The 288,358-nt window shown below is 40.3% G+C and overlaps 1 protein-coding gene across 1 annotated transcript; it reads left to right on the top strand.

Moving 5' to 3' along the window:
- The first annotated feature begins 45,669 nt into the window (after nucleotides 1-45,669).
- On the top strand, nucleotides 45,670-227,005 carry nfatc3a (nuclear factor of activated T cells 3a). The gene is made up of 10 exons (XM_072547413.1): nucleotides 45,670-46,027; nucleotides 61,642-62,755; nucleotides 79,139-79,301; nucleotides 118,100-118,299; nucleotides 139,299-139,471; nucleotides 141,025-141,165; nucleotides 160,779-160,834; nucleotides 161,998-162,124; nucleotides 175,062-175,817; nucleotides 223,596-227,005. Exons 1-10 carry the CDS (start codon nucleotides 45,940-45,942, stop codon nucleotides 223,709-223,711), a joined length of 2,934 nt encoding a protein of 977 aa, XP_072403514.1. The 5' UTR covers nucleotides 45,670-45,939; the 3' UTR covers nucleotides 223,712-227,005.
- The last annotated feature ends 61,353 nt before the right edge of the window (nucleotides 227,006-288,358 follow it).

Raw genomic sequence — 288,358 nt, forward strand, 5'->3', positions numbered from 1 at the left:
TCTGGAGGAACAAGCAGTGAGCTCGTGTTGCCAAGTCACTGCTCTGACTTCCATGTCGGGAGTTGGCAACATCTAGGTCCCTTTTGGTGAATGCTGGGATAGGAAGCTGCGAAGTAATGAGGCGAGGTTTGCAACAAATTCAGCCAATGACAAGCAATGAGTCCCATTACTAAGTCTCCTGAATGAAAATCTTTTCTTGACACCCAAAACTCTGATTGAAAATGCAGCGAGTTGCTCCTGAAGGTGAGAAAAGCTTCACCCAATTTCTCACATGATTCTCCCCGATCTACCCCCACATCATTCAAGCATTCAGCCTCTCAGCATTTAATTGTTTAACTTCTGCCAAGTAACTATTTACTTAATAACAGTACGACCCTCCGAATTCTCAAAGTTAAATGTATATTTTTGCAGGGTTCCAGGCACAGGGGAATTGCTCGGGTTACCCATGTGGAGTTCCCAATTATGTTTGAGAAACAGTTATCTGACCATCAGAAATTCCAGGCAGCAGATTTAGCACATTTACTAAAAGTGAGAAAAGAATATAGGCAGGAGAAATGAAATTCTGAAGATAAAACATTTAGATCAAAAGGTGGAAATTTGTTTTCTAACAATCCTTTTGATTTTGGCATTGACACCATTGTCTGTAGGGTGATGGGTGTTGGTCAATTCGATAGTTGATCAAATGGATCAAGCTTTCTTGTTGTTTTCTGTCTTTTTCCCACACAGAGACAAACAGAGAGGTTGAGATGGAGGCTTCTTGTCTGCAGGCTCTCAGTTGTTCCCCCTCTGCTGGCACTGGCATTTACAGCTTTTAACACTCTACAGTTCAATCAATCATAGAATTCCTACAGTGTGGAAACAGGCCCTTCGGCTCAACAAGTCCACACCGACCCTCTGAAGAGTAACCCACCCAGATCCATTCTCCCATCCTATATTTACCCTTGACTAATGCACCTAACCTACACATCCCTGAACACTATGGGCAGTTTAGCATGGCCAATTCACCAAACTGCACATCTTTGGATTGTGGGAGGAGACTGGGGCACCCAGAGGAAACCCGTGGGAGAATGTGTCACACAGACAGTCGCCCGAGGCTGGAATCAAACCCGGGTCCCTGACGCTGAGAGGCAGCAGTGCTAACCACTGAGCCATAATGCTACCCTATCAGAGGGCAGTTGCCAGACAAAATTTCCCTAACTCAAAGGGCTCTTGCTGCCGCTCAGTCTCAAATTCTCCCTCTTGCTGCTGGAAAAAGCAACAATTTATTGTAAAGTTCAAAAATATGTAACATTTGATTTTTAAGTTGCAGAATTCTCCTAGGATTTCAGTTATACAGCAGTCCAGCTTTCATTTCTATTTACAGTCCCAAAATGTGGCCTCTTACAGAGTAGTGTGTGGCTTGAAGGGGAACTTGCTGTTGGTAGTTTTCCCATGTTTCTGCAGTCTTTGTCATCTTAGATGGTGGAGCTGATGAGTCTAGACGGTCTTGTTGAGTTGCTGTACTGTAAGTGATATATACAGCTGCCACTGTGCACTTGGCCACTGTGATGGAGGGAGGTGGTGGATCAATGGGGATTAAGTTGATGCTCTGCTCTGAATGGTGTTGAGATGCTTGAGTGCTGTTGGAGCTGTACTGGTCCAGGCTAGTGAGGAATAATCCATCATACTCCTGGCTTCTGACTTGTAGATGGTGGAGGCTTTGGGTGACAGGAAGTGAGTTGCTCACAAAAGAATTCTCAATGTTTGACGTGCTGCTCCAGCCACAGATGCTGGTCTAGTTCAATTTCTGGTCAATAATAACTCCCAGGATGCCAATAGCTAACAAAAGCTCTGAAGAATTAAGTATCAATTTGTTACTTTTGAATGCCAAACATCCAAAGATATAGGAGGAGAAAGTGAGGACTGCAGATGCTGGAGATCAGAGCTGAAAATGTGTTGCTGGAAAAGCGCAGCAGGTCAGGCAGCATCCAAGGAGCAGGAGAATCGATGTTTCGGGCATGAGCCCTTCCTGAAGAAGGGCTTATGCCCGAAGCGTCGATTCTCCTGCTCCTTGGATGCTGCCTGACCTGCTGCGCTTTTCCAACAACACATTTTCAGATCCGAAGATATAGGCCAATAATCCATTAGTGTTTTGACTATTTTTATATCTATGCATTGTTTTTTGAGTCCATGGACAACTAATTGTCTTTGCTCTTTCACTACTCTCTCATTAAGGAAATATTCTAGCTCTGATATTTACAGGGAATTGGAGAGGAAAGTGGAATTTTACTGACTGGGAAACCGGGAAACACAGGGGAACACAGAGGTCGTGTTGGATTTAACAGCACAATCTCTGTGACTTATTATTCACTGTCTGGCCACTGACCAGATTAACAGGCTTGGCCAGCAGTCGGGAAGAAAGACCTGTAATACAAGACTACAGCCAGTGACAGGGGAATAAGTGAAAGAGAAGTTGTGGAATATCCTCGGAGAATATTGCAAGTCAGTTTTGGATTGCAGGGTGACTGGTGGGCAGATTATGTGGAGAGGTCTTGGTCACTCTGAGGGGGATAAATTATGCAGAGAGGCCTTGGTCACTATGACCGGGATAAATTATGTGGAGAGGTCTTGGTCACTCTGAGGGGGATAGATTGCAAAGAGTTAGCTTAGGGCTTTAGGATCTGGGGCTATGAGGGGGGTAGATTTTGTGGAGAGGTCTTGGTCACTCTGAGGGGGATAGATTGCAAAGAGTTAGCTTAGGGCTTTGGGATCTGGGGCCAGGGCAATGTAGTTCCTCTCACCCTGAAGCAGAGGTTGGACTGGAAAAGCATCTAGTGCCTTGATCTGGCAGTTCTCATCTCCTTTTAGCTGCTGGGTTTCTTGGCAGATCAGAAACTGTGCCCGCAACTGATAAATCAAGATGTTTTCTCAATTCAGAGCCTTGCAGCCACATTAACATAACTTCCCACACGCTTCTTGAGAGGGAGTTACTTGCATCTGGGTTAACCCAAATGTTGCTATATTTGCAGGTGAGATAAGGTCAGATTTCCCCATTTTAAGAATGGCACTCTCGTGCTGTCTGATCTATAAAATCTCCCCCCCACCGAGTTGTCTTTCCCAGATGAAAAGGGCATGACCTCACTATCCCCACTTTGTAATCCATCTGCCATCAGTGTGCAGACTTGCTTGCTGTTCATGTCTCCATTAAATTGTTGCTTCCATCAACATAACCTGCTGTACCTCTGAATTTACTGTCACCTGCAAACTTTGACACACCATATCTTCCTCCATGTTATGAATAAATATGATGAGCAATTCAAATCTTTAGTGCTAAACCATGGCAAACGTCACTTTTTACATCCCATCAATCAAAAAATGGTCCTTTTAACCTTTGCGTGAAATTGAAGGCCTCTTCAAGAGTGAGTTTGAAGGATAGGGAGGCATTTAGACAGGTGGGAGGGCACAGAATGAGGACACTTTCATCACCCTGCCTTTGCCTGGTTAAAACCAGGGCAGGAGTGCTCATGGATGCCCTTCCCACTTGGGCATCCATGGAAACATTTAAACCTCATCATCCCCGTCACTAATATTCAGCCACGGAGAGGTGGGGTGTCATCACATTGGGGAGGGAGAAACAAAAACCTGCCAGGCTTGCTTGTGGACTTCCAGGCAGAGACCATCAGATGTAGTAGCAGAAGTAACCCATTGAATCAGCTCTGCCATTCATGAAGATCAGGCTGATCTGATAATCCTAAACTCAGTGTTGCCTGCCTTTTCTCCATATTTCTTGATTCTCTCTCTGATTAAAAATCTGTCTATCTCAGCCTTGAACATTCTTAATGATCCAATCTCCACATCCCTCTGTGAGAAAGAATTCCACAGATTCACTACCTTCAGAGAGAAAAGAATTTCTCCTCATCTCTTAACTTCTTTGAGATACTTTGAGAATATGCCATCTAGTCCGAGACACTCCAGCAAGGGGAAACAATCTCTCCACATCTATCCTGTCAAGACCCCTATGAATCTTGTACATTTCAATACGGTCTCCTTTCATTCTTCTGAAGTCCAATGAGTAGAAAGCAAAATCACTCAACCTTTCCATATCAGACAGTCCCACCGTACCGAGAATCAGCCTTGTGAACCTTCTCTGGACTGTTTCCAATGTCAGCATAACCTTCCTTTGGGAAGGGTTGAAAATGACGAGCTCTCTTATCCAGAAACATTTGACGTGTTATTGAGGAAATTGGCATTGGGAGGGGGAGGGTAGATGAACTACTGAGAGCTATCCTCTGTCAAGGGCTCCTCTCTGTTCACACCACCCACCTATGGTGAGCATCCCTTATCGATTCACACCCTGTTCGTTTGCTCCTGGTGACACTGATGGATCAGTGGACGTTGGGAAAATATCTCCATCCCTAAGAGCTAAAGTACCACAGAGAACCCAGTGCTGGTCACATTAAGTACCTATTGAGCACTTAGTTCTGGTGACAATGGAGGTGACACAGGTCTCCAGCCAGCTTTCCAGCAAACATTAAATTCCACCTTTGTCTCTGCCTCCCACCTTTCTAACGTAATGATACAAGGTTACCTCTCACATTGCACACTTCAATTTCTGCTAATCTTTCATGCACAACCTTCTGTAAATCTCTGCAGACAGAATTTATAAATGCTCCTTCATCCACAATGCAAGTGGTCTTCTCAAAAAAAGTCTACAGGAAGGATGTTGTGAAGTTTAAAAGGGTTCAGAAAAAATTTACAAAGATGTTGCCAGGGTTGGAGGGTTTGAGCTATAGGGAGAGGCTGAATAGTCTTGGGCTGTTTTCCCTGGAGTGTTGGAGGCTGGGGGGTGATCTTATACAAAGTTTAAAAAATCATGAGAGGCATAGATAGGGTGAATAGCCAGGTTTTTTTTCCCCATCAAGAGGACACAGATTTAAGGTGACCTAAGGGGCAACTTCTTCATGCAGAGAGTGGTGTGTGTTATGGAATGAGCTGCCAGAGGAATTGATGGAGGCTAGTACAATTACAACATTTAAAAAGCACCTAGATTAAAATGTGAATAGAAACAGTTTAGAGAGAAATGTGCCAAATGCTGGCAAATGGGACTAGATTAATTTAGGAATCAGATCAGCATAGATGTGTTGGACCAAAGGGTCCATTTCCATGCTGTACAGTTCTATGACCTCACGATTCTATAACTAGATTAATCAGTGGTTTCTTCATCACAAACCCATACTGACATGTCTTTAAGAAATTGACACTTTCCAAGTTTTAGCCCCTCTGCTTTTAATAATAAAGATTTCACATTTTAGTCACACCGACAGATCTGAAGTTACCTGGTTTCTGCCTTCCTCGCTTATGAACAATAAAAACTCAATGAATAAACTCTACTGCAACTAAACTCTACTGCAACTCATGCATCTCAAAAACATCCTAACTCAAAAGCCCCAAACTATTTACTGCTTAGTTGAATCTATAGATACAGGGAATGAGTTGAAAATTGTCATCTAATCATGGGTTGAATGGTGTCAAAATCTAATAACAACAGGAATTAATATAAATGTTTTTGTACATGCCAGTGTTTTTCTCCAGGTCGCTCAATTTGGAAGCTGCGAGAAGCAAGCAAGATTCATTCCAATATTCATCCTTTCTATTATTATGTCATCAAAAGTTATCTGTGGGCAAAAGAAGAAATGTTTCTCCACTAAGAGCACAGTTAATAGATGGAAATATTGCATTTCTTGTTGCTGTAAATTTTAGGGGTCTCTTGCTGATCATTTGTACATTACTGTGTTAAATTGACAGCTGCAGCGGGGTATTAAAAGTGATTTGTGATATCATTATAGTAGATTTACTGAAAAATAATCTGTAAATTACAGTGAAATAGCATATCCAAACTAAGGCATAGAATGTGCCTTTTTTTGTGGTTTTTCTGATACAGTTACCTACCTCTATGTTTAAGAAATCCAACCCCCTACAACAAGTTTAATTGCAGTCAGCAACTAACTCTCAGTCTTCTCCCATTCACCTAACCTATGCATGACCCTGTGCTTAGCCTTGTACTTAAGATCAATTATTATATGGCTGCCCTGATATTTGAGTTAATCCTTTAATCACTTCTTAACTGTTATGTAAAATTGTGTCCTTCTATTTATTTATCTCCTGCTGTAACGCTGTCCTTCCTCCTATTCCTCATTGTTTTCCACACAGTAGTGTTTGAATTTTGTTTCAGCCATTTTGTTAGTAGCCTGTTTTGGGTCACACGCCATATAAAGTGGCATAGCGCCTGAGAGAGAGTTGGTAGCAGAACTTCGTAACTATGTTTGTCAAGTAACAACACAATGTCATTTTTATTATAATCCATTTCAGAAAAGTTCACTGTAACACTTGCAAAATTAAACAACATGTAGCTCTCATAATCTCTATCTCAATGTAAACTTCTGGTGATTTCCCATATAAACATCATTAGGATTGTGGTTGTGATAATAACAGCAATAACTTACATTTATGTGGCACCTTTAACAAAGTAAAACTTTCCAAGTCACCATCTATAATACACTCCATTCAATTTAATGCTATTTCTTCATTTTAGCAGCTAGCTCCAATATTGTCCCTAGGAACTCTCTGAGGCCTAGCAAAATTACTTTCAGTCTTGGTGTCATGTGACCCTGAAATGCCCACTGACTGCATGTCTGTCCCATTACTAAGACCATTTATTTCCACTTTCTTAACAAGGCCCATCTCAATCCCTGTTGCAGCTCAGGTGCTGTTCGAGTTCTGTTATGTGTTTTTGTTACCTCTAAACCTAACTATTTTATTATGCGACAGACCAGCCTCCTGCATCGTAAACTCTATGAACTTGAGGTCATCCATAAACTCTACTATCTGATTCCTAAGTATACCAAATCTCACTCCTACTGGTTGATATCTATTGGCTTCCAGTCAAATAATTATTGGGTTATAAAATTCTTGTTCTTGTTTTCAGATCTCTCCATGGCCTTCCTATTACCTTTCTCTGTAATTTCCTACAGTCCAGAATACCCAGGGATATCTGTGCTCCTCTAATTCTGACCTCTTGATTATCCCTAGTTTAAATTGCTCCACCGTGGCATGGCTGTATCTTCAGCTACTATGACCATAAGCTCTGGAATTCCTTCCTAAAACCTTTTGCCCTTTCTGTCTCTTTCGTTTTTTAAGAGGCTGCTTCAAATCTATCTGAGAGAAGTTTATAGTTATTTCCACCAGCATTGACTTTAGTGGCTTGGTGTCAAATTGTGCTTTATAATAATTGTCAGTTGTTTTATTACATAAAGGTACCATATAAAATCAAGTTCCTGCTGTTGTTTCACTGCCCACTTTCTGATGGATCTGACAAAGGATGAAGGATTTATTAATCTCTAGTATCTTACACTTGTTTGCCCTTCATCTGCTGGATGGACCAACACTGACAGTTATTGCGTTATTTATCTAAGAGGAAATTATGGCAGAGAAGTGTTTGGTCCTTACTTACCATCCCATCCATATACCTCACTCTCTCAGGACTTCGCACACAGGAGTCAATGAAATAACAATTCATATTGAAAACCATACCTGCTCAATTTCCCATCTTTGACTAATAATATAGTTTTTGTATTGTTGCTTCATGTCATAGTTCTACAGAAAGAGCTAAACATAAGGCCTCAGTATGCCTCAGTATAATATGAGAGTGTTTGTGTAACCACTAACCAGCAGAACATTGAAACTAATTTTTTTTCTCATGATAGCTCAGCACTGCTTAAGTACTGGATTTTTGGTGAACTTTGCTCACTACTCTCAGCATGAGGTGGAGACTTTATGTACAGAAGATGGAGGAAGTCAGGTTAAGTAACTAATTCCTTAGTGATTGTTTCTTACATATTTCTGAATGGCATACTCAACCGCACAATTTAATTTTGCTCTGCGGTTGCTAAATGTTCCATCAACTGGTGAACAGAGTTTTAAAAAGTTTCAATTCATGTTATGTGGAACCTAAAGGAATGCCAATATTACAGTAAAGAGGCTATACAAATGACCATGTACTCCTATTACTGTTATAATTTGGGGTCACTTCTATCCTTCTTACCATAGACCTTCTCATATCCAATACCTTCCTTTCTTGTACACCAACTTCCCCATGACTGCCTGAATGTCTGTGCTCACCCTGAGAACAAAATGAATTGACAGCAATGTGGCTGGAAAACAAGAGCAAACCTTGCCTAATAAATCCAGTAATTGTTTCTTTAAACTGCTGGAATTTAATTATATCTCCGTAAGGGACCACTCTCGACTTTGGAAGTTGTAGCATATGTGTGAGTTTAAAATGTTAAGTAAATCTTGAAAACAAGCAACGAACAAATAATTTAGGTGCTGCAATAGACTTTCTACTGTGTACAATTGTATCTCTTGAATTGGACAAGAAGAGTCTTTGTATAATATATTTCACAGAGTAACTTCCTCCAAAATACTTCAGCTTGTAATTGTCTTCCATAATATGCCCATAGCTTTGATTGAGGGAATAAATGGAACCAATTAACCTATATTTTATTCATGCAGCAATCAGCGGTTAGCACTGCTGCCTCACAGCACCAGGGACCCTGGGTTCAATTCCACCCTCCAGGCTGACTGTCTGTGTGGAGTTTGCACATTCTCCCTGTGTCTGCATGGGTTTCCTCCAGGTGCTCTGGGTTTTTTCCCTCAGTCCAAAGGTTTGAAGGTAAGGTGGATTAGCCATGATAAATTGCCCATAGTGTCCAGGGATGTGCAAGCTTGATGGATTAGCCATGGGAAGTGCAGGGTTACAAGATTAGGGTAAGGGGTGGGTGTTGATGGGTACTCTTCGAAGGGTCAGTGTGGACTCAATGTGCCGAATGGCCTGCTTCTATACTGTAGGGATTCTATGATTCTATGATCATATTTCCTTTATTAACTGTGGTATGGTAATGGATGGGACTCACCATACACTACTTATTCATTCTGCACCTTTCAATTGTTTTAAGCTGGTTAGGGTTGTTCTATCACACCATGAAAGAAGTGTGATCCTGATTCGGCCTTAATTTGCAGTAAAATTGATATTGGTATCAATGTATTTCTTAGACTGTACGTTCTAACCTGAAAGTGATTTACCACTGAAGAGAACAATTGGTTGCAAGCATTCTAAGGAGTAATGGACATGTTTTTAATTTTGGAAATCATTTGCAGTTTGCTGACTGATGCTAAGCCCAAATATTGCAAGGTTATCAGCCTATTAACAGCCAAGGAAATTTCTCCCTGAATTTTCTCAATTGCAGCTGTGAAGTTGAGCAGCAAGGAGGAGTCACACTCTACTGTAACTTGTCTGTTTCCATTTGGATCATCCAAATATCAGAACACTTTCTCTTCACCTGAAGCCACAAGTAATTTTTAGCGGATGAGGACTTCTTCCCTTTCACTCTTCTTCAAGGCTCCATTCCTTCCCACATTGAAGAAGTAGCACTCTCAATAGACTAATCAAGACCACTAAGTCCAAATTCCTGGAACCTTGATCAGGGTTGACTGAAGGTAGCAGAACTAGAATTGAAAGACCACCAGTGACAATTTTATCTGTCACTCTTTGCTTTTATAATTACATTGGACCTTCAATTAATTTTGGGTAACTTTGAATCTGGCTTTTGGATGGTATCCAAATTAGGCAGCCAGTGTTGATTTTGACTGCTACAGTCAGTTAAGTTGTCATATCTGGGCTGTTAATTGGCTCTGCCAATTTATTTTCTCATAAATGAAAGTTTCCTTTTATACATTTTTTTTGACTTTGGGTTAAGCATTTTGCATGGATGAAATGACAATACATAGATTTTCCGTTACATTACACATTGTCTAGCAACCTGATTTTATTCAATGACCTGCATGGCTTAGTTTGTGGGGAAGAAGAGAAAGACTCTCATGTGTTCAATTTTTAATAGCATTTCATGCCTAGAAGTCAGGAGGAATGGAGTGATAGGGTACAACATTTAGATCACTGCTCTGATAAGATTGTCCCAAAGGACTTCTGGTCTTCTCTTACCCTTTTATAAAGCTGAGCAATTGACTTTTGGAGGAATGTCATTCCAGTTTGTTTCTTTGACAATGAAGTACACTTTACTGATAGAAGAGATAAATTGACTTAAGTTTGATTTGATCTTGATTTGATTTGGTTTATTATTGTCACATGCACCTAAGTACAGTCAAAACTTGTGTTTTGCGTGCAGTATAGACAGAACATAACATATAAGGACATATAGATCATAGGGTGATTGAACAGAGCGAGACATCCAAAGTTACCACCGCTCAGAAGGTGTACAAAAAGCAAGATCAACGTTAGATTTGAAATTTGAGACATCCGTTCAGCAGTCTTAACGGCAAGGAAGAAGCTTTTCTTGCACCTGTTGGTACTTGCGTTTAAGCTTTTGGATCTTCTGCCTGGCAGAATAGATTAATAGATAAGGACTAGATTTTGATCTCCTCTTCTCATCATTTTATTAAAGCTTACTCCATTTTACTAACAGTTTGTGGCCAGCATTTTGCTGTTTCATTCTACAGAGTTATAAAATGATTTGTTTACAGCAAGAGACAATGGAAAACTAAAAGGAACCATCTACCAACTCCTCAACCACCCTTTTCGCCTTAATACTCTGCAATGGAATTGCCAGATATTTGGTCGACACATCCATTATGGTTAGCAAATACTGGTTCCCACTTTTAGCTTTAGGGAAGGGACACACACAATCAATCATAACCTGAAAGTTGCCACCTAGGTTGATAGGGTTGTTGAGAAGGTTGTGTTAACTTTTATTAGAATAGGGTTGAGTTTTGGAGCCATGAGGTCATGCTGCAGCTGTACAAAACCCTGGTGTGGCCGCACTTGGAATATTGTGTACAGTTCTGGTCACAGCATTAAAGGAATGATATGGAGGCTTTGGAAAGTGTTCAGAGGAGATTTACTGGGATGTTGCCTGTACGGAGGGAAGGTCTTATGAGGAAAGGCTGAGGGACTTGAGACTATCTTTGTTAGAAGAAGGTTGAGAGGTGACTTAATTGAGACATATAAGATAAGCAGAGGGTTAGATAGGTTGGACAGTGGACTTTTTTCCTCAAATGGCGATGGCTAGCATGAGGGGACATAGTTTTAAATTGAGGGGTGATAGGTATAGGACAAATGTCAAAGGTAGTTTCTTTATTCAGAGAGTAGTAGGGGCATGGAACACACTGCCTGCAACTGTAGTAGACTTGCCAACATTAAAGGCATTTAAATGGTCATTGGATAAACATATGGTTGAAAATGTAATAGTGTAGATTAGATGGGCTTCAGATTGGTTGCCCAGGTTGGTACAACATCGAGGGCCAAAGGGCCTGTACTGCGCTGTAATGTTCTATGTTCTATGTTCTATCTGGGGTAAGCATTTCACTGTTCCACTCCTTGGTGTGCACATCACAAGATTGTCTCCCTTTCAGCTCATCAGTTTCCATCCATCAACTAACACTACCTCTACCAATTGGAGATTACAGTTCAATATTGAATCCTTCCTTTTTAAATCAGACATGCATACTATGATTTATGGCTCATGGAAATTATGTCAAATTTTATTCAGCCAGAAGGCCATCTTTGCTGAATTGCAGCAGAATGGTTATAATTCTGTTAGAGTGAGGTGCATTAGGCTGAATGGGAAAAAAGACCAACTACTTGGCTCAAGCCTTTTAGAAAACTATAATTCACAGACTAATGTAAAGAACCGGTTGACAATGTTAAGATCCATAAAAGCTAACATTGGTTGGCAAACTAAAAGACAGGAATTTAATTGGACAAGAATACAAAATCCAATAAAAAGTTAGTTGACAGAATTGCTGAAAGTATATAGTTTCAAAGGACCTAAAATTATGCATTTCAACAATGACTCACATTTATATAAAAATAGTTCAATTGACTTTACCAGATTCTCTTGTAGTTTACGTTCTTTTACTTGGGCCTTCAAGTTAAACATAACAACTCGTTGAAAGAGCTGGAGTGCTTATGCGTTAATGGTAACTGTAAATAATAAACATGCTTATTTATAATCCTCACCATTCTGACCCTTTCATTCCATTGTTACGTCGAGCAGAGCACTTCAGAAGTGAGAATGCTGGATGTTGAATAAGAGGAAATTTAGTAGTAAGGAAGGAGAAAGAAAGATCTCTTAGCTAAAGAGAGATAGAGTAAGAAGGTTTTGAAGATAGAAAAAAGGACTAGAAGACAAATATTTTTGGAAGTGTTCCAGAAAGCTAGATGTAACAGTGGAATGAAAGGGTCAGAATGGTGAGGATTATAAATAAGCATGTTTATTATTTACAGTTACTATTACTGCATAAGCACTCCAGCTCTTTCAACAAGTGGTTATGTTTAACTTGAAGACCCAAGTAAAAGAACCTAAACTACAAGAGAATCTGGTAAACTCAATTGAACTATTTTCATAACAAGAGACATAAACAAACAATCCACCATCACAGGTATTGTAAAGTTTACTTATTTGCATCAAGGATTTAAATTGTGGGTGTAACAAGATAATAATCTCGAAAAGAGATAATAAAGAGTGAAAAAAGGAGATGACGCAGTGAACAGTCTCATTTATTAGTGGTTAAGGTTGCACAACAATTTTGTAAGAACACATTCCCTTGGAATGATCTGTTCTGATAATTGTTGGTTGCCATTCAAGATATTAGAGAGATGATTTTATCATTTTAGATGAAAACTGATACCTTGTGGTAACAGTGGGGTTACTGCAGTATTTCAATAAGAAAGTTGTGGACGGAAAAAGAACTGGAGTATTTATGAATCATCAGCTCCTCATGGGAATTCTGCTAGATGTTTGAAACAGAAACATTGAAAAATGCTAAAACCGTGGGTGGGATGCCAGGAATGATCAGGTTTGTTTGGAAGGTTAAGCCCCAATTTCCAGACATACGCAACCAAAAGACTTCCATGTATTGGAAAAAGTCTATAATTCAGACCCAAATTATTTTAAAATTGTGAACGGAAAATAGCAATTCCAAAATATTTTTGCCATGATCAAAGAATTCCACTCGACTAAATCCAAGAATATGTTTTCACTTAAATCACAACAACTTGAAAAGGTAGTTTATTGTAGAGCTAAGTCATTGTGGAATTCTTCCATAAACAGAAGGGATTCCTTAGTAAAATCCCTTAGGATTGGGATGTGATATAACAGGGTAGTGCTCAACTGCCTCTTTAACTTCAAACCAGAATTAGCCATTTGAGCAACTTTCAATCCCAACATAGTCAGTATTGCACTTAAACCTTGTTTATGTCCACGTTAGTAATGCATTACTCATTGTACTGGCCTCCAAACAATAGAAATGTGGAAATACCTTTCTGGGATTCAGAACTGATATCATTTGCTACAAGTCAAATATTTTGCACAAACAACTGTGCCAACATTTTATGTTCATACTTTTAAAACAAGACTTGCATTTATATAACAACTTTCACAACCTCAGAAGATCCCAAAGACCTTATAGTCAGTGAGATACTTTTGAAGTATATTAAACTGTTATTGTGTACGAAAGGCCTTTTCTGTAACGATTTTCAGTCGTTGTGACTTAAATTCTTGCATTTAATCAAGTGGAGTTCTTTGATCATGGCAAAAATATTTTGGAATTGCCACTTTCCATTCACAATTTTAAAATAATTTGGGTCTAAGTTATTGGAAATGCTCTTGACCTGATGTATGACTGGGCTTTAATTCTGGCACCAAGAATCCCAGAGGTCCCAATTGATGATCACACATTAGCATGAGTGAAGCACCATAGAGGCATAGTGCATAGCTCTTAGACAAGCTATGTAGAATTGCATGTGAAAATGCAGTTGAGTTCATGGAGAGAAGCTGTCCTTGAAACTCTCTAAAATTGACATGTATTCGGTGTAGGTGTATCAAATCAAAAATCTAAGGTGTTTATGTCTTTGTAGTGATTTTTCTAGGGTGTCCACATTATACCAAGTTTTGGCAGCTTTTCTGTTCACGTGTGCTGCCACAATTATACTGACAAATTTGCTCAGTGTATACACTTAACTCATCCATTCTCAATGTCTCTCTATGTGTAGACTCCACTTCTCGTCTATCCCCTAAATGACATGTCATGTCAGTAACTGAGCTGCTGGCTGCACGGGTGAAAATGAGTGATTGTGATTTTCTTCCTTCATCAATGTCTTCTGTTTCTTGCTCTTCCAACATTGTCCAGCCAGGTTATTGCTATTGAGTACCTGAAATGACAAACCCCCAAGAGTTTTGGTGAAGCGAGAGATCACTAATAAGAAATGATTTTGGGATCAGTGGAATGGAGATTTGAGAAGGAGTATTAGATTTGAGGACACCATCAACTTCAATTGCTATGGCCCCATCTCTGACCACTGCCTCAGTGATTGCTATTTCAAGATGCCAGTCAGCAGTTTGTTGAGATAAAGACTTGCAGCCATGCTTATCCCTGCCAGTTAATTTCTGATGTGTCTGGTCATTCTCCAACTTCGCCTGTAGGAGAGAGAGCGCGCGAGCAGTGAGTAACCTAGTGTTGTACAATGTGTTTGGGTGGTACAGTTGTCATGGTTGAACTGCTAAAAGTTTGTATAAACTGTAAGATGTGACTATAAGTTTTGTCAAAGTGCTAAGTGTGTAAATGTGAGGTGAAGCTATGAACATTAGGAATAATTTAAGATCGTAAGATTATTGGTAAAATAAGCAATGCAGGTACGGTCAATTGAGAAGTGAATAAGGGTAGTTGTGCTGTTGGTGGGACATGCTATTTGAAGATATATTCACTTGCCTTCATTACGAAGAATGTAAGAGATCTTTGAATTTTTTTTGTATAACTCCATCCAAGTTCTTGACTTTGGGTGTAAACCATTAGTTATCTGGTCCCAATACCTTCTGAGCTTTTGTCTGGAGAGTGTCCTTGCTCCCCTCCCCCACTTCATACGTTCTTGCATTGTAGTCTTTAAAAATGCGCTCGTCCTCCCACTGTGCCATAAATCATTCTTTTTCCTACTCAGACACTCCACCACAAATAGTTTTAGTGTCGGCTGCTGCCAAAATGCACCTGGCTAGTTAACAAGCTAAATGGTGCATGAATTTGGGCTTTCTAGCAGGATGGTGCAGCCACATCCACAATGTGTTTAGTGCCGACTGCACACAGCAATTAAGCAAATTAGTTTGCTTAAATTCTCATGTTTGCTTTCAATGACTATTCAAGTTAACCCTTTTTACATGTTTGAATTCCCTTCAACGATTCATTTTCCTTCATCTGCTCTGAACTACCTGCACCACCTCTATAATAGTTTTATTGTGTTACTACATCTGATTCTCTCACCTATAATTTGGTGTGGAGTAACCAATTCCTGCAGAGCATGTACCTGTCCCAGTTAGCAAGTCCTTATGCAGCGAACCATATCCTGTTTATTTATGCTGTAGAGGATTCGCTTTAAAATAAAATCTTTAAAAATGTAAAAGCCTGAGGCAAGTAGAAGGAAAGGCTTACATTTATATGACACTATTCCTGATCATTTGGACGTCTCAGAGCACTTTGCAGCTGATGTTGTGCACTCTTGAAGTGTAGTCACTGTTATAATGTAGGAAATGCAATAGCCAGTTTACACATAGCAAATTTCCACAGACAGCAGCATGACAAAAATGAAATAAACTGAAATTGCTCTTCCAACATTGTTCAGCCAGGTTGTTCCTATTGAGTACCTAAAATGAGGCACCTGACAGAGTGGCATTTCTGAATGGTTTTGCCAACCCCATGGGCATCATCTCCTCAGGAGGCAGGTCCTCCAACAAAGAGGAGAATTCAAAAGGAGCAGGTACAGTCAGTGATCCATATAGCAGCACCTCATTGCCAACCTTCTTGTTTGTGCTCCTTGCTGATTCATGCAAAACCTATCCCTAGCTAACTGGCTATTATTCATTCTCTCTTTATTGCGAAGTTTCTGATCATCGTCAAGCAGACTCCTTGGAAAGACTGAGTTGATGGAACTGAATCATGTATTGGAACTCACTCCCTTCCTGCATGCAATGCAGCTACCCACAATTCAAATTTTAAAAAGACTTGTGGTTAATGTTATAGAGGCCAAAATCACATCTTCTGTTGTCAATAGTCATTCTGGCAGTTGTTCACTTTTAAAATCCGTATGTTTAATTTCAAAACTTTGCCTGCTACACTTCCCTATCTTACTAACAGTGCTGAATATTAAATTCTGTTATATGATGATCACTACTTCCTAATGAATCATTTACTCAGAGGTCATTTATTAAACCTGCCTCAATGTCTTTTTCCCTTGTTGTATTTTACCTCCACCCAGATGGACTCTACATCATTCGAGCCTAGATCATCACTCACAACTGCCCTCATTTTATCTCTTACTAACAGATTCAGAATCCAGGAAAGGAGGACTGATAAGATATTAAAAACAGAGAAAATAAACTACAAGGAAAAATTAACAAGGAATATAAAAACTGACAATAAGAGCTTATTTAAATATATAGAAAGGCAAAATAAAGTCAAAGTGAATATGGTTTTGGGAACAAGAAAATTTGTATCAATCTTTATGGTGGAAGAGGTTCTGAACATCCCATTAATACTGAAGAGTACGGGGAGGAATTAAGTAACATCACCAGCTTGGAAGAAATAACATCAAACTAAATAGCTGAAGAAAGATACGTTCCCTGGCCCTGATGGCTTGACTCCTCAGGCTCTAAAAGAGGTAGCAACAGAGATAGTGAATGCATTGGTTGTAATTTTCCAAAAATTGTAATGTTCCAAAAATTGCTGGATTCTGGAGAAGTTCTGGAGGATTAGAAAACTGCCAATGTGACACCCCAATTCAAAAAGGGATGGAGGGAAAAAACAGGTAACTTAGGCCGATCAGCTTAACATCTATCCATGGAAAAGTACTGGAATTAATTATTAAGCAAGTAATAGCGGAATATTTGGGAAATCACAATCTAATCAGCAGAGTCAGCATGGCTTCATGAAAGGGAAATCTGTTTAAATGTTTAGAGGTTTTTGAGAAAATCTCAAACAGAGTGGATAGAGGGGAACCAGGAGACGTGTAGTCTATGGATTTCCATTTGACAAGGTACCTCACAAAAGACTAAATCATAAGATAAGAGCCCATGGTTTTGGTGGTAGTACATTGACAAGTATAGAGAATTGGCACATAGGTAGGAAACAGCGAACGGGATAGAGGATTCTTTATAAGGTTGCCATGCTGTGACCAGTGGGGTTTCACAGGGTCATTGGTGGCACCACAAATATTGACAATATATATTAATGACTTGGGAGAAGAAGTAAATGTTCTGTAGCCAAAGTTGCAGCCAACACAAAAATACTTGGAAAGGCAATTTGCAAGAAGGACACAGTTTACAGAGAGGTATTGATTGGTTAAGTAAGTGGGTAAAACAAAAATTGGCAAATGGAGTATGACATGGGGAAATATGAAGTTGTTCATTTTAGAAGGGAGAATAAAAGAACAGAATATTATTTAGATTGCAAGAAACTACAGAAGGCTGCAACACAAAGGGACTTAGGGTTACTTGAATGAAGCACAGGAAGCTAGCACACAGAGGCAGCAGGTATTCAGGAAGGCTAATGGAACACTGGCCCTTATTTCAAGGCAGTTGGAGTACAAGAGGTGGGAAGTCTTACTGCAACTGCGCAAGGTGCTATGAATCCACATCTGGAGTACTGAGAGCAGTTTTGCTCCCCTTATCTATGAAAAGTTATCATTTAATTGGAGGCAGTTCAGGGAAGGTTCACTAGAACAATCCCTGGAGAGATTGTCTGATGAGCAAAGGCGAAACAGCTTGGGACTGTACTTACTGAAGTTTGCACGAATGAAAGGTGATCTCATTGAAAAATGTATGGTTCTCAAATGGCTTGACCGGGCACATGCTGAGAGGATGTATCCCCTCATGGACCAGAGGGCATCATGTCAGAATAAAGCAGCATCAATTTAAGACTGAGATGAGGAGGAATTTCTTCTCTCAGAAAGTTGTGAGTCTTCTTGCCACAGAAAGCTGTGGGAATGGTGTCCTTGTGTATATTTAAGGCTGGGATATAAAAGTTCTTGATCAGTCAGGGAATCAAAGGTTATAGGGCAAAGGACAGGAAAGTGTATGTGAGGAATGGTGGAGCATGCTCAAGGGACTGAATAGATTCTTATTTCCTGTCATCTTATGGACTGCTGCACGTGGTACAGGAGGCCATTCAAGCAGAGGAACATTTTTTAAAAAGTGGAAGTGGTAAGGAATTCTATACTTCAGGGAATAAATAGCATCCTTTGTAAGCAGGATCACAATTCCTGCATGGTGTGGTGCCTACCTAGTGCACATAGGTGACATCTCAAACTGACATAAAAAGAGTGGGAAGGAAATGATTCCAAGGAAGAAGAAACATACTAAGGGGACAGCGAGGCAACCATGACTGACAACTGAAATCAGGGACAGCATAAAAACAGAAGAAATATATAATGTGAAGGAAGATTAGTGATAAGGCAGAGGATTGAGCACTCTTTAGAAACCAATAGAAGACAATGAAAAGAACAATAAGGGGAGGGGGGAGAAGCTGAAATATGAGGGCATGTTAGCTAGCTAGTATATAAAGAAAATTGTAAGAGTTTTTTTACAGAAGTATTAAAGTGAAGAGATAGGCAAGAGCTGAAATTGGACTGCTGGAAAATGAGGCTGGAGAAGTAGTAGTAGGAACAAAGAAATGGTGGAGGAACTGAAGAGGCACTTTATATCAGTTTTCACAGTGAAAAACACCAGTAGCATATGCAAACATGAAGAGAGTCAGGGAGCAGAGGTGAGTGTGGTGGCCATCACTAAGGAGAAGTTGCTGAGAAGCTGAAAGGTCTGAAGGTGAGTAAATCACCCAGAGCAGATGGATTATACACCAGGGTCATGAAGGAGATAGCTGAGGAGGTTGTGGAAGCATTCATGGTGATCTTTCACTGTGAACTCAAGTCAATGAGTGTCTCCGAATCAGAGGTAGATAGGTTCTTGATTAGTAACGGATCAAGGGTTACGGGGAGAAAGCAGGAAAATGGGGTTGAAAAACATATTAGACTTGGACAAATGGTGGAGCAGACTTGATGGGCCAAATTGCTTAATACTGCTCCTATATCTCATGGTGTTGTGATCTAAAACAGGGTGTGTCTATTTTCAGATGACTTCATGGTTTATGTTTCACTGCACAGTGACCTTCTGGAATTCCAAAATTGGCAGGACCAACAGGAGATCGTAATCCCACTCTGGAACAAGCTGCCAAAGGAGATCGTAATCCCACTCTGGAACAAACTGCCAAAGGAAATGTTGTAGTCCCATCATTTGAAGTCCACAAGACCTATATCTAGATTATTTCCGTTTATAAGTACCCATTATCAGAAATACCATTTAAACAGATCCAGTCTGGTTTGATTAGTGCTAACCGTATATACATTGGCAGAGCATACATGTTCACCTACAATAGCAGCACAACAGAAGTAGAAGACTCAGAAATTTCATTTCCAAATCCATTACCACACTTTCCCTGAATAAGACTATCAAGCTTTATCAAGCTTTTGGTCAACTGACCTGCAAACTCCATTCATGACTGGGTATAAACCTTTCTTTGATAATGTTCATGCGATGCGCTGTGGAACACTTTGTATCACCAAATGTACTGTATAATTGCTTGTTTTTAATGGAGCATCTTGATTTTGCATAGTCCCTTTACTTTGATCCATTTTGGCAATGGAAAATAGGCCCCATTATGGAAGGGGATGAAAAGATGGCTCCTATTTCAAGTGTATCTACACAGACCTTTGGAAGCCCAATCCATTAAGTGGTTTGCCAAGAGGTTAACTTTCATAATTTACATTATCTCCCCGCACAGAACAGAATTTAATATCCTCTCCCTCAGTGTGAGTTTGACAGTGGGAGCATTTTATCAGGTGGGAAGGGACTGCTTGGTGGGAAGCTATAATTTTTCTATCTCTGCCATTATTAAGATCAGGGCAGGAAATTTGGTAGATGGCTTTATTGTCCCACAAGCAGCTGAAGTCATTAAGTATGCAATGAGTGTCCATTTTAGGGCTCATCCTGCTGCACCACAAAGCCTGAAAAGCATCCCCTTGCAGGCTCTGTGATGGGGAGGTCCTTGTTCGAAGGTACTCAGTGCTTTATCAAGGGACCCATCATCAAGAAAAGGACGTCCACAAGTATCAAGGCAGCCCCCCTTGCTATCAACCATTCCCTTTCCCTGTTCCCACCACCACCAACACCTCCCCCCCCCCCCCCTTTACTCATCTGTGGCCTGTGTCCCTCTGCAATCTTAGGCTTCTTTCTGGAAATATTGCCAGCAATAGTTAGTTGTGTATGATTCAGAATGCCCTGTCAATGAGGCATACTATAAGCACCACCCTCTATGATGATCTCCTATAGACCTGTGGGCAGAACAGCTTTGAATTACGAAGGAGTAAGATTTAACAACTAATGCTCCTCAAAGTCTCTATAACAATGTCTATCATATTACTATAACCTGTAAATGGGGTACTACCATGTAATAAACTTTATTTTGTTAATTCCAAGTAACTCTTCTAGTTTGACCAGGAAGTGTTATTCTGTACCACAATTGGTTGAGTAGGCCCGATAATATCCTACATTCAGTGCGAATAGTGACAGCAATCTATCATGAGCAGCGGCCAAGACAGTGTAGTCAGCTGGCAGATCCATACAACAGCTATCCCTGCTCCTGATAATGCTGCTTGTAATTCTCTGGTTTTCTATTTTGTTTAACAAGCTGGATAAATTCATATTTTCCCATATTATATTTCGAATCCAAATTTTAATCCACTCACTTCTCTATTTCTTTTTACAGACGTTTCTGCCCTTTTGACACCTTACATTCATGTCCATCTGCCAATTTAGCTATCACACAAGTAATTGATGTAGATTGTAAATGGTTAAGGCCCAAGCAGTGATCCCTTATGACATTCCATTAATTACATCGCACCAATCCAAATATTGTCCCTTAATCCCAATGCTCTGCTTGCTATTCCCTGAGCAGTCCTCTCTCTATGCTAATATGTTATCACTTTACACCGTCTTTTCTTTGATGTGTCATCTTATCAAATTCTATACGAAAGTGACAGATGACACATTTACAAAACTCAGACTGCTGCAGAATGACAATGCGGTGCCTATCACACTTCCCCAGGCTATAGTGGAACAGACCAAAGGCCTTCTGATGATGAGGTTTCAATGCCTGGACCAGTCCGGCACAGCAGCCCAGAAAGGATGTGTCATATCATGATGGTAAGATATGCCCTTCACAATTGGAGCTGACAAAACAGGGGATTCCTGGGTGCAGACAAAATGGAGTTATGACAGCAATCTTTTTTTTCTTCCAACACTGACACCAGGGAGGCCTGGGTACTGTGCAGGTGGGTGTCGCTGTCAAGGTCAGTGCTCCTTGCCTTTCCCGAAGTGAACAGAGTGGATTGCTAGGCCACTTACAAGGGTAGTTGAGAGTCAACCATATTGCTGTGGATTTGGAGTTAAATGTAGGCCAGACTGGGGAAGGTTGGCAGATTTCCTGCTATAGAGGATATTGGTGAACTCTCCTGCTCCTCGGATGCTGCCAGAGCTGCTGCGCTTTTCCAGCGCCACACTTTTCGACTCTGATCTCCAGCATCTGCAGTCCACACTTTCTGTGTTTAGATTAGATTACTTAGAGTGTGGAAACAGGCCCTTCGGCCCAACAAGTCCACACCGACCTGCAACCCACCCATTCCCCAGCATTTACCCCTTTACCTAACACTATGGGCAATTTAACATGGCCAACTCACCTAACCTGCACATCTTTGGACTGTGGGAGGAAACCGGAGCACCCGGAGGAAACCCACGCAGACACAGGGAGAATGTGCAAACTCCACACAGTCAGTCGCCTGAGTCGAGAATTGAACCCAGGTCTCTGGCGCTGTGAGGCAGCAGTGCTAACCACTGTGCCACCGTGCCGCCCAGTCAATATTGGTGAAACAGATAGGTTTTTATGACAATCGCCAATGGGTACATAGTTGCCATCAGAACTGGCTTTTAATTCCAGATTTTATTGAATTCAAATGCCATGTCATGATGGGATTCAAATCCTTATTCATTGAATATTAGTCTGAAGCTCTGGATTATTAATCCAGTGAGATTCCCTCCATTTCACTCCTTCTCCTTAAAGTCTTAAGGTGAGGCTGAGGATCTGGACATTAACCACGATCCATATCTAGAGGAGCATGTCAGAGCACTGCATGATTGAGTGTGAGAAGCCACAGCAAAGAAAATTGAAACCAGCTTCTCGGATGAGTGAGTTGGTTTGGAATCTTCTAATTATTAGCTTTCTGTTGGTAATGTGGCAAGCAGACTACAGTTAATGCAAAGGACTTGTGAAACTGGTTATTTTTGCAATCCTTGACCTGCTCTTTTGCTGAATAAATATTTCTTTATCCATGTGATGAAATGCTCAGTATTTTCAACTGAACCCATTTTCAAGTGTCTACAGCTTACAGCTTCTCTTCACTGTTCAGGAGAAAACAGCAGTCACTGGGACAGGGAAAAATGTTGCATTGTGCTCAGCTTTGGTAGCTCAATGGCAGACGAAATTGTTCAGGTATTTTGTGTTGGTGTTTACTATAGAGTATACAGAGTGCAGAGAAACAGAGATAAATCAGGAAATGGAAGTGAAGGGAGGACTCTAGGAAAATCACAAATACCAGAGAAGTGGTACAGAGAAATTGTTGGAGCTGTGAGAATCTTAAAAGAATAAACTAGTGAGATGCATTGATTTTAATTTTTCAAATCTCCCTTGATTCAGGGAGGGTCTCAGTAGATTGGAATATTGCAAATGTAATTCCTTTATTCAAAAAGGAGGCAGAAACAGGAAACCACAGTATATTTCACTTGACATTATCGTCAAGAAATGTTAGGAGCTATTATTAAATAAGCTCTATTAGGGCACATAGAGAAATTTAAGTGAATCAGTCAGAACTAACATGATTTTGTAAATGGAAATCATATTTGATCAAACTGTTGGAGGTCTTTGAGGATGTAACACATACTGTAGATAATGTGGAACCAGTGGATGGACTGTACTTAGATTTCCAGAAAGCATTTGATAAGTTGCCACGTCAAAGGCTATTGCAGAAAATAAAAACTCATGTTGTAGGGGTTGGCATAGATAGAAGATTCACTGGCTACTAGGGAGTGGAGAATAGGCATAAATGCATCCCTTTCTGGTTGGCAAAATGGAACAAGCAGTGTGCTATAAGGATTGGTGCTGGGACCTCAATTGTTTACCATTTATATATGGGTGGAACGGTGCACAGTGGTTAGCACAGCTGCCTCACAGCGCTCGTGTCCCAGATTTGATTCCAGCCTCAGGCAACTGTCTGTGTGGAGTTTGCACATTCTCCTCGTGTCTGCGTGGGTTTCCTCCGGGTGCTCCGGCTTCCTCCCACAGTCCAAAGATGTGCAGGTCAGGTGAATTGGCCATGTTAAATTGCCCATGGTGTTAGATGCATTAGTCAGAGGAAGATGGGTCTGCGTGAGTTACTCTTTGGAGGGTTGGTGTGGAGTGGTTGGGCCGAAGGACCTGTTTCCACACTATAGGTAATCTAATCTAAAACCTAATCTAATCTAAATGACTTAGTGGAAAGGGTAGCTAAATTTGCTAATGACACAAAGATAGGTAGGTAAGTAAATTGCAAAGAGGACATAAGAAGATTACTTACAGATTTACTTCTGTGAGTTTGTAAATATGATGCAAATAGAATGTAATGTGGGAAAACTTGAAGTTGACAATTTTGACAGGAAGCAAAATAACAAAGAATATAAAAGTCAGGAGTGTATGCTTCAGTTGTACAAACCATCAATGAGACCGAGGGCACTGTGTATGGTTTTTGTGTACTTTAAGGTCATAGAGTCATAGAGATGTACAGCATGGAAACATACCCTTTGGTCCAACTCGTTCATGCCGACCAGATGTTACAACCCAATCTAGTCCCACTGCCAGCACCTGACCCATATCCAAGCCCTTCCTATTCATATACCCATCCAGATTCCTTTTTAATGTTGTAATTGTACCAGCCTCCACCGCTTCCTCTGCCAGCTCATTCCATACAAGTACAATCCTGTGTATGAATAAGTTGTTCCTTAGGTCTCTTGTATATCTTTCCCCTCTCACCCTAAACCTATGCCCTCTAGTTCTGGAGTCTCCCACCCCAGGGAAGATACTTTGTCTATTTATCCTACCCATGCCCCTCATGATTTTATAAACCTCGAAAAGGTCACCCTTCAGCCTCCGGCATTCCAGGGAAAACAGTCCCAGCCTGTTCAACCTCTTCCTATAGTGGGCGGCACGGTGGCACAGTGGTTAGCACTGCTGCCTCACAGCGCCTGTAGACCTGGGTTCAATTCCCGCCTCAGGCGACTGACTGTGTGGAGTTTGCACGTTCTCCCCTTGTCAGCGTGGGTTTCCTCCGGGTGCTCCGGTTTCCTCCCACAGTCCAAAGATGTGCAGGTCAGGTGAATTGGCCATGCTAAATTGCCCGTAGTGTTAGGTAAGGGGCAAATGTAGGGGTATGGGTGGGTTGCGCTTCGGCGGGTCGGTGTGGACTTGTTGGGCCGAAGGGCCTGTTTCCACACTGTAATCTAATCTAATAGCTCAAATCCTCCAACCCTGGCAACATCCTTGTAAATATTTTCTGAACCTTTTCAAGTTTCACAACATCCTTCTGATTGGAAGGAAACCAGAATTGCATGCAAGATTCAAAAGTGGCCAAACCAATATCCTATACAGCTTCAACATGACCACCCAACTCCTGCACTCAATACTCTGACAAATAAAGGAAAGCATACCAAACACCTTCTTCACTATCTTATCTACCTGTGACTCCACTTTCAAGGAACTATGAACCTGCACTCCAAGGTCTCTTTGTTCAGCAACACTCCCTAGGAACTTACCATTAAGTGTATAAATCCTACTAAGATTTGCTTTCCCAAAATGCAGCACCTTGCATTTATCTAAATTAAACTCCATCTGCCACTTCTCAGTCCATTGGCCCATCTGATCAAGATCCCATTTAATCTAAGGTAACCTTCTTCACTGTCCACGACACCTCCAATTTTGGTGTCATCTGCAAACTTACTAACTATATCTCTTATGTTTATATCCAAATCATTTATATAAGAAAAAGGATATAACTACATTGAATGCCGTTCAGAGAATATTCACAAGCCTAATGTTTACTCGACCTTGCTAAGGAAAGATTGAACAGGCTAGGCCTATATCCATTGGAGTTTAGAAGACTAAGAGATTAATTGATTCTGGAGGGTCTTGACAGGGTATATGGGGAAAGGATGTTTCCTTTTGTGGGAAAATCAAAAATCAGGGCTCACTGTTGAAAAATCAGGTGGTACCAATTTTAAACAGAGATTAGCTGAATTATTTTCTCTCAGAGGATCATGTGCTTTTGGAACTCTCTCTCTGAAAAGTTAATGGAGTCCTTGAATATCTTGAAGGATGAGCTGAATAGATTTTTGTAAAGCAGGAGGATGAAAGTTATCAGGTGTAGTCAGTAATGTGGATTTGAAGTTACATCCAGTCAGCCGTGATCTTATTTATTGGGGTGGCAGACCTGAGGAGCTGGCTGTAGCCAGAGACACACAAGTTAGGGCCAGTATGGACCTAATAATGATGGTGGACTTCTCCATCCTTCAGTTCAGTTTAATGAATGCCTCTGACAAACCTATATGTTGTTCCTGTGCCTGCCTGTGTTTTTCCACAAAGTCATTAATTGCTGAGACTATGGAATCATATCTTACCTAGACCTGAGCAAGTGCCTGGTCTCTGGCAGTCCTCTGAGTACCAGTACCCTGTAGCATTTCTTCCTCAGCCAGCTGTGAACTCGAGTCAGTGATGTAGTCATTGGATTGTACTCTCAAGTCTCATCTGGAAAGTCCCTGAGCCTGGCTTCCTTTTCAGAGAGAGAAATGGAACCGAAGGTCTCTGGTGCTGGCGTCTTTGGGATGGAGGTTTACTGGGTGCCCCTAATGCCTGCGTAGGAGGGAGACAATTTGTGCTGTTAAAAGGGTAAGAGCTTGTGCAAATTAGGAATGAGTTAGCATTAGCAGTAATAGGATAGCAGCACACCACACCACATTAAAGATTGCAATGCAATGTCCTGGGTGAAATGCAATGCACAGAGTGCAGGAAGAAGGTGAATGATCTTTTGCACACTGCAAGGGTAAATACTATCATCCTCTCTCTGCTACCTCATACTCATGGGGCCAGTGTTCACTCAAATTCTGCCAATGCACACACTTCTCACCAACCCTCATGGGCTACAACTCTCAGTAATTTATGCATCATGTGAACTCACCCACATCATCCTCCCAATCACCTTTCTGCTCTCTGTGCTTCCTATTTAGGCATAGGGGAAAACATACCAGCTCTCCTTCTCATGCAATACCACAAACAGTTGTTCTGACAACGTCAGTTACACCCAAGTCCTCCTTTTGTCCTACTTAAGGAGAAAATGGCTTATAACAAGGCTGAATGGGCCAAGACCAATGAGGGATTGGTGACCCTAAGGGTCTTCCTACCATAAATGGAAATGTTCTTGGATTCAACCAGAGAAGCAAATGCCCGCTTATGTGAAACCAGGGAGAGCTCCATGGGCTTCATTATGATAGAATGGGATTGACTACTTTTTTTATATTATTGACTAGTTCTCATTTTGAATAACTACATTGATGGGTACCTAGCGAGCGTAGATGCAGAAGACTTGCATAATTCTGCTGAGTTACTTTATAGGCAGAGGCAGCTACACATGCTGACATGGACATATGTATCTTACGGATCTTAGCTTGCATTATGGTGCTCACTGACTTTAATGCTTACTTACATATCTCCCAGAATCTGCATGAATTGTTTTTTTTAGCACTCAAGATCTTGAATGCAGAATTACAGGCTGCCAGCCTTTGTGGTTTAGCTTGCTACTTAGCACAGTTTGAAGAGGTGGGAAGCACTGAAGAGTAAACATACAGCTTGTGCCAGCAGCTTACATGATGACAAACTGCAGGTGCTTCAACCAAATGGCCATCTGTGAAAGGCAAAGGGAAAGAGTCCTTCGTGGGAGGAAGGGGGAACCACAGTCAGTCAGGGGGTATCGCGACAGTCAATCAAGGCAAACACCCAACTGCATTACAGAGATTTGGTCCTACACAGTACAGAGATCTATATCTGTTTCCTGAAGAAGGGCTCATGCCCGAAATGTCGATTCTCCTGCTCCTTGGATGCTGCCTGACCTGCTGCGCTTTTCCAGCAACACATTTTCAGCAGAGATCTATATCTGTCAAGTCTGGGGATTGGACCATGGTCTGACCTCCAGGTCAGGTGTAAGTATTCCATAGTTACATGCAGATCAATTGGAGTGTTGTTGAGATGTCAGTCTGGTGGGTTAGCCGGAGCTGCCTGTTAGTCAGCCTGGGAAGTGGGCAATGATCAATCATGGGGGGGGGGGGGATTTGGTCAAAAATGGTCAGGGACTTCTGTCCATGGAGTTCTGAGGAAAGCGGGCAAATCATTGTACTAGGCCACTGAGAAAATAGTTCCTACAGTAGGGGACAATTGCAGATCGTAAGGTGGGACCTCCTAGTGAATGAGAGGGGTGTGAGAATGTTCAAACAGGAGGTTCAGGTCAGTCCTAGAACTCTGGCCTCTACATGGGGAAGGTATACAGCTCACCAGGGTGTGGGAATCTTGACAGTCATTGGCTCTAGGGTAAAGTGAGTACATTAAAAGTTATGTGAAAGAGCTCACCTGAAAAGGGTGGAGGCTGAAAAATCACAGGAGTAGCAACAGAAAAGGGAACATGAAGAAGGCGGAAGAGCTGGTGCATTATAGACGGAGCTTACAAATCATTCACATCACCACAAAATTGGAACCTTGCTATATTGGGTCGAAAGTCAAGAGTTCAATGTCATCACAAAATGGCTGCAACCACCTGCAAAGTGTTTGAAGTAAATTACCACCATGTTTGTTTTGGGAATGAAGTTAACAATTTTGATTTTGAACTCTCCCAGAGTGAATTGTGGTAATCATATAACTATGTGTTAAGCAATACCTCCCATCTATCATCAGCTGCACCTAACCTACAGGTCAGTAATTGTTAAAGAATGCCGATCTCAAATTATGGCCTCAAGCAATTATGAGAATTCTATTGCACCCACTGATTGCTCTCTTGTCATGGAAGCACAAGTGTTATGATAACAAGGAAGTTAAAAACTGAACCTGAAGTTCCCATTTAGCAACCACATTCCATAGCAGGTTCTGGAAGGCAATGCATTCATGTCATATTCTCAGGCTGAAATATAAATATGCAAGAGCATGGCTATAATGTGGAATAGAGCTCTTTCATTTTTAGTGCAGGATGCTTTTTTTATGGTGTCTTGCTGACAGAAGTCTACTGCCAGAGGAGTGTTTGCACTTTAATTGTCCACTATGTGATTGGATAAGGTTATAGACATCAGAGCTCTTTGTCGAGATATGACGATGACCCCCTTAGGAAGCCTCCAAGGTATAAAATTTACATTCGCATTGTGATGGACATGAGGACTCAAGAGTTCCTTCAACAACACTGCCTTATCTTTATGGCACTCCCCATACATTATCTATTCATTGAGCTCACATAAGTAATGCAGTCAAATGATAAAACAAAGAACTGCCGATGCTGGTGATCTGAAACAAAAACAGAAATCATTGGAGAAACTCAGCAGGTCTGGTAGCATCAGTGGGGAGAAAGCAGAATTAACGTTTCAAGTCAGGTGATTCTCCATCAGTAGAGTGTTGAGAGTGTGGTGCTGGAAAAGCACAGCAGGTCAGGCAGCATCCGAGGAGCAGGAGAATTGATGTTTCGGGCAAAAGCCCTTCATCAGGAATGAAGCTGTGAGCCTAGGGGGTGGTGAGATAAATGGCTTTTGTCTGAAACGTCGATTCTCCTGCTCTTTTGATGCTGCCTGACCTGCTGTGCTTTTCCAGCACCACACTCTCAACTCTGATCTCCAGCATCTGCAGTCCTTACTTTTGCCATCATTAGAGTGTTGACTACTTGTTCCGAGTAAGGAACATAGAAGAATACAGCGCAGTACAGGCCCTTTGGTCCTCATTTGTAATCAACTCATTTGGCAAAGCTAATCTAGAGAGCCCATCAGCAGTCCCACGTAATTTGAGTTCTGTATCTATGCTGTTTGTTGCTCGCGATTCTTCCTCAAACACACCCATTAAATGTGCCTTTTATTTTCTGCATGCAGAAGTGACAGTCAGCAGCAGGCATTTTTTAATTCACTGCAACTTGCCTTCAAAAAGGAGGCACTGCTTGGAAGACCTGGACGCTAACTGGATGATACACCTTCCTCACATGCTGTTCGGTCACTTTGTGAGCGTGCAGATTGCACCGAAATCATTGAAATGGGGAGGCATTTCAAAGCTGGTCTCCTGCCTGCCCTAACTGCATTGCACACAGTCCTTGTACAAATAATGGCTCCTTTACACAAAAAAACAGGCCTGAACAATTTTTTAAACTATTGAATGTAGAATTTTGTTCCAGTCATGTAACGAACATCTCACTGTGATCAGGCTTTTTTTTGTTTTGAGTAAGGATATCCTTGCCAATTTAACGTGCACTTAACAGTTTACATCATGCTGTGATCATAAACAACTTGTCACCCATAACAACATGTGCTTAAAACACACAAAGGACTTGGACTGGTCATGTGATCTCTTTATAACTGCAAGTAATTCAAATATAATTGTATATTCCAATTGTAATTCGATTAGCTCGTCTGGAGAGCTTTCTTTTTAATAAAGTCAAGTCTTTTGGTCCATGCAATTAACCTTTGAATGGTTCGTTGAAATCAAGTGGTGCAGATTTAAAGTAATTGGCAAAAAAATAAGCAAATGTGGTATGAAGAGAAAGCTTTTTGACACAGAGAGTGAGTGGTTAGGGTCTAGAATTCACTGCCTAAATGAATGGTAGTGGCAGGTTAAATCAATACATTCAAAAAGGAGTTAGATTGTATTTGAAAAGGAACAGCATGCAGGAATACAGGGAGAAAGCAGAAGACTATTAGTGAAATGCACATTTCAGATGGCCAGTGCAGATAAGGTGGCCTCTTTCTGCATTGTAATTGTTCAAAAATTGGGTGATTCATCTGTTAAATGACTTAGGAAGCCTCCACAGATAATTATGGCCAAAAGGGCAGGGAGGATGATCTTTCACAGTCCTAGGGATATCATTGCCATTGATGAGTTTTGCAGACCCACTGTCTTCTCCCCACAGGATTGGAATGTGGAATATGTAAATAATAAATCTGTGTTATAAGCAGTAAGGTAAATCAGTGTCAACCATTTTCATGTAAGTGGATATTATTTTAATATATTTTCAAAAAGAATCTGTCTTTTTAAAAGTCCAGTTCCTGTCTCCAGTCAATGAATTAAAATTAGTATTCAACATTACGATATCTTCACAAAAAAATCTAATTCTAAAGATTTAATGACTGAGACACCACCAACACCATCCCTGGGTACATTCTGTCCAACAGCTGGCAGACCCACAATGGTGGCATCAGACTGGTATACAATTGTAAGGGAGTTGCCTTGTGAGTTCTCAACATTGACTCCAGACCCCAGGATGTCTCATGGCATCACATCAAACATGGGCAAGAAAATCACTTGTTGATTACCATTCTTCTTCTCTGCCATCAGCTGATGAATCAGTACTCCTCCATGCAGAACACCAACTGGAAGAAGCACTAAGAGTGCCAAAGGTACAGAATGTATGATGGATGGAGGATTTCAATGTCCAAGAATGTCTTCGTAGTAGCATTACTGAATGAGCTGGCTGAGTTCAAAAGGACATAGTTACTAGATTGGGTGTGTACTAAATTGTGAGGGAACCAACAAGAGTGTAAACGCTACTTGACCTCATCCTCACTAATCTACCTGTCAGAGATGCATGTGCAATTGATGGTTTCAGTAAAAGTGACAATTGCTTAGTCATTGTGGAGACAAAGTCTTATCTTCACCTTGAGAATACCCTCCACCATGTGTCACTAAAAACATGCAAAATAAGATTGATTTCAAACAGTTCTAAAACTCAAAGCATGGCATTTAGGAAGTACTGTGAAACATCAGTAGCAGCAGCAACAACAGAATTCTATTCAACCACAAACTATAATCTCATGGCCCAGCATATCCCCACATTCTTGTTATCATCAAGCCACAGGATCAACCATGATTCAATGAAGAGTGCAAGAGACGTGTCAGGATCAGCACCAGATGTACCTAAAAATGAGCTGTCAACCTCACACAATCACAGAAGTGTTTCAGTGAAAAAGAAGCTCATTCAATCCTTCATGTCTGAACTGGCTCTTCAAATGAGTATCATTACTTACTGCCAACCTCCTGTTTTTTTCCACATTTCCTTGCACATTATTTCTATCCAAGTAATCATCCAACACTCTCTTGAGGGCTTCAATTGAACCTGCTTTCACCACACTTCCAAGTAGTGCATTCCATACCCTAACTATTCATTATGTGAAAAAGATTTTTCTCACCTTGCATTTGCTTCTTTTATAAATCACTTTAAATCTATGCCCTCTAGCTCTTGAGCTGTTGCAACTACAATATAGAACTGCTCACATGCCAAATACCTGAAGCTACATGTGATAGATTGAGTAAAGGGATCCCACAAACAGTGAATCAGATCCAAGATCCGTAGCCTTGCCTCTTCCAGTTGTGAATAGTGGTAGACAATAAAACAATCAACGGGAGATAGTCCACAAATATCCCTCAGCTCAGTGATGGGTGAACCCAGTTCATCAGAACAAAAGATATGGCTGAAGCATCTTCAGTCAGAAGTGCGGAAGGGCTAATCCATCTAAGCCTGATTTGCAGCCCCAGCACCATAAATACCAGTCTTTGATTCACTCCGCAATATCAAGAAACAACTGAATGCATTGGATATTGTAAACACAGGTAATATGGAAAATTGCTCGAACATGTGCTGTTTACAAAAGGCAGGATAAATCTAACCTGGAAAAATACAGCTCCATCAGCCTATTCTTGATCATCAGTAAAGTGCTGGAGGGGTTCACTGACAGTCTATAAAGCAGCAGTTGTTCAGCAATAACCTGTTCACTGATGTTCAGTTTGGATTCCATCAGGACCACTTAGCTCCTGATCTGATTACAACCTTGTACCAAATATAAACACAAGAGCTGAGCTCCAGGGGTGAAGTGAGTGAATCTGCCCTTGACAATAACGCAGCACTTGACAAAGTTGGGCATCAAGGGGTTCTTTTAAAATTGGAGTCAATGGGAATTGGGGGTAAGCTCTTACCTGATTCAAGTGATGTGTGCCATATGCAAAATGGTTGTGGTTTTTCGTGGTTAGTCACCTGAGCCTCTGACATTACTACAGGAATTCCTCAGGGTAGTGACCTAGGCCCAACCATCCTCAACTACTTCATCATTGAATTTCTCTATGATCAGATTAGGGATGTTCACTGATAACTACATAACATTCAGCACCATTTGCAACTCCTGAGCTACTGAAGCAATCCATGTTCGAATGCAGCAAGAACTGGGCAATATCCAAGTTTGGGCTGATAAGTGCAACTAACGGTTGCATCATATAAGAGAGAGCTTAAACATCACCCCATGACATACAATGGCATTGTCATCACACAATTCCCACTAATAACATCCTGGATGCTGTCATTGTCTAGCACCTACAAGGTCAAAAGGTGTGGCGCTGGAATTCCTAATGAAAAGCTTATGCCTGAAACATTGACTCTCCTGCTCCTTGCATGCTGCCTGACCTGTTGTGCTTTTCTAGCACCACACTTTTCGACTATGACTCTCCAACGCCTGCAGTCCTCACTTTCTCCCAGCATCTACAGGGCTCAAGTCAGGAAAGTGATGGAATATTCTGTATTTGTCTTTAAGACTGCAGCTGGAAGAACACTCGCAAAGCATGACACTATCCAGGACAAAGCAACTCGCTTGATTGGCACACGACCACCTATTCACCAATCCACCAACTTCAATATTTACTCACTTGTTCAGGAAGGCAAAATAATACCAGTGCGTCCCATCTACAAGACACATTGCAGCACCTTCCAAACCTACAGTCTCAGCCACCTGGAAGGGCAAGGCCAGCAGATATATGAGAACACCTCACCAGCTGCAAATTCCCCTCCAAGCCATTCACCATGCTGACTTAGAGCTATGTCATCATTGCTAGATTAAAACCCTGGAACTTTCTGAAACAAAATCAGAAATTGCTGGTGAAACTCAGCAGATCATACAGCATCTGTGTGAAGAAAGAGAGTTAACATTCAAGTTTAGTGACTCTTCATAGCATCAAGGAAAACTGGTATTTATACTGAAGGTGAGGTTGGGGATGGGGCAAGGGGGAAGAATCCTGAATGAATAGGTTTCCTCAACCAAATATTCACCACTTCCATGATTCACAGGACCCACAGAACCCAAACCATCTCCCACACTTCTGCCCTCACCCTTTCTTTTCATTTTCAGATGCAGTATAATTTGGATCAATATGAGGTCATTCACTTTGGAAGCAAAAACAAGAAGGCAGATTCGTCCCTGAATGGCTGTAAATTGGGAGATGGGTGCATCCAGAACCAAGGGTGGACTATTTAGGACAGAGATGAGGAGACATTTCTTCACCCAAAGAGTGGTGAGCCTGTGGAATTCATTACCACAGAAAGTAGCTGATGCCAAAACATTGAATGTATTCAGGAGGTGGCTAGATATAGCAATTAGAGCAAATGGAATCAAAGGTTAGGGGGAGAAAGCAGGATTAGGCTATTGAGTTGGATGATCAGCCATGACCATGATAAATGGCAGAGCAGACTTGAAGGGCAGATTGGCTTCCTCTTGTTCCTATCTTCTGTGTTTTTATGTTTCACTCCAACAATAATAATAGGATCCACATGGTCCTCATGTGCCACCCCAACAACTTCCTTCCTCATTATCCAAGGCCCCAGATAGACCTTCCAATGACACGGTGATTTAACTGCACTTCACTCAATACTGTATTTACTGCTCACAATGTGATCTCCCCTACATTGGGGAATGATGTGCAGCCTGGGTGATGGCCTTGTCAAACACCTATGTTCTGTCCATAAAATTGACCCTGAGCTTCCAGTTTCCTACCACTCTGCTCTTTGGCCGGTGTTTCTGTCACAGGTCTGCTACAGTGTTCCAGCGAGCCTCAGTACAAGCTGGAAAAACAACATCACCTTTTCTGCTTGAGAACCATGCACCATCTGAGACTCAACATTGAGTTGAACAACTTTTGAGTCTGAATCCATCTTTCTGTATTTTTTTTACCCACCTCACATCCGATCCTGTTATGACATGGGTTACTTTTAGCACAACCAATCCTTTCTCACCCATGCTTAGTCCTATTATCACATAACATGGATTGCTTTCAGCACAGCCTACTAATTCACACCTACTCTCAGCTCTCATTATCACTTATTCGGCTTAACTTCTGTCCTGGCCTGCTTTCAGTAACCTGTTTGTCTGCCTGTCCCTTTCACATCTCTCTCTCTCTGGATTCCGTCTCCACCTATCTGCTCACATCTCCCCGCCCTCTCAAAGCCACACCTTCAGCATAAATACTAGTTTTTCCCAGCCGCTATCAGTTGTGATGAAGAGTCATCAGACTCAAAATATTAACTCTGCATTTTCCCCACAGAAGCTACCAAACCTGCTAAATTTCTCCAGATCTCCAGCATCCGTCGTTCTTTCTTTTATCCTGGAACTTTCTATAGAGCACTTTGGGTTTATTCATAGCCCTCACAATAGATTGAAGCAGTTGAAGAAGGCAGATCAAAGCCTTCCCAAGGGCATTTGGGGATGGGCAATACTTTCTGAACTCATGTGTCCACATTCCCTGAACTATTTTTAAAAGAGTGATACTTATAAATTCAATGTAATTTTTTTGTGTATTAGAAGTTCCTGTCCCACTACAGAACTTGAGCACAAATGTCAAGGTTGGCACTTCCAGCAGTACTTAAGAGAGTGTTGCATTGTCAGACATGACATCGTTGGTATGAGGCATCTGTCTGCTGGAGTGAATGTAAAAAAAATTATTTGAAAATTATTTTGAAAAAGGGCAACGTCCTATATGATATTTATCCCTCAGTCAATATCACAAAGTGACAGATAACCTAATCGTGATCACATTACTGTCGGGAGGTGTATACTGGGCCTGAATTGCTGCCATGTTTTCTGCATTACAACAGTCACTAAATTTTAAAAATACTTAATTGGCTGGGAAGAACTTTGAAATATCCGATGGCTGCGAATTTTGGGGACATTTTGTTTCAGTATTTTTATCAGTAAAATACTAAATAGTATTACCAGAAAAAGATCAATTATTGACAAACTGATTGAAAAATTTGAGTGTGACTAGGAGTATAGCTTTTTGTTTTTTAAGAGGGGATAATTTAGGGATTTTTGACATAGTGAATTAGGACATGATTCATTCATTACTGCCACCTGCGCTCATATTCAATTCAAATTCTATGAATGCACTTTCTTCTTCACAAGTTCAATTCACAAATAAATAAAGTGGGATTTCACATCAACAGTACACATTTCCATCCATGAATGGCACTAATCTGCAAAACGAATTGGAGATAGACAGATAGAATTAATTGGGGTGAAAAGAAAATACTTTCATTTGCATATGGAGCAGCTCTTCTGGCTCAACCACAGATTTATTAAAACAAGAGATTTGATTCTGAATTTTTATGTTTATGCCTGCATGGAAAATGCAAGGGATCTTTTTTCCAATTTTGTTTTCCCATAGGATGAAACTCCCGCTGGGAAAACAAAATTGGAAAAAGATGCCTTGTACTTTCCGGGCCAGGTTCCCATTGGGAGTGCGTACCAGGAATTAAGACGCACTTGGTGTATCATTTTCCAGTATTCACTCCCAGCTCTTTATGGCTTTGGGGATTGGGAGCATGTTTGGTCTGTTCCACCTGCCACATATTTTATCAAAGGGCAAAATTTGCAGAACATCTCCTTCCATCAATAGACATTGCACATCAAACAAAAGGTAACAGTTGAAGGAGTTCTGTACTTTTTGTAGTATTTTTACAGTTCATGGCCATTTTACAGTTCATGCACTGATGGAGCTCCATTGGACCATCATCAGTTGGCACCTTGTCCTGTCACTGCACACTCGAGGGATTTATATCTGGTTCACATTTATTCAAGGCAAATCCTTTTCCATGACACAAGTCTCAAACCTCAGCATGTCAGATTGTCTTTTTCCCATTGGTGGTATCTATTTCAATGTTTGTTTTGGTAACCTCTGGTCTTTCTTCTAGTCTTAATGACCTATTTCGAGAACTTGTAATCAGCACTGATTTATTTCTGATTTGTGTCTAAATATATTCCATTGGATTGTTATTGTCTCGTATATAATCTATAAAGTAAAGAGTATTGACATTTATTTTGACCTCTTTTTCAATTGCTTTTTCTCTGCAGCATGAAACATCTGCTAGACACTGACGATAGTGGATTTGATGTGATGCCTCCTGGGTGTCCCTTGTACACTTCACTAAGTTTTATTTGGCAATTGCTTGTCTATGAAAGTACTAACCTTGCTGTGCTTGTTTCAGCAATGATGTTGTCACGATCTATGAACCCATGAACCCATAATTATATACTTAAGAATGCTGTAACATGAGCCCAAAGAACTAGATTTCACAGGAAAATATTGTAGGCATAAATAATTGAAGTTGTGAATTAGTAATAACTTTTAAAGGAACATGATTGTCCAGATAAAATGCATCCATGTGTTCAAAAAGAAATTAAGCAAGATAACAGAGCACCATCACATCTATAAAAATCATTGGAAAAGTAAGGAGTGCCAAAGGACTGGCAGAGCTAATGTGATTTCTATATTTAAAAAGAGTGATGGAATAAGAACAGAGATAGACTAAATTGCTAGATGTCATTGGTAGGAAAGATAATGGAATCCTTACTCAAAAATGTAATGGAAAAGACGTCTAGGAACTTAAAATATAATAAAGAGTAGTCAGCACAAAACTTTAAAAGGAAAAACCATACTTGCCCAGACTTGTTGGATTTGTTGTAAAGGTAACATGAAGGATATCTAAGGATAATTTAGTAGACATAATAAGTTTGGATTTGCAAAAAGCTGTAGATAAGGTAAAGCATAATAAACTCATGACTGAGGTCAAAACATGCAGGATCAGAGGACAAAAGCAGAATGGATAGTATGCCAGCCACAAAGCAGAAAACAGACCAGGGATTACAGTGATCGCTCATATTGGGAAAGGGTGGGAACTAGGATCAGTGCAAGGATCGGTCCTTGGACCAGTGTTGGTCACAATTTACATGAATATTTGGACTTGAGAGACAGAAGGTCCATTAAAAATGTACGGATGATAACAAATTGGGAGTGCAGTTGAAAACAAAATACAAGAAAATGTTCATAAACTTTCAGAATGTGTGTCTAATTGGAAAATGAATTTCAAAATGAAAAAATGTGAGGTGATCAGTTTTGCAGGTAAAGTAATGAGGTTGCGTAATTATATAGTCATACAGCATGGAAACAGACCCTTTGGTCCAACTCCTCCATGCTGACCAACTTTCCCAAATTGTCAACTAGACCCACTAGCCTGTGTTTGGCCCATTTCCCTCCAAACTTTTCCTACTCATATACCTGTCCAGATTAATATATCTGGGAAACATTGAGGACTGCGGATGCTGGAGATCAGAGTCGAGAGTGTGTTGCTGAGAAAGCACAGCAGGTCAGGGGGCATCTGAGGAGCAGGAGAATCGACGTTTTGGCATAAGCCCTCATATAGTCACACAGCATGGAAATGCTTGGAATCTATGTAGGGTAGATGAACAGAAGAATATGAAGGTGCAGATACACACACCCTGTTTCCAATGCTTACTCTGTTCCTCTGTTCCTTTTGGACAATAATTAGCTTTGACACTTTGTACTCTGTTTTTCAGGATTGACATCAGAAACATAACATTTCTTTGCTAGCTAAGGTTAATATTTGCAAATGGAAGATTCATTCTTGTGTTGCTCAGGCTGCTGAAATATTATTGATTTATTAGTTCCTTCTTTATTTTGAGTACATTTATAAATCAGGATTAAACTTTAATACAGATTACATTATTTCTTTGATGTATATTCTATGGTGAATATAACTGTAAAATATTCTCCTCCAAACTGCAAAGCTCTTTGAAGTATCATTTTGAAGGTATTGAAGCCAGTTTGTTAAATAGATTGAATAGAGTTTTGCAAAGTAGTCCCAGTGAATTGTAATGTTATTTGTACATAGGAAAAGGTGAATTTATAGTTATTGGCTTATTCCAGACAACAGCTAAGCAAAGTAAGAGTTAATTCACCAGATGCATGTCTCTGACTTATCATCCTAAGCTATTAAGAAGAACTCTTATTAATATTCTTGAATCATCTTTGTTGACAAAATGTGTGTTTGTTTTTATAAACACAGATTATTTATTGACAGGAAACTTCTTTGGTTGCTCCTAGTTAATCAAATGACACCATTGCTCTTTGTTCCAACAGCAAAGCTCTAAGTTTCCCTTATACTGTTTGCATGAATACAATGCAGTCAATGGTGGATAGCAGAGAAAGTAATGGGAAAGGTATAAAGCCATACAAACAAGCTACAGAAAAAAAGACTTGTTTTATGCAATGGTTTTCATATCCTCAGGACACCCTTTACTGTTACTGACGTAGTTCCAAAGCATAGTCACGGCTGTGATGCAGGGAAAGCCAGCTGCCAATTTGTGTGCAGCAAACGTCTACCCACAGCAATAAACTAAAAGGCCACATCATTTATATTATTGGTACTGGTTGAAGGATAACTGCTAACCAGAACATCAGAGTTCCCACCATGTTTCCCTATCTCTTGCAGCATTTGTTATGGTTGCATTGCTCCTGGTGGAGAATGCTCAATAATTGTTCTTTCAATTAGCTACATGGGCACTTTGGTGGTGGGAAAGCAAAACTGTCCAGGGGAGCGTAGTGATATCTCTGAATGGAAAGATAAGAGAGAATTAGGGAAAATAAAAGCCCAGTTTATCAAGGGAACACTCTATTTTGACCCTACAAATAGTGTCGTGGATTTGTTTTTTTTTAAAAAAGGACAGTTAAAGTTCCATTGTAATATCTCTTTGAAAGAGAAATATAAATACTTATATGAATTATTGCATTTCTCTTTCTTCACATTAAAGTTGCTGATTAGTTGAATCACATCTCCATTTTCACCTTTGATCCCTTGTACAAATTTTAACCATTACTCTCTCACACTCCAATTCTTTCCACAGTACAATCTTGACCTCTGTTCCCTTGTGGGATGCAGACTTGACTGTTAGTGACAGGCAACTGGCTTGACCATTCATTGCGAGATCTGAATTGACCACATAAGATACTGCCTGGTCTGCTTCTATTTGACCAAAACTGCTACTGTCGTACTCCAAAGAGCCAGGTGGGGAAGGGTCGAGCTACAGACAGTCTTCAAATAATTGAATTTTCACCTACTGAGTTACACATTACAAGCGGGCATGTAAATTAGCAATCATAGGTTTAGTTTCTGTCTGTTTGATCCAATAAGAAGGTTGAAAGTGGAATTACTGCCACTTTTGAAAGGGCCACTGCAAATCCAAAGTGACAAACACTTTAAAAGCCTAGTTAACATTTCTAGGATTGATAATGCATTCCAGTCTACAAGGTGTCCACTGTTTGTGGAAGACCTCAAGCACACCCAAGGGCTCTCTCTCCAGTGACACCTGGGAGCAGATGTACCCAAAAAATACAAATAGGCAGTCAGATTGAGCAAAACACTTGACCAGATCACTTTTGTACTCGAGTTTAAAGATCAGAAGCATGGGACTGAAATGCAGCCAAACATTGAAGAGCAGTTCCCTCACATAATGGAAGAGGGGCTGCAATTTCATACATTCAACATAGATGTGAAACGTTGACTCTTTCAGTCTTCAGAAATTACAGAGAGTCTGTAAAATGATTGAATTAATTTCACAGACTCCCAGGTATTCAGTTTGCGGATGTACCTATTACAGAAGGTGCAAAACTTGAACTACCCTTGGGAAATAAGGCAGGCAGTTGACTGAGGTGTCAGTGGGGGAGCACTTTGGGGCCAGTGACCATAATTTTTTTAGTTTTAAAGTAGTGATGGAAAAGGACAGACCAGATCTAAAAGTTGAAGTTCTAAATTGGAGGAAGGCTAATTTTGATGGTATTAGGCAAGAACTTTCAAACGCTGACTGGGCGCAGATGTTCGCAGGTAAAGGGACGGCTGGACAATGGGAAGCCTTCAGAAGTGAGATAATGAGAGTCCAGAGACAGTATATTCCTGTTAGGATGAAAGGAAAGGCTTGTAGATGTGGGGAATGCTGGATGACTAAAGAAATTGAGGGTTTGGTTAAGGAAAAGAAGGAAGCATATGTAAGGTATAGACAGGATAAATCAAGTGAATCCTAAGAAGACTATACTTAACAGGGAAATCAGGAGGGCAAAAAGGGGACATGAGATAGCTTTGGTAAATAGGGTTAAGGAGAATCCAAAGGTTTTTACAAATACATTAAGGAGAAAAGGGTAACAGGGGAGAGAATAGGGCCTCTCAAAGATCAGCAAGGTGGCCTTTGTGTGGAGCCACAGGAGATGGGAGAGCTACTGAACAAATATTTTACATAGTGTTTACTGTGAGAAAGGACATGGAAGATATAGAATGTAGGGCAATAGATGATGACATCTTGAAAAATATCCAAATTACAGAGGAGGAAGCGCTGGATGTTTTGAAATGCTTACGAGTAGAAAATTCCCCAGGACCTGATCAGTTGTACCCTAGAACTCTGTGGGAAGCTAGGGAAGTGATTGCTGGGCCCATTGCTGAGATAGTTGTTTCATCGATATTCACAGGTGAGGTGTCAAAAGACTGGAGGTTGGCTAATGTGGTGCCACTATTTAACAAAGGTGGTAAGGACAAACCAGGGAACTATAGACCTCTAGGCCAGTGAGCTTGATGTCACTGGTGGGCGAGCTGTTGGAGGGAATCCTGAGGGATAGGATACACATGTATTTGGAAAGGCAAGGACTGATTAGGGATAGTCAACATGTCTTTGTGTGTGGGAAATTATGTCTCAAGAACTTGATTGAGTTTTTCAAATAAGTAACAAAGAGGATTGATGAGGACAGAGCGGTGGACGTGATCCATATGGACTTAAGTAAGGCGTTCGACAAGTATCCCCACGGGAGACTGGTTAGCAAGGTTAGATCACATGGAATACAGGAAGAACTATCCATTTGGATACAGAACTGCCTCAAAGGTAGAAGACAGAGGATGGTGTTGGAGGGTTGTTTTTCAGACTGGAGGCCTGTGACCAGTGGAGTGCCACAAGGATCGGTGCTGGGTCCACTACTTTTCGTCATTTATATAAATGGTTTGATTGTGAACATAGGAGATATAGTTAATAAGTTTGCAGATGGCACCAAAATTGGAGGTGTAGTGGACAGTGAAGAAGGTTACCTCAGATTACAACAGGATCTGGACCAGATGGGCCAATGGGCCGAGAAGTGGCAAATGGAGTTTAATTCAGATAAATGTGAGGTGTTGCATTTTTGGAAAGCAAATCTTAGCAGGACTTATACACTTAATGGTGATGTCCTAGGGAGTATTGCTGAACAAAGAGACCTTGCGGTGCAGGTTCACAGCTCCTTGAAAGTAGAGTCGCAGACAGATAGGATAGTGAAGGCGGCGTTTGGTACACTTTCCTTTATTGGTCAGAGTATTGAGTACAGGAGTTGTGATGTCATGTTGTGGCCGTACAAGACATTGGTTAGGCCACTTTTGGAATATTGCGTGCAATTCTGGTCTCTTCCTATCGGAAGGATATTGTGAAACTTGAAAGGGTTCAGAAAAGTTTTACAAGGATGTTGCAGAGGATGATGTGTGTATGGAATGAGCTGCCAGAGGAAGTGGTGGAGGTTGGTACAACTGGAACATTTAAAAGGCATCTGGATGGGTATATGAAGGGTTTGGAGGGTGCCGGGTGCTGGCAAGTGGGACTAGATTAGGTTGGGATATCTGGTCGGCAAAGATGAGTTGGATCGAATGGCCTGTTTCTATGCTGTACATCTCTATGACTCTAATTGTCTATTGCATGGATCCACCATGTGTACCATTTAGCACCATGCCAAATTGCTCTTTGGCAAAAGAATGTACTATGTCTTGCACTAGGGACTAGCATTTCCTCTAAATGATAGAATTGAACACTGAGATGTGTCTGGATAACCAAAAATGATGGAGACCTGTGCAGAATGGAATAGCATGGATGGGATCTAAGAGATGACTTCAGTTGTGAAGTCCAGTTTCCCAAGAGAGATTTCAAGATCCAGACTAATGAGAAAGACTTCCTATATGAGGGTCAGCTTGAATAGGAGAGCTTCAGCTGCCTGAGCAACATGAATACCAAGTACAGTCAAGGCCAAGCAATACTACAAAATTCTCAAATCCTTTGGCCAATGTACAATGCCATTGGCATCATCATCAGTTGGCAGCTGGATTCCTCTCAAGGACACATATGCTACCTTTTCTGGTGCCACCCAGCCTGCTCTTCCACTATCCAGTATGTCTTTGACTCTGGGACCTTGTAAACCATATCCCTGTCCTGGTTAATCAACTGTACTGGTAAAAGTGCAAATTCCTGAGAAGTAAATAGGAGATATGTCTGGCTGGAGGTGACCAAGTTCCATTCCCTGATTAGTTCCTGGTAAAAGAGAGGTAGCTTCTGCAAGGAGGATTTTAGATACTCTCCCACTGAGGTTTATAAACTGCAGCCGTGTGTCCTAATTGAGACGTTCAGCTGTCTGAAGAAACTCATTACTAGTGCACATAACTTCAGACGAGGTTCAATATACGGGTATCCCGAAGAATCTGAAGGTGAAAAGTTACTAATAGTGCCTGGCTTCTCTCTCCACTATATTTGGTGACAAACTCTAGAGAAGGAAGTGTAACTAGACAGCCAGTTCTTGATCCTTGTTGAACAACGCTTGAAGCATACATTCCACTGTCACAGGTAAGTGGTGCCCTTGACCTCGAGCTGTTGCCAGTTCATCGGCTGGATTTATTTTGCAGGGGCTTCATCAGATAGAGGGAGTCAGTCATATTTCAGGCTAAAGGGCTCAGCTCTGCTGCCATGGAGTCTAGCTACCACTGATCCATCAGGAATCTAGAATACTTCACCCTGTTGAGCCTAGTGTGTCATAGACCCTGTTGATATTCACACACTGTCTACAGATCAATGGGATTGCAACTGTTGATATAAACTGAGAAGACCACATCTGTATCTGGCTTGCACAGAGGCAATCCTACAAACATCTTCCACAGAGTTCAGAAAAGTCTCCACAAAGATGATATTTAATTGGTTTGGATATGTGCAGTCTTAACACTTGTTTCCCAAAGCAAAAGGGTGCTCTCATCAGCATCAATTCATCATTATCACACACAGCACAGGGTGCACAGCAGTCAGATTTGATTAGCAAAATCCATTTTGAGCTTAAAATCCAGCAGAGTGATGATTAAATATTCACAAATTCATCATCCAACTGTTGAGTGCCTTCTGCTGATCCAGAGAAAGGAAGGAATCTAACTGACCAGCCTCTGGAAAATGGTGGACCATTGCAACAGGCCCAGTGCATGTATGATTTTGGACAATGTAAGATTGGTGAGTTTAGATCCTGTCAGCCCCCAATCTTCATCCCTTTTCCCATGTCTAACCAGCATGTTGGCACTATTGGTGTAATACTTAAATATTACATTCGAGTTTCTAACCACATAACATAGCCAAGACTGAAATTTAGTTCCATCTTATTAGTATTGTATGAATCTACCACATTCTAAACTCATTTGCTGCTGAAATCTGCACATTTTTGTTATTTGTGAATTTGGTTACTGCATTATTGTTCCGGCCCGCCTTCCCACCTTCCATAAAATTAGTTACATGCAAAACTCTGCTGCCCAATCATTACATGCAAATCATGCTCACACATCATTCTTGTACTTGCTGAATTACAAGGGTTCTTATTTGACCAAAGCCTCAGTGTTAAATTTTTAATCTTGGGTTTCAAATCTTGATGTACAGCTTTGCCACTTCCTAACTGTGTTTGCACATTCTCCCAGGGTCTGCGTGGGTTTCCTCCGGGTGCTCCGGTTTCCTCCCACACTCCAAATATGTGCAGATCAGGTGAATTGGCCATGCTAAATTGCCCGTAGTGTTAGGTAAGGGGTAGATGTAGGGGTATGGGTGGGTTGCTCTTCGGCGGGTCGGTGGGGACTTGTTGGGCCGAAGGGCCTGTTTCCACACTGTAAGTAATCTAAAAAAAATCTAACTCAGTGATCCTCTGCAGTATGACAAAAATCAAGGACGTCTGCGGTCCTACAATGTCTGACTTCCTTTGCAAGTTGACTTTAATCGATTTAATATTGTTGGGCATGCCTTCAGTTTGCCCAACCCCTTAACGTTGGAGTTACCCCTATTAACCTCTTTGTTCCTTTAAAATGCTCGAAACAACGACTCTCCCGCTCCTGGATGCTGCCTGACCTGCTGTGCTTTTCCAGCGCCTTACTTTGCGACTTGATTGCCTTTAGGTGGTTCTGTGTCAAATTTGATAATACCTGTACCAGTATGAAATATTTTATTATATTAAATGCGCTTGAGCTATGCAATCTCAAGGGTATTAGCAATTCGTCAACCTGCCGTGAAATAATCTTAATTCTGTCTGTTTTAATTCAGTTGTTGCTTTTGACTGGGACTTCAAGCAAGAAATTTGAAACAGTTCTGCCTTTCCACTGCACATCTCCACATTAGGGCACAGAATTAAGAAAGCCCACAGTCTGTTTTTCCGCTTAGTTCTCCGTTGCGATGCGGAAGTGTTTAAAGAACAACGCACACTTTTGCCCTTGTTGCGACTTTAACAAACACAGAAACTGCTCGAGAAACTCAGCAGGGTCTGGCGGCAGCATGCGGGGAGGGGGGGGGGGGGTGGGAAGAAAGCAGAGTTGACGTCGAACGCAATTTCTGCTTTTGTTTCGGAGCTGCAGCCTTCACAGCTGTTTGTTTTGCATCGGGGACATTAAACTTGTCAAAGGAAAACGACAGCGGAGACTCCCCGCTCCGGATAATGAGACAGGCGGACTACAACACCCATAATGCCTTGGGGCGGGGGTCGGGGTCGGAATGGGAGCATTGCGCATGCGCCCTTGCTTTGGTTTTTGGTTGGATGGGGGGGAAAAGAGAGGCCGGTTGGTGGGCGTTCCCCCTCTCGGGGTGCGCGCGGAGGTGGGTGGGGGGGGAAGGCGGAGCGGACGGGGGTCGCCGTCATCGGCGTGTCCAACGGAGGGCGGCGCGCGGCGCGCGGCGCGCGGTGATGGGTGCGCGAGCTGGCGCGGGGATGAGGCTCGGCAAAGTTTGAGAGGCGCAGCGTCGGTGGAGCGGGGGCTGGGGGGTGGGGGGGGAGAGAGAAAGGAGAGCTCGGTTAACTGTTTCCAAACGGGACAGCAGGAGAGAGAGTGAGAGAAAAAAAAAACAAACAAACAAACACCCCCCCGCCCCCTACCCGGGAAAAAAAAAGTTGGCGGAGAGAGAGAGAGAGGGAGAGAGCCGGGACCCGTGCTTCTGTTATGAACTTTATTAAACAAGTAGGGGAAAGGGAAACTGCTAACCGATGACTACTGTAAACAGTGGCAATGACGAGTTTGACTTTAGGCTGATATTTGGTGAAGACAGTCCGCAGCCTGGACTAGGCCCTGCAGGTTTGTATGCGGGAAGTGGGGTTGGGTTGGGTGGGGGGGGGGTGTGTTCGGGTTGTGGTGGTGGTGGGGGGGTGGGGATTGTTCTCGATTGAAAGGGGTTTAAAATAACCAGAGTGGTAAAAAAAAGTTACAGTTTGCTAGTTTCTTTTTTTTTCCCCCCTGAGCGGGATATTGTTTTAGAAGAAAGTCTTCTGGTTAGATCCTGGAGGTAAATGCGGAGGTTTCGGGCGTTATTCTTGCGGCGTTTGTTTTGAATTTTATCTGGAAAGCAGAAAGGCAGGTTTTCCTGTGCTCATCCGATTTGGGGTTTTCTGGATGCATGCTTGAGACGTATGGCGATGGATTGCATTATTTACACGCACCCAGTTGCTGGGGCCAAGTGTGCCTTGTATGTGGAGGTTATTGGGGGTCTTATTTTTGAAAAAATACAAAGTTCCAGCTTTAATTTGATTTTATTTTCTCCAAGGGAACTGAATCGTTCAGTTATGCACTTGCAGCATCATTTGGAACCAATTGCATAATTTCGCTTGTAAATTTTACTTAACCGCAGAATCGAATGTCTAACTGGATATTGCCCACGTTACTTCTCTCTTCTACGCACCCCCCACCACCCACACGCACACACACACTCACTCGGTTTAAAACTAGTTTGGCAAACGGCTTTCATCTTTGTGTGCATCTGATGTCCGATCGGACGAGAGCTACAAAACGTAAATAAGGGAAGGTGTTGTATCTCTGCTCGTTCTTGAGGGACGTGGGAATATACTAAAGTAGACTTGGAAGTGAGCCCAACATCCAAGTCATCAAATTTGCCTAGACACGCCATGTGTAGTTCAGATGACAGTGGAATTTAAGACGAGGGAGGTGATCAGAAAGGTAGATCCACTTCCAGCAGTCCATGGCAGAGTAGAAATCTGCTAGTAGAGATCTGATCGCTAATTTTGGCCGATATCATGTACCCACCTATTTACTTACTGCAAACATCGCCATTACTCTTTGAAGTGGTCTTCAGGTTTGATAGGAACATTGACAGTACAAGACTCGAAAAAGAAAGTGGAGTGCGAGTTACTGCAGTGTCTGAGTAGTTCAACGACTGTAATTTCATCGGCCTCCTGGTCAATTATAATTAAATATCAGACTGACTGCCGTGAAAGGGCTATCACGGTTTCAAAACCTCGTAGGTGCACGTTTCTTTAAGAGTTCAGATTTACTTTGTCCAGTATCAAGACTACTAAATACATGATGCTTTCTGGCACATCAGGTGAGCAGCAATTTTAGAATTATGCATTTTACATCTTTTTTTTGATATTTTGAGCTGGATCCACTGATAACATTGTTTTAAGAATTAATTTTCAATTTTGGCTTGATTAAAATTGCAGATGTAGTTACTAAGTTGGATTTCAGTTTCTTGAAGCTTTTCAGCCAAGTTCTTCCAAAATACTGTTCTTAGTGTTCTGCATATTTTTTCTGTTTGTATTTATTCCAAGATTTTATCAGAAAGGGGGCTCTTTGTAATGTCTAGGTTGACTACTTTAAATGTTGGATACTAGGTGTTTTGCAAAATACTGAGTAGGAGATTTGTTTCCATGGAGTAGAGATCAGATAGCTATGTATGGTATTTCAGTAGTTTAAATTTAGTGTAATAGTAATTACAGTTGTGCAGTGACACGACTCATTCTTAGTAAAGTAGAATATGGTTACTGAAATGTAATTACATCAACTTTCTCTTGTAACTTTGGTGTTAAAAATGCTTATCTTGGCCTTTCCCCTCGCAACTATCTCAAACTTGTTGGTCAAAATATTACTTCAAATGTACCACACATTTTAACTTGTCATCCCGAATTTGTAAACCAGAGGAGGGCAGGCAGCTGTATTAATTTGTCCATATGCATCGAGCTCTGAAGAATATGGAAAATAAGGGAAAGTCCAAGAAGAAAGGTTTGATAAAAGCTTCTTCATATATTAACTGCATAATTTACTTTAATTGTATACTCTTATGCATTTGACTGGTTATCTAAAGGAATAGTTTTGGTTGTATGGTACCAATGATTGCTTTGCTTCTGCGTCTAAAGTTTAATATTTATAAATTCAAATTGGACAGAACAAAAATCTCGGTGATTAGACTTCTAAGTTGATAACACGGTCATTGCATTCTAGTGGATGGGGAGAATAAGGACCGAGAAAAGGTCCAGGTTATGGGTAAAGTGTCATCTTTTAATAAGTAACAAGAAATGGCAGAGATACCTGAATATAACATGCATGTTAAGTGCATGTTTAATATTCTTGTGATTTTAATACCTAAGAGAATATTAACATGAAAAAACCTTAACTTAGTATTGTATGTATATATAAGAAACATATTATAATGCTTTAAAGAAATCTGTTATCAGACTATAAGATTGAAAGGGAATATTATCAACATGCTGAAAGATTTTGAGATATCTGTCTCCTTCATGACTAAAGAGAACAAAATGACACTGAGGCAAATAGTATTAAGGCTAATATTCTCCCTTTGGCAATATACCCTAATTAAGACATGAGTCTTGGAGTGAAGAAGAGGAGTAAAATTAGGATGTAATGCACAAATAGTGCATTGATGGTCTCCGTATTTTCATTCTCTTTTGTAGTGAGTGAGATGGATTTCAAGAATTGTATTTAGGCCTTGGAAAATGTTGGTCCGGATTTTAAAAATTGTAATTCTGTTTTCTCGTGGCCTGCTTACTTCCATTTGTGCAGGTTACTGTGAACTACGTTTGTGGTGTGAAAAAGTTTGATAAATGGTTTTCATTCAGTTTTAACTTATTATTGCCATGTGTATTTATTGGATAGCGGAAACCGCTTAATTTTCAGCTTCACTCAACAGCTGAATATCAAACTTCAATTTTACTTCAGTAACAGAAATTCCTGGAAAATCTCAGCAGGTCTGGCAGCATCCGAACTGAGTTTTCAAAAAGGGTTACTGGACCGAGGTGTTAACTCTGATTTCTCTTCAGATGCCTGTCAGATCTGCTAAGATTTTCCAGCAATTTTCATCTTTGTTTCTGTTTTCCAAATCCTCAGTTCTTAAGGCTTTTTATTCAGTTATGCTTCCTTGTTTGTTCTTGTAAAATATTTTCACTTTATCAATGAGCGCAAAGTTTTGATATAATAAAAGTGGATCAGTGTTCATCAGTAGGAATGTTTCAGCCTTGTGTAAGCCTTTACGTAGGTGGCTGCTAATTATAGCAATGGTATTTTGAAGTAGTGCATCAGTGTTGTGTTGACAGTAGCGTTCAGAGTTGCTTGAGTATTTTTTGAGAGGGCTCATCAACTGGCTTCAGCAATGTGTCAGGGCTTTTAGCTTGCAGTGTTTTTATTCATTAATTATTGGAGGGCAATGTACTACATTTTTACTTTGCTTGGTTGAAATTGATTACAGTGCCACATTATTTATCACAAACAGTGACGTTTATTCATTGTAAGCATGATATTTGTTTACTATTGTGAATTACAGAGCTAGTGTTTGAACTGTCATTTGCTTAGGTGCCAAATGATATCTACAGCTGTGTTTACAAAAACAACTGTTCTCAGCTCAACAAACTGCAGAAAATATCCTGCTAATTAACACAAGATCCTCTATAATGCTAAATTTCAATTTTTGAATGACTTTATATTTGCATTTTACTTTGAGGAATATTTATTTTTGGGATGCAAATATAATTCTGTTCCCACGTCTGGCATCATTTTAGGAAGATAAGAAAATTATATTTTAGTGCAGACTAGAAGCTTTCATTTTGAATTACTAATTTTTGAGAATGTTATGTTTAACTTGCTCTTAAAATGTCATGTGGGTTTTATTATTAGGAGTGTTGTTAGTGTATTCTTTTGAGAAATTGAGGGTTACACTGCTGTGTTTTGAGTTGCCTTCTGAAATGGTCTGTGCTTGTTCCTTTCTAATGCTCCAACAGAAAATGCTGGCTTTTAAAATATTCTTTGAATTGGGTGTTCCTGGTTAAAATGATTAATTGTTGAGCATATAATAGAATTATTGTGGCTATCATGCAGTCCAGCAAAGACAGTTTTGTTTTTAGGGGGTGAATTCAAATCAGTGAGATTTGTCAACTTCTGCATTCTGAGATTTTGTTGTACTCCTAACATTTATTTTCTATAATTAATATTTTTTCTTGGTAGTATTTGTGTTGAATGAATGTGCAGTGTAAGGTTGAGCATTTGTGGAGGGTGATGCAGGGTATTGCTTGAAAGTTGAAGCTGTACAGTATCACGTGATAGGAGCTCAATAACTTCATTCTGTTTGGAAGAGGTAAATAATTTGAGTTATGGTTCATTAATATACATGTGAATTGTGCATATACAACATTTAATTTTCTGTCCATTGTGATGTTGAACAGAGGATCTTCAGCACAAGGCCATACAATCTTAAAAAAAAAATCTGTTCTGAGATGTGTTGCTAACAATGCAAGCATTTGTTGTCCATCTGTAATTGCCCTTGCAATGGTTCCCGTGTATGCTTGTGAACAGTTGGGGAAAACAGGAAGATGTTGGTCTTAAAAACAAAATATCTTCTTGATGAATGTTTTGTAGAGTTTTAAATGTTTGCAATTGTTTTTTTTTTCTCTGATACATTTTTCATGGTAAGTCAAGGTTAAAGATTTGGATAAATATAAGGAAGCAGGGAGTTAAGGTAAATAGGTAATTTTCAGCTTGGCAAACTAATTAGTGGAGTGCCATAAGTTTCAGTGACTACAGCGAAGAAGCTGACTATATTATGGCCAAATTTGCTGATGCAATGATAGGTATGACAGCAAGTCAAAAGGAGTATTCAGAGTCTGAAAAGTGATACAGATGGGTTAAGTGAGTGGATAAGTGGTAGATATAGTACAGTGTGGAAAAATGTGAGGATGTCCACTTTTTCAGGTAAAATAGGAAAACAAGGTGTAAAAAGAGAGGTTGAAGAATGTGACAGTTCAGAGAGATTTGGGCAATGTAATTATAAAAAATTATCATGCAGCTACTACAAATAATTTGGAAGGCACATAGAATAGAGTCATAGAGATGTACAGCACAGAAACAGACCTTCATGCCAACCAGATATCCCAACCCAATCTAGTCCCACCTGCCAGCACCTGGCCCATTTCGCTCCAAACCCTTCCTATTCATATACCCATCCAAATGCCTTTTAAATGTTGTAATTGTACCAGCTTCCACCACTTCCTCTGGCAGCCCATTCCACACAGGCAACAGTCTGCATGAAAATGTTGCCCCTTACGTCTCTTTTAAATCTTTCCCCCCTCACCCTAAACCTGTGCACACGAGTTCTGGACTCCCCCCCCCACCCCCCCACCCCAGGGAAGGGACTTTGTCTATTTATCCTATCCATGTGCCTCCTGATTTTCTAAACTTCTCTAAGGTCACTCCTTAGCCTCCGACGTTTCGGGGAAAACAGCCCCAGCCTATTCAGCCTCTCCCTATAGCTCAAGTCCTCCAACCCTGGCAACATCCTTGCAAATCTTTTCTGAACCATTTCAAGTTACACAACATCCTTCCGATAGGAAGGAGACTAGAATTGTATGCAGTATTCCAAAAGTGGCCCAATCAATATCCAACATGACGTCCCAACTCCTGTACTCCATATCTGACCAATAAGGAAAAGCATACCAAATGCCGCCCTCACTATCCTATCTACCTGCGAATCTACTTTCAAGGAGCTATAACCTGCATTCCAAGGTCTCTTTGTTCAGCAACACAGCACATGTATGGGTCCCAGCTATGCCTGTCTCTTTGTTGGCTACGTAGAGCTGTTGATCTTCCGTAATTACACCGGCACCACTCCCCACCTCTTCCTCCGCTACATTGATGACTGCATTGGCGCCACCTCGTGCTCCCGTGAGGAGGTTGAGCAATTCATCAACTTCACCAACACATTCCACCCTGACCTTAAATTTACCTGGACTATCTCTGACACCTCGCTCCCCTTCCTGGACCTCTCCATCTCCATTAGTGACGACCGACTTGACACTGACATTTTTTACAAACCCACTGACTCCCATAGCTACCTGGATTACACCTCTTCCCACCCTATCTCTTGCAAAAATGCCATCCCGTATTCCCAATTTCTCCGCCTCCGCCGTATCTGCTCCCAGGAGGACAAGTTCCACCACAGAACACACCAGATGGCCTCCTTCTTTAGAGACCGCAATTTCCCTTCCCACGTGGTTAAAGATGCCCTCCAACGCATCTCGTCCACATCCCGCACCTCCGCCCTCAGACCCCACCCCTCCAACCGTAACAAGGACAGAACGCCCCTGGTGCTCACCTTCCACCCTACAAACCTTCGCATCAACCAAATCATCCGCCGACATTTCCGCCACCTCCAAAAAGACCCCACCACCAGGGATATATTTCCCTCCCCACCCCTTTCCGCCTTCTGCAAAGACCGTTCCCTCCGTGACTACCTGGTCAGGTCCACACCCCCCTACGACCCACCCTCCCATTCTGGCACTTTCCCCTGCCACCGCAGGAACTGTAAAACCTGTGCCCACACCTCCTCCCTCACCTCTATCCAAGGCCCTAAAGGAGCCTTCCACATCCATCAAAGTTTCACCTGCACATCCACCAATATCATTTATTGTATCCGTTGCTCCCGATGTGGTCTCCTCTACATTGGGGAGACTGGGCGCCTCCTAGCAGAGCGCTTTAGGGAACATCTCCGAGACACCCTCACCAATCAACCAAACCGCCCCGTGGCCCAACATTTCAACTCCCCCTCCCACTCTGCCGAGGACATGGAGGTCCTGGGCCTCCTTCACCGCCGCTCCCTCATCACCCGACGCCTGGAGGAAGAACGCCTCATCTTCCGCCTCGGAACACTTCAACCCCAGGGCATCAATGTGGACTTCAACAGCTTCCTCATTTCCCCTTCCCCCACCTCATCCTAGTTTCAAACTTGCAGCTCAGTTACTGTCTCCTTGACTTGTCTGACCTGCCTATCTTCTTTTCCACCTATCCACTCCACCCTCTCCTCCTTGACCTATCACCTTCATCTCCTCCCCCACTCACCCATTGTACTCTATGCTACTCTCTCCCCACCCCCACCCTCCTCTAGCTTATCTCTCCATGCTTCAGGCTCACTGCCTTTATTCCTGATGAAGGGCTTTTGCCCGAAACGTTGATTTCGCTGCTCGTTGGATGCTGCCTGAACTGATGTGCTCTTCCAGCACCACTAATCCAGTATCCTTAATCAGTCCTTGTCTTTCCAAATACATGTACAACCTGTCCCTCAGGATTCCCTCCAACAACTTGCCCACCATTGATGTCAGACTCACCAGTCTATAGTTCCCTGGCTTGTCCTTAACACCTTTCCTAAATAGTGGCACCACATTAGCCTTGTAAATAACCCTAATTCGGTCGATGTTTTGGTCCCTTACTTAGAGTCATATAGTCATACAGCACAGAAGCAGACCCTTCAATCCAACTTGTCCACGCTGATTCGACATCACAATTTGACCTAGTTTCATTTGCCTTCATTTAGCCTGTATCTCACCATACCCTTCCTATTCAGATACACATTCAGATTCCTTTTTAAATGATGTAATTGTTCCAGGTCTCCACCATTTCCTCTGGCAGTTTATTCCATATATACAGTGCCCTCTAAGTGGAAAAAGTTAATCCTCTGATATTTTGAAAGGATGGCACAGTGGCTCAGTGGTTAGCACTGCTGCCTCACAGCACCAGGGATCCAGTTTCAAATTCAACCTTGGGCAACTGAATGTATGGAGTTTGCGCATTCTCCCCATGCCTGCCTGGGTTTCCTTCAGGTGCTCCTGTTCCCCCCTCAGTCCAAAGATGTGCAGGTTAGGTAAATTGGCTATGTTAAATTGCTCAGTGTTCAAGGATGTGTAGGTTAGGTGCATTAGCCAGTGTACAGTAATAGTGCAGGGAAATGGGTTTGAGTTGCATACTCTTCAGAGGATCGGTGTGGACTTGTTGGGCTGAAGGGCCTGTTTCCATACTGTACGGATTCTGATTCTATGAAATCTTTCTCCCCTCATCTTAAACCTGTGCTATCTAGTTTTGGACACTCCCACCCAAGGAAAAAGACCCTGACTATTAACCCTATCCATGCCTTTTATGATCTTGTAAACTTCTGTAAGGTCACCCCTCAGACTCCCATGCTCCAGGGAAAAAAGCTCAGTCTATTCAACCTTTCCCTATAACTCAAACCCTCCAATCCTGGCAATATCCTCATATCTTGTCTGCATCCTCTCAAATTTAAGAACATCCTTCCTCTAAAAGGGTGACCAGAATTGAACCAATATTCCAACTGCTGCCTTACCCAATGTCCTGTGCAGCTGCAACATGATCTCCCAACTTTTATACTCAATGTTTTGACTAATGAAAGCAAGCATACCAAATACCCTCTTCACCACCCTGCCTACCTGCAACTCCACTTTAAAGAAACTATGCACCTGCACCCAAGGTCTCTTTGTTCAGCAACATTCCCCAGTGCCCTACTATAAATTATATAAGTCCTGCCTTGGTTTGCCAAACCAAAGTGCAACACCTCACATTTATCTAAATTAAACTCTATCTTCCACTCATTGGCCCATCTGATCAAGGTCCCTTTGCACTCTGAGATAATCCTTTTCACTGTCCACTATACCATCTATTTTGGTGTCATCTGCAAACTTACTAACCATGCATCCTGTATTCACATTCAAACTTAATGAGGGAAGTATTTGCATTGGAAGCAGTTCAATGAAGGTTCACTAACCTGTTCCCTGAGGTTAGTGAATTGTCTTATGAAATAAGCTTGAGCAGATTGGGCTATACTCATTGATATTTAGCAGCATGACTGGTGATCTTATTGAAACGTAGGATTCTGAGGAAACTTGCCAGTGTAGATGATGAGAGGATGTTTTCGCAATGGGGAATATAGAAATGGGATTCGCAGTTTAAAAATAACGGGTGTCCCAATAAGATAGAGTTGAGGTGGAATTTTTCTTCTAGGAGTCATTAGGGTTTGGAATTCTGTACCCCAAAGAATAATCAAGGCTGAGTTAGATATTTGATCTGTAAGGTAGTCGAGGGTTATGGCGTAGACAGAAAAGTGGAGTTGAGACATGATCAGATCAGCCACTGTCTTATTGAATGGTGAAGGATGCTCAGTGGGCCAAATGGCATATGCCAGTTTCTATTTGTTATGATCATTTGATCTTAAATGTTTTTGTGTTATGACACGATAATGCATATTACTATTAAGCTGCAAATGTGTAGTTTAATTTGTAAGATGTCCACTTTCTCTCAGACCCTGAGTTCAATTGCTGTTAATATTGACAAATGAAACCAATGATCAAGAAATCAACTGTTGAACAATACCATGCGTTAGTATTGCAAATAAGCAACACAACTGTCCTTTGTATGCTGTGATATTCCAAAAACTTAGGCAGTTCCCTTTGAATATTTGCAGAAGACATCACCTTATTCAAAAAGTCAATTAAACTCTGGAAAGGAAAGCTATCTGACAGCTTATCCAGTTCTGTGCTTACATGCAATAAGCAAAGATCAATTTGAGATTATTTTGTCTAGTTGTAGTTGTATTTCCAGTTCAAACTAAAACAAGAAACATCTATGCTTTTCAGTTTTGACACTTGAATTGCACTGCATACATGCTTTATCAGATTTTTAAAAATTCATCCATGGGATCTGAATCTTGCTGGCAAGACTTGCGTTTACTTCCTACTTCTGTTTGCCCTTAAAGAAATAGAGGAAGTTCCCTTTTTAAACTGCTGCAGTTCATGTTGCCTCAATAAATTCAGTACTGTTGGGACAAATTTGACCCAGGGACAGTGAAAAAGTAGTGATATATTTCCAAGTCAGGATAGAGTGCGATTTCACAGAGAAGTTGCAAGTAATGGTGTTTCAATGCATCTGTTATCTTTGTTCTTCTAGGGTGCAGATGTTGAGAGTTCGGAAGGTGCTGTCAAAGGAACTTTGGCAAATTGTCTATTGTATAGTAGATACTGCTGCCGCTATATGAATGATGGAGTAAATGTTTAAGATGATGGCTGGGGTGCTAATCAGACACATTGCTTTGTTCTGTGTCCTTTGTGTACATGTTGTGTAAATACTTCCTGTCTCTCACAAAATCTGTCTGATTTTGGACTTCAGACGACTTAATGGAGATTACTGTAACATTCTACTTGGAAGTATAAAAACAGCAATATGAAGACTCCAAAGATAACCATGCATAGCTAGTGATTTGACCACAAGTGCCAGAACATTAGTGACCGACTTTAGAATATTTTCATCTTTTCCTTTTTTTTTGTTTTTCAGAGTAACCCTAATTAGCAGGACCTACTTCTGTTTTAACTTGAACATTTGCAGAAAAACAAAATCAATTTTGTTTTCTCTTTTCCTGAAGAGTGTATCTTTTGAGTTTTGAGTTATTTAAATGGATAACACTTATACTTCCATATTAACAACCAGTTTTTCAATCTTGCTTGAACAAATTTTTTTATTTTAATAATTCAATATTTTCCATTTATTAAAGAAACCTAGTTGATGGATTGTTTTATTAAAAATCTGTTATAGCTAAGGTACTTAAGTGGCTAACATAGTAATAGGGAGAGGTACATTTACTTTATGCTGTGATGCGTGCAGTAGTAAGACTAAGTAACAGTGCATTCCTTGGTAACATAATCTCCAGCTCCTGCTTCATTAAGAAGCGTCAATAATATTCAATTTATAGCTTTTTTTGTCTTTCTGACCAGTGTTTAAGTTTCTAGCATGAATATCTCCAGCACAGTTCATCTTCGTACAGCTTGTGTATTTTATCCAGCAACTGCAATACTTTGACGACTTCAATAATTTCCAAGTGAAATCAATAATGAGATGCCAAAGGTACATCCCTGCTGTTCTCGCAGAGCATCGTTGGATACTGCTTGACACTTGCTTTGATGTGCCTTGTTAGAGCTGTTTGTCCATTTATCAACAAACTCTCAAACACATCCAAATACCCTTGATATGTGTGTTACAGTTATTAAACTAATGCTTTTAGCTGTTATTTATTTTCTAACTTAATAATCAAAAATGCACTCAGATGCATAGAGTAATAGAAACAGACCCTTGCCAACTAATTGTACCAGCCTCCACCAATTCCTCTCCATATTCAATCCATACATGTGCCTCTCTCTGCATGAAAAAGTTGCCTCCTAGGTCCCTTTTAAATCTTTTCCCTCTCACCTTAAACTTATGTCCTATAGTTTTAGACTCGCCTACCCTGGGGAAAAGACCTTGGCTATTCACCTTATCAATGCCCCTCATGATTTTAGAAACTTTTACAGGGAAAATAGCCCTAGCCTCTCCCAATACCTCAAAATCTTCAACCCTGGCAAGATTCTTGTAAATGATCTCTGAACCCTTTCAAGTTTAACAACATCTTTCCTATAGCAGGGAGACCAGAATTGCATGTAGTATTCCAAAAATGACTTAACCAATGACCTGTACAGCTGTAACATGACTTCCCAACTCCCCTGCTCAGTACGCTTTTCAATAAAGCTACTCTGTCTACCTGCGACTCCACTTTCAAGAAACTGTGAACCTGCACTTCAAGGTCTCTTTGTTCAGCAACACTCCCCAGGACCTTACCATTAAGTGTTCAAATCCTGCCCTACCAAAATGTAACCACCTTCCATTTATCTAGTCTAAACTCCATCTGCCATTCCTCAACCCATTTGATCAAGACTCCATTGTACTCTGAGGTAAGCACCTTTGCTGTCCAATACACCACCAATTTTGGTGTCATCTGCAAGCTGCATCTGGTTTTCCACAAGGGTGACATACAGTAGAATTACAATGTTTGCAAGTTTTTGTTTCAGTAAAATTCTATTTACTTAGAGCTGGTATACTTGGTCACTGCCATTGCTGTCAATGTGGTCTCCTCTGCATTGGGGAGACAAGATGCCAACTTGCGAACGTTTCAGAGAACGTCTCTGGGACACGCACAGTAAACAATCCTACCACCCTGTGGCCGAGCACTTTAACTCCCCCCTCCCACTCTGCCAAGGACATGCAAGCCCTGGGCTGCCTCCACTGCCAAACTCTAGCCACCCGATGCCTGGAGGAAGAATGCCTCACTTTCTGCCTTGGGACCCTCCAACCACACTGGATCAATGTGGATAGTTTCCCCATTTCCCCTCCCCCCCACCTTAGCCCAGATCCAACCTTCCAACTCGGCACCTTCGTTTTGAACTGTTCTACCTATCTCTCTCTTCCTTCCCACCTATCTGCTCCACTCTCCTCTCTGACCTATCACTTTCTCCCCCACCTTCATCTTCCTATCACATTCCCAGCTACCTTCCTCCCAGCCCCATCCCCCCCCTCCCATTTATCTCTTAGCCCTCTGCTGCTGTCCCCCCGCCCCTCCTGAAGAGCTTATGCTCGAAATGTTGACTCTCCTGCTCCTTGGATGCTGCCTGACCAGCTATGCTTTTCCAGCACCACCCTGTTTGACACTGCCTTTGTGTCCTCCGATGCAACGTGCTTGGAAAACTCCCCAGATAATAGCAGGCACACGCCGATTTGGATCTTCCAGGAACTGCTACACTTATTGGCATGGGCCAGGCAGGAAGACACCCCGACGATGCATTCAGACATTGTTGTCTAAAAAGTTCGTAATGCTTATGCCCTTGGAGGAGATAATGATGCTCGGGTGGACCTGTTTAATCACTTTGTTGATGTAGATGACATAACTATCTTTCTTGGACTTTCTCTTCTTGCAGGTCTTCGCTGGTGGCCTCTTCACTGCTTTCTTAGCACCTTTTCTTGGCAATTTGTTGTTTCTTCTCCTCAACCATGGTGATATTCAACTTCAGATGTAGGTTTTCTGCTGATTATTCTCCAAGTAAAACTAGAATTCTGAGCTTGAACCTGAATATCAATAAACCATTGAATGAACTTGGCTGTTGTGGCTCAATGGTTGTGTCCCTGGGTTCAAACCCCATCTGCTTCTGAATGATATCTCTATCAACAGGTTGATCAGAAAATATCTAAAATAGCTTTAAGGGGACATGTGCCCATCTTGCACCATTGCTATAGTGTGTTTGACAATCAGTGAGTAGCTATAATCATTATAGGAATAAATTATATATCTCATACATATTTCCTATTGTGTTTCTTTACGCTCAAATTTCTCTCAAATGATTACTAATAAAACTGACCAGACTAGCTTTGAGCATCCTTTTCAAAAAGCATTTTATAGATATTTTGCTGATTTTCGCAACTCCTGAGATTTATGATTTGGACCCCATTAAAATAAGTCAACTTTTTCTTTGCATCTTTCAAGCATGGTGAAATCTAATGATACTACTGGATCTCATTTTACAGAAGTTACTCACTCTGACACTATGAGGGAATGGAATTAACTACTTATTGCAGTTGTTTGTGGGAGCTGAATTATTCAGTTGAATCAGCATAGCTTAAACTGTGTCTACAGATACAAATGAATTTTGTTGTACCTTTGGTCTCATGCACTACTCTCTTCCATTGCTACAATTATGTCGTCAGTCATTACTTAATGCACATTATAAATTTTTACAAACGATGTGGGCCAACCAGTTGTCCACTGTCAGTGTTCCACTTTATCTTAGACTAGCACTGCAAGTTATCGAAGCCCATTTTCAGTTGATCTGAAAGTGAGCATGACTATATTAATTCCTGAATATGGTCTGTTTTACTATGACTGTGGCATATGTGGTAATGGAATTACCTTGTATTGCAGGTATCAGTTGACAAGATATAGAATCCAGTTCTTTTAAAGCCTTCGGACAGGTTCCTTGAGTTTTCAAGTGTCACTGGCTTTGAAACTTTAATTGTATTTTCTTTCCGTGGATGCTGCCAAACCCATTGAGTTTCTTCAGCAACTTTCGATTTTGTTTCAGATTTCTAGCATCTGCAGTTCTTTATTTTCATTTATTCCTGTAATGTTTTGAATGAATTTGGACATAGCCATAGTCCCATTTTATTATGTGTATAGAGTCAGGTTAACAACTATTTGAAAGTTGTTGTATAAAACAATCTGATAACAGTGAGTGAGTTGATATCGTTTTTGACGTTTTAATGGGCAGTACTGTCTAAAGTCAAAGTTATAAGTTATTCCCTTAGTCTAATACAAAAAAACACCTGTTACTACTGGTTAGCTGTTGCCTTTTGGCAGTTTAGTACAATTTTTTGTGCAACCTTCACCTGTGGATGTATAAAAAGAACAATACCAGTTGAACTGAAATCTGTATAGTGTCCCTGAGTTTCAGAAAATTAGCCAGGGTGTATCATGGAAGGACAATCTGCTACTGACTGTTTTAAAATTTCTTCTGGAGTTGATAGTTCTGTTTGTTTGTACATAAAGCATTTAAGTCAAGTGTGTCAGGTGAAAATTTTAAAATATACTTTATTAGTCAAAAGCTGCTATGAAGGCTATCTGCATGCATGAAGTTCCTGTATACGTAAACATCTGGCTTTGGTGCAATTGTTGGGTTAAAATTTGCAATAGATGGTTAAATATTTCACACTTTTCATGGTTTTTGAATTCCATGAAAATATTAATATATGTTCTTGGCATGCTTTTAGAAACACAAATCCATATCTAAACTGCAGATGTACAGTCTTTTAACTTCCTTGGTCACTTAGAGTCTTTGCAGAGTTTCTTTCCTTCAGGTTGGTGAATCTCCAGTTGGGTTGCAGTGCATTATAGCATTAATATCTCATATTAATTATGTATTAGTTTTATATTAATCACCTTGAATATTATTGTGGTCTCCTAGTAACACAATAATATTTGTCAAGGTATAGTAACTTGTATAAACTTGTGTTGTATATAATTATTATAGAATTTCAGACCTTTAATGAGGATTTTTAGGACCTTGTGTCTCAAGTGGTTCCAAACAGCCCCACACATTTAACATACACTGAGTTTCATTTGAAGTACAGTTGCTGATTTAACAAAGTCCCACAAGCTGCAGTGAGTGTTTGTCTTGTAATAGTAAATGTTTATTTTTATCATTGGAACAGCTGCTTGGAGTCTGTTAAATGTCTTACCTGAAGGATAGCACCTTTGGCACTACTACTCACCTTATTTCTAAAAGTACTGTGCAGAAGTGCTAGCCTGCATTCTGTGCTAGAATGGGTTTGAAGCTACAGTTAGACTTGAGTGAAAACAACTTGAACTAATTTGACTCTGATATTAGTTTAAATTATGGGTCAGGTGTGAAAGGATTATGGCAGCTGAAAATTTTTCCTGTTTTTGAAGTTTAATTCTATGTTTCAGCCATTCATTGCTTAGTGTTTGCAACTTAAAAAGAATTGCTGAAAGCAACAAGAAATAAATTAGTAAATTTAACCATGGATAATTGGCTCAAATGAACATAAATGTACTCATTACATAGACCCTTCTGAAATAGAATCTGGTATGTTTTATATACATTTTTTATTTTATAGAAACCAAAAAGAAAAGGATTATACACTTTCACTGTATATTAGTGAAGTCAACAGATCTTGTATAACATAATGGAAGCCATTGGAAACATGGAAGGTACAGTTTATTTGTCTTGTTTCTCTTTCAGATACAGAGCCAGATGATTCTGCATCATTTTACATCTTTAATGAAGGCAATCTTCAATCAAGTATAAACCAACCAATAGGCATTCTTCACCATGAAACAACGCAGACACATTCTACAGCATTTTCATCACCTCATCGGCTGCAGACCTCTAATATCCAAGACTCTAAATACAGTCCTATAGGTGCACCAAAAGCATTTGAATGCCCTAGTATTCAAATCACCTCCATTTCTCCCAGTTGTCAGCAAGGAATTGGTCCGAATGAAGAAGTACATGCAAACGGCACAGATAATGACTATATGGAAAGACCATCCAGGGACCATCTATATCTTCCTCTTGATCCTGTTTATTATAGGGATGCATCACTAAGCCCAAGTCCTGCTAGCAGCATTTCCTCCAGGAGCTGGTTTTCGGATGCTTCTTCATGTGAATCTTTCTCTCATGTATATGATGATGTAGACTCTGAATTGAATGAAGCTGCTGCTCGTTTTACACTTGGTTCTCCTAGTGGGTCACCAAGATGTTGTCCAGCAGATGAGACCTGGCAGCCAAATTATTCATTTGCACAATCACTATCGCCTAGACAATCACCCTGCCATTCACCTAGAGCTAGTATTACTGATGAAAACTGGCTCAGCCCTCGCCCAACTTCAAGACCATCTTCTAGGCCTACTTCTCCTTGGGGAAAACGGCGGCATTCAAGTGCAGAGATCTGTTATGCAGGTTCACTTTCACCTCATCATTCACCAACACCATCTCCAGGACATTCCCCAAGAGGAAGTGTCACAGAGGATACATGGCTTGGTAATACTGCTCTTCAAGGTGCCTCAAGTCTAAGTCCTGGGCTGATACCTTTTCAGTGTTGTCCCCCAGAGACGGACATCCCTTTAAAATCAAGGAAAACTTCTCAGGACCAGGCTGCTACAGTGTCAGGAAAAATAGATTTGACCTCTGATGATCAAGGTACTTTGTCCCCTTCAATTGAATCTCCAGTCGATGATCTTTCTGGCTCTCCACATCCATTAAAAAAAGACGTGACAAGTGAACAGTTTCTTTCTGTTCCCTCACATTTCACTTGGAACAAACCAAAACCTGGTGGCCATACACCTATTTTTCGGTAAGTCTGTGTTTTAGGATGCTGCCTTAAGGAATTTTTTGGCAAAAGGTAATGAGGAATAAAAATTAAGATTCTGTTGAGCTAAGGACACCTCATCCTGGGTGTACTATTCGTCATGAATTCTTGTTTCGTTCTATCGTTGTGATAGTCCAAATTACTGGTTTTATTGCTGAAAAGGATGAGAGTTTCTTGAAATATCGTATATGGCCCTTTTTACGAATGCTGTAGCCAAAAGTAAAGTTAAAATAGCATTGTGTGAATGTAATTATTCTAAAATTTCTGTAGTTCTGCATACTTTTAAAAATAAAGTGCCTATTGGCTAAACATCAATAGCATTGTTTCGATTAGAATAAAAATGTGGTAAACTTTTCAATTGTAGGTGTAATTCAAGCAATACAAATCGATGGAGTATGGTCAGTGTTTGAAATTCTTCTACTTGAAAGTAAAGAAACAAATTTGGAATGTAAACAATGCAGGGTCATGTCAAAAAAGAAGTACATTTGCTACAGTAGCCATGCACATGTCAAAATGACATGTGTACAGGTTCTTGTGTACCTTGGCTCAAGTGTAGATCTTTTTGTGTTAGCACAATTTATAACTACAAACAGCAGTAATCCTTGGTCATGCATTTTAAGATGGAGGAATAACTGACCTGGCTTGTGGCTACATATTTTACCATCCACGTATGTCAGCAAGTTCAAAGACCGATGGCCTGTACCTTTACTCTTGCCATTCAATTCTTCTATCACCCTGAATTTAGTGATCTACCAATGCTCCTAGATCTGCAATACCTCATATTTCAAATTCTCTTTATTGTGCCAGAATGACAATTCTCTGTAATCACTCCCAGCCCTACAACTGTATATAGCCCTTTTACAATTTCTAGAGTTCCTTCATTCCAACCTTGGTGTCTCAGTTCCTTAGGCCTCAATCTCTAGAATTGACTTCTGTCTTCTCTTCCTTTTAATACAATCTTTAAAACCTAATTCTTTGACCAAGTTTTTGGAAATCTCAAACTACTGAAAAGTGTGGAACTAAGGCTAGTTGAAAATTGCCAGACTAATATTCTCTATTATTTTGTTAGGCAAGAGATTTAATGGCTGTGGAACAGATTAGCTATGTTCCACTTGACTGTCCAAGGAGGTTTGAATGGCAGATGTTACTATTTTCATTCCTATTCTAATTTTTTTTATGCAGACCAGTGTTTTAGTTTCTCTTGATGTCCCTGTGAAGCACGTGGAGATTGCCATCACTTGATCTTTAAGACTGATTTACCACAAGTTGATATTGTGACTGAGACTTATTATCATCTGTGTTAGCAATCTATTGTTACAATTTGTTAAGTTGCAGATGGTGCAAAACTTTAAATGTGAGGAGAATAGTGATAACCTTTGAGGACATAGTGATTGGACATGTTAATGATGAAATTTAATGCAGAGAAGTGTGTTGTGATACGTTTTGGTAGGAAGATTGAAGAGAAGAGGATCTAACAAGAGATACAATTTTAAAGGATGTCCTAAATCCAAAGCTACATGGGCAAGATTTGGTAAAGTTGCTAGGACTGGTGGACAAAGCTTTTTAATCTTTGATCCTGGGCTTGGGCTTTATAACTACAAAGACAAAGAAGTATGATAGTCCTTTATGAACCACTGTTTCTCCCTCTATCTGGGCACTGTACTTTAGAATGTATGTGAAGGTATTAAAGAGCATGTAGAGAAGATTTAAGCTAATGGTTCTAGGAATGAGACTTGTGTGTAGATATATTAGAGAAGCTGAAGCATTTCTTTGAGATGTGCATGTTGAGAGGAGACTTGCTACAGGTCTTCAAGATCATAAGAGGTTTGGATTGAGGGAGAAACTATTCTCATTGATAGCAGGATCTCGACCCAGAAGACAACAGTTTATGGTGAATGGGAGAAGAACGAAAGTGACTTGAGGAAAACATTTTTTCATAGGTGTGTTATGTATAGGAATGTGTTTTCTGAGCGCCACTGAGGCAGATTTATTTGTCCCTTTCAAAAGGGAATGGATAACTGTCTGAAAGGAGAGAGATTGCAGGGCTATGGAGAGAAGATGGGCTATTGGGACTTACTGGGTTGCTCTTTCAAAGCACTGATACACCCATGGCAGGCTGAATAGCCTTCTACATTGTGACATTCTCTGATTTTCCATACGTTGAATAAGAGCTAGTAACATTAACCAATAAAGAAATAACTTGCAATAAGTGGTGTGAAAGATAGTTTACAAATTTGGAGAACAATTTTAACTTTAAGCATGGGATCAAATTCAGGTTGGAAATTGGATGAAGATCTTTGCTTATAAAGATCTCAACATAAATAGTGTTTGATTTATCTTGGACTGATTCCAGTTGTTCCTTCAATTCAACATAAATTTTTAATAAAAGGATTGGTATTGATAGAAATGGAATTCATGCTGGTGCAGCAGGATTGCACTGCGATGTGCTTTCTTCTGAAATTAGAAGGTGAGGTCACTGCACTTGGTGCATAGGTGAAAAAATAACTTTTTAAAAATAGACTGCCAAATGGCAATGAATTGTATTTTCAGCATTTTCTGTACTGGTGTACACTAATCATTTTAATGCATAATTGGAAGAATTCTTTACTCAAATCCTTTCAATTTTTAAATTCTTTTATAGGATGTGGGCATCACTGACCAGGCCAAATTTTGTTTCCCAACCCTAATTTCCCTTGAACTGAGCTGCTAGTCCATTTCAGAGGGCAGAAAAGAGTCAGCAATATTGCTGTAGGTTTAGAGTTGCATGTAGACCAGACCAGACCAGCTAAGAATACCACATTTCCTTTCCCAAAGGATATTGGAAGTGAAATGCTAAAATCAAAAATGCATTGTCAAATATTTAACTAAGATATAACAGTGAAATTTAATAACAGCGCGTTACCAGTCTCCTCTATAGTCAATCCATTCTGTGATAGAAGCACCTGTAAACAATCAGCTTTCCAAAATGCACCAGGGTAGATGATGCTTTTCTCCATGTGTTCTTTGCCAAATGAGCCTAGTGAATGTGTTAGAAGCTAACCTCTTTCCCTGTGCCATCCCACCAAAAGAAAATAAAAGATTACAAAAGCAGCAACAATTGAAGTGGCAATTGCAGATGGTGCTGTGCTTAAGAAATGCCATTTACTCTGGAATTTCTCATTAAGTATCTTACATTAAGTATCATTAAGTGTGAAGAGTTTGTGTGACTTCATTTTTAGTCAACTTTGAATGAATTGTCTGAGCACAGTTATACTTAAGACATATATAATATTGGTTCCCTGCAGAAATGGGATCTCTTCTGTATAACAATTTTTGAAAAACTGGTGTATGTTTTATTTAAAATGCAACTGGGTAGTTATGAGGTGAAAATGCAGTAGGTGTACAAATAAAGGAAAATATAAATAACCATTTTCCATTTTGTGCTGTCAGAATGTCCTCTGAGGATCTTTTGGTGTGGAATTGGCAGATTTTCTTCTAAGAGTAATTAATTGGAAATATAGCAGTAACACAAATCCTTTTATTCTACTACTGAACACCAGAATTCTCCAACTTCCGCACTGCTGCAGATGAGAGTCGTCTGGCAACCTGTACTACACCAGATTGCAAATGTTGCTCAATATCCTGTTGCTTTAACAGAGAGCCTGAGATTGCAGGTGGTTTGCTTCTCTGTTAAGTTGGAATTTCAGTTGTGCTTTTAGAACATGTGACTCTATCTTCCACCTGACATTGGAGCCTGTGACCTTCAAAGCAAAATATGTGTCTGTTGAAGGAAGGAATAAATGCTCTCACTCTTCTCCCCTTCCCCTTCCCCACCCCCTTCAGTCTCCTACTGAGTCACATTGGTCAGGTGGATGGAAATTTCTGCAAATGAAAATTTGAGACATCACGGCTGAAAGGGATCAAGCCCCATTTCAGTCTTTTAGTCTTTTAATGACTAAGATGTTTAAAAAGCAAAAAAAGCCTCTGAATTTTTTCAGAGTCACGGCAACAAATTTGGAACAATCCTGGAGGGGTGGTAGACCACTTTCACTTTTTCAACTTTATTAATGAGGTGGAGGTACAGAATTCAACCTGTAGTCCTGCTTTTAAAAGTGCAGATTCTTCAGTGACCCCAGCGGAGAGTAGAATATGTAAGATATTCAATGTGAAATGATTAGACTGTCTGTAAGTTGGAGCTAGAAGTTATAAACTACTTAAGCAAAGAAAATGCTACTTTTGCAATAACTGTGGAGATTCTTAAACAAGTCACAGCATAGTCCCAGTGCTTGCAGCTGGCTTGCTTAGACTTGTTGCATAAAGTGCAACAGCAAAATTGGAGACAAAAGTAATATTTGTTAAGTTGGTTGTTTGAAGCAGGTGTGACGATGCTGAGTTCAATTCCAACCTCTGTACACCCAAAGCAAATTTCCTCTTGAGTTGTAGAGACCACTAAGTCAAATTTAAAACAAAGGCTTCAATGTGTACAGTGTTGACTCAAGCCTCAAAAAGCCTTGAATCTAAAAATACTAGGCTTGTTATAACTTTGGTCCCTTGGTATTTTTTCAGCGTTTGCTACTTGCTGAAGTTGTTCAAGGGAATGCTGGCTAGTCTTTTGGGAAATAATCCGCTAAACAGCAACTAAAATAAACTCAAGTGAAGGTTAAATAATTTAGATTGTGGGGTCAGAACAAATCTTATTTACAAAATCAGTTACTTGGGAACAAAGTGCTGAATGAGCAGATTCTGACAGCCTCCTGAAAGTAGTAAAGTTACTATGTAGTTTTACATTAATATGTATTTTTAGTGTTGAAACATTTGATCTTTGCATGTTAATTTATTAGAAGGTTGTTTCTACATTGCAAAATAACAATGTAGCTTGCTAGCTGTAAGAGAAGCATTTTAAGAGGAATGGATCAAAAGTTAATTTTTTAAGTTTATTCAGGGGACGTGGGCTTTGTTGGCGAAGACCGCATTTATTGCACATCCATAAATGTCTTTGGATGTGGTAGTGAGCTAACTTCTTGAACTGTTGCCATCTGCTTTTGTATGATTTCACCCACAGCACCATTAGGGTGAGAATTCCAGGATTTTGACCAGTGACAGTGAAGAAAGAGTGATCTATTTCTAAGTCGGGATTGTGAGTGACTTAGAGAGGAATTTGTCGGTAAATGAAAGTATTTGCATGTATATGCTGCCCCTATCCTGGATGGTAGTGATCATGAGATCAGAAATTTTTAACTAAGGAGATTAGGGAATTTCTGCAATGCATCTTGTAGATGATGCACACTGCTGCAACTGAGTGTTAATGGTGAAGGGAGTGAATGTTTGTAGATTTGACTCCAGTCAAATGGGATGCTTTGTCTAGGATGGTGCCAAGCTTCTCTCGTACTGGCAGCTACAGTCGTCCAGACAAGTGGGGAATATTCTATTATACTTATAATTTGAATGTTGTAGGCTCTGAGATGTCATGCGATGCGTTCCATAGTGCAAGATTCCCAGCCTTTGACCTGCTGCTTTAGCCACAGCATTTTTGTGGCTAGACCAGTTCAGTTTTGAGTCATTGGTAACCCTCGGTGTTAGTCAGGGATTGAGTAATGGTCATGCCAATTGAAATGTCAAGGGACAATGATTCGATTCTCTCATTCTGGCACTTGTGGCACAAATGTTATTTGCCACTTAGCCCAAGTGTAGATATTGTTGTTAGTGCAGTTGGACAGAGGCCATCTCCATATCTGAGGAGTCACAAATAGTGCTGAGCAATGCATAATAAATTAGCCCAACTTCTGACCTTGTGATGAGGGGAAGGTCATTGAAGCAGCTGAAGATGATTGGGCCTAGGCATCTGGTTTCCCTACCTCTGGAAGGTCTAGATTAGAGTTCCACCTGTCCCAGATTTGTGTTGTGACATGAATGAGCAGATTGATTGATTTTAAAAATAAAATTTACTTTGTAGAACTGGGATTATTATAGTGCAGTAGTAGTATCTCTACCTCTAAGCTATAAGTCCTGGGTTCAAGTCCCACTTGCTCGAAGGTATGTCATAACATGTCTGAACAGGTTGTTAAAAATATCTATCCTGAGGACCTTTTGCAGTGATCTCCTGGGACTGACCAACCACCACAATGAGCTTCCAGTAAACTAAAATTCTGAGGATTGGTTTTGAAAAAGATTAATAAAATAATCCTGTTTTCTCTGGCAATTCTAAAGTAAATATTTTGCCTATTACAGTCTTGTTTCATCTTGATTGTTGTAAAAGTTGGTGAGCTGTTAGATTAAATTTGGGGAATTATTTTGTAAATTTAGCTTTGTGCTTTGAAAGTGGCATGTCCAAACAGGTAAATTTGAGACAATATATTTTTCTGGAACTGCAAATTTTAATAATCTATTATTTCAATTAAATTCACTGTTCACGTTGCTGTCCATCTTGCCATTTTATTTTACAAGTTAGACTGGCATTTATTTAATGCATTTTACAACCAATTGACTACTTTGGGAATGTAATTACAATTGTAATCTAGGAACGTTCTCCTTGCCGGTGTCCCAAATTCCTCTTTACATGAATTCTAGCATGTGCATACCTCTGTCACTGCATTCTATCCTGCCTAATCATTATTCTCATTTTTGTTCATCTTCATTGGGACTTGATCTGCTAATGGTATAAGTTTGAAAATCTTATTCTTAACTTTAGATCCTTTCTTTGTGTAACTCTGCCCAATTAGACCTGCTATTTTATTGGTGGTGCTTTTAGTTATCCAAATTTTATATGCTGGAACAGGTTTCCTCACCTATGTTTTGTTGCTTCATTCTCCACCTTTTAAAAGCTACCTTTAAATCTATTTCCAGTCAGCTCCCTTAATTTTCTTCCATCCTAATCAGTTACTTAGAAACATAGAAGGTAGGAGCAGGACTCGGCCATTCAACACTTAAAGACTGCTCCTCCATTCATTAGGATCTTTGCTAATCTTTGAGCTTAACACCCAGATCCCTTGATCTCTAGTTATATTTACTATCTTCTTGAAAACAATGTTTTGCCTCAACCATCTCAACACAGTACTCTGTGGATGAAGATATTTTTCCTCATCTTGGTCCTAAAATGTTTACCCCTTATCCTTAAACTACGACCCCTGACTTTGGGAACATCCTTCTTGCATGTAACCAACAGTTTTTCTGAGATTTCTCCTCTTCCCCCTCCTCTCTCTGTCCCACTTCCTCATCTCTCCCTCTCTCCCAATTCTTCTAAACTCTCAATGATGCCAATTCTAACTGACTCAGTCGCTGCTCATACATGAGTCTTGTCCTCTCAGGAATCAATTTGATGAACCTTCCCTGCACTCCCTCTGTAATAAAAACATCCATCCTCACATCAGAAGATGACAACTGCGCACAGTTTTTCAGATGTGTCCTTAGCAATACCCTGCATAATTGCAGCAAGACATCCATGTTCCTGAACTTCTGCCCTCTTGTTATGAAGGCCAGCATACAGTTTTCCTCCTTTTACTGTCTGTTGTTGAAGTGTGCAGGTGTAATGTTTTGACGTATTTTAGCATAGGTAACATTATAGAAATACAAATTGTTTGTTCTTTTTTAAACTTCAATAACTTATGTTAATACTAAACTCTATTTTTAGTTTAGAATAAAGTATCCCTTTGTTTGTTGTGAAAGTGACCATGACATGAATCAGATTGTTAGAGTAGTTCCCAATTAATCTACCGCCTTATGGTTTATCACAATGTGTATTTCAGACTTTGATTTGACATCATCTGATGCATGGCCTGTTACAGATACAGATGTGCATTGTAAGTGCCGAGATCAGATTTAGATGAATATCAGTGTCCTCCAAACTAGATTTAATTTATCCTGTAAACAGTATTTTTTTTAAGAATGTTCTCTTCGGGCAGCACGGTGGCACAGTGGTTAGCACTGCTGTCTCACAGCACCAGAGACCCGGGTTCAATTCCCGCCTTAGGCACATTCTCCCCGTGTCTGCGTGGGTTTCCTCCGGGTACTCCGGTTTCCTCCCACAGTCCAAAGATGTGCAGGTCAGGCGAATTGGCCATGCTAAATTGCCTGTAGTGTTAGGTGAAGGGATAAATGTATGGGTGGGTTGCGCTTCGGCAGATCGGTGTGGACTTGTTGGGTCGAAGGGCCTGTTTCCACACCGTAAGTAATCTAATCTAATCTGATCTCCCAATTAATGCTGAGTTGGCACTAATTTTTTTAAAAATAAGGAAATAGCCGCATGAATGCCAAATGCTGTTACTAATGTAGCAGAGCAACATGGTATTTGTTTATATTGACTATTAGAACGGAAAAGGTTCTTGTGTTAAAAGCTTTGTAATGATTTTCTTTTTTGCAGAAACTCAGAGGAAACATAAACAATTAGAGCTATAAATAATGTAAAATATAACTAGTGAATTTGAGTTTAAACGTATTTGAAAGTAGAGAATTTGTTAGCTATTAACATGCAGAAAACTTTCTATCATTCTTATATCGAACTTAATTTGACTGAATGTTTACTAATTTTGGCGTACATTTTGATTAACATTCATAAATGTGGAAAAAATGCTATGTTAATGCCAAAAAGCACTGAAACCTATCCAGGGCTGTAGAGAAATGCTGTACAGGGAGACTTGGGTATTGACATCAGTGCTCATGGTTTGAGCAGAATTTAAGTATGGATGCTGTGCGTAGTGTCTGTTTTGAAACTTTTTCTGTCGAAGATATTGATTAGATGAAAGCAACTTAGTAAGGTGTCTTAGATGCTAGGTTAAACAGTTGTAGTGTTTTATCACTGGAGTAATATTTACGTCCGATAACCTGAGAATTGCAGTAAAGTGAATTGAAGACAGTTTTATTTAATACTAAAGCTGACAATACAGCTATAATATAAAACTTAGGATGTGAATACTTCTGGAAATAGTCAAGGAGAGTAATATGGAATATGCATTCATTAGAATTAGGTTACTTTAATTACTGTATTTATTCTACCTTTTACTAATAATTAATGAGTTAGATCTAATGTGTTGTCCAATTAAGTTTTCTTTTTTAGTTTTTTAAAACTTTTATTTTTAATTTTGTTGAAATATTGCGTGCAATTCTGGTCTCTCCTCCATTGGAAAGATGTTGTGAAACTTGAAAGGGTTCAGAAAAGATTTGCAAGGATGTTACCAGGCGGCACGGTGGCACAGTGGTTAGCACTGCTGCCTCACAGCGCCAGAGACCCGGGTTCAATTCCCGCCTCAGGCGACTCTCTGTGTGGAGTTTGCACTTTCTCCCCGTGTCTGCGTGGGTTTACTCCGGGTGCTCCGGTTTCCTCCCACACTCCAAAGATGTGCAGGTCAGGTGAATTGGCCATACTAAATTGCCCGTAGTGTTAGGTAAGGGGTAGATGTAGGGGTATGGGTGGGTTGCGCTTCGGCGGGGCGGTGTGGACTTGTTGGGCCGAAGGGCCTGTTTCCACACTGTAAGTAATCTAATCTAATCTAATCTAATCTAATCTAATCAGGGTTGGGGGATTTGAGCTATAGGAAGAGGTATAATAGGCTAGGGCTGTTTTCCCTGGAGCATCGGAGGCTGAGGGGTAACCTTATTGAAGTTTATAAAATCACGAGGGGCATGGATAAGAAAAATAGAAAAAGTGGGATTGTGGGGAGGGGAGAAGAAGGGCTTATGCCCAAAATGTCGATTCTCCTGTTCCTTGGATGCTGCCTGACCTGATGCGCTTTTCCAGCAACACATTTTCAGCTCTGATCTCTAGCATCTGCAGTCCTTTCTTTCTCCTTGTGGGGAGGGGAGTCCAGAACTGGAGGGCATAGGTTTAGGGTGAGAGGAGATAGATATAAAAGAGAACTAAGAGGCAACTTTTTCCACTGAGGGTGATACATGAATGGAATGAACTGCCAGAGGAAATGATGTAGGCTGGAACAATTGCAACATTTAAAAGGCATCTGGATGGGTATAGGAAGGGTTTGGAGGGATATGGGCCAGGTGCTGGCTGGTGGGACTAGATTGGGTTGGGATATCTGGTTGGCATGGATGGGTTGGACCAAAGGGTCTGTTTCCATGCTATACATCTCTATGACTCTATGATCTATTTGATAACAATGAAGACTTGTATTGGTTAGAAAAATAAATATTTTGTTGTTTTTCCCATTTCATTGGTATTATTATGAATTGCACTGTTGTGTACAAGGCAAAAAGCATTAAAAAAGATGTCTCTCTTTCAGTAGTACTCAAGTCCTGTACTGCTAAATAGCTTAAAGGAAAATGACATTCTGTGCCTAAAGCTGCATGAATAGCACCTTGTGGTTTAGATTCTATAGACTCTGGAGCATTTCCTATGTTTTGGAGGGTCACTAGTGTCACCCCACTATTTAAAAAAGCAGTTAGTGACAATCCAGGTAGATAGCTGGCATATCTGGCCAGCAAGAAATGTGCGCCCCAATCTATTACATCCATCGGAGTGTGTGCTGTACTCTCACTTGTGATTTCAAAAAGATTAACGTGGTATTTAGGAAATTTATTCTGAGTTGTACCAGTCAGAGGGCTGTGAGAATAGGTTGGTGAAGATGGAGTCCTTTTTTAAGACCTTGGGCCTCCCAGGTGTAACTTTGGAGCAGGCGTTTCTTTTGAATACCCCTCTGACAATCGAAAAGATACAGGAGGTGGTGAGGCAGCTCCAGAGTGGTAAAGTGCCAGGCCCAGATGGATTTCAGAGCAGGCTTTATAAGAAGTATATAAACCTGTTGGCTGGGGCCAGTGTTGGACACATACAATTATTCATACAATCAGGACTGCCTCCCATCCTCTTAAGAGGAGCTAATATCTCCCTTATTCTCAAGAGAGGGAAAGCCGCAGAGGATTGTGCCTCGTACAGGCCCATATTACTATTAAACACGGATTTTAAAATATGTCGCAAATGCTGGTGTTGACGTTGGAGAAGGTATTGCCTTCCATTGTAACGGAGGACCAGACAGGTTTTATTAAGGGTAGCAGGTCCTCTAACAATATTAGAAGAGTACTGAATATGGTCTGGGTGTGCTAGCAAGGGTTGATTCTGGGTTTGGTAGTTTCCCTGGATGCAGAGAAAGCTTTTGATCGGGTGGAGTGGCCGTACCTTTTTTATGTCCAAGAACGGTTTGGTCTTGGGGGGTGGTGGGGTTTTCGCCAGGTGTGTGGCAGTATTATATAGCGACCCTAAGGCAGTGGTTCTCACTAATGGCATAAGTTATGACAATTTTAATTTTGCTAGAGGCAGCCGACAAGTGCCCCCTTTCACCACTGCTGTTTACATTCGTGATTGAGCAGTTGGCAGAGCAATCCGGAGGGACCCCAATATAGTTGCCGCAGAGGTGGGATCAGGGTGCGTAAAATCACCCTTTATGCAGATGATGTTCTTCTTTCTCTAACCCGACAATATCTGTGCCCTGTTTCATACAAATGATTAATTTATTTGCTTCTTTCTCAGGGTATAAAATCAATTCTATGAAGTCGGAGGCCATGCCTTATAAAATTACAAAATAGAATGACACTCATAACAATAAACGAACTACTATTCTACTTCACAGTTTAAAAGAATATAAAATGTAAAAATCTACCCATACTACAAATCAATAAATAATTAAACAAAATAAACTAAATTAAATTGGGTTGAACAAAGTTAAATTAAATAAAAGTTACAACGCCTAGTGCAACCCTACCAAAGATCCCCATCATCAGCAGTACCAGTTGACATACCCATATTTATTCATGATTCTTCCTCACAGGGGCCCCATCCCGTCAGATACAGCTCTCGCAGCTACAGAAAGGCCCTAATCAATATAGCCATCAAGTCTGTGTCTATATAGTTCAAAAATGGCCATGTTCTATTTAAAAAAAAGTTTCATTTTCTAGTGCACTATACTTGTAAAGAAATCTAGGGGGATACGCTCCATAACTAACCTATGCCACTCTGAAAGTCCTGGGGGATTTTCCAAAATCCAGCTCATTAGAATGTTCTTCCTTGCAAAATATGAGAGAATATTAAACAGTTTCTTCCCATGCACATCTAAAGAGGGCAGATTCAGCAGACCAAGAGGCGGGACACTGGATCTATCTTGACCACAGTTCCCAAGACTCCTTCCAAAACACACACTATAGCACCCCAAGACCTACGAAACTTGCGGTGTGACTACAAACAATGAGTAAGAATATCAATATCTGTTTTACATTTGGGACACAGTGGAGACGCTCCTTCTTTAAATTTCAATAGCTGCTCCGATGCCAAATAAGCTCTGTGCCCTTCAGTTGCATAGCCTGTGTCCTATTACAAATCAAAATCTTACTCACATTCTCCCAAATATCCTCCTATACCTCTGACAAGATTTCCACCCCAATTCCTGAGTCCAGATTCCCCAAAGCCGCTCAATGTCCTTTGAGACACTACCTCCTAATAAATGGAAAAAGAGTACTGATCGAGAGAGTACCCGTGGACCGAAGTACACTCCTCCCCACACCGGATTTATAGGGATTAGCCAATAATGTAGCCTTTTTCTGTTTAATCCCTAATCTGAAAATAATGAAATTGGTTGCAACTTGATAGTTCATATTTCAGGCTCAGCTGATCGAAATATATCATAACCTCTCTTTCAAATAAGTCTCCCAATCAGGAACCTCCTCTAGACTCCCAGAACCTAAAGCCAAAACCCACTGATCCCAGCTGAAGTCCTGGCATTCCTACTACAGGGGTAAAAAGGGAAGTTTTACGTAAATTGCCCTCGCTTTGTCGCATCATTCTCCAAGCTTTGTCCTTAACACAGTTAATCGGATTTCTGCAATGCTCCATCACAGTCCTCATCTTGTTCATACACAACAAATTAATGAGGGGGCATTTTGCCTGGGAAGCCTCGATGTCCAGCCAAATTGACCTCAACTCCTGGAAAGCCCAATTAGCCACATAGGGAATTTAACTGATATTTCTTAAAATCTGGAATGTCCACCCTCCCACCACCCCCCAATCCCCCAATCCCCTGCGGAAGCTGAAATTTGGCAGGTTTAATAAGAGGTCACCTGTGACGCCAGATGAAAGAACCCAGCCAACTGTTAAGCCTTCGTAGCGTCAAAGGGCGCATTTGCATGTCGCTGAAAGTAAGCATTCAAGCACAGCAGACAGTGAAGAAAGCGAATGATATGTTGGCTTTTATAGAGATAAGGTCCAAGTAAGGGAACAAAGATGTTTTGCTGCAATTGTACAGGGCCTTTGGAAAGACCACACCTGGAACATCGTGTGCAGTTTTGTCGCCCTTATCTGAGGAAGGATGTTGTGGCTCTAGAGGGAGAGCAATAAAGACTTATCAGACTGATTCCTGGGAAAGTAGGGTTGGTATATGACACTGAAATCATTAGGACGATATTCACTGGAGTTTAGAAGAATGAGGGGGGGCTTGAGTTGAAACCTTTAATATTCTGACAAGACTACACATTGTAAACCCAGGAATGACATTTGTGTTGACCAGGGAGTCCGGAGCCAGGATCATAGTCTAAGGATATCATGTAGACCATTTAGAACTGAGATTAGGAGAGCTTTCTTCACCCAAAGATCGATGAGCCTGTGCAATTCTCTGCCACAGAAATGGTTGACACCCAAACATTGAATGTTTTCAAGCAGGAGTTGGATCTAGTTTTAGGGCTAAAGGGATCAAAGTGTTGGGAGAAAGTTTCCACGTTAATTTCATTAGTTCATTCTGCTTACTAAATGATCATAGTGAATGAATGTGTATACGATAAATACAATTTCATGAAGTTTGACCTCTTGCACAGAATTTGTGTTAATCCAACATTCAGGGATCTGAAACAGGTACAACATAGGGAATAGATTTCGACAACTGAGTCTCAACTCAATTTCTGAAAAAATTTGAGATTTGCAGAACTTCATATTGCTAGTGGCATGTATTAATAAAGTTACTTGACATTAATAACGTTCATTTCTAAATCAGTTAAACTTTTTATTTATCTAACATAGTGCAACTCCAGTGATTTTTTTTGTCTCTTTTGAGCTGTTGTTAGACTAATGAGTTAATTAGCTTTCTTTAAGGAATTTTACAAGTAATTCTGGCAGTTGAGACTTTTGCACTTCAGGGATGTCCTCAAAATATCCCTGAACAGGTTAAACACATCTGATTCATGAGAGACCCAAAAGGGAGAAAACTTATTCAGGAGAGCACCAGGCTTTTAAGAAACTTCATCAGGAATGTCATGCCAGAGGGAACACGCAAACATCCAAACAGCCTATCTACCTAATCCTTCAAGCACCAGCTGTCGTATGTGTGGCAGAGTCTGTAGACTGTGCGTTGGACTCATCAGTTATTTCAGCACCCATTGAATCCAAGTAGAAACGAGTCATCCTCGATCCTAAGGGACTACCTAAGAGAAAGGCACCTGTCAACACTTGCCAGCAGTTTGTTATTTCAATGGTGTATTGCACTGAGACAAAACCCATTGTATGTTTAATTACATGAATAATGGAAAAACATCCTATTTTGAAACAATATGTATAACGTTTTAATGGTGACCTTTTATTTAATTTGCAAGCCTGACCTGGCAATGGTAGGTAGATCATTACGAAAGACTCAACCTGGAGATATGGCACCTGCTCCGTTTACAGGTTATTTGAAAAAACAAGTATTTCAAAGGAAAACTATTTATGTAGTATCTTTTTAATGACTACAGGATACCTCACAACTGTTCCCCTCTAAGTACTTTAAAATGTAGTCATTCTTTCATAATTTAGAAGATTGGCAGCCAATGTATGCTTGTCACACTCCCACAAACTGTAATTGATAATAACCAGATAATCTGTTTTAGTTATGCTGATCGAGAAGTTAGCATCGGCCAGGACACGGTGTCGATAACAACCATGATCTGTTGTAAAATCGCACCACAGAATCTTTTATGTCCATCTGAGAGTGCAAATGGGGCCTTATTTTGATATGTCAATGAAAATAGTACCACTTCATTTACTACATTTGAGTGTTGATTATTTTTTTTTCGCATTCTGGAGTGGGATCTGAGTTGAGTGTATTCTTAGTAAAAGTGTCCAGATTTAAACCTGAAGTGAAATGGATGACTGACTATTCCCAAAAACTGTTGGAGATATGGAGATTGTTGAGTGCATATTTTAGATATTGTCAGCCAGAGTTGGCAGTTTATTAGCCGCATTTGTGTCAGTTGAAAATGTTAAGATATGATTTTGTTAATGCATATCCTTGAGTTTGCATTGTCCTGCAATACCCTTGAATTTTATATACACCAAGAGGCTGATTTTGCTTCTTTCATTTTACGTTTATATGAACAGACAAACCTCACTTTAGTATTTTACCCAAAGAAATATCCCACAATTGAAGCACTTCTTCAATACTGCATTGATGTGAAGTTGGATTTACACCTGCATCCTGTGATTCAGAATTAAGACTGCTTCAGTGAAACTCTGAAACATTGCATTGCTTCAAGAATAAAAAATAATTGCCAGCTTCAAAAAGCAGCCTATACTGTGCAAACTCCCATCTCCACAATGAGAGAGATGTTTGAATTGGTGATGAAAGCTAGGTCAAAAAAAACCTTTTTAAGAAGTACTTTAAAGGAGACCAGATGAATTAAAATTGTGATTTTAAGGTTGGAATTTCAGGTATTAGAAAGTTAAGTTCATTCAAGACTCTGCTACCAACATCAAGGCATGGAAAGTTATGCAGGTTTGATGGAGGTGCTCTTGACCTTTTACAAGCTAGTCTTAAAAATTGCAGTGGACAAGCCTATGAAGGTCTCCTTATCCCCTGCGTATCCTTGGAAAGGTTCAATTTTTCACTGACCCATCATGCACCTGGTTGGAATCCGATCTCTGTAGAATGAGAATCAAAATTGAATCAGCACAACATTGCGCTAGTGTCTTGTATTTCTTGTTAAAAACACAACCACAAACGCAATTAAAATTGCCTTTTTTAAAAACTGTCTACCACTAGCTTGTATGAAAATTTTCTATTTGCCTTTAGTCATTTTCTTTAAACTAGCAAGATGATAAGTGTAAAATTAAAACTTTGTTAGTCTCATTTAACAAAACCTTCGAGATTCAACAGTGTCGTTTGAGACAGGAATTAACTGATGTGACAAGTTGCACTCGAGTAATGCTTTCCGTCTTTAATCACAGTGGCATTGCTCAAGTACAGTATGAAAGGTGTTCTGCCTACAGAGCTGGTACAGCTAAACATTGCTGCAAATGTTGACTGGAAGTGCATTGAAGGGAAACTTCTAATGCCCTACGCAAAGCATAATTTGAAATGTCTGTGATTTCTGATTTCAAATACATGTACTAACTTTTCGCAGAGTCCACCTAAAGCATATGCTAATTTTGTCTTTTAGTACATCATCATTGCCTTCTTTAGACTGGCCTTTGCCAAGTCAGTATCTACAGTATGAATTGAAAATAGAAGTCCAGCCGAAGACCCATCACAGAGCTCACTATGAAACCGAGGGGAGCCGAGGAGCTGTGAAGGCATCTTCTGGAGGTCATCCAGTTGTTAAGGTAAGTACTTTGTTCAATTCTGGCTACGCTATTGATTTCCATGAGATTTGCTGAGAAGATCAGCATTTTTTGTATTTGAATGTTGGGATCAGCTGCTTCTTAACTACTACTCTCTGACTGGTACAGTGCACCCAGAACGCTGGTAGGTGGGAGAGTTGCAGAATTTTAACCCAGTGATAAGATTTATTATCCAATTTACCCTTACAAAAAGAAAGATAAAGTGCTTTGAACGCATGCCAGTTTTTAAAATAGAAATACTGTCATTATTGTGAAATTTGGTGTATAGCTGGAAACTCCTTCAGTTTCTCTTGTTTAATTTGTACAGTTTTGTAAAAGTTTGTGCTGAATTTTATTTTAACAATGCTTTAAATCTCAATTAGGTCTGCAACTGGTTTCTCATGCCTTGTCAAACATTAACTAACACTCTCTTTTGATTAGGCTTATGCACAACAAGGAAATTGATCTAAAATTTTCATTGTTTCCTGCTTTAATTCTGTTTCATCTTAATTTTACAGCATCATTTTCATTATCGATGTTTGTGTTTGCGATGCTTGGGTTTGGAAGTCTACTATCAGAAGACTTTGTGCTGAGCAGCCTCCTTGAACTGATGCAGTCAAACCAGGTTTAGGCATTACTAAAAATTGCTGTTGAGCAGGGTGTTCTAGAGTTCCATTTCATTGAAATGAAGGAACAGAGATGTAGATCCAAATCAGGAGAGTGTGTGTCTTGTAAGGGAACTTTGGGCTGTTCACATGCAGTTGCTGCCCTTGTTCTTCTGACTTATTGAAGTGGCCTTTTTGGAAGCCTTGACATGTCATTGCAGTGCATCTTGTAAATAGTACATATGCTATGTGCCAGTGATGGAGGGAGTGAATGTTGGTGGTGGGTGGGGTGCCACTCAAGTAGGTTACTTTGCCTTGGCTGGTGGTCTTGTGTGTTATTCGGTAAATGGAGACTAATCTACTTGTGCCTTTTAAAGATTGAACAAATTTGGAGTATCAAAAGATGTTTTGCTGCAATATTCTCAATTTTAACCTCCTTTTAACATAGCAATGTTACTAATGTGACTGGTCAGTTATAAACCCTAAGCATTGATGCTAGAAGATGTATAATAATGTTAAGTGTCAAGAGAATAATAACATCCCTTCAGTGTGGATGCAGGCCATTTGACCTATTGAGTCGAAATCAACCCTCCAAAGAGCATCCAACTCAGGCCTACACCATTGCCTTATCCCTGATGTCTTGATTTTCCTGTGGCTCATCCATCTAGGTTAAATATCCTTGACACTATGGGCAATTTAGCATGGCCATTCCACCTAACTTGTCCATCTTTGCACTATGGGAGGAAACCGGAAACCGGACTCCCCACCCCCCCCCCCCCCCCCCCCCCCCAGAGGAAACCCACGCAGACACTGGAAGAATGTGCAAACTTCAGACAAATAGTCGCCTGAGGGTAGAATTGAAGCTTGGTCCCTGGTGCAGAGAGACACAGTGCTGCTCAGAAGCTGGGTAGAATATTTCTTGTTGGAGATGGTTATTTCCTGGGACCTGTGTGTTACAATTCTTAATTGCCATTAAGCAACCCACGTCTAAATATTGTCCAAACCTTGCTGTATGTGTGCATGATTTGAGTATTTCAGTATTTGAGGAGTAACAAATACTACTGAGTACTGTGCAGTCATCAATGACCATCCTGAAATCTGACCTTATTGAGGAGACATATTCAAAGAGCAGCTGAAGATGGTTGGATGAGGATACTACTACCCTGAGGAACTCCTGCAGGTTTTTATGTTGTTGGATAGATGTCATTATGGTGTTAGCTTACATCACCCTGGATCCCAACTCGTTTGGTTATATTGATCTGCAGTGCACACAGGTCTCCACGATGAAGCATTCCAGATGGAAGTATTTCTACAACTGGTGTTAATTTTTGTATGAGAATTTATGATAGAATCCCATTATTTTAATATTGGTTGTGCTTTAAATGCCGGTTAGTTTTCTACTTGTAAAACGTTTGTTTATATTTAATTTTGCCAAATTGTGTCGAGTGATGTTACAGCATCTCAATCACAAAAATCTGATTGAATTTTGGATGTCTAGCTTTTTAGTTTTAAGTGGGAGCAAAGTTGACATTTTCAGAATCAATATCTGTGTACAAAACAACCTCGGTTATCTAAACATCAGTTATCTCAATTTCAGATTATCTGAACAAAATTAGCGAGTTTTGAGAAGATTTGTAGCTCAGGTTGAGGTTTTGGATGTAGGTTTGCTCACTGAGCTGGGAGGTTCAATTCCAGACGTTTCATTACCCTACTAGCTAACATTTTCAGTGGGCCTCAGGTGAAGCAATGCTGAAAATTCCTGCTTTCTATTGATATGTTTGGGTTATGTTATTTCCTTTGGTGAAGTCACTTCCCTGTTCCTCTTCTCAGGAGATGGTAGATGGGGTCTAACTCGATGTGTTTGTTGATAGAGTTCCAGTTGGAATGCCATGCTTCTAGGAATTCTCATGCGTGTCTTTGTTTGGCTTGTCCTAGGATGTGTTGTCCCAGTTGAAGTTGTGTCCTTCCTCATCCATATGTGAGGATACGAGTGAGAGAGGGTCTTTTTGTGGCTGGTTGGTGTTCGTGTATCCTGGTGGCTAGTTTTCTGCCTGTTCGTCCAATGTAATGTTTGTTACAGTCGTTGCACAGTATTTTGTAAATGACATTAGTTTTGCTCATTGTCTGTATAGGTCTTTCGTGTTCATTAGCTGCTGTTTTAGTGTGTTGGTGGGTTTGTGGGCTACCATGATGCCAAGGGATCTGAGTAGTCTGGCAGTCATTTCTGAGATGTCTTTGATGTAGAGGAGAATGGCTAGGGTTTCTGGACGTGTTTTGTCTGCTTGTCAACAAACACATTGAGTTATTCCCCATCTACCACCCCCTGAGAAAAGGAACAGGAAGTGACTTCACCACAGGAAATAACATCACCAACCCAAAGAAATCCAAACATATAAATAGAAAGCAGGAATTTTCAGCATTACTTCGCCTGAGGCCCACTGAAGATGTACCTAGTAGGGTAACGAAACGTCTAGAAATGAACCTTCCAGCTCAGCGAGCAAACCAACATCCAAAATCTGAACAAAATCTCAAGGTCCCATAAATGCTTCCTTGGTTTACGCTCAGATCAGTTATCCGAACAAACAGTCATCCAAACAAAATACTGCCCGTCTGTCTTGTTCGGATAATCGAGATTGTAGTGAATAGCTTTTCTTTTAAAAAAAAGTCCTCTACAATAAAAGACCAAATCAAATAGTTGAACTGTCCTTCTCATTTAAAATGGACTGCTGGTTATACTTGTAATAAATCATTTATTTGGAATGTTAGAAGATATTTTTGCGCTCTTACCGGTAAAGATTTTAAACTGATGGCCCTATTCAAAAGTAGCATGAGAAAATGACCAACAACTTGAGCTTTCTCTGTCAGAATTAATGATCTTGTATCTTCTACTTTGTAGGTTTCTGTCAATGAAAGCCATCAGATTTAAAAAAAAAAGTTTTTATTTTAGTTATTGTAGTAAGTTTTGTAGTAGCACAATACTTCACTTTTTCTGTAAGGTAAATGTAAACTTGCTATAACCTTACGAGACCATAGAACTGCTGTCTGTTAAGAGAGACAGCTGGTGGTGGTTTGACTCAAGGGTCAACATGTACCAGGCATGGGGAAAGGTTGAGAAAGAGAGTCCTTCATGGTAACCTCAGCCAGTGGGCAAATTGAACCCATGCTGTTGGCAACACTTTTGTTAACCACCCATTTAGCCAACTGAGCTAACTGACTCACCTTTTCTGTATGGTACAGTGCCTTATATTGAATATCAGTGTGGGCTTTCACCTGCTTCAGAAATCATGTAAATGTAGAAATTGTTATTTCTAAAATGTATACCTGTAATGCAACATAAAAAGCAGTTTAAGACTGAAAATGTCTTGTATGGTGATGCAACTGGGGAATATAACAGCACCTCTCACAAATTATGTAAATTATGTTGTGGGGAAAATCACCAGTCTGGGAGTCAGAATTGGGATTCAACGACAGAGTTTATTGTACAAAGGAACGGGAGCTTCAGGGAGAGAGATGCCGGCAGCACAATTGTCAGCTGCGAGCTTTCTCTCGCCCTGTGAGCACATGCCATGATATTTTATACATTTCATGGTATAATAGTCCAAATATTGAGTGGTTGTGCAGCATGGTTTGTTTACTGAAAATAGTACAGAGTCATTGTCAGTTTCAGAGGAATGTTACAGAGTCATTGTCAGTTTCAGCAGCTACGCAGAAGTCCATTGCTGCAGTAATTGATCATGATCGTTCTTCCTGAGAAGGAAGATCATTTTCCATTACTGCAAATCTAAGGTATCAACACTTGTATACAAGCAGTCTCAGGTAGTGAACATTTCTATTGAAGGTGGTGGCTGGACTCGGACACTTCGGGCAGTAGACCTTACTGATGAGTATTCTCTTCCCCCACCTGCCTTAAACTAATTATCTATGTTCTGTGTCTGTAGTGCTGGTATCCTGTTGGCCTCAGGCAGTATCTGCGTATGCTTTGCTGTACTTTTCCATGTAATGGCTCAGCGGCCATCTTGTGTCTGTGTGCCCTGTGTCAGCATGCCCTGTGTCAATTCCCACTTCACTTGGATCTCATTGGGAGGAGTTTTAATGCAAAGGATGAGCAAGAATGACATGGGGGTTTTATGGAATATTTGAATTCTTGAGGGTGACTTCACTCCCATCTGTTTCAAACTTCTGGCTTGACTGGTGTTCACATGAACAATCTGCTCTCAAAAGGCAGATCATAAATTAAAATATTTGAATAAGTCTGCATGCTTAAGATTTTAAGAGCCAGGTGGATTTAATAGTTGAAAACCTGATTTCCCAGTGCTTGGAAATCTGACAGGCTGAAAGGCAATAAAAAATGCAGCAGTTGGGTATATTTTTGGTGCTGCTGGTTTATCAGGAGTAACTGTATTGTTGATGTCTCAAAGCTTACCTGCCAAGGTCTATCTTCCTTCCAGCAATTGAAGTACCTGGGACCCAAGAACTTCCCAACATACTAGGAGTAAAAGTGTTTATTGACAACTGAGACAGACTGGCAAATTGTAGATCAACTTTGTCAATAACTACAGTATCTAGCACAAAAATGATTTGTTCACCTCTCATCTCAGTGTTTCTTAAAATTTGTCAACATTCTATTCTTTAAAACCCTAAAATATTCTTTTTAAAATCTATATTGTGAATCCCAGCCATGACATCAGCAAACAGAATTCTGGTATCAACCCTGCATAGAAACTAAAGCAGGTTGTTCAATTTGTCAGCCTCTTCTGCCATTTGGCTACATCATGGTTGATCTGAGATCTAACTGCACACAGTTCAAATCTTTTAGAAATTTTAATTGATAGAAATCTTACTAATCTCCAGATTTATTCTGAACAATTAGAGTCATAGAGTTGTACAGCATGGAACCAGATCCGTCGGTCCAACTTGTCCATGCCGACCAGATATCCCAACCCAATCTAGTCCTACCTGCCAGCACCTGGTCCATATCTCTCCAAACCCTTCCTATTCATATACTTATCCAGATGCCTTTTAAATGTTGCAGTTGTACCAGCCTCCACCACTTCCTCTGGCAGCATATTCCATACACACATCACCCTCTGCAACATCCTTGTAAAACTTTTCTGAACCCTTTCATGTTTCACAGCGTCCTTCTAATAGGAGGGAGACCAGAATTGCATGCAATATTCCAAAAGTGGCTTAACCAATGCCCTGTACCGCTTCAACATGACATACAACTCCTGTACTCAATACTCTGACCAGTAAAGGAAAGCCTTCACTGTCCCATATCTCTAAGACTGTACTTTCAAGGAGCTATGAACTTGCACTCCAAGGTCTCTTTATTCAGCAACACTCCCTATAGCACCTTACCGTTAAGTGTATAAGTCCTGCTAAGATTTGCTTTCCCAAAATGCAGCAACTCTCATTTATCTAAATTAAACTTCATCTGCCACTTCTCAGTCCAACTGGCCCATCTGATCAAGATCCCGTTGTAATAACCTTCTTTGCTGTCCACTGCACCTCCAATTTTGGTGTCATCTGCAAACTTGCTAACTATACCTCTTATGCTCACATCCAAATCATTTTTATGAATGATGAAAAGTAGTAGACCCAGCACTGATCCTTGTGGCACACCACTGGTCAAAGGCCTCCAGTCTGAAAAACAACCCTCCAACACCACCCTATGTCTTCTACCTTTGAGCCAGTTCTGTATCCAAATGGCGAGTTCTCCCTGTATTCCATGAGATCTAACCTTGCTAATCAGTCTCCCATGGGGAATCTTGTCAAATGCCTTACTGAAGTCTATATAGATCGCATCTTCCACTCTGCCCTCATTAATCCTCTGTTCCTTCGAAAAACGCAATCAAGTGTGTGAGACATGATTTCCCTCGCACAAAGCCGTGTTGACTAACCTTAATCAGTCCTTGCCTTTCCAAATACATTTACATCCTGTCCCTCAGGATTCCCTCCAACGACATGCCCATCACCGACGTCAGGCTCACTGGTCTATAGTTCCCTGGCTTGTCCTTACTACCTTTCTTCAACAGTGGCACCACATTAGCCAACCTCCAGTCTTCGGCACCTCATCTGTGACTATCGATGATACAAATATCCCAGCAAGAGGCCCAGCAATCACTTGCCTCGCTTCCCACAGAATTTTAGGGTACACCTGGTCAGGTCGTGGGGATTTATCCACTTATATGCATTTCAAGACATCCAGCACTTCCTTCTCTGTAATATGGATGTTTTTCAAGATGTCACCATCTATTTGCCTACATTCTATATCTTCCATGTCCTTTTCTATAGTAAACACTGATACAAAACACTCATTTCGTATCTTCCCCCATCTCCTGCGGTTCCACACAAAGGCTGCCTTACTGACCTCCCCTCTCACCTCCCCTTCTATCCTTCCTATAGCATTTGTATCCTGGAACATTAAGCTGCCAGTCCTGTGCATACCTGAGCCACATTTCTGTAATTGCTGTGATATTTCCAGTTCCCTGTTCCTAACCATGCCCTGAGTTCATCTGCCTTCCCTCTTAGGCTTCTTGCATTGAAATAAATGCAATTTAATTTATCAGTCCTACCTTGTTCTCTGCTTTGTCCCTGACTGCTTGACTCTCCTTTGTTCTCAACTGTACCAGTCTCAGGTTGATCTCTTTCCTCACTATCTCTCTTGGTCCCACCCCCCCACCTTACTAGTTTAAATCCTCCTGAGCAGCACTAGCAAATTTCCCTGCCAGTATATTAGTCTCCTTCCAATTTAGATGCAATCCGTCCTCCTTGTACAGGTCACTTCTATCCCAAAAGAGATTCCAATAATCCAAAATGTGAATCCTTCTCCCATACACCCGCTCCTCAGCCATGCATTCATCTGTTCTATCCTCCTATTCCTGCCCTCATTACTCGTAGCACCGGGATTAATCCAGATATTACCACTCTCAAGGACCTCCATTTTAACTTCCTGCCTAACTCTGTAATCTCCCTTCAGAATCCCAACCTTTTTGGTTCCAATGTGGACAATGACTACCTATTGGCCCCTGTCCCCCTTGAGAACATTTTGCATCCTCTCTGATGCATCCTTGATCCTGGCACCAGGGAAGCAAGACACCATTCTGACTTCTTTCTGCTGACCGCAGAAACATCTGTCTGTACCTCGGACTAGAGGGTCCCCTAACACAATCGATCTCTTGGAACCTGACGTATCCTTTGTTGCATTAGAGCCAGTCTCAATACCAGAAATGTGGCTGTTCATGCTATGTTCCCCTGAGAATCCATCACCCCCTACGTTTTCTAAAACAGCATACTTGTTTGAAATGGGGATAGCCATAGATGATTCCTGCGTGAACTGCCTACCTCTCTTAGCTTTCTTGGAGTTAAGCCATCTATGTGACTGTATCTGCGGTTTCTCCCCTTCCTATAACTGCCATCCATCACATCCCCTTGCTCTTGTCAATTCCTCATTGCCTCAAACTGTCTCTCCAACTGATCCATTTGATCTGATAGGATTCGCAATCAACGGCATTTATTACAGATATAATCCTCAGTAACCTGTAAACTCTCCCGAACCTCCCAAATTCGACAAGAAGAGCATATCACTCTACTAAAGGCCATTTTTGCATCTTTCAATCTACAGACCCAGAAAATAGCACTGTCTTATTCCTCTACAAAACACTGCTCCAGGTTAAATGAATACTTACGGCTTGTATTTTAAGTTTAATCAAGAGACATGTCTTAATAAAACATATAATCAAGAAAGAACCCAGTCTACTCACTACTGCAGACTTGCTGTAAGGCCATGCTTAAAATATCCACTTATCTCTTTCTGTGCTGTGACCTCTCCCAACCAGGTTCCTCCAAGATCAGTTGTGAATTTCACTGTTTGTTAATTTTCCCAGAAGCACTCCAATGTCCAGCGATACATGAATTGAAACAGCAAAGGCTGTAACTGTGCAGATTCACTGCTGTGTCAGTTAGTAATGTGGGTTTTTTTTTCTCTCTCTCGCTCGCACTGGCCTCACCATGTGCTTCCTTTGTCTGTTCCTCTCCCATTTTTAAAAAAAAAAGTGCTCTTGTTTTGCTTTTTTTTCCGACTTCTTGTGTTCTCCAAAGCTCCAAAACAATGCAACAACATATAAAATAATAATTGCTGCTCCTGCAATTTGAGATCACCTCCAACACCTAAAATACCTCAAAAAAAAGAGCAGCTGTCACAGCCAGAATTTTTTCCCATCCTCCATCTTGGATTACCCAGAATCCTCCCATCACCAGTTGCTGTCTGTAGAGGAGTGTTCCAGATTTCTGCCACTCTTTGTGTGAGAAAGTGTTTCCTGCCTTCACTTGGAAAGGTGTGATCTAATTTTGCAGTCTAATCCCAAACTCCCCATCTGTTGGGAGTAGTTTCTGTCTTTATTTTCTCTGTCTATTCTTCATAACTTGAAAAGATTGATCAAACTCCTTTAAGTTCTATATTCCAGTAAATACGTTTCTAGTTAATATAATCTCTCTTGGCAATTTAACCTTTGGAGTCCATATTTTATTATAGTAAATTTACACTAAATTCCCTCCCAGAGGAATATCCTTCAGATGTGGTGCCTAGAACTGTAATAGTGAGCAAGTTATCATGTAACCTGGTCTGTTTATAAATGAAGCATGACTCCTAACACCTTGTATTCTAACCCTCTAGATAGAAAGGCCAGCATTCTACCATGCTTTGGATTTTCTTTTTTTGGACCCTGTTTATATTTTAGACTTCCATTGCTTTTGGCATTTCACCATTTGGAAACTAATCAAATATAACCATTTTAGGCAAAAAAACCCTTGCATTTATTGAAATCCATTTTGCCATTGCTTTGCCCATTCATTTAATTGTTAATACCACCATAATTATTTGCTTCCAATGCTGCCTATTTTTGTGATTTTGGCACTTTTCCCTCATCTTAAGTAGTTAATAAATAGTGTGAACATTTGAGGATGCAGCCAATCTTTGCTAAGCTGTCCGATGGAGTAGTAACGTGAAAGTTTCAATTCCAGTCCCTTTAGATTACCATCAGTTTGGCCCCTTTAGATTACCACCCAAGCATGGTCATACCAAACTTGTAAAGTGTCTCTCCAGGAAAAAAAGCAAAATTTGAGCCTACTTTAGCTCTGACACAGATTCCTGTAGGATGTCACTTGTTACGTTATGCCAACTGCACTACTCGGCAATTATCCCTTCTCTGTCTTCAGTTACAGAGCAATCTCTTGCCTCCAAATCTGCGTATCTGTTTATTGGCGTAAACCTCAGTTGTTCAGCTACATTAGTACATCTGCAGTAATATTTACAGAAATGACCATACTTAATAGTATATGCATTTTAAAGCAAAAAATGACAGCTTGATCACTTGAAAGTAGTTGTCCACCACAATTATTTAAATGAAGTTTTGTGTGGAACTTTAATGTAACATTGAGGTATATCTTTTTTGGAAATCTTAGAAGAAAGCTGTCTTCAGATGCTGAATTTCACTGGGCAGTTGGTTAGCGGTGTGCAACATCTCAGAATCAAAGATATGTGAAACTGCCAGTAACCTTCAACGTCACATTTACAGAGCTGTTCGACAGCTACATCCTGGACCCCATGACATCTGATATCCTGGTGCTGATGATCAAACCAAATTCTTGAAAAGGATTTAAATATTCTGTCCATTGGTGCTGAAGGTGTTCCTTGGTATGAAATGGTAGTGCAGCATCATTGGCATCGAGCAACTCCCTGGGCACTTGGTTTGCCTTTTAACTTGAAGCTCAGGTTAGCAGGCTAAACAGTTTTCCCTCTGTTTTGAAAAGTAAGTTGGCATCCTCTGGATGACTTGAAGGCAGTTGAAGAAGAGAATTTGCTAACAAGAAATAAATATAAAAATTGACGGAGAAGCTCAGCACATCTGGCAGTATCTGTGGAGTGAAATTGAAGTTAACATTTCAGGTCGAGTGACCCTTCCTCAGAGCTGGTGGTAGTGAGGAAAATTTTTTTTAGGCAGAAGGTAGGGTGGAGGTAAGGCATAAGGAGTAAACGATAGGTGGGGATTGAGCCCAAAGAGATAGAAGAACCGTTAGACAGACAAAGGAGTGGATAACTATCTGACTGGGAGGGTGAATGTCTGTTAATGGACATTGTTATTAGATGTCCATGGGTGGTGTGTAACGTGGGCTATGTGATTACAAGGCCTGGTTGTGGGGGTTGGAGTAAAGACATGGGAGAGCACAAGTCCTAACATTATTGAACTCAACATTGAGTCCGGAAGGCTGCAGGGTCCCCTGGCGGAAAACGAGGTGCTGTTCTTCCAGCTTGTGCTTTGTTTTGCTGGAGTGCTGCAACAGATTTGAGATAGATGTTGGCCAGGGAACAGTGTGGTGTGTTGGAAGTGGCAGGCAACAGGAAGTTCAGGGTCTTTTTTGTAAACAGAATGCAAGTGTTCTGTGACTGTCACTCAGTTTATGTTTCGTTTCCCCAATGTAGAGGAGACCACATTGTGAGCAGTGAATGCAGTAGACTAGATTGTGTGAAGTGCAGGTGAAATGCTGCTTCACTTGGAATGTGTGTTTGGGTCCTTGGATTTTGAGGAGGAAGGAAGTAAATGGAAATGCATCTTCTGCAGGCCAGGGGGTGGTGGGGTGGTGGGAGTGAAAGAGTGAACCAGGGTGTCGCAAAGAGAATGGTTCCTGTGGAAGGCTGATAAGGGAGGGGATGGGACTATATGTCTGGTGGTGGCATCTCACTGGAGGTTGCAAAATGGCGGCTTATCCTCTGCATATAGTGAAATAGTAGGTAAGGGCAAAGGGCACCCTATGGCTGTTGTGGGAGGGAAAAGATGGCGTGAGGGCTGAAGTGTGAGAGATGGGTCAGATCTGGCTGCGGAAGAAGGTGGATGTTTTGTAGGCTCCCTTGTTGATCAAAGTTTGGTAGAAGATTTGTAGCTCGGGTGCTCGTTGTTGTGGTTCTGTTCGCCGAGCTGGGAATTTGTCTTGCAAACGTTTCGTCCCCTGTCTAGGTGACATCCTCAGTGCTTGGGAGCCTCCTGTGAAGCGCTTCTGTGCTGTTTTCTCCGGTATTTATAGTGGCCTGTCTCTGCCGCTTCCGGTTGTCAGTTCGAGCTGTCCACTGTAGTGGCCGGTATATTGGGTCCAGGTCGATGTGTTTGTTGATAGAGTCTGTGGATGAGTGCCATGCCCCTAGGAATTCCTAGAGGCATGGCACTCATCCACAGACTCTATCAACAAACACATCGACCTGGACCCAATATATCGGCCACTACAGTGGACAGCTCGAACTGACAACCGGAAGCGGCAGAGACAGGCCACTATAAATACTGGAGAAAACAGCACAGAAGCGCTTCACAGGAGGCTCCCAAGCACTGAGGATGTCACCTAGACAGGGGACAAAACGTTTGCAAGACAAATTCCCAGCTCGGCGAACAGAACCACAACAGCTCCCTTGTTGAAGTTGGCATCATCGGAGCAAATACTACAAAGTTGGAGGAACTGGGAAAACAGAATAGAGTCTTTGCAGGAGGCAGGGTGCGTGGATGTGTAGAACAGATAACTGTGGGAGATGGTGGGTTTGTCCCATCATAACTGATCTTACTAATCAAGTTGTTGTGGAAGGAGGAGATCATATTGAGCAGATTGTCCAGAACCTTAACAAAACTACCTCTGCTCAATTAAATGCCTCGACGAGATCCTATAACAAAGCCTGCTTACAGGTTTTCCCTGAAGACTACCCATCTGGATGTTATTCATTGGCAACTTTGTGATTATTGTGTTATCTACTTCCAGTGAATGTGTCTCATGGGGAAGTTATTGTCAATGTTCAGTGTATTAAGTTCTCTGCTCATCAGAATTGTCTTGGCCATGTAGTCATTTGAAGTCATTAGTCCTGTCCACAAAGTCCTGGTGTTCATATTGACATCTTCCTTTTGTTTGTCTCATTGTGGACACTTCGGGGCTTGATAAACATTGCAATGCGAAGTAACCTGTTAGAAAACCAATGCAGAATCACATTGCTATAGCACAGAAGGAGGCCATTCATCCCATGGTGCTCACACACACACGTTCTGTTGCTTAGTGCCAATCTTTTGCCCCCCCCAATCTCTGCACACCATTTGTAACCAAATAACCGTCAATGACCTCTTGAATGACTTCATTGAATTTGCCTTCATCGCATTTTAAGTAGTGCATTCCAAATCCCATCTAATTGCTGTGTTTAAAAAAAAGCTTTTATTACATCATTCTGGCTTTGTTTGCACATCACGTTAAGCTTATGCCATCTCATTGTTTTTTTTTGTTTTATGAATGGGAACAGCTTCTCCCTATCTATTTTCTGCTCATGACTTTGAAAACCTCTATTAAATTCTGTCAACCTTCTCTCCAAGGAGAACAGTCCCAACTTTGAATTATCCTCATAACTGAAGTTTCTCATTCCTGGAACCAATCTTGTAAATTGCCTCTGCATTCTCTCTCATGCATTCACACCTTTCTTCCAATGTGGTGACACAGTTGTGCACAGTACACCAGCTAAGGTCTAACAAATATATTGTACAAGCTCAGCATCACCTCCTTGAACTATGGTTGTGCCCTGCTAGATGGACCATCTTTTCTGAGTCCTCGATTACCATTTGGTATCTGCCACCTGTTTGAATACAAGATCTCTTTCAGACTTGCTGGAATCGATTCTTGGGTACTAACCTCATTATTAACCAATTTCTGCTATCCGTTTAAACACCATGCTCTTCCTGGGGTTGTTGTAAAAACTATTTTAACTGCAGACCGATTTTTAATTAATCTCCAGAATGGCCTCCCAAACAAAAATTGTTTTGTCTGTTCTTTTCCTTTTTACCACAAGATGTTTCCAGAAGTCATCTTTAGCCCATAATTCCCAGTTCGTAGCCTCCAAAACAAAATGCATAAAAGAATAAAAGTAAATATAATGAAAAGTCAGTGAAGGTTCTAATATTATATATTGATGAAATTGGAAACGAGCACTATCGACCTCCTTGTGAGCATGTTGATTTTCAAAGTTAATTCTCAAGTGATCTATTGACCTGTGATAAATATGGACTATGTTGCCCTTATGTATCTGGTATCACTGTTTATTGTCACATTCTTTTGAGCTGAAATGGTTCAAATAGAGATGATATGCATTCCACTGAAATACTGAAGTACCTCTGTGGGAACCAACCTGAAAAGCATTGGCAGAGAATGCTTAATTGTGATGTAAATGCTATATTGTTTAGGGAGCATGTGACTGAAATAGGTAGTTGGGTAACTGTTGAAGACCCGATTCCCAGACATCTTGATCATATGAAATTGGGTTTGGTGCCTTATTTAAATGCCTAGTGAAAATGCCCTAAGTTTGTTCAGCAATATAATCTGGAATTCTGTGATGATGAACAAGGCGCTGCTTATTCATTTCCTCTAGAAGATACTGCAACAAAAATGATTGAAATAGATAATAGTAAATTCTCTGTATCCATGAAATCACAAATTGGGAAGTTGTCTATTTATGTCAAAAATAAGTAACAGGTATCAACATCTGCGGGCAAAAGTTGCATAGCCATGATATTTAACCTATTTTTAACAACCTCCCCTTGTGAATTTCTTTATTTGTGGAATGGAATGGAACCCTTGTGGATACAGAGGAATGATTATCTTTTTAAGGAAACTTTTTTAAGTTTGCCATTTTCAGAGATTTTATGAGAGTTTGAGGTCATTTACGAAGCCTCTGCATTTCTCGTTATTGTGCCATTCATTACATTCCCTTGTCAGACTCTGGAACTTTGGTGTATTTAAGCCATTTTGTCAATGTTATCCTTCTTGAAGAATTTCAAAATGGACTTTTATTTTACACTACTACAAGTGGTTGTTTGGAATTAGATATGTGCCTTCTGTTTTAAATTCATTTCCCCAACTTATCTTTGTACATTGGAATGCTATCCTATAGCAAAGGATGACAATGCAGCAATAGGAAAAGCAGAGTACGAAGTGGATAGAGAGCAGTGGAAAATTCCACCATTGAGTTTATCCACCATTCTGACACACAAGCCAGACACCTCTGAACAGTTTGGCAAACAGGCATTTTCTCCAGCACCAAATGAGTATGTCACCTGATAGAGTCATACAGCATGGAAACAGACCCTTTGATCCAACCAGACATCCCAATCTGATCTAGTCCCATTTAGCAGCATATTTTCCTAAGCCTTGCCTATTCATATACTCATTCAGATGCCATTTAAATGTCGTCATTGTACCTGCCTCCACTGCATCCTTTGGTAACTCATTCCATATCTGCACCACACTCTACATGAAATAGTTATCCTCAGGTCCTTTCTAAATCTTTCCCCTCATACCTTAAAGCTATGCTCTCTAGTTTTGGTGTAACAATGCACCTGCAGCCTTGGGTTTCTTTGTTCAACAGTTCTCCCCAGGGCACTAGAACTTACTGTATAAGTTTAGCCTTGGCTTTCCTTACCTAAATGAAACACCTCACATTTATCTAAATAAACTCCATCATCCTCTCCTCTGCCCATCTGATCAAGGTCTCATTATACTCTGAAGTAACCTTCATTGTCCACTACACCACCTATTTTGGTGTCACCTGAAAAGTTATTAACTATGCCTCCTATATTCACATCCAAATCATTTATATAAATGATGAAAAGTAGTGGATCCAGCACCAGTCCTTGTGGCACACCACTGGTCACAGACCCTCCAGTCCCTCTTATCTCCTGCCTTCAAGCCAATTTTGTATCCAATTGGTGAGTTCCCCTAGGATCCCATGTGATCTCACTTTACTAACTGCTCTACTGTGAGGAACCTTGTCGAATGCTTTGCTGAAATCCATTTGGACAACATCTACCGCTCTGTCTTCATCGGTCTTCTTTGACACCTCTTCAAAAAACTCACTCAGCTTAATGAGACACGATTTCCCACGTGCAAAGCCGTGTTGATTATCCCTAATCTGTTTTTGCCTTTCCAAATGTGTATGAATCCTGTCAGTCAGAATCCCCTCCAACAAGTTATCCATCACTGTCAGGCTCACTGGTCTATAGCTCCCTGACTTTTCCTTCCAGCATTTCTTAAATGATAGCACCACATTAGCCAACCTCCAGTCTTCAGGCACTTCACCTGTGGTTGTTGATGACACAAATATCTCAGCAAGGGACCCAGCAATCTCTTCCCTAGCTTCCCACAAAGTTCTGGGAAACACCTGATTAGGTTCTGGGGATTTATCTACCTTTTTGTGTTTTAAAATGTCCAGCACCACCTCTTATGTAATGCAGACTCTTTTCAAGATATCAGCATTTATTTCTCTCAGTTCCCTGGCTTCAATGTCCATCAGCACAGTAAATACTGATGTGAAATATTTGTTCAGTATCTTACCCACCTCATGTTGTTGCACACACACAATCTTTAAGGGGCCCTATTCTCTCCTTAGTTACTCTTTTGTCCTTAACATACTTATAGAATTTATTTTGGATTCCCCTTAATTCTATTTGTCAAAGCTATCTCATGTCAACTTTTTGCTTTCCTGATTTCATCTTAATTATATTCCTACTACCCTTATACTCCTCGAGGGATTCCGTTGATCCCAGTAGTCTATACCTGATGTATGCTGCCTCCTTTTTCTTGATCAGAGCCCCAATTTCTCTAGTCATCCAACGTTCCCTACATTTACCAGCCTTGCCCCTCAAGCTTACAGGAACATACTGTTTCTGAACTCTCATTTCATTTTTAAAAGACTCCCACTTCCCAACTGTCCCTTTAACCCCGCCCCCCACCCCCATCAACCTTTGAAAGTTCCCATCTAATATCATCAAAATTGGCCTTACTCCAATTTAAAACTTTAACTTTTGGATAAGTTCTTTCCTTTTCCACAACTATTTCAAAATTAATAGAATTATGATCACTTGCCCCAAAGTGCAGTTCCCTGACACCTGTCACTTGCTATGCCTTATTTCCCAGTAGATTATCAAGTATTGCTACTTCTCTAGTAGGTATATTCACATACTGAATAAGAAATGTTGAAGAAGCCCTGTTAATGTGATTGAAGGCAGGCTAGGGCATCATGTTCACCTGCAACAGTAGATGGCTAGACTGATTCAAGGCACATCATAGTATCTTCCATGTGGTTAGCATTGTGGTTAAGTCAGCAGTGATAGTTGATTGGCTCTAAAATGGCCTAGCTTATGCCTTGAACAAGTATGATGAGTAACATTTTAACAAGGATGAAATTGGGCTATCTTACTGTCTCTTGCCAGGCTGCTCTTTGATATTTAAAGACAAATGTATAATAATGAAAGGGCATACAAGGACATGTCCCTACTATGGCCAGTGCCAACCTACTGATAGGGGAGTTCAGGAAGACACATTGCATAATGAGGCTAACAAGCCTACCTGAATGATCTCCAGCATTTTTGATGTGTGGATCGGGGCCATAGACAAAATTTATCACTGAAAGAAAAGGAAGATCATCATCACAATCAACTGTCCCACACACTCTGACATTGCTGTCCTTGAGCATCAAGCTGGTATTCTTGCACCCCAGCAAAATGCCAAGTTTCAGGCCAGTGGATCAGGGATAATTAGGAACCTGAAAGTTCACTATTGTCAGTGGTTAAACCCGTAGGTTATAAGGGCCATTGATGAGCAGCAGGCATATAACCCGACTGTTCTAGAGACTACATTCATGATGAAAAAAGTGCAGATGATGGAGAAGGCACAATTGAAACTGCATATACTTTACTGGGTTAAACTGGTTGCAGCTGCACAGATGCAGAGAACAAGGAGGACAACAAAGTTGAGGCCAATTCATTCAGTGAGAAGGCTCTTTTCAATCGCCTTATCAGGCTGACATGGCAATTCCATTAGTGAAAACAGTGAAAACCTGCGCAGAGGTGGATAATGCTGTACACTGTGCAGTGAGAGTAAGAGTTTATATAATTGTAGATCCAGTTTGCTTTTCAACAGAGGACCCCAGAAGGCTTCTGACATTGAGTCCCTTGAATTAGCAAGTTTTGAGAAGATTTGAAGCTCAGGTTGAGGTTCTGGATGTAGGTTTGCTCGCTGAGCTGGAAGGTTCATTTCCAGACGTTTTGTCACCCTACTAGGTAACATCTTCAGTGGGCCTCTGGGCAAAGCATGCTGATGATTCCTGCTTTCTATTATGTGTTTGGGTTTCTTTGGGTTGGTGATGTCATTTCCTGTTCTTTTTCTCAGAGGGTGGTCGTGGGGTCTAACTCGATGTTTTTGTTGATAGTGTTCCAGTTGGAATGCCATATTTCTAGGAATTCTCATTTATATCTCTGTTTGGCTTGTCCTAGGATGGATGTGTTGTCCCAGTCGAAGTGGTGTCCTTCCTTATCTGTATGTAAGCATACTAGTGGGAGAGGATCATGTCGTTTTGTGGCTAGTTGATGTTCATGTATCCTGGTGGCTAGTTTTCTGCCTGTTTGTCCAGTGTAGTGTTTGTTTCAGTTCTTGCACAGTATTTTGTAAATGACAAATGGAAGGTTATTCATAGATGCAAGTCAGGATATATGACTTTGTGTGTTCCTGTCTTCATCTGACGGATTTCTCCTGGATGGTTGCGGTTTGGGTTTAGAAGGTGTTGGTGAGTTGCTGCTTTACATAGTGTCGGTAGTACACGCTGTGGCCATGGCATAATGAAGATGATGAAGAATAGGGTGCAAGCCAGTTGGGTTTCTTTGTCCTGAATGGAGCTGCACCCAATCAGGCAAGTGCAGAGTATTTCATCACACCCTGACATATGCCTTGTAAATATGGTAGATGGGCAGTAAAGTGACAGAAAGTGAATTATTTACTATAGAATCCCTCCTCTGACCTGCTCTTGTAGTCACAATATTTATATGCTGTTTCAGCTCAGTTTCTTATCATTGGATAACCTTTAGGATGTTGATCGTGATTCAGTGATGATGCAATTGAATATCAAGAAGAAATGGTTAGATTCTCTTATTTGAGGTGGTCATGCCTGGCACTTGTAATGTGTGTTGGTTGGCTTAGCATTGACCATTCTGTGTTGAAGCTCTACAATAGAAGACTGTATAGGAACAATTTAGTTCAGGCAGGTACAGAATCAAATGTTGTCAGCTTTATCTTGTACAATAGTGATCAGAATATTGGGAAATTGAGGCCTGTTCTACTGCTTGGTAATCACACTACTTTCACTTGAGTTTGCTTCTTTTTACTTTTTACAGGATTTGTTTGTTTTCTACTTTGACCCGTGAACGTTAAGATTTAACACGTAAAAAGTTTAAGTGAAAATATTATTGTATTTTTATATCTGCTTAACCGAATTATGTTTCGTGAGTATGTTCCTTTGGAAACTGAATTCTTCTTGGAAGTTGGAAATCTTATTGTTTGTGTTTCATTTTGTAGTGGGATGTGCCACCTAAATAATTTATATGTTGGATTTGAGTAAATGATCATTGGAAGAGAGGTGGGTGTCAAGTGTCTTGTAATTTACTTTATGCAATTTTAGGTAAAAATTGCAACCATGTTCCCACCTGCCTCCAGAAAGAATGGAATGGGCAATAAAATGGACTTGGTTAAAGGAAGGCTCTTCATACCCAATTTGAAATTTGCAATTTTGATTTTACCCCAGTGATCCACTAACATTTTAAAGGGAATGTCTATTCCTCTTGAATGAATTCTGTTTCTTATGTTAGAACCTAGCTGCTACTGAATGTTTGATAAGTTTATTTGTGCAAGAGGTTGTGCTCTTCTACGCTGAATTGGTCTGTAATCTTGTTTATTATTTATTTCACTTAATTAATAATGGTGTTATTAAAATGACTAAAATGAACCGTTTTTAATAGCAACCACAAGAAAAAAATCCCTTTTCATGTATAGCAATATGGGAGATACTGAAAATTATTGTTTTTGTTTGTCATATTCTCTGGAAGACTGATCCACAACTGTGAAGATATTTGATGTGTTGCAGCAAGGTGATGACCTTCTTTTCTGGGTTGAGGGGGGATTTATAGGATATTAGGATTTCAGAAGGATTTTACTATGTGGTGGAGAAGGAGGAAAATCCAAGTAGGTTTTTATGTTTAATTGAATGTTTCCTTCTGATTATAAAAATGTAGATGGTGGGAGAAAATATCAAAGGTAATTTGTCATGATGCAGTGCATTAAAGACCACACATTAAATTTTAGTAAGAATTCATATTGCATTGTAGTGGGGAGGGAGAAATGAGCCTATAGCAATTCTTCTTATTTCTCTTATAAAGAGTTTATCGCAGTCATTAATTGCCAGAGATTTCCTAGTAACTTTGGGCTTCACTGGCGGGCCAGTTAAAAGTTAATTTTATCATCTGAACTTTATTCATGTTCATGTATGTTTTTGAATGTGGATTAGTTGGCTGTCTTGCACTACAGAATAAATAGGTTCCGTGTGATTATAGTATAGTATTGTTCCCCTTTTAAAGGTCACTGAAGAATCCATATTAAATATCATATCTATGTACTTTCCTTTTCATCTGAATATTTTGACTTTTAAATGATTTTTACTCAGTTTATCATTTATTTACTTTAGTACATGACCAAGAACAGCTACAGTGACTGTAATTGCTTCGTTGCTTGGGATTGCTTTTATCCTGCAGTGACCTTTGGCGTTAGCCCCTTCACTGCAATTTTATTTACGCACACACTGACCTTTGCCATGGAAACACAAGAGAAACATAAAGAAACAACTTGGCAATGGTTCCTTGTACAAGCAATGGGTGTCAGTGCAAGTGTAATGTTACATGCTGGGGGGAGAATGGACTTCACTGCTGACACTATATAATATATAATGGCCCACTAAAGTAACTGAAAGATGATCAATATAGTTTTTAAACTTTACAGTGTTTTTGAGGAGAATTTAATTTTATAATGTTTATAAGCTAATTTGTTTTGCTATAACTGGAGAGTGCTGATAGAACAGATGGAGACCAAAATAAAATGTCCTTAAATTAGATGATCAACATATGTAATATTATACAGCAGTTTTATTTTAGTTTCTGTTTACTATCTCTGCAGAAAGGGCATGTGGTGGTTTTACTGATCTGGAAGGTATAAATGTCAGTACTTTAATATAACTCAGAATTCATATGCTTGAGTTGTGATGTGTAACAGCTGGTCGCTGAGGTCTTGTTAGATTAAATAACCATGAACCCTGCAGACATTGCATTCTTCCCTGTTAGATGGTGTGTTTGATCCACACTTGCCAATTGAAATTTGGTATGTGATTGATGAAAGAATGGCAGGTGCATTTTAAGAGAGCAATAATCCAATATTGTTCTCATTCATGGATATTTTATGAGGTAAAGGAGTTGTGCTTTTATCACGATAAATTGAAAGGTGAAAATCCCTCTACAATCCAATCTCTCTCTTTCTGTCCAGCAAAGGCTCTTGACTTTAAACCTTTATGTGTTGCAGTATATTAGAAATTTGTAATCTATTTGTTTTATTATTTATCATACATTAAGCCAAAGTCCTCTTCTGAAGTTCCATTATAACTTCAGGGAACAATCGTTTGAATTCAGTTTATTGCATAATTAATTTTACCCAAGTTAATTTTTTTTCAAAAAAGGTCCTCTGCTGGGTATTTAATCTGGTAAATTCTGAACCTGAACTTGAACTTGAACTTTACTGTTGGTCTTCACTACTGATCTCCTATGGCTTTGTCTACAGGAAGTGAGACAATATGATAACCTTGATATGGTGGCATAGGTAGTGAAGTGCAGAATGAAAAGGCAGACATGTCTTAGGAAGGTGTCAGGGAACATAGAACTAGTGAGTTGGGGAAGCCAGAAGTTATATGGGCAACTTGAATCAATAGGAGAACTGAATAAAGTTGGCTTAGTGTGTCTTTGGAATCAAATGGAAGATTACTTTGAAGCTGCTGAGAAAAGAGATAAAAACTGCTTAGTGACTGGTAACTATTAATAATTTTGTCAAAAGCAGAAACATCTGAAATAAAAATAAAATGCTAGAAGTACTCAGCAGGTCTGGCAGCATCTGTGGACAGAGGAACATGATAAATGTTTCAAAGACTGGCAATCCTGAGCATTCATTTAGGCACTTAAGGGCCTAGCACAGTGAGTTTACAACTCAGAAGGAGGTTGTTTGATGGAACAGTCTAAACTTAATTTCGCAACGATTTTTGCTTCAAGAAATCCTTGGTGAAAAGAATTTCAAAGTCTGTAGGAAAGAGTCTCCTGATCTGCCTGCACACTCTTGGATATTGTGAATTGATGGCCTTTTGTCACTGATTTCAGAAAAAGGGGAAATGGATTTCTTTTATTCTCCATGTCTGAACTTCTCATAATCCCAACATCTATTAAGTCTCTAATTAATCTGCTTGGTCCAATGGGAATATTTCTTTACTCAAATATTTTCTCATAATTACAGCTATTCATCGCTGGCATCATTTTGATAAATCTGTACAGTGTATATGACCTCAGTATCCTCCTTTAATGGGGCAACTAAAACTGCACACTACTGTTTAACTAACACTTTGTGCATGTTTGTTCTGACATCTTTGCTCTGTATCTCTGCATCTGTAAAACTCTAAATGCTTCTTATCCTTTCTATGGCGTTATCTACCCCGGTGATCTCTTACCTCCCAAAGTTAAATAGCAACAGATCAGAATTGAAGAAGTAGAAAAGGACCAGTGAAGATTTGCTGCAGCATAACCACTGAAAAATGATCAAGGACTCCTGGAAAGCAAGCTAGAATGACCAGTCACGAAAACCTAAGAATTAAAGTAAGAGGAGTTGTACCAATTGAATTGCACAAAATATTTTAGGAGAAAATAAAATCAGTAAATTTATTCAACTAAACTTCCACTGTCAGTTTAAACAAATTGAAAATCACTTCAGAATTGTTTAACCAAGTTTAATAATTGAATAATTCTTTTAAAACCTTGTTTTTTTTATTTCACGACTTTAGTGTCTCAAGAGTAAGGTTGTGACAGGATCTATTTTCCCTGAACAATTCAAAGGACTTACTGACATTTCTAAGCATGTTCAGTTTGCTAAATAGAGTTCGCTTAATTGATGGGTCAAAATTGGGACACCCCTCATTCTGTGACAATTAGGAGTTTCTTTGTTTTTCCAGGTGATTTTGAAACATATTGCAAATTGAATTATCAATACTTTGATGGCAGTTTTACCTTCAAAACCTAGCTGCTAAATTGAACCCTCATCGGCAATTGATTACACAGCATGCAACCCATACAGTTGCACATGCCTTTTGCTAACCAAGAAACAAGTCACCATCTTGTATCTGGAGCATGTTTTGAATTTTCTTTTGCTTGACCCTCCTCCCCTATGCAAACTCAACTCTTAGCTTTAACCCACACTCACAAGTTAAATATGAAATTTAATAAAAGCTGAATGATAATTATTCCCCTGTTCAGCTTTTAATTATTCAGACTGCATAATTTGACCAGGTAGCGAGAGTTTCTGAATGCCTCTTTGCACACCATAGAAACTACTGAAGGAATACTTAATGCTTCAGATGGAGTGAAAACGCAAAATTGGGACAGTCATCTTATTTTCTTGTTGTCTGTCTTTGAGCCCGCGTTCTGTGTAAAAGCTTCAACTTAATTTGGAGTAGAATGTCATTCCTTAAACTTCTGCTTAGTGCAAATAGCCAACTTGACAGTGATCAAACATCCACCCCTGAGGTAAAAACAATGATTGCAGATGCTGAAAATCAGATTCTGGAGTCGAGTGGTGCTGGAAAAGCACAGCAGTTCAGGCAGCATCCAAGGAACAGGAAAATTGACGTTTTGGGCAAAAGCCCTTCACCAGGAATACCACCCCTGAGTCAGGAGGTATTAGGTTGAAGTTGCACTCAAGGATTGAAGACGTAATGAGCTCAGTCTTAGAGTTGGTGACACTACCACTGTGCATAATGATCTGTTGAACTTTGTGACTTGGATTTCCCTTTTCCTGTCATGACTTTAGAACAATTTATAAGCAAATGGGAGCTCCAGGTGTCCACTGGGAGTGATGCCTTCAAGCAGGGGAAATGGACAACTACACAGAAATGTTTGCATAGTCAGCAAACCACAAAGTTGAACAGCATTATTTATCATTCACCTTTAAGTTTTTGGATTTAAAATTAAATGATTGAATTGTGACGGAAGCTAATTATCATGAATGTTATATAAAAAGAAAAATATTTAGTTAAGTTTTATCATAACAGAGAAATTTGATATTCCACAAATATAAAAGTAACTTCTCAGGAGTTTTCAGAATGAATGTATCTTCTAGTAATTCTGAAGTTAACACACTAGTTAAAAAGCTAGTTATGCATCATTTAACAAGATGTAAGGTATTTGAAGGTTTTCAAAGCAAGATTAACAATGTAAGACTGGGCGTTTTGTAAATTCAATGATTGCTATGTGCTTACATTCTAGTAGGATCTCAGCAGGATACTCTCTGGAGCAGCATTATGTAGCTGCCAGCAACATCTAGATTTTCATGTTATTCTGTATATACAGACTTCCAGAGTTGCTGAGTTTCATTGGAATTATAATGACAAACATACACAAGGTTTCATCATTATTTGCTATTGCAAAGTCCAGGTTGTTCCAGGCAGAGACACTCATTCAAAGACTGAAAGTTGCTTTATCTCTGTACTCTGTTCTCATTATTCTCGAGATCTAGGAGCATGGCCTTCCCACAAGTAATAAAAAATGTCAATGCCAATCCTACGTGCTCTGCGATGTTTACCAAGGCAGACTGGATGAAACAGTGGGGAAGAAAAATGATGGTTGTCTGGGGTTGACCTCAGGAGTACAGAGATCCATGGCTAGAAAGTTAGTAGACCATGAGGACCAAGTATGCAACGTTTTCCTTGTGTTTTGTACTGTTGTTCCTGTGTTTGCCTCACTTATCCAGGTTCCACTGAAGTTGTATATATTTTTTAATAGTGGTTTGGTGCTTTTTGTTCTTTGGTTCCATCTTTTAAGTGTTTGTGTATTTTTTGCCTCCTTCTCTCGCACATAACAAATCGAGCCTTTTATCCATTTTTGGTTAGATGTACACCGACCTCTCGGTGTCATTCAATGCAGTACATGCTGTATGTTCATTATACCAGCAGGGGAAGCACAGCAGAGGATCCTTCTCCGACACAGATGACTCTGAAGCAATGAACCACATATTGTGAATATCTTCTCTGTTCTGACTGCTGGTGAAGGAAATTAAAATAGTACTAGTTCAAGGCTAGGCTGGAGCTAATGGTGGGAGTACTTGGCTTGGGTGGTAGGATAGGGGAGTTCAACATAAACAACTGATATCCCTACAATTCACGCCAAGGAGTTCCATGGATTCCTTGCATATGTGGGAGATGGGTGAAGGAATCTGGGGAAAGTTGTTCAAGGAAATACTTGGTAGAAGTTGAAAGGAAGCTGAGGTTTATTGTTGTCTATAGTGGTAAATACGAAATAATCTGTTTTGACAGGAGTGAAGGAATTAGTCATATTTTTGGTCTTGTTTAGGCTAGTAAATAATTAGGCTAGTTCTGTGCTGCAATTTTGAAGCTCTTGCTTTTTGGGAACATAGATAGGGTCTGTAACATGGTGAATAGCCAAAGTGCAAGGAAGTAAGAATTTTACTGGAGTCAGTAAAGCTCTCTGCTTTTCAAAGAAAGGGAAGAAAAAGTTATTCAGAGACATTTTTCAAATCCAAATAGTATTCATCTGATCATTTATTTGCATAACATATATAAATGTGTTGCTTGCCTCTAATTTATTTACATTAATTTGAATTCATTTAGTAATTGTTTTATTTATCGCATTTATTTTACAGGGATAATTGTTAACAGTTTAGGAGTCAAAATGTATTATTCCAAAACTATGAAGCACAAATTAAAAAGAAGTGAGAAAAATATCCAAGTAGTTTTCTTTATTTGAATACTTTTGAAGAATGCAGTTTAATGCATCAAAATATATAAAGGGAGGGAGTTCTTCAGATCCCTTATCTAACTGATGATGTATAATGTGGGCTGCATCATCTGAGACAAAAGGTGATACATTTAAGTCAGAGTTATGCACTGTCAAAAGTTATCACCTTTTGCATTGCACCTTTTTGCATTGCCTTGACGGTCCACTTAACATGGCATTTTCCTTTAAAAACAGGGAAATACTCAAGATGGTTTGACCAAAATTTATCCCTCAGCTGAAACCATAAACAGATTATTTAGTCTTTTAGCTCCTTGTGGTTTCTGGAACCATAAGGATCTAATTTCCAGTCGGAGCCAGACCTCAACTACTTAAATTGACTTCAGCACTTTGGGATGTCCTGGTGCTATGGAACACACCTACATAAAATGCAAGTTCTATCTTTCCTACTTGACTGAAGGTCAGAAGAATCTCTGTATGCTTATCCACAGATCCCTGAAGGCAGTAAAGTAAGTAGATAACTTAGTCAAAGCAGCATATGGGATATTTGTCTTTATTAGCTGAGGTATAGAATGCAAGAGCAGAAGATTATGCTCGAAGTATGTAAAATGCTAGTTTGGCCACAACAGGCATAATGAATGCAGTTCTGGTCACCACATTATTGGAAGGTTGTGATTGCACTAGAGAGTGCAAATGCAATTTATCAGATGCTTCCTGGGCTTGAGGGTCTGAGCTATGAGGAAAGATTGGATAAGGCGGTGGTGTTTTTTTTGGAATGGCAAAGGTAGAAAGAGAACCCATAAGACCGTGAGAAATAAGAACAAGAGTGGATGCAGGGGTAATGGATGCTCAGGGGAACGTTGCACGAACAGCCAAGTTTCTGGTATTGAGACTGGCTCTAATGCAACGAGGGGTACGTTGGCTTCCAAGACATCAATTGTGTTAGGGGATTCTGTAGTCCAAGGTACAGACAGACGTTTCTGTGGCCAGCAGAGAAAAAGCAGAATGGTGTGTTGTTTCCCTGGTGCCAGGATCAAGGATGTCTCTGAGAGGGTGCAGAATGTTCTCACGGGAGAGGGGCCCGCAAAACGTCATTGTCCACATTGGAACCAAATATATAGGAAGGGAAAAGATTCTGAAGGGAGATTACAGGCAGAAATTTAAAAAGGGCGTCCTCAAGTGTAGTAATATCTGGATTACTCCCAGTGCTATGAGCTAGTGAGGGCAGGAATAGGAGGATAGAGCAGATGAATGCATGGCTGAGGAGCTGGTGTATGGGAGAAGGATTCACATTTTTGGATCATTGGAATCTCTTTTGGGGAGAAGTGAGCTGTCCAAGAAGGACGGATTGCACCTAAATTGGAAGGGGACTAATATACTGGCAGGGAAATTTGCTAGAACTGCTTGGGAGGATTTAAACTAGTAAGGTGGGGGGGTGGGACCAAGGGAGATAGTGAGGAAAGAGATCAATCTGAGACTGGTACAGTTGAGAACAGAAGTGAGTCAAGCAGTCAGGGCAGGCAGGGACAAGGTAGGACTAATAAATTAAACTGCATTTATTTCAATGCAAGGAGCCTAACAGGGAAGGCAGATGAACTCAGGGCATGGCTAGGAACATGGGACTGGGATACCATAGCAGTTGCAGAAACATGGCTCAGGGAATGGCAGGACAGGCAGCTTAATGTTCCAGGATACAAATGCTACAGGAAGGATAGAAAGGGAGGCAAGAGAGGAGGGGGTGTGGCATTTTTGATAAGGGATAGCATTACACCTGTGCTGAGGGAGGACATTCCCTGAAATACATCCAGTGAAGTTATTTGGGTGGAACTGAGAAATAAGAAAGGGATGATCACCTTCTTGGGATTGTATGATAGACACCCTAATAGTCAGAGGAAAATTGAGAAACAAACTTGTAGGAGATCTCAGCTATCTGTAAGAATAATAGGGTAGTTATGGTAGGGGATTTTAACTTTCCAAAAATCGACTGGGACTGCTATAGTGTTAAAGATTTAGATGGAGAGGAATTTAAGTGTGTACAAGACAATTTTCTGATGTGGATGTACCTACTAGATAAAGTGCAAAAGTTGACCTACTCTTGGGAAATAAGGCAGGGCAGGTGACTGAGGTGTCAGTGGGGGAGCACTTTGGGGCCAGCAACCATAATTCTATTCGTTTTAAAATAGTGATGGAAAAAGATAGACCAGATCTAAAAGTGTAAATTTTAAATTGGAGAAAGGCCAATTTTGACGGTATTAGGCAAGAACTTTCGAAAGCTGATTGGAGGCGGATGTTCGCAGGTAAAGGGACGGCTGGAAAATGGGAAGCCTTCAGAAATGAGATAACAAGAATCCAGAGAAAGTATATTCCTGTCAGGGTGAAAGGGAAGGCTGGTAGGTATAGGGAATGCTTGATGACTAAAGAAATTGAGGGTTTGGTTAAGAAAAAGAAGGAAGCATATGTCAGGTATAGACAGGATAGATCGAGTGAATCCTTAGAAGAGTATAAAGAAAGTAGGATTATACTTAAGATGGAAATTGGGAGGGCAAAGCGGGGACATGAGATAGCTTTGGCAAATCAAATTAAGGAGAATCCAAAGGGTTTTTACAAATATATTAAGGACAAAAGGGAGAAAATAGGGCCCCTCAAAGATCAGCAAGGCGGCCTTTGTGTGGAGCCTCAGAAAATGGGGGAGATACTAAATGAATATTTTGCATCAGTATTTACTGTGGTAAAGGATATGGAAGATATAGACTGTAGGGAAATAGATGGTGGCATCTTGCAAAATGTCCAAATTACAGAGGAGGAAGTGCTGGATGTCTTGAAACTGGTAAAGGTGGATAAGTACCCAGGACCTGATCGGGTGTACCTGAGAACTCTGTGGGAAGCTAGAGAAGTGATTGCTGGGCCTCTTGCTGAGATATTTGTATCATCGATAGTCACAGGTGAGGTGCTAGAAGACTGGAGGTTGGCAAACGTGGTGCCACTGTTTAAGAAGGGCCAGGGAACTGTAGACCGGTGAGCCTGACCTCAGTGGTGGGCAAGTTGTTGGAGAGAATCCTGAGGGACAGGATGTACATGCATTTGGAAAGGCAAGGACTGATTAGGGATAGTCAACATGGCTTTGTGCTTGGGAAATCATGTCTCACAAGTTTGATTGAGTTTTTTGAAGAAGTAACAAAGATTGATGAGGGCAGAGCAGTAGATGTGATCTATATGGACTTCAATTAGGCATTCGACAAGGTTCCCCATGGGAGACTGATTAGGAAGGTTAGATCTCATGGAGTACAGGGAGAACTAGCCATTTGGATACAGAATTGGGTCAAAGGTAGAAGACAGAGGGTGGTGGTGAAGGGTTGTTTTTCAGACTGGAGGCCTGTGACCAGTGGAGTGCCACTAGGATCGGTGCTGGGTCCTCTACTTTTTGTCATTTACATAAATGATTTGGATGCGAGCATAAGAGGTACAGTTAGTAAGTTTGCAGATGACACCAAAATTGGAAGTGTAGTGGATAGCAAAGATTATCAAAGATTATAAGGGGCATTGATAGGGTGGATAGAAAGACAGATTACCTCAGATTACAACAGGATCTGGACCAGATGGGCCAATGGGCTGAGAAGTGGCAGATGGAGTTTAATTCAGATAAATGCGAGGCGCTGCATTTTGGGAAAGCAAATCTTAGCAGGGCTTATACACTTAATGGTAAGGTCCTAGGGAGTGTTGCTGAACAAAGAGACCTTGGAGTGCAGGTTCAAAACTCCTTGAAAGTGGAGTTGCAGGTAGATAGGATAGTGAAGAAGGTGTTTGGTATGCTTTCCTTTATTGGTCAGAGTATTGAGTACAGGAGTTGGGAGGTCATGTTGCGGCTGTACAGGACGTTGGTTAGGCCACTGTTGGAAAATTGTGTGCAATTCTGGTCTCCTTCCTGTTGGAAAGATGTTGTGAAACTTGGAAGGGTTCAGAAAAGATTTATAAGGATGTTGCCAGGGATGGAGGATTTGAGCTATAGAGAGAGGCTGAACAGGCTGGGGCTGTTTTCCCTGGAGCGTCAGAGGTTGAGATGTGACCTTATAGAGGTTTCCAAAATTATGAGGGGCATGGATAAGATAAATAGACAAAGTCTTTTCCCTGGGGTCGGGGAGTCCAGAACTAGAGGGCATAGGTTTAGGGTGAGAGGGGAAAGATATAAAAGAGACCTCGGGCAATGTTTTCACGCAGAGGGTGGTACGTGTATGGAATGAGCTGCCAGAGGATGTGGTGGAGGCTGGTACAATTACAACATTTTAAGAATCATTTGGATGGGTATATGAATAGGAAGGGTTTGAAGGGATTTGGGCCGGCTGCTGGCAGGTGGGACTAGATTGGGTTGGGATATCTGGTCGGCATGGGCGGGTTGGACCGAAGGGTCCGTTTCCATGCTGTACATTTCTATGACTCTACTAGACCTCTCACCCATTCTGCCATTCAGTAGGATCATTGTGAGTCTGATACTCCTCAAGTCCACTTTCTGCCCTTCTTCCCCATAACCCTTGATTTCCCTGCCGATCAAGAATCAATCTACTTCAGCCATAAATTTACACACCGTCTTTGCCCCCACAGTTGTGTGTCAAGGAGTTCCAAAGACCCCCCTCCAAATAAAAAGAGTTATAATCAACTCTACTCTTGGCCTTCTATCTTTTACCTTAAATCCCTCTAATAAAGGAAAGTTTGTCTTTCTATCCACCCTATCAATGCCCCTTATAACATTATCCAGAGGAATCTCGATTAACTGGTGGGCGGCACGGTGGCACAGTGGTTAGCACTGCTGCCTCACAGCGCCTGAGACCCGGGTTCAATTCCCGCCTCAGGCGACTGACTGTGTGGAGTTTGCACGTTCTCCCTGTGTCTGCGTGGGTTTCCTCCGGGTGCTCCGGTTTCCTCCCACAGTCCAAAGATGTGCAGGCCAGGTGAATTGGCCATGCTAAATTGCCCATAGTGTTAGGTAAGGGGTAAATGTAGATGTATGGGTGGGTTACGCTTCGGCGGGGCGGTGTGGACTTGTTGGGCCGAAGGGCCTGTTTCCACACTGTAAGTAATCTAATCTAATCTAATCTAATCTAACTGAATGTCAATTATCCGAAGGAGATCTTGATGTCCCGATAGAAACATTACATCAACGTCCACTCAGAAACTCATAAAAATATTTAAGAAATGTTTATAATTTTACTTTTATTACAAAAGCTTACAGGGCTGCGGGCCAAAAGCTGGAAAGTAGAATTAGTGTCATCAGATCATTGATTATCTCAGACACGATAGACTGAATGGCCTCCTTCTGCACTATAAATGTCTATGAATCTGCAATCATATGCTTCAGAAAACTTTCTTTTACGTACTTTATATAGTAAAATATTCCAGTGTGTTTTACAGTTAGAGGGTTGAAATTGAATAGGAAAGATATTGGAGGAAGGAGTTGAAGATTTAGGTAGCTTTATGGGGAAAGATAGTGTTGATTCAAGATGCAGAAGTTTTCTGATGGTAAAATGAATAGACAAGGAATTGCCTAATACAACAGAATTGGAAGAACAAAGTAGAGATACTGGGCTACAGAAAGAGATAAAGAAAGGTTGTGGAGTTAGTTAATACGGTTCGAGACTTGTGACAGATGAAATTGTGAAGTTTGTGATGAGGAACAGGAGGCTATTGGAGGTAATTGAGGATAGTGTTTTGGTAATAGGATATCGTGCCTGTGGGATATGGACAATGAAGCTTTGGATAAATCTAAGCTTTGAGGTGAAATCTGAACCAGTGATGAGGTCATTGTTCTTTACAGGCTGAAAACAAAGTGAATGTGAGTCAAGGCAAATGCTTCAGCTCTGGCCAAGTTTTGTCCCCTCTATTCTTGGCAGTTAAAAGTAGGGTAGATGCAAGAAGGGAATATTTTGAATATTTATGGCACAGTAGAGTCATAGAGATGTACAGCACGGAAACAGACCCTTCAGTCCAACCTATCGATGCCGACCAGTTATCCCAACCCAAACAAGTTCCACCTGCCAGCACCCGGCTCATATCCCTCCCAACCCTTCCTATTCATACACCAAACAAATGTTTTGCAATTGAGAAGGCACTTTGATTCATTGGCGTGTTTTCTGTTTGCTAGTGAAAACTTTGGTTAGTTGGAACCAGGGCACTGCTCATCTGACTACAAAGCATGACACAGCTCATGTTATTTGTTCTGAAGTTCAAGGTGTGTACTGTACCTTTGAGAGAGTGAAAGTTGGCAAATGTCTGTCATGTCACAGTATGCTGGAAAATTGAAAGATGTAACATTTTGGCTGTAACCTAGACACCGCAATTGTTTTCACAGCCGTTTAAATTTAATCAGTCAGTTTAAATTATGCCCTAAGATACTAAAACCCAATCAAATTTGAATTTTACCATTTTGGCAACATCGAACCAATGAATTGATCCAATGTTTGGGATATGAAAAGCAGGCATTTTGGACAGTTCGCCAGAAAGAGCACAACCTGCCAGTGTCAGACAGACTGCCTGAAAACTTGCTATAAAGGTACCTCTTTCATATTATAAGTCTGTGCAGCAAAAGACCAAAGACGACATGGAGATCTACAAACAGAGGAAGATCAACACTGGGGATGACAGCCACTGTCTGGTTTTGGAAATTAAGTTGCTGTAAATTTAATAGGGGCTTTATTGATCAGTATATTGTTAGAGAGTGGGAGGTAAATAACAAACCTTTAAAAGAGAGTAGGCTTAGAGTTGTAAATAATTGTTGTTTAATGTTCATTTTAAAGTTAAAGAATAAAGTTATTTTTCCTTTAAAGAGTGGAATTTCGGTAGTTCTCTGTCAATCATACTTTAACAGATTACGAGGCGAGGTGTGCTTTTCTGTGTGTTTGGTATAATTAGCAGAAGGGTTTACCTCTCTGTCATAATAGTTTGGGGGCTTGGGTCCATGATTTTGAAGGTTTGGACAGGTCCAGTCTGATTTTTGGACAGATTTGCAGTAACAGATCTCAGCAGATTTAAACACTTAGATCGTTAAGTGAAAACTTGAAATAGACAAGGTGTTTAATTTCGGTTATTTGTGGTTGGTTAAAAGTAAGACCTTATAGAGATAACCACAGGCAGTAATAACACCAGCACCTTTGTTGCCAATTCCTGCATTCAAAGAACCTTTCACGCGGGTTGTGATTGATTGTGTAGAACTCCTCCCGAGAACTAAAAGTGGGAACCAGTACTTGCTAACCATAATGGATGTGTCTACCAGATTTCCAGAGGCAATCCCATTGCATAGTATTAAGGCAAAAAGGGTGGTAGAGGAGTTAGTAGCTTTCTTCACGCGGTATGGGCTACCCTGAGAGATCCTTGGTCAGACCAAGGATCAAATTTTAATGCAAGGCTGTTTTAGGAAAGTCACAGATAGCTTTGGTATGCAACACTTTAAATCAAGTGCGTATCATCCTGAATTTCAGGGAGCTTTAGAAAAAGAGGCATCAGACCCTGAAGACCATGTTAAGAGCGTACTGTCAGGATTACCCGAATGATTGGAATAAAGGTATCCCATTTGTATTGTTTGCCATTATGATGTCCCAAATGAATGTACTTCACTTTACTCCCTTTGAGTTAATATTTGAACATGAAGCGAGAGGCCCTTTGAAATTAATTATAAAGAAATTATCAGGACCAAAGTCTCAGATCTCACACTTGGGTTATGTATTGGAGGTGAGGGTGAGATTAAATCTGGTAGGTGAGTTAGCTAAACAGCACCTGAAGAGGGCACTTCGTAGAATGAAGCAGGTGGCAGATAAAAATTCTAAAAGTTGTGCGTTTTCCAGTGGAGATGACATATTAGTATTGTTACCAGTGATAGGAGATCCCTTCAAAGCCAGGTTTAGTGGTCGCTTTCAAATTGAGAAAAGGTTGAGTCAGGTAAACTATTCAGTAAAGCTCCTGGATAGGAAAAATTACTATGTCATGTGAATATCTTGAAACTTGTTATAATAGAAGGAAATGGAGAAACAGGTGTGTGTTACTGCCCTGCAAATCCAGATGTTGTGGAATTTGATGTGCCTCAAAATATGTTCAATAATGAAGTCCTTGAGATTAGTAAACTATCTGCCTCAGGAGCAAAGAACACAGTTGAAAGGTTTGTTGCAGTAATATGAGGACATATGCAGGGAAAAGATGGGGAGGACTAATCTATTATGCTTGAGGTAAACTTACGTAATGCTGTTCCGATAAAACAACACCCCTACAGGCTTATTTCTTTCAAAGCTACACAGGTCCAGAAGTAAGTGGAGGCGAACCAATACAGAACGAGTGGAATTTGCTGATAGTGTTAGTTCCCAAACCTGATGGGACTCAACGATTTTATGTGGACTATCGGAAGGTCAACACCATAACAAAATCGGATTCGTACCCAATACAGAGATTGAAGGATTGTATAGAGAAAGTTGGACAAGCTGGTTATATCACAAAGTTGGACTTACTATGTGGTTATTGGCAGGTACCTTTTATCTGAGAAAGTGAAAGAAATTTCTGCATTTGTAACCCCAAACGGGCTGAATCAGTTCAAAGTGGAATGAAGAATGCACCCGCCACATTCCAGAGACTCATGAACAGAGTTATAGTTGCATTAAGAAACTGTGCAGTTTATCTGGATGATGTAGTGATCTTTAGTGAGTCCTGGAAAGATCACATGGTACAGTTGGCAGAGCTCTTTAAACTGAAAGAAAACAGAATTCACGAAGACAGAGGTGACATTCTTAGAACGTAACATCAGATATGGAAGGTTGATCCCAAGGAATGCAAAGACGATGGCCATCGAGGAATTTCCACGACCAACCTTGAAGAAAGGGGTGCTGTGAATTTTGGGACTAAGCGGATTCTATCGCAAATTTGTTCTAAGCTTCAGCAGCGTAGTGGCACCATTAATAGATTTGTTGAAGAACACAAACTTTCAGTGGACCGAACAATGCCAAGAGGCATTTGACATTTTAAAAGTAGTATTAACCACTTTGCCAGTTTTAGCTACACCAAACTTCTTGAAACCCTGCAAATTTGCAATCAATGCTAGCGATATAGGAGTTGGAATGGTACTGCTACAGGAAGATGATGATGGAATTGAACTGCCAGTTGGTAACTTTTCAAAGAACCTCAATACCCACCAGAGAAAATACTCTATAATCAAAAAGGAATTATTGAGTTTGGTACCGGCCGTACAACATTTTAATGTTTATGTCATGAACAATGCATCGGCAATGGTTGTGTACACTGATCACGATCCTCTTACATCTTTGGAACGCTTTAAAGACAAGAATGAGACTATTTGGTTGTAGTCTTACATTACAGACTTTTAATTTACAATTTGTACATGTTGCGGGTCATAAGAATGTGATAGCAGATACGTTATTGTGGAGTTAACAGATAAAAGTATAGATAAGATTGAACAGACACCTATATATGTGTGTGTAGAAGTTAATGAGCTTTGATTAATATTCTGTGTATTTCATTGTAATAGGGTTAAGAATTAGAAAACAAAATGAAACCATCTTTTCATTATGATGGTTTGTTTTTTTTTTCTTAAGGGGGGAAGGTGTTATGAAGTTGGAAGTGTGTACTGTATCTTGAGAGAGTGAAAGCTGGCAAGCACCTGTCATGTCAGAGTGTGCTGGAAAATTGAAAGGTGTAACATTTGGCTGTAACCTAGATACCTCAATTGTTTTCACAGCAGTTTGAATTTAACCAATCAGTTTCAATTATTGCCATTGTAAGACAGACTGCCCGAAAACTCGGTATTAAAAGTGCCTTTTGCATATGAAAAGTCTTTGCAGCAGAAGACCTGAGATGACCCAGGGAGATCGACAAACAGAGGAACATCAACACTGGATACAATAGCAGCTGTCTGGTTTTGAAAATTGAGTTGCTGTAAATTTAATAAGGGTTTTGTTGGATTGGTGTATTGTTATAGAGTGGGAGGTAGATAACAAACATTTAAGAGAAAGAAAGCGTAGAGTTCTAAATAGTTGTTGATTAATGTTCATTTTAAAGTTAAGGAATAAAAGTGTTATTTTTTTCTTTAAATAGTGGAATTTAGATAGTTCTCTGCCACTCATTTTAACAGATTATGAGGCGAAGTGAGCTTTTCTGTGTGTTTGGTTTAATTAGCAGAAGGGTTTACTGCCATCTTGTATCGTAACTTACCTGGGCTCAAACATCTTTGCTGATCCTTCTTGCTGATTCTAGGATTTTTTTAATAGACTTGTTTACTAATCCTATGCCCAGCTCTGCCCTTAAAGCTGGTTTGCAATGCAGAGTGATGGCAACAGTGATTTCAATTCCCGAACTGGCTGAGATCATCTTGAAGTAACCACCTTCTCAAACTGTCCCCTTACCTGAGGTGTCATGACCATCATCATCAGTTGTGTCTTTATACTGACAGAGCAACTTATGGTCCTTACAACCGATACCATTATAGTAGGTTCATTGTATGAGAGTAACTCACTAATCAAAATAAAAATATTTCAAATTTTGTTGATGTCTAGATTGGAGAGAAAGACTTGCTTCATGTTGAACATATTCTCATGTTGTATAAAATGCCCTCCAAGTTAATTTATCCAAAATAGTGTGTTCTGCTTGTCAATTTATATATAGTTGATGGAAGTTACACTTTGAAGCCAATGCAGTCGTAAAGCTGAAGGAGGTTGTCAGTTTTTCCCCCTTTATATGCTCCTTATTACTATTTAGTAATGCCAGATGAAAAAAAAGGGAGACGATCAGGCTTAATTATGTTCTCCGCAGATGAATAGGCTGTTGACTCTGAAGTCTAAGCTGATGTATGACAGCTTGAAAGAGAAAGGGTCACTGCCACCTCTTTGGTTTGATTTGCATTCAAGCAAACATCACCTTCAGTGGAAACTAGGCCACTACTTCCGGCAATGAATTTTCTATTGAGTGTAAAACCTAGTCATTGCCTTCCAGGACTGACACAAGTAGGGTTGCTCTTCATTTTCCAACTGTTAGTAGAGCCATCACTGTTCTGTAAAATTCTGGGCATTCCAGTGTGGGCTTTTGAAAAGCTGAAAGTAATATAATTGGTAATGAAATTCAGCATTGGACAAAATTGGTAAAATGATATTGGTATTACGACAAGGGGTAAACCCCTCTGTTAAGTTAAACCCGACACACACAAGCTCACCTCGCGCCGTAATCTGGTAAATTTTGAGAGGCAAAGAACCGTCCCAGATGTCACTATTAAAGTAAAACTTAACAATTTTATTCTTTAAGTCCAACAGCGAATATTAAAACTGACAACTATTTACAATTCCTTTCTCTCAAACCTATCTTTTACCTCCTACTCTACAATATTGGTCAGATTAAAAACCCTGATTAAGGTTTGCAAAAAAAGTTCAAATTTCAAAACCAGCCAGCTGTCGCATCTTCTCTTTGTATCTTCCTCTGTAGATTTTCCTCTGTTGTCTTCAGTATTCTGATTTACAGGTCTTTCATATGAACAGTGCCTCTCAGGTATTCGGCTAGCAGTCTATACTTGTTGGTTTTCTTGGCCATTCTCCCCCTAACTGTTCAAAATGTCTGGTTTATAACCCAAAACGTCAGATCATTCCATTGGTTTGATGTCATCAAAATACTAAATTCAAATTCGATTGGATTTTGATATCTGGGGCATAATATAAACTGATTGACCAAACTTGAATTTGTTTTTATTCCATGACGGCACAACTCCAGCTGTTTGTTTCAACCATGTGTTACATTTTTACCTTGTTCAGGACACTCTGTGCTTTAAGTCAGTCCCAGCTAGCTTCTCCTCTGTATTAAAGGTACAGTATACCTCTACACCTGAATGACATTGCACTTACCCATTCAACCCAAAGAGGATGTACTGCGTAGTTTTATTTTTGTATTGCACAGATTTACATCAAAAGCATGAGTTTTATTTAAATGATAACGGTTCTCTAAAGCTTAATGTCATGTGACAGTGCTACAATATTAAAGTAATTCTTGGCATCCACCCAACTCGAGCATCGTGGGCACAATACTGATTCTGTGTACACAGAAAAATTGGGGAGCAAACAATGAGATGCGAGAACCTTAGCTGGCAAATTTCTGGCTGACAGTTGTTTTCAGTTTCATTTATGTCATTCAACTGACGTGTTTACGCAGAAAGGGGTCTTACAGGGATTTTATAGGGAAGATAGTTCTGCACCATGTGAGGTTATTTCTCCCTTTTTATGTCCATCCTCAAAGTACTAAAGTAAGTTAACTCCTAAAACTTCAATGGCTATGGGTTTTAAAATCTAACATTAAGATCAGGGAATAGGATTAGGCTTTTGGTGTGGTTGAAAATAAACGTTCTTCTTTTTCAACAGGAAATTATTAGTTTGTCTTTGTTACAACTAATAATAGTTTGGAGACAATTTTTCCTATTGCCATTTCTTTTGCCTTGCCCCCTCATTTCTCCTGCCTTCTACCCTCTCAAAGAACTTTGCTTTTGTTCTCTTACTCGATCAACGTTCGGTGTACACTAACTTGGAACTTGTTCCACCTTTAAAATTGTCCATCTCCAATGAAAAGTAATTATCCTGACATTTTTCTGATTTGCAGTCCATGGATGCTGCCTGCGTTACCATCATTTTCTGTTTCTATTTCAGGTTTATTGCATGTCCAGTACTTACTTTTGAAATTTCATTATGTTTGATGCCTTCTTAAATTGCTTTGGTATTTTATTTATTTCTGAGAGAATTCAGAAGCACGTAATGGGCAGAAGCCAATGTAATTATAATTTTAAAGTTGCAATGACAAAACTCCTGAACCTGTGTTACTGTTTCCACATTTGGGCATTGGTACTTAAAAACTATTGATTACAAATTTCAGCATCCTTTTTACAATGTAATGTAAAATTTTGTACAGTATACTTTTTTTATTAGCAGGCAACAGACATTTTGCAATAAATTAACATTATAATGATGAGAAGGCAATTTCAGTGTTTTTGATATGCCATTGCTGTATTTTGGAATTGTCTTGTTCATGTTCATGTTCAACAATAAAGAAAAGTTGATGTTAAGTTATTGCCATTTATTTGTTACTGTCTCCTACTTAGTAATCAGGTGTTGCTAAAGGAAAATGTATTGTTTGAAAAACCCCTCCTCTCTGAAGAATCCCTGATTAATCTTTCGGTGCTCATTTTCTATTTTGTTCATAAAATCTTATAGCTTTTGCTTACTGTAAATGTGTTTGTCTTTTGCAGCTTCAAGGTTACAATGAAAAGCCAATCAACCTGCAGATGTTCATTGGTACTGCTGATGACCGCTATTTAAGACCACATGCATTCTACCAGGTGCACAGAATCACTGGCAAGACTGTTGCTACAGCTAGTCAAGAAATTATAGTTACCAGTACAAAGATCCTTGAAATTCCCCTTCTGCCTGAAAACAATATGACTGCCAGGTAATTAACTAAATCTCTAAATGTATTGGTATTTATCTGTTCGATTTCTCTCTTAAGTCCTTTTATGCTTGACAGATGTAAACCCACTGATGTAATCCCTTAACTGTTCAAGGCATTGAAGCTTACTTAAGTTGTTTATTTCTGAGAACAAAACTTCTTTTGAGTCCACCTGGTATAAGGATACAGTTCATAAAATTAAATTTCTCAAAATATTTTTTGCAAAGTGCATAGACACATAAGCAGTCAGTTACTGATTCAAAAGAATATTCTAAGGTTTGGTGTCATAAAGCTCTTATCTTTGATAATTCAGAAAATAAATTGCAGAACATAAATGGAGAAAAACATGGTTTATAATGCATTGGGTAGTTTCAAGGTTTTATTCACAACTCCGAGACTTAGAAAATAGATTTCTTAGTTCATATCATTCCATGTAGTTGAGGTTACAGGGAACAAAAGATGAAGAAATGTCATGCTTCAGTAACTAGATTCATATATGAAGCAAAGATTATAACTGTCCACTACATAACAAATTTGAAAGAGAAACTTGAATGTAACTCTACATCTTTCAGTTGAATGCTTGAGGACATCATTATAGGTACTTGACCTTTTGTGTTCCTTTTACGCAAAAGCAACGTATTTGTGACTTATATTACTGATGCTTAATTTTCTTAATTTTTCTTCCATGTTAAGATAAAGAAAGTTCTGCATTTTATTCAAAGTAGACCTTTTAAAGATATTTCACCTATTTCCTAGGTTGAAAACATGAAGTATCTGGCATGAATGGGTAGTTGTTTAATACATGATCAAAATGTGTGAAATATTGAGAAGCTTCTAAAAGCTGGAGATTGTGGGCAAAAAATAGATAAAGTACAAGTGGTGAGGACCTTTATGAAACTGGTTTCCTAGCATTGAACTATAGGAGAGTATTTGATGTGACTTGCTCTATACTTTTTAAAGAAGAGTACATTTAAACAATCATTCATAATATGAAGTATCTAGTCAGAGGAGAGAAACCTACCATTGGAAAGGTTTGGGACACTAATTCAAGTTGATAGTTTACAGAGCAAGTGGTTAGGATTTGCAGTGCACTATGTGAGAGTGTAGTGGGGACAGATTGAAACACCGCTTTATAAAGGGAATTGTACAAGCAGTTGAAGAGAGAAAAACGTTTCAGGACTGGAGAAATGATGGGTGTCATTCAAGTTAGGGAAATGAAGGAGTGTGCGAGTGATCTGTTGGGGATCCGTGCTGTTCTCAGCAACCATGAACAAGAGCTCAGAGGATGAGAAACATAGAAAATAGGAATGGGAGTAGGCCATTCAGCCAGTTGAGCATGCTCCATATTCAATATGATTACTTCACATCAGCAAACTCAATACCCTATTCCCATTTCTTACCATACCCTTTAGTCCTAATAACTCTATCTACCTCCTCCCTGAAAATGTTCAATGCTTTGCCCGCAACTGTTTCCTGTGGCAGAGAATCTCACAGGCTCAACACTCTCTCTGGATGCAAAAAAGTCTCCTTATCTCAGTCCAAATACACCTTAGAATGTGAACGCTGGTTCTGGACTATCTGGTCAATGGGAACATTCTTCCTGCGTTTACCCTGAATAGTCCTGTAGAATTTTCGAGGCTTCTATGAGATCCCCCTTCACGTTTTCAAACTTGGATGTATGTAGTCTTAACTAATACAGTCTGTCTTCATACATGAGTCTTGCCATCCCAGAAATCAGCCTAATAAGTAATAGCTAGAATATCCTGAGATAAGGAGACCAGAACTGCACATAGTCCTCCATGCATTTGCTCGCTCACTCACTCAACTTGTCAAAATCACATTGGAGCTTATCTTCACCTTTCTTACAGCTCACCACCGACTGGTTTTGTGTCATCTGCAAACTTGGGCCTATTACATTTAACTGCATTATTTAAATCAGTAATATATATATATATATAAAGGCTGCCTGGTACAAAGATTAAGAATATCTTGTGATTCAAAATTAATTTAGACTAGAAGGAGGAGAATCACAGTATTGTAGGAACTAGCGGCATAGGTAGAGCTACGAATGATGTTTTACCGAGTGTGTTTGGATTCCTGGAGTCCAAATTAAACTGGTAGGGGTTTTACCTGAGACTCCTGGCTTAGAGGTAAGGACATTATCACTGTGCTAATCTCAACAAGAAAACAGGCTTTACTAGACCTGGTATTGTGTAGCAGATTAAATTGATTAATGACCTCTGACTGAAGGTGCTGCTAAATAACTGGTCATAGAGTCATAGTGATGTACAGCATGGAAACAGTCTCTTCTGTCCAACTCATCCATGCTGACCAGATATCCTAAATTACTCTAGTCCCATTTGCCAGCACTTTGCTCATATTCCTCCAAACCCTTTCTATTCATAAACCTATCCAGATGCCTTTTAAATATTGTAATTGTACTGGCCTCCATCACTTCCTCTGGCAGCTCATTCCACACATGCACCACCCTCTGCATGAAAAGATTGTCCCTTAAGTCTCTGTCATATCTTTCCTCTCTCACCCTAAACCTATGCCCTCTAGTTCTGGACTCCCCCACCCCAGGAAAAGCCCTTGTCTAGTTATCCTATCCATGCCTCATAATTTTATAAACCTCCATAAAGTCACCCCTCAGCCTCTGACGCTCCAGGGAAAACAGCCCCTCCCTATTGCTCAAGTCCTCCAACCCTGGCAACATCCTTGTAAATCTTTTCTGAGCCCAAATTTTAAATTAAAGTTTGATTAAATTTTTAAAATATAAACCATAAGTACTAAGTTAACCTGGAGCAGTATTTATTTTAGAGCAATGAGACAGTGCTATTTTCTGGGTCTGTAGATAGTGAAGAAGCAAAGATGGCCTTTAGTAGAGTGATGTGACCTTTCAGTCGGATGTGGGAGATTAGGGAGAGTTTCCATGTTACAGATGATTATGCCTGCAGTAAGTGTCTTTGGTTGCAAATCCTATCAGTTTGCATGGAGTAGTTGGAGCCACATCTAGAGATAGTAAGGAATTTACGGGAGTTGGGGGGGGTGTAATGGATGGCAGTTACAGGAAGGGAGAAAAACTGCAGATACTGTTAGGTAGATGGGTTACCTCCAGAAGAGGTAGTAGAAGGAGGCAGATAGTGCAGGAATCTCTTATGGCTATCCCCATCTCAAACAAGTATGCTGTTTAGAAAATGTAGGGGTTGATGGACTCTCAGGGGAATGTAGCACAAACAGTCAAATTTCTGGTACTGAGATTGGTCCTAGTGTTATGAGGGGAAAGTGAGGACCCAAATGTTGAAGAGTCAGAGTCAAAAGGTGTGGTGCAGGAAAAACACAGGTCAAGCAGAATCTGAGGAGCAGGCGAGTTTCTGTTTTAGAATATTCCTGATGTGAAGAGCTTATGACCGAAAGGTCTACTTTCCTGCTTCTTGGATGCTGCCTGATCTGTGATTTTTTTTCCAGCACCACATTTCTTGACTCTAGTGTAACAAGGGGTATGTCAGGTTGCAAGGGAACGCTTGTGATAGGGGACTGTATAGTCAGAGGCACAGACAGACAATTCTGTGGCTGACTGTGAGAAATCAGAATGGTGTGTTGCCTCCCTGGCGCCAGGGTCAAGGATATCATAATACAATTGAATTTTTGAGGAGATCGAAGAGTAGTATTTCAAACCTGAGTAAGATTAAATATGAGAAAATGAAAGCAGAGCTAAAGTGAACTGGCAAATTAATTTGAGAAAGAGAGCAATGGAGGTGCAGAGGCAGACTTTAAAGCTAAAGACTCCAAATCCCTTATAGAGAGTCTGAAACCAGAGAGCATAACCTTAGAAAATGCGCACATACAACTTTTTACTGCAACCTTTTGACAGGTTCCACCTTTGCCCTGAACAGGACTATGTTGGAGAGATTATTAGATTAGATTAGATTACTTACAGTGTGGAAACAGGCCCTTCGGCCCAACAAGTCCACACCGCCCCGCCGAAGCGTAACCCACCCATACCCCTACGTCTACATTTACCCCTTACCTAACACTATGGGCAATTTAGCATGGCCAATTCACCTGGCCTGCACATCTTTGGACTGTGGGAGGAAACCGGAGCACCCGGAGGAAACCCACGCAGACACGGGGAGAACGTGCAAACTCCACACAGTCAGTCGCCTGAGGCGGGAATTGAACCCGGGTCTCAGGCGCTGTGAGGCAGCAGTGCTAACCACTGTGCCACCGTGCCGCCCACTCTGGGGAAGGGGGGAGTTAGGGTACACCCCTATGTAGAACTTCAGGGAAAGTGTCAGGAGAGAGAGAGAGGGGGCAGGAGGTCAGTCATTTGGAGACTGGGAGCCCAGGCACATCGATATCCAGGATTGTTCTTGGCGGCATTTCAGTAAGCCCAAGTTCACTTTTGATCACTGTAAACAAAAGATATGAAACACATCTTTAGTATAATGTTCCTTTCGGGACCTTGAGGTCTTCGGATAATCCGAAATTTGGATAATTAATATTCGGATAATAGAAGTTCCTCTGTATAATGTGGGGAAATCGAAGGTCATGCACTTTGGTAGGAAAAATACAGGAACTAAATATTTCTGAAATGGAGAAAGACTGCAGAAAGTTTCAAAACAGTGGGATTTGGGAGTCCTCATCTATGAATCAGTCTTGATGAAACTGTACAAGACCCTACTCAGGCCGCAGCTGGGATAATGTGAATAGTTTCTGCCCTTAGTCTGAGGAAAGATATACTGCATTGAAGGCGGCATAGAAGGATTGATACCGTAGGCTGATACCAGTTATGGAGGGACTGTCTTATGAGGGGAAGTTGAGCAGATTGGGCCTGTACTTGTTGGAAATAGAAATATGAGAGATGGCCTTTTTGAAACATGCAAGCTTATGAGAGGACTTGACAGGGTAGATGTGGAAGGGTTGGTTCCCCTTATCAGAGAGTCTGAAACCAGAGAGCATAACCTTAGAAAATGGGGTCACACAATGGAGACAGAGGTGAGGAGGACTTTCCTCTGAGAATTGTGGATCTGTGGAATTCTTTCCTACAGCTGTTGAGGTTGGGTATTAAGTAAGTTCAAGACTGAGCAATTTTTAATCAGGAAAGAAATTGAGCATTATTGGGGGAAAAAGCATGAAACTGGAAAGAAGGATTCTCTGATCAGCCAATATCTCACTGAATGACAGAACAGGTTTGATGGGCTGAATGGCTGACCTCTGTTCCAGTGACTTATGTTTTCTCAATGAAGGAATGCTTCCGCAAACTTTTCCTCAAATTTTGGTAAGATCTGAACAAACTTTAGCAATTCCAGACTTTACGTCCGATTATGATAGGGATTTCCTCATTTAGGACCTTCTTCAGCATCTGGGGTCCTTTTTTTTTATAAACAGTCTTATTTTGAGATGGTATTTCCCATGTGTGTCATAAAATGCGTGTTATCTCCCCCTCCCTCTGAACTTCAACTTCTGCTCTTGGAATCAAGAATATTATTTTATGTGTGAGCAGATTCTTGTGTTCAAATTTCTTTAACTGTACTCGAATCTTTGCTAACTCGAGTGACTCACTACTTCTATGTACTTAGACCCTTTGTATTTACATCAGTCCCAGATACTTTGCCAATATTTCAATTATCAGTGCTTACTTAGTTCTGGCAGGCGATTCCACCTTTAAATTACTTGCCAATTTCAGCAGTTACTTCCTGTAAATTTATCAGGGATACCTGTTCCAACTGCAGGACAGTTTTAGCTGTTTCTAGTGCCATTTTACTTAGTACAAGAAACGTGCTTCTGTCTTTTTAGATTAGTATGGGAGCAGGCTCTTCGGCCTGACAAGTCCACACCAACCCTCCGAAAAGTAACCCATCCAGACCCATTTCCCCCTATCCTATATTTACTCCTGATTAATGTACCTAACACTATGGGCAATTTAGCATGGCCAGTTCACCTAACTGCACATTTTTGGATTGTGGGAGGAAACTGGAGCACCCGGAGGAAACCCACGCAGACACTGGGAGAATGTGCAGACTCCACACAGACAGTCGCCTGAGGCAGGAATCGAACCTGGGTCCCTGGTGCTGTGAGGCAGCAATGTGAACCACTGAGCCATCATGCCACCCTGTCCTTTTGTCCTTTACCACTAACATTAACTCCATTTTCTAACCTTACATTTCCTCATTCAAAAGACCTTCAATTAGCCCTGAACCTTTCTCTCAATTTAACTGCGAAGAGGGCAAAAATAATCATTTCCCACTTTGTCACAAACCATCACAAAATCTGTGAATTCTCAATTAGGCCATCAAGATGACCAATTTGACAGACTGACTGTATTGTTTAGTATAAAAGCAATTTAAGCTGCGTTTTATCAGTAACAGGAAAGTCGCTATTTATTGTAACACACTTCACTTGGATAAAAGAGCAGAGAAAAGAAAGGATTTCTTATCTATCATGATACAGTATAGACTGTGCCTCTTCAAATACCCCAAACAAACACACACAATCGCAATTAAGATGAACAAAAGACAAACACTGTAACATGGATAATACAGGTGGCAAAAAGAATAAATACGGAGGAAATAAAATTAGAAAATCAGATTTCAAGGTAGACTAAATTGTCTCAATGTAGCAATGACGACACACTGTTGTCTGAAAAGTGATTGTTTGGGGTGATAGTTGATTGGGTGGATCTGTGTCTTGTTGGAATTATTTCATTTAAGCTTTCTTAGCTTTCAGTCTTTTTCCTACAGAGAGAGGATGAGATGACTGCTTTCTGTTTGCAGACTCCGGATGTTTCTTTCTGCTGCTTCAATGCTAAAGCTTTTACCACTCTGTAGCTTAACAAATCAGAGAGCTGTCATCAGGCAGAATTTCCTTAACTCCACAGACTCTCCGTGCTGCTTAGTCTTGAATTCCCCCTTACATTGACTCAAAAAGCAACATGTGACGCACAATTCAAAAATAGGCAGCACTTGATTTTTAAGGTGCCAGACTCTGGGTATTTTTGTGATCTACCGGTCCAACTTCCATTTCAGTTTATGGTCCCAGAAAAGAAAAATATGTTGCCTCTTACAGTATGGTATCTACACATTTCCCCACCAGTGACATTAAACAGGTTAACTTGTAGTGACTGAGTTTGTCATTTTTCTATTTTATTAAAACATTTGCAACTATCCTATCAGCCAAGGAGGATTAAAAGATTATGGCCTTCTGCCATATCTTTCCTTACTTTCCTCCGCATCCTAAGATGCATCCCATCTGGACCAGGCATTCTGCCAAGCTTTTAAATGTGTGCTCTTCAACTGTTTTTATCCTGTCCAATCTCCAGTTATAGAGTCATACAGTATAGAAAAAGGCTACTTGACCCTTCCTGTCTTTGCTGACTAACAAACACCAATCTACATTAATCCCATTTACCCATACTTGGTCTTTAGCCTACTATGCATAATGTCTGCCTTCACCACCCTCTCAGGCAGCCTGTTCCAATATTTCTACCACCCTCTGGGTGGAAAGAAATTCCTTTTTGGAATTCCTTAAACCATTTGTTGCTCTCCTTAAACTTATGCCTTCAGGCCTTAGACATATCTGACATGGGGAAGAGTTTCTACCCCTCCTAATTTTGTATATTTTAATCAATACCCCCCTCAGTCTTCTCTGCTGCAAGGAAAACAAACTCAGCTTATTCAGTTTCTCCTCATAACTGAGACTTTTCACTCCAGGGTAGCGACATTCGGTAAATCTCCTGCGCTCCCTCTCCAGTGCAACCACGGTCTTCTGATAGTGTACCGACAAGAGCTGTATTCATTCCAACTGAGGTCTAACTGGAGTTTTATAAACTTGTAATAAGACTTCCTTTCTCCTCTATTCTCCACACCTATACACATCACGTATGCCACCTTTACTGTCCTGTCTACCTGTGCTGATACCTTCAGGGATCTACAAACTTATACACCAGAACCCCTTTGTTCCTCAGTACTCCCTAGGGATTGACCATTCATTGTGTGTGTCCTTCCCTTATTAGACGTCCCAAAATGCACCATCTCCCACTTATCCAAATTAAATTTAGGGAACTGGAGCTGGAGTTGGATGAACTTCGGATCATTCGGGAGGCAGAGGGGGTTATTGACAGGACTTAAAGAGGTAGTCACTCCCCAGATAAAAGAAAAAGACAGATGGGTGACAGTTAGGGGACAGAAAGGGAACCAGCAGGCAGTGCAGGGATCCCCTGTGGCCATTCCCCTCAACAATAAGTATACCGTTTTGGATACTGTTGGGGGGGCGGGGGTGTTGATGGTTTACCAGGGCAAAGCAGTGGGATACCTGCTGCTCAGAAGGGAAGGGGGAAGAGGAGCAGAGCAGTAGTCATTGGGGCCTCGATAGTTAGGGGGACAGGTAGGAGGTTCTGTGGGGACGAGAGAGACTCACAGTTGGTATGTTGCCTCCTGGGTGCCAGGGTCTGTGAGGTCTCTGATCGTGTTTTTGGGATCCTTCGGGGGGAGGGAGAGCAGCCCCAAGTCATGGTCCACATTGGCAACAACGATACAGGTTGGAAGAGAGATGGGGACTTGAGGCAGAAATTCAGGGAGCTAGGATGAAACCTTAGAGTAGGACAAACAGATTGGTTTTCTCTGGTTTGCTGCCCGTGCCACGTGCTAGTGAGGTGAGGAATAGGGGGAGAAAGGAGTTGAACACGTGGCTACAGAGATGGTGCAGGAGGGAGGGTTTCGGGTTTTTGGATAATTGGAGCTCTTTCTGGGGTAGGTGGGACCTCTAAAAGCAGGATGATCTTCATCTAAACCCGAGGGGTACCAATATCCTGGGTGGGAAATTCGCTAAAGCTATTAAGGTGGATTTAAACTAATACAGCAGGGGGATGGGAACCAAAATTGTAGGACAGGTACAGAAAAGGATGAGAGTAGGGAGTTCCAAAATCAAGTATCTGACACTGGCAAGTGAGAACCTGGTTTGAAGTGTGTGTACTTCAACGCGAGGAGCATCCAAAATAAAGTGGGTGAACTGGCAGCATGAGTGGGTATCTGGGACTTCGATGTTGTGGCCATTACAGAGACATGGATAGAGCAGGGACAGGAATGGCTGTTGCAGGTTCTAGGATTCAGATGTTTCAGTAAGAACAGAGAAGATGGTAAAAGAGGGGGAGGTGTGGCATTGTTGATCAGGGACAGTATTACAGTTGTAGAAAGGATGTTTGGGAACTTGTTAACTGAGGTAGTATGGACTGAGGTTAGAAACAGGAAAGGAGAAGTCACCATGTTGGGAGTTTTCTATAGGCCTCCAAATAGTCCCAGAGATGTAGAGGAAAGGATAGCAAAGATGATTCTTGATAGGAGTGAGAGAGGCAGGTTAGTTGTCACAGGGGACTTCAACTATCCAAATATTGACTGGGATCATTACAGTACGAGTACTATAGATGGGTCAGTTTCTGTCCAGTGTGTGCAGGAGGGCTACCTGACACAGTATGTAGACAGGCCTACAAGGGGCGAAGCCACTTTAGATTTAGTACTGGGTAACAAGCCTGGCCAGGTGTTAGATTTGGAAGTAGGTGAGCACTTTAGAGACAGCGATCACAATTCTGTCAGGTTTACTTTCGTGATGGAAAAGGATAGGTGTACTCCACCGAGCAAGAGTTACAGCTGGGGGAAGGGAAATTACGATGCGATTGGGAAAGATTTAGGAAGCATAGAATGGGGAAGGAAACTGCAGGGGATGAGCAAATTAAAAATGTGGAGCTTATTCAAGGAAAAACTCCTGTGTGTCCTAGATAAGTATGTACCTGTCAGGCAGGGAGGAAGATATAGAATGCGTGAGCCGTGGTTTACTAAGGAAGTGGAATCCCTGGTTAAGAAGAAGAAGGCAAAATGTGAAAGCTCAGTTAGGGCGCTTGAGGGTTACAAGGAAGTCAGGAAAGACCTAAAAAGAGAGCTCAGAAGAGCCAGGAGGAGACATGAGAAGTTGTTGGCGGATAGGATCAGGGTTAACCCTAAGGCTTTCCATAGGTATGTCTGGAATAAAAGAATGATGAGAGTTAAATTGGGGCCAATCAAGGATAATAGTGGGAAGTTGTGTGTGGAGTCAGAGGAAGCACTAAATAAATATTTTTCGACAGTGTTCACTATAGAAAATGAAAAGGTTGGCGAGGAAGATACAGAGATACTTGCATCTAGACTAGAAGAGATTGAGGTTTGCTCGGAAGAGGTATTAGAAATACTGCAGTGGGCCAGATGGGATCTATCCTAGGATCCTCTGGGAAGCAAGGGAAGAGATTGCCGAGCCTTTGGCATTGATCTTCAAATCATCATTGTCTACAGGAATAGTGCCTGAGGACTGGAAGATAGCAAATGTGGTTCCCTTGTTTAAAAAGGGTAGTAGAGACAACCCTGGTAATTACAGACCAGTGAGTCTCACTTCAGTTGTTGGTAAAGTTTTGGAAAAGGTTATAAGAGATAGGATTTATAACCATCTGGAAAAGAATAATCTGATCAGGGACAGTCAGCACGGTTTTGTGAAGGGTAGGTCGTGCCTAACGAATCTTATTGAGTTTTTTGACAAAGTGACCAAACAGGTAGATGAGAGTAAACCAGTTAATGTGGTGTATATGGATTTCAGCAAGGCGTTCGATAAGGTTCCCCACAGTAGGCTATTATACAAATAGCTGAGGAATGGGATTGTGAGAGAGATAGCAGTTTGAATCAGTAATTGGCTTGCTGAAAGAAAACAGAGGGTTGTAGCTAATGGAACATGTTCATCTTGGTATCTATTTACTAGCGGCGTACCACAAGGGTCAGTGTTGGGTCCACTGCTGTTTGTAATTTTTATAAATGACCTGGATGAGGGCTTAGAAGGTGGGTTAGTAAATTTGCGGACGACAGTAAGGTCGGTGGAGTTGTGGATAGTGACGAAGGATGTAGTAAGTTGCAGAGAGACATAGATAGGCTGCAGAACTGGGCTGGGAGGTGGCAAATGGAGTTTAATGTGGACAAGTGTGAGGTGTTACACTTTGGACGGAGTAATTGGAATGCAAAGTACTGGGCTAATGGTAAGATTCTTGGGAGTGCAGATGGGCAGAGAGATCTCGGTGTCCATGTACACAGATCCCTGAAAGTTGCCACCCAGATTGACAGGGTTGTTAAGAAGGCATACAGTGTTTTGGCCTTTATTAATAGAGGGATTGAGCTCCAGAACCAGGAGGTTATGCTGAAGCTGTACAAAGCTCTGATACGGCCACACTTGGAGTGTTGCGTACAGTTCTGGTCACTGCATTATAAGAAGGATGTGGAAGCTTTGGAAAGCGTGCAGAGGAGATTTACTCGGATGGTGCCTGGTATAGAAGGAATGTCTTACGAGGAAAGGCTGAGGGCCTTGAGGCTGTTCTCATTAGAGAGAAGGTGATTGAGAGGTGACTTAATAGAGACATACAGGATAATCAGAGGGTTAGATAGGGTGGACAGGGAGAGCCTTTTTCCAAGTATGGGGACGGCAAACACGAGGGACAACTTTAAAGTGAGGGGAGATAGGTATAAGACAGATGTCAGAGGTAGTTTCTTTACTCAGAGCAGTAAGGGCATGAGATGCTTTGCCTGCATCGGTAGTAGATTCATTAAGTTTAAGTGCATTTAAGTCGTCATTGGACAGGTATATGGACGTACATGGAATAGTGTAGGTGGGATGGGCTTCAGATTAGTATGACAGGGTGGCGCAACATCGAGGGCTGAAGGGACTATACTGTGCTGTAATGTTCTATGTTCTGTGTAAATTCCATCTGCTATTATACTCTTCAATTTACCATCTGACCAACATCAGACTTAAGCCAGAAGTCTCCTCAGTGTCAACAACCCCACCAATTTTCATGTCATCTGCAAACTTACTAATTGTACCTTCTACATTCGCATTGAAGTCCTTAATGCTCATAACAAGCAACAAGGGTTCCAGCACTGAGCCCTGTGATACACCACTGGTCACAGCTTCCAGTGACAAAAATGACACCGCACCGTCACACTGCCTCCTATTTGTAAGCCACTTTTGGATCCAGTTTACCACCTTGCTTGGATCCCATGGGCTCTTACCTTTCAAACCATCCTTAAATGTGGTACCTTGTTAAAGGCCTTACCCACGTCCATGTAAACCTAATCAATTGCACTACCTTAATGAATTTATTCAGTCACTGTTTCAAAAAACTCAGTTAAGATAGCTAGGCAGAATATTCCTCGAAGAAATACATGCTGCCTATCCCTGATCAGTCCCTACCTTTCCAAGTATTGATTTATCCTGCCCTTCAGAATTTTTTCCAATAATCTCCCTACCACTAACGTGAAACTAACTGATCTGCAATTAAAAACCAAAAAGTCTGCAGATGCTATGAATCAGAAGCAAAAACAAATTTCTGGAAAAGCTCACCAGCCTGGCACCATCTGTGGACAGCAATCAGAGTTAACGTTTCGGGCTGAGTGCCCTTTCCTCAGAATTCAGCAAAGGTGTTGTTGAGTGTTCTGTCCCACCTGGAGACATACTGGCAAGATAATTATTATAAATCTCTCCGCCTATATGTTCTGTGTCTGTGCGCCTTCCTCCACTTCACCTGATGAAGGAGCAGTCTTCCAAACGTTTGTGATTTTAAATAAACCTGTTGGACTATAACCTGGTATTGTGTGACCTCTGACTTTGTTTACTCCAGTCCTACCCTGGCATCTCCACATCATATGAATTTTAAATTTATCTTATGGTCACTATCCCCAAAGTGTTCATCCACTGAAGCTTCAACTACTTGACCAGCTTCATTCTCTGGAATTAGGTCTAGCACTGCCCGATACAAGTAGGTCAAGCTATGTATGGGTACAGAATGCTCTCCTGAATGCACTTTTAGAAGTTCAATTCCATCTGATCCTTTCATACTAGAACAATCCCAGTTATTGTTAGGAAAGTTGAAGTTCCCTACAATTACAATCCTGTTTCTCTCACACCTTTGTGCGTTGCCTACATATCTGCTCCTCTATCTCTCTCAGACTGTTGGGAGATGTATAGTATAATCCTAGCAAGATAATAGCCCCTTTTTTTTCCAAGCTCTATTCATGTGGCCTCATTTGAAGACCCTTCAGTGACATCCTCCCTCATCATTGCAGTGATGGTTTCCTTTGCCAACAATACGATGCACAGTCTCTTAATTATCCCTGCATCCCCTCAACTACTATACCCTGGAATCCTGGCAAAGAGAGGCAACATATGGTTGAGAATCTCATTTGCTGCCACAGAACCGCCTGTCAATTCACCTCACAATTTAGTCTATATCACTAAAATCTCTCCCAGTCTTTTTCCTCCCTTGCTGTGCAGCAGAACCGACCAGGGTGCCACAAATGTGTCTACTGATGCCTTCCCCTGACAGGGCATCGCCCTGCAACAGTGTCCAAAATGGTATATTTGTTTGAGAGGAGAATAGCCACAGGCGACTCCGCATTGCCTCCCATACTTACTAGTCTTCCTGGTGGTCACCCAATGCTTTTCTGGCTGCGTAGCCTTTACTTGTACCTTCCTGCTCCTCCTTCATAGTGACATTGGCAACACCGTGTTAATGAAGGCAGGCATGAAACATTCATTCACTACCTTGGCTGTCATCAAAAAAGTCATTGGGTGGAATTTTCTGGGCCTCCAGGAAGCAAGAGAGGAGGCAGGAGACCTGGAAAACTTGGTGAGTTATCACTCGGGCCGATAATCAATGTGTTCCTGTCTAAGGCACTTTGAGATCAAGAAAGCAGTGATGTTGGGTCTGTGGAAGAGCATTAAGATGGATAAAACTCCAGGACACAATGGTGTCTACCCCAGGTTTTTAAGAGAGAGGCAAGAGAAGAGATTGCTGGGGCCTTGACCTTGCTATCCAGTGGAGAGGTTGTGAAGGACTGGTGAGTAGCTAATGTTGTTCTGCTGTTCAAGAAAGGAAATAGGAATAATCCAGGAAATTATAGACCAGTGAGTGTCTCATCAGCGGTTGAGAACCTATTGGAGAGAACTCTGAGGGATAGGATTTAGGCGCATTTGGAAAAGCACAGCCTATTAAGATACTGTAACAAAGCTGGTCCCATTTTTCTAAAGACTGTTCCTTTTCTCAAGGGCACTATGTCCTTTGGTTTTTATCAGAAAGATTGTAAACGTCTCCTGGTACTAATCAGACTGGTTTGGTAGGAGATGAAAAGGATTTTGAGAAGCCTTTTGTTTATATGCAAACAGATGAGACTTCAGGCAAAAGTAGTCATGCTTTAGAAGTGATCTGTGTAATGAAAGAGGAGTGATCAGTTCTCTAGCAGTTCAGTTCAGTCCAGAACTAGTTGGGAATTCAACAGTGAGCTGTGTGGAAACTCATTCTCTCCTTCTCTCCTTCTAACTTCAGCCTGTAAGCATCTGTTTCATTTATACTGGTTTTTAAGGGGGTTTGTTTATTGGGACTGTTGTGTATATTCGAAACAGCATAATTAAGTCTAGTTTGGATAGACTGAGTTCTGTAGGGGTTCTTTATTCTGTTCTTTGTGTTTCGTTGTGTAATTTTGTGAATACATTTTTGTCCATTTTAAAACCTAGTAGTCAACCTAGCTAGCTTACTGCAGGTAATTCTCAATGTACTAGATTAGTGGTGCTGGAAGAGCACAGCAGTTCAGGCAGCATCCAACGAGCAGCGAAATCGACGTTTCGGGCAAAAGCCCTTCATCAGGAATAAAGGCAGTGAGCCTAAAGCGTGGAGAGATAAACTCTAAGTGAGGCCTAACTGAAGTCTTATAAAGGTACAACATGACATCCTGAGTCTTGCATTCAATGCCCTGACCAATAAAGGCAGCATGCCATATGCCTTCTTTACCACCTTATCTACTTGTGACTACTTTCAGGGAGTTATGGACTAGGACCCCAAGATCCTTCTGTACGTCAATGCTGTTTAGGGACCTACCTTTAACTGTATACGTTTCCTTAACATTTTATCTCCCAAGTAGCTTTGAAATCGACGTTTCGGGCAAAAGCTGTCTACCTCCCTCCCCCACTCCAACCTCTCACCCTCACAACACACAACCCTCCAATCCCAACCTCACCATCAAGCCAGCGGATCAAGGGGCCGCAGTGGTAGTCTGGCGCACTGACATCTACACCGCTGAAGCCAAACGTCAACTCGAGGACACCTCTTCCTCCCACCCCCTCGACCATGACCCCACCCCCCATCACCAAACCATCATCTCCCAGACCATACAGAACCTCATCACCTCAGGCGATCTCCCACCCACAGCTTCCAACCTCATAGTCCGGGAACCCCGCACTGCTCGGTTCTACCTCCTTCCCAAGATCCACAAGCCTGACCACCCTGGCCGACCCATTGTCTCAGCATGCTCCTGCCCCACTGAACTCATCTCTACCTACCTTGACGCTGTCCTATCCCACCTAGTCCAAGAACTCCCCACATACGTTTGAGACACCACCAAGCCCTCCACCTCCTCCAAGACTTCTGTTTCCACGGCCCCCAATGCCTCATCTTCACCATGGATATCCAATCCCTCTACACCTCCATCTGCCATGACCAGGGCCTCCAAGCCCTCCGTTTTTTTTCCTCTCCAGACGTCCTCAACAGTACCCTTCCACCAACACTCTAATTCGTTTGGCCGAACTGGTCCTCACCCTTAACAATTTCTCCTTTGAATCCTCCCACTTCCTCCAGACCAAAGGGATAGCCATGGGCACACGTATGGGCCCCAGCTATGCCTGTCTCTTTGTTGGCTACGTAGAGCTGTTGATCTTCCGTAATTACACCGGCACCACTCCCCACCTCTTCCTCCGCTACATTGATGACTGCTTTGGCACCACCTTGTGCTCCCGCAAGGAGGTTGAGCAATTCATCAACTTCACCAACACATTCCACCCTGACCTTAAATTTACCTGGACCATCTCTGACACCTCCCTCCCCTTCCTGGACCTCTCCATCTCCATTAATGACGACCGACTTAACGCTGAAATTTTTTACAAACCCACTGACTCCCACAGCTACCTGGATTACACCTCTTCCCACCCTACCTCTTGCAAAAATGCCATCCCGTATTCCCAATTCCTCCGCCTCTGCCGGATCTGCTCCCAGGAGGACCAGTTCCACCACAGAACACACCAGATGGCCTCCTTCTTTAGAGACCGCAATTTCCCTTCTCACGTGGTTAAAGATGCCCTCCAACGCATCTCGTCTACATCCCTCACCTCCGCCCTCAGACCCCACCCCTCCAACTGTTACAATGACAGAACGCCCATGGTGCTCACCTTCCACCCTACAAACCTTCGCATAAACCAAATCATCCGCCGACATTTCCGCCAACTCCAAACAGACCCCACTACCAGGGATATATTTCCCTCCCCACCCCTTTCCGCCTTCCGCAAAGACCGTTCCCTCCGCGACTACCTGGTCAGGTCCACGCCCCCAAAACAACCCACCCTCCAATCCTGGCACTTTTCCCCTGCCACCGCAGGAACTGTAAAACTTGCGCCCACACCTCCTTCCTCACCTCTATCCAAGGCCCTAAAGGAGCCTTCCACATCCATCAAAGTTTTACTTGCACATCCACTAATATCATTTATTGTATCCGTTGCTCCTGATGCGGTCTCCTCTACATTGGGGAGACTGGGCGCCTCCTAGCAGAGCGCTTTAGGGAACATCTCCGGGGCACCTGCACCAATCAACCACACCGCCTCATGGCCCAACATTTCAACTCCCCCTCCCACTCTGCCGAGGACATGGAGGTCCTGGGCCTCCTTCACCGCCGCTCCCTCACCACCAGATGCCTGGAGGAAGAACGCCTCATCTTCTGCCTTGGAACACTTCAACCCCAAGGCAGCAGTGTGGACTTCAACAGTTTCCTCATTTCCCCTTCCCCCACCTCACCCTAGTTCTAAACTTCCAGCTCAGTAACTGTCCCCATGACTTGTCCTACCTGCCTATCTTCTTTTCCACCTATCCACTCCACCCTCTCCTCCTTGACCTATCACCTTGATCCACCTCCCCCACTCACCCATTGTACTCTATGCTACTTTCTCCCCACCCCCACCCTCCTCTAGCTTATCTCTCCACGCTTCAGGCTCACTGCCTTTATTCCTGATGAAGGGCTTTTGCCCGAAATGTCGATTTCGAAGGCTACTTGGATGCTGCCTGAACTGTGCTCTTCCAGCATCACTAATCCAGAATCTGGTTTCCAGCATCTGCAGTCATTGTTTTTACCTTATAAATTTCAGATGTATAGACAGAGGTGGCAGTCAGAACCTTTTTCCCAGAGTTAAAATGTCTAATACTTGGGGGCATGCATTTAAGGTGAGAGGGGGGGAAAGGTCAAAGGATTCAAAGTTTGTGAAAAGATTTGTAGCTCGGGTGCTCATTGTTGTGGTTCTGTTCGCCGAGCTGGGAATTTGTGTTGCAGATGTTTCATCCCCTATATAGGTGACATCCTCAGTGTTTGGGAGCCTCCTGTGAAGCACTTCTGTGATCTTTCCTCCGGCATTTGTAGTGGTTTGAATCTACCGCTTCCGGTTATCAGTTCCAGCTGTCCGTTGCAGAGACCAGTATATTGGGTCCAGGTCGATGTGCTTATTGATTGAATTTGTGGATGAGTGCCATGTCTCTAGGAATTCCCTGGCTGTTCTCTGTTTGGCTTGTCCTATAATAGTAGTGTTGTGCCAGTCGAATTCATGTTGCTTGTCATCTGCGTGTGTGGCTATTAAGGATAGCTGGTTGTGTCTGTTCGTGGCTAGTTGGTGTTCATGGATGCGGATCATTAGCTGTCTTCCTATGTAATGTCCTTTGTCCTATGTAGTGTTTTGACCTACAAAGAATGAAACCTGAAAGCAACAACACCCCCAGATTCTATGGACTACCCAAAGTACACAAACCAGACATCCTACTCAGACCCATAGTATCACTACCAGGATATCACCATCACACAAACTGGCTAAAGAACTACAGCAGAAACTGAAACACCTGATCAGCTGATCCAGACACTCTATACAATCAACACAGGAATTCTTGGACATCATCAGAAATATACACATAGACAAGGAAGAAACCATGGTCTCATTCGATGTAACGGCACTGTTCACCTCTATCGACAAAACACTAGCCAGAGAAACAATAGCCAACCTGCTGGACATACAGAACAGACAACAGGACGTTGAACCTATCAACAAAGACAGTACACTCAAACTACTGGACCTGTGCCTCACAACACACTTCACATTCAACAACCAAATATATGAACAAATCATGGGCTCACCCATCTCTGGACTCATAGCAGAAGCGGTAATGCAAAGATTAGAACAAACAGTCTTACCACAAATTCAACTCAAACTCTGGGTCAGATATGTGGATGACATCTTTGTAATCATTAAAAACACAGAAATAGAGAACACACACCGGATCATCAATGCCACACTCGCAGGAATCCGATTCACTAGAGAGGAAGAAAAGGACAACCAACTCACATTCCTAGACGTGATGGTACAGAGAACACCTAACGGAGAATTCACCACAAAGCTTTACAGGAAAGCCACACACACAGACGAAGTCCTGAACTACGAAAGCAACCACCCCAATACACACAAGAAGTTGCATCAAGACACTATTCAAAAGGGCCACAACACTCTGCAGTACACCAGAACTGCAAAAAGAGGAAGAAGAACACCTATACAATGTATTCACCAAAAACAGATACCCTCGCAATTTCATCAACAGATGCCTAAGGGAAAGACAACTGAATGAGAACATGTTACAACCCAAAGGACTAGCCACACTACCATACATCAAGAGCATTTCCGAACTGACAGCCAGACTACTGTGACCACTAGGACTCGTAACAGCACACAAACCAATAGCCACGCTCAGACAACTCACCAGAACGAAGGACCCGATACCCAGCAGAAGCAAAACCAATGTAGTGTACAAAATCCCATGCAAGGACTGCACAAAACACTACATAGGACAAACAGGAAGACAGCTAACGATCCGCATCCATGAACACCAACTAGCCACGAACAGACACAACCAGCTATCCTTAGTAGCCACACACGCAGATGACAAGCAACATGAATTCGACTGGGACAACACTACTATTATAGGACAAGCCAAACAGAGAACAGCCAGGGAATTCCTAGAGACATGGCACTCATCCACAAATTCAATCAATAAGCACATCGACCTGGACCCAATATACTGGTCTCTGCAACGGACAGCTGGAACTGACAACCGGAAGCGGCAGATTCAAACCACTACAAATGCCGGAGGAAAGATCACAGAAGTGCTTCACAGGAGGCTCCCAAGCACTGAGGATGTCACCTAGACAGGGGACGAAACGTCTGCAACACAAATTCCCAGCTCTGCGAACAGAACCACAACAAAGGTCAAAGGAGATGTGAGGGGCAATTATTTTTCACAGAGTGATAGGTGTTTGAAGTGTGCTGCCAGGGGTGATAGTGGAGACAGATACAATGGTGGGTGGTGGGGGGTGGCGGCGTTTAAGGGATTTTTATATAACATATGAATATGCAAGGAATGAAAAGATGTGTCAAGGGCAGGCAGAAAGGATTAGTTTAATTTGGCGTCATGTTCGGCACAACATCGGCCAAAAGACCTATTTCTGTACTGTACTGTTCTATATCTCTGCCCAAGGGTGATCTTCCTGTCCCACCTCCATTTAAAATCCTTCAGTGTAAGTTAAATACCATTTGACGGTCACTTAAGAGTCTATGTCTGTTGGGGACAAAGAAGGATTTTGTGTATCTTGATTTGCACTAATCTGAACAAAAGTTAGGGCGTTAGTTGTTGGTAGCCAGCCCCTTGACTTTGCTTCTAAACTCCATGGACTGCCTTGTTTATTTTGCCCACGCTACTCAACAATAGTACCTTTTGTCCCTCATTCCTTCTCTATCTTGCGTGTCACTGTTTGCAGCATCAGCAGCAGCCACAGCTTCCTCCATGGTGCTGCCAAGGGCTGGACCTGCCAGCACCTCATTAGTAGCTACAGGTATCCTAGTATCCACTAAAGTGTCTGAAATCTGGTAGACCCTCTCTCCAGGAGTGAACACAAGTGGTTTGGCATTTCATGAGTGCGCAAGAGATCCATCAAACAAAGGAAGTTCTGCCCTTTATTTTTTCAATGGAATTTGGATTTACTCAAAACAGAAAATAATTACATGACTTAGTATCGCGAATGTGAACATGTGACTGTCACCTCAAAATGTGGTGCCGATCATGGGATTGTCTTAACTAATTGCTAATTTTCAGGTAAAATATTTTAAAAATTGATTGCCTAGCTTTGGAACAGAAGTGTTGATCTGTTGACTGTGACTGGGTGTTGGAAGTAAGGGTTTTGTGAGTAAGGCCAACAGTTTTGTTTCATCCTGATATAATTGATGACTAGAAGCCAGTTTCTGGAAAATGGCCTGATGCTATTAATTTGTCCTGTAGTGATACGGCTTAGGCAGTAATAATTAAAATAAATGTATAAAATCCGAATGACCAGTTAGTGTGTGTTTTACACTCTGACTAGAGGGAAGTCTAAAACAACACAACAATTTGAAACCAATACATACATGACCTGTAAGTCTTTGAATTAGCATCAACGTACATTACCAGCTGAGCAAATATTCCCTTTAAGAATTATAATTAGCAGTGCTTCTGAGTTTTATTAAATTGAGGAGCAAATATCTTTGAGTTCATGCTTAAAAATCCATGTTACTAAACTGAGCAAAAAATGAAGATAATGTGACTGCAAAGTTGTCTGTTCAATGTCCCTAACTAAATGCGAGAAAATCAGTTCATTGGTTTAGATTGTTCATTAGTGAGGCTTAGTGTTGACCTGTTTAATTTCAGATATTTTGCTTTTATTTTGAGAAGGGATTTCAAGTTTGCTTTAAAATACATTTAAAATGTGAACCAATTTAAAGTAATGGTATTTAGATTCATGTAATCATGTTTGTTACAGATCTATGTTGTTTCTTTATAGCATTGACTGTGCAGGAATTTTGAAACTACGCAACTCTGATATTGAACTTCGCAAGGGTGAAACTGACATTGGAAGAAAAAATACAAGAGTTCGCCTTGTTTTCCGTGTGCATATCCCACAGCCCAATGGAAAAGTTGTCTCACTGCAAGCAGCTTCCATTCCTGTTGAATGCTGTTAGTATTAAATTCACATTCGTGAAACTTTTTTTTTCCTATTTTGTTTTCCTTCATGCTTCCAAATTTTCCCACAGATATTGCTGCATTTGCAACCTGTTTTATTTGGCAGGTACAAGTGTCTCAATCTTGTGCCTCCCACTAGTCATTGTCAGTTCTTTATGATTACTGTTAAGAAATCAGCTGATAGCAAAGTTTGAGGAAAGGACTATTGTGTAGAGATGGTGTACCTGCCTCTGGGCCAGAAGGTCAGAGTTTGATACCCATCTGCTCCAGTGGTCTGTTGTAATTGGTTGATTTAAAAATATATGCATGTTGGTTTTAGTCATGTTTAAGGGGCTGTTGTGGTGTAGTAGTAGTGTTCCTACCTCTGAGCCAGGAGGCTGGCGTTCAGGTCTCGGATAAATCCTAGATAAATCATAACACATCAAAGCAAGTTAATTTAAAAGATCTTTCATAAAATTTGAGAGAAGGGCTCTTGTGGTGCAGTGGTAGCATCAGATGGTCCAGGTACGAGTCCTATCTGCTCCAGACTTGTGTAATAACATCTCTGAACATCTTGATTTAGAAAATAACTAAAATAAAATTTGATGCAGCTTTTCATTTCACTTCAGCTTCCCCTTTGCTTGCTCTATCTATCCAAACTCTGGAAGCATGAAAAGTGACAAAGCCCGCTTCTAAAAATCAGAGTTAGCCCTGGTTGTTGGCTTGAGGGAGGAAAGAAAGGGAAGCAGGGCAATGTTGTTAACTTGTACTTTACTCAAGAGTCTTCGTATGTGGAAGTCTTCATATGGCAGATGGGTGCAGAGGTAGATTCAAGCAGACTTATTTTGAGTTAATATATTTGGGCACTGTTTACAATATCAGATATTTTTGCGAACTTGCTTTGAAAGTTGTTTATTCTTCACTCTGTCTAGAACTTTAGCAGAGACACATCTATGCTGTGCCACTAGGCAATTATGTATGAACGCAAGCTTCTAATTGCCTCAGTAATTAAATGTTTCAGATACAAAATGCTTTTCCTTTCATGTGACCAATCTTGTATTAGAAATAATATGTCATAAAATGATTTAATCACTGCATGTTTCCTAAGCACTCTTCATTTTTAAAGCAAAAATCACATTTGATTAAACTTTAGGTTAGATTTTCTGTTTGAACGTTTTACACTTTCATAACTATCCTATTATCTCAATGCCATCAAAATTCAAAAGAAGATCCTAAATCCTTTTCAGCAGTACTTGATAGTAATCATTAGATGCTTTGTTGATTTCGAATTTGCCCTAAATTACATAACAGAATGCTGGAATAGAGTGCATATTTGGACAGTGTAGGTGCATCCTCTAAGCAGGAAAAATAGAATTGCACTATATTTGCATTTAAGCAATTTTTAAAATGTGGTTTTGTGATATATACAAGGTTGTGCACTTCATTCTTGTGCAGTATAATCTGTTGGCAATTTATATGACCTCTAAGACATTGCATGAAATTTATTGATATAGCAAATGTTATTTGTTAAGCCTTTTTTGGTAATCCCAGTTATTTGATTAATACAGCTCAGCGTTCAGCTCAGGAACTTCCTCAGATTGAAAAGTACAGCACCAATTCATGCTCTGTCAATGGTGGAGAAGAAATGATCGTTAATGGCTTCAATTTTCTTCCGGAGTCTAAGATTGTCTTCCTTGAAAAGGGCCCAGGTATGGAATTATGGAATTGGTTGTGATGAATATTATTATTTGAAGCTATAAATAGCTAATTATGTTTATTTCCAGAAAAATGTGAGTTCAGTTTGATTTATTGTCGTCACATGTATCTGAGCACAGTTAAAAGTTTTGTTTTGTGAGCAGTACGCACAGATCATAACATGCAAGAGCACAGGGTATTTAAACAGAGTGAGACATACAGGGTGACATGCTCAGAGTGCACAAAAGCAAGATTAACATTAGATTTGAAATTACGTCTGTTTAGGAGCCTTATAACAGCAGGGAAGAAGCTGTTCTTGAACTGTTGGTACGTATGTTTAAGCTTCTATATCTTCTGCCTGAAAGAAGAGGTTGGAAGAGTGTATTGCAGGCGGGAGGGGTATTCTCCTTAAATGCCTACTTTCTAATCTCATGTTATCATTCTTATGAAGTTAACCAAATGAAAGAATATATCAGATTGGAAAATTGAACAATAAATTCTCAAGTATTTTATGTAGTGATACCTTGACTACTACATTTCAGTGGCTACTTTTTTTCCTATTTATTACTATTAGATTCATTGTAAACTTGGTGTTATACTTGACACTGGACTGAATTTGCAGCCACATATACATGATATTGTTAAGTTTAGAATGGCATCGTGGTCAGCACAGACAAGGTGGCCCAAAGGCTCTGTTCCTATGCTGTACTGTTCTGTATTCTATGTTCCACCAGTCTCTTAACTCTTTTGAGGTAGTTGTACTCATCTAATTTTTTTTATTCATTTCTTTTGTTAAGAATGTAGATGTCGCTGACTGGGCCAGCAGTTGTTGCCTATACCTAACTGCCCTTGAACTAAGTGGTTTGCTAGGTTATTTCAGAAGGCAATTAAGAATCATCCACATTGCTGACAATAGAGAATCACACGTGGGCCAGACTTAGGATGACAGATTTCCTTTCTAAACGACATTAGTGAACCAGATGGGTGGTTATGACAATCTACAATGGTTACATAATTGCCATTAGACCAGTTTTTAATTCCAGATTTTCATTGAATTCAAATTTGACCATCTACCATGGTGGGGTTTGAGCCCATGTCCCTACAGTGTTAGTCTTGGAATTGCCTAGGTACGTCCTGATAACAGAAAGCAGGACAAATCCAACTCAGCCAATTGCCACGCTATCTGTCTTCTGTCAGTGGTCAGCAGCATCATGGAAGAAGTTGTCAACAGTATTGACAAGCAGCACTTGTTTAGCAATAACCAACTCTTTGATGCTCCTTTTGGGTTTGGGCCACTCAGCTCCTGACCTCATTACAGACTTCTTCCAAGCATGGCAAAAGAGCTGAATTCCAGAGTAAAGACAAGAGCGACTGTTCTTGAAATCAAGCCAGCAGTTGACCGAATATGGCATCATGGAATTCAAGCAACGCAGGAGTCAGGAGAAATCAGAGGATAACTCTCTGCTGTTTGGTGGCATATCTAGCACAAGGGAAGGTGGTTGTAGTATGGAAGGTCAATCACCTCAGCCACAGGACAGTGGTAAGGCCTATTCTGGAATACTAGGTAAAAACAATGACTGCAGATGCTGAAAACCAAATACTGGATTAGTGGTGCTGGAAGAGCACAGCAGTTCAGGCAGCATCCATGCTGCCTGAACTGCTGTGCTCTTCCAGCACCACTAATCCACTATTCTGGAATCCTGTTCAGGCAGTTATACGAAGGATATTATTAAGCTGCAGTGGGTTCTGAAGAGATTTATTAGGGTGTTGCCAGGTATGGAAAGTTTTAGTTATAAAGAAAGGCTGGATAAGCTGGAACTTTTCTCACTGGAGTGTAAGAGGCTGAGAGGCAATCTGACAGAAGTTTATAAAATGATGACAGATATAGGTAGCGTTAATAGTTTTCCTAGGTTGGGGAATTTCACTACTAGAGGGCACATTTTACGGTGAGAGGAGGGAGATTTAAAAAAGACTTGAGGGGCAAATCTTTTTTACACTGTGGCTCGTGTGGGGAATGAATGTCTTAAGGAAGTGGTGGATGTGGGTGCAATTATCGCATATAAAAGATATTTGGATAAACACATGAATAGGAAAGGTTTGAAGGAATATGAACAGGGAGCTGGAGGTGGGACTATTCCATTTGGGATTATGTTGCGAATAGACTGGTTAGACCAAAGGATCTGTTTCTGTGCTATATGACTCTTAAGATGTGTCCTAGGCCCAACCTTCATCTGATACTTAGTCAATGACCTTCTCTTCATCATAAGGTCAGAAATAGGAATATTTTCTGATGATTACTTAGAAATATAGAAGATAGAAGCAGGAGGTGGTCTTTCGGACCTTCAAGCATGCTCTGCCATTCATCACGACCATGGCTGATCTTCCAATTCAGTAGCCTAATCCTGCGTTTTCCCCATAATCTTTTATCCCATTCACCCCGAGTGCTATATCTAGCCGCCTCTTGAATATATTCAATGTTTTGGTATCAATTATTTCCTGTGGTAATGAATTCCACAAGCTTACCAGTACTTTGGATAAAGAAATGTCTCCTTATCTCTACCCCAAATCCTTAGACTGGTTCTGGTCACACCCACCATCAGGAACATCCTCCCTGCCCTAGTAGAATTTGAAGTCTCTTATGGATTCTCTCTCCCTCCGACCCACCCACCCACCGATAGTCTGAACTCCAGGAAAATGTTTCTAACCTTGTCAATCTCTCCTCGTACACTATCCCTGGAATCAGCCTGGTAAACCTTCACTTCACTCCTAAGGAAAGAATACCAAATCTGCACATAATATTCTTGGTGTGGCCTCACCAAGGCCCTGTATAACTGCAACAACACATCCCTGCTCCTGTACTTGAAATGTCTTGCAATGAAGGCCAGCATACCATTTGCCTTCTGCACTTTCATGCTCACTTCAGCGACTGATGCACAATGACACTCGGGTCCTGCTACACACTCCCCTCTACCAATTTACAGCCATTCAGGTAGTATTCTGTCTGCTTGTTTTTGCTTCCAAAGAGAATAACCTCCCTTCATCCAAATTTTACTGTATCTGTCATTGATTTGTCCACTCTCCCAACCTGTCCAGATCATGCTGAAGGATCTCTACGTTTTCGTCACAGTTCACGATCCCACCTGACTTGGTATCAGCTGTGAACTTGGAGATGTTATACTTTGTTCATCCAAATCATTAATAAATATTGTCAACATCTGGGGTCTCAGCACTGATCACTGTGGCACCCGACTAGTTCCTGCCTGCCAATTTGAAAATGACCTATTAATTCCTCCTATTCTTTGTTTCCTGTCTGCCAGCCAGTTTTATATCCATCTCAATACACTTTCCCTAATCCCATGCACTTTAATCTTGCACAATAATTTATTATGTGGGACTTTGTCCAAATATATGAATTGACTGGGTCCCCCTTGTCAACTGTACTAATTATATCTTCGTAGAATTCCAATAGATGTCAAACATGATTTCCTCTTCATAAATCCATGCTGACTCTGTCTGATTGTGCCACTGCTTTCTAAATGCTCTGCTATGACATTGTATGAATTCTCCCCACTATTGATGTTAGGCTTACTGTTCTGTAATTCCCTGTTTTCTCTCTACCTTCCTTTTTGAATATTGAAGTGACATTAAGTACCCTCCAATCTGCAGCGACTGTTCCAGAGTCTATAGAATCCTGGAAGATCGCCACCAATACATCCTCTATTTCTACAGCCACTTCCTTCAATACTCTGAAATGTAGATTATTGGGCCCTGGGGATTTATCTGCTTCAATCCCATCAATTTTCCGAGCGCCATTTCTCTACTAATATTGATTAATACTCAGTTCGTCCCTCTCACTAAATCTTGCATTCTCCAACATTTCTGGTATCTGATTTATATCCTTCGGAATTCCCCCTCTATGGCCTTGTGACTAATTTGATTTGCCCAATCTATGTACAGATTAAGGTCACCCATGATGACCGATCTTCCCCTGTCACGTGCAACTCCAATTTCCTGTTTAATGCCATTCCCAACATCACCACTGCTGTTTGGGGGCCTATACATGACACCCAGTAATGTTTTCTGTCCCTTGGTATCTCTAGATAGACTCTATACAGGCTCCACATTGTGAGAGCTAATTTCCTTTCTCACTATTGTGTTAATTTCCTCTTTAACCAGCAATGCCACTACACCACATTTCCTTTTTGCCTGTCCTTCCTAAATACTGAATACCCTCTGACATTCAGTTTCCATCCCTGGTCGCCCTATAACCATGTATCCGTAATTCCAATTATATTGTACCCATTTACATCTATCTGCGCGATTAGTTCATCCACTTTATTGCAAATGTTCTGCGCTTTAAGCTTCTTTTTAACATTGTTTGTCTCACTCCCAATATTTTTCTCAACAGTCTTGTTTGAATTTTTTCCTTGGTTTCTCTGCCTATCACTTCTTATTTCCTTTTCTGTCTTCTGTTTTTGTCCTTACTCCCTCCTCCTCCTCCAACTCCTTACATGGCTTCCCACTCCCTGGCATATCCCTCCTCAACTGCTCTCACAAACACTCCCCCGGGGCATCAGTACCAGTCCTGTCCAAGTATAATCCATACAATTGATACAGGTCCCACTTCGAACCACTCCCAATGCCCCAAGAATCTGAAACCGTCCCACTGCGCAGCATTGCACAATGTTCAGCACCATTTGCAATTCCTCAGATACTGAAACAGTCCATGTCCATATGCGGCAAGACCTGGATAACATTCAGGCCTGATTAGTAACCAGTAACGTTGCACCAAACAGGTGGCTAGGCAATGACGGATGAGAAATGAAAATTCAATCCAATGACATTTGATCAAGACAAAAGATGGAAAATTATAGGCCAATTAGCCTAACCTCGGTTATTGGTAAAATTCTAGAATCCATCGTTAAGGGTGAGGTTTCTAAATTCTTGGAAGAGCAGGGTTGGATTAGAACAAGTCAACATGGATTTAGTAAGGGGAGGTCATGCCTGACAAACCTGTTAGAATTCTTTGAAGAGGTGACAAGTAGGTTAGACCAGGGAAACCCAGTGGATGTGGTCTATCTAGACTTCCAAAAGGCCTTTGATAAGGTGCCATACGGGAGGCTGCTGAGTAAGGTGAGGGCCCATGGTGTTTGAGGTGAGCTACTGGTATGGATTGAGGATTGGCTGTCTGACAGAAGGCAGAGAGTTGGGATAAGAGGTTCTTTTTCAGAATGGCAGCCGGTGACGAGCGGTGTCCCACAGGGTTCAGTGTTGGGGCCGCAGCTGTTCACGTTATATATTAATGATCTGCATGAAGGGACTGGGGGCATTCTAGCGAAGTTTGCCGATGATACGAAGTTAGGTGGACAGGCAGGTAGTACTGAGGAAGTGGGGAGGCTGCAGAAGGATCTCGACAGTTTGGGAGAGTGGTCCAGGAAATGGCTGATGAAGTTCAATGTGAGCAAATGCGAGGTCTTGCACTTTGGGGAAAAAAAGAATACAAGCATGAACTACTTTCTAAACGGTGAGAAAATTCATAAAGCCAAAGTACAAAGGGATCTGGGAGTGCTAGTCAAGGATTCTCTAAAGGTAAACATGCAGGTTGAATCTGTGATTAAGAAAGCGAATGCAATGTTGTCATTTATCTCAAGAGGGTTGTAATATAAAAGCAGCGATGTGCTACTGAGACTTTATAAAGCTCTGGTTAGGCCCCATTTGGAGTACTGTGTCCAGTTTTGGTCCCCACACCTCAGGAGGGACATACTGTAACTGGATCGTGTCCAGCGGAGATTCACATGGACGATCCCTGGAATGGTAGGTCTAACATACGAGGAATGGCTGAGGATCCTGGGATTGTACTCATTGGAGTTTAGAAGGTTAAGGGAGATCTAATAGAAACTTACAAGATAATACATGGCTTGGAAAGGGTGGACGCTAAGAAATTGTTTCCGTTAGGCGGGGAGACTAGGACCCATGGGCACAGCCTTAAAACTAGAGGGGGTCAATTCAGAACAGAAATGCGGAGACATTTCTTCAGCCAGAGAGTAGTGGGCCTGTGGAATTCATTGCCGCGGAGTGCAGTGGAGGCTGGGACGCTAAATGTCTTCAAGGCAGAGATTGATGAATTCTTGATGTCACAAGGAATTAAGGGCTTCAGGGAGAATGCGGGTAAGTGGAGTTGAAATGCCCATCAGCCATGATTAAATGGCGGAGTGGACTCGATGGGCCGAATGGCCTTACTTCCACTCCTATGTCTTATGGTCTTATTCAGTGAGGGTACCATAATTGAAACCCTCACGGTCAACGTCCAGGGGTTACCATTGACCAAAGACTGACCTAGACCAGGTATATAAAAACTGACTGAGATCAAGTGCAAAGCTAGAGATTTTGAGGCGAGTAACTCCTCTCCCGTTGATGGTTTATGCCCGAAATGCCGACTAAATAGCTTTTCAGATGCTGCCTGACCTGCTGTGCCTTTTCCAGTGCCACACTTTATCGACTTTGACTCTCCAGTGTCTGTAGTCCTGTTTCCCATTACAAGGTGCAAATCGGGAGTATGATGGAATATTCCCTACTTGCCCACCTCTCACGTCTAGGCAAGTGGAAAGAGATTTTAACTAGGCAGAACAGTCAAATGGCCGACCTACAGTGTAGTATTTCTCAGTAACTAGAGTAATCCTTTTAATGGATGAATTCTATGACATAAAGTATTTTTGTAAAAGTAATGTCTTTGGAACATTTTTCATTGGTTACACATTAGAGCCATATTTTGATTATTTATCGAAACTGCCACTCAGAGTAGTAGCTTCCTTGCTGGTCATCTCATTCATATCTCTCCAGCCTTATTTGTTAGCTTGATACGACTGTAATCCTCTTAATTCCAGATCAGAGATTGTAGATTGAGCAGATTGGCAAGGAACTGAATCAGACTGTATATGTGTGTTTGTAAGTGTGTACAAATTAGAGTAACCCAGAAGTAATATTTTGAAATATTTAATTTCGGCTGTGTTGAAGTTGGGCTGCGGTTAAGGTTCTGATGAATTGAGCAATGAAAACAATTGATAGGACTTTAAACTATTAAAAAATTGAGATTGTAGGATCAGGTAAAGTTATTTTACAAGTCTGAACAGCACAGTTGAGGCTATAGAGCAGAACAGTGATTTGGATGGAGTAAGCAGATTATGTCAGAAAAAAGGTGAGTTTAATAATGGTGATATTGTAATAGTGAGCAAGGTCATCAGGGAAAAATAGGAAAATATGAAAATTTAATTTTGAATGCATAAAGCAAAATTAGTTGAAATAATGATATAACTGGAACACAAATAAAATTCGGCAGATAGGGAAAGTCTAAAACAAAATCAGAAACTGTTGGAAGTACTCAGCAGGTCATGGCATTGGGAGTAGAGAAACAATGTTGGGTTAATGGCCTTGCAAATCAATGTTAAGGAACTAACTGGTGAACAGGCTGTTTTAGATCAATATATAACGAGACAAGGTTAGTTAAGTTATCTTACAGTTAAGGCCTGATATGTTTCTGTAACTTGGTTATTCCATTGTGTCCATTTCTTTTTTGTACCAAGAGTCCTGGGTTCAAATCCCATCTGTCCCTTGGTGTATCATAACACATCTGAACAGAATAATTTAGAAAGAGCTACTCGTTCACCTATTTCTGTTTTCCTAAAATTTACTTACCCTTTTAATTACTTTTAATTTACTTATGAGAAGCATATATCACTGGCTGCACAGCATTTATTGCCCGTCCTTAGTTGCTGTTGAGAAAGTGGGGGTGAGCTGCCTCCTTGTCCCACTGCAGTCCATGTGCTGTAGGTAGATGCACCGGAAAGGAATTCAGGATTTGACCCGTGACAGTGAGCGAACAATGATTTATTTTCAAGTAAGGAAGGTAAGTAGCTTGGAGGGTAACACGTGTTTCCATGTATCTGCTGCCCTTGACCTTCTAGATGGAAGTGATCGTAGGCTTAGAAGCTGCCATCTCAAGATCTCTGATTTCTGCGGTGCACCTTTTAGATATTATACACTGCTGCTACTGTGTGTCAGTGGTGGAGGGTGTGGATGTGGTCCCACTGAAGTGGGCAGCTTTGTTCTGGATGGTGTCAAGCTTCTTGAGTTTTGTTGGAGTTGTACTCATCCAGGTAAATGAGGATTTTTCCATCAAATGCCTGATTTGTGGCTTGTCGATGATGGACAGGCTTTGGGGAGTCAGGAGATGAGTTACTTGCTACAGGATTCCTAGCAGCAGAATATTCGTTTTGCTCCTTCTGTTCACACATTATAAACAATTTTGTTTTATTTGTTCATGGAATATGAGCATCCCAGGGTAGACCGCCATTTATCTCTCATTCCTAATTGGCCAGACAGCAGTTAATAATCAACTGCATTGCTGAGAGTCTGGAGTCACATTTAGTCCAGACCAGGTAAAGATGGGAGATTTCCTTCCCTAAAGCACATGGCTCACAAGCAGCTTGTCTAACTGAACAATATTAAAGATAAATATATTCTGGACTTTGGTTTTGAGATATTAGAATATGTTGAGAATATTTTAAAAAACAAATCAAGGAAGAAATGATGGCTTTGCTGTTTATACCTAACTGCTTTTATATTATAATATGAGATTGTCACATTCAGGAATCTAGAATGTATGTGGGAGAAAGATCACTGGCAGTTGTTTGATTTTTTTTGTTCTCTTTCTGGGAATTTACTGAAATATCAAATCTTCAAACATCCTTTGACCAAGCCATTAAACTTATCGTTCTCCAATTGAAATTACTTATTCCCAGCAGATGGGAATAAGATACCTCTGAACAGAAGGTTCGAATTCAAGTCCCACTTGCCCTGGAGCGGTATCATAACCTGTCCAAAGAGGTGGTTGAAAAGTAGTTTATATTTGATCGGAAAAAGTCTAGACAATCTGAATGTCTGACATTCATTTCCTCACCCCTTATGTGGTGAACATCTTGACTGTGATAACTCTCTGCAGTTGACTGACCATTTACAATACCCTGGACAGGTATAGTTAGCTGGCCCTGACTTACTGCGTTCAGAACACCTGACCAAAAGACTGTATCCTATGAGTGTGGATTGCTGATAACTATGACAAGCTGCCTGGCTTTGTGCCTATGCTAGATGGCACAGCAAAACAGTATTTCTATGTTACTGGTATCTCTGGCTGAAAGACAAAGCAGGTAAGGATACTGTGAGTATCCACATTGGATCAGAGTGAGCAAGCACTATGAGAGCCTGTGCCTGAGCCTTTGGCCTGGAGATGCAACCTGGTCAACTCCATGAGCTAGGTGTGTGTACCTGAGAATGCAATGTCTTTGAAGCAGCATTATCATAATAATTGCCAGTGCAGGCCAAAGTGCAGCATTGAAGTACAGAAGTGTACTATAAGTAGTTTGGGAGATATGTCGCAAGCTTTCTTAGAAGCTGGTATGTATTGAATACCAGTGTCTATGAGCATGGAGTGCACATGACCAGTTCCTTTGAATGTAGCCTGAGATGTTGGTGTCTGATGTCCAATATAGAGGTACTTCCAAGTGAGTGGCAATCTGAAGTCACCAAATACGCACTTTGATTTTCATGAATTCTCGATGCTGAACAAAAACTGTGAAAGAACTGCAGATACTGGAAATCAGAAACAAAACAGAATCAAAACAGTTCTGAAGAAGAGTCACTGGACTTGAACAGTGAACTCTGCTTTCACTCCATAGATGCTGTCAGACCTGCTGAATTCTCCCAGCAATTTCTGTTTCTGAATCTCAGTGCATATCTTCTTTGGCATGTTTGGCATGATAGGAAGCTGAATATTAATGAAGCATTTAACAAGCTATTATCCTTCTTAATTGGCAACTCATCAGTGCTTATCAAGAATCTTGGCAAGTGCATAAAGGCTGCAGCATTTGTTCCTGACATCGAGAAAGATCTCATTGAACTATTCTCACGTCTCTGCTACTAATCTCGCCATAGCCAACGTTGCTTATACATTTTATAAAATTCCACTTTCTGAATTCCATTTAGATACTTTGGGAGGCACTTCAGTTAACTACAGTCTTCATGTCACATCTTTCAAGACTAACATATTTAGAATTGTTGCAGTGCACTTCAAAAGTGTCATGTCACTAGGTATCACAGTTCCGAAGCATCACTCAGTTGCAATGCAGAAATTCAGAACTGGCTCATATCATCTCTGATCTGTGTGTTGTCAATTAGATAAACTAAATGTAAGCCAGTTAAATATTTTGAAGTGCCAATGAGGCAGAAGAATCTTGCAGAAAAATAAATCATTTTTTTGAAGTTGCTATTCATGAATTAGCAAGTACAACATGGTAGAATTCACATCATTTCACAATTTTTTCCAACACCAATGCAGTCCACCACATAAGTGATTTGCACACAACTTGAACTAACAAAACAAATTTTGTGAATATCAATGTCTTTGTTATGTAATATTCAATATGGTGTGGAACATTTGCCCACATAACCCTCTTTATCTAGAGTTTGAAAGTTTCACGTGTGCTTGTGTGGTGAGATTTCCAGCTACTGTGGGCAGATTTGTCTCCCTATATCAAGGTAAAAATCAAAGGACTTAAAGTTCTAAATTTATCTCTATGCAACCACAATCATAAAACTTCCTGTGTCTCTGAATTGAAAACTTAAAAATGCCAACTAAATTGCAAGTGGTAGGAAAAGGCAAAATCTATTTTTTTACATCCATCAACACTTTGTAGCCTAATGTCATTAATTGAATATCATTAGCCGAGTAATGTATGGGAAGTGTTTTATATTATGGTATTGTTGAAGGTTTTATTTTTGCAAATGTGTCAGATGGAATGTTAATAAGATCCCCTAACGCTGTGCTTGGATATACAAACTGCAATCAGTCAGGGGAGAAAGAGGGGGCTGCAGATGTTGGAGATCAGAGTCAAAAAGTGTGGTGCTGGAAAAGCACAGCCAGTCGGGCAGTGTCCGAGGAGCAGGAGAGTCGGCGTTTTGAGCATAAGCTGCTCATCAGGGATCATTCCTGATGAAGAGCTTATGCTCAAAACATCAACTCTGCTGCTCCTCGGATGCTGCCTGATCAGCTGTGCTTTTCCAGCACCACACTTTTTGACTCTGCAATCAGTCAGGTCCTATTAATGAAGGAACCAGAAGTTTAAAAGAAAATCCTGCTTTGACAATTTGTGAAATGTAATTAATTCTAAAAATTCAGTTGTTTGGAAGACATTCCAATGAGGCTAAAATTGAGAGCAAGGAATGCAATTTGCTTTATCTAGAAAGAAAATGAATTTGAAAATCTGTAAAATTTAGATAACACCGATATGAATTTCCTAGCAACAAAATAGAGCAAGCAAGCAGAGAATAATTTGATGTTCAATTCTAGTTTCAGTTTTTTTTCTCTCAAAATCTTAATTTGAAGTGGTATGTGTAGTAGTAATGAAATTAGTGCTGAGTTACAGATGCCTTCAGTTTTTCTTTAAGAACCTCCTTAAAACCCAACTCTTGTTGTAACTTGTTGATCATCTGCCCTAATATCTCTTTATTTAGTTTAGTGTCAAATTTGTTTTATTGCACCCCTCTGAAGCTCCGTGGGGTACTTTGTTACTTTAAACATACTGTTTAAATGTATGTCTGCCTCTACTAATGTCATTCCCTTATTAATCAGAAATCACCATTTATCTCTCCCATTTTAACACAATGGGGGTAAGGTGAAGAGGAAGATCTCAAGAAATATCTGATACATTATGGGAACTGAACCCATGCCAATGATGTTGCTGTAGCCATCTGAATTAACAATTACAATAAGTGCATGCAGTTGTTGTAGACTTGTTTTTTTGCCAAAATATTTAATGTAGTTAACTAATTATAACAATTGCATTAATTATATTGGTGCAGTTACATTGGGATGTTGGTTTTAAAGATTTAAACATTGACAATTTTGGCAAGAAGTTCATTTCTTTTATAGAACAATTGTGCATAAAGTTTAGATTTTCATCCTGCCTAAGCAAAAATTATTTCCAAAATTTAGTAATAAAACTTGACTCATATTCTGTGTCTGTCAGCAATAGAGATGTAAAGCACAGAAACAGACCCTTCGGTCCAACCGACCAGATATCCCAATCCAATCTAGTCCCACCTACCAGCACCCAGCCCATATTCCTCCAAACTCTTCCTATTCATATACCCATCCAAAGCCTTTTAAATGTTGCAATTGTACTGGCCTCCACCACTTCCTCTGGCAGCTCATTCCATACATTTACCACCCTCTCACCCTAAACCTTTGCCCTCTAGCTCTGGACTTGCCCACCCCAAGGAAAAGTCTTTGTCTATTTATCATAAATTCAACCCCACATCCACATAATTCCTATAGATTATAGATAGTTTAGGCACCAGCACTGGTCCATATAACACCCCATTCATTACAGCTTGGCAACCCAAAAAAGATCCATCCATCTCTGCTCTCTGTTGCCTGTTAGCTAACCAGTGCTATTACCCCGTACTTCACAATTGCTTACTTTGTATGTAACCTTTGAGGCACCTTTTCAAATGCCCTTTGGAAATCAAAATATGCCACATTCACAGGCTTCCTTTTAACTACCTTCTTTGTTACTTCTTCAAAAAGATCTAAAAAGTTAGTTAAACATAAGATCAGAAGAACAGGAGAGTCAGTGTTTTGGGCAAGACTGATGAAGGGTCCTGCCCGAAATGTTGACTCTTCTAATCTGATGCTGCTTGACCTGCTGTACATTTACCAGCTCCACATCTTATTGGCTCCAGCATCTGTAGTCCTCACCATCTCCAATTAAACATGAGACCCCTTTCACAAAACCATATTGACACTGCCTGATGACATAGTTATTTTCCAAATAAGTGCTATAACTTCCTTAAAATGGATTCTAGCAATTTCCCCTTGACCAAAGTTAGGCTAACTGGCTTATATTTTCCTGCTTTCCGTCTCCCATCATTCTTGAATAATAGTGGTACATCAGCTATTCAATTTACTGGGAATATCAGAAATTTTGGAATTTTCAACCAATGCCTGTTTATAGAAAAGACTATTTAGCTGCAAAATATAGGAAAGACAATTAGCATGTGTTTGAAATAATGCATAATCATAGTTCTAGTTAGTGAATAAATTTATATCAACTGTTTCTAGCAATGGAGCGTATATATACAGCATGAAATTGGATGAAGAATAGACAATGGTGGAACCGTAGAGAAAACTGAGGTTTAAGGGTAATATGGACTCAAAGCTTTTTAATTCAAGTGAAGCCTTACAGCTTCTACAGGAAGGATTTATAGACTAAATTCAGTTGGTTAAATGTGCAGATGATTAGGAATGACATCGAATTTGGTGAGATGGGCTGGGAACTACAAAATGGTACAAACTTCAAGTGAAATTTATGGACAAGGATAGAGGAGATTGCAACCTATGTGTGGTTTACATATAAAGAAAGTAAGTGATGTAAGACACTGATGTTCAAATAGCTAAGCATTATAATAAAAGATGTTAAACAGTTTTTGGAGGCTCAAGCCTCAATGTTCAATCATTGGAGCAATAATCAACAAAGCAAAATAAATTATGAACTGTACAACTAAAACATTGGAAAAAACCATATTCAAATTGTGCTATATCAGACCGCACTCCTTGTAAAATTTGATTAATCAAAACACAAGAGAGTCATTTAAACTATGAAAACAGTTCAGAGAACAATTGTGTTGATCCTGAGTATCAGAATACTGACTCATGCCAAAAAGACTGGAGGAACCTGGACCAAGATAATAAAAGGTGTGAAAAAGGTAAATCTGCAATATTTAATACATATTATACCGTTATAACATGACAAAGAACCCACGTATAAGGCAAATTAAGGCATGATTTCTGTAAGTTCTTCGGTGTGATCAACGTAAGGATTAGACATCAGTTTAGGGTGATTCAATACCCTAATACTATGATATGACTGCTAGGGATTTTCTCAATGGAAATCTATAGTTGCAGGGGTTTCATTATCTTGTAAAGTAAAGGGCTTCCGTCCTTGCATTCACTTGTTTCTGACAAATATGAAAAATTAGTATTTTAGATGTGTTTTTATTTCTTATATGATTTATCTAGAAACTGAAGTCTTAGTGTCTGTGAAATGAAATCTAAATAGAGCATTTTCCACCTCCTGGTATGTATTCCAAGAAACAGTGGGATGAACAACAAACAAAATATTGAACTTTGTTTATTTTCATTTGGATTTTGACTTTTTTAGTGATCTGCCATCGGATGCGGGCATCATTGACAACGCCAGCATTTGTTGTCCATCCTTACCTGCTACAACTGAGTGGCTTGATAAATCAATTTAGGAGGCCGTTTAGAATCAATCACATTGCTTTGGGTCTAAACTCGTATATCAGCCAGGCCCAGTTAAGGATGATAGATTTCCTTACTAAATGGCATTTCTGAACCAGTTGAGTTTTTGCAATAATTAGTAACTTGTCATGATCATTACTGGACAAAGTGAGGATTAAAGATGCTGGAGATCAGATTTGAAAAGTGTGGCGCTGGAAAAGCACAGCAGGTCAGGCAGCATCGAAGGAGCAGGAAAGTCTATGTTTTGGTTTTTCCTGATGAAGGGCTTATGCCAAAATGATGACCATTACTGGGACTAGCAATCCGTTCCAGATTTAGTGATACATATTAAGAAACTACATGGGGATCTCTCCTTTGAGGGAATTATCATAAACAACCCTTTTCAAAATTAATGTCTTTATTACTGGGAGCATTTTTCAAATTTCACCTGCTATCACTCATTGAGGTAAAATTCAGTGAATATCTCCATGGAACAATATTATGAAGTACTTTTTAATACTCATGGTCAATGAACTTTGCTAGCTCTAAAGCATTGTGTAACTCTAAGCTGAAGACTCATCGTAGTTTTTTTTTTGTTTTTTTTCTGTTCTGCAGATACTGGCTGAAATGTTCATGTTACCCTCTATTCAAATTTGCAGTTACTTCAGCCCCCAAAATAATGAATTTGATGTATTATTAACATTCCTAAGCTGGCAAAACCAGTGTATTGTAAATACAAATGAAATGCTATATGTAGATTGTACTTTAAAAGCAACACAAATGATAATAAAGAAAATGGTGTTTTGTTTGAAAGGGTTTGTGTAGAAAACATTATGAATTATGTTAAAAATCACACTACACCAGGTTATAGTCCAACAGGTTTAATTGGAAGCACACTAGCTTTCGGAGTGACGCTCCTTCATCAGGTGATTTTGGAGGGCTCGATCGTAATACAACATTTATAGCAAAAATTTGCAGTGTGATGTAACTGAAATTATACATTGAAAAATTGATTGTCTGTCAAGCCTTTCATCTGTTAGAATAGAGTGATAGTTTCACTTCTTTCATGTGTAAATCACAAAACCCTTTGTTTTAAAGTTGCATTCTCGGGTTAGCTGTTAACAATGGTGATAGTTGGACAATATGTTGAAGTTGTTAGCCCCCTGTGTTCTCTGTCTATGACCTGATGTTTAGATTGATTCTAATCTAAAAAGTGAGATAACAGAGTTTTACATAAATTCATGCAGTTTTTGAGCTTTGAGTTCTGCATGAATGTGTGCAGTTTTTGAGCAAAGTGCAATGTAACTCTGCAAGTACAAATTCACCGCACAAAATATATGTGTGCAGGTGGGTCTTTGTCTGTTTGTGTGTGTTTGTGTGTGTGTGTGTGTGTGTGTGTGTGTGTGTGTGTGTGTGTGGTGAGTACAGAATGTATAAGTCTGTGAGAGGGTGCATGTGTGGGAGTCTGTGTGCGCATTCTGTGTGTGTGTGTGTGTGTGTGTGTAGTGAGTACAGAGTTTGTGTGTGTAGTGAGTACAGAGTTTGTGTGTGTAGTGAGTACAGAGTTTGTGTGTGTAGTGAGTACAGAGTTTGTGTGTGTAGTGAGTACAGAGTTTGTGTGTGTAGTGAGTACAGAGTTTGTGTGTGTAGTGAGTACAGAGTTTGTGTGTGTAGTGAGTACAGAGTTTGTGTGTGTAGTGAGTACAGAGTTTGTGTGTGTAGTGAGTACAGAGTTTGTGTGTGTAGTGAGTACAGAGTTTGTGTGTGTAGTGAGTACAGAGTTTGTGTGTGTAGTGAGTACAGAGTTTGTGTGTGTAGTGAGTACAGAGTTTGTGTGTGTAGTGAGTACAGAGTTTGTGTGTGTAGTGAGTACAGAGTTTGTGTGTGTAGTGAGTACAGAGTTTGTGTGTGTAGTGAGTACAGAGTTTGTGTGTGTAGTGAGTACAGAGTTTGTGTGTGTAGTGAGTACAGAGTTTGTGTGTGTAGTGAGTACAGAGTTTGTGTGTGTAGTGAGTACAGAGTTTGTGTGTGTAGTGAGTACAGAGTTTGTGTGTGTAGTGAGTACAGAGTTTGTGTGTGTAGTGAGTACAGAGTTTGTGTGTGTAGTGAGTACAGAGTTTGTGTGTGTAGTGAGTACAGAGTTTGTGTGTGTAGTGAGTACAGAGTTTGTGTGTGTAGTGAGTACAGAGTTTGTGTGTGTAGTGAGTACAGAGTTTGTGTGTGTAGTGAGTACAGAGTTTGTGTGTGTAGTGAGTACAGAATGTATAAGTCTGTGAGAGGGTGCATGTGTGGGAGTGTGTGGGTGTCTGTGTGCGTGTTCTGTGTGTACCTGTGTCTGTGTGTATGTGAGTGTGTGTGTAGTGCAATGTGACATGAACCCAAGGTCCCGGTTGTGGCCCTCCCTATGGGTACCGAACTTAGCTATCAGCCTCTGCTCGGCCACTTTCCTCTGCAGCCTGTCCCGAAGTCCACCTTGGAGGATGGTCACCTGAAGGTCCAAGGCTGAATATCCTGGACCACTGAAGTGTTCCCCAACGGGGAGGGAACCCTCCTGTCTGTTGATTGTTGTGCGGTGACCATTCATCCGTTGTCGTAGCCTTTGCTCGGTTTCCCCAATGTACCATGCCTCCGGGTACACAAAGCCAACACACTGGGACGTCCCATCGTGTCAGGCAATGGGACCCTGTGTGAGAATCTGTGGAGGCTATGTGGAAGGCATCTTGAAACCTATTGTACAGGGGGTCTCCTCCAGCTTCTGTCGCAACACTACGGATTTCTTACAGAAACTCAGCACCCACAGACCAGTCGAACTGGGAACATTCCTCGTCACAATGAACGTTTCCGCACTCTACACCAGCATCCCCCACAAGGATGGCATCATGGCAACAGCCTCAGTACTCAACACCAACAACTGCCAGTCTCCAAACACCATCCTACAACTCATCCGCTTTATCCTCGATCATAATGTCTTCACCTTTGACAACCAATTCTTCATCCAGACACACAGAACAGCCATGGGGACCAAATTTGCACCCCGATATGCCAACATTTTTATGCACTGGTTCGAACAAGATTTCTTCTCTATGCAGGCTCTCCAACCGACATTGTACACCAGGTACACTGATGACATTTTCTTCCTCTGGACCCATGGCGAGGAGTCACTGATAAAACTACACAGTGACATCAACAAGTTTCATCCCACCATCAAACTCACCATGGACTACTCTACTGTCTGTCTCATTCTTGGACACGTGCGTCTCCATCAAGGACGGGCACCTCAGCACCACACTCTACCGCAAACCCACAGACAACCTCTCAATGTTACACTTCTCCAGCTTCCACCCAAAACGTATTAAAACAGCCATTCCCTATGGACAAGCCCTACGCATACACCGGATCTGCTCAGATGAGGAGGAACGTGACGGACACCTGGAAGTATTCAAGGATGCCCTCACAAGAACTGGGTACGATGCTCAACTCATCGACCGCCAGTTCTGACGTGCCACAGCAAGGAACCGTAATGACCTCCTCAGGAGACAGACACATGCTGCAACTGACAGGGTACCCTTCGTTGTTCAGTATTTCCCAGGAGCTGAAAAACTACGCCATGTTCTTCGTGACCTGCAACACATCATCAATGAGGATGAGCACCTCACCAAGACCTTCCCCACACCTCCACTACCGCCAAACCTCAAACAGATCATTGTTCGTAGCAAACTGCCCGGCTCTCAGGACAACTCCATACAACCCTGTTACGGTGGACACTGCAAGATGTGTCAGATTGGGGACATAGATACCACTATTACGCGTGGGAACACCTCCCACCTTGTACATGACAGGTACTCCTTTGACTCAGCCAACGTTGTCTATCTTATACGTTGCAGGCATGGATGCCCGGAGGCATGGTACATTGGGGAAACCGAGCAAAGGCTACGACAACGTATGAATGGGCACCACACAACAATCAACAGACAGGAGGGTTCCCTCCCAGTTGGGGAACACTTCAGTGGTCCAGGACATTCAGCCTTGGCCCTTCGGGTGACCATCCTCCAAGGTGGACTTCGGGACAGACAGCAGAGGAAAGTGGCCGAGCAGAGGCTGATAGCTAAGTTCGGTACCCATAGGGAGGGCCTCAACCAGGACCTTGGGTTCATGTCACATTACAGGTGATCACCATTGCAACGCACACGCACACCCAGACAGACACGCCCACAGACAGACAGACACGCCCACAGACAGACAAAGACCCACATGCACACATATACTTTGTGTGGTGAATGTGTACTTGCAGAGTTACATTGCACTTTGCTCAAAAACTGCGTGCATTTATGTAAAACTCTTGTTATCTCACTTTTTAGATTAGAATCAATCTAAACATCAGGTCACAGACAGAACACAGGGGGCTAACACCTTCAACATATTGTCTAGCTATCACCATTGTTAACAGCTAACCAGAGAATGCAACTTTAAAACAAAGGGTTTTGTGATTTACACGTGAAAGAAGTGAAACTATCACTGTATTCTAACAGATGAAAGGCTTAACAGACAATCAGTTTTTCAATGTATAATTTCAGTTACATCACACTGCAAATTTTTGCTATAAATTCTGTGTTACGATCGAGCCCTCCACAATCACCTGATGAAGGAGCGGCGCTCCGAAAGCTAGTGTGCTTCCAATTAAACCTGTTGGACTATAACCTGGTGTTGTGTGATTTTTAACTTTGTACACCCCAGTCCAACACTGGCATCTCCAAATTATGAATTATGTAAACTATTGTGATTTCATTCTAACTTTGTGTGGTATTGATTTGTACAAACCAGATTACTCCAGTTTTGATGCCATGGTCAATTCTGCAGGCACTGGCTGAAATCCCAAGCTTCTATCCATGTTAATTACCATCTGCATTACTAACGTGAGTCAGTAATTGTGAACCAACCTATCTCAGTTGAGGGTTCATAGTTCTGAATTTGGAAGGTTTTGGTTTTCAAACTGTACTTGTGGACTTAAATAAATAATTTAAGTTAATAACCAGTGCAGTAACCAGGGATTGTTCCATTGTCTACTGATGACCCATGTGGTGATTGCCGACTTTTGTATAGCTTAAAGTGTTTAAAATGTACAATCTTATGATTTTGTTCTGTTAGTAAGTAACTGTTTTCAACTGTAGGTGCCTTTAATCAAAACGTTACTGGCCTCTAAACAGAGCCAATTTTGGAATATGCAGTGGAATCGTAGCAAAGTAAGTTCTCTGATTATTCTGATGTGTTTCACAGATGGGCGCCCTCAATGGGAGGTAGAAGGAAAAATTATCAGGGAGAAGTCACAAGGGGTAAGTTTTTTTTTCTTTTTGATGTTATTCACTATGGTTAGATATAGACTGCCATATATATTTGGAGTGATTACTTATCATTGTTTCGATGAATGTTTAAAAAAAGTCATAAGTAACCTTTTCAGAATTTCTTCCAAATAATGTTGAACTGCCTGAATTATGAAGATGGAAAGCAGTCGTCACATATTTTCCCTATTATCCATGTTGACTTGAACAATGAAAATTTTATTTGATTGCATGCAAGACTTTTCTTGTACAGGTAGTTCTTCTATAAGACTTATTTCGGAAGCGCAAATTGGCTATAATGCGATTGATGAATTATGGACATTGTTTGCATGATAAGAACTTTCTGCTGAACGGGCATATTGGATTTTCCATAATGTGGTCTTCTATAGCACGATCTTCTACAGTGGTTTTCCATAGGGCAGTTTTTCATAACACAAGGTTGCAGACAAATACAAGTGTCACGCTATAGCAAAACAATCTGTAATTCTATTTTTTTAAGACAAAGGAAATGAAATGCCATTTCACGGTTGTCTGTCCTTTCAATAGGTTTAAGTAGAATAAAATTCATCTTGAAAAATTCTTCTTTAATTATGTGCCAAGTACTTTAATTGCTTTAAGTGGCATTGGAGACTTTACACATCCACACATTACTCCTTGATCAGAGGTTTTATTTTGCAATAAGATTTTATTTTACCTCCTGCATCAAAATAGGCTAAAGTCTTCAAAAAAGTCAATCGGGCTTGAAATTGTAATCTTGTGCCAATGATAATGTTGCTGTGTGTGTTGAGCTCAACCTAATTTGATCATAACATCAGTAATCAGTTATTTTCTGATTGGAAAATTTTGTTTGAGTATTTTGAAACCTAATCTTTGGAGTCTAATTATATTTTAAAATTTATACCATTTACACTTTATCATTTTTAACCCAAAAGCTCATTTTTGATCTTCCCAGTATCTCAAGTCCATTCTTCATTTTATTGAGGAGTGAAGTGAAATGTGGAAGATACCAGGAACTGAAATTGCAGTTTTATTATTGGTACTGCCAAATGAAATTCAAAAGCCACCTTGATGATGATCATCAATATTTACATTTTCAAACTTTAAACAGTAGAAAGCAAACAGTGCATGAATTTAATTTTGAAGTTATCTTGTTTCAGGTTAATCTTGTTGTTGAAGTCCCTCCATACCATAACAAAAATGTTACGTCTGCAGTTCAAGTTCAGTTTTATGTTTGCAATGGCAAGAGAAAAAGAAGTCAGTCCCAGCGCTTTACTTACATGCCAGGTAAATAATTTCATTGTTTGTTCTATTTTGACTACCAAAAAAGGGCAAGTTATATTTTCTCTTCAATAAAATTGCATATTTCTTAAAAAAAACACTTGCTTTTCATTGTATTGCCGTTTCAAAGCTGTATGTTGACTTGAAATAAGTAAAATTCTAAGGAATGGACCCACGATACATATTTAACAAAATGTTTAAGTATTATATTAAACTCAAGAAAAGAGACGATTGTGCAAAGATAGATGGCAGGTCAGAAAATTGGACAGAATGTAAAAACGGTAACAAAGAATTATTGCAAGATTAAAAAGGAGGAAAAATTAAGAGTATAAGAGAAAATTAGCCAAAGATATAAAAGCAGATAGAAAAAAGTCTGGGGAATTATAAAGTTAAAAAGATGGCAGATGAATTGAACAGAGATTTTGTCAGTCTTCACCAGAGAAGATATTAATAACATCCCAGAAATAGTTGTAAATCAGAAATCGAAAGAAAAGGAGCAACTGAAGAAAATTACAATCACCAGGAAAATAGTATGGAATAAATTGTTGGAATTGCAAGTTAACAGGTCAACAGGTCATAGAGCCATAGAGTTATACAGCACGGAACCGAACCCTTCGGTCCAACTTGTCTGCTTCAACTAGATATCCTAAATCCCTGATGGACTTCGTCCTTGGGTCTTAAAAGAGGTGGTTAGTGAGATAGTTGATGTGTTTAAATATTGGACTTTAATAAAGCCTTTGACAAGGTAAACTAACTAGTAAAGTTAGATCAAATGGGATTCAGGGTGAGCTTGCCAGTTGGATGTAAGACTGGCTTAATGGCATGACACAGAGCGTGATGGTGGAGGGTTGCTTTTCTGACTGGAGGTCTGTGACCAACTGTGTTCCACAGGATCGGTACTAGGTTCACTTTTGTTTGTCATTTATATAAAGATTTAGGTGAGAATATAGAAGGCATGGTTAATAAGTTTACAGATGACACCAGATTTGGTGGTAGAGTGGACAGCGAAAAAGGTAAGATAACAAAGAGATATTGATCGATTGGATCAATGGGGAAAAAGAGTGGCAGATGGAGTTTAGTTTGGATAAATGTGAGGTACTGCATTTTGATAAAACAAACAAGGGCAGGGCTTATACATTTAAAAGTAGGGCCTTGGGTGGTATTGTAGAACAGAAGAACCTAGAGGTTCGGGTACATAATTTTTTGAAGTCTGCTTCACATGTAGATAGGGTGGTTAAGAAGGTGTTTAACATGCTTGCCTTCATTGCTCAGACCTTTTGACTATAGGAGTTGGGATGTTATGTTGAGATTGTACAAGATATTAGTGAGACCTCTTCTGAGGGAGTGTATCCAGTTCTGGTTGCCATGTTGACGGAAGGGTATTATTAAGGTGGAGAGGGTTCAGAAGAGATTTACCAAGATGTTGCTGAGAATGGAGAGTTTGAATTTTAAGGAGGGCTGGATAGACTGGGCTTTTTCTTACAGGAGCATAGGAGGTTGAGGGGTGGCCTTATTTAGTCATAAGGGATATTGGTAAGATGAATGTCAAGTGTCTTTTCCTTAGGGTGATTTCAAGGTTAGGGGACATATTCCTAATACGAGAAGAGAGATTTTTTAAAAAGGCCTTTTTTTAAAATAGTGTGGTTCATGTGTGGAATGAACTTCCGAAGGAAGTGGTGGATGGGAGTACAGTTATAGTGTCTAAAAAAACATTTAGATACTTACATCAATAAGAAATCTTTGTAACAATATGGGTCAAGTGCAGGCAGGTGGGACTAGTTTGGTTTGGGATTATGGTCGGCATGGACTGGTTGGACTGAAGGATCTGTTTCCATGCTGTTTGAGTCTATGCCCTGAACGATCATGGTATTTGGGGTAATGTATTCATATGAATAAAAAATTGGTTGGCCAGCAGGAAGCAGAAAATAGGAAGAAAGGTGGTTTTCAAGCTGGCAAAATGTCATGAATGGTATGCCACAGAGTATGGTGGGGAGGCCCCAAATCTTTCCAATTTACATAAATTATTTGGATGAAGATGTGGTAGCTAAATTTGCTGATGGCGCAAAGATGGGTAGAAAGTGCGTTGTGAGTAAGTCATAAGGTGCCTACAAATTGATAGGTTACGTGAGTTACCAAAGATCTGGCAAGTGGATTATAATGTGGAAAAATGTGAAATTGGCCATTTTGGCAGAAAGAATTTTAAAAAGTGCATTATCTAAATGGTGAGAAATTGCAGAACTCTGAGATGCAGAGAGATTTGGGTATCTCAGTGCATGAATCAAAAGAAGTTTAGCATGCAAGTACAGCATGTAATCAGGAAAGATTATAGAATGTTACGGCTTCTTGCAAAGGGAATTGCAGGAGTAGGAAGGTTATGCTTCTGATAAAAGGGGGTGTTAGGAACACGATGTCTGGAAAACTGTGTACAGTATTGATCACTATATTTCAGGATGTTAATGAATTGGAAGCAGTTCAGAGAATGTTTATTAAACTAATACCTGGAATGAGCAGATTGCCTTATGAGGAAAGCCTAGACAGGCTAGGCCTGTCTCATTTAGTGTTTAGGTAAAAAAAATGACTGCAGATGCTGGAAACCAGATTCTGGATTAGTGGTGCTGGAAGAGCACAGCAGTTCAGGCAGCATCCGTGGAGCAGCAAAATCGACGTTTTGGGCAAAAGCCCTTCATCAGGAATTTCAGCTCTTCCAGCACCACTAATCCAAAATCATTTAGTGTTTAGAAGAGTCAGGGGTGACTCATTTGAAATATAAGATTCTGACTGGACTTGACTAGATGGATGTTGAAAGGATGTTTCTTGTGTGGGAGAATGTAGAACTTAGGGTCATCAGCCGTAAATAGAGTGTGTGTGTCTACTTTAAATGGACAAGTATGGAGTCATACAGCATGGAAACAGACCCTATGGTCCAATGTGTTCCCAAAGCAATCTAGTCCCTCTTGCCTGTATTTGACCCATAACCCTCTTAAACCTTTCCTATTCGTGCACATATCCAAATATCTTTTTAAATGTTGTATCTTTTTAAATATCTTTCTCTGGCAGTTCATTCCACATATAGCCCACTCTCTATGTAAAAAAAAAAGTTGCCCATCATGTCCTTTTTAAATCTTTTTCCTCTCACCTTAAAAATATTCCCCCTAGTTTTGAACTCCCCACCCAAGATACAAGACCCATACTATTCTTATCTATGCCCTCATGATTTTATAAACCTTTATAAGATCATCCCTCAACCTCCTACGCTGTAGTGAAAAAAGTTCCAGCCTATCATTGTAACTCAAACCTTCCATTACTGGCAGCATCCTAGTATATCTTTTCTGACCTCTCTCCAATTTAATAATATCCTTCCTATTGCAAGGAGACCAGAACTGTACACAGTAGTCCAGAAGAGGCCTCACCAATGCCTTGTACAACCTCAACATAATATCCCAGCTCCTATACTCAAACGTCTGAGCAAAATGTATGTGCGCAGCATGTTTTTGTAGCATGTGATACACCAAATGATTGTCATGACCTCTTGTATCAATTAGTTTAGTTAAAATTTCAGCTACAGTAATGCCCTGAATAAAGAGGCAACAAAAAACATTTTGGTATGGGGTATAGGGCTTTTTCTGAAGAGGAGTGAAATATACCGTACTGATTGCCATGTGTCCCTACATTGAAAATGTTTAGCTATAACAACTACCCTGATTTAAACATAATTTTCTTTGCCTCAGTTTCTCCGTGCTGCCTTAGCTATTACTGTACTACACTTGGAAGAGTGCCAAGTGCAGGAATGGTTTAGGGGAGCAAAAATTGAAACATTTTGAAATTGCTGAAATGCAGAAAGCTGGGAAAGGAGAGCATCATTTGCTTCTCCCAATTGAGGGTTCTTATCTATCGATATTTGAAGAAAGCGGAGTGCACTTGAAGTCTTCTCCCAAATGGCCATACAGAACAGTTAAGATGGTGGTGGAATATCTGTGATGACAACCTGGGATTGTACAATACTGCAGCTGCTGCTACTACAACAATCTGATCTTCCTGACACCATCTGATCAATACTGCTGATAGTTCTCATTCAGTGCAAAAATCAGCTCCACAACTTCGGTCCACTGGGCCAGTTTCAGACTGTTTGAGAGTCTTTGGAATTCGCTTCCTCAAAAAGAAGAATCTTTAAATACTTTTAAGGCAGCGATAAATAGATACTTGATTGCAAAATTTGTGAAGGTTTGATTACTTGATTACCAGAGCGATGAAAGATTATCAGGGATATGCAGGAATGTGAACTTGAGGTTAAAATCAGAACAACCATGGTCTTAATGAGTGATGGAGCTGGCTTGAAGATCCCAGTGTCCTACACTTGTTTGCATGATTAGGCAAAAATGGGTACTGCAGATGCTGGAGATCAGAGCCAAGATTAGAGTGGTGCTGGAAAAGCACTCCAGGTCAGGCAGCATCTGAGGAGCAGAAAAATTGATATTTCGTGCAAAAACCATTAATCAGGAATGAGGCCGGAAGCCTCGCGGGTGGAGAGATAAATGGGAGTGTGGGGCTGGGGAGAAGGTAGCTGAGAGTGCAATAGGTGGATGGAAGTGGAGGTAAAGGTGATAGGTCAGAGGGGAGGGTGGAGCAGACAGGTGGGAAGGAAGATTGACAGATGGGGCAGGTCATGAGGACAGTGCTGAGCTGGAAGGTTGGAACTGGGGTAAGGTGGTGGGAGGGAAAATGAGGAAACTGATAAATTCCACATTGATGCCATGGGGTTGAAGGGACCCGAGGCAGAAGATGAGGCGTTCTTACTCCAGGCATCGGGTGGTGAGGGAGTGGTGATGGAGGAGGCCAAGGTCCTGTATGTCCTCGGCAGAGTGGGAGGGGGAGTTGAAATGTTGGGCCACGGGGCGGTGGGGTTGATTGGTGCGGGTGTCCCGGAGATGTTCTGTAAAGTGTTCTGCGAGTAGGTGTCCAGCACCACTCTAATCTTGTTTGCATGATTGTCAAGTTAAAAGTTTTTTTTAATAGTGTTGCAAAAGAAGCAGGTTAAAACGCTGGGTTGTACCAAATATTGATTAACCCTCACAACAGTTCATTGTTTGGAAATTGGAATAATTTGGGTGTTTTTCACAGTCATAATTCTCTGAAGAAAACTATATTCATCTATGATACATTGCAGCTGTTGGCAAAACTGCCTGTCAAATTTAATAAAAAGAGAAGAATGATAGAGCTGAGGGAAAAACCAATGGAATCATGACACACCTTAAAAAAAAAAGTGAAATGTCTTAGGACAGTGAATTCTGAAATTAGGGCTCCCAGTGATTTCCAGTATTTTATTTTTCTTTCTGTTCCATGGTTCAGAATCTTAATTTTTTTGTTTGTGCTGGCAGGTACACTATTTTGTTTGGCAGCAGTCCTTTGAGTTTTGACATTTGTAGTGGCAATTGCTGCTACTTTCAAACGAAAAAAAAAGGACCATAGGAGAATATGTTTAACAATGATTGACTTATGATATTATGGTTTTTGCTTATACTGGTAAATGTAGTTACACTTTTCAATAGGTTAGGCTAGAATTTACTGTAAAAATAACATTAAAGGCATTAACTGCAGATTTGTGTGCAAAACAGACAAGCTTGAGGAAGGCACAGTTTTTTTTTCCTTTCGTGGAATGTGAGCATTGCTGACCGAGCCAGCATTTATTGCCCATCCCAGTTTGCCCTGGACAATGTAAATGATGATTTATTGTCACTTGTCTGTAATGAATAAGACAGTAAAGTACAGTGAAAAGCTTCAACTGTTGCCACAATCCAGTGCCATTTTGAATATTTTAAGAATAAAAAGATATAGCTGACAGAGAACACGTCTTCATTCTACCACCTCTGTCACGAGTCCTAAACCCTGAGCTGGCTGACCAACAGCACCCATGCTGCCACTCCTCTGCCACCTACACCAGACCCACCCATGTCAGAGTTCCAACTCTTCAGGTGCCACCTCTTAGTAGCTGGGCCCATTTTGCCAACAAGCTGCTGATGGTCGCCCTGCAACCATGAGCCCCAGTTCTGCTGCTGCCGCCACCTTGCCAATAACCAGGAATCCCCAGCTCTAGGACTACCACAACCAGGAGCTGCCATTGCCACCTTGCCGTTGGTGAGCAGCTTTATTGAACTGTTGCAGTTCACGTGGTGTAGGTAAGTACACAGTGCTGTTAGAAATGTTGTTCTCAGATTTGTGTCCAGCGAGGTGAAGGAGTGTTGGTTTAGTTGATATCTGGCTTGGAGGGAACTTTCAGGTGATGGTGCTCCTTGTTCTTCCAAGTGTTAAGAGATCATAGGTTCAGAAGGGGTGCTGTTGATGGTGTAATCTTGAATTGCTGCATCTTGCAGGTGGTACACAATGCTACACTTTTCATTGATAGTGAAGACTGAATGTTTGACATGGTTTATGGGGTGTCAGCCAAACCGGTTGCTTTGCCCAAAATGTTAAGCTGTTCAAGCATTGGACCACATTCATCCAGGCACATGGAGAATACAGTATTCCATTAGTCTCCTGACTCATGCTTTGTAATTAATATACATAGTTAAACTTAAATCTAGAGGCTTTACAGCATCACCATCTGACTTTCCATTGAATTGCATTGAACAGTGTGTAATTCCTGTATTGACATCATAGATGTAAGGTATACTAATAAATTTGGGGTTTGTCTGTTTCAGTCTTAAATACCCATTTAAGTAATTGCTTTTGAAGTTTGTTTTTAAAAGCATTTAGATTTTATTTAGTTTTGGAAATTATTTTAAACATCACATGATCTTTACTGTTTTTCTTTTCTAATCTTTCTTCATCCAGTCTTTACATTCCCTTTTTATTTTGCTTTCTGTATTTGATGTGACATTGAATTCTCTTTTCTAACCAGCATTTCCTCACACAAGCTCTGTACTGCTCATGAACAAATTTTCAAGCTCATTGATTAAGAAGTTATATTTGCATGCTCTGTTCGGATACATCTTGGATGCTTTGCACTCGATGCCATGTGCCAGTTACAGCAAACACATTGCACAAGCTTTCATAAACTCAGACGTTTACAGCACAGAAGGAAATCTTTCTGCCCATTACATTGATACTGATCAACAAAACTACACTCATCACATTTTCCAACTTTTGGCACATAGTCCTAGAGGCTATGACAACACAAGTGGACATTTACAGACTGTTTAAATGGAATGACAGTTTCTGACTCAACCACTCTCTGAGTGGGTTTCTCCTCCCTTCTTCTCTCAGTCTACTACCTCTTATCTTCATTCACCAAAAACAGCAAGGGCCCTAACACCAGTCTCTGTGAAAGCTTACTGGAGTCAGACTTCCAGTCACAGAAGCATTCCTCTACCATCATCCTCTGTTCCTGCCTGTCAGTCAATTTTACATTCAGCATTCTACTTTGCTGTGGATACCATGGGTTCTTACTTTATTGGTCAGCATGCCATGAGGGACCAGATGATATGTCTTGCTCAGGTCCATATAGACCACATCAATTGCATTACCCTTATCAACATTCCTGGTTACCACCTCAACATATGTGATCCTGGTTGTCAAACGTGACCTTCCTGTAACAAATCAATGTTGAACTATCCCTGATAAATCTGTCTCTCCAAATATATACAGTGTCCCTCAGAATTTTTTCTAATGTTTTGTCCACTATCAAGGTTAGGCTGACTGGCCTATAATTTTCTAGCCTACTCCAATCTTCCTTTTCTAATGATGGGACAACATTAACATTTCTCCATCTTCTGGCACCTTGTCTATGGACAGAGTTGAAAATTACATCCATGACCTCTGATATCTCTTGCCTTGCCTCCCTGATAAACATTTAACCCAGATAAGGATTGTGCCCACCTCCACTGGGTCAACTCGGATTACCTTTCTGGTCCATAAAGGGTCCTCCTTCTAATGATTTTCTTGTTCCTCTCCTCTTTCCCCCCCCGCTCTCCTCTCCTCTCCCCGCCTCGCTCTCCTCCTCCTCCTCCTCTCTTCCCCCCCCCCCCCCCCCCCCCCCCCCCCCCCCACCCTCTCCTCCGCTGTAGTGGCCGGTATATTGGGTCCAGGTCAATGTGTTTGTTGATAGAGTCTGTGGATGAGTGCCATGCCTCTAGGAATTCCCTGGCTGTTCTCTGTTTGGCTTGCCCTATAATGGTAGTGTTGTCGCAGTCGAATTCATGTTGCTTGTCGTAGCACAGAAGCGCGTCACAGGAGGCTCCCAAGCACTGAGGATGTCACCTAGACAGGGGATGAAACGTTTGCAAGACAAATTCCCAGCTCGGCGAACAGAACCACAACAACGAGCACCCGAGCTACAAATCTTCTCCCAAACTTTTCTTTCACATATTTAAACGTCCAGCTGACCACATTGTATTTTTTATCCTTGACAATTTAACAGTGTGAAAAGACATTGATAAATGTTGGATTTTACATTCGTTGGTGTGATTTAATGCCCCCTACCCCCAATTTTGGCTAAACCAAGTATGTGAATAGTTTTCATGAAGTTGTTAAGCTATCTTTCAAGTAAGTAGCTGGGATCTTTTAAAACGTTGTCTTATTCTCACTCTTTTATTGATAATAGATTTGTAAGATGAAGCCATACTTTTGGACTGTAGAAATATGATTGACAGATGGCAAGCATGGGGTGAACAGTGAGATCACGATCAGAGATGAGAAAAGCTGTTAGACTTTTAATCATTTGTGAAAGATGCTGTATATTTCCTGTCAAGTGTTTCCCTTGCTCTAATGAAGGTATTCATTCTTACTGGTGTTGATTTGGTGGAAAGCATTCAGAAGCAAAGATTCTGATCAACTGTCAGTTTTTCTTCTGTTTGCATGCAAAGATACTGAATCCATTTATAGCACTCCCACCATTGCATTAACTGTAAATAGCTAATTTGGGACACAATGAGTTTCAAACAAAATGTTTTGTTAACTTGAATTTATCAATTAAGCAATATTTGGAGCTGTTTTCAATTTTATATAAAAAAAATTTCACCATGAATATCCTCTTACATTTATTTAAAATAGCTTCCCAAAACTTTCGCAATGTGAGATCTCTTAGATAAATAGCACAGCAAAACCTATCCAGAATATCAGTGGCAGAGGATTTGCATTTAAGTAGGAAAGCTTCTCTGGGGGTGGGGGGAAGGGAAGAAATCAAAATTTATAGAATCGAAAATAATTGGATTTTGTAATGCAGTTTGGGCTTTGTTGTTATAAGAATTCCTTGATTGTTTTGATGCCTCGCTGTTCCTTTCTAAAAGTTTGCTCTTCTCATTAGACAATGATGGCACTTCTGAAGAGTAAGATAACTAGTACTAATCTTAATATAGGCGAAAGTGAGGATCGCAGATGCTGGAGACAAGAGTCAAGATTAGAGTAGTGCTGGAAAAGCACAGCAGGTCAGGCAGTGTCTGAGGAACAGGAAAATAGATGTTTCGGGCAGGAGCCCTTCATCAGGAATGAAGGGCTGATGAAGAGCTCTTGCCCGAAACATCTCTTTTCCTGTTCCTCGGATGCTGCCTGACCTGCTCTGCTTTTCCAGCACTGCTCTAATCTTAATATAGTTAATCAAATTGAGCAATGTTGGAATATTCAAAAATGTAAGGAGTAGGGATTGAGCAGTGGTGAGCAAAGCTAAGTCTGCTAATGCAAAGAACAGCAGCACATAGTAAGGTATATTAGGACGGGTGGGGTGTTGAAACTGGGACGTGGTGAGCCTAGAGTTTAATCTGGATGAGTATTACTGCACAGGAACATGCCACTGAGTTGCATGTAGGTTGTGGGATAATGATTTACGTTTATAGTTAGGTTCACTAAGAAATCTAGCAAATTCACTCTTCTGTCAGCAAGAAATAAGCAGTAAATGGAGTCGCTCAATTTTAACTGTACTCTTTCTTTATAGCCAATAGGAGAGAATTAACTTTTTCTATTATGTCTGTTTGTGATGATAATACTTTGCTCTTATATTACCATAGGGCTACAGAATAATGATATTTCACCAAGGCCGAGTGCTCATAACACAGCCCACTTGATATATTTCCTGTTTTCATTGTGAGAAACATTTAGCGGACCAATACTGTATCAGGACAGGTGTTGGCAGGAAGTGGCTTGTTGTATTGCTAAGTAGTAACCAGTTATTATCTGTAAACCACGGTCTTCTGCTAAACTGGCAGAGGCTGAGACTTGAACATGTCGCAAACTGTTTGTCACTAACAGCAGTGTATATGTGGGCGTATGGCACCCAAAGCAATGGGAAAGCGCTGTGAAATGTGTAGGCTTCTGTTGTCACCTGAACACTTAAAGCAGCCAAGTCTTTTTGGTTACTTGTCTCAAATCGTCAGTTTTAAGAATTGGTTTATTTTAGAAGCCAGCGAAGTGATACAAAATTGTTACCCTTTGCCAAAGCAGAAACTATTTTTCATTGCATCTGCAAATATTATTTATTCTGTCTTGCTCAAACACTCCTTCTCATCCGCAACCCCCTCCACCCCCCCACCATCTCCACCTCCAAGTACAGCTCCATTCCTCTTGGAATGATACTTGCTCATTTACAAACCATTCTGCCACAGGAAACAAGAAGTCTGCAGGTCTGGAAAGTCATGTTTTTCAATGTCTGTTAGAAAATTCCTGCATTAGCTTTGATTTCCTTGCCATTTGGGAAAGCCACATTTCTCTGTTTTGATGTATTTGCTAGTTTCTCTACATGAATTAAGTGAAAGAATGTAAAAGGCTTATAACAGTTACACTGTAACTTTGTGATAAGTGTTTTTAAACTTATTTTAAAAATCCTTTTTTTAATATATAGTTTCCTGTCAGCATTTGAACAAATGTTAGCTATAGTCTTTTTGAGTACTTGTCACATATCCAACTAAAGATTTGAGTTAGTAGCCAGGAGATTAATTTGTATGCAATAGCTTTTAGATGCAACTTAAATAAAAGACAAATTATTTAATATGATGCTTGAATTTTAGGGATGCAAGAAACAAACTTTACCAACTGATAATTTCAAATGAAATACTAGATTTGCAATGGGCTATGGAAATAGAGATGTCAGTTACTTCGTGAAGCAATGGTGCAAAGATATAAATAGTTGTGCAAGGTTGCATAGTGTAACCTTGCTGTCATTATAATAAAATATCTACCAAGGAAGTGAGAAATGTCATGAAAAATCTGCTAATGCCTTTTCAAATATTTTCTAGGACACTGTCATTGGAAATTTTTATTTGTATTTCAATGAGGCAGCAACCTATTTGTTTATCAAATACTTCGATTGTAAATTTAAATTCATAAACCTGCACAGGAAAAGCATGTTAATTCTAAAATATCAAAATATTTAAACTGTTGAATGTGAAGCTGTTATATAGAGTATTAGAAGTGTGTTCAGAGTTAAGTAGCAATGTTCAATGCAGCTGCTACCATTTGTTACAAGCTATTTGATAATATTTAAATGGGCCCACATTCTAAATTTTGAAATGCCATCTTGGTACAGTGCAAAATATGACTTGGCTCAGACTTTTTTGTTTCCTAACAGCAGCAACTGCTATTTTGTCCCTTTACCAATTGATAAATTTGACAAAAATTAGGATAAATTACATGATTATTAAGTGATTTTAAGTTATCCATTTAAATACTCTCAAACTAAAATTTAAACAACTTTAAATACAATATTTTGTCCCTTTTGATGTGAGTTATCACTTCCATGCTTAGCATTTAATAGTTCTGCCATAGGGGTTTGTGAACACTACTCTTGAAGGGTAAGTGCCTTTGATTTATAAAATAAAATGCCCTACACTGTTGGTTTTTTTGCTTATTTTATTGAATATTGCAGATATGTGTATGATGTAATTTATATTGGAATCTTGTGGGCCCAGTTCAAGGTTCCATTTGGAAGTTATGGGACAGAGTTGGCATGAAAAAAACGGGTGCTTTCTGTTACAGTCTGCTTGTATTATGTAGATGTCTTACTGAATGATCACTATACTCCTGAGTTTTGATTTGTCAGTTTACGTATAATAGAAAAGAATGCAGGAGCTGAACAGTCATTGCAGTGAGTGTGATTTTTAGATTGTACTTTAGTGCAGTTTGTATTACTTTTCTCTGAAGACCTGAGTTAAGACTTCACTATTAATGTCTCACTAAATGAAAGTACTACCTTGAATGATGTAGAGCCACAGGTCACCGATTTGGTCCCTGGCTTAATTCACTGATCAGCGTAGGAGTGTTTACTTGGGCTAAGAAAGAAAAAAAATGGACTGGTTTCCAGAGCCCTGATCTCTGTCCAATGGCGTTTCATATAACATTCAGTGTAAAATCTTCTGTTTACATAGCTAGTTAACACTTATTTGCCTGTGATCGCTGCTAATGAATAGTCAACTGGGTATGGTTCTGGGAATTAGCAATGATGAGCAAAACAAAAATGTGCATTTGCATCTTTCTTATCCCATTACACTTGATATCGAAGAATTCAATTCATGAAGTAATGTTACCTCACTCTACGTGGCAATCATACTGCAAGCAGTTAGAGCCTGAAATTGAAGTAAAATAGACAATTTATTTTTATTTGTGATTTCAATGGAGAGAGTTTTACACCTCAATGAAACGTTTTAATGGATCTTTGTCCTTGCAAACTACACAGTAGTCAGACAGGGCTTTAAATTGAACATTTCAGTTGTATGATTGCACAATTGGAAATGTAATACTCATTCAATACTGTACAGCCAGTTTGCTTGCTTCAGTCATAGAATGCTGCTTGACTTCACAGTTTTCTGCATTGTTTGGTTACAAATTCAAATGAGCTAATACTTAAGATACCATAACACTACACTCGACTATGCTATCAGCAAAAATGGTGAGAAACTGGAATGCATTTAAGGCATAGATTAATCTCTATACAACTTAATCTATCTTTTTTATTTCTTTGCAGTTTTAATCAAACGGGAGCACACAGATGAGATAGAATTGCCCACCATTCCCACCCTTCCAATGCCTGTTGCACACACTGCTGGTCTACATCAAGTTGGGTCTCAGCTGCCTTCCTCAGATACTGGCCACCCTCATGAAAATTTGGCACCTACTTCACAGAGGAACCTTGGCCCTCCAATGCAACAGAGTTACGCACCTATGATTTCTCCATCGGCAACGTGTGTGCCGCATCTTTTGGGAAGAAGCATTAGTCCAGGTTCGGAATGTTCCATTATGCCTCCCTTGGGTCACCAGTCTTTCCCAACACCAGCTCCACCAATCAGGCCTTCTTATCAGCCTATGCAATCTAACATGATGTATAATGGACAGCCAGGTCTTCCCATGGACTCTGTTTCTAGCCAGAGATATGAAAAATTATCTTATCAGCCTGATGTAGCTGGTCCACTTCAAATCAACCTAGGATGTCAACAAATGCAGCAAATGTACTGTTCTCCGAATCCAGGTACAGCTTCATCACCATCTCCAACAACAGCTCACTCTTTGGGACATTCTCCACACTCCGGACAAACCTCATCGCCACTACAGAGTTCAAGTTTAGGATGTCTGTCCGCACCTCCTCCGTTGACTCATCACAGTGTGTGTGACCCATCATCATTCTCAACACCAGAGAGAGAATCCCTGAACATTAAACAAGAGCCGGAGGATAGTGAATTACCTTTTCAAGCCATTGGCCTGCAGGATATTACACTTGATGATGGTAAGTAATTTGAATTTATTTTAAACTTGTGTTCTACAATTAAAAGGACATCACCAATGAATTACCATACATATTTAGAAAACAACATGCCTGATACATAAGTAAATTGGGCTATCTTTGGAAATTGTGCTTCATATGCAATTCTATAACTGTTGACTGAAAAACAGTTGTCTTATCTTTTATCATGTTTTTTGTAGTGCTGCCTACGCAAACCAAGCACATCCTTTTAATTAGAAACTAAATAGAAATAATCGGTTTAAATATTTTTTATTTGTTGGACTGACCAGGAGCGTGATAAATTCTTATTAAAGGTAGCTTCAAAGTAATATGCTACAATAAGGTTAATGGTCAAGAAAAACATTAATAAATAAAACAAAATAAAATTGCAGGAAATATTCAGCATTTCTGCTAGTATCTATGAAGAGAGAAAGTGTTTTTCTTTCACAATGCTGGTACATGTAAGAGATATAATAGTTATGCGCACAGACAAAGGCTGGAAAAAATGGAGAGGGGAGGATTGAACAAGGGGAAAGCTGTGTAGTTGAGGGAAACTGGTTTAATGATCTAATAATTTTCCCCTTCTTTCTGTAAACTAATAGCAAGAGTCTGACCCATCAATACCTAAGTATTAACTTGGGACAAACTGAACTAATACCACAGACTTAACACTAATTTGGTTTCTGCATTGTTTCATGCCTGTGTATATTAGTCTTATTTTGATGAGCTTAGCAAAAACTATTACATATTTATGGCATTTATGAGCCAGAAATTAAGCCAGTGAAAAGTGTACTCATGTAAATTTCCAAAGTTGTTACACCATGTATGCAAAATGTTGTGTTTTTGCATGAAATGTTCAGGAGGGATTTCCTGTTTTATGATAGCCACCTGTAAAATGAAAATTCATAAGTTGGTGATGTGTCTGTAATACAAGTTGAAAAGACATTGCAAAGAATTCCAGCACTTGGTATGGGTCATTTTATTAAGAGCCGTGCATTTTAACACCTCCACTTTTTCTGTTTGCTCTGTAAAAATGAAGAATCATGTCTCATGGTTAAAGTGTTGTTATTTGTAAGTATATGTATTTAATGTATTTCGCAATTTAGTTGTAATACAGACTCAAAGTTAAGATAATCTGTGTAAGGCACTAAAATCCTCACACTTTGTTGCCACTTCTAGACAATTCTGTAGTGCCGGCCAAGTTAATGATGAAATATTCTTAAAATCAGTAAGCTTGCACTCAAATTAACCTTGATTGTTTTCAGATGTTGGCATTGTACGTGATCCTTTAAAGATATACTTACATTTCTATACCAAAATCATGAATTTAAAAAAAAGTTTATTCCAGAAGTACAAAGAATTCAGCAATATTCATCATTTTAATTTATTTTTGGTTTGTAATACTTACCAAGAGAATTGATTTAATTGCAAACTCTGCACGAAGCCAAAGTTTTTCTGTGTTTTAAGGCTTATTGCAAACCTTTATTAATGCGTATCCGTAGCTTTTCTTAGTAGTCTCCTTGAACTACTGCCAAATCCTTTGGTGGTGCGTCCACAATAGTGATAGCTGGGATTTTGATAGCCAGTGATAATAGAGGAAAAGTGAAAAATATTCAGATCAGAATTGTTTTTAATTTTGAAGAGAACTTGGAGGAGTGATGGTATTCCCACAACATTGCTATTCATGTTCACGTTGGCTATAGGGGAAGGAGATGCTGTCAAAGCAACCTTGGTAAATTGTTGTAGTGTGTCCTGCTTATCATACCTACTGGAATCACGGTATATTGGTTGGTGCTAAATATTGAATCCCATGTCACAGATGCCAGTGAAATTAACAGCCGTGTCCTGGATGATGTTGAACTTCTTGAGTTGTGAAAGTATTAGATTTTTCAACTTTTCTGAGCTGAGCCTTGTAGATGGTGGAAAGCTTATAAAGGGAAATTGCAGGATACCTGCCAGTAATTAAGGAAAAAAAATTAAATAGCTTTATCTTCATCATGTGAGATGGTGGAGGTGATGGTGTGCATTCATCTGCAAATGTAATTTTGGAAACCTCAGATTGATGTGAAATCTTTCAGATTTGGTTCAACTCTACTGCAGTAAGTTTTGTTCATAGTCATCATTTTGAAAAGAAATGCATGGTAGGCTTAATCTACTGTAATCTACCAATATTTATTGTAAACATTCAAATACTTAGTTATGTTACTGATATTGTAAATACTTAAAGCCCTACATTACTTCTAGCTTCAAACAGATTTTTTTTCGAGAAATTGGATGTTTTGGATCCCTGATCATTGTGATGTAATTTGAAGAAGCAAGTAACAATTGGAAGGGAAATGGATCTTGGGTACTGCTCCAATACCTCCGATGCTTCCAGATGTTGCCAGTCCTGGGTATCTGACATTCCCCTTACTGACAGACCTCAAAAATAATCTCAAACATAACCCAACCATCCACAGCTACCGATCTCTGCAGTCCTTGCCCAGTGCAACCAAACCCTTAACTCCCCTAGTTCTATCATTCCCCAGAACCATTTCCAACATCTTGCAAAACCCCACAAACTCCATCAGAGCTGTGAAATTCAAGCATGACCTAGTCAGCAGTTTACTGCCTGCAACATTTTGTGTCATCTAGACTTTAGATCTGACCTTTAACCTTTCTTTTGATGAAGGTTAGGGAATGTAATGTCAAGAGTGAATTGAAGTTTTCACAAATAGTTCTTCTCTAAATCATTGATGTAATAATTCTGTATTATAAAAGTTAAGTTTGATTTCTCAGTTTTGATGGGCTCTGATAATGCTGTGGCATTTAATAGGCAGTGTAACTTACCTTTGATAGCTTAGGGTGACTATCACCATATGAGATTTGTAAATGTAAATGAAAACAGCCCATACCATTTTGATACATTGTATTTCTTTCTGCTTTTTTAGAAATAACTTTTTTTGCCTGCTTCTTCTAACCAAGAAGCAGTAATTCATGTTAATTTTTGAATCGACCCCAAGTTTATATGTGGTGAGTTACCTGATTCATCAAAACTCTGAGCCTTAAATGAGATCCGTGACAAACATTTTATGCATAGAACCACTTAACCATTTAACAATATCCCAAGGTGCTTTGCAGGGAGAACATAAGGCAACATTTGATACAAGTATTACTGCAGATGACCAAACATTTGATCAAAGAGAGAGGTTTTAAGGTAGCATTTTAAAGCAGGAAAGAGAAGTGTAGGAAGTGGCCTTCAGAACTTAGAGGTTTGTTAACTGAAGCCATGGTGCTGCTGGTGGTAAGATTAAAATTAATAAAACTCAAGAAGCCAGGAACAGAGAAGCACTGATAGCTTAACAACTTGTGGTACTTGAGATTACAGGGAAAGGGCAAGGCCTTGAACGAATTTGAACTGAAGAATGAAAGTCTTACACTTTCAAGGTGTTGCTTAACCGAAAGCAATGTAGATCAACAAGAGTGAATAACGGATGAATGGGACTTGGATAAGTACAGAGAGCATGGGCATCAGAATTCTGGATGACCTCAGGTTTATGGAGAGTAGAACTAAGAAATGGATGAGGGTTTTAGCAAAAGCTGAGCCAAAGAAGGGACTGAGTTGAGCAAAATTACTCATGCAGAAATAGGCAGTCTGAGTAATGATATGAACATGTGGTTGGAATCCACCTGCAGTTGAAGGAAGTCTTTTGCTTCATGTAGAGGGTTAATTCTTTTTTTAAAAAAAAAATCACAAATATAACCAACTTTTGAAGTCTATCTTATTTTAAGATTTCAGCATTCTAAATAACTTATTGCCAGTTTTAGTGACTAACCGTTAAATGCATTTTTGTGAAAAATGCTTCAGTGTTAAAAAGCACCAGCTTCCTACAGATATCTAATTTACGTAACCATGTGTAATTTTGATCAGCTTCTCAGTGAATCACACTTTGACTAATCTATTTGTCATGTAAACAATGAAAATGTAGAATAATGATACATTCAAATATAAAATTGCAGCTTTTAAAATTCATCATATTACTGGCAACTCACTTGGTGGGGCAGCCTTTTGCATTGTCTCATAGCATGGTGGAAGTCCCCTCTTTTGGTGGGTTCATGACACCGCTGCTCTGGCATGAAAGTCTTTACCACATTTACTGCAAAGGAAGATATTAACTGAGAAGATGTACAATTCAATGGCCTCTGTTTTCTCTGGGTTGTCCTATTAAACAGCTAAGCTTTTTTTGTTTCTGCTCAAATATTCCAGTTCCCCTCCAAAAATCAGTCGTAGCAACCACAGACTGCCCACACCCAGCCAGTATCTATCCTCTTCATATCTCAAATATAGGTATCCTTTTAGAGAAATGTCAGCACCAAGTAATGATGACTCACTGGCCAGTTCGCCAAATAGATGGTCTTTGGATACAAGACTACCTTTCCTTGATGAATGTGGCCACACCAGTACAGAGCAATGGCTTAGCAATGAGCTTTACTGATGGAATTGGTACTTTCTTCAACCTTGAGTTGGTGTCAGATTCTGTCAAGTAATGTCACAGACAGGCTTGAGAGAATCCATCCGTTTGCCACTGCAGCTGTTCCTCATTATGCAGTGTAAGTGCCACATCATCAGCATTGAGCAGCTCTGAGTGCAGATCTTTGTTCAAACTTGTTTGCTTAAGATTCAGACCAGTTTCCTGTCGGTTATGGTACATAATTAGGCACCCTTCAGATTACCTGAATGTATACAACAAGAGTCAAGAGAAGAATATGTCAAAGAATACCCGTGCCAGAACACAACCCTGTTTAAACTGTTCTGTGGATTTCAGATGTTTCTGATATTTCCCTATCATCATATTCATCATCATCATGTCATGGAGAGAGATCAGATTGGTTAGTTTCTGCAGGTAACCAACTTTCTCGAGCAATTTAAATGGACTGCCACTACTACACGATCAGATGCCTAAGTGAAATTGACGAAGGTAACACTAGTTCGGCAGTGCCATGACCAAAGGAGACCACAAAGAAGACCATGTTGTTGGTAGATCTTCCAGTTATGAAACCACAGTGGGATTCGAGATGGGTGTATTCTAACAAAGGCGGCACAGGCACATGCTTTTCCCATGGTGCCTAGCAAGGAAATTTCCTCAAAGGTTATTATAATTGCTGTTGTCTCCTTTGTTCTTGTATAGGGCTGCAATATTTGAATCACATAGAATCTTAGAATCCCTATAGTGTGGAAGCAGGCTATTCAGCCCATCATGTTGACAGTAACCCTCGGAAGAGCATCCCACCCTGACTACCCTATCGCTGTAACCCTGCATTTCATTGGCTAACCCACCGAGCCTGCACATCCCTCGACACATGGGCAATTTACCATGACCAATCCACCTAACATCTTTGGACTGTGGGAGGAAATCAGAGCCTCTGCAGGAAGCACATGCAGCCATGGGGAGAATGTGAAAACCCCACACAGACAGTCACCTGAGGCTGGAATGAATCTGTGTCCCTGGTATTGAGAGGCAACAGTGCTAACCACTGAGCCACCGTGTCGCCCACATTGTCCTGGGTACAGCAACCTTTCTCCAGCAGAAACCAAGAAATTTGGGCAAATGCTGCAGGAATGTGGATTTCTGCACTGAGTGAGTTTAGGTTACATGGCATCAGCACCTGGAGATTTGACACTGGCAAGACATTCAGTACCTTTATGAAGTGAGTGTGAGTTTCATATCTGGCTCTGTCACTACACTTAAATATTCTATAACAGTGTTTCCTAAAGTGGAGATGAGGACTCCAACTTGACCCACAAGCTGAAATTCTGGGGTCATGAGTTCCAAGCAGCAGTAACTGACCAGGCTCCCTCTACTCTCAGGTCCATTCCATCAATTGCTTACTAAGGTTTTTCTAACAACTTTGCAGCCTCAAAATGGGATCTCAGTCTTGAAATGTTTGGGAACCAGTATTCTATGTTGTTCAGAGCTCCTCAGTGACAATGCTGTGCCTTGAGTACAACTCCAGATGGTGTACCATCCATCTCTCCAATTGGTTTTTGGTAATGGTTTTTGTTTTCAGTGGAACTATTTTCTTTGTGGACCTGTTGCCTTTACGGTTGCTTCATATACGCTCCTGACAGTCTTTGTGTTGAAGAACATCTATCTGATAGTATGGCAGAACTATATCTAGTAATAACTAGCAGATTGTACAGCAGACTGTTGGATTTTACTTCAGTTATTTAAGAAATATTGTAAAGAAAGGCCAAGGAGCTGTAGACCAGTGAACCTTACATCAATGATTGATAAGTTGTTGGAGGGGATTCTGAGAGACAGGGTCTACACGTATTTAGAATTGCAAGGACTGATTCGGGATAGTCAGCATGGCTTTCTGAGTTGGAGGTTGTGTCTCACTAAGAGCTTTGAAGAGATGACAAAGAAGATTAATGAAGGAGAGCAATAGATGTCCATATGGACTTCAGTAAGGTATTTGACAGGGTTCCGCATGGTATACTGTTTAGTAAGGTTAGATCATATAGGATCTGGGGGAATCGAGCCAGTTGGATGCAAAATTGGCTTGAACGTAGGTGACAAGGTGGTGGTCGAGGGTTGGTTTTCGGACAAGAGGTCTGTGACTATTGGTGTGCCACAGGGATTACTGCTGTCACAGCTTTTTGTCAATTATATAGAAGATCTGGATGTGAACATAGGAGATATGGTTTCTGAGTTGGCAGATGATACCAAAATAGGTGGTACAGCAATGAAGATGATCTCCGATAACAATGGGACCATCATCAGATGGGCCACTGCTCTGAGAAGTGGAAGATGGAGTTTAGTTTAGATAAATGTGAGGTGTTGCATTTTAGTAAGGCAAACTAAAGCAGGATTATGCAGAATTATGGTAGGCCCTGGGAAGTGTTGCTAAACAAAGAGACGTTGACATGCAGGCACGTAGTTGATTTACAATGGAATCACAGATTGACAGGGTGGTGAAGGAGGTGTTTGGCATGCTTGCTTTCATTGTTCATAACATTTGAGCACAGGAGTTGGGATGTCATGTTGCGCTGTACACATTGGTGAGGCCTCTTTTGGAGTACTGTTTACAGTTCTGGTTGCCTTTCTATAGGAAGGATGTTGTTAAACTGGAGAGGGTGCAGAAAAAGATTTACAAGGATGTTGCTAGGAATGGAGGGTTTGAACTATCGGGAGAGGCTGAATAATGTGGGACTTTTTCCTGGAGTTCAGAGACTGCAGGGTGACCTTATAGATGTTTATAAAATCATGAGTTGCATGGATAGGGTGAATAGCCAAGTCTGTGTTTTTTCCTAGACTGGAGTATTCCAGAACTAGAGGACACAGATTTAAGATGAGAGAGGAAAAATTTATAAAGGATGTGAGGGGTAACTTTTTCATGCAAAGGGTGGTGCATATCTGGAATGAGCTGCCAGAGAAAGTGGAGAAGGTGAGTACAATTACAACATTTAAAAGCCATCTGGATGGGTACATGAATAGGAAGGATTGTGAGGGTTATGGGCCAAATGCTAGAAAATGGGACTCTGTTAGATTGGGATATCTGGTTAGTGTGAATGCGTTAAATAGAAGATTCTGTTTCCGTGCTGTGTGACTCTTAGGATTCTATGACTCTTAGTGAAATGAATTTTCTTGTTCAAATCTCTTATAATTAATCAGAGTGGGCCATTCAGCTTCAGTGATAGGTTACTCCACAGTGATATTAGCTTTGAACTAGTCAGCATTATTCCACTTTTGCCTCATATATTGAGAGCACGCTACCATGGATGGTGCCTCAAAGTATGTTTGGTTTTGTTTCTGTACTCTACTTGGGAATGCTGGAGAGGAATCATTTGAATCATGGAACTGTTGTTTTTATCTGGATTGGCAATATGGCTGGCATTTCTGCTTTGAATGCAGAAGCTTCCCAGTTCAAGGAATGTCTGTCCCCATTCTAATTTATCTTTCCCAGGCCATGATATCTGAGGTAGGCGAGCTTTACATCATGGTCTGTACCCACTCTTGTGCTGAAATCTTCGAGTAGCTAAAGATGTTCCAAATAGAGGAATTGCTGATGACTGTCGAGCTTTTGATTGAACTGGCCTTTTACCTCTAGGTTTACCACGTGGCCCATTATAACACAGAAATTTGTGAGGTTAATTGATTCTTTGAGTTGAGGTGGATGAGGAGACTTAGAAGATATGAAGTGGAGGAGGTTATTTAACCCATCAAGTTTGCTCTGTCATTCATCACGATCATGGCTGGTTCTCTAACTCGGCCCTAATCCTGCTTTCTCCCCATAACCTTTGATCCCATTTGCCACAAGTGCTAAATCTAGCCAACTCTTGAATGCATTCAATGTTTTGGCATCAGCTACTTCCTGTGGTAATGAATTCCACAGGCTCACCACTCTTTGGGTGAAGAAATGTCTCCTCGTTTCCAGCCTAAATGGTCCACCCCAAATACTCAGACTGTAACCCCTGGTTCTGGATGCATCCACCATCTGGAACATTCCCCCTGCATCTACCCTGTCTAGTCCTGTTAGAATTTTGAGTCTCTATGAGACTCTTTCCCCCCCCCCCCCCATTTGAACTCCGGCGAAAACTATCCTAACCTAGTCAATCTCTCGTCATACATCAGTTCACTGTCCCCAGAATCAACCAGGAGAAAATGAAGACTGCCGATGCTGGAGATCAGAGTTCAGAGTGTAGTGCTGGAAAAGCGCAGCAGGTCAGGCAGCATCCAAGGAGCAGGAGAATCATCATTTTGGGCATAAGCCCCAGTAAAGCTTTGCTGCCCTCCCTCGAGAGCAAGAGCACCCTTCCTCCGAAAAGAAGACCAAAACTGCACACAATATTCCAGGTGTGGCTTCACCAAGGTCCCGTACAACTGAAACAACAGATCTCTCCTCCTGTACTTGAAACCTCTTGCAGTGAAGGCCAACATACCATTTGCCACCTTTACCACCTGCATGCTTACCCTCAGCGATTGGTGCACAAGGATACCCAAGTCCCATGCACACTCCCCTCTCCCAATTTACAGCCATTTTGAATGTGTTCTTGAACCATTTGTGGTGGTCTGTCATCAAGTGTAGTGTGTTTCTCACAGTGAAACTTCCACCTTGCTCACATGTTTCTTCTGAACTTGTTCATCTGGCAGGAGAAAGTGTAATATTGTTTGACAATCTGTTCTTAGGAAGGTTGGTCTTTTGAAATGAAGCTATGTCAGTGTTCAGCCTATCAACTTCCTGTTTTGTGCATTTTATTAATAAGCTGCAAGTTGCGTGTCGATTGTATGCATCATGTTCCCAATATTTCGACTGGCCAAGAAAAGTCAGTATCTTTGTTTGGTTTGTTTGCTTGCTGTGTTGGATTCTGGACACTGGTTGAGCAGAGAAACAAGGCTTCAAGTGTCCAATTAAGCGGATGAACAGTGGCAGGTCAGTACCTTACTAGTCCAGGACTGTATGTTTTGAGGAGTGGGTGGCTAGCTATTGGAACAGTGTGATCACTCCCACTATCACAGAAAGCCTGGAGCACCTGTTTTCTATACCAGCAAGTTAGCCTTTCTTGCAACAATGTCTCCCATGTTGTGATAATGTGCTGTAGCAAAATTGGAGTGTATCGAAATCTGGGCAAAATGTATAGAGTCCCTCGGTTGCCTCCCCCCTCAAATTCATCATTTGAATTCAAAGGAATACCACTACTATGTTTGCCACTGGTTTGGTTGCTGGAATGGTGACAAATTTCAAGATGTTCAACACATTGGTGTGTGTGTGTGAATGTATGAGCATGCTTTCGATCTTTTTGTGCTTTTTTGCTTTTTATTTTCAGCCTACATCCATGGCCAGCAGCAATGTGAAAAAATATGTAGATATCTCTGTCAGCCCCTCCAACGGGAAGTACTCAGTCCTGCCTCCTCAGGGGTGCTCAAACTTCAAAGGAGCTCTGAGAAAGGTTGGCACCCAGACATGCAGCATTCGGGCCTACTGACATGTAGACACCCCTTGGCATTCACGAGCCAAACTTAGTTGTGAGTAGACAGCTGCGCTGCCTTATGGGTACCTTGAAGGGTAAGGGCATAAAACCCTGACCGAAAACAAATATGGAGTGGAGCCTGAAAGCAGAAGGATGTCTAAATATGGCACCTCACAACCGTATTGCATTGTTGGACAGCCACAGATAAATTCCTTACAATTCTCAATATTTTCAAATTCAACAAATAAATGCAGTAGTATTTTAAAACATTCCGAGCCATGGTATTTCAATAATGATGAGTGTAATACAGTTTTATTTTTGTGAAAATAATATTCCCTCATAATATTTCCCTTTTAATTTGCAATTTTCAATTAATTTGAAACAGCTGTTGCGCAGTTGTACATTCCTGTTCTAACCTAATTAGTGTTCATGCTTTTACTCTTTTTAAAGACAAAACATCTGTTCCTTTTGGTTTTGTTTAAAATTGCTATAGCTGTTATAATTTGAAACATTGAGAATTGTTACTTCAAAGTGAAGATTTTAAGAGCTAACTTCTTATTTCTGTACATTGTTTATATATGTTAATGATTTGCAGTGACTCCTGAATAAAATGGTTTGAGGGCCTTCTGCTATAATGCACTTTCTGTGAATGCAAATTTGCTATAACACGATTGACAAATTGGTGACAGTTTCTAAAGTATAAATTTTTAAAATACTTGTTGGCTGTAACGCGATTACATTGCCACCACTTTAAGCATGTTTCTAAAGCATGAGTTTCTATAACATGGGTTTGCACAAGAAAGCAACAATCGCATTATAGAAGAGTTACCTGCATCTTCTCATCTTTGAAAGAAGCGTTTGTTATACATTGTATGTAATAGCTATTCAGTTTGAACTATCAGCTAATTATGCAAGCCTAGAATATTCTAAATTTGATCTTTTAGACAATGCTTAGTTCGCTAATAAGGCCAGGCAACAACCAATGTATGCAATTGGTCAGCGTTTCTGCTCCAGCTCATTATTTAGTGACCCCTACTGGAAATGAAGTTGTGTTGGATGCAGCCCAGAGTACCAGATCTGGAGTGGTGTAACCTGTAATGTCCCCCTACAACCACTTGCAAATGGCTGATTACCATAACAGAAATAATCCCAGTGCACTCAGTCCAATTAAAAGGAATCAGCTGTTTGAAAGGAGGGGAAAATACTTACAAAAAGAAAGAGGATAAATAAAAATGCAGTCTTCAGAGATTTTTTTAAACAAAAGTAGAGCTAATCTGTAAAGTTTTGTGATATAGGGGTTTTATAATGGAATATGATGCTTTTATGAATGAAACAACATTGACATTCAAACACGTAATTTCAAACTTGAGTTGTAGCTATATTTAAGGAAGTTAAGATAGCAAAGATACTGTAATCCATCTACCTCTGGGCTGCTAGATATGGAAGGCATTTAAATTATGACCTGCATTAATTATGGAGTGCTGCATACATTTGATTATTTAGTCTGATTTCACACAACTAATATCATTTGTAATTGAATACCTGTGTCCTGAACACCAGTCCTGAAATTTCCAAAAGAGTGATATGATAAAGCTATAGGAATGTTACTGCTAGTACTATGTTCTAAGGGGGAAGAAAATCCTGTACAATACAGTTCGGGTTCCAGAATGTTTTCTTTAGTCAGAAATGAAATACTTCTACTTTTTGAATCCAACCACATGAGCTGAAAGATACTTGTTTGCTGTAAAATCACTTGCACCAATCCATTATAAACAATTCACAAAAGTTTTTTTTTCAAATTTCTCCACTTGAACTCATCTAGTTTGATTGTTCCAGTTTTGAATCAGATTGGGCTGATCTGCAGTATAAAGGTTGTCTGCCTAAAAATCACACCTGCTTTTATCCTTCACTATCCATAAAATAGCATTTATTGCTCATCTCTCTTTGCCTTTGAATTGAGAGATTTGCATGGCCATTTCAGAGGGCAGTATGAGTCAGCTGCGTTACATCACTGTTATACCTTCTTAGTTTACAAGAGCAACTTCTCTTTCTATGGACTTTCTTACATTCCCACCTATTCATCCAACACTCTCACTCTTCTTTGTACTTATTGATTATAATGCTTGGCCTCTGTCACTGTAGCCATATGTAATGCATCCATTAGGTGAACGTAGGTAATTACTCTCACTCATATGTTTCTTGACTTGGTTAGGATGAATAGGATGGCTGTTTCCTTTTGTGGGAGCAACTGTAACTGGGGAACGTGGTTCAAAAATAGAGGTTTCCTTTAATATTGAGTTGAGAATTTTTATTTAAAGTAAGGTTGGTTAGTCTGTAGAATTTATCTTCCAAGAGAGAATTCTCTTCAAGTTGCAACTGGGTTATTTAATTTATTCAAGGCTAAATTGGATAGATTTTAAAAATGCTAGGGAGTCCAGGGTAATGGGGATTAAACAGGAAAGTCTAGTTGAGACCACAACTCAGTCAGTCACGCAGAGCAGGTGCCAGGGGTTAAATTGCTTACTCCTAATTCCTTTGTACCTATTGCTATGGATTGGAATTGTCAGAACAGTGAAGATGGCAGACTTCCTGCCTTGAATGCAAGTTTTTTTTTATATGAAGTGAAGTCGCCATAGTTTCAGAGGACCATCAGGCTGCGCTCTCATTAAAGGGAGACGACTGGTGGTGAGTTTAATCTGAGATCTTCACACCTCAGGAAAGGGGCAAGTTTGAGAAGACAGAATCTTCAGGGTGACCTCAGTCAGTATAGGAATAGAACTCATGCTGTTGGTGTCACTTTGAATCATAAACCAACCAACTGAGTAAAATCCATCCAGTTCATAGCAATTGATAGTTTCACGGTCACTGTTACTGAGACTAGTTTTCAGTTCCAAATAATACATATAATAATTGAATTTGGATGGATGCTTCAAACAAAATTAAAGAAACCTGTGGGAGTGCTTGTAGAAACATGTGCCATGCATGTAAGAGAAGTAGAAAATATGCTAATTACGACCTTGCATGTAGTCTGCTTGCAGTTTGAGTTTGTTTGTAGTTCACCACATTTACATAATTAAGAAAGATATGCATTTGCTAAATTTTAAATATTAGCTGTTTTTCAAAATCCTGTAGATTGGTGGAATTTATAATTGATGCATGTATGATATTTTTTAATCTTGAATTTACCTTATTATTGCTGTGCATTTTTGTTCTGCTTTTTTGGGTCGGGTAGCATTTCTAATTTTGGGTATATTTAAGAAAACTGAAGAGAACTGAACTCTTGTATATTTTAATGTACAATGAAAAAAGCATAACTCTACGAGAAGGACGCTTTTGTATTTTCTATTAACAAAATGTGTAAAGTACAAACTTGCTAGAACTTGAAAGGTGATTATTGTGCATTGACAATGAACACTTCCATGTTCTCAGCATAACACTTGGGCAATTGGCAGTGATTTAAACCCTTTTGCTGTGAGTAATGTCGAACCTAATTTTGTTATTTTGCGACAAAAGTAGATTTAACAAATATTATTGTCGTCATTTTAAGAGAAAATTGCTATCTTATTGCTTTCTATTTAAATGTCCACAACTTTAGGTATCATTCATTCAAACTTGTTTTTTTTAATTCCCACTCAAAGAAATATATGAATTTCTCATTTATCTATATCCCTGCTTTCTTTCATTTAGGTTTCTACCTCTGCCAAAGCACAGTTGATCTAACTAAATGTCACAATCTATATCCTCGATGGCTATTCACTTAGAGTGGGTCACGCTTCCTTCACTCCACTTGGAGCTTTTGACAAGATCATCTACATCAATCTCCTCCAGTGTTTTGCTCATCCACTTTAGTACAGTGGTACTAATTCTGCTTTTGGCTATTTGATTATAATAAGAATTTCAAATCCATCTGCACCTTGCCACTCCTTATTTCTACGTTTTCTTGCAGTCCTATGCATTCCTCAATGCACTCCCCATAATCCTTATTAATATCTTTTTTGTCCTTGATTTCAACTGTCTCGGCACCTTGCTCTTTAATTACTTAATAAAATCTATCTCTTTAACTGAAATTTTCAGTTTGTGTCTCAGTATCTCCATCCATAAGTTATGGATACTCTTCTTGACTTACGATTTTGTGAAGTACCACTTTTTTATTTTTCATTGAGTTGATACAGTGTCTTCTTCACCCTTAGCTAGTATAAAGCAGTAGTTAATTTACAGACTCATAGTTCTAAAGATTTTTTGAAATGACACATCACTTCTGAGAGATATTGTGGATCAATCCCACCAAATGGATAAATTCTGTAGGGTTAATCAAAAGATGAATCGACTTGAAATGATTTTATTTGCATTGTAGAATGTCATCATGAAGTTCCTATGTCTACCAAATAACTAACTTTGATCATACTAGTGTAAAGAGATTGCAGCTGTTGCTCAACCAAAAGAATAATCCGGTTTAATTATAGGTGAAGGCTGCTGTTACGGTGAAAGTTGACACCATGTCAGCCTCAGGTTGTGCTCTGTCACAGACAAATCTAAATATACTTTGCTAAATAATCTGACGCAGCTAAAGGGAATCTCTACGTAGCCGCAGCTGTTAAAACAGTGCAGCTAGATTATAAGCAATTGGCCCTGAATGTTGAGTATTACCTTTTAAGCTTCCTTCACTCTTACCCAGTTAATCAAGATTAACAGTAATAATGACTTGCTAAGCTTTTGAAATTTTTAGAGTGAAGTGTCTCTAGGAGATAATAGCATTAAATAATGCAAGCACCTATAATAAATAAGTTTAATTAATTGCTGTTTGTATTTAATTTATAATATGGTTGATTGAAGAGTTTTTGATGCTACATTTTCATTTCATTGCCAAGCTTGTAGAGTAGGGTGCCTGTAATTTGTCTGGTTTTCATATGAATACAAATTGAAGATATTCTGCTATCACTTGGTAGTTTACTACACAGGGAACTAAGTAATTGTCCACGTGTCAAAAATGTAAAGTTTCTCCTAAATGCAAGGTTGTTTTAAAAAGTTCATTCATGGTTTGTGGATGACAATGGCTAGGCCAACAATTATTGCCCCTCCCCACAGAGCATTTAAGAGTCAACCATGTTGCTGTGGGTCTGGAGTCACAAGTAGGCCAGATTAGGTAAGCAGTTTCCTTTCCTAAAGGACTTTAGTGAATCAACAGTCAGCAGTGGTTTATGGTCATCATTGGACTTCAGTTCCAGATTTTATTTTTTGTTGAGCACAAATTTTACCATTTGCCACGGCAGCGTTCAGACTTCCTCAGGACATTACTTGAATCTCTGGAATACTAATCCAATGATGAAACCATTAGGCCATTGCTTCCCCAGAAAGTAAACTAATGGTGATGGTAAAATTATCAACTGCTGTAAATCTCATCTGATTCACTAACATCAATATGGGAGGAAATCTGCCATATTTATTGTGTAAGTAAATTAATAATGGAAGTATAAAATTTTGATCCATATTACAATTTGATATGTTCTTTTATTTCCACTAAATTATTTTTGCAAAGGTAATTATATCACATTAAATTAGTGCTGTCCATTTTAGTACATGCTTTCACTGAAATTTCATTGGAGTTTCCATTCAAAAGAGACTCTGTGGGACTTTATTTAGACAAAATGTGCACAATATATAAGCCTCATCCCTTTTGATCACATGCACTTTTCCATAAGTGACAAGTATTGAATTTGTAGAGATAATTATTTAGTAAGACAGCACACCATCCTAAGCAAAGATGCAGAGAGTACATTACCAGCTTTAAGGTAAGTAGAATATTGTTTTCCTCTGAGAAACATCTCTTTTGGAAAATGCCATGTCTTAAATGGCAATGAGGTAATGATGTATAACGTGCAATACAAATACCACACTGACGGACTTAAACCAGTTTGCGAAGGAACCGTTTGTATGTGCTGGCAAAAGACTAATTATCCTTGCACACTTTGGAAAAGAATGCTGATTGCTTCAGAGAAGAAAAATGATTATCTGAAGTCAAGCATAGAGCTTTCGTGCAGTCATGGACCCACGGGCATGCATGCAAAGGAGGATGAAGGAATGTTCACTTTAGAGTCCATTACGTATGCTTGAGGTGTAATCTTTTAGATTGAGGCTGTGGTTTGTCAGTTGGTTTCTTGAACCATCAGTATTAGCAATTAATGCGGTTATCTGTTAAAGTCTCAACTTTTTGAATCTTCTGTCCAGTCAGACCTGTTGAACTAAGTGCCTTGCTTCTTGGGAGAACTTTATCAGCCTGTGTTCTGTTCTGCATTCAAAATTACATCTCCTCTGGTCTGCCAAAAACTCCAGTAAATAGCAGCTTGTTTTATATTCTGTCTGCTGGGGTTATACTTCCAAGCTTTATAGTTACAGGTAAAGTGTCTTCACCAACATATAAAGGTTCTTATAATGATATAAATCAAGATGAAGATCTTTTCATGCTTCGATCAGAGTCTGGCTGACTAGTTGAATTGCCCTTAGGGAGCATATTAATTTCAACTCCAACTATGTTTGATCTAAGCCAGGTCAGTCTCATGAAACCTGGTCAATCTGCAAGGTGAGGTGAACCCTGCAGTCTTTCTAAGTCAGTGCTTTGTTCCTTTTTCAAAACCATTTCAGGTCATAAAATTGGCCAATAAGATTAAAAGATCAGTCATCCATATTTTATACGATCTGATGCTAATGTCAGTTCGTGCAGATTTTTTTTGGTTTTAATGGAGATGCTGAGGGATGTTAGGTCCATTTGAGATCTTACATAATTCTCCTATAAAAATGCCAATAATGTTACATGGAAATTATTCGGAGTTAACTAAATTGTTTCACTTATGGTTGAATTATGAGTGCCATTTTTATGCTTGCTTATTGATAATCTCAAACCTTACCCTGCTCACATACAATAAATTAGATCAAGACAAAATCCATAATTATAGTTTTCTTCCAAGTTGAATTTCTAAAACATACTATCCTAAAGTAGGACAGTCTCCTACCCATTTGGTTTTAACATGATAACCAGCTGTTTGGATCACATTTTAATGTGAGTATTCACAAATATTGAACAAGAATGTAGTATTCCTAAATAATTTAGACATATACATTTTTATTCGATATTTCCTACTTTTTTATAAAGACCCACTGCAATTAAATGGATTACTAAAATATTTATTCTTAATTTGTGATCGTCTATCAAATACTTTGCATAGCATTGTGTGCCTGACAATTATGTTCAATGTGTGAAAACTCAAATACCACTTAATATTTAAATCTATACACTGCTGGCAGTTCCAGGGAGTTGTGCAATTTGGGGTCACTAGTTTTGTTGTCTTGAATTTCTCTTCTGCAACACTGCAACCCTTTTAACAGCTGAATTACTCAGGGCTGTAATCAGTTTTTCTTTAAAATAACAATATCTTAAATGTTCATTCTCATTTTCCCTATCAATTTCTGTATCCGTACCCCCCTCCTTCATTTATGGCATTCTCTTTTACTTCTGCTTCAAATTTTACATTGTAATAAATGAGCTACTTCTCTGCAGTATTTGGGGCATTCAGAAAGCTTATCTATTTTCTTATGTGTTCTATTATGGATATGGGATATGCATTGATAAATATTGACTTCTGCCTAACTTAAAACTCATGACAGTTGCTGCCTTTTAGCTAATTGAAAGTTGGAGCATTATTGTTCTACCTTGTGCCATTAAAATCAACAGACCAAATCATTGATTATTCTAAATTTGATTAAGTTGTAGAGAATTGATAACTGGCAACTTTCAAAGAATTAATTGAAATTTTATTTGGTTTTAACATAGAATGTTGCATTTTGTTTAAATTGATCTCCCCTGTAAAGTTTATATTTATTACAATGTATACCTTTTGAGATATAACTTCTTCCGTTGAAAGTAAATTTAAAAACTTTATAATATCAAAAACAGGAAAGTAATTTACAACTCTTTGTACTTGTAAGGTTTGTATTTAATTAGTTAATTTATGAAGTGTCAACTTGTATTTGGCTTTGAGATTCTAAAGGTTAACGCTTTCAGAGTATCTGCTAGTGTGTTTTGACATAATGTTGATAAAATCAATTTCTTGCTTTTTGGTGAGTCCCTGGTTTCCTAAACAAATGTGAAGCAACAGTTTTAATAAATGTTTTTCAAATTTTCATCACACTTGATCCTCTTCTGCTCATTTTTATTTATCTATTTTAAATGCTCAGGGGAATGCTATGTTTTTGCTTTTCAGTTTAGAAGAAATACTTTGGAAGAATATTTTCCAAATAGTTATTTTAATATCCAAATTTAGGAAGTCTTAAGTTGTTTTCAGTAGCTTATGCTAGCTTTCTCTGAAAAAGAAAGTTTAATTTTAATTTCACTTTACTGCACATTTATCAATTTCAAACCTAGGAACAAAATGTGGTTGGAACTTATCACTTGAGCAAGCAGTTTTTCTTTTGCAAAGTTGCGTGGGTTGTTTAAACTTCGAATAATATCTTGTGGTTCATGTCACACCAAAAACAAGATGGGTCAACAGGAAACAATATCCTATCTTTTGTACTAATCCGTATTTGTCTTAAAATACAGCATGTAATTTAGTTACTCAGATCTGGTTGTCAAAATAATAGCAAATTAATGTTGTGTATTGTTGTTCCTGTCTAAATAGTCCGGTACCTTATGGTGAGTAAGAAAGATCTAGTGAATTGTGAATCATCACAAATCATTGGACAGTTTATACTACTCTGCCATTGGCTTCGTGTAAACAGCAGTTTGTCTTTGCTCTCCCTGTGAATTTCATGAAATTGCTGCTTTAATTGTACCAATTGCTAATGAACTCACTGTTACATTTTCTAATGCCACATTAACAATGTACACTGCTGTGTTTCGTACAACGCTAGTCAACATGCTGAGCTCTGCAGAGAAACAATCTAATCTGTGGTACCTCATTCCTCCTACAAATAGAAATTATTAGAGATTTATAAAGCATTTTTATTCTAATTCTGCCTCTGTTTTCTCTTAATGTTTTTATTCTCTTTTTTTTTCCCCTGTAACGGATTTGACTCTAGCTCACTCTTTCTTCCTTAATTATTCCTCTTTATTTTTCTTAATCATGAAACCTAATTTGCTGAGATAAGATGGTTGGTCCCATTTTCCATTAAAGTCAAACTAGTCCATTGCAGTGTCATTAATAAACTTGTGCTTCCAGTGACTTGCAAGATAAGTTTCTTGATCAGAGGAAAGCTGTCTAACTTTTAAAAAAAAAATTCAGTGCTCTGCACTAGCAAAACCTGGGCAATATATGTCAATAAATGTTTTCTTTGCATTCTGCTGTGAAACATAGATTATTCATGTTAAAGCAAAATGCTGCAGATCCTAGAAACCTGTAATACAAACAAAATGCTGGAATAATTCAACAGATCACAACATCTGTGAAGAGAGAAACAGCATTAATGTTTTGCATTCAATGACCCTTCTTTGGAATTTCCTCTCTTTCTCTTTGAATTGTTCATTTATGTCATTTGTGTCTCACCCGGTGACTCCTCTGTCTTTGAGTCAGAGATTTGTAGTTTCAGGTCCTGCTCTAGGATTTGAGCACAAAAATCTGCAAAAAGAACTTTGGGAGGGAGTGCTGCCATATCGAGGTTTCCATGATTGGAAAGGACCCATAAAGCTCCACTTCCCCTCTCCGCAGTCCATAAATGGAATTATTTTGAAGGAAATGCAGTGTTACTTCCAGCTTATACTTTGATAAATAGCACAAATTTATAACTTGATAAATGGTACGAAACACATTGTCTGGCCTTAAAACATTGCCATCTGTGGATACTTGCTATGCATAAACTTGCTACAATTGCTATATTTAAAGTATAATTAAAAGCATTTAATTGACTATAAAACATTGTGTGGTCAAGAAAGATACCATATAAGTGCAAGTCATTCTTTCTTATTCAGAAGTATGTAATCTGATGTGGGATTGACTAGTATAGTAGAATTTTTCTGGCTGCTCTCGAAGAGGAATTCTTCCTTCCTTTTGAGTGGCTAAGCCACCAGACTTTCTTTGATATCAGTAGTGCATTGAGAGATTTATGTAGAGCCTCAATTACAGCATTTGCATTAATAATTTGTCCCTTTTGACTTTCAAACATGACCATTTTGTTGAAGCATATGTAATGTGCTTGCCAGACAAGTTAACATGCAATAATTGTGATATTCCCATAGCATGGTGCCATATAGCGAAATGTTATCTACCTGACTGTTCAGGTGCTCTCAGCTTTGACAAACTGTCTCCCTATCCCTCAATGCTAAAGAACAATTCAAGCTATCATGTTTGGCAGCCTCTAACAAATTGCAAAGTGAGTGGGCACTGTAAAAGCTAAGGTAAAGGCCATAAAATGCATCCTGTGTAGATGCTTGAGATGTTATATCTCCTAGCATGCAAAGTGACCTGGCAGAAGCATGCTCCAACATTGAATTTTGAAGGACTGACAAGATACATGTATTGGTCTTAAAGTAGGCATGATAATGTGGTATGGCTAGTGGTTTGAAAGTGGAAGAGGACAGTGTCCATGCAGGGAAGTTGTAGTGAAGACAGAGTTGGGAAATTACCTGGAGAAACAAGTGGCGATCTGTTTCTGCCAGATAAAAGTTGACTTGCATGTCTGATATAGATACTCTCCGGGGCCTTTCTCAGTTTCTCTGGGAAGAAGAGGAGAATTGGAGGCTGTACAGAGGTGAGGAAAGTTGGGGCTACTAATGAAGTACAAATGTATGAAACTAAGGTAGTTGCTGCTAATTAGCAAGATTCTGAAACACGAGCCATAAGACAGAGGAGTAAAATTAGACCATTCAGTCCATCGAGTCTGCTGTGCAATTTGATCATGGCTGATATGTTTCTGATCTCCATTTTCCGGCCTTCTCCCCATTACACGCAATCCTGTCATCAAACAAGAACCTATTAATCTGTGTCTTAAAAACACTCAATGACTTGGCCTCCATAGTCCTCTATAGCAATCTGTTCCACAGATTCACCACCCATTAAAAAAAAATCCTCCTCATCTTAGTTCTGAAGAGTCATCCTTTCACTCTGAGGCTGTGTCCTGAGCTCCTAGTCTCTCCTACCAGTGGAAATACCTTCTCCATGTCCATTCTATCCAGGCCTGTCAGTATTTTGTAAGTTTCAATGAGATTTTCCCTCATCGTTCTATACTCCATTGAATACAGACCCAGAGTCTTCGATTGCTTCTCATAAGATAAGCCCTGCATTCCTGGAATCATTCTTGCGAATCTCCCGTGAACCCTCTCCAATGACCGCACATCCTTCCTTTGATACAGAGCCCAAATTTGCGCAAAATATTCCAAATGCTGTCTGACCAGATTTTTTTATACAGCCTCAGCAGTCCGTCTCTGCTCTTTAATCTTGCCCACTTGAAATGAGTGAAAACATTGTATTTGCCTTCCTAACTGCCATCTGAGCCTGCATGTTATTCTTTAAGAGAATACTGAACTATGACTCCCGTGTCCCCTTGTGATTCAGATTTCCAAAACCTTTCCCCAATTAGAAATGGGTCTACACTTCTTTTTCTTCCTATCAAAGTGCATAACCTTTCAATTTCCCACATTGTATTCCATCTGCCATTCCTTTGCCCACTCTTCTAGTCTGTCCATGTCTTTTTGCAGCCTCTCTATTTCCTTAATACTCCGAACCCCTTCAGGGCAAGATTCTAATTTTCCAATTTTCCCCACAATTCTCATCATTGGCTATGACAATTAAGGGTGCAGAATATTCTGTTTTTTCACTTTTAATTAAAATTCTGCCAATAACAAAATGAATGATTTGGAAAATTCACATAGAATCATGGTGGAAGCTGAAATATTTTTTCTTTAAATGTACGTAAGTATCATGTGACTTTTTAATATTACTTTGAAGAAAGCTGACATTCAGCAAACACAAAAATAGTTGCTCAGGAACAGCGAAGATGTTTATGTATAGTATGTCATTGTTTAGTACATTGGTCCTCATTCAACAGTAATGTTTTCAAGAACTTTATTTGCAGCATGGCTAATGGTATCAAAGGGTAAAGTTTGGCAATTGAGTGATTTTTATACTTGATTACATTTTGTGTGAATTCAACAGAGTATCTATGAAAAAGAGTAAAATCACTGACAATAGCTTCTGGATTTCTTTGTCTAATTTTACATGTGTACCTCAGGTTGCTGTCAACTTCAGAGTTTCAATATCAACTGCAAAGTGCAGGTCTAAATGTTTAGAAAGCAGGTCTGGTTCTGTCATTCTATCAGTGGCAGTGCCAAAAGATTGATGGCCCCCAGCTGGGAGACTACTAGGCAATCTGTGAGGGTTAGTAACCTGTTAGAAGAGTAAAAGAGAATGTTAGAACCCCTCAAACTTATAAAGGTGAGGAAAAGCTATTATTCTTAGAGTTACTGAGCAGCAAGTTCGATGAAAGTTTATAATTGGGAACTTGGTCCTGGCGTCAAAATGAAATTTTGGTTTTAGTTTCGTGAAGGTGGTGCCTGTTTTGCTTCTAAAGATAAAAAGGGGGAGTTCAAGTCGCCTTTCTAAGAAATTAGTCCTGATGAAGGGTCCTGCCCGAAACCTCAACTCTACTGTTTCTCAGATGCTGCCTCACCTGCTGTGCATTTTCCAGCGCCACATTTTATCGATCATGTAACTTAAGCTAAATGATTAGTAGGCTACCATGGGAGATAATTGCTAAAGTCATTACATAATTTAACCAACAAGGAATTTGAGTTCCAAAGATCCACTCCAGAAAGTGAGTTGTTATTTTAATTAGTGGGTGTCTTCAGGCTGATGTTTTAGTACTTCAGGTTGGCAGAGCTGAAAGAAACTGTGGGTTTTTTTAAGATTAGATTTCCTACAATGTGATTATTGAGTTGGGTTGACTTTTCTTGACTGTGGCAAATAGATAGTCGCATCAATAAACGCAGAAATTTGTTGAGTAAAAATGTTTGAAAGCTCATCAATTGTGTAATAAATTTTAAAGCAAAGGTTTTATTCATTTAGGGAATATTCACTGACTGGGCCAATGTTACTGCCCATACTGATTGCCTTTGAAAAGCTGATGGTAAGCAGCAATACTGCTGAACATTGTGCAATCCTCACTTCTGACCTTATGATGGAGGGAATGTCATTTCTAAGGCAGCTGAAATGGTTGAACTTAGGACGCTATCTTGAAGAACTTCTGCAACAAGCATTTGTTCAAGGTATGACTGAACCAGTAGTGTTTTCCTTTAATTCCCATTATCTCTAGTTTTTCTAGGGTTTCTTGTTGCCATGCTCACTCAAATGTGGCTGTGTTGTTGAGGTCAGGAGCAATGTTGTCCTGCTAGAACTGAAACAGAGTGTTAGTGAGCAGGTTACTGATAAACTAGTACTATTGATGACTCCCTTCAATCACTTTATTGATGATCACAAATAGATAATGGGTGGTAATTTACTAGGTTTTATTTGTCCACTTTTTGTGTAAAAGACATACCTGAGCAATTTTCCATATGGGTTGATGCCTGTGTTATAGCTGCACCGGAGCAGCTTGGCTGGGTGCTACAAGTTCTGAACCATGAATATTGCCAAGACCCATTGCCTTTGTAACTTCCTGTGTCTTCATCACATGGAGTGAGTTGAATTGACTGAAGATTGGGACCCTTGATGCTGGGGACCTCCAGAAGAGGCCGAGATGGGGGATCCACTAGGCACTTCTAGCTGAAGGTTGCAAATGCATTAGCCTTACCTTTAGTACTGATTGCTAGCTTTCCAAACATTGAAATGGGGATATTTGTGGACCCTAAAAATGTGTTGCTGGAAAAGCGCAGCAGGTCAGGCAGCATCCAAGGAGAAGGAGAATGCCCGAAACGTCGATTCTCCTTCTCCTTGGATGCTGCCTGACCTGCTGCGCTTTTCCAGCAGCACATTTTTAAGCTCTGATCTCCAGCATCTGCAGTCCTCACTTTCTCCATATTTGTGGAGCCATCTCCTTTAATGCATTGGTTTTTAATGCGTTGTTTAATTAGCTATCACCAATCATGACCAGATGTAGCAGGACTGCAGAGTTTAGAACTTGAGTGATAGTGGATCACTTAGCTGTATCACTTTCTGCTTTTGCTGTTTTAGGTAGCCTGGGTTGAGTAAAACATTTTTAAAGTGAGAAAGGAATAATATCCTAGCTAGGTTCAGCATTAATAAATGTTACTTCTGGGAAAAAGGGTTGAATCCATGTTGCTGTTTATGATAAAGTCTTTCAGAACTGTCTTTTTTAAAACATTCTTCTTTTGTTAAAAGGACATTTACAACTTTGTATTTAGTGACCAACCATCATGGTAACCAAATTGCAAAAAATACTTGTAGTCTGTCAAGCCAGGTTTAATTCCAGAATCTGTCTTGTCCAGTATTACAATTACCTGGGTTTGTAATCTAGGTACATGTAATTCAATTCTCTATATTTTAAGTGAAAATTTGTTTGTTACCCCTGAATATTAGAAGGTTCTCTTGACCATTAGAACCTAGATTTCCATAATCTACTTTAACACATTTATGACTCCATTTTAAATAAATGGATTGATGTTGATGCTTAAATAGCACTGGTTGGAAAGTTGAGAATTAAATATTTTGACTAATGCACCACGATCATAGACATCTCATGATTGTAACCATGATTAATTCTGAAAGAACCAAATCCATAGTGAACAAAAATAGAAATTGCTGGAGAAGCTTGGCAGATCTGGCAGCATCTGTGGGAAGAAAGCAAAGCTTTAATGTTTTGAGTCAGGTGACTCTTCACTAGAAGCCATAGAGAATTTGCACTGCAGGACTCGATGGCAAATCCAAGGCTTTCATATTACTTCACCAATACTTCAGATAACTTTTTAATTATTTGAATGTATTTCATTAGAATACTTTTGAATTAAATGCCAGAGTTAGGTAACAACATTGGTCTGTAAAAAAAAATTTAAACTGTGTCCTGTTTAGATTTTCTGATTTAATAAGGCTGAGGGATGACCTTAGAGGTTTATAAAATCATGAGGGGCATGGATAGGATAAATAGACAAGATCTTTTCCCTGGGGTGGACGAGTCCAGAACCAGAGGGCATAGATTTAGGGTGAGGGGGAAATATTTAAAAGGGACTTAAGGGGCAACTTTTTCATGCAGAAGGTGGTGCATGTATGGAATCAGCTACCAGGGAAAGTGGAGGAGGGTGGTACAATTATAACATTTAAAAGGCATCTGGGTGGGTTTATGAATAAAGTATTCAGAGGGATTTCGGCCAAGTGCTGGCAAATGGAATTAGATTAGGTTAGGATATCTGGTCGGCATGGGCAAGTTGCACCAAAGCGTCTGCTTCTGTGCTATACATCTCTAAGACTCTGTATAGCAGTTCTTGTGTTCTATCAAAAACTTTTTTTTGTCCTGTTTGATAACGCACTCAAGAGGCATCTTGCACTGTTTAAAATGTTATATGAATGCAAGTTGACCTCTTGTTTGACAGCATGGGACGTAGTATGGATCTTATTTAGTAGACTTATATTTTACATACTGAACATACCAGTTTGAGACTGACTTCAGGCTTTGATTCTATGAAAGTAGTTTTGCTTTGTGTTAGTCAAAATTATGGGGAAAAGAAACAGTCAACACAATTTCCAGTTCGTAGAATAAAAAAAAGTGATAATACACAAGAATATGTCGGTTAACTTCATGAAAATTCAAAGACCGTTTCCACAAACATGATGACGTTTCAAGTAGTAACACATTTGCAACGGTTGATCGAATTAATATGTATTTCTGACATTTGTAGTTTTTTTTTCCAATTTATCAAACATTGCACAAGTTTGCAATTTCCTTAGAGTGCAGCAAACTAATTCTCTTTAATAAAACAAAGGACTATGGGTGCAGGAGATCTGAAACAAACTAAAACAAACAGTGCTGGGGAAACCCAGCAGGTCTGGCAGCATCTGTGGAGAGAAAAACAGAGTTCACATTTTAAGTCCAGTGACCCTTTGTCAGAACTAAGTTTGTTCCCTGCCTATTTTTAAAATTGTAAATAATTTTGAGTTTAGGTTCTGTTTTCTTCATTAATTATAAAAAATTTGCCAAAGACTGCATATAAAGAAATCTTGCCATTTTCTTCATTGTTTTAAATTACTTTAACCGAATGGAATGTTAATTGTATTAACAAGTCAGTTAGAATTGTTTTCTGTGGTCAAAGACTGTAAATTTACTAATTATTGATCCAGGTTTGAAAGAATATTCTGGTAATTGACCACTTTTAAAAATGAATCCTCATTCTGTTGAGTTTAGTTTCTGAAGTAAAATTTTCACAAATTATTATTGGCATTTGAAACTGATTATAATGTATAGCAATGTAATAAAGTTGCCCTATATAACTTAATGCTAAACTGAATAGGGAAGTTTTAGTTCCTTGATTTTACAACTAAATCAATAAAACTGATTGAAAGAAGTAATTTCTTATTTTGATAATTTTAGGAACATTATACTAGAAGTATACGATTAGTGTATAGGATTTTTAACAATTTGCAAATTTATACTGTGCAATTGTGCAGCAAATTCATATGGGTTGTTTATGCTTAGAATTTCTTTTCCTGGAATAATTGTCTAGCAAATAAATGCATCCACGATGAAAGTATTTTTTTGTAACTTCATTTCCTGTCTTCTAATTCTTGAAATGTTGTTGACCTGCAAGATTATATCTATGGCCTTTTTCAGTTGTCCTAAGCAGGAGCTGGGACCAGGTACAGTTTTTAGTGTTCCCACCGTGGTAGTTGTTGGAAATACCAGGATATTAACTCGGCGGAAATAAAGCAAAAATGATGTACATTTATTTTTCAGAGCCACATTCAACTTGTAGCTTGATAGTATTCCAATTACATTGTTGCTTATCCTTGGTACTTTATGTTGTAAGGGGAGGGGGAATTATTAAGGTAACTGAGTTATACTAAACCTAAGAGCTCAAAAACAGGCTCCAGTGCCAGAGGAGATTGATATTGAGGTCAATGGAACTAGAAGCATTCAAGTCAATTTATTTTTCCTTGGTTGTGTTGATTTTTTGGAGTATTTTGTGGTATTGAATTAAGTTTTCCTTGTTGATGGTATTGAGTGACCCTCAACATTACCTCTGTTCAAATTTTTGTAGCTAAGTGATGACTACCAAGGTATAGAATCCCTACAGTGTGAAAACAGGCCCTTCGGCCCAACAAGCCACACTGGCCCTCCAAAGAGTAACCCGCCCACACCCATCCCCATACCCTATTACTCCATATTTACCCTTGACTAATGCACCTAACCTATGCATTCCTGAATACTATAGAAAATTTGGCATGACCAATCCACCTAGCCCACACATCTTTGGATTGGGGGAAGAAACTGGAGCACTGGTCAGGTAAGTTTGAGGGTCCAGAGGAAACCCACGCAGACACAGGGAGAATGTGCAAACTCTACACAGACTATCACCCAAGGTTAGAATCGTACCCAGGTCCCTGATGCTGTGAGGCAGCAGTGCTAACCACTGAGCCATGCCACCCATTGATGATGTTGTTGGACTAAGTAATGGTGATGATGTTGAAAATCAAATTAACATTTGGACATTTTATTCAGATGGTCTGGTAATAATGCTACATTCTAGGGCCAGTCCAAGATTTGACAGTGTTAAAAGCCATCTGTAAGGTGGGCATGTGCTTGTTCATTACCTGAAGAGTTGTGAAAGATGCTGGATATTGAAATCATTGGTGAAATGTCATTTTTGTCACCTTATCACAGAGGAAAGTAAATTGATGAAGCAATTAAGATGACTAAGGATGTTTTTCTTAGATGGTTCTGCTGTAGTGTCTTGAACATGCAATAATTGTTTGAGTTAATTGTTTGTCGTCGGCTAACTAAATTCATTTTTCTGATGGGTATAGTTCCACGGAGGGATTTCCCTTCAAATCCCATGGACCTTGATTGTAGCAGAGCTGTTTGATGTTGTACATGATCAAATCCTTTGTTGCTATCATTCTTAGTATATGGGTGGTGCTAGCATGGCTGGCACTTATTGCCTGTCTACACATAAGAAGGTGGAGGTGGATTTGCCACCTTGAGCAGCTATTAATAGATGCTCCATATGGTGCATGTGTTTCTGAAATGCTGTTGGGTAGGAACTTCTATCATTTTGACTTGGCAACAAGTCAAAGGAAAAACACTATGTTTGTTTAAGACAGGTTGGTAAGTGACATGGAGGGAAACTTGTGTTCGTATCTAATAGGTTCTTTTGATGGGTGTTAAATATCTACTGGTTGAAGGTAATAAGATAAATAGATATTATATATTTGACTTAGTGAATTATTCTTAGATATGGAAAGGGGCTCCTGTGTCACAGCAGTATTGTCACTAGCTCTGAGCCAGGAGTCGAGAGTTCAAGTCCCACCTGCTCCAGAGGTGTGTACTGACATCGCTGAACACATTAACTAGAAAATATTCTTAAAAACTCATTGTGTGTATATAAAGAAGAGTCAGGCAGCACTGGATTGGAATTATTTAAAGTGGAGGTGTGAGCTCTGTGGCAAGCAATTATCAGTCTACATCACAGCATTTTAATCTTCATGTATTCTTCAGAAATAGGCCTGTAGATCCTTTAACTACTTGGAGCTAATTGTGGTCCCATATACCTGCCGCCCTTGTCCACCTGAGTAGTGTGGATTGCATGTTTGAGAGATAATGCTGAAGAAAGCTTGGAGAATTGTCGTATTGCAGGAGTGGAATGATGGTACAGGGGATAGGTATTTTGCTGAGAGGTGAAATGCTGATTGAATTTCTTGAGTGTTGGTGCAATTGCAACAGTTCAGGCAAATTGAGAATACTCCATTGTGCTCATGATTTTCCTGTTGGCGATAATGAATGGCATGCCTTAAGATTCAAAGGAAATCATTTTCCTTCATTCAGTTCTTATGTTCATGTTTGGATTAAGGCTGTGACTAAATGAAGAGCTCTGTAGCTCTCACGAATCCTACACTGAGTGTTTGCAAGTGGGGTATTGGCAAGTCATTATCACTTGATAACGTCATTAACAACAACTTCTATCATTTTACTGATGACATTAATGAACAATGTGTTAGAAAACAAAAAGCATATATAAGTCAAAATAAACACAAATTTAATAAACTCCCCCCAAGGTTTATCCCAGGACGTGATGGTGAAGATATCAATTATTTGTAATTATTTTTGTGTTTATGAGCATCAATTCTCTGAAATCATTTATACAATCCATGGACTAGATTTTCATTATAGGACAGGAAATAGATGTTGAAAAAGTTTCCAGTTCCTAACCTGGAAAAGATCACTCATTGAGATTTTGAAGGAGGTGCTCCCTTATTTGGTATGAAGACTGGCTATCTGTTCACTGAATGGCCTCTTTCTGCACTGCAGGATTCTATGACCTATGATAAGTGCTGGTGAGTGGGTTCTTAAAGCCAGAGGGATAATCGAAGGCTAGACTACAGTTAGGTGTGATGGCAGATAAGTAATGTAGAGTATGAAGATACCCTCCTACTAACTTGTTTGAAATGGAGCAAGGTCACTATTAAGGGGAGCAAGCTCTTAAAGGGCAGCATGGGACTGTTTTCACACTATCAAAGAGCCTCTGGAACTGACTAGAGCATGATATCCAAAACCTGGCACTAGAATTGCCTTTCACTGATCCAGAAAACGGGGCAAGCTGGGGGCACATTGTCCCCCTTCAATTGTACTGGACAAGAGAGTAATCGTTTACTCTCCATGTTGAGATGGGAACTCTCCTAGCTTGATTCTGCTTCCACTAGAATGTCTGGCATCAAGATTTATGGACTTCGTCCACTACTATTCTGGATATTTGGCAAAGATTGACCATGTAGTCCCATGACTGAATCTTTAAACTAAAATTTTAATACTTAACATTTTTCTTGCAATGAATCAACAATTACAAATTCCAGTAGTTTGACAACTCTCATTAATGATGCTTCCATTTGAGTTGATTTATTGTTCTTATATTCATGAAGATGTGAACTTGATTTTTAAAGTAGCATTTGTTGCACAATAGATAATCAAATTGTTATTGCATCTACATTGTCATACAGGGATTATTTATGAAACAGAGCAGGTTATAGGGTACAGGGCAGCAGCAGATAAATGATATTTGGATGAACGAGATTATTTAGGTTGTGGAACCAAATACTAATGTACTTATGGCAGAGTTTCTTTACAAACGTGGTCAGGTAATACTAAGAAATACAGCAGGATGTAGTATTTGTGTTTGTTTTTTTTGGATTGAACGGAGGTTTTAAAATCTTTTTGAAAAGTACTCATGTTAAAAAGTTTGCTCCTTATCAAAAATCACTGGTTGTTACAATGGTGAGGTGAAGTGTGTTGAAATGGTGTAAAAAGTTACAGCCTTTGTTTACAGAACATAAGTTCTCTTTGAAAGTCTGCCCCACAAAAGAGATTATTGTTCTGATTAGGTATCGGGTTTAACTTTAATCAGCACAATAGTTTGCTTGTACATTGCAAATGTGTATAGTATACATAGTAATTACCGGTCAAAGCATACTGAAGAAACCATGTTTTTTTTAATTTATAAAAGCATATGATGTTTCTCTGAATTAAAGCTATTGTGTATAAATAAAAACAATAATTCACTTTCCAGTGAGAAAGTGCGAGGTTATGTACTTTGGTAGGAAGAATAGAGGCATAAACTATTTTCTAAACAGTGAAAGGGTCAGAAATGTGAAGCACAAAGGGACTTGCGAGTCCTCGTTCAAGATTCTCTTAAGGTTAACATGCAGATTTATTTGGCAGTTTGGAAGGCAAATGCAATGCGAGCATTCATTTCAGAGGTCTAGAATATAAGAGCAGAAATGTCCTGCTGAGGCTGTATGAGGCTATTGTCAGACTATATTTGCATTATTGTGAGCAATGTTTGGGCCCCACGTCTAAGGGAGAATGTGTTTGCATTAGAGGTGGTCCAGAGGAGGTTTACAAGAATGATCCTGGGGATGAAGGGCTTGTCACATGAACCATTGAGGTCTCTGGGCCTGTAGTTGGAATTCTGAAGGATGAGAGGGATCTAATTGAAATTTACAGAAGACTGAGGGACCTGGATAGACTGGGCATGGAGAATATGTTTCCAAACGTAGCAGAGGCCAGGGTCTGAGGTCATACCCTCGGAGTGAAGGAACGACTCTTCAGAACTGAGATGAAGAAGAGTTCCTTCAGCCAGAGTGTGGCTAATCTGTGGAACTTATTGCTGCAGAGGGCTGTGGAGACAAAGTAATTGAGTGTATTTAAGACAGAGATAGATAGGTTCTTGATTGATAAGGGGATCAAGGGTTATGGGGAGGAGGCAGGAGAAGGGGTTGAGAAACGTCAGTCATGATTGAATGGCAGAACAGATTCAAACGGCTTGTTGGGCAGATGCAGCATGGCTTCATGAAGGGCGGATCATGCTTAACAAATCTTTTGGAATTCTATGAAGACATTACGAGCAAGGTGGACAGTGGGGACCCTGTGGATCTGGTGTATGTAGATTTCCAAAAGGCCTTTGACAAGGTGCCACATAAGAGGCTGCTGCATGAGATAAGAATGGATGGCATTGCAGGAAAAGTATTAACATGGATAGAGGATTGGTTAACTGACAGGAAGCAAAAAGTGGGAATAAATGAGTGCTATTCTGGCTGGCAATCATTGACTAGTGGTATATATGTGATTTTGGAGTTGGGGACCACTTGTAGCATGTCAAAGCTGGCAGATGACACGAACATGAGTGGCAGACCAAAGTGTACAGAGGACTGTGAAACTTTGCAGAGTAACATAGATACTTTAAGTGAGTGGACAAAAGTCTGGCAAATGAAATATAATGTTCATAAATGTGAAGTCATCCATTTTGGTAGGAGTAACAGTAAAAGGATTATTACAAGAATGGTAAAAAGTTGCAGTATGCTGATATGCAGAGGGACCTCTGTGTCCTTGTGCATGAATCACAGAGGGTTGGTCTGCAGGTACAACAAGTAGTTCGGAAGGCAATTGGAATTTTGTTCTTCATTGCTAAAGGGGTTGAGTTTAAAAGGAGGGAGGTTATGTTGCAGCTGTAAAGGGTGCTGGTGAGGCGACACACCTGGAGTACTGTGTGTAGTTTTGGTCTGCTTACTTGAGAATGAATGTACTGGCACTGGAGGAGGGGTTGCAGAGGGAGTTCACGAGGTTGATTCCGGAGTTGAGGGGGTTGGCTTATGAGGAGAGACTGAATAGACTGGGATTATATTCATTGGAATTTAGAAGAATGGGGGGGGGGGGGGGGGGGGAGATCTTATAAAAACATATAAAGTTATGAAGGGATTAGATAAGCTAGACAAAGAGAGGATGTTTCCACTGGCAGATGAAACTAGGATATGAGGGCATAACCTCAAGATTAGAGGGAGCAGATTTAGGACTGAATTTAGAAGGAACTTCTTCACTCAGAGGGTTGTAAATCTATGGAATTCCTTGCCCAGGGAAGTAGTTGACACTACAGTAAATGTTTTTAAAGCTAAGAGTTTTTTTTTAAAACAATAAAGCAATCAGCCATGATCATATTGAATGGCGGTGCAGGCTCGAAGGGCTGAATGGCCTACTCCTGCATCTATTGTCTAATTAAGGGATACAGTGAGAATGCGGGTAAGTGGATCTGAGCCCATGAAAAGATAACCACGATCTTATTGAATGGCAGACCAGGCACCCTACTTCTGCTCCCTGTTTTTATGTTATGTTATGGGCCAAATGACCTAATCTGCTTCTATGTCTTACGGTCTTTCAGTACTGTGAAATAAAATTCCAAATGAGACCAGTACCTTTCCCTAGTTTGAGGGACTGAATGATAACTTCAGTTTAATATTAGAGTCAAATACTTTTAATTTTAATACTGCATTTCACTGAAAGTCAGTCTTTCAGATGTATCTTTGCAGTCATTAAATAACTGGGAATTATGTCTGTATTTAGTTGAGGGGCATGTTCTTCTCTCCTCCCCCCCCCCCACCCCGCCCCACCCTGTTTGTCATTGGTAGTGTAGAGTTTATCTTGAGTTACTTTCTTCTATATTTGTTTTGAATGTAACAATTCTTTAAAATTAAAAAAAAACTCTTGGAAACCTGGTGTAAAAACTTTTGACCCAACTTTATTCTGTCTCATAAAAATGTAGAAATGCTGTCTGATAAAGTGTAATTCAACGTTTTAAAATGATATGAAGATTATTTGTAAGCTTTATGAGCCCATTCCTCTGATTGATAAACATAATCATTCAAATCTTGCCTTGTCAAGCCAGTAATTGTTGACTTCCATTGGTCTTCATTACAGGTTCATTAAAGTAACAAAGTCCTGTCTTATCATTCATGGGACCTTACTCTTGTATTGTGCTTTTTCTTACTCATGCTCTCAGTTATTTTCTGTCCCTTTCGCTCTTTTTCTCTTTCTCTTTTCCCCTCTTTTGTACAACATATCCTGTGTTTCTACCTCTCTTTCTCATTTTTTTTTCTTAACACCTCTCCTTCTTGCCCTCATTCACTTCACAATCTCCCTTTTAATTCTGCACACCTCTCATATCTCAAGTCAGTCAACTCATGAAGCAGTTGGCCAGAAACATCTTAGGCAGAAGGGTAAATAACAATGGGAAGAACTTGGGTGAAGCTGGAAAGCCGGAAACTGTTCAGCTGAGCAAGTGGATCACAAAGCAGTCTAACTGATGGACAAATAAATGAGTTGGTGAATATCTGAAGTGAATTGGTCAGGAAGTAACAACTCGGTGTGGGAGTTAGCAAGTATTCATGGAAGGTGAGCTAAGAAATATTCAGAATAGATTAATAGCTAAACCAAGTGTGACGATACTCTGGCTTTAAGAGGTGCATTTTGTCCTTTTTGTTTAAATGATGAAAAGTTGAGATAGACAGTGGTTTGCTCTAAGCCTATAACGCAAACAGCTTGTCAGGCCTTTGGTTTTGTTTTTAAGTTGGAACAATAGAAGCAACCTGAATGGATGAGGTCAAGCTCCCATAGAACCAGGGTTTTTTAGTTTTAGCTTTCAGCAGCAGTTGCTGGGACTTGAAGCTGGATGTGGAAGATCTTATTCCTCTCTCTGTTACAGCTAAAAGCTGGGGTTTTCTTCCTGCCACTAGAAATGCATGTGAGACAATGTATTTTACTGAATTTGCTTTTGCCAAGGGTGTATTTATGGATTGTAACTATATTGAAAAATGTTTAGTAGTTAATACTTTTAGTAGTTAATTATTTTGTTAAGCATTTCAGTAGAGTTACAATTAAACTAATTATTTTATTTTTATTTTGTCTATCTTTTAACTACAGTTTAAAAATGTGTTATGTTTAAAGTTGAATAGGTTGACCGATGGAATTGCATCTGGAATGCAGCATCTTACACTTACCTTTAAAATAAGAAAACGTTAGGGTCTAAGTGATCTTAATATATTTTGAGGAGGATTGGTGGAATCCATAATGCAAGCCAACATGTCCATAATCAGCTGTCCAGATGAGAATACACATTTAATTCAAGATAGTTTGATTTTCTAAAGTTCAGCAATGTTTTTTGAGAAATTTTAATCTCTAGGGAAACGAGTCATATAGTGCAGAACTTACCATTTCAAGGTTAGTATTTTTAGATTGGTAGTCTTTAAAAATAATTCATTGACAATTAACTGGCATTTTCAGGTTATAACCTACTCTGAATTTTACATTAAACTTCAGCTTTGTAGCGCACGTCCAGTTCTTTATTATCATCTGGTACCCTTTATTGCTGCCAATTTTTTTTGACATCTCATCAGTAGCTTTTGACTTTGATTCAGGAGTCTGGATTTTTCTGCAATTGTACGTTATTTTAGCTATCTCCCTTTGGAAATAGAAGTAATTTTAATGTGTAGGCCTTTGTTCCACAGTGTTTAGTGCAGCTGTTTGACTTCTCATGAAAGTGATCCATTGTTGCCCAAGATGTAGCAACAAGATCAAATAACAGTGAATTAAAGAAATTTGTGATTACTGTTGGCATTTTAAATTTATTAATGCAGGTACTCAAAAAGTCACTCTTTTATTTATTTTTGTTCTTCTTGGCTTAGTAATGTGCCAATAAATAAGCAATTGTAATTTGAAATAAGGGCAATTTTTGTTAAATCTGGGCATGTGAGAGTAGGCAGCACACATGGGAACTAATATAGTAAGACTAAGAGAATTAGGTATTAGTAATATATATTTGATGTAATATATATTTAATGCAATATTTATTTTGAACAAAATTAACAATCAAAAACGCATGTTTTTAAAAAAAAATCCACATTAATGTATCCATTATGTGATAGTCATGCTTCTCTCAGTTAATTTTTTTTAAATTTAAATAGAGCTGCCACAACTTTGACTTTGTCATAGAACTGTTTCTGTTATGAAACTGTTTGATTTTTACCTATAAGAACAATTAAATTATTTAAAAATAAGTCAAGAAATAGTCACAATAAAAAATTATGTAGGACAGTGCACATACTTATGGGAGAACAAGGAAGCACGTGGTACTAATGTACTAATGAGTAAAAGGCTTCACACTGCAAATGAGACACACTGGAAAAGTCTTGAAATGTTTAAAACTGAGTTGGAAGTATCCAGTTATTATGTTAGTGTTAGAACCATAGACACACTGCAAGGAAACAGACCCTATGATCCAGCTGGAGCATGCCAACCATGTTCCCAAACTGAACTAGTCCCACCTGCCTGCGCTTGACCTACATTCTTCCAAACCTTTTCTATTCATGAGCTTATCCAAACATATTTTAAACATAGTAACTACCTGAATCCACTACTTTCTCTCGCAGTTCATTCTGCACACAAGCCACTCTTCAGTTTAAAAAAAATGTTACTCCTTGTCTTCTTTCTAAATCTTTCTGCCCTCAACTTGAAAATAAGCCCCCTGGTTTTGAACTTACCCTCCCTAGGAAAATACCCTAGGCATTCACCTTATCTATGCACCAATGATTTTATAAAACTCTATAAGGTCATCCCTCTACCTCCTAAGCTTCAGTGAAAAAAGCCTTTCCAGTGTATTTTTATATCTGAAACCCTCCAATCCTGGCAATGTCCTGGTAAATCTTTTCTGAACCCTCTCCAATTCAATATCCTTTCTATATAGAGGAGACCAAAACTGCACACAGTATTCCAGAAGAGACCTTTCCAAAATCCTGTATAACCTCAACATGTCCCAACTCCTACACTCAAAAAGGTTTGAGCAATGAAAGCAAGCATGCTAAATGCCTTCTTACCCACCCTGTCTACCTGTGACGCAAGTTTCAAAGGATTATTCACCTGAACCCCTATGTCTCTCTCTGTTCTACAATACTACCCAGGGGCTTACCATTAATTGTACAAGTCCTGTTGTAGTTTTTATTTCCAAAGTGCAATATCTCATTTAAATTAAATTCCACCTGCCACTCCTCAGCCCGTTGACCCAATTGATCAAAATTTCTTTGTAATCTTAGATAACCTGCTGTAGGATTTCAGAATATCCTCATTGCAGCCAATTATTTTGCACCGTATCCATTTTCTACAAGGTTCAGGCTTGTCCCACTTAACCAGACCCTTGAAAGTAACCCATTTATGTTCTGTACTTTGACAGAGAGAATTCATGTAGCTGGTTAACTCTGTCAGTGGCTATTGGGATATCCAATCTAAGAAGTAAGGGTCTTAAATGAGGTAATGATTTTATTCTTAGATTTTCAAAGAAGTTTAATTTTTTTTTTACCAGTAGTGTCCTTTAAACCAACTTTAATCAATTCTTCTCTGGGATCGTTGGTTTCTGGAAATTTCATTTATTGACTTTTTATGATTATGTATCTTCATTGTTTACTAATTTGTCGCTAAGAGAAAACAGTTGATAATTAGGAGATGAGACGTTAAAAGATTACAGTTGGTTAAGGAATGCACAAATATAAGAACAGATTACGTAAATTTTATTGTTAGTCTGTGTCGAGCCAGTTTGCTCATTTTAATGCAAAAGTTGACACTGAGACTACAACTGAGCCCATGCTGGAAGTGCACCCCCAGTGTTGAGGCGCAAATAAACGCAGCCTTCTCCATTTGCTCTGTTCTCACCTAGGCAGCTATCACTGCAGCTTCCTTGGTTTTAGAATTTCCTTCCATCAACTTCTCTACCTCTCCATATCCTTTTCTTTCTTGAAGCCCCTCCATAAAACCTGCCACCTTGTCCAAGTTTTTACTGAGGTTCCTCTGGCTTTCTCTTCTGTACCTCAGCTGAATTTGGGTTCGGGGGTCTTCTGTGTTCAAGGCTTTAAATGATTATGCCTTCTTGTTTGTGATCCAATTGAACCAGGAGCAAAAGAATTGCTGGTTTGTTGAGGTGTTCAGGAAAGAAAGGATTTCACAGATTGTTCCAATGTTAGAGAAAGCCATTGGTCCATTATGTCTATTCTAGATTGCTAAATGAGCATCATACCAAATGCCCATCTCCTGCTTAATAGACATATCCTTATGCCTATCCAGATAACCATCCAGTGACCTTGTGAATGCCTCAATTGAACCTGGCACCACCACATTTCCAAGCAGTGCATTCCACACCCTAACAAATGCACTTAATTGCATTTCAGTCTCAAAAAATTACATTCTTCTTATTGAGCAGTAATATCGCCAAATTTGGAAAGTTAGTTATTGTTTTGGGTAAGTAAGTCACCATACTACTGGACCATCGGGCTGTACTTACATTAGAGAGAGATGACTGGTGGTTGATTAATGCAAGGGTCAACACATCTCAGACAAGGGCGAGGTCGAGAAGGAGAATCGTTCCTGGTAACCTCAGCTGGTGAGAGAATTGACATCACTCTACATCACAAGCCAGCCATCCAGCTAATTGAGTATAGATTAAGATTTGAAAGGAAAAGGTTGGGTCTTCTCACTGAGAGCAAGAGCAAATAAGACACAAACAGGTTAAGGAGGTATGGGGGGGAAGTAGCTGGGAGGAGAGAAAAGAGAGTGGATGTAAGAAAAGTGGAGAACAGACGTGGCTACTTTCTGAAGTTGTGAAATTCACTTCTGAGTCCTAAAGGCTATAAGACGCCTGAGGAAAATAGTGTTCCTTAGCCTTGTATTGTGCTTTGCAAAATATAAAGTGTAAAGTGTACTTATCTACAGGAATAGTTTTGAAGAGCAGCAAAGTTACAGGAGCCTTGTGTACAAAGTTGTTTAAACCACTTCGGCGTACCATGCTTTGAACACATTATAGAAAGGAATTAAAGATATTGGAAAGATATAATGAACATTTTAGTGGATGATATCAGAATTTAGAGATTCTATCCATTAACAATTATTGATTGGCCTAGGATTGTTTTCTCCAGATAAGAAATGGTTGAGGGGTGATCTGAGACCTGAATTATGAAAGGTTTTGAAGGGTAAATGTAAAGATGCTATCTCCACTGCAGAATCTAAAACTAGGGACCATAAATATAAAATAATTACTAATAAATCTAATTGAGTTCAACTGAAACTTATTTACTTAAAGAACATTGAAAATGTAGAACTTGCCACCAAATGAAACTTTGAATTAACAAATGAAGGAAAGAAATGGAAGAGTTCAGTGACCTGGAATAGGAGGAGGTTTATGAGGAACATAAACACAAGCAAGGACAAGTCTGACCAAATGATCTGGTTCTGTTTTGGAATACGGTTATCATTTGCCTTTACATAACAAAACATGCAAGTTAAAGATGGAAAACTTAAAAAGCGCTAATCTGAAACATTCCGACTAGATACAACAAATACAATCACGAGCCAGTTCTGTCTGGTGTATTCAGCCATTGACCCGTGGGTGAGGGATATTTTTAAATTATGGACAAAAATGATTTGGGGGATTAATTTTCCTTCCCTTTTGTAATTGTCATTCTCCATAACTTAAGCAATTGCTCAGACACTGCGTTTTGCTGCCAACTTATTCTACTCCAAAGTCTACCAGACACTACTCTTCTCCATAGATTATGTTTAGTTTGGATTTGAATATAATTTCCTAGAACTAACTCATTAGAGGGAAGTGGCAAGTTATATTTTGAAACATTGAGTAAAAAAAATAGAATTGCACTAGACCTTATAGATCTTACAGCTTTATTTAAATTTTCTGTTCAATGCAATGTTATTTTGAAAAGATTCAGTTGATGATTGAAAGCTCATTGGAGGAAATAGTTCAGTTTCAATTCACGTAAAATCAAGTAACAATAAGTAAACAAAAATAAACTACTTTTTTTTCATTTTTTGATGGAGGTGCTTTTACAACAAAACTGTTGCACATAAAATATTCTAGTAATACCGACTGCCATCAAGACTTGAACCAAAATCTTTACAAATACAGTTGTTAATTTTATTCTTTACTCATGTACCAGTGATGGATGTTGGTAAAATACATAACAACCTAGCAAGTGGACAAAGTTGGTGCTGTACAGAACCACTGTGTAAAATTCAGAACAGCTTTGTATCTGCCTAATGACATTCTGCAATATTGGAGAAAATATATAACGTCAACAATATAAAATTCATTTTTACCAGTAACTTAAATAAACTTATTTACTTGCTCTGAAGTTAAGTTTTTGAGTAAACCAGCTATGAATGAGAGTTTCTTGTTGCCTTTTTAAAACAAAATATGATTGTTGCAGTGTTCAGACTTTTATAAAAGTTACTGTTTTGTAGAGCACTTCGTTGTCAATTTTTCATTTGTTTGACTTGTAAACCAAATTAAAAGCATCTTGTGATCTTAAAGTAAATAGAACTGAAAACAAGAGGTTTTTTTTGTCATGACAACATCATGAATATTGCTTAAGTTGATAACTAATAGACCCATAGAATAGAAACACAAATGTGGCTCATTTCCTCTGTGAACTAAATGTTTAATTTTAAAAAGATATAGTTAGTTCCTAAAACACAAGGTGACCAATATTTTCTCTCTGTTGACAATGTACTGTAGCAAACTAAATTAAGAAGTAAATTGTAATTAAAGCGTTCAACTTCAGGGAATAGTGGGGGTTTTTTTGCTCACCTATGGTTGTAGCTTAACAAGTTGCTCAGTTATTGATTCAGTGCCATGTATTTCTGACACTCATCAAGTTAGAAGCTTTAACAATAATGCATCCTTTGACTATGCATTTGCAGAGGCAGGTGTTTCATGCAAGGTGCAAAAAGGATAAAAGAGGTTGTTGACTAAGCAAATTTGAGTCAGCAAGCTAGCACGTAAAAGAAAACTTGAGTTGCAGGTGGTTTGGTGGGTTGTTCATTATCTTTCACCACTCGAGCCCTTCTAAAACAGTATCTCTTACTGTAATATAATCCCAGCAATTCATAATTTGCATCTTACTAGCTATTTCAGTAAATTGGAACCAGCTCCATGTTCATTATTGCCTAATAAATTACATGGACTGCCACTCAATCTTCAAAAGCATCTCTACATCCTCTGGATGTGTAATATAAAAGAATAAATCTTCAAGAGGGTTATTTTTTCTGCTGTGAAATTCGTCAGTTTTGGAAAAATTGGAAATGTTTCTCATCTAATATGCATACATGCATATAATTTGGTCCATGTTTGCTTAAACCAGTGATAATGAAAGAAATTAAAAGAGTACTGAATGCATGAAACAAAAGGTTTGTGTTGTCTCTTACAGATCGTTTGTATTATACGTTTCGCATTTGTAAATAATTGTCATCAGAAGCAGAGTTATCAAATTTAATCAAACTTTTAATTAGTTTCACTTTAGGTTTTGCAGAGTATAGGGATAAAGTATGTGTATGGCATGAATGGGGTAAGGAGAATGTGACCAAAACTTTTACACAAGTAAAGAGAGTTCTGTTCCTCTGATTGCTGTCTTGCCTCCTGCTTCTAATAGCTGTGACTCCAGAGTGTTATTGATTGATGGGTCACTCTAGGCAAAAGTGAGGACTGCAGATGCTGGAAACCAGAGTCTAGATTAAAGTGGTGCTGGAAAGGCACAGCAGGTCAGGCAGCATCTGAGGAGCAGGAAAGTTGACATTTCGGACAAAAGCCCTTCATCAGAAATGTAGGCAGGGAGCCTCCAAGGTGAAGAGATAAATGTGGGGAGGGAGGGAGGGAAGAGTACAATAGGTGAGTAGGGGAGTGGATGGAGGTGATAGGTCAGAGAGGAGGGAGTGTCACTCTAGCCTACATTATGATTTGAAGACTGAGAATGAGTCTTGACTCTCCCCATTTGCCAGCAGATCATGGACAACCATCTTTGTCTCGTCAAATGATCCATTTACCTATATACAGGGGATAGAAAGTGTGTCATTGAGCTAAGTATTGTGTTTTTTAAATGGTTTTAAATAGCTGTAACCATGATCAGTACTTCATACACTTGAAGTTTGACAATTCAGCTTGTATCAAGTTTTCTGAACTTGGGTAAGTGGAGCTGTCCTCTCTGAGAACAAAACTTGCATTACTATTTGACAATTGAAATTACCCATCTAACTATAGATTCAATATATGACCATCAGTGATGTCCTAGCAGCGAAATCTGTTTTGATGATGATGAGACATTTTATAAAAAAAAGTTTATTCAAAATAGTTTTAATAAAATAAATTATCACGTTGTCCCAAGTCACCCATATAGAAATGCAACAGTTGATTCAGAGTTTTATCTGATGGCAAGTTTCACCTTTTCAGTGTCCTCCAAGTAAAGAAGTTTCTATTGAACTCTATTAGATTCATTAGTAATCCTTTTATATTTATGGTCCCTAGTTTAGGACTCTGCATAATAGGAAACAACATCTTTACTTCTACCCTTCAAAACCTTTCATAACTTGGGTCGCCGATCACCCCTCAGCCTTCTCTCGTCTAGAGAAAACCATTCCCGGCCAATCAATAATTGTTGATGGACAGCATTTCTCAATTCTGGTATTGTGCACTAAATCTTTCCAATATCTTGAATACCTTTCTATAGTATAGCATCCAAAGCTGTACATGGTACTCCAAAAAGTGATTTTTAACCAGTGTTGTACACAAGCTTACGATAACTTCTCTGCTCTTCTAAACCATTTCTGTAGATAAGGACATTTTGCACTTGATATTTTTACATAAATATGAATAATAACCCTCTTTACCGGAATTGAACCAGCTGACCTGCTCTTACGGCAACCCAGAGCGCAACTGTGGCATCATCTCTGTGGCCCTGTAAAACTGCAGTTTCATTGATTGCCATTCTTTTTGAATAAAAAGCATATTTGAGGGTTCTTAATTTGAGATTGTCCCATAATACTCCTGACGTACTCAGTTGGATGCTGTTGACCTAGCACAAGGAGATAGTTAAGAACCAACATGATGTGAGTGGAGAACATAACTATGGTTTACAGCGTGAACAAATAAGCAGGAATGTTCTCCTATCCCAATATCAATGCTATTCATCTCTTGCAAGGATCATTTCCCAGAGCTTAGACCAAGGATAGTTTATCACAAGGAGCAATGGAGGAGAAGTAGAGTAAATCAGTTCCCAAAGAATTAATCATCCTCTTACTGCAGCAATTCATTGGTGTCATTACAGGTAGTCCACTTCTTTTTCATTCTAAGACATGTCATTTAGTTTAATAGAAATTTAAATTTTGCACAATTGCAAATTGAGTAATAGTCTATACTTGTAGTACAAAGAGCATAAGCACAAAAAGTAATGAATTTCCATGTAAATTAGTTGCTCTGGATTTTAAATGTAAATAGAACAATTTTTTTCAGCCTTGATGTCACATTAAGTCCTGGAATATTGTATATATCTATCATGTTCCTGAGACAAAATATTATTTATGGTCTTGTGATTTGTGTGTACTATCAAAATAAAATTCACAGTGCAACTATCTGAGTTATTCGTTATCTAGGTGTTTAAAGTATGTTTCTTAATGGTGCTTTCTGTATGTTTATAATGCTAATCATTTGGCTAATGTTTAAACAATACCATTAATGAAATGTATTCAGAACGTGTTCGCCGATCTGAAATAAATTGCTGTTTGTGTGTCATCTATTACAGTTTCTGTAATTTCTGGTAATACCCCATGTACTCCAACTGTGAAGCATTACATTGGTAGAGAAATAGTAAGCTGCTTGATATTCATGGACTATGATAGGAAAAATGTAGAAATCTTACCTGATCACTGCTTCATCGACATCTGTTGGAACTACTCAAATGTAAATATATAAACAGAATTTGACTTTCCTGTAATGGGCAAGTGGTTGAATAATCTTATAGCATTCATTGTCGGTATCATTGAGAATAATGACCATTTAGACTGGTATTATAGACACCAGCTAATATCCATACTTGATAGTGAGCCTGGGCTGAAGGAGGACAAAAGGGGAAAAGTTACTAATGAGAGGAAGTAAACCAGAGGTTAAATTTCAGATGATGCCGATTTCAGAATTTTTTTAAAAATCGATACCATTTCTTGATTTGTAATTATAGGTTATCTATTCTATACTTATATTCAGCTAAAACTCTGAATCTTTCTTTTTTTCTAAAATGTACCATTATTTACTTTCTTTCCTTTTTAAAGTCTACTTCAGATTGATTAGCTCTGTTTTCTGCAATTGTCACTATGAAATGTGTGAAGTGTGCAGGGTTTGCCACCCTTTTGGGAAAAATCTTTCCATGAGATATGATATGAAATCTGAGTATTGTTTTTTGGAAAGGTTTCTGTTCTGGCATGCAGATGCTCTAATCTGCTACAATAATGTAATTTACTTACTATGCTATGGTGTTGACAACACCTGAGTTGTTCACATGGAGCAGTAAATGGTCAAATACAGTGCTTGCTCAGTAAGTATAATGAAGGGTCAAGCCAAATCTGCTTTATTCTTTACCACAGAGGGCTATGAAGACTGACTCAATCAGTATTTTTAAGACAGCATTTTAATCAGTAAGGAAGTTGAGAGTTATTGGCAAAAGGCAGAAAAGTGAAGTTGAGGATCATCATATCAGTCATGATCTCATTGAATGGCAGAGTGGACTTGCTGGGCTGAATGCCATGCTTCTGCTCCTCCATCTTGATTCTGAAGGGCTGCTTAAGCTTTGAGTTATGTTTAGAATGAATGTTTTTAAATATATAGGAGACTGAGATGAGAGGATAAAGTGTAGATTTTGATTTTCCCTCTGCTATTTAATGTGCAAAATATTATCCAATGTAACAGTTGAGCTGTATCAATGAAGTTCATTCAAACAATGTGGCATTTTCTGTGGCACTTACATCTGTTATTTGCAATCAACCTATTTCATGAAATGAGTATTTTTAAATGAATTCTGATTTTTTGGGGTTGATGGACAGCATTATCTGCACAAGAGCCATTACAGTTTTTGTTCAAACGAGCAAATTAAATATTTACCAGTTCTATTCCAAGATGAAGTGTTTCGCTGCTATTCAACCCTTGGGCTGTATTCCTGAATGTGAGGATACAGTAAAATACATTTTTTACTTCACAACGAAGCATGGTAGATGGAAGTGTTTCACAAATGGAAACTAGAAGAACTGGCAATTCTTAATGTGTTAAACAAAGCTTTAATCACGTGTACTCTTGTAATTTTTTTTCAAATTGACAAATATATTTGTCAATGCACAGTACTCTTTGAATTAACTGTATATTTTTGTTCTTTTGAAAGTTTTAACATAGCTATAATCAAGTGCTTGTGGTTCATTTGATTAAATTGATGCAGATTAATTGTACATTTTTTTTAGTGCATATCATTTAAATGCAGGACAAATTTATCCTCATTTACTTTCCACTTTATTTGGTCTCAGATGACCAATAGAAATGCAAGCTATTGACGTCGTTGGCTTAATTTCAACTACCCGCAAAGAATTTACATCATTATCTATACCATTGTCTGCAACACCTTACTGTTTCCTCTGCCAGCCACAAAGCATGTCGTAGTCCCCTTAGTACAGAAACCGTGTCCTGCTACACTAGTGGTCATTAGAAATGGCAATGTAGTATGTAGAGCTGTTTGTGTGTGTCTTGCGCATTGGATTTATTGTTGTGAATATTTAATGTTTATTTAATCATGGAATAGGCCATTCAGTCTATTCATTGTGCCTATGCCCACTCTCTGCCAGAGCATCAGTCCTATTCTATCACTGCTGCCTGGTCCTTGTGGCCCTGCAATTGTTTATCACATCAAATAATTGTCCAAATCTCTCTTAATAGGCTCAAAGGCTTAATTGAATGCCTCCACTTCAATATCAGGCAGTACATTCCAAATTTATACATTTGTTGCATTTAATTAAAAAGTTTTTTTCCTTATGTCACTTCTTACACCCATCACCTTAATTGTCATCTGGTTCTTGACTTTCCTGTCAGCTCTGGACATTTTCTTGCGATCTACTTTATTAAGACTCAAGTTTGAACACCATTATGAAATCTCCTCTTAATCATCTTTACTGTAAGATAAAGAGGACGAGTGTTTTCTCTACTGTCTTCACATCCTTCCTAAAATGTGGTGTCTGGAACTGGACACAGTATTCTAATTGAGGTCAAGCAAGTATTTTAGAAAAGTATATCATGAGTATATCATAAATTTTGTACTATGTGGCTGTATTTATAAAACCGAGGATCCTTTATATTTCATTCAATGCTTTCTCCATTTGTCCTGGAGTATACCCCCAGCTCCTTTAGTTCTTCCATCCCATTTAGAATTTGACTTTTTTATTGCTGCTCCTTGCTCTTCCTACTACAATGAATCACTTCACACCTCATTAAAGATCATCTGTCACTCATTCATCCATTATACTATTATATCTACGTACATCGTCTTCATTTTAGCCCTGATTTTCTTTGGGGAAATTGTTTCACAATTGTTTCTTTTCTGTAATGGGGACATAGATTTAAGGTAAGGCGCAGGAGTTTAAAGAGGAGATTTGAGGAAAAATATTTTTAACCTAGAGGTCAGAAGCTTGCTTTCGAAAAGGAATGGTAGAAGCAGGAACCCGCGAGACATTTTAAGAAGTATTTAGATGAATATTTGAAACACCTAGAGTACAGGCCAAGTGCTGGAAAATGGGATTAGAACAAATGGATGTTTGATGATCACAGATATGATGAGCCAAATGGCTTCTTTCCGTGCTATAAAATCTCTGACTCCTCTTGTCCTTGTTAAAGACAAATGCAAATAGTGCTGATTAGTAACTCAGCCATTCCCTCTTTCCCAATGCATAGCTCTTCCCCTCCAAAAGTTGCTTACTTGGTCCTACTCACTTTTACTATTTATGTGCAATAGAGAATTTTTACAGTCCCTTTTATATTAGCAGCCAGTGTCATCTTACAGTCTCTCGGTTTGATTTCTTAGTTAATTTTTCATTTCTCCTCATATCCTCTTTTTATAATGAGCATGTTTCTTAATTGCATTATCCACTTAATGTTTGTCCTAATTTTTGATGGAAAATATTCAGCCTGGAGTCCAGTTACTAGTGGTGTGCCACAAGGATCTGTTTTGGGACCACTGCTGTTTGTCATTTTTATAAATGACTTAGACGCAGGCATAGGTGTGGATGGATTAGTAAATTTGCAAACGTCACTAAAGTCGGTGGAGTAGTGAACAGTTTAGAAGAATGTTACACATTGCAGGGGGACTTGAATAAACTGCACAATTGGGCTGAGGTGTGGCAAATGGAGGTCAGTGCAGCTAAATGTGAGTTGATGCACTTTGGGAAGAATAACAGGAAGGCAGAGTACTGGGTCAGTGGAAAGGTTCTTGATCGTGTGAATGTGCAGAGGGATCTTGAAGTCCATGTGCATAGGTCCCTGAAAGTTGCCACCCAGGTGGATAGTACTGTTAAGAAGGCATACAGTGTGTTAGGTTTCATTCATAGAGGGATTGAGCTTCGGAGCTGCAATATCATGCTGCAACTATACAGAATGCTAGTGCGGCCACACTTCGAATATTGTGTACCGTTCTGGTCCCCATATTTCGGGAAGGATGTAGAAGCATTGGAAAAGGTGCAGAGGAGATTTACCAGGATGTTGCCTGGTCTGGAGGGAAGGTTTTATGAGGAAAGGCTGAGACACTTGGATCTGTTCTCATTGGAAAGAAGAAGGCTAAGAGGAGCTTTGATAGAGACATTCAAGATGATCAGAGGATTAGATAGGGTAGACAGTGAAAGTCTTTTTCCTAGGATGATGTCGTCAGCTTGTACGAGGGGGCATAACTACAAATTGAGGGGTGATAGATTTAAGATAGACATCAGAGGCAGGTTCTTTACACAGAGTGGTAAGGGCGTGGAATGGCCTACTTACTAATATAGTCAACTCAGCCACATTAGGGAGATTTAAACAATCCTTCGACAAGCACATGGATGATGATGGGATAGTATAGGGGGACGAGCTGAGAGTAGTTCACAGGTCAGCGCAACATCGAGGGTCGAAGGGCCTGTTCTGCGCTGTATTGTTCTATGTTCACCATACTTCTGCTTAATTTTATTCTCCTCCTTCATCCCGGGATCTCTGGCATTGTTTGCTTCACCTTTTCCGCCATTTGAAATGTACTTTGCCTCTACCTGAATTGCTATTAGAGTTTTGCCTGCCAGCCTTTGAATCTGGCCCAAACAATTTGAAGACTTACTAAGGTACATTTTGTATGCATAAATCTGACTGCTGATCTTTCTTGTTTAGTTTTTTGAGTTAATGGGGTTTAGTGGACTCTATTGTGGAAATTGACATGCCTTAAATATCATGTATGCCTAGAAATGTCCTGATATTTTATTTCTCTTTATTTCCTCAGTGAATGAAATTATTGGAAGAGATATGTCACAGATTCCGACGTCTCGAGCAACAGCAGTTCATGCCCAATGTGTCTGCCCTGGAGCTTTGGAAAGTGGAATACCAGAGGGAGTCTGATGTCACTTACAATCACCACATACTCTTCTCAACATCAACCCTTCCTATACACGTTCTCCCCTTCCCCCACACGCCCCCCTCCAAACAAAACAGAAATTGTTGTGCTTCCAACATCGTGGCCTTTTATAAACTGCAACTTGAGTAGTTACTGCAAAAGGTGCTGCAGTTCTGTACTGAAAGTGGACCATACGGTCTCAGTCCTCCATCATAATGCTCTACAAATGCTGTGTTCAGTTGCCTGTATTTCAGTGGGACAGGCATAAAAATTCTGAAAAAACAGAAGGGACTTTAATCTACTTTAGGAATGGTTTTAGAGAGGTAGCTCTCCTTTAGTAGATTAATTCAACTAGTATACAGTGTATGAATAGTGTTTTATCATAAGGTGTTTGTATCTGCTGTAGTATCTACTGTAAATATAAGCTAAAGTTTAAGCTAAAAGAGGGTTTAGTGAGGTGATATATAAATAAATGATAAACAAAATGCTGTAGCTAATGGCATATACTACATTCTGTCATCCTGAAGAGTGCTTAAGCATGTAGATGTGCAGAAGATTTGCTCTAAATAAACTTCCAGAGACAAGAAAGCCTATCCAGTGTAGCCAATGTCATGGAAGCCATCATGTAAATACGTATCAATTCTTTGTTAATAGGAAGCAAAGCCAATATGGTACTGCATTTGTTTCTAAACTTAAAATTATATATTGTAGATTCAAAAGACCATTCCATAATGGAAATATGTGGCCGGGGATGGGGGGGGGTGGGAAACAACATTCCAAATTCAAGGAGTTTTTGAAACTTTGTAGATATGTTTCTCTATATTTCAAGTTAGCACAAATACAAGCGCCTTACTAATTTAAGCTTTTAGAATTTGTCAGAAGCTTTCATAGAACTGATGCATTTTGTAATAGGGCTCCAAAACAAATAACTTCTACTTTGTACAGGATTTAAGTTGAAGCCATTGAAATATAATTTAAATTACTACAGTTTGCAGAGGATTTCAAGTGTTTTGAAGTGTTTTTGTCATTCGCAATAGATAAGTGACACATGTATCTCCAGTGGCTGTCATCATCAAGCTGTCATTTAGGCTTTAAGTGCAAAACAGTGCATTGGGAAGAAAACTAGTGCTTCGTTGTCAGAGCAATATTGGTAATCTGACTAATGATTAGTATGGTTTAGATCAGATCTACTTTGGTTTACCTTTTAAAATTATTGTATTTGTGCCTCCAGTTGATATAGTATTGCTTTTGGTGCAGTGGAAATTTAATTGACAAACAATTTGTGTTTCTTATCCCACTGAAATCATATAGTATACAAAGGACTGGCACAAAAAGAATAATTGAAATAATTTTTATGACCTTATTAACAGCCTCATAGCATCTCTCAGCCAGTATTTATAAAACAAAATGCAATTGCCATTGATTCATGTTGTCAGTCAAGTTATTTAAAATAAAAACAAATGAAATTCAAATTATGTATAACTATTATTAGGCAACTTTGCATCTGTTTCATGCAGAAAGCACAGTCTGAGGCTATTTTATGAAATAGCATATATGTATTTTAAAGAAAGAGGCAGAGGGTGAGGTAATTCAAAACATAAGACAAAGGGTTGCTTTTATTTTTGTCAGCATTATAAACTCTATTTGCTTGTAATGCTAACTGCTTGTTAAATGCAAAGTTAACGTGCACCATACATGAGAAATAATACAAAAACACACGAGAATATTTAATTTTACTACCTATCATGAAAGAAAAGCACAAGTCTGAGCTTCATTCAGATTGCTGTGAGGCCAGTGAAAAGTCCTATTCATTGTTAATTGGGAGGTGTTGAGTTTTTGAGTTTAGAGTCAACCTTTTTTAACTGCCAAATTACAATTATATTATTGCTTGGTTAGGTACCATTAAAATCATTATTCTTAAAAGAAACAGTTAAGTGAGCAAATTAATTTTTTTAATGACCACTGCTGTCCAGGATAGGAAGCTCTGAGCTGAGTATCACTCATAATGTTTTTAGTGCTTATGTGAGAGTGAAAGGTTCAGTTGATTTCATCTTCCTAGACTGAACCATAACCATACATTGTTCAGGCATGTTTTATTTTAGAAGATATCTAGCACTTATAATATAATGGATTCTATAAAAGTTTAAATTGTTTCCCTGCCTTAGCTTTTGACCTTGGATATCATAGCATGTGGAGTTTGTAATAACTGTACACCATCTGAGTTTTCTTTGTAAATCCTCTGGAGTGACTTATGAAGCTGTACTGTACTAGTGTGTGGAGGCCCGTACAACCCCCAAAAATATCCTATGCACTGAACCTCCTGATGCCTTCAAATTACCTTGACGCCTGAAGATGTAGAAAGTGTAGAACTGCTTTTTAAATATAAAATCCTTTTCTAAAAAAAAAAATCTGTAGCTGTAGACAACCATTTTTGTTCAATGTATCTGCTTTGTCATGGATTACGTGCAAGGGTCTTAATAAAACTGCATTTTGTTGTTTTAAATCTTTCATAGGAGTGTAGAAATAAACATCTTTATGGAACTTCATTGTTTTAATTAATTGTTCTAAAAGCACAGACTTATTAGGCTATGCAAATTCAGTTTTGTAAACAGCACGTTGGGATTTTGACCTGTTGTTGGCATGCACAAAAAAAAAGCTAATATTTATGGTACCCTCTGTACTACTCTGTATATTTCAAAAAAAAGTTTCCTGACTCTCATAATGTTTGGAAAGCTGTAAGAAAGCCTTAATTCTTATTGTGTTCAAAAACTACAAGAGGAAAAAAAAATCTGTAAATGTCAATGAACTGTGGTTGCAGTTTAGTAAAATAAACTACATTAAGGGTACTGGATTATAATCACATTAGTTACAAAAAGGATGGAATAGGATTGTATAATTTGGAACTGAAACTGGCTTCAGTGCAATTATGTTCATCTTTTGGAAAACATTACTGTGTCAATGAGACTGCCATCCTTTTTTTAACCAAAGAATAAAAACTTTCATTTGCTGGTGTGAACACTTGCTTTAAAACTCTATTTTTGATACTCAAAACAGATGTCATTCCTAACGGTTGAATTTGTTCAACAATTGTACGTTTTGTAGAAGGAGCAAAACTACTACAGGCTAAGTCACCTGTTTTGCAGATGTTTACAGAGCCTTGTAATTTCATGTACATTTTGTATTTTAAAATTTTGTAAGGAATTTTAAGATTGCTGTGCTGTTGAGAGACATACAAATGAAATAACTTGCATCCTAGGCTCTTAAATCATAGTGTTTAAATAAAATGTAAGATGTGTAAATTTGAGTGTTTTTATTACTTGATATCTAGACAGAAGGCTTGAATGTTATCATCCTAATTGTTTTATATTTCAATATTTTCAAATTAATTGTAAAATGTACATATTTTTATAAGAATAGGGGTGTTAATACACATAAATAATGTGTAAGCTGCTACATTACACAATAATAACAAACAGTGGAGTCCATTGGTTTTGATCAAGTGGTGCAGGTGATTTCCTAAACTTAGAACAATAATTTCCGCACCTCTCTTACTCCCTCAACTCTCTTAAACTGTCAGCCTGCATGTCTGAAATCCAGCATTGGATATGCAGAAACTTGCAACAGCAAAATAATGGGAAAGCCATTATTTTCAATCCCCGTCACAAAGTCTTTGTGCTCGCTACCGATTCCATTCTCTTGCCACTGACTCCATCCTCTTCCATGGCAATTATAAGAATGATACTTAGTATTATATTTGACCTCAATATGAATCTTCTACCACATACCTGCATCATCTTTAAGACCACCTATTTCCATTTCTGAAGTATTGCCTGATCCTTCCGCAGTTTGTGGCAGAGAATTTCAAATTCTGACCATCCTCAAGCTAGACTTTTTCTGTTTAATACTTAAGTTGTTTTTGTTATTTCAAATTGACTTTTAAAGTAATGCCACTTAAGATATACTTGAATTAGCTATTACTTTCAAAAATCATCATTTTACATTTCTCTGTTGTTCCAAACTGAAATGTAAATTATTTATCTTTACCTTCAAAACCACCTCTGATTCTATGACCCATGTAGCTAATTGATCTCTCTTAAAGTCAATGGCCCTCTTTTCCAGGCTTGTTGGTTCTGCCCTTGTCTCAAAGTGGTTTTTAGCTGCTTTTCTCTGTTAACTAATTGAATAGCCCAAATTCCTTAGTTACATAACTGTGGGTCTTCTGTCTCTAACCAACAGCTCAAAAGTGGGTCAGCCATTGTTTAGGTTTTATTTCTTTCATTTCTAGCCTTGCTAAAGGCAGGACAGGCCCTGATGGTTTGCACGTTAGGATCCTCAGAGGTAGCTACAGAGATATTAGATGCATTTGGTTGTAATTCCAAAAAACATTGGATTCTGGGCAAGTACCAGAGAATTGGAAAATTGCTAATGTTGACACCTTTATTCAAAAGAGGGGGGCAAAAAGCAAGTAACTCTAAGGCAATGTTGGAAAAGTATTAGAATCAATTATTAAGGAAGTAAAAGCAGAACATTTGGGAAATAGAATCTAATCAAGCAGAATCAGCATGGTTTCACGAAAGGGAAATTGTGTCCAATTATTAGTTTTTCCTTTTAAGGAAGTCTCAACCAGAGTGGGTGAATAGAGGGGAACCAGTGGATGTGTTATGTTTGGACTTCCAGAAAACATTTTGCACAGTATCTCACAAATGGTTAAATCAGAAGATAAGAGGTTGGAGGTAATATATTGGCATGGGTCAAGAATTAGTTCATGGCGGGAAACAGCGAGTGGAGCTTAGGGATTATTTTTCAAGTTGGTGACCTGTGATTAGAGACATTCCATAGGGATCAGTGCTAGAACTGCAACTGTTTATATAGTAATGACTTAGAAGAAAAAAGTAAATGTATTGTAGCTACATTTGCAGACAACACACAAATTGGTGGAAAGGCAAGTTGTGAGAAGACACAAGCAGTTTAGATATATTAGGTTAAGTAAGTGGACAAAAACATTGGTAAATGGCATATAATGTTGGAAACTTTGAAGTTGTTCATCTTGGAAGGGAGAACAAAAGAACTATTATTTAAATAGAGAGAATGCTGCAACACAAAGGAACATGGTGGTACTTGTGCACAAAGCTAACAGCAGGTAATCAGGAAGACATTTGCAATGTTGGCCATTATTTCAAGGGTGGGTGGGGGGGGGGGGGGGAAGGGGAGGTTGGGAAGGCTTAGTGCAAATATACAAGCTGCTGGTGAGACCACATCTGGAGTACTGAGAGAAGTTTTGGCCCCCTTATTTAAGAAAAGATGTCATTTCATTGGAGGCAGTTCAGAGAAGGTTCACTTGAATGATCCCTGGTATGGAGGGATTGTCTTATGGGGAAAGACTTAAACAGCATGGGACTGCACACTCTTGGTGTTTGAAAAATGGTGATCTCATTGAAACATAGGATTTTTAAGGGGCTTGATAGGGTTAAATGTTGAGAGGCTGTTGTCCCTCAGGAAGAATCTAGGGGAAGAGGGCATAATCTCAGAATAAATGGGTGGAAATTTAAACCTGATATAGGGAGGAATTTATTTTCTCAGAAGTTTGAGTGTGTTTGGATCTCTTGCCACAGAGAGCTATCAGGATAGTAGTTTTTGTGGGTGTATTTAAAGCTGCGACTGGATAGATTCTTGAAGAGTAGGGAAACCAAGGGTCACAGAGAAAAGGCAGGTAGGTGGATATGAGGAATATTGGATCAGTCATAATCAAATTGAATGGCAGAGTAGAGTTGAGGGCCAAATAGTCTACTCCTGTTCTTATTTCTTAAATTATACCCTTATACATCATACCCTTTAATCACAGAGATAGTGATGACTGCAGATGCTAGAAAGTCAAAGTTGATGAAATGTGGAGCTGGAAAAAGCAGGTCAGGCAGCATCAGAAGAGCAGGAGAGTTGGTGTTTCGGGCAGGACCCTTCAGGACTGATGAAACATCGATTCTTCTGCTCTTCTGATGTGGCTTGACCTGCTGTGCTTTGTCCAGCTCCGCATTTTATTTCCCCATTTGTCATCCCAGATCTAGTGACCAGTTCCTAAACTAAGTGTTTCAATTTATCTACACTTTAGGAATTTAAGTATTTTACCCCTAAAACACAGGAATTATTGTGTTGAAACTTGCTTGTTGATTGTATTATTTTCACGGTTCTTGTTCTCATTTAGTGGTATTAAAACAAATGCAAATATATGATTATTAGTTTCAATCTGTCCAAATTAGGAATAAACTAATGACAATAGTGGGTCCGGGTTTCTGTTCCTTCTGTCCAACAATTGTATCCATTTTTGTGCCCTAAAGAATGTAGGTTGACATTTTACCTTTCTTTCTATCTGCCTAACACTGCTCGCTAGAAAAGTGAAATAACTGTCTGGAAGCAATCTGTGACACCCTATGTTAAGTACAGTGAAACTAGAGAGAGTAAAAACAGAATCTGCGGAATACTGTGGTAACCCAGCTAAGACCATTTTTCTAATCCACCCTGGTATTGAAAATGGCTTACTGCCCGTATGTTGAAATTAAAATTAATTTGAGGATAATTTATTACCCTGTGCCCAATTTCCACTATTTGTCAGATGGTTGGAAAGAGTAAGTAGGAGCAGTTTGAGTACTTTTTTTTTCTATAGGTCTCCTGTGACCTCCATGACTCTGACTAGAAATGTTTTTCTGTGCAATCATTAGGAAACATTTTATTAAGTGTACTTTAGATGTTTCAGCAACCTGAACTCCCTGTTACGCTCTGTAACATTAGGCATAATCAAATACAAGCTATTTCAATGTGTTTGTGAAGCACACAATAGTATCTGGCAAAGAAGATCTTGGTTACTGAAAGCAATGTCTAGAACAGTAAAGGGGATAAGTATTTCAGTAATGAGCTTGAGTAGTCACACTGTTCAATTCACCACAGCTATGCTTTGGGTGATTGTGAAAATGAAACACATTTGGTAATAGGAAAAAGAAAATATTCAAGTCTTTTTAAAAGGTTAATATGGTTTGTGTAAAATTAAAGGTATGAGATAACAAGTACATGTATACATGAATCATCGTAGACAAGGAGTACAATTCTTGGTTTGGTTGTGACAATAAGAAACTGAAATCTATCAGTATTATTTAGATGTTATTGGAATATGTTAAGGAAAGGATCCCCAAACTACCAGATTTAATTTTGAAATACCAATAATGGTGCAAAATAGTTATGATAGGCAATTGTTTTCAGCTCTAAGGCAATTCTACTGCCTGACCATCTTTGAGATTCATTGGCAAATTTCTGAAAAGCTAATTATTCAAATCTGTCACTTCTTTCAACTGCGATTACCCTGTTGAGGAATGGAGGTGAGAAAGTGCTCCTTTATATCCAAGTCTTCAAAGAAATGAAAAATAAGAAATGAAATAGCTAAGACTAGGTTTCAGCTGTAGTCCTGACTAAAATTTTCTTTCTTTGTGGTTTTTGTCAAGTGAGATTCATCGCACCTAGTCCACCATACTTCTGAGCAATCTTTCTATCATGGTCCTCTGTTCTTCACCTCATGGGCATTTGAGAATTGCTCACCCCTTTCCAGTGTTTTTACCTTTTGCTGTATTTAAAACACAGCTGCACACCACTTCAGGCATTGCAAGCCAGGAACAATAAGACTCACTGTGGTGCTGGAGCCTCTACTTTCAGGATATAAAGGAAACTCCTTCCTTTATAGAGGAATTGGTGGAAGGGGTGGTAGAATCCCTACTGTGTTGAAACAGGCCATTCAACCCATTGAGTCCACAACGACTCTCTGAAGGACATGCCAACCAGACTGATCTCTGTAACCTTGCATTTTCCATAGCCAACCCACCTACGGAGCAATTTAAAATGGACAATCCACTTAACTGCACATCTTTGGACTGTGAGAGGCAACTGGAGCAAATCCACACAGACACTGGGAGAATGTGCAAATTCCACACACAGTCACATGAGGGTGACTTGAGAGTTCCTTGGCGCTGTGAGGTAGCAATGCTAAATACTGAGTTACCGTGCTGCCCTGGGTAAGCAGACTTTCTCCTCCAGAACAAATCAACTTGGACGCAGATGTTTGCTCAGGTCATTGCTATATCCCAAGTGGAATAGGGCATCCAGCAGTACTGGATAAAGTTCAGAGATGCTCTGTGATCCACAAGATTGCCACATAATTTCTCTGCTACCTCACACTTATAAGGCCAACACATACTTGAGCTCTGAATCTGTATACCCATCTCGCAATGGTTCATGGATTATAGTTTTCAGTATTGCACACATTGTGTCCACCTAATAGCTCTCACCCACCTCATCCTCCTAAATTACCAACATTGCCTCGCCTAATCAAGCATCACCACTAACTACTCTTATATAAATTCCTCCTCTTGTTGCATTGCAGGAAAATTTGGCCCATTACCTCAGATAAATGTCTCCATAGCACCCCAATGACCTCCTTGTATTCTCCAAACTGGTTGTAGTTGACCTGCAGGACTGATCATGGCCTCATCACTGGAATCTGATAAGACTAAATGCCTGACAACAATGGTCAATTAGGAGAAAGTGAGGACTGCAGATGCTGGAGACCAGAGTTGAAAAATGTGGTGCTGGAAAAACACAGCAGGCCAGACAGCATCCGAGGAGCAGGAGAATCGACATTTCAGGCATAAGCCATCTCCAAACAGACCCCACCACCAGGGATATATTTCCCTCCCCACCCCTATCAGCGTTTCGGAGAGACCACTCCCTCCACCAACCCAACCTCCACTCTTGGCACCTTCCCCTGCAACCACAAGAAATGCAAAACGTGCGCCCACACCTCCCCCCTCACCTCCTTCCAAGGCCCTAATGGATCCTTCCATATCCACCACAAATTCACCTGCACCTCCAGACACATCATTTACTGTATCCGTTGCACCCAATGTGGCCTCCTCTACATTGGGGAGACAGGCCGCCTACTTGTGGAACATTTCAGGGAACACCTCTGGGACACCCGCACCAACCAACCCAACCGCCCCGTGGCTGAACACTTTAACTCCCCCCACCCACTCCGTCAAGGACATGCAGGTCCTTGGCCTCCTCCATCGCCAGACCCTGACCACACAACGCCTGGAGGAAGAGCGCCTCATCTTCCACCTAGAAACCCTCCAACCACACGGGATGAATGTAGATTTCTCCAGCGTCCTCATTTTCCCTCCCCCCACCTTATCTCAGTCCCAACCCCCGGATTCAGCACCGCCCTCTTGACCTGCAATCTTCTTCCCGACCTCTCCGCCCCCACCCCCTCTCTGGCCTATGACCCTCACCCTCACCTCCTTCCACCTATCGTATTCCCAGCGCCCCTCCCTCAAATTCCTTCCCCCCTACCCTTTATCTCAGCCCACTTGGCACACCAGCCTCATTCCTGAAGAAGGGCTTATGCCTGAAAAGTCGATTCTCCGGCTCCTCGGATGCTGCCTGGCCTGCTGTGTTTTTCCAGCACCACATTTTTCAACAATGGTCAATTCCCTGAACTGGATTGGGTGAGCCCTTTGAGCGTGATAGCACACATGACTGTAGACCCTCTTCTGTCCACTGAGTGCTCAGACCAAATAGTCTGAAGGAATGCCCAAGACCTAATAAAATGAAGGAACAAGTGATGGCTATATTAATTAAGCGTTAATTGGGTGTGAATTAATAGTATGAATATGGGGGAGCTGGCAAAGGGATCAGAGCTTCATAGAGTGTAGTTAACTGTAATAACGATTTCATTAAAAGTTTCTATTTTGTTTAAAGATTTTTAGCTTCTCATGTCTTGCATTCGTAGCAAAGGATGTTTGACTTAAAATGTTTGGGATCTGATTACACCCTGTTTTCTGAAAGCAAATAACATGACCAATAGAAGAATAAATTGACCATGTGGAGATGGGTTACGTGTTTTTAACCAGAAGACAAAACTGGTATGGCCTGTTTCATTACTTTCCAGATGGAGGATAAGCAAAGTTTGTTTTTCAGAATTGGAGCCTGATGATTTGAAAGTGGATGAAGATTTGGACCGTGTTAACTTGACAAGTGGATGGAATGTGTGGAAGGGTGTTTATGATGGGAATTATAAAGCACAAGTCAGGTTGGTGTCACAAGGTTTTGAATCTGCTCTGCAAGCTTTTCTTCAACAATGACAGGAAAAACAATACCAAAAATTTTCTTGGCTTTGTTTGCAACAAATGCATGAGTATATAGAGGCATAGAGCACAGAAACAGATACTTTGATCTATCTCATCCATGCAAGCCAAGACCCCTCAATTTGACCAAGTCCCATTTGCCCCTATCCAGCTAAACCCTTCCTATTCATGTACCCATCCAGATGGCTTTTAATTGGTGTAAGTGTACTCACCTCCACCACTGCTAGTTGGTTTCATACACGCACAACCCTCTGCGTGAAAAGTTTGTCCCTTAAGTTCTTTTTGAATCTTGCCCCTTTCACCTTAATCCTATGCTCCCTAGTTTTGGATTGCCCTACCTAGTACAAAGACCTTGGATTTTCACCCTATCCATCCCCCCTCCCCCCCCCCCCCCACCCCCCCCAAGATTTTATAAACCTCTATAAGGTTATCCCTCAGCTTCTGACACTTCAGGGAAAATAGTCCCAACCTATTCAGTCTCCCCCTATAGCTCAAGTCCTCCAATCCTGGCAACAACTTTGTAAATCTTTTCTCCATACTCTTAAGTTTACATGCTTCCTTTTGATAGAAGGGTGACAAGAATCGTACACAGTATTCTAAAAGTTGGCTCACCAGCGTCCTGTACTTTAGTTGACGTGAAAGCTGCATTTCTGCAGGTACATCCGCTCATTCTTCAACCTCCAAAAGATGAATGAATGCAGGAGGGACACTTGGAAGTGAGTAGATGTGTGTGCAGCCAAACGACTCCCCTTGAGTTTGATACTTCCTGTAATTTCTGTCTTATTAAAATTGGGCTGTTCTCAGTTAAAAACAAACCCTGCCATATTTAACTGGCAGAATGATGTGCAGTTTCCAGGCATCTTTACAGTGCTTATAAATGACTTTATTGTGGGCTAGGAGCAGTTAGTTTGCAACATTGACATAAACCTCCAAATTAAAATGAGTGGATCATATTCGTAAAACTACCCTTGGAACTTTATTATGGAGTCTTACAGCATGGAAAAAGACCCTACCATCCAAGTAGTTCATACAAACCATAATCCCCATCTAAATTTGTTAAAGCTTCAGAGGCTTTTGAGTACATTGGATCAGAAATTGGGAAGAATGAAACAAGTGTGATTTTGCATGAGCAATCCTATTTGGAGAATAAAAACCGAAAGGACTGCAGATGCCTGAAATGAGAAACAAAACCCGAAATTTCTGGAAATGCTCAGCAGGTTTGGCAGCATCTGTGGAGAGAAGTTAGGGTTAACGTTTCAGGTCTAGTGACCCTTCTTCAAAGCACCCATTTGGAAAATGTTAGCTCCATTCGTTATTAATTAAACAGGGCCTCACAAGAAGGTACAGTGGCTTCCAAATCTGAAATGAAGGAACTGCAAAGTCTGATTGGACAGCTGGAATTTGCTTGGCACACTAACCTAGTTTGAAGTAGTAGAGTTGAGTACAACAATGAAAACGCCCAAGGTGGAAGAACATATTATTCAGATCAGCAAAGCATTGTAATAATACATGGAGTGTTATGCTTTTAAACTTCTGTCACTGAGAGATGCCTAGAGCATGAGACTTGTTTTGTTAGGAATGTTTCTTATGCAAATCTCTGTGGTTAGTTCTCAAGTGCAGGAGGGTCAATAAATTTTCTTGTAGGAAAGGAAGCTAAATGTTGCCCTTTAATATGGTAAGCTAATAGAACCTGAAATCTAGGAAAATATATCTTCAAGGTGGAGCCTCTTGCTCCAACTGAGGCGACATGGCATTTTTCTTTGTGAAAGTATCACAAGACATTCTACAGAGGGATCTAGCAGCAATAACTACTGAGTGCCTACATTGATAATAAGTAACCATAACAAAGCATATACTCCACAAAGCGTGTGAAAAATACTGAGAATTAATATTACAGATACTGGAGAATGGAGCAACGTCCAAATTAAAGTGAGTGGATCATATTCGAAAAAAGACTCTTGGGAACTTTTGTTATAGAGTCATACTAGCTTGTAAACAGACCCTATCGTCCAAGCAGTCAATGCAAACCATAATCCCAATCTAAATTTGTCCCACTTATCTGAGCTTGGTCCATATCCTTCCAAACATTTCTTGTTCACGTACTTATCTGAATGTCTTTTAAATGTTATAACTGCACCCACATCCACCACTTCCTCAGGAAGTTCATTCCACACATGAACCACCTTCTGTGTTTTAAAAAAAGTTGCTCCTCATGTCTTTTTAAAATCTCTCTCCTCTCAGCTTCAACATAGTCCCCCTTATCTTGAAATCCACAACACAAGGGAAAAGACACTTTCCGTTCACCTTATCTATGCCCCTAATTGTTTTATTAAATCTCTTTAATCTCACCTCGCAACCTCCTATGTTCCAGTGAAAAAAAATTCCTAGCCTATCCAGCCTCTCCTTATAACTCAAACCCTCCATTCCTGACAACATCTTGGTAAATCTTTTTTGAGCCCTCTTCAGCTTAATACTCGCCTTCCTATAACAGGGTGGCCAGAACTGGACACAGTACTCCAGAAGAGGCCTCACCAATATCTTTTACCACCTGGTGCATTGTGATTTTTAACTCTTAAAGCCTCAACATAATATCCCAACTCCTATACTCAATGATCTGAGTAGTGAAGACAAGCTTGTTAAACATTACTTAACCGCTCTATCAATATGGGACACAAGCTACGAAGAATTCTATACCTGAACCCCAAGTCTCTCTGTTCTACAACACTATCCGAGGCCCTAATCTTGCCTCTGTTTGTTTTACCAAAATGCAATAACTCACATTTATCCAAATTAAATTCCATCTGCCTCTCCTCAGCCCATTGACCCAATTGATCAATCTGTTTGTAATCTTAGAGAATCTTTTTCACTTTCCGCTATACTACCAATCTTGGTACCGATCTTAAGTTTTTTTTTGTTGTTATTTTATATAAATCGATTTACTTATGAAGATAAAATGTAATCTGTTGGTCTGAAGGGATACATGAGACCAAATGGAATGAGGGATCAGGTAATGGAAATATTAAAAAAGGGTGTGAATTGATTATATAAATATGAGGAGTGAGCCCTCAGTGATGTGAACGTTCTATGGTGTATAGCTAACCAAAATAAAGCCCTCACTAAAAGGGTGGACTTGGACTCTGTTTTAAAACATTTAACTTCTGATTTATAATACTAAGGACTGCTTTCCTTTGACTTTCACACATGGTTATTTTCTTGAAGCACATTCAAAGTGGGTGCCGTACGTTCTGCTGATATGATATTAGTACAGCCCAGAACCACATAGCAACACATCCACCCCTTTGACTGTTCTGAGCTTTCATAAGATGTAGAGCGGAAGTAAGCCAGTTGACCCATTGAGTCTTCTGCGCTATTCAATACAATCATGGCTGATCTGAACCTCTCCAACTCCACTTTCTTGTCTTTTCCCCAAACTCTTGATTCCCTTACTGATTAAAAATCAGTGTATTTCTGCCTTAAATGTACTTAATGATCCAGTCTCTGCAGCCTTCTGAATTAAAGATTCCTCAGATCCATTATCCTTTGACAGAAGAAATTCCTCTTCATCTCTGTCTTAAAAGGGTGTCCCTTTCTCTGAGATTATGCTATCTGGTTCTAACTCTCCCACCCTTCCTCATCTACTCTGTAAAGTCATCTTTCAGTAAAGTCTCCTTTCACTCTTAAACTCAATGAGCACAAACTCAATCTACTCAACCTCGCCTCATTAAACAGTCCCTCCATACCCCAGACCAGCCTAGTGAACCTTCTCTGGACTACCTTCAATACCAGTATAACTTTCCCTACATGTTTACAGTCTTCCAGCTATGATCTGACTAAGGCTTTGTATTGTTTTAGCAAGAACTCCATAATTTTATACTCTTCTCCCTTTGAAATAAAGGCCTACATTCATTTGCCTTCCCTATTACCTGCTGAACTTGTATGCTTGCATTTTGTGATTAAGTTTTCTGCACTTTCCTCAATTTAAGTAATACCCAGTTCCTCTTCTTCCTGCCAAAGTGCCTATCCTCACGTTTTCCCCTAATAGATTCCATCTGATAAGTTTTTTGCCCACTCAGGTAACCTGCCTATATCCCTCTGCAGACTCTAGGTCATCCTCACCATTTGCCTTCCCACCTATTTTTGTCATGATTTGGAGGTGTCAGTGTTGTACTGAGGTGTACAAAGTTAAAAATCACGCAACACCAGATTATAGTCCAACAGGTTTATTTGGAAGCACTAGCTCTCAGAGCACTGCTCCTTCATCAGGTTGTTGTGGAGTATAAGATCATAAGACATAGAATTTATAGCAAAAGTTTACATCTTCAGTGCATTATCTGGGCTGACATGGCACCTATTGTTAAAGTTCACTTGAGAATGTAACTTTAAAAAAGGTTTTGTGATTTACATATGGAAGAACTGAAATCAACATGGTCATTCTAAAAGATGAGAGACTTAACAACCAATCCAGGTCTTTTTCAATATATAATTTCAGTTGCAACGCACTGTTAACTTTTGCTATAAATTCTGTGTCTTACAATCTTATACTCCACAACCACCTGGTGAAGGAGCAGTGCTCCGAGAGCTAGTGCCTCCAGATAAACCTGTTGGACTATAACCTGGTGTTGTGTGATTTTAAACCTATTTTTGCACTATCTATAAACTTGACTAAGCTGTTCGCTTTCCCCATCCAAGTTGTTAATGTGTATTGTAACTAAGTGGGTCCCAGTGCTGATTCCTATGAGATGGCATTTTGAAAATGTCCCCTTTCTATCAACTCTCTTCTTTTTATAAGTTAGCCAATCTTCTATCTATGCTAATATACTGCCTCCAACACAATGGGCTCTTAAGTTACTTAATAAGATGATGTGTGGTACTGTTATCAAACGTCATGTATTGTATCCATTTCATCCCCATTATCTATTCTGCTTGTTATCTCTTTAAATATTTCTAATAAATGTATCAGGCATGCTTTCCCTTTTGTGAAGTCCTGTTGATTCTGTTTGATTATGTTACATATTTCTAAATCCTCTGCCTATTACTTCCTTTATAATAGACCCTCACATTTTCCCAATCGCAGACGTTAAGCGAACTGGCCCACAGTTACTAGTTTCTTTCCCTCCTTTCCTTTTTAACTAAAGGTGTTAACTTGGCAGTTTTCCAATTCTCTGAACTTTGGCAGAATCTAATTACTACTAGTGCATCTACTATCTTTGTAACTATTTCTCAAATATCCTCGGATGTGTCCCATCATGTACAAGTCTTTAGCCCCATTAGTTTCCCTGGGAATTTTTCTTTAATGATTGATATTGTACTTAGATTAGATTCCCTACAGTGCGGAAACAGGCCCTTCGGCCCAACAAATCCACACCAACCCTCCGAAGAGCAACCCACCCAGACCCATTCCCCTACTCATGCACCTAACACTATGGGCAATTGAGCATGGCCAATTCACCTAACCTGCCCGTCTTTGGACTGTAGGAGGAAACCCACGCAGACACAGGGAGACATGCAAACTCCAGGCAGACAGTCGCCCAAGGCTGGAATCGAACCCAGGTCCCTGGCGCTGCAAGGCAGCAATGCTAACCACTGAGCTACAGTGCCACCCTATTTCATCTCTTCCATTTGCCTCTTGATTATTTAGTCATTTTGGAGCTGACTGTAAAATGCTTTTTCCTCTGCGCTAAAGAGCAAATCGTGTCACAGAGGCTGGCAACTTGTCGCTGAGCACTCAAGACCAGTTTCCCTCAGAATTTCTTTTCTTCTACTTGGAGCCCAAAGGTCTATATATGGCATTGATTTCTGCGACCAGAAGTCAGTTTTGTGATCAGCACGGGCTCGCCAACAGCATGCAAAGCCTAGAGAAAATGGTCCTAAGTGGTAAGAAAGTAATATGATCCACATAGGGTATAGGTCAGTGCTGAATTCAGTAAGTGTGCTAAGAATGCAATATGAATTATCTAGATACTGGCAGCCCGCAAGTAAGTGGTAAATCAATGAGTGCAAAGAAAGCAACTTAAGATTTAACTTCTAAAGCTGTGTGTGTCTCCACTCACAAAACGAGCTGGGAGAGGCATGCCAGTTGTAAGTGCTTCTGAGCTCTGAAGTGCTAAAGAGCTGAAGTGGTGTGAGAATTGGTCCAGATGTTGATGTGGTGAAGCAGGTGATTTGCCAATGCTGATTTTTGTGGGTAAAGGGTTAAGGAGGATGGTGGCCACGGAACAAACTGGGCCATTGTTGTGAAGCAGCAACTGGATAGTAGTAGGGATGAGGATTCAGCGGCAATCAGTCTGAGCCATGGCCATTTCCATGACCGCTGTGAAACCTGTGCCTCTGTCAGACGGGATTGGTCCATGAAATATTTCCACTTCATCTGGAGGGTTGATTGAGGAGCACAAAACTGCTGCAAGCAGAGTAGCTGAACTGTGACTTGAATCAAGCTTAATAATGATTACAAATTCTCTAACTAGGATGCAACATTTTTTCTTTTAAACTGCCTCACCCTTTATGTAAATTATCTAATTGGTTGAAATGTTGCAATGATCATGTTTAACTGTATGATTCCTGAACTTGGAATCACTATGAATTCTCACTGAAAAGAGAATTAGCGCCAATAAGCTGTCTCCTGTCGGAATGCCAAAACTTAGTATTGCTGAATTAACTTTATTTAGAGTTCACTTTCATATGAACATCCAAACATTGGTTGACATCTGGTACTGTAAGCTTGTCTCTCACAATTGCAGTGTTTTATGTTTCACCCTCTATGTACTTTTCACCTGAAAGGCATGGAACTTCTTGACTAAAACCCAGGCCAATTTGGCAGCAGGAATGGAACGTTGGAAGTTTCACTTTGCTCCCTAAGGTAAGCAAAAGCTAAACTAGGAGATCAGTTCGAACCTAACAATGCCACACAGCACTTGCTTTTTGTGGGAGAAGATTCCTGCCAAAGACCTGTCCAGCTCTTGCAGGAATTTGCTGAATTGTTTTTTTTTGCTGCCTCAGCTGTCGGTCTGTTTTACATCCAATATTCTTTGGGAAAAGAGCCACCTCCTAACATTGTCCCAATATTCAACCTCATTTCAGCCATGGCTAATGTGAAATTCTGAGCCACGGTGCTCAATTAATTGATTATGTAAATTGATGCATGCAACAAAATTCACTTTTAACTACTTCTCATGCACAAGAAGGACAACTCTGAGCAGCAAGGGGGAGAAAATTAATTGTTCCAATCTGAGGAGAGAAAAGGCTGTTAAAAACTGGAAGGGATGTGCCAAGTCAGAAGTGTTGATGGATAGAATTGATGTAATGTCTACAAGAACAGATACTATTGCAAGAATCGCAGTGGCACGATCATTTAGGTCAGAGCAACTGCTTCAGTAGAATGTGGCAAAAATCATTGAATAACTGTCAACCAAGAAGATTTTAAAATAAACTTCCCAAAGAAAGAGAAACTGAAGGGGCATTGTGACAATAGAGGTGCAAGCTGCTGTGTGGGTGAGGGCCGACATGATTTAGCTCAGAATGAGTTGCAATTTGTGAAGGATGCAACTAAGGATGCAATAAGGATAATGTTGAAAAAAATGAACTTGAGTTGACAAAGGTATAGATTATAATTGTTAACATAGTGGATGAGAGCAAGAATGGAGATTGGTAATTTTTCAGAAGTCAAAGAAGATATGGTAATGGGTTAGATAATAGGGAAGATACTGAGCTGATATTCAGCAGTGTGTCAAGCTTTTGCATCTATGAATTTAGCCTGAAATAAACATTAAAGAGGTTGATAAAGGGGTAGAAATGTGTAGTTTCTGAGAGTTGAAGAAAGCAGCTTCTGTTATGTCCACTTAAAAGTGGAGCAAGTTCTTGCAGATCTGAGTCTTTAAGCCACACAAGCAAAAGGAATGAATGATCCTGGAATCAATGGGGAAAATTATGGAGGGGTCATGCAGGTGTGAACATGGGAGATAGAGATGAGCCCTAATGTAGAATAAGCAGATTATTCATAAGATTGTAAGGAAACAAATATGTATGCATTATATCAATTGTATGTAGAGGCCCCGACTCTAAAGATGTGGCAAGTGTCATATTTGTGAATCTTCCAATGTAGATATCCTTAAGTGGGGCATTTTCCTGATTTGAGATTACTGTTCCTTCAGTGTCGCTGGGTCAAACTCCTGGAGCTCCCTCCCTTAGGCCATTGTGGGTCAACGTACAGCACAGTGCTTCGGGAATCTCACCTTCTCAAGGGCAACTATGGATGGACAGTAAATGCTAGCCAGACAGTGACGCTCACATCCCATGAATGAATAAAAGACATATTAGTCAATGAGACGCTTCCCACAAACAAAAATAATAAATAATGCTCTATGTTATAGAATATAGCAAATCTGATCTATGGAGGTGACCTCAAGGCTTAAACTAATGAGTCCATACAAATCAAATGTCTCTCTGGTGGTTTATGATGTCTTCTGATTCTAAAATTGCCATTACCCGATTGTGATCAGCACATATAATTCATTTTAGTTGGTTATAAAATATTTAAGTGCTTCTGAAAAATGTCAGCATCTCAGTTCAGATAGCCTCTTCCAAATGTAACAACCCAATGTGGTTACTGTATGAGGACAATTGCAGTATTAGTCTCACTGGTGCGTAGGATGTAATTAGGATCATATTGTCTGAAAATTGTTTGATTTGTTCATGCAGCAGACTGTACTCATTCACTCTGCAGACCGCTGAAATGATGAGATCATCTCTTTGTAGTTGAAAAAAATTGCAGTGACCGAAGGTCTTCAAAGGTAGGAAAATTGTTGTTAGTCATGGAGATTAGTACGGTGTGAATCCCTAACATGCGCAATCAGATATCATTGTACTTGTAAGTGAATGTTTCTCAGAAGATCAAGTGTTTCTTCCGATGTACATCATACTTTCCTTAATATCATGCCTTAAGCGTCTTTCATCAGTTCGTTCTGTGCACATAAAGTAGGTTTTTGATTTATCAACAAAGGAAAATGTGAGCCAATTGCAATTATGAACCATCTACTTGTAATGTTATTCTATGCATACTTCAACGTATTTTTGAACTTAGTTGATTGACAGCTGCACACCCTGAAGTGCCTATGGAGGGGAAAAGTCTCCGCAGATTTCTCTAATACCTTTACTTCAATTCATTTGGGTAAAATGGCCTCTAGCTTTTAGAGAATGAGAAATGATCTCATTGAAACATATTCAATGATTAGAGGCCTTGACAGGGTAGATGCAAAGAGGCAGTTTCTCCCAGTTGGAGGGTCTAGGAGTTAGGATTCTCAGCAACAAGTTTCTGCTATTTAGGACTAGGATAAGGAGACATTTCTTTACTTGCGAGACTGTGAATCTTTGGAATTCTCTACCCCAAAGCATTGTGGACCACAGTCATTGCACGTATGTTAAAAACTGAGGTTGGTAAATTTTATTAGAGGAACAAAGGAATATAGGGAAGAGCATAGAGTTGCTATGCAATATTACCCATGGTTATATTGAATATAGAACAGACATCATGGATTGGACGGCCTACTGCTGCTCCTATTGTTTTTACGTCATTTTGTTTAAAATCAGTCAGCTGACCTAGTTAGCATTGGAATAACGTCACCCATTTTTGATGTATTGGAAAGTCTACAAACACCTGTATGTACAAATCACTGTGGATTTTCCGAAAAGTTAGACATCCAGTACTGAATGATCAGAAATTTTCTCCAATTAAATATGGGGAGGACGGTTTATCAGTCCTTGTTCCAGACTCTGTTTCCAAGCTGCTGACTACAGTACATGCCCCTCCCTGATAACAGCCCAAGATTAAACCATCTAGTTCTACCTCCATAACATTGCCCAACTTCACCTTGTCTCAGCGCATCTGCTGCTGAAACCCATCTCCAAATCTTCATTATTTCCAGCCTTGACAATTCCAAAACACTCCTGGCTCCCACATTATACCCTCTATAAACATGAAATCATCCATAGCTCTGCTGCATATGTCACTCCCACATCACTGGCTTTAGGTCAAATAATGTCTTGATTTTAAAATTCCCATCCTTGTTTTCAAATCTCTCCATGACCTCCCTTCCTCCTTATCTTTGTACTCTCCTCATTCCTTGCATGTATGCATTAACCTATTTCTAGTCTCTTGAGCCAAATTTTATTTGCACCTCTCGTTTCCTGGCTCCCTAACCCCTCCCCCGCCCCTCCACAAGTCTAACGATTTCGGTCATTCCCTAAAATATATTCTTTGACCATCTGTTCTAATATTGCCTCATGTGACTTGGAGAGTTCTACTTCATTTTATAACGTTCCTTTTGAAGTGCCTTGAAATGTTTTTCTCACTTTGAAAGTGTTATATAAGGATTGGTTCTTCATGTTGTGCCTTACTGCTCAGGAATGCAGACTGTGGAATGGAGGGACACTGTTCATCCTCCTGTGTCTGTTCTGATTGAAACAGAGTTATCCAACCCAATCCCACTATCCAGCTGTGGGTATGTTCCACTGTAGGTTATTCACTCCAAATGTATTCCAGGTTTTTTTCTTTAAAATGCCTTAAAAGTTTCTACCTGTGTCTCCGTTTCAGGCAGAGAGTTCCAGACCACACCTTCTCACCCACTGGTCGAAAACATTTCTCCTCTCTCATTCTTATGCTAATTACCTTGTATTCCTACCTCTGGGTTATTGACCTATTTGGTAAAAACAAGGACTGCAGATGCTGGAAACCAGAGTCTAGATTAGAGTGGTGCTGGAAAAGCACAGCAGGTCAGGCAGCATCCGAGGAGCAGGAAAATCGACGGTTCGGGCAAAAGCCTTTCATCAGGAAACAGGGCTTTTGCCCGAAACATCGATTTTCCTGCTCTTCGGATGCTGCCTGACCTGCTGTGCTTTTCCAGCACCACTCTAATCTAGACTATTGACCTATTTGGCCCTACCTATCCACTCTATCTGGCTTGCTCACAATTTTACACCCCTCAAATAAATCTCCCCCCAGCCTCTTCTGCTTGAAAGGAAATAAGGCCCAGTCTTTCCAATATCCCCTTCGTCAAAATTCTCTCTTTCTGCTAACACATTTATCAAACTGCTATGTGGCTTCTCCAGTGTGATCACATCCAGTGGTCTAACTAATGTCTGAAACAGTTCTAGCAAACTGCTTGCTCTTGTAGACCATGCCCCAACTAATAAATATTCTCTTTTTTCTTTTGTAATTAACATTTAGTTTTAGCATGAATATAATTCTCCTGTCTTCTTCTAGAGGTAGTAAGTATTGGAGAATGAAGAATATTACATAATCTCCGATATGTTTCTCATGATTTTGAAGGTAACTGTTCACCCCACGGGTTATTCCTAGAATGTATACACTAATAATGGACATAGATATGGGCTCTCATTGTCACCAGTTTGCCTGCTGCAGATGCACCTGTCAAAAACAGTGTCAGTAAGCATGACCACTGCACTGTCCCTTGTGGAGATTAAATCCCACCTTCATATTGAGAATACCCTCCTTCGTGTTGTGTGGTATTATCACTGTGCTAAATAGATTGGACTTTGAACAGATCTCACAACCACCTGATGAAGGAGCAACACTCTGAAATCTAGTGCTTCCAAATAAACCCTTTGGGACTATAACCTGGTGTAGTGTGATTTTTAAATTTGTACACCCCAGTCCAACACCGACACCTCCAAATCATCCCTAAGCCTATCATCCATAAGGCACTGTGGGCCATCAACAGCAGCAGAATTATTCTCCAACATAATCTACAGCTTTGTGGCCTGCTATATCTTCCACTCAACCATTACCATCAAACCGGGGGATCTGTGTGGGTAGAATTGAGGAACTGCAAATGTTTAAAAAAAACATAGTTGGCGTTATGTACAGGACTCCGAACAGTAGTCAGGAGCTGGGGTGCAAGATACACCAGCAAATAGAAAAGATGTGTAGGAAAAGCAAAGTTACAGTGATCATGGAGGATTTCAATATGCAGATGGACTGGGAAAATCAGGTTGGTAGTGGATTGCAAGAAAAGGCATTTGTGGAATGGCCATGAGATTGCAGTGGAGCCGACTAGGAAACAAGAAATACTGGATTAAGTGTTGTGGAATGAGGCAAACTTGATAAGGGAGCTGAAGGTGAAGGAACCCTTAGGAGGCAGTGATCATAATATGGTTGAAGAGGGAGAAGATAGAATCAGAGGTAACAATATTACAGCTAAATAAAGGCAACTACAGAGGAATGAAGGAAAAGCTGGGTAGAATTGACTGGGAGAGGAGCCTGGCAGGAAATACAGTGGAACAGCAACGGCAGGGGTTTCTAGGAGTAATTCAGAAAAAAAAACCAGCAGAGAATCATCCTGAGGGGAATGAAGCATGGTACAGGGAGGATGAGGTAACCATGGCTGACGAGGGTGTCAGGGATAGCATAAAAACAAAAGAGAAAGCATATAATGTGGCAAGGGGCAGTGGGAAACCAGAGGATTGGGAAGCTAACAAAGACCAACAGAGGGCAACAAAAAGAGAAGTAAGAGGGAGAATATGAGGATAAGCTAGCCAATAATATAAAGGAAGACTGTAAGAATCTCTTGAGCTATATAAAGGGCAAAAGTGGACTTTGGACCACTGGAAACTGACGCTGGAGAGATAGTAGTGGGGAACAAAGAAATGGCTGAGGAACTGAATAATTACTATGTGTCAGTCGTCATGGTGGAAGACACAAGTAATAGCCCAAAAATCCGAAAGAGTGAGGGGACAGAGCTGAGTATGGTGGCCATCACCAAGGAGAAGGTGCTAGAAAAACCAAATGGCCTGAATGTTGATAAATCACCTTGGCCAGATGGACTGCACCCCAGAGTTCTAACAGGGATAGCTGAAGAGATGGTGGAAGCGTTAGTGATGATCTTTCAGGGATCACTAGAATCAGGGAGGACCCAGAGGACTGGAAAATTGTTAACGTAACACCCCTATTTAAAAAGCAAGTAAAGCAAAAAACAGAAAATTACAGGCTGATTATCCTAATCTCAGTCATGGGTTAAGATCCTAGAATCTATTGTGAAGGATGAGATTTCTGAATGTTTGGAAGTATATGGTAAAATAGGGCAAAGTCAGCATGGTTTCATCAAGGGGAGGACATGCCTGACTAATCTGCTCGAATTCTTTGAGGAAGTAACAAGCAGGTTAGACCAAGCAACAGCCAATGGATGTTATCTACCTGAAGAAGGCCTTTGACTAGGTGCCGCACAAGAGGCTACGGAGTAAGATAAGGACCCATGGTGTCAGAGGCAAGGTGTTAGCATGGATAGAAGCTTGGCTGTCAGGTGGAAAGCAGAGAGTGCAATTAATAGGGCCCTTCTCAGGATGGCAGCCGGTGACAAGTGGTGTTCTGCAAAGCTGTGTTGGGACCATAACTTTTCAGTTTATACATTAACAATCTAGATGAAGAAACTGAGAGCATTCTGGCTAGGTTTGTAGATGATACAAAGATAGGTAGAGGGACAGGTAGCATTGAGGAGGTGGGAAGGCTGCAGAAGGATTTGGACAGGTTAGGAGAGTGGGCTAAGAAGGGACAGATGGAGTACAACGTATAAGGGAAAATATGACGTCATGCATTTTGGTAGGAAGAATAGAGGCTTAGACAATTTTCTAAATGGGGAGAAAATTCAGAAGTCTGAAGTGCAAAGAGACTTGGGAGTTCTAGTCCAGGATTCTCTCAAGGTAAACTTGCAGGTTGAGTCAGTAGTTAGGAATGCAAATATAATGATGGCATTTATTTTGAGAGGACTTGAATGTAAAAGCAGGGATGTGTTTTTGAGGCTTTATAAGGATCTGGTCAGACCACATTTTGGAGTATTGTGTGCAGGTTTGGGCCTCATATCTCAGCAACGTTGTATTGGCCGTGGACTGTGTTCAGAGGAGGTTCATGAGAATGGCTCCAGGAATGAAAAGCTGAACATATGAGGAATTTTTGAGCACTCTGGATTTGTACTCGATGGAGTTTAGGATGAAAGGAGATCTAATTGAAACGTACAGAATACTAATAGGCTGGACAGAATGGATGTTGGGAAGATATTTCCATTGATGGGAGAGATGATGATTCCAGAGCACAGCCTTAGAGTAACGGGAAGACCTTTTAGAATGGAGATAAGGAGAAACTTCTTCAGCCAGAGAGTGGGGAATCTATGGAATTCATTACTACAGATGTCTGTAGAGGCCAGGTCATTGAGTATATTTAAGACTGAGATAGATAGGTTCCAGAGTATGAAGGGGATCAAGGGTTACAGGGAGAAGCCTTGGGAATGGGGTTGAGAAACTTATCAGGCATGATTAAATGGCAGAATAGACCTGATAGGTTGAATGGACTAATTTCTGCTCCTATGTCTTATGGTCTTATGGTCTAACCCTGGTTCAGTGGAGATTTCAGGAGGGCATACCAGGAGCAGCACAAGGCATACCTGAAAGTCAGGTATCGATCTGGTGAAGCTATCGATCAGGAGTACTCGCCTATGAAGCAGCATAAGCAGCAAGTGATAGACAGAGTGAAGCAATCCCACAGCCCTCAGATCAGATCTAAAATATAAACAGAAATTGCTGGAAAATCTCAGCAAGTTTGATAGCATCTGTAGAGAGAAATCAGAGTTAACATTTCACGTCCAGTGACCCTTAAGACCGTTCCAATCTAAGCTCTGCCTTCCTGCCATATTATGTTGTGAATGGTGGTGGACAATTAAATAATTCACTGTTGGTCTCCAGCATTATAGATACCAGTCTTCTGTGAATTCAATTCGCTCCACATGTTATCAAGAAACCATTGAAGACTTTGGATAAAGGAAAGACGATGGGGCCTGATAACATTATAGCGATAGTACTGAAGACATGTGCTCCAGAACTTGCTGCTCCCCTGGCTAAGCTCTTCTAGTATGGTTACAACACTAACATCTATTTGACAATGTTGAGAATTGCCCAAGTATGTCCTGGACACAAAATGCAATACAAATCCAACCTGGCCAATTACCACCCCCCAATCAGTCTACTCTCGATCATCAGTAAAGTTTTGGAAGGTGTTATTAATAGTGCTATCAAACAATACCTAATCAGCAATAGCCTGCTCAGGGATGCCCAGTTTGGGTTCCACCAGGGCGACTCAGCTCCTGACCTCATTACAGCCTTGAGGTGAGAGTGATAGTCCTTGACATCAAAGCTGCATTTGACCAAGTGTATCATCAAGGACCCCTAGCAAAATTGGAATCGTGGGTATTACAGCAAACTCTCCACTGGTTGGAGTCATACCTGGCACAAAGGCAGGTGGTCATGGTTGTTGGAGGTCAGTCATCTCAGCTTCAGGACATCTCTTCAGGAGTTCCTCAGGGCAGTGTCCTAGGCCCAACAATCGTCAGCTGTTTCATCAATGACCTTCCCTCCATCATAAGGTCAGAAGTGGGCATGTGCACTGATGATTTTACAATCTAGAAGGACAAGGTCAGCAGATACGTGGGAACCACACTATCTGCAAGTTGTCCTCCAAGCCACTCACCATCCTGACTTGGAAATATTTCATTGCTCCTTCATTGTTGTTGGGTCAAATGTCCTCCCTAAGAGCATGGTGAGTCAACCCACAGCAGGTGGACTACAGCAATTCAAGAGGCAGCCCACCACAGCCTTCTCAAGGGAAACGAGGGATGGGCAGTAAATACTGGCTAGCCCGATGCCCACACCCCACAGATGAATAGAAAAAAAAGACCAAATTGAATAGTTTGAACTGTAACAGTGTGTCCATTTGAAATGTTTACTATGTACTACAGTATTCTAACGTGGTCACTTTGTAGTTGGTTTAACTACTGGTATTAGATGAAAAAAGCATTTCACACGCAATTGATAGTGTTTTAAAATGGATTCATATGTATATGTTTAAAACCCACACTGTTCAAGGCTTCTTCTGGAGTCTTGTGGCACAATGGTAATGTCCCTGCCTCTGAGACAGGAGGCCTGATTTGAATCCCATCTGTTTCAGAAGTGTGGGATAACAACACTGAGCAGGTTCATTATAAATAAATTGAATACTTCTCCTAATAAAACAAGGAATATGATGTATTAAATGTAGTGGTCTAGGCCCAACCATCTTCAACTGCTTCAACAATGGCCTTTCCTCATTAAGTCAGTAGGGAGATGTTCGGTGATGATTGGACAATGTTCAGCGCCATTCACAAGTAACATTCATGACACACAACCACCAGGCAATACCATCCGCAACAAGTGATAATCTAACCATCTCTTTTGGGTGTTCAATGGTATTGCTGTCACTGAATCTCCTGCTATCAACATCTTGGGTGTTACCAATGACGAGAAACTGAATTGGACCAGCTAGGTAAGCACTGTGACTATAAGAGCAGAACAGAGTAACAAACCTCCTGTATCCCCAGCGGCTGTCCGCCATCTCCAATAGGAGTGAGATGGAATACTATCCTCTCGCCTGGCTTGCTGCAGCTCCAACAACCTGCATGAGACCTGTCTTCATCCAGTAGAAAGCAGTCCATGTGATTGACATGGTGGTAAGCAGTGCATACCATTTACCAGATGCAATTCACCCAATCTCCTCTAATAATGCCATCAAAACCTGCAACTTCTCTCGCTTAGACAAAGGAAGATATGGGAACGTCACCAACCTACAATTCTGCTCCAAGCCACACACCATTCTAATTGGGACTATATCACTCTTCCTTCACTGGTGCTGGGTTAAAATTCTGAAACTCCCTTCAAAACAGCTCTGTGAATGTCCCATTGCACAGAGTCTAAGACAATTAGAGAAGGGCAATAATTGCCGGCCCAGCCAGTAAAATTCACATCCCGTGAATCCCATATAAAAGAGATCTTAAGGGAAGTCTATGAGATAAAATGATAGCTGGCTGATTGTGAATAATGAGTGCATCAAAATATTGAAATAGTAACCGCAGTAGTTGTTGACATATTTAGTTCTGCAGTTAAATATAGAAATACAATGATGATTGAACAGTCTTTGATCTTTGCCTTTGTTTGACTTGTTTGTGCTAACACAGGACTACTTTAATAACATTGTGTGATACTGAACATGTGATCAGATCATATTTTGCTTTCATTAGCATTAAAAATTCAATATTGTAAATCCCTGGCTGACATCAAGCAATATCTTTGAGTGCCCAAACTATTGATTTTGCATCTGCTTTAAATAAAAAAAATCTCTTTTGACGTTATTGGTTTCCTTGTTGTTTTGAGTTTTTATCCCCTCCAAACGAATAACTTGTGTTGAGAAAGCAATTTATGAAGTAATGATGTAAATGCAGAGAATCCCAAGAAACCAGTCATCATATTCCAGGGAAATTACAAAGCTGGTTCAGGATTAGCAATCTACAGCCAGGACAAGCAAGGAACACAACTCTCAGTAATAATGGCGTCCTTGTGGAGTAGGATGGAGTCACAAAATTGTGGTAGCACACAAGGGGACCACTCCGATCAGTGTTCCTTTTTTGGTTCTCTTAAGGAACACACAACTTGGTGCCATCACCCCTGCTCCTCTTCCCATAACCTTGCACATTATCCACATAATAGTCCAATTCAGTACCTCAGTTCAACCTGACTCTATCATATTCCCAGGAAGGGAATTCCAGATCTGAACAACTTATTGAAAAACAGTTTCTCATACCTCTATTGTTCCTTTTGCCAGTTGCCTTAAATCTGTGACCGTTTGTGCTTGACCTTTCACACCAGTGGGAGCAGTCTATTACTCTCGACACCGCCCAGACACCTTGTGATTTTGAAAAACTTGGTTGAATGCTCTCTCAACCTTTTTTTTGCCCACCAACATCTCCAATTTTGCTAAATGTTTATTATGTATTTAGGAGTCAGTTAGCTCAGTTGGCTGGACATAAGCAACAAGTGATAGACATATCTAAGTGATCCTGCAACTAACGGATCAGATTTAAGCTTTGCAAATGCCACAACCATTTGTGAATGGTGTTGGACAATTAAACAACCTATTGGAGGCAAAGCCTCCACAAATGTGTCCATCCTCAATGATGGAAGAATCCAACACATCAGTGCAAAAGTCAAAGCTAAGGCTTTCGCAGCAATCTTCAGCCAAATATGCCGAGGAGATGATCCATCTCAGCTTCCTCCAGTTGTCCCAGCATCACAGATAGCAGTCTTCAGCCAAGTCGATCCACTCCAAGCGATATCAAGAAACAGTTGGAGGCACTGAATACTGCAAAGGCTACAGGCTCTGACAACATCCCAGCAATAGTACTGAAGACATGTGCTCCAGAACTTGCCACTTACAGTACAGTTGCAACCCTGGCACCTATCCGACAATGTGGAAAATTGCCCAGGTATGTTCTGTACACAAAAAGCAGGACAAATCCAACCTGGCCAATTACCACCCCATCGGTCTACTGTCGATCATCAGTAAAGTGATGGAAGAGGTCATTGACAGTGCTATCAAGCAGCACCTGCTCAGCAATAACCTGCTCAGTGATGCCCAGTTTGGGGTCTGCCAGGGTCACTCAACTCCTGACCTCATTACAGCCTTGGTTCTAACATGAATAAAAGAGCTGAATTCCAGAGGTGAGGTGAGTGACATCAAGGCTGCATTTGACCAAGTGTAGCATCAAGGAGCCAGAGCAAAACTGGAATCAATTGGTATCGGGGGCAAACTCTCTGATGCTTAGAGTCATACCTGGCACAAAGGAAGATGGTCGTGGTTGTTGGAGGTCAGTCTTCTCTGCTCGAGGACATCTCTGCAGGAGTTCATCAGGGTAGTGTCCTCGGCCCAACCATCTTCAGCTGCTTCATCAATGACCTTCCCTCCATCATTATGTCAGAAGTGGGGATAGCCGCTGATCACTGCACAATGTTCAGGACAACTTGTGACTCCTCAGACACTGATGTGAAAAATATTCAGGCTTGGGCTTAAAAGTGGCAAGTAACATTTGTGCAACACAAATGCCAGGCAGTGATCATCTCCAATAAGCAATAATCAAACCACCACCTCTTGACAGTTAATGGTGTTACCATTACTGAATCCCTCACTGCCAACACCCTGAGGGTTACCATCGACCAGAAACTGAACAGGACTCACCACATTAAGACAGTAGCTACAAGAACAGATCAGAGGCTAGGACTACTACAGCAAATAACTTACCTCCTGACTCCCCAACTGGTCCACCATCTATAATGCACAAATCAGGAGTGCAATGGAATACTCCCTATTTGTCTGGATGAGTGCAGCTCCAACAACACTTAGGAAGCTTGACACCATCCAGAACAAAGCAGCCCACTTCATTGGCACCACATTTGCAAGCATTGACTCTCTCCACCACTGACACTCAGTAGCAGCAGTGTGTACTACCAGGTAAAAACAATGACTCCAGATGCTGGAAACCAGATTCTGGAGTAGAATGGTGCTGGAAAAGCACAGCAGTTCAGGCAGCATCTGAGGAGCAGGGAAATCAACGTTTTGGGCAAAAGCCCTTCATCTGCCTATACTCCTGATTTTCCTGCTCCTCGGATGCTGCCTGAAGTGCTGTGCTTTTCCAGCACCACTCTACCCCAGCAGTGTACTACCTCCAAGATGCAGAAATTCACCAAAGATCCTGAGACGTTGCCTTCCAAAGCCACGACCACTTCCATCTAGAAGGACAAGGCAGCAGTTACATGGGAACATCACCACCTGCAGGTTCCCCTCCAAGCCACTTACCATCCTGACATGATGACCATTCCTTCACTGTCGCTGAGTCAAAATCTTGGAATTCCTTCGCTAAGAGCATTGTGGGGCAGCTAACCACTACCAAGAGACTGCCAATAAATGCTAGACACCATCACCTAGAGAGCAACACTCATGCCCCACATTTAAATTTTAAAAATGATGGAATTGTTTCAATTCTATGAAGGATTTTGTGCAATGAACTTGTAGATATATCCTTATGACCAGTCATCCCATGTCACATCCACACAATCCTTTGCAGCCAAATGCAATGTTAAGTAAAACCTAATTCGTCAACACAAATCTTTACATTTGGTTCTTTGTCATGAAGGCACAGGCTTTACTTCATAAAATCACATAAAATTGGTCAGTCAACACTTTCCCTGTTTTCTGCAATAAAGTATCAATGTCAGTCACTATTGTCAGGACAAACCTATTGAAGGAGTCTGATTTAAGATTGGATTACCTACAGTGTGGAAACAGGCCCTTTGGCCCAACAAGTCCACATTGACCCTCTGAAGAGTAACCCACCTCCCTCTGACTAATGCACCTCACACTATGGGCAATTTAGCATGGCCAATGGGAGGAAACCGGAGCACCCAGAGAAAACCCACACAGACACAGGGAGAATGTGCAAACTCCACACAGACAGTCGCCCGAGGCTGGAATTGAACCTGAGACCCTGTTTGCTGTGATGCAGCAGTGTTAACCACCGAGCCACCATATCACGTAAGCAAAATATTACTTGATTCAGTAATGACCTTTTAGTAATAACTTGCCCCAGAATTCACCAGACTCCGGAAACCAAGCTTTCGAAAGAGTAGGCTTTTGTTGGAACAGTTAGTCTGTGAGCAGAGTTGCCGAACGTACACTCCTAGACACTGAATGAGTACAAATCCAATGTTCATGTTCCCAGCAGGGAACATCTCCTGCCAAGAGTGCATATTGGAGATTCCAGTCTGTGCTGCATATGATTTTCCAACCATTAAATATACAATAATGGACAGTGTATGCTGGAATTTCCAACATGCTCTCTCAGCAGGTGAGGCTCCCTGCCAGGAATGTGAAGGTGGAAAATAAGGTTTCATTTATACTGCAACTGTCACAACACTGTAAAGTGGTTTCAGCAATGTCAAAGTTGCAGCATAAATCTGGAGCCGGTGGTGAAAGCAGTCAAACCTGACTCTGGACAAGAACATCGGTATTAGACTCATGTCCCTGAGCAGAGGCTGAGGTACTGACCTCAACCCATACTCCTCCCACCTGGACTTTGGTTGACTTCCCTACTGCTTTACTTGGAAAAGGATCTTCACATAAAATAATCAACAAATCACTTAAAAATACACATTTTTGGTGAATGATATATGCTCGCTCCTGCTTCAGAGGAAGCAGAGTTCTTAATTATTTCAAAGAAGTGCAACTCACGACAGAACTTTGACTTAATGGATCCTTCAGCCAGCCATTCATGTATTGATATGACATCAAATTGAATAAGTACATTCACTAACCGTAATGACAAGTCTGCCTCTTGAGCACAGGTGCTTACACCAATTGACAAAAGGATGCATAATGTAATTGTTAAGAATTGCATTTCTAAGATGGGGTCAGGAGCTGAGTGTTGCTGGTGAAATCCAAATTGAGCGTCAGTGAGCACATGGTTCCTTTCCAGTTGTCATTGATGACCCATCCATAACCTTATTTGAGCAGACTGATAGAGTGGGACTGGACTAATGCTGTTTGAGTTCAGTGAATGGTGCAAAAACATTTTACTTGTAAATAAATTCGAGCATCTCCAGCAATGAATTGGAAGTAACAGCTGCCATGACATTTCCAGGTGAACAAATCGAGAAATTCTGATCATCAGCATCAACATTACCCATTTGCAAATTTTTGAAGCTGATGTTTGAATCAGACTAGCCTTCTCCTTGACAGAGGCGAATGTTTCTTGTAAAATGCTATGCCAGCTCTGCCAACATATTGTTGGTTTCTGCTGGAACCATCTCGGATGGCTTGGGTGGAGTTGCTGGCACCAATCTTCCTGCTGATGGTCATCTACATTAGTAATGTCATGTGGGCAAACTATAAACCAAAGCTCTAAAGAGGTCTGGAGTTGTTAAAACCCTAACCACACATCAGGGAGTGGGTTATTGCTGTGTACTCATCATTTGATAACAGTTTTCCAATACTTTGCTCATCTTTGACACTAGACTTATGGGGCTGTAATTGGCCGGATTGGATTTAACCTGCATTTCCTGCAATAGGACATACTTGGGTATTTTCTCATCCTGTGAGGTAGTTGTTAGAATTGTTGGTGCACTGGAACAGCTTGCATAGGGATATGGCTACTACTGGAATACTTCAGAATTACAATGGAATCCTGTCAGAGCCCAAACCTGTTCTGTATTTCATGTTCTCAGTCAGTTTTCAATATTACTGTATTGTGGAGTGAATTAATTTGTTTGTGATATTGGACACCAGAGGAGGAGAATGATATGTCTCACCCACTCAGGACTTCTGGTTAATTATTAACTGGACATTAGAACAGGAGTAGTCCATTCAGCCCGTCAAGCCTGCTCTACGATTTAATGATCATGGCTGCTCAAACACTTCAAATGCCTTTATCCACACTATCCCCAGTATGCTTTCTAGCACTGATAATCAGAAACCTATCAATGTCTATTTATTCTCAAAGACTGAGCTTCAATAGCGCTTTTGATGCAGAGAATTCCAAGGATTCACAACTCTCTGAATAAATCAATTTCTACTCATCTTGGTCCTAAATCACATCCCACTTATTTTAAATAGTGGCCCCCAGTTCTAGACTCTTAATCAGTAGAAACACTTTACTTTTAAGCACCTTGTAGGTCTCAATGAGATCACCTCTCATTCTTTGAAACTCTGGAGAATACAGGCCCAGTTTGTCCAATCTCTCTTCATAGGATAGTCCCACCTTCATTGGAACAAGTCTGGTAAATCTTCACTGCCCTTTCTCTCTATAGCAATGATATCTATACTGAATTAAGGTGATTACACAGCATTCCAGGTACAATCAAACTGGCTGTTATACAAATGAAACAAGACTTCATTACTCCTTTACTCAAATACTCTTACAACAAAAGCTAACATGCCATGATCCTTACCAATGGCTTGCTGCACCTGCATATTAGCCTTCAGTGACTAGTTGACAAGGATAGCTCGGTCCCTTTGTACATCTACACTTTCCAACCTCTTACCTGAGGGGCAACTTTTACACATGAAGGACATTTCATATGTGGAATGAACTGCCAGAGGAAGTGGTAGATGGAGATACAGTTACAACATGAAAAGGAAAGGTTTTGATAGATATGGGCCAAACTTACTCAAGTGGGGCTAGTTCAGTTTGGGAAGCTTGGTTGGCATGAATGATTTGGACCAAAGGATCTGTTTCTGTGCTGTATGACTATAAATACTCTGCACATCTGCTTTTCCTATGTTATATTCCATCTTCCATATTCCTTCTTTTTATTAAGTCTTCCTGAAGATATTTCCTCAATACACACATTCCTGCTTAGGTTTGTATCACCTGCAAATTTGGAAATATTACATTTGGTCCCCACACTCAAATTATTGTGAACACCTGAGGCAAATCCTTGCAATATCCCACTAGTCACGGCCTACCACGAATCACCCTTTATTCCTACTCTCTGTTTCTGTGTGTTAGCCAATCCTGACTCCTTGCCAGTAAATTACCATCGATCCCATATGTTTTGCTTTTACTACTTTGAAGGTCTTTATTAAAAGACTTTTTAAAATCTATTGGTTCTCTTTTATCAAATTTGTTCATAATGGTCAAATATGATTTCCATTCTCAAGTCAATGCTGACTGTGTCCTATCAGATAATTATCTATTAAATATCTGTTTATCCTGTCCTTTATAATAAGTTCTGGCATTTTCCTTATTGTTAATGTAAGGCTGATAACTCTGTAATTCCCTGTTTCTCTCTTGCTCCATTCTTAAATTTTGGGATGACATTTTCAATCTTCCAGAAATCCCAAGACATAGTAGGCTATAGACCAAGTTCAGGTAAATGGGATTGATGTAATTTAGCATTTGTTAGTCAACATCGATTTGATAGCAAAGGCCTTGTTACTTTGCTGTATGACTATGACTCAACACATCAAATATCGCTCTTGCTACCTCCTTCAGTACTCTGGGATGAAGAACATCAGGTCCTGGGGACTTATCAACTTTCAGCTCCATTAATTAGTAAAAGAAAGAGAAGAAAGTGGAAAATACCTTTCAACGCCAATTTACATCACTTTCAACCAAGTAGCTTTCTTTCTACATCTTATAGTTATAAGGTACTGTTACCTTGCGATTAGAATAATGCATTTTGTTCATGAAAGGGTGAAAAGTATTCTAATAACCTGAAGAAATACCTGTCTAGTGACACAAGTTAGAAATTTTCTCCTCCGCTCTTGAGTGTATGAACTTTTTAGGAGCTAAGTGCTTATCACAACTTTTGGTAGCAGCTGCACACAACTTTGCTTCCATTAAATTTAATTGTGCATTTTCCCCTGTTTAGTTTAAATGTGACCCCACCCAACACCACACACCCCTGCATTCCTTGTCTGACTCTAATGCTATAATTTGAGTATGGCTTCATTTGACTTGTTTTAGCTGTAAAGTCAATAATCTGTTGTCTTTGCTAATTGCTGTTCCTATGTTCGAACATGTGGTGCTTTTATCCTGCTAAAGCTCTGAGCTTCTTTCAACTTTATCCTTTGCTATTTCACCATTACTCATGGAGTACTTATTACTGGCCATTTCTTTTTTCCTAATTCCCGTACTCTAAAATTGGCTGTATTAAATTTCACCACTCCTCATTACACCCATTGACACATTTGGTCAACCCATTTTGTAGTTTGTTAATGGACCCACTTCGTATCCGACTGCTCCTCCAATCTCCATTTCAGCTGCAAATCTGATCAGTCTTTGAGCTTCGAAGTGAAAGTCAATAATCTCGGTTACATAAAATCATCAATAAACTGTCTCCAGTTGTGCTAGGAGAAAAACCTTGTTGAAGAAATGAAAGCAAAAATACCTGGGATGCTGGAAATCTGAAATAAACACAAAAGCACTGGAGCTACTCAGCAGGTTTGGCAAGGCCTGTGGACGGAGAGAAACAAAGTTAACATTTTGAGTCCAGTATGAATCCTCTTTATGTTTTCTTCTTCCTCCAGTAAAAAGCTCCTTAAAATCTATTTCTTTGAACAGGATTTGTTTGTTTGCCTTACGATCCCCTCACTTAGCTCCATGTCAAATTTAGTTTGATAATGCTCCTGTAAAATGCATTGGGATGTTTTATTAAATTAAAGGTGTTATATAAATAGGTGTTCTGATGAAATTGACTTGAAAAGTTAATTTTGTCTCTCTCTCTCTCTGTCTTTCTGTCCTCAGATGGCAAATCTTTTCCTTGATCTTGATGAACAAGATTACAAATACAGAGAGAATTCACTTCCCTTTTTACCTGTGGCTGCAAGTTACAAGATTTGAAAACAGCATGGCCCCCCTTTTCTGCACATTACTCTCGGACACACAGTTCCCAGAGTCCTCTGCACCTCTGAGTTCTGTGACGTCACATTAGAAAGTTTACACCTGCCAGCCTTTGAACTGTTGAATAAACTGAAAACCCAGTGATGTATACTCTTCCACCTGTGCACAACTATACCCAGTGACCTTTGTGCAACGATGTGCAAATATCATGAGGCTAACTCAGGTCAGTGTTCTTTAATTTTGTGTTTGGGTAAAGCCACACTTATACCAGAAGAGACCTTTTCATTGCAAGTACTAGAGTAGGGCGAATTGTGTGTACACTTGTTAAGTGTTAATAGCAGTCAGTGACGTGGTAGACCAAAGGGAGAAAAGCAGATAACAGCACTTCACTAAATAAAATCACGTTTGTTTTTCAGACATTTATGATTCAAAGATAAAGTTAAAAATAACACAGGATGGGTTCATAGATCATTGCTTGGGCAAGGTGTAAACAGACAAAATTGACCTAATTCCACTTACATCCTTTAAAAGAGCATGTTTATACTGCTGCTGCTTGGGTTGTTAGCTGATGAAAGGGATCACCCGTCTCCTGTTGGTCAATGTTTTTCTGACGATATTTTTCATGTAGTTTTAAAGATAAAAACATTTGGACTTATTTAGCATTCAGCTTTCATTCAGAAAATGTTATTTTTATGACAAACACAATACTTGCAAATTATAACTATTGTGATAAAGTGTGGGAAATTCAGCATCCAACTTTTGTGAAGCAACTCACATGAAATAAAATGATATCTACAAGAGCTTCTGCTTATAGTTTTATTGGAGGAATTCACAATGGTTGATAGAGAAGACTCATTTTGCACATGGGAAGGAAGATCTTAAAGCTACCTCTGGATAATAGCTTTCATTTGTATTTATTAATGATGTTGCTGAAGAGATAAATATTGTGTAGTACACCAGTTGAAATTCATGACCTATTCTTTGAAAACGGGCTATGAGTTCTTTTTAACTCCCGTCTGAGAGGGCAGACATGGTTTGGCATCTCAACTAAAAGGATGCACCTCAGATAATGCATTAATGCAGCAGTGCTAACCACTGGGCCACCCTACCATCCCAACTCCAAAAGATATGTCTTTAAACAGATCTAAGTCCACATTTTTAGATTAGAGCTTTATTTTTATTAAAATTCTTGCCCCACTGGTCCCAGGCTTCCCATATTTACACAACCATTTATCCTTAATTAACCTATCCATCATCTATCCCCTCAGATCTCAGGCATTTCTTCAGATGGTGTTGGATTACACAGCACCCTCTCACTCACACCCTCAAGTCTCAGCCCCAATTATGGGCTCAAATGTGTGACATGAGACTGGAGCCTTTAAGCTTCTGACTCACAGGCACATGTGCTATCATTGAGTCACAGCTGACACCCCTGTGTTTGCAAGTCTGTACAAATGTAGAATTGAAATTCAAACAAATTACTTGCCACCTCACATTTGCTTCCCAAATTTGATGGAATGAAGTTGATGAGGTTTCCTGAAATTTCCAAATTATCTTATATAAAGATATCTGAGTTTCCCATGTTTTTACTCCAATTTTTAAAAAATTATACATTTTGTGGAATGCAGGCATCGCTGGCTGGCCCAACATTTATTGCCCATCCCTAGATGCCCCTTGAGGAGGTGGTGGTGAGCTTCATTCTTGAACCGCTGCTGTCCTCCTGTTTTGGTTGATCCACAATGCCCTTAGGGACGGAATTCCAGGATTTTGACCCATTGACACCGCCATGCTGAAGGATAGCATTATATTTCCAAGGAGAAAGTGAGGACTGCAGATGCTGGAGATCAGAGCCGAAAATGTGTTGCTGGAAAAGCGCAGCAGGTCAGGCAGCATCCAAGGAGCAGGCGAATCGACGTTTCGGGCATGAGCCCTTCTTCAGGAATGAGGAAGGGCTCATGCCCTTCTTTCCTGAAGAAGGGTTCATGCCCGAAATGTTGATTCTCCTGCTCCTTGGATGCTGCCTGACCTGCTGCGCTTTTCCAGCAACACATTTTCGGTTATATTTCCAAGTCAAGGTGGGGAGTAGCTTAGAGGGGAACTTGAAGGTGGTCATGTTCCCATACATCCTTGTCCTTCAAGAAGTGGTCATGGGGTTTGAAGGGGCTGTCAGAGGATCTAGGTGAATTTCTGCAGTGCATCTTGTAGATAGTACACACTGCTGCTATTGAATATCAGTGGTGGAAGGAATGGATGCTTGCAAATGTGGTGCCAATCAGTGGACTGCTTTGTCCAGAATGGTGTCAATGTGCTTGAGTATTGTTGGAGCCGTACTCATCCAGGCAAGTGGGGAGTATTCCATCACACTTCTGACATGTGTCTTGTAGATGGTGGACAGACTTTGGGAAGTCAGGAGGTGAGTTACTCGCTGCAGTATTCCTAGCCTTTGAACTGCTTTTGTAGCCACTGTGTTTATTTGGTGAGGCCAGTAGAGTTTCTGGTCAATCCTAGTAACTCCCAGGATGTTGGTTGTGAGGGATTCAGTGCTGGTAACACCATTGAATGTCAAGGGGTGATGGTTAGACTGTCTCTTATTGAAGATGGTCATTGCCTGACATTTGCGTGGCGTGAATGTTACTTGCCACTTGTCAGCCCAAGCCTAGATATTGTCCAGATCTTGTTGCATTTGGACATGGACTGCTTCAGTATCTGAGGAGTTGCGAATGGTGCTGAACATTGTGCAGTCGTCGATGGACATTCCCCCTTCTGACCTTATGATGGAGGGAAAGCCATTGATGAAGCAGCTGAAGATGGTTGGGCCTCAGACACTACCCTGAGGGATTCCTGCAGAGATGTTCTAGAGCTGAAATGACTAACCTCCAACAACCACAACCATCTTCCAATGTGTTAAGTGGAGAGTTTGCCCCCAATACCTATTGCTACCAGTTTTGCTAGGGCTCCTTGACCATTGGTTGAATGCAGCCTTGACGTCAAAGGTTGTCACTCTCACCTCCCCTCTGGAATTCCGCTGTTCTGTCCATGTTTAAACCAAGGCTGTAATGAGGTCAGGAGCTGAGTGAACCTGGCAGAACCCAAACTGGGCATCACTGAGCAGGTTATTGCTGAGCAGGTGCTGCTCAATAGCACTGTTGCTGACACCTTCCATCACTTTACTGATGATTGAGAGTAGACCGATGGGATGGTAATTGGCTGGTTTGGATTTTTCCTGCTTTGTATGTACAGGACGTACTTGGGAAATATTCCACATTGTCAGGTAGATGCCAGTGTTGTAGCTGTACTGGAGCAGCTTGGCCAGAGGAGTGGCAAGTTCAGGAGCACAAGCCCTCAGTACTATTGCTGGAATGTTGTCAGGGCCCATAGCCTTTGTAGTATCCAACCATTTCTTGATGTCACGTGGAGTGAATTGAATTGGCTGAAGACTGGTAACTGTAATGCTGGGGGCCACTGGAGAAGGCAGTGATGATCATCCACACGGCACTTCTGTCTAAAGATTGCTGCCAAAACGTCAGCCTTATCTTCTGCTCTGATATACTGGGCTCCTCCATCATAAAGCTTGGGATGTTCGTAGAGCCTCCTCCTCCAGTGAGTTATTTAATTAATCACCACCACCATTCACGACTGGGTGTCGCAGAACTGCAGAGCTTAGGATCTATTCCATTGGTTGTGGGATCACTTAGCTCTGACTATCACTTGCTGCTTATGTTACTTGACATATAAGTAATCCTGTTTGGTGAAAAAGCAAAGCTTAACAAAAGCAATAAAGATGTTTCATGGATTGCATCTCTTGTGAAGGGGAATACTAATGGGAATTGAATTGCGGAGGGATCGTGCTGGGTGACAGAGAAAATCCGGTAGTGTTGGTGTCAGTGGGCGGGTGGTGATAGAGTTCAACAGCCAGGTTTGGATCAGAAATTGGCTAGCTGGAAGAAGACAAAGGGTGGTGGTTGATGGGAAATATTCACCCTGGCGTTCAGTTACTAGTGGGGAACTGCAAGAATCTGTTTTGGGTCCACTGTTGTCTGTCATTTTTATAAATGACCTGGATGAGGGCATAGAAGGATGTGTTTGTAAATTTGCGGATGACACTAAGGTCAGTAGAGTTGTAGATAGTGACGAAAGATGTTGTAGGTTACAGAGGGACATGGATAAGCTTCAGAGTTGGGCTAAGAGGTGACAAATGGAGTTTAATGTGGAAAAACGTGAGGTGACTCACTTTGAAAGGAGTAACAGGTTTTCAGAGTACTGGGCTAATGGTAAACGTTTTGGTAGCGTAGATGAGCAGAGAGATCTCGGTGTCCATGTACATAAGTCTTTGAAAGTTGCCACCCAGATCAATACGGTTGTTAAGAAGGCATACGGTTTGATAACTTTTATTGGTTTTCAGAGCCATGAGATCATTCTGCAGCTGTACAGCCACATTTGGAGTACTGTGTACAGTTCTGGTTACCACATTATAGGAAGGATGTGGAAGCTTTGGAAAGAGGTCAGAGGAGATTCACTAGGATGTTGCCTGGTATGGAGGAATGGTCTTACGAGGAAAGGCTGAGGGCCTTGAGGCTGTTATTGTTAGAGAGAAGAAGGTTGAGAGGTGACTTAATTAAGACATATAAGATAATCAGAGGGTTAGATAGGGTGAACAGTGAGAGCCTTTTTCCTCAGATGGTGATGGCTAGCACAAGGGAACATAACATTAAATTGAGGGGTGATAGATATAGGACAGATATCAGAGGTAGTTTCTTTACTCAGAGAGTAGTAGGGGAGTGGAATGCACTGTCTGCAAGATTAGTAGACTTGCCAACTTTAAGGGCACTTAAATTGTCATTGGATGGGCATATGGATAAGAATGGAATAGTGTAGGTTAGATGGGCTTCAGATTGGTTCCACCGGTCAGCGCAACATTGAGGGCCGAAGGGCCTGTACTGTGCTGTAATGTTCTATGTTCTATGAGTTAGAAAGGATTGAGGGAGCAGATGATAGGACTGAGTGATGAAACAAATGAAAGGTAAATAAAGAACAATACAAAAAATTAGCAGAATGATGACCTGGGATTCATTGTGCACTGCATTTGGACAACTGGGTCTTTGAGGGAGTGAAGAGAGATCCAAAACATTCAGAGAGACATTAGTCACAATGAGAAAGACCTTGGCTACTATTTGATAAAGCAGCAGTCACCCTGGGAAGGCATGGGCCAGGCAGTTGTCAGCTGGCCAGCAAAGCCCCGACTCGAGTTTACATCGAGTTAACTGCCTGCAATCATGGCCAATGCCCCTTTAAAGGATGAGGGCCCTCACCAAAGACAACCCAGGTGGATGATCGACTGCTCTCCCCAGTCATTTACACCACCAGAGCCAATAGTCACAGCCCTGCCCAAAAGTAGAGGAGGAGACACAGCCTCAAGTAAAGCCAGGGTCACCCCTGTCAGGGACCATGCAGGAACGGAGTGGGGAGGAGGCTCCCATGTGTAAGGGGCACTGTCCATGGGCCATGGTGAGTTTCACCAGGGTACACCTGGATGTGTCCCCACATAGCAAGGTGGGTACCTGCCAGCCTGATAAATACCTTGGTAGTAAAGAAGCACTGGGCATCCCTTAAATATCCCACCCAATTTTACACTCCTACCTCTGTTCACCTTCAAGAGAGGGGTCCAATCCGTAATCCTGGGATTTGAACACATCATATCCTGTGTATTGGGTCTGAAGTAAATGGGATGGCTTGGATCTCAGGAGGTTGTCGTTTGTGAAGAAAAATAGTTCAGAACTGTTTCATTCTGTCTAGAATGACCTTTGAGCGAAAAGCCAAGGAATGGAAGTGATCATGCAGCTTGGGGTGGTTACTGATGTACCCATAACTCTTATTTGAAGTCTTCAGTTTTGTCCTCCTATAGCATTAACATGGCCTTCCAATGTCTCAAATGGCATTCTCAGTGATGTGATCTTTTCAATCTCCATGTGGTTACTGACCACTCCATCCTTCTCCAAGCTGTTTTCTCTTTATTGTCCAGGCTGAGATTACTGTGCTCATTCTATTCTTGTACATCAGCTACCTGAGAAGAGCAGGTCCATCCCTGGTTCCTCCCTTTCGTGATCCACATCCTGTTGTGGCAACATTATCTGCAAATGGTTCTCCCACATACACCGCTGATGTTCAGCTTGACTTCACCATTATCCAATTTAACTGCACCACTGCTACAATGCTGCCACACTACTGCTGTGACATCCAGTCCTAACCAAAGTCCAAAATTCTCAAGATGAACTCCGGGGAGATTAAAGCGATCACCTTTGGTCCTCGTTGTTTCCTTCATCGGCCCTGGCCTGCTCTGCCGCTCCATCCTCTGAACTCTATTATAGTTAATCTGACCTCTTTAGCGTCCGCTCTCTTTTTGCCATCATTAACAGCTCTTTTTTTAAGCACTGAGATCTATGATCTTTGAATTCCTATGCTAAATCCCGTGGTGTCACATTTTTAGAATCTTCATGAAAGCTCACTTAGTTGAGGAAGATTTTATAACTATCCTCTGAATATTGCCTTCTGTGGTTTAGATTAGATTAGATTACTAACAGTGTGGAAACAGGCCCTTCAGCCCAACAAGTCCACACCGACCCTCCGAAGAGCAACCCACCTAGACCCATTCCCCTAATACTATGGGCAATTTAGCACGGCCAATTCACCTAACCTGCACATCCTTGGACAGTGTCCATTTTATTCTTACACCTATTAGCGCCTTTGGAATCCCCCCTCCCAATATTTGGCTATATAAATACAGTTTCTCTTGGTGCACTTCATGGTCAATGTGGGCATCGTCCCTACAGGTTCTGTCTCAGCAAATGGACAGATGCAGAGCTGTACCATTGGTTGCAATGACCTTGCAACTGGCAAAATAATTAGCTGTTGTATCTGAACATTGTCTGCCAGCTTCCAGTGCCATGCTGGATGGTAATTCCGGACTCTAGGGATGGTGGTACAGAGAGAAAAACCTGACTATTCTCCTTTGTAGCCATCTTCAGAGATTATTACACACCTCAGGAGCAGGTAGAACCTAAAGCCAGGCCTTCTGGGTCAGAGGTAAGGACACCTCCACTGTGCAACAAGTGCTTTTCATCAAATCTCGTTCGCCCTATGATCAGACATTGAGTTGGGATGCTCCATTGCTGGGCTGTTGTTTATGATCAGATTTCGATTATTATTCTTCCTGTTCCTTCATCTTTTCCAAAGAACTTGAAATTTATTTTGTACCTTTCCAAAAATTGCAACAATTTGTCCTCATTTTCTGCAGCATTGTCTCTGTCCACATTCCTTCAATTTTGTTCTGAATTCCCAATCCCACAACTCGTTTACTTTGTTATCCATACACTAAAGAGTAGTTGGAGCTGTGTGTCACTCTACAAAAGAGCAGACGCAGAAAGATTGCAAAAACTGACCTTTATATGTTTCATCAGTTCTTGACCGTTCTAGACTAATATTGCGAAAACCTGATTCTTACAATTCTACACAGTGCAGATGACCGTATCAAAAACAGAAATTGCTGGAAAATCTCAGCAGGTCTGGCAGCAATTGTGGACAGAAATCAGAGTTAACGTTTCAGGTTCCAGTGACCCTTCTTCAATTCTGATGCTTCCAGACCTGCTGAGATTTTCCAGCAACTTCTGTTTTTGTTTTTGATTTCCAACATCCACAGCTGTTGTGTTTTTTTTTGTTCAGGTTACTCATATGTTCAGTTAGCCATTAAAAACACACCAGATCCAATCATGATCAACACATTTCCATCAAGCATCAATCCTTCAGGCTTGTGGATAAAAGGTCTTGCTTAAAAATTACTTTTTAAAAATCTCGCTCTGAGCTATTTACTGCATTCCCATGATCAACTGTATTTTCAGGTCACCTCAACTTCCAGCACAACCATCTCACTCCCCCCCCTCAGCATCCAGCACAACCATCTCACTCCCCCCCCTCAGCATCCAGCACAACCATCTCACTCCCTCCCTCAGCTTCCAGCACAACCATCTCACTCCCTCCCTCAGCTTCCAGCACAACCATCTCACTCCCTCCCTCAGCTTCCAGCACAACCATCTCACTCCCTTCCTCAGTTCCCCATGTAACCATCTCACTCCCTCCCTCAGTTCCCACTGTAACCATCTCACTCCTTCCCTCAGTTCCCAGTGTAACCATCTCACTCCCTCCCTCAGTTCCCAGTGTAAGCATCTCACTCCCTCCCTCAGTTCCCCATGTAACCATCTCACTCCCTCCCTCAGTTCCCCATGTAACCATCTCACTCCCTCCCTCAGTTCCCCATGTAACCATCTCACTCCATCCCTCAGTTCCCCATGTAACCATCTCACTCCATCCCTCAGTTCCCAGTGTAACCATCTCACTCCCTCCCTCAGTTCCCCATGTAACCATCTCACTCCCTCCCTCAGTTCCCCATGTAACCATCTCACTCCCTCCCTCAGTTCCCAGTGTAACCATCTCATTCCCTCCCTCAGTTCCCCATGTAACCATCTCACTCCCTCCCTCAGTTCCCAGTGTAACCATCTCACTCCATCCCTCAGTTCCCAGTGTAACCATCTCACTCCATCCCTCAGTTCCCCATGTAACCATCTCACTCCTTCCCTCAGTTCCCCATGTAACCATCTCACTCCATCCCTCAGTTCCCCATGTAACCATCTCACTCCTTCCCTCAGTTCCCAGTGTAACCATCTCACTCCATCCCTCAGTTCCCCATGTAACCATCTCACTCCCTCCCTCAGTTCCCCATGTAACCATCTCATTCCCTCCCTCAGTTCCCAGTGTAACCATCTCACTCCCTCCCTCAGTTCCCCATGTAACCATCTCACTCCTTCCCTCAGTTCCCAGTGTAACCATCTCACTCCTTCCCTCAGTTCCCAGTGTAACCATCTCATTCCATCCCTCAGTTCCCCATGTAACCATCTCACTCCATCCCTCAGTTCCCAGTGTAACCATCTCACTCCTTCCCTCAGTTCCCAGTGTAACCATCTCACTCCTTCCCTCAGTTCCCAGTGTAACCATCTCACTCCATCCCTCAGTTCCCCATGTAACCATCTCACTCCTTCCCTCAGTTCCCAGTGTAACCATCTCACTCCATCCCTCAGTTCCCCATGTAACCATCTCACTCCTTCCCTCAGTTCCCAGTGTAACCATCTCACTCCATCCCTCAGTTCCCAGTGTAACCATCTCACTCCATCCCTCAGTTCCCCATGTAACCATCTCACTCCATCCCTCAGTTCCCAGTGCAACCATCTCACTCCCTCCCTCAGTTCCCCATGTAACCATCTCACTCCTTCCCTCAGTTCCCAGTGTAACCATCTCACTCCATCCCTCAGTTCCCCATGTAACCATCTCACTCCTTCCCTCAGTTCCCAGTGTAACCATCTCACTCCATCCCTCAGTTCCCCATGTAACCATCTCACTCCTTCCCTCAGTTCCCAGTGTAACCATCTCACTCCATCCCTCAGTTCCCCATGTAACCATCTCACTCCCTCCCTCAGTTCCCAGTGTAACCATCTCACTCCCTCCCTCAGTTCCCCATGTAACCATCTCACTCCCTCCCTCAGTTCCCAGTGTAACCATCTCACTCCATGCCTCAGTTCCCCATGTAACCATCTCACTCCATCCCTCAGTTCCCAGTGTAACCATCTCACTCAATTTCCCAGCTTCCATTTTGACCATGCCACTCCATTGCCTAGCTTCCCATGTGATTGTACCCCTCCATTCCTCAGCTTCCCAAATGAATATAGTGAACAGAGTCCCAAACAATCAGAGGGTTTCATTTTATCAGCTGGATTGAAAGGAGCGAAAGCCAATTGCTGTCGAGCAGTTTTGCACCTTTTCTTATGAAGAGGAATGATGAGATTTCTGAAGTCTGAAAGATTGCGTTCACTAAAAGAGGAGTACAAACTGTAACATTTCCTTTGAACAGAGTGCCTCAGTCAGATTAGTCCTGTTTAATATTGTAACATCAACACTTTATTTTAAGCTGTGTTGCTTGAACATATGGTGTACGAGATCTCTGCCTGAAACCTGCAACCAACATTTTTAATGCATTCCCTTTAATTAATATTTAATAGCATCTATTCCAAGGTCCACAATGCAGGGGTTAGTCATGAGCACATGCACTTTCTGCTTTGTACGTGCTGCGGCTGCTTTCTAATTATTTTGTACAGTCTAAAATAATAAATCCCCTCCTACTCTTTCAATAAAGCTCAGTCATGAATGTATCATGAAGCTTTACGAATAATATATAATCCAAATGCAGTGGAACCTGTTTAGAGCGATCAGAAAATGGGAAACCTAAGTCTGTGCCCACGAACTGACTAATAATATCAACCAGCACAACCCTTCGGAATAAATCCCAAGCCTCTCAGATTCCTTGTTATTTTTAGTAAGCAAGGGACATAATAATTTCAATGGATATGGTGAATGTTGGGGATGGAATCATTTCACCCAGGATTCTATGTTCACTACAGTGTGAATGAAATACTTTCCCTGTATACCCTACTACTCTCTAGCACTCATATAAATGAGTTGGAAATGACAGGAGTTTTGATGTCTCAGGACATCCCATTATTTCTGCCCTGAGTCCTGTTGTGCTTTGTCTCACTTCAAGAAAAGTGTTGATTTATCACGATCAGTAAAGCCTGATGCGTGCCCCTCTTAACAGTTGTTGCTCACCTGGACAACTTCTTATGTACGTCTTCCACTTCCTTCAGTGTTTTTATTTTCTGCTTCGGGGAGCTGCTAAGCTGAATAGGGAGAAAGATGCCAGTCCCTGTTTCAAACTTGGGTAATTGAGTGGTAACATGAAACAGCATAGAAAAAGGCAAAGGAAGGTGCAGTTGTGTCAAAGAAGGAGAGGGCTACCTCCCTGTTTCCTATTATTAGGAAAACACAAGTCAGAATGTCTGACCTTGCTGCTGTCAAGAAACTTGGGTGACCTGGGTCAGGTTTACACGTTGATTTTTAGCTCGAATCATTTTGCAGCAAAGCACTGACACTGGCAGAGATGTCTTGCTGCAATTGTACAGGGTTTTGGTGAGACCACACCTAGTGTATTGTGTTCAGTTCAGGTCTTCCAATCTGAGGAAGGGTAGTCTGGCTGTGGTGGGAGTGCAATGAAGCTTTATCAGAATGTTCCTGCGAAGGCAGGATTGACATATGAAGATAGACTAGATAAGCTTGGACTGTACATGCTGGAGGGAAAAATCTTATCGAAACCTATAAAATTTTAACGGGACTAGTTAGGTTAAATGCAGAAGGGATGTTCTCAATGATTGGGGAGTCCAAATCCAGGAGTCACAGTCTAAGGATATGGCATAGGCGATTAGAACTGAGATGAGGAGAAGTGTCTTCACCCAGAGAGTTGTGAATCTGTGGAATTCTCTGGCACAGTAAGTGATTCAGTCCAAAATACTGAATGTTCTCATGAAGGAGTTAAATATAATTCTTAGGGCTAAAGGGTATGGGGAGAAAGTGGGAACAGGGGACTGAGTTGACAGTTAGCCATGATGATGGCGAAGCAGACTCGAAGGGCTGAATGGTCGACTCCTGCTCCTATTATCTATCAGGAGGAGTGAGGGTGAATCATTCACTTGACACTGCTGGCAAAAGATGGTTGCCCTTTTGCTGAGCTCTGGAGTCATTAAGGATTGGGATGTTCATGGAACTACACAGAAAAGAAATGGTTCTCCCTCTCTCCCTCACTCACTCATTCGCTCCTCCCTCCAATCTGCTCCTTTTCAGATAAGAATTCTTCTATAGAAACTACAAGCCTTCTGGAATGTTACTTAAGTGGTTAATCACTATTGTTTAAGTATTAAACTGGTTGGTAATGTTCACAATCTTATAATTAGTCTGGCACCATGTTGGAGCCCTACCCTATATTCATCCAATATCCGTGAGCATGGCCAGAATTCTCTTCCTCTTCTTTCTTGACACAACAGAAGTTCCAATCTATCAATTAAAATATTAACAGTAATTGTAAATATTTATTATCTCAAGGTTACACGTTGATGAAAGTTCCTGTAAAGTGAAAGAACAGATTACACGTGTTTACAGATACTGATATAGTTAAAGTGTAAACTTTCACAGAGGGACTATTTTGTGCTGCAGTGACCTCTCCTCAATTCAAACTCATCAGACTGTGTGAACCAAAGGATGCAGCATGGGACATTAGGCTGTCTAGCTCACCCTAGTGCTGGCATGTTGTATTACATACTGTTTATTATCTGACATTCAGGCTATTTTAACAAAACTCATTACTGAGTTCTGGTCATATGTTTGGAGATAGTTGAGTGACACCAAAATGAACATTAACCTGCAACAAAGCAGCAACATCGGTCATGTTGTAAATCTCCTTGTGACCTGGTGTACTGAAGATTATATAATGCAAATATATCCATGTAACCTGAAGAGCCTTCTTTTTCACAAAACCCAAATGAACTTCAGTCAATGGGTTCTTTTTCAGGAGGTTTGATAGGTATTTAGACACATATACAATATTGCTCTATTCATGCAGTTGTATTAGCCTTTACTGCTGTTTTAACAAGGGTGTAAATTTGTTTATTTTTGGGACATCATGTTGAGGTTGTACAGGATGTTGGTGAGACCTCATCTGGAGTACTGTGTCCAGTTGTGGTCGCCCAGTTCTAGGAAGGATATTTTTAAGCTGGAGAAGGTTCAGAAGAGATTTACCAGGATATTGCTGGGTGTGGAAGGTTGGAGTTATAAGGAGAGCGGGATAGACTACGCCCTTTTTTTCACTGGACCGTCGGAGGTTGAGAGGTGACCTTACAGAGGTTTAAAAAATCATGAGGGGTATCGATAGGGTCAATTGTTTATAAGATGTGGTTTTTCATCACTTATTCTTGGGGATGTGGATATCACTGACAAGTCCAGTACCGATTGCCCATCTCGAATAGCTTTGGAGGAGGTGATAAGTGAGCTGCCCTCTTGAACCGATGCAGCCTATGTTGGTGGACCAGCAGTGCTGTAAGAAAGGGAGTTCTAGGATTTTGGCCGAGTGACAATGAAGGAATGGCAATATACTTCTAGAACAAGATCAAATGTGGTTTGGAGAAGAACTTTCAACTGATGGTATTCCCATGTATCTACTGTTTTTGTCTTTCTAGGTGGTAGTTTTCACATAAGCCTGAGTTGCAGTGCATCTTGTAGATGCTACACCCTGCTGCCATGGTATGTCAGTAGTGGAGGGTCTAAGCATCGATGGTGATTGATGGGATGACAATCAAGCAGGCTGCTTTGACCTGGAGAAGGTCAAGTTTCTTGAGTGTTGTTAGAGGCGTACCCATCTAGGCAAGTGGGGAGTATTCAATCGTGTTTCTGACATGTGCCTTGTAGATGGTGAGCAGGCTTTGAGGAGTACAGCAATGAGTTATTCACTACAAGACTTCTAGACTCTAACTTGCACTTGCAGCATTTATATGGCTAGTCCAATTCAGTTTCTAGTCAATGGTAAACCCCAGGATGTTGATGAAAGTTTACTCTTCATGGTAATGTCTTGGGATAATGATTGGATTCTCCCTTGTTTGAGATGGACATTGCCTGGAGCGAGTGTGACTTGACCAATTAACAGTACAGCCTGGATATTGTCCAGGTCTTGCTGCACTGCGTCATGGACTACTTCAGTGTCTGAGGGATAACGAATTGTGCGGAGCATTATACAATCATCGGTGAACATCTCCATTTTTGATGGAGGGAAGGTCATTGATGAAGCAGCTGAAAATGTTTGGGCCTAGGACACTCTGCAGAGGAAATCTTGCAGCGGTGTCCTGAGGCTTTCTGTGTACAGGAAGTACCTGGCAAACATTGTACATTGGCGTGTAGATGCTACTAGAACAGCCTGGTTAGGGGTGCAGCAAGTTCTGGAATGCATGTCTTCAGTACTATTGCCGGATTGTTGTCAGAGGTCCATATCCTTTCCTGCATCTAGTGCCTTTTGCTGTTTCTTGACTTCACATAGAGTGAATCAAATTGATTTGAGAATGGAATCTGTGATGCTGGGGACTCCAGGTGGATCATTTACATGGTACCTCAGACTGAAATAGATTACTTTGTTTTTTTGCACTGATTGAGGATGGGGATATTCATGAAGATTTCAATTAGTAGTTTAATTACCCACAACCATGCATAAGTGAAAATTACTTGTTTTTCTAGAGACTTTGTGCTGGGGATGTTTGAATATTGTTTGACTTGGAGTTTGTTCTCGTCTTCTGTTCAGGCAAATACCTATGAGGAAGAGGCTGCCCAGCAAATCTCACCTGTTTCTGAAAATTAAAAATAACCTTTTCTTGTGAGTTCAGGGTGACGTCTATTTATTCCTGTGGAAGAGTATCCAAATAAACTTCTTAATATCCGACTTCTTGAGTAAGCTGTGTCTGGCAAGACTTCAGAGACAATAGCCTGTGTTTGATAATCTGTTTACAATTACCAAGTTGCTGAACCAGAAGATGGCACGAACTTCCCATATCTGAACATTGTCTGCTTCAAGGAGCAAAACCTATTGGCCGAAAATATTTTTCTAAATTTCAGAAAGCCAGTCTCTGCAGAGAACTACATTTGTTATTCTTTACCTGATGAGTTGCATTTGTGTGTGTGCCTTTTTGGATTATTCAGAGAGGTAAACACTATGCTTCCAAATTACAGGCTGTATGGTTTAGTCAGTTTTGCATCTTCATTTAATAAGTTTGTCATTTTTAAAGAGCCTTGGCTGGTTGCTTTTTTAAATTTCATACCTGATAGAGAAAACATATGTAATTTGTCATCTCGGTAAATATTTTTATTTTATATATTGTAACATGTGGAGTTGTGAGACTCATGCAACAACAGTTTCCTCCAGCCTCAGTCATAACCTCAGTATTTACAATACCCACAGCTCTCGCTTCTAGCAAATTTGGTATTTACTTTTCTCTGAGGCAACAACCAGGCTTAATCTATCAAGTGCAGTGAGCATCAATAATAAACAGATTCACATAAGAACACGTATAACGACTGAACAGTACAATGAGGGTATGCCATTTGTCTCTGGCTTTCAAAGTTACAGAGGGAATATAATTGTCTAGAGTTCCATCACCTCCTGGTAATTCCTGATGAAAGTATAATGTATATATCAGCCAGAACACAATGGAATATGACGAGCATTGAAATTCAAAGATAATTTTGGAACCCTATTATTCAACAATGATTGCACTTTAAAAGGGTCCTCAAGCCTCCTCCTCCTGAATATGTACCTCTCGATTCTCTCAGATCCACTCTTTGACATTGTCATTAAACCAGCTGATAAGGGCAGAACTATTCTTGTTTAACAAACACCAAATGGAAACCAATACTTTGTCATCTCCTCCCGGACAATGACCTCACCAAACATCAAGCCATCATTTTGCAGACTGTCACCGACCTTATCTTCAACCTCTTTGACCCAGTCACTGGCAGCTTCTGAAGTTACAGAATGTTGCAAAACTAAGAACCGTGGATGCAGGAGATCTGAAGCACACAAAGACAGAAATTGCTGGAGAAACTCAGCAGATCTGGCAGCACCTGGGAGAGAGAAACAGAGTTAACATCTCGAGCCCAACAGCTTCAAAGCTGTTCTCACTGTTTTCCCTCATTCCTTCATGGGCTGTGGGCATCATTAGCAAGACAAGCAGTTGTTGTCCATCCCGAATTACCCTTGAACCGAGTGGTAGTTCAGTTCAGTTCCCACTCTGATGGATAGTTAAGAGTCATCAGAGGGCAGTTAAGAGTCAAACACATTGCTGTATCAGGAGTCACATGTAGGCCAATCAAGGACAGCAGCTTTCCTTCTATATGGTACATTAGTGAGCCACTAGTTCTGTTCTCTAGATTTATTAACTCAATTCAAATTCCACCAGTTGCTGTGTCTCAAGACCATTAGCCTGGACCTCTGAAACACGAGAGAAGTGATGTTATTCCAATCCCACCGTCCTCCGAACTGCACACTATGCTGATTTTGTTTGAGTGATTTGCGTAGGTACAGAATTAATTGGCTTGGGAGGGAACAGATCCTGACTGAAGTAAATGAGTGTTTAATCCCACTTAACCTACACAAAAAGAGCTAACTTGTGTTGAAACTGTGTCAGCTTTGGAGGAAAATCTCTATTTCTCCCTGTGAGTCAGAATCTGTTGACAGATCCTGTGTCTGTCAGTTACTAAGTTCAAGATTTGAGTATTCGCTTCTGTGGAGTGCCAGAAAAACATATGGATGAATAATTTGGGTCCAGGGTTATATGACACTTGCACAGTGTATAAAGGGCTGCTCATATTATTTTCAGCTGATGACATTGCCTGGAGTTTGACTGAGTAATTCCAGCCAATTGGAAAGGTTTGATAGTTTAATATGTGGGGAGTGGGTGTGGGATATTGTGGGTCCAATACTAACACACATGCTGGCAGCTTCTCGGCCCCAATTCTCCACATAACAACTTCCAGTTTCTCCACTGTATGTGAAAGGTTAGCACTTTCCTATTGGGAAGGATGAAAAGCCCTGTCAGAGGGGAACACCAGGCTATTCTTGTATACTGTGCAGCAGCTAGTTAGAGGCCAGTGCTGTTTGAAGCCCAGGGTAGATTATCTAGATGTTCTCTTGGTAGGTCCTAAGGGAAAACAAGAGAGGACATCGCACAATACAAACAAAGCCTGATACTGTACACAAAGAACACAAGCTGATGTACCATTCACTAGTCATATAAATGAAGCAGACAGAAGCGTTGTACTTTTCATGGTAGTGAGCTCCCTAATATTGAGAAGCTAAATTTTGGTACTAACACAAATATCGATATTTATATAAAGCAACTAAGAATGTATAAGATCTTCCAAGTAAACTTTAGGGACGTAAAAGTGTTTGTCATTCTATAGCCATTGTTCTTCAGGTCCTGGCATATGGATGGTGCTGAGGCGTATTGAGTGCCTGGTGTTCGACACTAGAGCAATGGGAGCACTTGTGTATTGAGCTGCTAACACCCTGAAAAAGATGTAAGTTCAGAATGAGCTCCATTACACAACCCATAAGTTATGAATTATGCAATTTCTCCCCACCCCCCACCCTCCTCTCATTTATCTCTCCACCCTTCAGGCACTCTGCCTGTATTCCTGATGAAGGGCTTTTGCCCAAAACGTCGATTTTGCTGCTCCTTGGATACTGCCTGAACTGCTGTGCTTTTCCAGCACCACTAATCCAGAATCTGGTTTCCAGCATCTGCAGTAATTGTTTTTATGCAATTGATACAGACTTTGCAACAGAGACTCCTGACGTGATCTGCTATAAAAGTGATTTGCTTTCATCTGATCTGCTATTAGTATCCATTGGGTATGTCAACCTCACCTTTCTAACTTTGCTGCTTTGCAGAAATGAATCTGTTGGTGCTGTCTGTTTCTCCAGGGAAGTTTTGTAGTTTGCTGCCTGCATAAATATCTTTCTGGATTTACAAGTTTTCAAGAAAGAAGAGGTGTGGTGCTCGAAGGGTTTGTCCAAGCCACAGATACTCGACTTGCACAGGTCAGATGGTTTGTATGTGAATACATACAAATCCAGCAGTGTATGGAGACTGGGAATCCAATATTGACAGGCTTGTGTTTTCTGAGTCAGGAAGAGGGGTAGGGAGGAACATACTTTTGGTGGGAATCTGAAGTGTTAAATATTTCATATGATTCCCAACCTAATAAATGGAAGTGCTTCCCAGCTTTGTTGTGTGTTCCAGTTTTAGCATTGTTTTGCCTCCTTAAAAATGCTGCTGGAGTCCATTGTCATTTTACAGAAGAACTTTTTTTAATTCCAGCAAGACCTTTCCCTTTGCTATCTTCACATGAATTGGAGTTTTTGCTCCCTTTCAGATTACTCTACCCTCTCATGCGACTCTATCATCATCACTCCATCATTCTGCATGTTTCTAGTGTTAACCCCATTACACTGCCTCTCCCCTCAAATCTCTGTTCCTATCGTGTTTGTAATCTATACTTTTCCACTCTAAGGATCAGAGGGCTTTGACCAATCTCCCTGATCTGGTATTCAGTCTCCTATTGAACTCGAGTATATTCTGACTGGCTGTGTGAATGTTCTTTTCCTGGCTGGTTGCAGATTTTTTATCTTCTTCTGAGTAGTTAACCCAAGTTTCTATTGGTTTTTTATTCAAAGATATGAATGCTTTCCAGTTTCTTCCTTCCATTGTGGTCTGGCTCAACCATATGCAGTCTTGTTTGTGTAATTACTTTTCCTAATAATTACACCTTCTGTCTGTTGATCTTTTATGCAGACTTTCTCCCCAGGCTGTAGCTCTGGTAACTCTTGTGCTCTGTGTCAATGATTGAGTTTCTCGCCTGATTGCCTCTTCCTTTCAAAGTTTCTTCCTCTTGTTGTTGTTCTTTGCAATATTAAGTTTTAAAAAGTATAGCGTACATGGAAAGTATATGGATTCTCAGTTTCATACCCATCAGTAGCTCACCACAACAGTGATGAATATCAATAACCTAATAGAGTAAGATTGAGGTTTTTGATTTTCTTCAATGGAGTACCACTCTCTCAACCTCAACATTTGCTTGAGGATGATGAGCTGAACTGGTAACATAAAATGGAATCATATTCATGTTCAAAAATTTTGAAATTGTGAATTTGCAAATTTTGATCCATTGTCTGACACGACAATGACTGGAATTCTGTATATGGAATAAATTAGTTTGAGCAATTGGATGACTATTTCTGCTGAGATACCATAGGAAATGGTAAACTTCAACAATCTGGAATAATTATAACTATAAAGCAGGTTTTTCCCCTTGAACCCAAATAAATCCATGCTCAGACAGGTTTGAGACTTGTTGCAAAAGGTAATAGTGGTCGTTCCTGGCTGTTTACAAATGATTTCTTCCATGGATTGAGTGATATCTGACCACCAGACTGATCACTGCACTCTCACATGACACTTAGTAATCCTTCAATGCTCTGGGTGAATGTTTGAAGATCGTCAAGAAATCGGTATAAGAAACCTGTCATTGAAGATGGGTAAATCCTAAGTGCCAGTGAGTTGCTTACACTATTCAAAGCACTGGTGTCGTATCAAATTATTGGGTACATTGTCTAGCCATTCTTCAGACAATAATTGCAGATTTGAAACTATTCTTCACTTCATTATTGGTCTTTTCTTATCTCTTGTAACTTCCTTTTAGTAACTGGTAGATTCTAAGTGAGAAAAGACATGTGGCTTCAACCTCCTTGATGAAATCTAACTGCCCCATTCAGTTTTACTTGATGGTATCCTAGGGAGTGTGTCTGTCCTTGTTTGATATTTTCTTTGCACTTATTCAAGTATTTGTATCATACCTTACAAATATGAATTTGAACCATCTTGATTAAACTATAAAGACTGTATTTTTTTTTCTGTAACTTTGATTACAGACTGGAAGGGGAAGAGAGCTGTTTAAAAATCAAGGATCCTAGAAAGGATTGCTGCACATTTTAAAAGTAAGCCACGAGCACTCTTTGTTAGTACTGTTTACACTATTGTTTGTTCAAGTTTAGATGCAGACCACCTGGCTCCCCCATGGGGTTGTGTACAAAATGGAGTCTGGCTGGTAACAAGTAGCTGATTGGTCTGTGGAGTAACAGCAAGTTGTTAATGACAATGGTCTTCTGCCTGCCAATAACTAAATGATTGGCTTCTGGGATGTGCACCATATAGCCAGGAGCCTGTGGTCTTCCAGAAAGCAAGATGGTTTTTGTCATTCTGCAGTAAAAATAAGCTTAAAAGCCTAATGAAAGCAGTTTATTTTCCCTTACCATTTGCTGTAGATTGTGGTTTTTATCCAATAAGTCAAGGACTTTATGAGGTTTGAACTAGCAACTTGCTGGAAGTGAAAGTATTTGGAGAAAGAAGATCAAGGAACAGCAAGTTTTAACAAGTCCAATGGATCATCTCAGTGAAACCTGTAGATATGAACCATTTTTCCAGTCTTCCCCTCAATCCATAACACCAATACTTTTTGTGTCATTCTGCATGTGTGTGAAAGGGGAGTTTGTAAGGGGGTTATAGAGTGTTAATTAATAGAGTTATGCATCAATGGTTCATAGTGGATTACCTACAGCTAGAGTCTATTCATAGAGTCATAGAGTCATAGAGATGTACAGCATGGAAACAGACCTTTCAGTCCAACCCATCCATGTCGACCAGATATCCCAACCCAATCTACTCTTACCTGCCAGCAACCAGCCCATATCCCTCCAAACTCTTCCTATTTATATACCCACCCAAATGATTCTTAAATGTTGCAAGTGTACCAGCCGCCACCACATCCTCTGGCAGCTCATTCCATACACATACTAACCTCTGCATGAAAAAGTTGACCCTTAGGTCTCTCTTATATCTTTCCCCTCTCACCCTAAACCAATGCCCTCTAGTTCTGGACTCCCCGACCCTGGGGAAAAGACTTTGTCTATTTATCCTATCCATGCCCCTCATAATTTTGTAAACCTCTATAAAGTCACCCCTCAGCCTCTGACGCTTCAGGGAAAACAGCCCCAGCCTGTTCAGCCTCTCTCTATAGCTCAAATCCTCCAACCCAGGCAACATTCTTGTAAATCTTTTCTGAACCCTTTCAAGTTTCACAACATCTTTCCGATAGGAAGGAGACCAGAATTGCACGCAATATTCCAACAGTGGCCAAACCAATGTCCTGTACAGCCGCAACATGACCTCCCACCTCCTGTACTCAATACTCTGACCAATAAAGGAAAGCATACCAAACACCTTCTTCACGATCCTATCTACCTGCGACTCCACTTTTAAGGAGCTATGAACCTGCACTCCAAGGTCTCTTTGTTCAGCAACACTCCCTAGGACCTTACCATTAAGTGTATAAGTCCTGCTAAGATTTGCTTTCCCAAAATGCAGCACCTTGCATTTATCTGAATTAAACTCCACCTGCCACTTCTCAGCCCATTGGCCCATCTGGTCCAGATCCTGTTGTAATCTGAGGTAACCCTCTTAGCTGTCCACTATACCTCCAATTTTGGTGTCATCTGCAAACTTACTAACTGTACCTCTTATACTCACATCCAAATCATTTATGTAAATGACAAAAAGTAGAGGGCCCAGCACCGATCCTTGTGGCACTCCACTGGTCACAGGCCTCCAGTCTGAAAACCAACCATCCACCACCAGCCTCTATCTTCTACCTTTGAGCCAGTTCTGTATCCAAATGGCTAGTTCTTCCTGTATTCCATGAGATCTAACCTTCCTAATCAGTCTCCCATGGGGAACCTTGTCGAATGCCTTACTGAAGTCCATATAGATCACATCTACCACTCTGCCCTCATCAATCCTCTTTGTTACGTCTTCAAAAAACTCAATCAAACTTGTGAGACATGATTTCCCACACACAAAGCCATGTTGACTATCCCTAATCAGTCCTTGCCTTTCCAAATAGAGTACATCCTGCCCCTCAGGATTCCCTCCAACAACTTGCCCACCACCAAGGTCAGGCTCACAGGTCTATAGTTCCCTGGCTTGTTCTTACCACCCTTCTTAAACAGTGGCACCATGTTTGCCAACCTCCAGTCTTCTGGCACCTCACCTGTGACTATCAATGATACAAATATCTCAGCAAGAGGCCCAGCAATCACTTCTTTAGCTTCCCACAGAGTTCTCGGGTACACCTGATCAGGTCCTGGGGATTTATCCACCTTTACCTGTTTCAAGACATCTGGCACTTCCTGCTCTGTAATCTGAATAGTTTGCAAGATGCCACCATCTATTTCCCTACAGTCTACATCTTCTATATCCTTTTCCACAATAAATACTTATGCAAAATTCTCAGTTAGTATCTTCCCCATTTTCTGCAGCTCCACACAAAGGCCACTTTGTTCACTTTGTTCATATTATCTCCCTAGTTACCCTTTTGTCATAGAGTCATAGAGAGTTAGAGCATGGAAACAGACCCTTTGGTCCAACCTGTCCACGCCGACCAGATATCCCAACCCAATCTAGTCCCACCTGCCAGGACCTGGCCCATTTTCCCTCCAAATCCTTCTTATTCATATACCCATCCAAATGCCTCTTAAATGTTGCAATTGTACCAGCCTCCACCACATCCTCTGGCAGCTCATTCCATACACGTACTACCCCCTGTGTGAAAACGTTGCACCTTAGGTCTCTTTTATATCTTTCCCCTCTCACCCTAAACCTATGCTCTCTACTCCCTGATCCCAGGGAAAACACTTCATCTATTTATCCTATCCATGCCCCTCATAATTTTGTAAACCTCTATAAGGTCACCTCTCAGCCTCTGACGCTTCAGGGAAAATAGCTCCAGCTTGTTCAGCCTCTCCCTACAGCTCAAATCCTCCAACCCTGGAAACATCCTTGTAAATCTTTTCTGAGCCCTTTCAAGTTTCACAACATCTTTCTGATAGGAAGGAGACCAGAACTGCACGCAATATTCCAACAGTGGCTTAACCAATGTCCTGTAGAGCTGCAACATGACCTCCCAACTCCTGTACTCAATACTCTGACCAATAAAGGAAAGCATGCCAAACGCCTTCGTCACTATCCCTTCTACCTGCAACTCCACTTTCAAGGAGCTATGAACCTGCACTCCAAGGTCTCTTTGTTCAGCAACACTCCCTAGGACCTTACCATTAAGTGTATAAGTCCTGCTCAGATTTGCTTTCCCAAAATGCAGCACCTCGCATTTATCTGAATTAAACGCCATCTGCCACTCCTCAGCCCCTTGGCCCATCTATTTCAGATCCTGTTGAAATCTGAGGTCACCCTCTTCACTGTCCACTACACCTCCAATTCTGGTGTCATCTGCAAACTTACTAACTGTATCTCTTATGTTTGCATCCAAATCATTTATGTAAATGACAAAAAGTAGAGGACCCAGCACTGATCCTTGTGGCACTCCACTGGTCACAGGCTTCCAGTCTGAAAACCAACCCTCCACCACCACCCTCTGTCATCTACCTTTGAGCCAGTTCTGTATCCAAATGGCTAGTTCTCCCTTTATTCCATGAGATCTAACCTTGCTAATCAGTCTCCTATGGGGAACCTTGTCAAACGCTTTTCTGACATCTATATAGATCACATCTACTGCTCTGCCCTCATCAATCTTCTTTGTTACTTCTTCAAAAAAAACTCAAGCAAGTTTGTGAGACATGATCTCACCGGTCTATAGTTCCCTGGCTTGTCTTTACCACCCTTCTTAAACAGTGGCACCACATTTGCCAATCTCTAGTCTTCCTACGCCTCACCTGTGACTATCGATGATACAAATATCTCAGCAAGAGGCCCAGCAATATCTTCTCTAGCTTCCCACAGAGTTCTTGGGAACACCTGATCAGGTCCTGGGGATTTATCCACCTTTAACCGTTTCAAGACATCTAGCTCTTCCCTCTCATTTTGCAAGATGTCACCATCTATTTCCCTACAGTCCATATCTTCCATATCCTTTTCCACAGTAAATACTGATGCAAAATATTCATTTCGTAATTCCACCATTTTCTGTGGCTCCACACAAAGGCCACCTTGCTGATCTTTGAGTGGCCCTATTCACTCCCTAGTTACCCTTACACCCTTAATATATGTGTAAACATTCTTTGAATTCTTCTTAATTCTATTTGCCAACACTATCTCATGTCCCCTTTTTGCCGTCCTGATTTCCCTCTTAAGTATACTCCTATTTCCTTTATACTCTTCTAAGGATTCATCCAATCTATCCTGTCTATACCTGACATATGCTTCCTTTCTTTTCTGAACCAAACCCTCAATTTCTTTAGTCATCCAGCATTCCCTATACCTACTAGCCTTCCCTTTCACCCTGACAGGAATATATTTTCTCTGGATTCTTATTATCTCATTTCTGAAGGCTTCCCATTTTCCAGCCGTCCCTTTTCCTGCGAATATCTGCCTCCAACCAGCTTTCGAAGGTTCTTGCCTAATACCATCAAAACTGGCCTTTCTCCAATTTAGAACTTCAACTTTTAGATTTGATCTTTCCTTTTCCATCACTATTTTAAAACGAATAGAATTATGGTCGCTGGACCCAAAGTGCTCCCCCACTGACACCTCAGTTACCTGCCTGCCTTACTTCCCAAGAGTAGGTCAAGTTTTGCACCTCCTCTAAGTACATACTGAATCAGAAAATTGTCTTGTGTGCACTTAAGAAATTCCTCTCCAACAAAACCTTTAACACTATGGCAGTCCCAGTCGATGTTTGGAAAGTTAAAATCCCCGACCATAACTACCCTATTATTCTTACAGATAGCTGAGATCTCCTTACAAGTTTGTTTCTCAATTTCCCTCTGACTATTGGGGGGTCTATAACACAATCCCAATAAGGTGATCATCCCTTTCTTATTTCTCAGTTCCACCCAAATAACTTCCCTGGATGTATTTCTGGGAATATCCTCCCTCAGTACAGCTGTAATGCTATCGCTTATCAAAAATGCCGCTCCCTCTCCTCTCTTGCCTCCTTTTCTATCCTTCCTGTAGCATTTGTATCTTGGAGCATTAAGCTGCCAGTCCTGCCCATCCCTGAGCCATGTTTCTGTAATTGCTATGGTATCCCAGTCCCATGTTCCTAACCATGCCCTGAGTTCATCTGCCTTCCCTGTTAGGCCCCTTGCATTGAAGTAAATGCAGTTTAATTTATTAGTCCTACCTTGTCCCTGCTTGCCCTGACTGTTTGATTCACTTCTGTTCTCAACTGTACCAGTCTCAGATTGATCTCTTTCCTCACTATCCCCCTGGGTCCCCCACACCCCCACCTTACTAGTTTAAATCCTCCCAAGCAGTTCTAGCAAATCTCCCTGCCAGTATATTAGTCCCCTTCCAATTTAGGTGCAATCCGTCCTTCTTGTACAGCTCACTTCTACCCCAAAAGAGATTACAATGATCCAAAAATGTGAATCCTTCTCCCATACACCAGCTCCTCAGCCATGCATTCATCTGCTCTATCCTCCTATTCCTGCCCTCACTAGCTCGTAGCACTGGGAGTAATCCAGATATTATAACCCTCGAGGACCTCCTTTTTAAATTTCTGCCTAACTCTCTGTAATCTCCCTTCAGAGTCTCAACCTTTTCCCTTCCAATGTCATTGGTTCCAATGTGGACAATGACCTCCTGCTGGCCCCTCTCCCCCCGTGAGAACATTCTGCACCCTCTCTGAGACATCCTTGATCCTGGCACCAGGGAAACAACACACCATTCTGCTTTTTCTCTGCTGGCCACAGAAACATCTGTCTGTACCTCAGACTACAGAATCCCCTAACACAATTGATGTCTTGGAAGCCAACGTACCCCTCGTTGCATTACAGCCAGTCTCAATACCAGAAACTTGGCTGTTTGTGCTATGTTCCCCTGAGAATCCATCACCCCCTATATTTTCCAAAACAGCACACCTGTTTGAAATGGGTATATCCACAAAAGACTCCTGCCCTAGGTGCCAACCTCTCTTACGCTTCCTGGAGTTAACCCATCTATGTGACTGTATCTGAGTCTTTCCCCCTTCCTATAACTGCCATCCATCACATACTGTTGCTGTTGCAAATACCTCATCGCTTCTATCTGTCTCTCCAACCGATCCACTTGGTCTGATAAGATTTGCATCCAACAGCATTTATGGCAGATATAATCTGTAGTAACCCTTAAACTCTCTTTAAACTCCCACATCTGACAAGAAGTACATATCACTGCAAAGGCCATTTTTGCTCCTTCACAATCTACAGACCCAGAAAATATCATCGTCTTATTCCTCTACAAAACACTGCCCCAGGTTAAATTAAGAGCTATGGCTTATATTTTAAGTTTAATCAAGACACTTATCTCCAAAAACATATAATCAAGAAACAACCCACTACTCACTAACACAACCTTTCTCTTGGACAGACTTAAAACAACAATTAACTTATCGGATTCTGTGCTGTGAACTTCGCCCAAACCGGTTCCTCCAAGATTAGTTGTGAAATTCACTGTTTGTTATTTTTCCCAGATCCTTAATGTATTTGTAAAAATCCTTTGGATTCTCCTTAATTCTATTTGCCAAAACTATCTCATGTCCCCTTTTTGCCCTCCTGATTTCCCTCTTAAGTATATTCCTACTTCCTTTATACTCTTCTAAGGATTCACTCAATCTATCCTGTCTATACCTGACATATGCTTCCTTCTTTATCTTAACTAAACCCTCAATTTCTTTAGTCATCCAGCATTCCCTATACCTACCAGTCTTTCCTTTCACCCTGACAGGAATATACTGTCTCTGGATTCTTGTTATCTCATTTCTGAAGGCTTCCCATTTTCCAACTGCGAACATCTGCCCCCAATCAGCTTTCGAAAGTTCTTGCCAAATACCATCAAAATTGGCCTTTCTCCAATTTAGAACTTCAACTTTTAGAACTGGTCTATTCTTTTCCATCACTATTTTAAATCTAATAGAATTATGGTCACTGGCCCCAAAGTGCTCCCCCACTGACACCTCAGTTACCTGCCCTACCTTATTTCCCAAGAGTAGGTCAAGTTTTGCACATTCTCTAGTAGGTACATACTGAATCAGAAAATTGTTTTGTATGCACTTAACAAATTTCTCTCCATCTAAACCTTTAACACTATAGCACTCCTAGTCTATGTTTGGAATGTTAAAATCCCCAACCATAACCACCCTATTATTCTTACAGATAGCTGAGATCTCTTTACAAGTTTGTTTCTCAATTTCCCTCTGACTATTGGGGGGTCTATAATACAATCCCAATAAGGTGATCATCCCTTTCTTATTTCTCAGTTCCACCCAAATAACTTCCCTGGATGTATTTCTGGGAATATCCTCCCTCAGCACAGCTGTAATGCTATCCCTTATCAAAAATGCCACTCCCCTCCTTTCTTGCCTCCCTTTCTATCCTTCCTGTAGCATTTGTATCTTGGAGCATTAAGCTGCCAGTCCTCCTCATCCCTGAGCAGTTTCCGTAATTCCAATGATATCCCAGTCCCATGTTCCTAACCATGCCCTGAGTTCATCTGCCTTCCCTGTTAGGCCCCTTCCATTGAAATAAATGCAGTTTAATTCATTAGTCCTATCTTGTCCCTGCTTGCCCTGACTGTTTGACTCACTTCTGTTCTTAACTGTCACCTCCACCACCCCCCCCCCCCCCACCTTACTAGTTTAAATCCTCCCGAGCAACTCTAGCAAATTTCCCTGCCAGTATATTAGTCCCCTTCCAATTTAAGTGCAATCCGTCCTTCTTGTACAGCTCACTTCTACCCCAAAAGAGATTCCAATGATCCAAAAATGTGAATCCTTCTCCCAGACACCAGCTCCTCAGCCATGCATTCATCTGCTCTATCCTTCTATTCCTGCCCTCACTAGCTCGTAGCACTGGGAGTAATCCAGATATTATAACCCTCGAGGACCTTCTTTTTAAAATTCTACCTAACTCTCTCTAACCTCCCTTCAGAGTCTCAACCTTTTCCCTTCCAATGTCATTGGTTCCAATGTGGACAATGACCTCCTGCTGGCCCCTCTCCCCCGTGAGAACATTCTGCACCCTCTCTGAGACATCCTTGACCCTCGCACCAGGGAAACAACACACCATTCTGCTTTTTCTCTGCTGGCCACAGAAACGTCTGTCTGTACCTTGGACTACAGAATCCCCTAACACAATTGATCTCTTGGAAGGTGACGTACCCCTCGTTGCATTAGAGCCAGTCTCAATACCAGAAACTTGGCTGTTCGTGCTATGTTCCCCTGAGAATCCATCACCCCCTATATTTTCCAAAACAGCATACCTGTTTGAAATGGGTATTAGCACAAAAGACTCCTACACTGGATACCTACCTCTCTTACCTTTCCTGGAGTTAACCCATCTATGTGACTGTATCTGAGACTTTCCCCCTTCCTATAATTGCCATCCATCACATACTGTTGCTGTTTCAAATTCCTCATTGCTCTAACTGTCTCTCCAACCGATCCTTTTGATCTGATAGGATTCACAGCCAACAGCATTTATGGCAGATATAATCCGCAGTAACCCTTAAACTCTCTTTAAACTCTCACATCTGACAAGAAGTACATGTCACTGTACTAAAGGCCATTTTTGCTCCTTCACAATCTACAGACCCAGAAAATAACACCGTCTTATTCCTCGCCAAAAACTGCCCCAGGTTAAATTAATAGTTATGGCTTATATTTTAAGTTTAATCAAGAGACATATCTCCAAAAACATATAATCAAGAAAGATAGTGGAGTGTACCATTGTGCAATCATTGGCGAACATCCCCACTTCTGACCTTGTGATGGAGGGAAGGTCATTGATGAAGCAGCTGAGGATCGTTGGGCCTTGGACACTACCCTGAGGATCTCTTGCAGAGATGTCCTGGAGCTGAGATGACTGACCTCCAACAACCACGACCATCTTCCTATGTACCAAGTATGACTCCAACCGGTGGAGAGTTTGTCCTCTTGATTCCAATTGATTCCAGTTTTGCTAGGGCTCCTGGATGCCACTCTCAATTGAATGTGGCCTTGTAGTCAAAGGCTGTCACTCTCACCTCACCTCTGGAATTCAGCTTTTTTGTCCATATTTGAACCAATGAGGTTAGGAGTGGAGTTGCCCTGGTGGAACCCAAACTGAACATCAGTGAGTAAATTATTGATAGCACAGTTGATGATGCCTTCCATCACTTTACTGATGATCAAGAGTAGACTGATGGGGCAGCCATAATTGGCCGGGTTGGATTTGTCCTGCTTTTTGTGCACAGGACATAATTGGGCAGCTTTTCACATTGTCAGGTAGATTCCAGTGTTGTAGCTGTACTGGGAAGGTCTGAAAATGTCTGAAAAAGTAGTTTGAAGTTTTACCAAGAGTCTGCACATGATCTCAGATGAGCCCAGAGCTGATGATTCTTAACTGGGAGGGGAAGAGGATCATGAAGAAGCCACATCCTGTTGTTATTGCACAGCTAGCTGAAGAGAGCATTACTGTCTACTATCCACCATCTTTATTCGAGACTGATCTTTGCTGCAAGGACATTTGATGAAAAGGCAAGAAATCCTTTGGAGAGTTCTTAAGAAGTTGTTATTTTACAATATATATACATATATTCCCTATGTTAGAATGGAAAAGTGTAATATGCATTCCCCTAATGTAAATTCTAGCTCAGCTCCTTAATTGTTA

This window comes from Chiloscyllium punctatum, chromosome 26, assembly GCF_047496795.1.
Source record: "Chiloscyllium punctatum isolate Juve2018m chromosome 26, sChiPun1.3, whole genome shotgun sequence".
In the NCBI taxonomy this organism is placed as follows: Eukaryota; Metazoa; Chordata; class Chondrichthyes; order Orectolobiformes; family Hemiscylliidae; genus Chiloscyllium; species Chiloscyllium punctatum.

Excerpts from the sequence above, each read along its gene's own strand:
- nfatc3a (XM_072547413.1), top strand. The coding sequence starts at position 45,940 with ATGACTACTGTAAACAGTGGCAATGACGAGTTTGACTTTAGGCTGATA. Across the intron at positions 118,300-139,298 it reads GAAAACAATATGACTGCCAG|CATTGACTGTGCAGGAATTT; the intron begins GTAATTAACTAA and ends GTTTCTTTATAG. Across the intron at positions 141,166-160,778 it reads CTTCCTTGAAAAGGGCCCAG|ATGGGCGCCCTCAATGGGAG; the intron begins GTATGGAATTAT and ends TGTGTTTCACAG.